This window comes from Osmerus eperlanus, chromosome 27 (genome assembly GCF_963692335.1).
Source record: "Osmerus eperlanus chromosome 27, fOsmEpe2.1, whole genome shotgun sequence".
NCBI classification, from domain to species: domain Eukaryota; kingdom Metazoa; phylum Chordata; class Actinopteri; order Osmeriformes; family Osmeridae; genus Osmerus; species Osmerus eperlanus.
The window spans coordinates 6,005,577-6,228,751 of record NC_085044.1 but is presented as its reverse complement, the minus strand read 5'-3'; the positions used below and the strand labels follow the sequence as shown (position 1 = coordinate 6,228,751).

Sequence of the window (223,175 nt, the reverse complement as noted above, 5' to 3'; positions counted from 1 at the left end):
GCCGCCGGGGGAGGAGGAGGCGCCGCCGCCGGGGGAGGAGGAGGCGCCGCCGCCGGGGGAGGAGGAGGCGCCGCCGCCGGGGGAGGAGGAGGCGCCGCCGCCGGGGGAGGAGGAGGAGGCGCCGCCACCGTCGGGGGAGTGCCGCCGTGGCGGTGCCACAAGTTTATCCAGTTTATCCGCCTCCTCCCCCGACGGCGCCGCCTCCTCCTCCTCCCCCAGCGGCGCCGCCGCCTCCTCCTCCCCCGGCGGCGTGGGGGAGGTGCGTGGCACTAGTGCTACTAGTGAAGCTAAGCGGGACATAGCTAAAGCTAACCAACCAGCTAAAAATAGGCAAGAAGTTGCAAAAGTTCGGCAGGAAATGGCTAAAGCTAAAATTGAGAAGGCAAAAGCTAGACAGGAGAATATATCTAAGCAAAATGAGGCGAAAGCTAAGCAGGAAATGTCTGAAGCTAAACAAAAAATTGCTAAAGCTAAACAAAAAATGGTTCTAGCTAAACAAGTAATGGCTAAAGCTAACCTCACACTTGCTGAAGTTAGTCAAGGAAACAAACAAGCTCAACGTGATTTTAAAGCTGAGTGGGAAGTGGCTAAAGCTAAGTGGGAAGTGGCTAAAGCTGAGTGGGAAGTGGCTAAAGCTGAGTGGGAAGAGATGAAAGCTAAACAGGAAGAGATGAAAGCTCAACCGGAAGTGAATGCTCAACAGGAAGAGATCAGAACTCGACTTGAAGAGGCTATAGCAATACAAGAAGAGGCTAAAGCTGAGCTGGAAGAGGCTAAAGCTAGACAGAGCTTTGTTATAGAACTCTTAATCTAAAAAATAAACTCCTCATCTCTCCCACTTCTGTGTAGTATCAGAGAGATTTCTCATAAATCACATGACTGCTTTCAAATCATTTTCCTTTTTCAGTCCGCAAACCTAACCCTAACCCGAATCTCAGGTGCCAACACAAAGACTAATTCTAATGAAAGAAATATGTTTGGGGTATCACATGTATTCTTGTAGTGCGGTATTATTAGTTGTAATAATTTACTTTACGGTAAATAGGTCATTTTGCTGTATACAGTTGTTGTATTGAAAGGGTTTATGTTATGGCAGTGTTTGCTTGTAAGGCACGTGACTGTTGTTTATAAATGTTTTCCGACTTCCATAGCTGACTAAAGTTGTTACACATTGGTAATTAAATAATCTCACTTTTCGCTTGAAGAAAAGTTTTGTTTCTGGATAAAGATGTATTTTCTTTTAAATTACACTACACTATTTTTCTATATTTTTTCACTAATCCATATCTATAACACAAATTACTTTTAATATGGGTTACTTTATTTTTACTTGATTAATTTTGACATGCAACATTTTTCTTCTAAAGAGTTTTTCTGGGAGTTTTTTCTTGTCTTCCTTGAGGGTTTAGGTTGGTTGAGGGGCAGTTCTATGGGCATATGTGAAGCCCTCTGTGACATTGCTCGTAAAAAGGGCTACAATACATGTTGATTTGATACTGATCACTTGAATTTAAATAAACACTTATTTCTATCAATGCCCAACCTAGTAGGCCTATACAGTATGGTGAATGAAATACCTAACAGTTTTGAATCCATCTTCTAAACTATTGGCACATGGGTTTTCTGAATACACTATGGCTCTCAAGTCTCACGCATTCGCTTTGAAACTTACGCATTTTAACAATTTCTCACGCTCTCACGCCTTGTATTTCTCACGCTGAGAAGTAAGGGATAACTATACACAATGGACGAGGCGCAGACATACGAGGTTTTGAGGGGAGGTTCTGTTGATACATTTCGCCTAGGGCGCCAGATGTGCTAGGACCGGCACTGTATATACAGTCAGGTCCATAAATATTTGGACATTGACACAATTTTCATCATTTTGGCTCTGTATACCACCACAATGGATTTGAAATGAAACAATCAAGATGTGCTTTAAGTGCAGACTTTCAGCTTTAATTTCAGGGTATTTACATCCAAATCAGGTGAACGGTGTAGGAATTACAACACATTTGATATGTGCCCCCCCCCCCCTTGTTGTTTTTACCTCTTTTGGGGGGGTCCAAGTCTTAATTAGGGGGGTCAGACCCCCCCCCCAAACCCCGTAATTTGCACACTGGGCTATAGTCTATAAATTAACCTCATAGCCTAACTGCAGCACACCAGTTCCCACTTTATTAGAAAGTAGATATAGGCTAGTAAATGTTTCTCGGAGTAGTGAGCATTTGAGTTTCCCCGACTTGGCGACTATGCTGACCAACGCGAATTTAAATGTGCGCAGGCATGTAATTCACAGTTGGACGGGGTTAGAATGGCTCTGAAAAGCGCGCTATGAATGGCGAGACAGGATCAGCTGAAGGCTGCGGTCACTGCAGGACGATAAACAAGTGTAAAGGGTAGGCATATTATGTTTGTCACGTCACGCTATCTGAGTTAAAATGAATGAGAAACTAAAGACGCAAAATATTGAGTGAAGAACTGGGCTATTAGGCTATTGTTTTAGTGGCATGAAAATGATGTGAGCAAGTGAATGAAAGCAGTAGGTTTGTAATGCAATCTCTTTCTGTATCTTAACTAGATTAGCAATCCTCTATGGAGCAGGTGATCGAGCGTGTGTTTGCCTCTGGGGTGGCAGCTCGTCTGCGGAGCCAGTGGGACCGCAGCGAGGGCCTGGGTCAAAACGACAAAGCCCTCCGGTTCCTCGGCCAGGACTTTGAGTCTCTCCGAGCCCAGTGTCTGAAGTCTGGCTGTCTGTTTGAAGACGAGGCATTTCCTCCTCAACTGTCCTCGTTAGGCTTTAAGGAGCTGGGACCACGATCCTCAAAAACACAAGGGGTCCGCTGGATGAGACCTACGGTGAGACAAGCTCCTGTACTGTATCGTACCTCACCTCACTGGGGGCGCTAAGCCCTCCTAGCCCTTGCCTTACTCCGTACATCTCTGTGGCCCCTCCAGGAGTTTTGTTCTGATCCTCACTTCATTGTAGACGGAGCCACTCGCACAGATGTTTGTCAGGGATCTCTAGGTGAGTCACGTCTGCCATGTGTGAGAGACTACTTGTGTGTCTCTTAACCGTGTTTGATTGTGTGCGTACATACATGTGTAGATGATGTGTGTGTGGTTGACAGACTGTAAACGAGACGAGAGGACATGCTAACATTGATTGTTACAAATATTTTCAGATTTGCATTGTTGCCTTATTATGTGTAAATAGTCCTTGTGTCTCCTGAAAGGTGCCATATAGAAATGTAAGTTATTATTGGTATTAGTATTATTATTATTATTAAATGTTATGGAAAGAGGCTTTTTTATTTCTTCATAATTTTGTCTTAACATCATTGGCACAGGTGACTGTTGGCTACTGGCTGCCATAGCCAGTCTAACCTTAAATGAGACCCTGCTGCACAGGGTGGTTCCCCATGGTCAGAGCTTCCACCAGCAGTATGCAGGGATCTTTCACTTCCAGGTACTAAAGCACCGCCCTCTCTCAACAGTGTGATGTCTCTGAGTAGTGAAGCTGTATTCCTTACTTTTACATCCTGTAAAAAGTCTGCAATATATAGTTTTGCTCAAATGCATGCATCTGTGAGCAACAAAACAGTGCAACAACTGTTGTGACTTATCAGCTCTTTAGTTAATGAATGAGATCCATTTTGAGATTAATTAATAATTAATTTCCATTGACTAAAACAAATCTTCCCCTCAATAATAATGTCAAGAATACCAGTGCCAATGTACCCCAACCCACACCCATCCTCCTGTTCTGCCCCACCCTGCCTCTCTGGGCTGTGAGCATGCAGTGGACAGCTATATATACAGCCAGTATTTATAGATGGACATGAACACTGTTTTTTAGAATAGCCATGCTAAGGGCAGGGCAAGCAGCACCCTGCTGCCAGATTCCAGCCCAGTCCAGCAGCCTTTCTTGGACCCTGCTTTCCACTTAGTCAGACAGGAGTGTCATCAAGACAGGATTTGGATAAAGCTATGTGACGCTTCTCTAGCACAGATCAGACTTTTCACACAGCACCGTACAGTAATTATCCCCATGCTAACTTCTAAGTGATTTCTTGGGAAGAAAAAACAAGCCTGCTCAGGAGCAAAACCATATAGCTTTGAGCTAATGTTGGTGCTAGTCCAGTATTGTGTGCTAATGAACAGTCACTTAGTGTCAGGGCCACAGCCGTGCCCTGGTTTTTCTCTAGTGTATTCTCCCTGGTTTCCCTGCCCCTAGTGTTTTCTGTCTGTCTCCCTGTGTGTGTGTGTTATTTGTGTATTTCAGTCCTTGTTTTGTCTCTCTCACTTCTCTCTACTTCCAATCACTCAGCTGTTGTCTATGGCGATCACCCTAGCCACCCTGGTGGAAGTATGGTGTCAAACAACCTATATAAAACTAGTGAAGCTTGTATCACTGGGCATTTGGATGGCCAGACAGGGAGTCTGCAGAATCTTCTGGGAAAGCTGCAGTTGTCTCAAGTTGCCAAGTAGCCAGTCTTGTTGCTGTCTGGCAACCTGACTCAGCAGACACTGCAGTGTGCATACACTGCAACAGACCATTTCCCTTTTCCAGACTAGGCATCCACCCCGTTATCTTACAATGTAGGGGACCTGTTCAGTCTATATAATGAGATATTTATGTATATAACTTCCCCCTCAAGAAAAATAAGGTATACCTTAATAAGGTAAGAATCCATAAGCCCTAAGTTAACATGCCTGCAGTTCCATTTTGTGGGGGTCAGATACTGTTTTAATTTAGCTGTTTGCTCTCGTCTGCCCTGAGAATCTAACCTGACTCACCAGATGGTTTGTTACACACACTGGAAAGTCGTCCTTCAAAACAGTTTGGAAAAGGGCAGGCACCTTTAAAGAATACTTGGCCAGTAGATTCTCACAGGACGCTGACCAATCAATAACTCCGGTCATAGATGGTCATAGACAAAAAAATATAACTTGGAGCTTGGCAAGATGAATTCTCGAGTGGTTGTGATCTTGTGAATCCAACTGTCTCTTAAGGTTAAGCATTGTGTCCATGGAATAAAATGATACACCCCAGTCTACTTTTTTTCTTTGCTATCAAATGTTTTCATCGTTTGGGGCATTTTGGAGGCCACTGTCTGCGATTCGGTGTGTTTCTGATTGTGCTGTGTCTCTCCCTTTTGTGTAGATCTGGCAGTATGGGGAGTGGGTTGACGTGGTGATTGATGACAGGCTGCCGGTGAGGGATGGAAAGCTGCTGTTCCTACATTCAGCAGAAGGGGCAGAGTTCTGGAGTGCCCTGCTGGAGAAGGCCTATGCCAAGTAAGAGACTGCAGTATTATTCTGGACAGAGTATACAACAAACAAAGACACAATAACTCTCTGTGTTTGCAGTGGTATAATAGTAGAACATTGCATTTTACATAAATATTACCAGAATTTGTGGTTAAGCGCATGCACAAAAAGGTGCCTAAATGCAGTATAAGTTCCATTATCCACCTCTACACCCCTCTGTGTGTAATCAAAATCCTGCACCATCGAATTGATAGCTTTTCTGTGGCATGGCCGGCCAAAGCAGTGGCCCCACGCGTTTGCAAGTCGCAGTACCGAACCTGGAGAAAGAGAGTGGTAGAAGCGATACAGATGGACAATGATTCCTGCACCGTGTGTGTATTGATATGCGCATGTCTCAGGCTTAATGGCTGCTACGAGGCCCTGTCAGGGGGCAGCACGTCGGAGGGCTTTGAGGACTTCACCGGAGGTGTGACAGAGATGTTTGAGCTGAAGAAACCTCCACCAGAGCTGTACAGCATCATCTGGCGAGCGGTGGAGAGAGGCTCCTTGCTGGGCTGCTCCATAGACGTGAGATATACAAAACATGCATTCACGAGTTCAGTAATCACACCATAGATTGAATAGATAGCTTTTATTGACGCAGAGCTGGTAGCAGAGCCAAGCCCGATGGTGGAGGAGGCTGGTAGCAGAGCCAAGCCTGGAGCGGTTGGTGGAGGCCGGTAGCAGAGCCGGGCCTGGTGTCCGGGCATGGACTCGGGGTGTGGCGGAGAGTCCTAATGGGTCACGGCCGAGCAGCAGCTCAAGCAGATCCCCTGGGAAGCCTGGATAGATGACAGGGAGAAGCAGAGAGAAAGGGAAGGGTGGGAGGGTGACAACAACATGCTAGCACAGGGACCAGAGGAATACATATACAGAACTCTTAATTGACCGAAGGGAGTTTGGTCGCATTCTTCCGTGCTTTACTGGGCTGATGCGTATTAGTTTGATTGGAGAAGTTAACCCTTTCAGGCCTAACTCCATTTCACGTACACGTACTTTTGACCTCAAGCCACAAGCATTTAGGGCCAGTGCAGATTCTAGACTATCTTGGATACTGTACACGCTCAGTTTGGGGGGATGTCAGGAGGTTAGGGTTTGATGCTATTTCATTTTGTTGACTTTAACACATAAACCTTATCAGAACATATTATATTCTGTCTCTCCTTTTCTGCTCAGATATCTGGCTTCTTTGAAATGGAGGCCATGACCTTCAAGAAGCTGGTCAAAGGCCATGCTTATTCTGTGACCGGGGTGGACGAGGTGAGCAGACATAGACATGACTGCATCCTAACATGTACTCTACAGCAACCTAACATGTACCCTACAGCATTCTAACATGTACCCTACATCATCCTAACATGTACCCTACAGCATCCTAACATGTACCCTACAGCATCCTAACATGTACCCTACAGCATCCTAACATGTACCCTACAGCATCCTAACATGCATGTACCCTACAGCATCCTAACATGTACCCTACAGCATCCTAACATGTACCCTACAGCATCCTAACATGCATGTACCCTACAGCATCCTAACATGTACCCTACAGCATCCTAACATGCATGTACCCTACAGCATCCTAACATGTACCCTACAGCATCCTAACATGCATGTACCCTACAGCATCCTAACATGCATGTACCCTACAGTATCCTAACATGTACCCTACAGCATCCTAACATGTACCCTACAGCATCCTAACATGCATGTACCCTACAGCATCCTAACATGTACCCTACAGCATCTTAACATGTACCCTACAGCATCCTAACATGTACCCTACAGCATCCTAACATGTACCCTGCACTCTAACTGCACCCTATCATCCTTACATGTATCCTACAGAGTTTTAACATTTACTATACATGTAAGCTGACAACCAGTGACTGTCCGTCGGCCAGGTAGAGTATCGGGGCAGTCCTGTCAAGCTGCTACGCATCCGAAACCCCTGGGGGGAGGTGGAGTGGACCGGACCCTGGAGTGACAAGTGAGAGATGAGGAAGTTTAGGATCTGGGGCAGGGAGGGTGAGGAGGGTGTTGAAGACTGTGTTTTAATGTTTGACATTTTTTCGTTGATTCTTTTCTTTAAAAAAAAAGAAAATAATTTGTGACTTTTTTGACTTTGTGTCTTTTTTCTGGATGGTTCCGTTTAGCTCGAAGGAGTGGTCAGGAGTGGAGCCCTCGGTCAGAAAGAGACTCTATAACCGCAGTGAGGATGGAGAGTTCTGGTGAGCTGAGCCTTCTGTTGCTTTTCAGTCACATTTTCATTTGACTGTGTTCCTTGGTGACGATGTAGAGCTGCATAACTTGTAACACCAAGCCACACACGACCACACATATAAACAGGTACATCTCAACCCCTCAACAGGATGTCATTCAGTGACTTCCTGCGCGAGTTCAGTCGTCTGGAGATCTGCAACCTGACGGCGGACGCGCTCCAGGCCAGCCAGGTGAAGAAGTGGAGCGCAGCCCTCTACCCTGGGGAGTGGAGGAGAGGGAGCACGGCAGGGGGCTGCAGAAACTACCCAGGTACAGGCCCTCCACTGGGAAAGCTGGTTACCCCAGAGAGAGAGAGAGAGCGAGAGCTGGAGGGAGCTGTACTTTACTGTGCTCCTGCACTGTTGGTTTGGGAGTCTGAACATGTTTGTGCCTATGAAGCTGATACAATTAAGAAAGAAAAGAGAATACTAGAGAGCAAAAATAGAAAAAGAATATAAGGGATAGACATTATTCAAAACCTATGACACATTTTGTTTAACCATAACCGTAGAAACATGCAGGAAGCTGTACTAGACTTGAAAGTCATGATACAGCTATATAAGAGGATGCCTCTATTTTCATTCATTTTCCACAGCTACATTTTGGCTCAACCCCCAGTACAAAGTGGCTCTACAGGAACCGGATACAGAAGGCCAATCAGGTTGCAGCTTCCTGGTTGCATTGATGCAGAGGGATCGTCGTAGGCAAAGGCGGGAAGGAAAGGACATGGAGACCATTGGATTTGCTGTGTATGAGGTATGGGTCCTAAATAGAGGGTTCGAGTTTTGTCAAATTCAAATTGCACATTTGCCCAAACGATAATGGCCAGGTTTCCCAGATTCGTTAAGAAGCTCTTAGCGTTAAGAGCTTCTTAACGAATCTGGGAAACCCTGCCAATGTGATTCAAATCTCTACATTCACATCACAACATAGATCCATCATACAATTTGTAAAGAGTTTTATCTTAAAAAATATTCTAATTTCATACCTCCTCTCTTTTGTTTTCTCTCTGTTCTCTAGGTTCCACAGGAGGTATGAAATGTTCTGGGACGAAACTATCATTATTGCTCTATCGTGGATTGGTTGTTATTCTGTTCTCTTCTCTCTTTATGAATCTCCTCCTGTCTAAATGAATTATTGGTCTCTCCTCCATTCCTCTCCTTTCGTCTTCTCTCTCGTTCTGGTCTCATATTGGTTTCTTTTCCCCATCCTCTCGTCCTCTCTTGTCGTTGACCCCCTCCTCTCCTCCTGTCTCCTCCTGTTGTTTCCTTCTCTCCTCTCCCCTCCTGACCAGTGTGCAGGTAGGGTTGGGGTGCACCTGAAGCGAGACTTCTTCCTGACTCATGAATCCAGGGCTCGCTCGGAGCTGTTCATCAACCTGCGCGAGGTCAGCTCTCGCTTCTGTCTGCCCGCCGGAGAGTACATCATCGTTCCCTCCACCTTCGAGCCCCAGAAAGATGGAGACTTTGTGCTGCGGGTCTTCTCAGAGAGACCGGCAGACTCCCAGTGAGTAAGAGAAGTGGTTGTGTAGGTGTAGGCGACTGAGTGGGTGTTGTGTGTGGTAGGTGTAGGGTGGGGTGTAGTAAGTTGATGGATGTTCTCAAGCGAGTCAAATCAGGTGAAGATGTTTAAGGATGTCTTCGATGTGTTTGGACAGGGAATTAGATGACGACATAGAAGCTGATCTGCCAGAAGAGGTAAGAAATGCTAAGTAATGCTGTACTTCTGGATACCATCAAGTTCTGCAAATGTTTAAGTGCTGCATAGAACTAGAACATTATACAAAGGTAGATTAGTTTAAGCAGCAAACTTTGAACCAACCTTATCCGTGCCTGGGCTGCAGGTAGAACTGGACGAGAGCCAGATTGACGCCGGTTTCAAGGATCTCTTCAGGAAGCTGGCTGGACCAGTGAGTGACACAGTGATGGAACTGATTCATACTCATGGGATTTGGAGTCTTTTCTGACCATCTTTTGTGTCATAGGAGATGGAAATCACTGTGTCCAAGCTCGGGACGATCCTCAATCGGATTATCAGCAAGCGTAGGTCTACAGACTCTAGAAAATCTTGTCCATGTGTCTATCTCTCTGTCTAATTCATTAACCCTTGTGCTGCCTTCGGGTCACATGACCCAAAGGTTCATAACGAACCATTGTTGTGTTTACCCAATTTTACCCAATACAAAAACAAATTAAAATAATTTTCTTTTAACCTTTGCAAAGGGGGGGGGGGGGGGTCTGAGACAGCCCAACGGTTAAAAGAAAATGCTTCACTTTGTTTTTGTATGCAGTAAATGTGTCGCAATACGACGGTGGGTCACAATGACTGGTGGGTCAGAATGACCCGAAAATAACACAAGGGTTAAGCACTACAAAATAGATTTGGGTCTGTTTCTGTAACTTCTCACACCTCCCTTTAACAGATAAAGACCTAAAGACGGACGGCTTTGCAAAGGAGGCGTGTCGCTGCATGATTTCTCTAATGGATGTATCCTTTATTGGGCCATACATGCGTGTCCATTCTTCCATGTCCGCATTCTCGCCTTCCTGTAGTTGTTTACATGTTTATTCTGCCTTCGCTATTTATTTATGATGGGGAGGACAGGAAATGTGGGAAGAGAGTGAGAGGGGATGACATGCAGTAAAGGGCCTGGGCCGGATTCGAACCCAGGCTGCCTTAGCGAGGCCTCAGCCTACATGGTGCATGCATTAGTCCAGGCCCTTTATTGCATGTCATCCCCTCTCTCTCTCTCTACCCTACATGCCCCCACCTGTGTGTGTGCATGTGTGCCTGCCTGCTTGTATTTACATTTACATTTAGTCATTTAGCAGACGCTCTTATCCAGAGCGACTTACAGTAAGTACAGGGACATTCCCCCCGAGGCAAGTAGGGGGAAGTGCCTTGCCCAAGGACACAACGTCATTTGGCACGGCCGGGAATCGAACTAGCAACCTTCAGATTACTAGCCCGATTCCCTAACCGCTCAGCCACCTGACTCCCTATGTATTTGTCTGTCTGCTATCTATTTTCCTTCTCATCTGCTGTCTCTGTCCTTGACAATCCTGCCAGACCACAGGCAGTGGAACGCTGGGATTGACAGAGTTTCATGTCCTGTGGGAGAAAATCAAACGCTACCTGGTGAGTCCGACATGGCCTCTGAAAAGACTTCTCTAGACCCTCTTCACCCTTCCATTTGTAGAACTCCACATTGCCGTTCTTCCTGCAACCTCCCTCCCCTCACACCCCACCCGTTTCCCCCTCCAGATCGTGTTTAGGAAGTTTGACCTGGACAAATCAGGCACTATGAGCTCCTATGAAATGCGAATGGCGCTGGAAGCTGCTGGTAATGTGTTACATCGACTAGTATTATTTTCTCCTAACATTTCTCTCGTAAGACATGGCTCAAAGTCTACTATCACAACATGCATTAAGTTTAGACTGTATACATTGTTATTCAAAAATAACTAGGTATGGGGAAAGAGGTCTCTCCAAAGGAAAGGGGATAATTACGTTGTGATAACACAACCTTTGGCTCCCCGTTTGCCCCAGACACACAACCTACAAAGCAGCCCTTTCCTGTGTACCTCATGATAGTAGCACAGCTAAACTATAATACGATGTGTAATGGCACAGCAGTTCCAGCACGTATACTGTACTACATGTATACTGTACTACATGTATACTGTACTATACTACTACTACTACTGAACAACAACCTTCTAAAATGTGAATTAATAAGACCCCACTACCTCAAGTTTGATTGAAAACATGAATTCTCTGTTCCACGCCAGGCTTCAAGCTTACCAACCACCTGTTCCAGCTGATTATCCTGCGCTACGCCAAGGATGACATGAGCGTAGACTTTGACAACTTTGTCACCTGTCTGATTCGTTTGGAGACCATGTTCAGTTGAGTTTCTTTATCCTGTCTCAACACAGCCAACGCTACTAGGGCTAGACGAAGACATGGACACAGCCGGTTCAGGTGGCATATGCCAAAGCCCAGGTTCCCAAACATGGATTAAGCCTAGTTCTAAAACAAGAGAACAATTCAGTGAAGAAATCCATTGAAAACGTTTTTAGGCTTTAATCCATGTCTGGGAAACAGGGCCTGTAAGTGAACAGCCAATTGTAAACTGCAACCACAGCTTTTGTCTATAGTTTTTTTTCCCCTCAAAACTGGACATTGCTTCTAGTGATATGTGTCACTACTGTGAGTTGTTTGCATTTGATTTAAGTGTACTGTCAGATTGTCTAACTTTACTGTTACTAATAGACATGGTGTCTACATTGAAAACAGAGTTTGGGTCATTATTGATTGTTAAAAGCCATTCTAAAGCAAGAACTGTAACACCAAGATTAAATGCATAATGTTGGTCGCACTCGCTCTACCTCAAATACTGACGTTTGAAATGTATGAGCATGCTGGTAATTTCGTTTTCTCAAATTACAGAAACATTTAAAGAAATGGACACTGATGCAGATGGGGTGGTGTCCTTCAGTTTCGTCCAGGTATGTCACCAGTTTTGAACTTGTGTGTAAATTGTATAGAACAGTAAAACAGTAAGGAGGACTGAAAAGAGATGCCTGAAAACAGAGCAAGTCCCAAATGTGTGATTACAATGACTCTTGGCAGACTACAATCCTTAAAGTCAAGTTTCCTTCCCTATCTCCAGTGGATCTCCCTCACCATGTTTGCCTAGAAGGATGGAATATCCCTGAAACAATCCTCCGTGCTCTGCCGGCTCCTCTGTTCCTGTGACTCATGTCTCCTCTTCACCACACCAAGAGGTTGTACTATATATCACTGCGATGGGTTCAGTAGCTGGGACTTTGGTACATGTAATGAATTGTTGCATGACACAGTGGAAAATAAAAGTGCCTACACTACGTTGGCTGATTTTGTGGATACAAAAAATACTAGTAGAATGGATCAATGAAAATATTTAATTGGTTTTAACAAGTTAATTTACTCCAACAGAGCCACGCACATGTAAAGCCAAGGGAAAGCCTAAGAAAACATGTTATGCCAACTTGACTGTTAACTGTTAAGATTTTTTTTTTATACAATTAGGTTTTTGTTACATAAAAAATCTATACCCTTCTGTACCTGAATGCCTTTTTGTTTACTTTTGTTTTTCAAGATAATTGTTTTGTTAATGGCACTTTATCTAGCAATGATGACACCATTAACAATTTTCTGAAATTAGCATCCCCTTGAATAACTTTCTCTATGTACAATAGGCTTTCTGGAGCAATAAACAAATTCCACTTTACATAAATAAACATCCAAAGATTCTGTTCCTTCAAAATAAACAGCCGTCATTTTGACACCTGTACACACCTATACACGGTTCGCAGTTCGAACCGAGTGCGGCGCTCCTACAACCAAAACTCCCTTTGGCCTTCTACCTAGGTACACAGTCCTACACTAGATGCCAGCAAAAGCACGTCTACGTCCCAGACAGATTCTGCCACGGGGGGGCTGCTGTCCGCACAGTGGAGTACATGTTGAAGCCTCGCAGGGACCTGCAGGTTTCTCTCAGTTCAGAGCCAGTCCCTCGCTGACGGGCATGTTGATGTGGGCGGTCAACAACGGTGCACTCTTCCCCTCTCTCAGAACAAACACCTGCAGTTACACAATGTGTATCAAAAGCAAACCTCCATTGACTGACTGTCGTGTGGTTTCCCGTCAGCTCGCAAGTTGGCAGCGGGAACAGCAAACAAGGTCAAGCTTTATCTCAACAGGGAGCAAGGTTTTATTTGAGTAGAAGCGTCACGTCTGCCATAACGGGTAACTGATGGGGGTTCCAAAAAGTTTGATCAATTAATTCAAAGGTAACATATCTACTGTATTTGCACATCCCTTTGGAAATAAAGCATCTGCAAAAAACATTGTGAAATGTATATGTACAGTAACTAAAACTGACAACAAATTTCCCCAGAAATGTGTATTAATGTTTAAATAGTCTCTTATATCTTATATCCTATATAATAGTTTGAATTATTGCAAGACCAATTATGTTGTGATTCAAAGAATAGCTAGCTTTCTAGAACATTCCCAATGTTAAAGAGTACATACTTTGATGATGTCAGAGATTCCTTTGTCGCTCATGCACTCTACGAATGTGTCAATTGGGTAGTTGAGGCCTGGAACCAGGAGTGGGATCTGAGCAAAAGTTGAGATATTATTAGAACAGAATTATTATTATTTATTTTTTAAACAAAACCAATGTAGTGCTTTGCTGGTTCATTGGTTACGGGAACTGAAATAGGTCTCATCCAGAGATACATATCACTGGTGAGTGCAGAGTGAGCCACAGTGATCATATACAAGATAAAAGCTACAAATATGTTACGGTAGGTGATAGAATGAACACGAGGCATGAACCTTAAAGAAGGCTGTCCTCATGCTGTAGAGGCTCTCGTCGTACAGGAAGCTGATGGCCAGGTTCATGACAGGGCGACATGCTGCTGTATTTTGGATGTTTAGGGTCAGTTTAAAGGACGGACCCAGACCCTGAACCTACGCCAGAACAGGAAGAGATAAGGAGAGATAAAAAATAAATAAAAGTCAGAGAGAGGAATGTAGAGTTGTGAAATAGCCGCTTTGAGCCTGTTGTGCAACATCACATACAAAGTAAGCCACCCTTATACTTTGCAAGCCTGCCAGACACACTTGGTGGACTCACCACAGCGTTCATCTTCAGTGGCTCCGACAGGCTGGCGGACATGGGGGTGAGGCTGGACTCCAGGGCTTTGACGTAGGCCCTAGCTGCAGCCAGACGCAGGCGGCTCAAGTCCATCTGGAAGGCCCTGTGCATCGCTGGACACAAACAAACATTACTGCGAACTGACCCACATTATTTCGGCGCACTGTTTTTTTTGTTTTGTTGGTACACTAAATAGTGTATAGTCTAGTCATTACCAAGAGTGAGACCATTATAATTCAACTGGTTCGGGTTTTTAGCTCAAACGTATTCAGTAAATTCAGTGCCAGATGCCAAACACGGACAGAAAAGGCAGGAAAGGCAACCGAAAGGTTCCTCTGACCCCGTCTAGGACAGGGTCAGGGGTTAAGACTCACGTACCCACAGCGTTCTCCCGTTCCCTCATGGTTTGGTCCACATACAGCTTGGTCTTCTTAGGGACGTTGAGGCGGATGCTTTGTGCAAGAGGGGGACCCGGGGCGCTGTCCCGGTCGTCGAATACAGCAGTCCTCTTCAGAATCTTGACTATCAGGCCCCCGCCTACAGGACAACCAGGGCAGAGAGGGGGTTATACTAAACCAGATAGATAGTAATTCATATGAGTGAAATGGAATTGAGTTTTTCCATTTCAAATGTTAAATGTTTAATTGGTCCCTGCATCGAAACAAATGGTTCACTCACCTTTTGTGGTCATGATCAGAGTACCATCTTCTCGGCCATACCTTCCAAAGCAAATGCTGGTCACCACATCCTAGAAAATGGTGTTCAACGGATTAATAGCTCATTTTGCCAGTTTGGTGCAGTTTAAAAATCTGCAACATCTTTCCTTGAGTGAGCAGGTTGTGCTATGTTCATACTAGCTGCTTCATAATTCATATTCAACATTAGAACAGTGTTCTTAGGCTCCCTTGCAGGTAAAATTGTAGGCTGGTGAAAGCAAATACCAAATCTATATCGATACATGATCCCCATAATTCCGGTTCCCCGAAACCATGGATACTCAAATGACCACCACAACCGTAGCATGAATCTGTATTCAAAATAGAAATACTGCAACTAATGCTAGCCAGAGATATTTTGGAATATCGAATGTGCCTGGAAGTAACAACTTTATCCGAGTGCAAAAACCAAAAAAAATACTTCACTATCCAAAACCTCAGAGGTACCCTAATACAATCAGCACGCACTTCAAACTTATAAATAAAATAAATCCTTATTGTGTGCTTTAAAAAATCTAAAGTACAGTTCAACAGTTCAATTCAAGTTGCAAGATGAATAAATGTCATGTAAGTTGCACTGTACAACATGCTTCCATACTGGGGCTTTGATGGTGCTCAGGAGGTTCTTGTCTCTGTAGAGGTGGACCTCACAGTTGGCCAGGCCCACTAGGACGGCCTGGAAGCCTCTAGCGGGCAGTTCCATCACACCCATGGTGGTGACAGGGGCAGGCAGGCTGGCCGTCCACAGTTTTTTCCCCTGAGAGCAAAAAAGGGGACAGTACAGGTCAGGGTAAAAATCCAGATGTATCGGCAGAGCGGTGAACAGACTGATTTCTTTTTTTTTTTTTACGAGGTTATGACCGAAATACGGAGTGATATACCTTCTGGGTGAAGCCTTGTAGAGTCTCCTCAGCACAGCCCACAACAACGTTCTTCCCCATCCTCACCAGACCCACTGGGTGAGAGGACAGCTCAATGCAGTACTTGGGTTTGGGAGATTCCCTGCAGAACACAACAATGACTTTACTCAAAAGGAGTGAAATGAAATAAACCCATTTTTGTTTGTTCGAAATCCGTATGGGTCTGAACATTAAATGTGTGCGCAAAAAAAAAAAAAAACGAAGGAAAATGGAAGAACAGGGTAACACGGTATGTTTATATGTTATATTTCGTATGAATGTTGATGTGATTAGCGTTAATTGTTTTGGTAACTTATGTATGTTTTTGCCTTCAGTTTTTCACGGTGTTTGACGGTGTTTGACGGTGTTAGATTGCTAAAGAAGAACCTGCAAAGAAAATAAACGTGAAACAAACATCAGTTGAAGCGTAGTTTTATCTGTACCAAACGAAGAACATTGAGAGCAGTTATAGAGAGTCAACCTGTAGATGTATATACACAATAAAAACGATTTGAAAATGATATAAATTACCATCAAGTTGTCCAATATCAGCTGAGCCATAGTCGACATTCTGCTTTTGTTAAGTTTTTTGATGGTATGAGCCTCTACAGATGTTCAACAGGGGTTCGGATGGTCTCAAAATAAAATGTAACCGAATCTCTGTATGTGCTTATCTGCTGGCAAATGTACACCATGAGCCAAAGCCTTACACCTGTACCCAACTTATTATTTGATTTTTTCAAGAAGAGCTCCTTTTCAGAGTATTGGGCCCTTTTCTGTCGGGTGGTCTTACCGACGCAGGATATAGATGTTCCCGTTGCGACAAGCAACTGTAATGCGAAACTCCACGTCAAACTGACCAGTGACATCAATCAGTGTGGGGACGCTGGGCAGCGACAGCTGAGAGAGGAGGGAATAAGAACGTCGACAGCATATCATGTCTGAAATCCATCTGAATGATAATCTACGCATTTCAATCCATCAATGGAGAAAAATCTATGGGGAAAATCTCAGTTTATTCAAAGCTCAGGCCATACATCTGGAAATGTTATCGCAAACTACAATTGAGTCGTAAACAATATGGACGGTGATAATGGGGAGACAAAGAAATACATTGGATGGGTGAAGAGAGCAGACCTTGGAGAGGATAGTGAAGGCCTCTGGATCCAAGATGTAAATGTCGTTGCTCTCTGTGCCAATCACAAGGCAGCTGATGGCGTCCTCATCTGCCATGTTCTTCTTCAGTGTCGCAATGCAGGTGATAACAGTCTAAAAAGACATGCGTACAGGTTGGTGTGTTTGTGTGTGTGTGTATGCACAATTTTGAATAATGCAAGCTGATAGTGAACCAGGGCACCTGTCTTCGTATTGGCTGCTGTTTGTGAAGGTTAACAAACGCCTCCATATCCTGTGGGTCTAACATGAGGAACCTTTGTAAAGGGAAAGGATAACGCCGTCAGAAATGTACGAAACACACACTTGAATGTTGGATACATGACAAACTACATACCTCAAGGATCTGACATACAGTGGAATATCAGCCTTGTCTCTGAAAGGAAACACAAAAGCACAGCACAATGACCTCCACATCCTCTCACGCCCTGTGTACACATTAGACAGACTACAAAGACCAAGATGCAACTGTCTGGGAACAACAAACAGTACCTTATGCCCTCCAACATTTCCTTTAAGGTCATATGGTCAATCATGTCCTTCAATTAGAAAAGAGGAAACACACTTCAGAACAAACAGATTCTCTTCTTATACTAACAAACAAAACATCCTCTTCTACATCGACATAATACTGAACTGTAAATGTAATCATCCTGATGGTTGACATTATTAGCAGTGTAACAGGGAATTATGGGAGTGTTGGGAGGAATTTTATTTACTTATCGAAACAGGCGCAGACAATTTGAAACATTGTTTTCATTTTTAAATTATTTAATGTGGAAATGAATCTTGTAGGGGTCTTTTAAAAAGTGTTTCTTCAGACTAAACGGAACTCTCTTTGCTTGACACACCTACAAATCCCTAAGAGATTCATTTGATTTCGATTTCATTCATTTTCAAACGTGGATGAATTGAATTTGACAAGATGAAAAAAAAAAGAACGCGACAGTCCCCATACCTCTCTGGCTTGGTCCCAGACGTCCTGTTCCAAGGCATTCACTTCCAGTGGGGGGAGAGTAAACTTGAAGTAGGGTCGTAGGTTTTTGTATACATAGATGAAGGGGCCAGAGGCCACAGCTATGGCTGGAGTACGGGGCTCATGCTGATCCATGAGAAAAGACACCAAGCCCACAGGCAGGTCAAGTAGCGTGTTCTCACTCATCAAACCTGTCCCTCGGTACACTTTCAGCTTCATGTTGCTTGAACCTGTGCCCAAGTCCCCCACCACCAACTACAGAGGAAATAGGACAGTTTTAACTCTATGACACCATATAGTTGAAACAGACCTCCTGAATCTCCACCACTTGGACATCCTTGGGCAAAAAAAACAACAACAAAAACACAACTGTCCAGCAGAAATAGATTCCAAATTGGGTTTGTCTCTCAGGAGAAAGGCAGAGTTGTAGTTACCTTATTTTCACCATCTCCGTGCAGATCTGCCAGAGCTGAATAAAACAGATTCACAGAACAGGTAAATTTAGCAAATTTTCCAATAAAACATTAAATGCATTAAATCCTACAGGACACTGCATTGAAAATGCAGTGTCCTGTAGGCTACATATGGCAGATATTGTTTAAAATTGAAGAAAGTTGAAAAGTGTACAATTGATTTATCTCAAAGTACTGGTATCATTGGTTTTAAAATATTGTGTAGTTAGCCATGTTAAGACCGTTTGATTTGATGAGACACTAGTAAAAATGTGTGATGTATTATGTTTAAAGTACAGACCAACATAGCAAAAGAAAAAAGAAAAGTTCAACATTGCGGAGGCTAACTTTCAAACTATCTGCAGCGGCTGCAGTTATACCCTATTGCCCTTGGCTAATCCTTTGATGTAGCAATCTCACTGAACTAGTTGTAGTCATGAGCAAACAAAGAAGTAGCCATAACGGTAAATAACAATACAGTATGTAATATGAAAACGTCTGTACATTTTGCAGTGATTTACTGTATATGGATTCATGACAGGAGTTTTAAGGAAGAAAGAGGACAAAGGAACCATCTCTCTCACTGGATTATCTTACCGATACATGAAGAAAAAGTATAGAGATTGGCCACCGGATCATAATGTGCATCTAACCATTTGCTGGTCTCTGTGCTGTAAAAAAAAAAAAAAAAAAAAAAAAACAAACATTGAAAACAAAGTTGTCTAAGGAAGAAGTTTTGACTACGTTACTATGGATACTAGTTATTACAGGTTACTAGTAGGGTGTCTGGCTGTACACTTGTAGGTGTACAGCAAGTACAACCTATGGCTGAGGCAACAACCTTGTGGAACTCCCATTCCGAGATGCAGGGTGGATGAGGTGGTTGTTACTGATCCTCATCATGTGACCTTGGCTGTATGGAAGTCCATGATACAGGTGCAATAAGAGTTGCCCAGGTCCATGTCTCCCAATGTTGAGACCAGTTTGGTGGAAAGAATGTTGCAGAGCTCAAGTCTATGAATTGAATCCTGGCATGGGTATCCCTTTTGTCAAGATGCTCCAGTGCGAAATGTAGGGCCAGGGAAATGACATCATCCAGTCTGCTTTATAGGCAAACTGTGTTACTGTGTTGATGTGTGCCATCACTAGCTTTTCCAGGCATTTCATGGCAACCCACAGGGCAGTCAACCTGGGTTTTTCTGGGGTACTGGTATTACCATAGTCATCTTGAAGCATGAGGGAAGGCCTGTGTGAGCTATGCGTGAGGTGTTGACGATGTGTGTGGAGACAGGAGCCAGCTGTGTAGCACAGTTTTTGATGACTCAAGGTGGTGTTCTGTTGGACCAGGGGCCTTGCGAGCATTCGCCCTTCCGGAAGGTGGTGCACCTTAGCCTCGGATGATTGGAGGACCGTGTGGTCAGCTTCCCTGGGACCCGTAGCTGCTGTTTCATTGGTGAGTGCGTCAAAACCTTGCATTGAATGTGTTGAGCTTATCCAGGCCTACAAAACACTCATCCAGTGTTTTGTAGGCTGTGGCAATTCCCACTGACCTCAATTTGTACTTAGTGATGGTCTGTAGGCCTTGCCATATTCTCTTGGTATCCGGGCTGCTGTACTGAGCTCTTCCGTTTGGTCTTGTCATTCTTTTAAGCCTCTAGGTACAGAGTCTCCGGTTTAGTTATTGCTTCCTGGAGTTAGCGAGGTGCAGCAGTCGCATCAGTTTTCGGATGTAAACAGCTATAACCATGACAGCGGCGGAAGCGAAATCAGTTCACGGCAGTGAGTTCAAATGGACTGTATTTTAAATGGCAGACAATTGGTAGACCATTTAATTATACATTCCAAGTTTTGAAAACATAAAATATCAAAAGTCCGTACGTTCTTACTCCACCTTCATTACTCTTTGACAGCGTTGCTAGTAGGCGTATGTAGTTGGTACATCATTTGCTATATAAATCTCAGGAGTTCCAAGTGTTTAAGTCGGATTAACACAGTTGGTTTGTGGATGACTAGCCTACTAGTTTGCCTGCTAATAATATGCACTTCTTGTGTCACAACGCCCATATTTTAGCTGACACTGACAGTTGGCAGATGTACACATTTTGCCATCCAATACGGGGACATCAAGCCCCAATCGCTGCTAACGAGCCTGTCAACTTCTTTGACTTGACATAATCGTACAATACTAATACTGGTGGTACACAAGTCACAGTGTATCTGGGTTAGCCTGTAAATATTAGCCTTCGATTATCTATCGCTCACAGAAGTAGCTCTAGCAACATTAGAGATGTTGAAGGAAGTCAGTTAGTTGAAAGATTAAATATTGCCAACAAACGTTGTTAGGTGTAATGTTTTTCGTTAACAAGCTAGCACTAATATACATTTCACTAGGTGCAGTACAGTATTTGTACATCATTCAACTACAGTACTGTATCATCGCTGTAGCAAGCTAACGTGACTTACTTTTCTCGCATTTCCGGGGCAGACAACATGCTCCGTGAGATGTCTGTAATCAATGAGCAACAATATATTCTAAATTAATGTAAAATTATAGCAAGCTAACTATAGTCGCCAGTCATAAACGGTGTTGTTGGTTAGATAGACTAGCATTGACAGCCTAGCTCCTAATAGTGTTTAATTCCTTGATTAGCTTTCCCGTATCCATGGCAGCAAAAGATTTGCGTCGATGATAGCGTTCCCCTCAAATACGTCTTTCTCCAAACAGTTCCGCAACCAATGCTAGGGTACGAAAGCCTAGATATACGAAAGTACGAAACAATTCCCCCTTTTTGTTTATTCTAGTTGTGGAACTCTTGTATCTTGAATAATGCAAACTTGCACAAGAAATGAAAACGCACTCACACACGCATTTCAAAATTGATCACGCTCTCACGCTACACATTGTATATATCACGCTGAAAAGGCAACGCCAAACAAGTAGCCAAGCTAACGTTGTAAACAGTAACGGACGAGGCGCAGGTTAAGTTTTGTGTCTCAAGTTAACTGAACACATTATTAAGATAAAACAATGTCTTGTTAGAAGGAAATATGAGTTTCTCTCTGAATTGGTCATTGATCTTACTTTATTTGAAGTGCAGTTAAACAGTGACAACATAAGTCAGCCCCTCCTCCTAGTCTTTTTCTACTCTATAAATGTGCTTTATTTAGAAGTCATCGTACTTTTGGATTTGTTTCTGACCGCTGGCTTCCAATATGGGTTGTAGAGTGCACTTCAGTTGGTTTGCTGTGATGGTTTTCTCTCCTTTTTATATAGGTAAGTGTAAAAGACATTCAGCAGTAATTGCTGTCTATTCTTGTGTATTCAACCTGTCACCACTAGAAACAGTATGCTAGTATGCTTTTTATGATAGACTTACTTTTAAGTGAACGTGTTGAAATCTACATTTTATTGGCAACAACTACTGGTGGAAAGGGGAAATAAGTTGTAACTCAGGAGATCCAGGTCCAAATCAAAAAACAAAGTATCTCTTGTGCATAAAGTATGTGAAGCCCTCAATTACAATAATGTAGTCACAGGTGTAGGTTTGGTTTGAACATTATAGGGGCAAACATTTTTTGTCACCTACTGTATATTTTAACACTACCCCTGCTCTGCTACTATTTCTTGGTGGTTTCAATGGTCTCTTAACATTGGCAGGGACATGTCCATACTGTCAGCCCATGGACATAAAAGTAGTTCTTTTTTGTACTTGACAAAGAATTTCTTCCATGCATTGACTTCCAAATGTGCGTGTCGCTTTAGCATCACCCAGCTATTAGTATTAACTTCCATTATTTTAAGATGGCTACAAATGTTAAGTGTTTTAAAGTAACATAATTCAGAAAAATCTGTCAGTAAGAAAAATACCAATTGAATGAATTTTGAATTCACTCTAACGTAAAATAGTGTTCACAAACTTTCCAAAATAATCTGTTTAATTTGAGGGACATTGTTTAATTACATGCCTAATAAAATTAAATACAGTGAGGCATGCTAATATGATAATCCCATGACCGTATGATATAATCTTGTAGGTTATCGAACATTGTTTTTCAGAATTGTATACTACATAGACTACAGATACATTTTGATTGTTAAATTCAAAGCAGAGAATCCTGAAGGTAATATTTTGCTTGATTTGATAAAAGATGGATATGCAAATCTACTGCTTAAAAGTTGAATTAGAAACAAATTTTTCACTATCTCATAGAAGTCAGAAGTTCTCGCGCCCAAAAACAAACCATTCTAGCAAGTTCCTTGAAACAGCGCTGATTGTGTACATATTAGGTTGTGTGCCAATGCATATGCTGTGTGTTTTTAGATGCTTTTTCAGTGTTATGCACATTTGGGACTGGTCTATAAATAATGATTATGCCTGTCTTTTGAGTTTTCATTCCACTAACAAAAACATTAGCCGGACATTGTTTGGACATATAACTCGTTGTAACCAACCTTTAAGTTGAGCTATGTCTGACTGTAGCCCTCTAAAGAGAGAATGTATACCCTTGTGTTTTTAACTCTACCAAAGACGTTGTTTAGACAGCTGTGCCATAACAAATGCCATTAGAGCCAAGAAGTATAGGCTATTTATTGTTTCAGAATTTGCTTGTTGTCCTTAACATGGACAAATATATGCATATAAAAAATATAATCAAACCTAATGGAATGCAGGTGCACCTTTGTCTGAATGTTGTAGTGTGTAGGCTTTACTGCTCAGTAGTGTGAAATACTGAGAACTGACTGTACATGTGGTGCAGGAAACGCCAGTTCATGTGTTGAAAACATGCTAAATGCATGCACTGATTAGTTCTCATTAGATGAGGATGTTCAAAAATACAATTTAGATGACAATTTATTTAATTGTAATCTTAATACAATTTATTTAATTTGAAGTAAATTCAAGTTTACTGTACCATCACTTTGCCACCGTAATCTCACCAGGAAAGCTCTGACCCTGTATGCAACTTTGCCTCAGCTCCCAAGCTATTTTTTGTGACTAACTGTTGATGTTCATGGTATGGTGATCATCATTGGGTGTGCTCAAGCCTTCGGCGAGAGCACAACCTTTGTTCTCTCACATATATATTATTATTTATTATTATTGTTTATTTTCGCCCCCCTAAAACTCAGTCAATATTTCATTCTACACTTCACTCCTATTTTCAGTTGTAAATGAGCAGCAAAAAAAAATGCTTTTAAATCTGTCATCTTTATAAAAAAGCTTATTACTAAATTATTTACTGTGTAGTCTCAGTTACACTATCAGGGGTGGGAAATACTGTGATTTGCTAAAGTAGCCAAATGGCTAGTAGAACATAACATTTCATAATAATTTCAGTAAATCAAGCAGCGCTGCAAGACCCAGTGAAATGTTGTATATCCTACAGCTAGCATTGGCTTACTCAACTTCGGTAGGCCATCCTCAGTATTTGCAAGCTAGCTAAACTTAGCATATACTATATCTAAAATAATTTTGTAGACATAACAATGGATTTAGTTACTAAATGTTGGTGTTAACTTTTTATTTTTTCTAAAATGGTCCTAATCTATATGACAAGTTTTTCCCTTCTCGTGATTGTAGTATGACCCTCTGGATGCCCCGTACCTGGGGCTGTATAAATGTATCAGTGGGTTGTCATGGAAGCAGTTCAGTAAATATGCCAACAGACTAAAGACATGCCGTTGTCCGTATCCATTTGTAATGCAAATTACCACAGTGATATCTTCAGGCATTTAGCCTACTCATTCATTCATTAATAAAGAACCCCCTTTGAAGATTATTCTAACAACAACGTTACCGGCAGTAGCTATCTCAGATGGAATCGCGATTCAAACAGTAGCCTACCATCTGGTACTGTAACTGAAATATGCCCCCAATAACGTAAATAAGCTTGACATTAAATTAGCTGCACGGTCTGTAGAGATCTTGGGAGGAAGCCACTTTTTTGTGTTTTGCTAATGCAGAATTCGGTCAAATGAAATTGATAGACGTAATGAGTGGCACATAACGTGAAATAACATTGGATTTTATTTTGTTTGAGTTTTAATAACTTGTCCAGTGGGGCAATTAGCCAAAATTAATATTCCAGACTTGCCCTACAAAAAAATCCACTCGTCTCGGACAAGCCTTAATGTCGAGCCCTGTAGCTACATGGCTAGACTGTTGATACAGATCAGAAACCATCATATCTTGGACACCCAAAATCAGCGAATCTCACAGGCAAATCAATTACATATGAAGGCCTTTATATATGGCTACAAACTTTTGCCCGGCGTCTAGCTGGCTACTTGTTACTAAGTAACAACTTTGTTGCACGAGCATTCTTTCTTAGCTACAAACTTCTGCCCGGCGTCTAGCTGGCTAATTGTTACTCAGTAACAACTTTGTTGCAGGAGCATTCTTTGTACATTGCGAGCTAACAGTGTCCGGTAGGCTACTTCGCTATAAATAATGATGTCGCTATAAATAATGATGTTAAACCGAGACCACTCAGCCCTAAAAGAAAATGTAAGGTAAAAGAAACTAAAGAAAGGTTTGATGTTAGGCTACTTTGAAAATTATAAATAAAATAGGCTAATGTAATAATAAAACTGCTAAATCATTCTCTAAATATAGGCTCCTCTATATCTTACATAATGAAACATAACGTTTTTTAAGTAGCCTAATCAAAAAGCCTGCGCTTGCCCTCATTGGGTGTGCTTTGCCTTCGGCAAGGGCTCAACCTTTGTTCTCTCACATATATATTATTATTCTTTTTATTCTTTTTGCCCCCCTAAAACTCAGTCAATATTTGGCCTACATAGACAACCTAGGTGTCAAAAGTTTCGTCTTGGTAGCGATTGAGTTGCTGGCGAAAAGTGAAGCTAACGGTGGCTAACTTACTAGCCACAGTCAATGACGCTACTTACGTCACTAACGTCACGAAAACTCGCGTGACTACATCTAGCAGAACATTAGTTTAGCAGCTCGTTAACTTCTGGGAGATAGCTAAGCTAACTGCTTTACTGCAAGGCAGCTGCAGAAACGCCACAAGCAAAGAGGCCAGGGTGATAAGTATTTACAATTTTACATTGTGATATGACACACAATTGTGACGTGTAATGTACAATATAAGCTGATTTTATTAAGGAAGTACATCTACTTTCGGAAACAGTAGTCTACTATGTCACTGAAGTATTAGCATCATGACATTAGCCTCTGTTGCCCGGGCAACACATAATACAGTGGTCTATGATGCATCTGTTTTCAATCATTAAAATAAACATTCCTCACAAATACATTTTCGTTGTAGGATTTATTATGACATTACATTACAAGTAAACGATTTGTGGGTGAAATTATAATTACCTGTGGTTTCAAACCAGTGTTGCTCACTGCAACGCTGTAGCCTACCCGAGACACTACAAAAACATCTACACAGCTGTAGGAAGTCAAACGGCGACAGAACATGTTCGGCACTCCCCTTACTTAAACCAAAAGTCTATCTAACTACTAACCTTAACTTCATTGCCACAGCCTAAACTTTGTCAATCTGTTCATGAAAATAATTAATTTCAGCCTAAACCGTACAACGGAACGTTAAATCCAATTCAACCAACGCAATCGCTACTGTACCAAGACGAACGAACACAGGAGTAGTCTAGTACTGTACCGTAGTACCGGGGCAGCTTCTCCACACAGGGCTATATCGCACTTGGCGTTGTTACTGACAATGATCGCTACCACTGAGCTTTTTATGAAAGCGATTTTCCACTAAATAAATGTCAAGCTTATTTAAGTTTTTGGGGGCATATTTTCAGTTAGCAGATGGTACTGTTTGAATCGCGATTCCATCTTCTACTGCCGGTAACGTCGTAGAATAACCTTCAAAGGGGGTTCTTTATTCATGAATGAATGCAATATGAGTAGACTAAATTCCTTAAAATATCACGAGAAGGGAAAAACTTAAAAGGACGTTTAAGTCATAGAGATTAGGTCAATTTTTACACCGGTCTGCCAAATGTATTCGTTTTGATTCAACGATGAGGCTGCCTCTTGCAGGGGAAATGAGAAGACATCTATTTCATTCTACACTTCACTCGTATTTTGAGTTGTAAATGAGCAGCAAAAAAAAAGCTTTTAAATCTATGTAATCTTTATAAATAATAAGTATGCATTTTTATATAAAATATACAGAAATATCAGTTGTAAAAATGTCATTCAAAAACGGACCCCTGTGCAACCGACGCAAGCAAGCACACCCTACAATTTCCCCAGAAATTGTACCCTCTCTAGTTTGTTATGCGTTTCATTTTTAGGCATGCTCAGACTTATGCTATGTTTATACTGTTGAACAGCAAATTCAACTGTTGAGGTGATCATTGAAGTTTAGGCTACTTTACTGACGGTATCATAATATTTTAGTGAAGATTCTGTAGAAAGTTACATCTGAAGTAACACTGATCACAAATCCTGGAAAACTAAGTGTCAGGAAAGGTGGAAGGAATCACATGCAGAGGATGTCAAAAATAAGAATTATCAAATCAAAATGTATTTGTATAGCCCTTTTTACACGCAAGTATGTCACAGAGGGCTTCACATACGCCCATAGAACTGCCCCTCAACCAACCTAAACCCTCAAGGAAGACAAGGAAAAACTCCCAGAACAACTCACTAGAGAAAAAATGGAAGCAACCTTGGGAGGAGCAATTCAGTGAGGGATCCCCTCCTCCAGAGACGGTTGGTGAAAGAGAGGAGCAGAACACAGGCTTAACATAGTCATACAGCAGGGAAATGTCAATGGGTTTTTGAAACACCAAAATCCATTGTTTAACTTGGTAGATGTGGGAAGGGAAACTCGCTGTTGCCGTCATGGAGACTGGTTTCCGGTTGGCGACCAGGTCCAGCGTTGGCAGACCGACGACCAGTCAGGTGCTGACAGCTCAAACCCCCCACAGAGAGGAAAGCAAGGATTAGAGAATGCCAGGAGCAGTTAACAGTTACAGTCATATTAGAATGAGATCCCCACCGGTCAAGTGTGGACTAGTGCAGCAATTTAGCAGAGCAAAAAAAGGGTATTTGATGCAGCCCTAGACACTAAGACAGCACCAGCCCCCCTCGGTTGGAACATGAAATCTGTTCCAGGGGAAAGAACTCTAAAATAAGTTATACTTATACGAATAAGGATGAGAATGCCCTGTCCCCCATCGTCACCTACTAGTAACAGAAACTATAACAGTAACAGTATACAGTAACAGGTTTAGTTTATTTGTAAAATCTAGATCGGGCAACATGAACATATAGAGGCTTTAATTGTAATTTTCACACATGTAAAAGTTTTACATGTATCACATGTAAAAGTTACATGTGATACATATACAGACATACACACACTTCAGGTTTACATAGAAAGTACATACACACATACTTTGAGCAGTCATAGGACGCTTAGCAGTCATAGAATTGACTAAACAAGAACGTTTTTAACCTAATTTTGAATGTCGAAATAGTATCAGCCTCCTTAATTGAGACAGGTTATTTGTTCCAGAGAAGAGGCGTTCTCTATATGAGAACGCCCTGCCTCCAGCAGTTATTTAATCAGGTCTCCAAGAGAACAAAAACACGGAATCCAAACTAGGCTCAAAATATAGACAGCTCTAGGTATCCTCCAAAACAATTGCAAACAAACAGAAAGCTCTGGGATATTCCAAATAATAATCCAGAACCAAGGAGTCTGACACCAACCCGGCAGTCACAGGAGTTTTGTGAAACGATCTGACAAAGAGAAGAGGAACAAACAAGGTTTAAATGGAGAAACCAACGGCAACAGGTGTAAATTATAAGAGTAACAAGGTCATGAGCAGCCACAGTGACACACACACAGAGGGGGAGGGGAAGGAGGATGTTCAGCCTAGAAAACGGGTACTCAATTAGAAACCCAAAAGGTCCACTCACATTCAGTCCAGGGTCCGGAACAGTAATGGTTTATTTTTCTGGCCCTTACCTCAGAGTTCTGGGGGTAATTATGTTCAAAATGTCCATGCTTTGTGTCATGCTTTGAGGATGTACTTCCTACGGCAGCTGAAGAAATTCAACCTGCCAAAGACAATGATGGTGCACTTCTACACAGCCATCATTGAGTCCATCCTCACCTCTTCCATCACCATCTGGTACACTGCTGCCACTGCCAAGGACAAGAGCAGACTGCAGCGTATCATCCGCACTGCTGAGAAGGTGATCGGCTGCAATCTGCCTACCCTCGAGGACCTGCACACCTCGAGGACCCTGAGGCGTGCGAGGAAGATTGTGGCCGACCCCTCCCACCCTGGTCACTCCCTGTTCCAGCTACTCCCCTCTGGCAGAAGGCTGCGGTCCATCAGGACCAAAACCTCATGTCATAAGAACAGTTTCTTTCCATCTGCTACTGGCCTCTTCAACAAGGCCAAGGACTCCCATTGACATTCATTCACTTATTTAACTATTATAAGGCCATCTAATGGCAATTCAGTATGCATAAGCCACCTTATCTCAGTATCCGATTGCACTATGTTGACCACTCACCCTGCTCATTCTATTCTTATTTTTATATTTATTTTATATTAAATTGTTGTATTCTTAGATTGTTTAGTTCTTAGAAATAGTTAAACTTTTGTACTTTTACTTAATTTAAGATTCGTATATGTTTAGTGTTTTGCACCTCCCTGCCACAGTAAATTCCGTGTTTGTATAACATACATGGCGAATAAACCGAATTCTGATTCTGATCATAGTGACGTTTCACAATACCACTATTGACAAGGGCAACCGTCTCATTGCAGATTAAACACATCGGTTTTGTTCTCCCCACCGGCAGCACAAATGCATACTTGTCTATCCTGGTCTGGATAGTAAACCGCCTGGGTCTGGACCCGGGCCGCGGTCCGCCAATTAGTGACCCCTGTCTAGGCCCTAGAACCATGACACTAAGCATCAAACAGACAGCAAGCTTGTGTTCTTTGTAAATCCTTACTCCGAAAAAATGACCAATTGTCTTTTATTTTACAGGAGTTTCTAGTGAGTGTTCTCTGGAGAAAATGGACATTTTGGGAGGTCATTACACACTAAGCAAGGGGCAGGACAAAGGCAGTACACTGATCTACCATTGTCCTGAGAACCACTATGCCTATCCTCATGTGGCTCGTCTGTGCCAGGCGAGTGGGAAATGGAGCCCTGCCCGAACTACAACTCCAAAATGCAAGGGTTAGTACAATACAGTGGCTGTATATAACATTAGCATGGGTTGTTAAGTGGGGGGGAGACAGACAGTGTCCCTGTGACAACAAGCTTGGACCCCCTTTTGGCCCTTCCTTAACCCTTGTGTTCTCCTCGGGTCGTTCTGACCCATCAGTCATTGTGACCCACCGTCGTATTGCGACAACTTTACCGCATACAAAAACAAAGTGAAGCATTTTCTTTTAACCGTCGGGCTGTCTCAGACCCCCCACATTGCGAAGGTTAAAAGAAAAGTATTTTTATTTGTTTTTGTATTGGGTAAAATTGGGTAAACACAATGATGGTTCGTTATGAACCTTTGGGTCATGTGACCCGAAGGCAGCACGAGGGTTAATGTAGAGTCTGAATAAATTATAAACATGGTCTTTTGCCTGTTGTATGTGACAATAATATTTAATGTAACCAGCCTTAGCTTGCCCCTTCCTCCCCCCTCAGTTGAAATGGTCTACAACCACCCCTGCACATTAGAAAGCATTTAACAATTTCAATTACAGTAATATTCAAACATTTGACCGGCATTTCAGTAGCCAATAAAGATATCCAATGGTAAATGAACCAATTAAAACCCAGATTTTTGTACCCCCCAAAAAAGTGCCTGCTGCAGCAGGTTTCAGAGAGTCTATCGTAATAATCGCACAGTTAATTTATGAACAGAACTGAAGGTTTGGAGAAGCAAACCAACCACATGATGGAAATTATTGACCGCCACCATGAACTCAGCTGACGAGTGCCCATGGCCGCACCTGGAGGAGTTGTTCACGTAGGCTACAGAGGGAGGAAAGGTGACAGCATGCTAATGCAATGCAAACTTTGTTTGCCATCTGCGGTGATTTCGATTTATAAGAATTCAACCTCTAATCTAAAAAAAAACTTTAATCACCATTAATCAATAAGGTAATTTTGAGGTTGTTGAAAATAACTATTTTGTCTATGGATCGCCAATTATATTAAAGGGTTTTTAGAAAATTCTTTAAATATCATCAGCTAAAAAGTAACTAGTACTCTTTAGTTTTTGAGAAGAGTAATTTGTCATCTCACCATAGAAGAATGTGTTGTTGTTAACTACCCGTCCTCATTCGAATGAAAAAAAACACTGCCAAGTATATTAAATTAGGCTTTGAAAATCAGCAGTCTACTGGGGGGGCGTGTCGTCTGAAGGAGCAGAAGCTCCGCCCCCTTGAATTTATTGAATTTAGCAACAACAGCAACAACTGGCTAAATCAATTGCAGATATCAGAACAGACCTACCTGCAGTCTCTGAGTGTTTTATGTGTTAATTACTTTGTCTTTGCATAGTACCAGCTGAGTAACATAATGCAGGTTAAGATGAGTAACATAATGCAGGTTAAACTGTCTGTGATCTGACGTAGATAGGTGGCTGTGGCGTAGATAGGTTGGGTTTTTCCCCGCCTATACAAAACCTGAGCTGAAAACGGGTGAGAAACTGTTCAACGGTCTAACTCCACATTTCAGTGCGTCAACGTTTTCGTGCTTTGCACATGCTTTAAGCAACTAATTTCACACGTATATAATGTACTGAGAAGAAAATCATGGAATTTGCTTTACAGCACCTTCAAGTACTTTTTTAACAACGGTACTTGTACTTAAGTACCAATTTTCAGTACTCATTCCACCACTGTTTAACATAATAGCAAGCCTTTTTTGATTTACTTTTACACTTTACTTTTCAGTGATTGAATGCCCACGACCTATGTTAGAAAATGGAATTTTAACACCTTCCCAAAACACATACTTATGGAACAATGTGACCACTTCTGAATGTTATTCTGGCTACACGCTGCGTGGGTCTTCCAGACGTGTCTGCCAGTCCAGTGGGAAGTGGAGTGGAAGCACACCAGTTTGTGTCAGCAGTTGTGAGTCTTCTAAACTCCCCCCATCTCACTCTTTTACCTCTCTTCCCTTCATCCGCTCTCCTTTTGAAGCTATGTCATTTGTTGTTATGCTGCTAGCAGGGGTATGGAGAGTAGCATCAATATTTTGTCTCCTCCTCTTTCTGCTGAATCTTTCCATTGCTTTCCTGAGGTTACCTAACTTTCTACCATGTGCTATTTTTACAGCTGAAGATTATTGTCCAAACCCAGGCATACCTGCAGGAGCCACACGTTCAGGGAATTCATTTGGCATTGATGACAAAGTCACTTACAGCTGTGGCAGTAGATTATATATGATTGGTTCAAATGAGCGGACATGTTTAGAGAATCACCAGTGGTCTGGGGCCGAACCTAAATGTTACTGTAAGTTTCTACAAACATACTGCAAAGTTACAGTGAACATTAAGGTTTGTTTTACATGTATTTTGTTTTTATTGTGTGAGTTTTGTGTGCACTCTTTTCTTGCTATAGTCCCACATACTTATGACACACCATTGGAGATTGCAAAGGCTTTTGGATCTTCCATTAGTGAGACCCTAAATGAGTTGGATGGTAAGTCTGAAATGAACACGTAAAATCATGTTGTACCGAAATCATGTCATACTGTATGCAACAAAGGCTACTGAATTTCTGATCTGGAATTAGAAACAGCGCCAAAATATGGGCTGTGTGTATCAGTTAGTATTGTGATATCATAATTGCAATTTCAATTAGGGGACCATCAAAATATTTCAGTCTTTGCATGTTTATTTATTTATCATTAATCAAGGCATCAAAATTGACTATTCCCCCCAAATAATGCATTTATATTTCAGTGCAAGTATGGTTTGCAGAAGTGTGTGTTCAACAAGTTATTTTTCTGTTGATTTTCTTGGGTATGGTTTGACAATTATCTTTTTGCTTTTTAAAAGTGAAAATAACACCTGGAATCCCTTTCAGATGGCAGTAAAAAGGGAAAGAAAATAGATCTCGATGAAAAAGGACTTCTTAACATCTTCATAGCGATGGATGTCTCTCAGAGCATAGACGAAGCGGACTTCCTTACTGCAACAAATGCTGTGAAGCTACTTATCAAAAAGGTGAAATGACCAAATCCAAACATTGCATGAAACGGTGCCTTGCAAAACAACAGTTTTCCTGCCCCATATCGATAGATTATTTTGTCGGAGTTTCGAAACATCTGTTACCAGTGACCTTTACTCACTTTGACACTATTACTGTATTTACTCTTGAATGCTATTCAAATAGCTTTTTAAATCCACTATCATTGACTCATCTTTTCACAGATTTCTTCCTTTGAAGTCACTCCAAAATATCACATTGTGTTTTTTGCATCTGAAGTTATGAAGGTTGTAGATATAGCAGAACCTGATGGATCAACGATTAACGTCTTGAGACAATTAGATGAATTTGTCGGTAAGCCAATAGATTTAATAAATATACAGGAGCTTATCTGTTCTTAAAGCTAATTAAAACACATTTCTCTCTGTATATTCACATCAACATTTCATTTCTGTAAACCCAGAAAAAAAAAACAGAGAACTGATAGAGAATCAAGGCACAGATCTCAATCTTGCTTTCAAGACCATCGGCGAACAAATAAACATCTTAGCTATCGGGAAGAATGACAAAAGGAGCTTTGAAGATCAGAAACATGTGATCATCATGTTCACTGACGGTAATACTTTTGTCAACTAGTACATGTATGTTAAATTCATATTGTTATAGGGATATTGATGGGGTTGAGTAAGTAATTACTTCAGACATACATATTTAGTTGAATAATCCAAACTATGTTTATATCATGAGAAAACAAAAATATGAAACTACATCAATTCCATCCTTTCCTTCTCTCATTTTTAGGTCAATTTAACATGGGAGGGGATCCTAAAACGCAGGTGGACATAATTAAGGAAAAAGTGTATATGGGTAATCAGAAGGCAAGAGACTCCAATCTTGGTGAGACCAAAAACCTTGCTTTAGGAATGTAAGGATTGTATAGTTATGCGTTACTGAGAAGAGAACATACTTGGTCAACTTAAAGGCAGGGTAGGTCATGTTGATGAGAAGCACTTTTTGTCATATTTGCTGAAATAAACTTCACATCCTGATAGCAACCAATGAATCTAAAGGTTTGACTGATATAAATCCGATATCTGCATTTTGCGAAACTAGCAATTTTGGTTTGAGTTTGAAAATCCCACTCAAAATATTCCAACCCCTCCTTTCAAAGCCCCTTCCCCAAAACACATTAACGCACTGCCTGAATACTGCAATGAGTGCATGGGCAGAGTGCGAGCAGGTAGGTAGTAGACAGGCAAGTATCCCGTCCAATCATAGCATTGGTTGTGTTTATTACAGTTCTGTGACTGATATAGGATTTCTTTTACTGTCAGGGCATTTGATTTATTGATTGCTCTCAGGATGTGAAGTTTTTTTCAGCAAATATGACAAATAGTGCGTCTCAAACACATGACCTACCCTGCCTTTAATTGGACAATACTCTCTAAAATGTTTTGTGTTTTGAAACCTTAAACAGTCCCACATCATCTGGACACTCCAAAAACAATGCATGTAATAACATACAGGATTGCAACACATTGACTTGTTTTTGAAATAATAACAATATGTGATCTCCTGTTTTAATAACCACCTGACAGATATTTATATCTTCGCTGTCGGAGATATTATCTTCCCGAGGAACATTAAGGATTTAGTAACTGTAAAACCAAATGAACAACACTTTTTCATGCTTGGAGAGACGACTAACCTGAACAAAACATTTGATCAAATCATAGGTAAGAATACTTTTTGCCCATATGTGTGGCATTTTGTTATCTTGTCTTTTGTTTATAAAAACAATTGACTAACAATTAACCAGTCAATCTACCTTGTGTGATATACTGATATATAGCACAATCACAAGACACAGCTGTTTTTGGCCATTTCCGTAGAAGCTACAACATCATTTAAAGTAAATGTTATATTTAAACATGAATGTATTTGTTGTAAGAGTGTCACATTCTGTAATGCATGAACACTTTCTGTAATGCTTCATTTTGTATTATATAATTTTTTTAGATTCTGATAAACTTTTGCAATTATGTGGCGTATACAATCAGACCAAAGATGAAACAAGATACCCATGGGCAGTAAACATTCATGTTACGGTAATCAACACCTGCTTATCTGTGAATCAGATTGAACATTCAACTTGAGTCATTTAACTTATAATCAAAAATCAAGACAAATCAATATGTCTGTCTATTGGGAACAATATATATAATTGTAGTTGCTAAATTTGTTATATGTAAGAGCCTTTCAATTGAAATAGGAGTCTCTCCATATTAGAGACACGACAAGGCTCAGAGTTGCCTTGGATCATTGGTTTCTGGTAAATTCATCTTGACAGCAGCCCACTGCTTCCGGTTCGACGACCAAGCTGATGCCATAAAGGTTGATATTGGAACTAGCAAAGGTACTGCTAAACATTCAGTAGACTTGACTGTTACATGTTTTCAAATAAGAAAAATATTCTTTTAGAGGCAATTTGTAGATCATTCATATATAAGTTAAATATTTAGTGTTTGTAAACACTTAGGATTTGCCAATTCTATATGTAAAATAATCCAACTAACAAATAAGGTCAAATCAGACAACAGAGCATGCTGATTGACGGAGAGTCCCAAGCTTAAATATGACTACATTACTTCATTAAGTTGTGGGGTTGATTGCGACAGTACAGACTCATACAGTGACTACATTTAGTTACATTTCTTCTTTGTAATTTCTCCTTACAGGCCTACAAGTAGAAAAATTCACACTTCACGAAAAATATAATATTTCGGCTAAAGTTCCGAATATAAAAGAGTTCTATGACTATGATGTGGCTCTCATTGAACTGAAAATGGAGGTGAGGTACTCAACGGACATAAGGTGAGAAGCACGTAGAACAGGGACACATCATTCCTATAACGTGTGTCTGGTATAAAATGGCTACTGGTTATTAATCAGCCAATTGTCAGCACAGTGAAATATATTGTGCTGACAATACCCAATACATTGGCTCCTCTCTCCACCAAAACGTTACCAAGACAGTTTGGTAAACATTTCAGGCAAATGTGCACACACAGATGCCTTAGACCACTACTTTATTCAATGAAAATGTAAAGATTATGATGTGCATTAAGTGGTTATACAGAATGTTAATTGAGAGAATCAAACCCTTTTATCAATGACTATTCCTTGTCTGTAACAGAAGCATTTGCGTTCCCTGCACAGAGGAAACAAATAGAGCACTAGGCAAACAGCTGCACCTCACCTGCAAAGACCAAGGTATTATTACAGTATTACCAAACCTACTCATATTATGTCTGGACTTTAGACAGCATTGCTAACACCAAGAGACTTTTTAATCAAGCAAAAAGTGTAGAGAATCAGTGGCAGCCTGCAGGTCAGATTTAGTTTAGTTGAAGTTAATTCAAAAGTTTAAACGCATTACAAGGTTTTGCCTTTATGTCTTTTATATTCCGTTAGAGCAGCTCATTTTTTCCAAAGATTTTGAGGAAGTCAGTTTCCTATCATTCATCGAAAGCAAAGAAACAAACAAATACAAATTTGAGGAGAAAACAGCATATGCTCTACTTCATGATTTGGTGAGTTCTTGCTTGTTTCAACTTCTCTCACTGATAGGATAAGAGTGGTTTTGGACTAGATGAGAGGTGTTTAATTTGTTTAAATGTAAATTTGTCATCCAAAAACAAAATCTCCCCTTCTCCCACAGAGAGACAACTGCATTAAGCCTGCCACAAAGGCTAAGGATGTAAATACAGATGATCCTAAAGATGTTGTGACTGACAACTTCCTGTGTACAGGAGGATACAGTGCACGACAGGAGGATATCGCCTGTAAAGGTATGTTTAGGTGTCTAGAAGACTAAGCAGAAGCCAATACTGTATCATACTGCAGACACTGTGCATTAGACTGGAGACACGTCTTTAACCTTCTCTACAGGTGATTCTGGTGGTGCTGTCTTCAAGGAATATGTATATCGCGTAATCCAGGTATTGGAAAATTGTTTGTATTCCTTATTTCATATCTGGAAAGTTGTTTAAAAAATTATCTCAATGTATGTGATGCAAACATAAATTCCCATAATAGAATGGACACTGCAATAATGTAATTGAATAATTAAAATCCATGATAAGAACAGACACACAAATGGTTTTATCGTTCATATATAATAGCATTCCACATGTATTGCTCTTTTTGATAGGTGGTCTTTTGAAGGGAATTCTTTGACAAAGACATCTTGGCTAATTAAAGTGACAAATTTATTTGTGTACTTCCCCATCTCTGTAGGTTGCACTTGTCAGCTGGGGCAACAAGGATTTGTGCTACGACACTAAGAGGCCGAAAGCACGAGGCGACTCCAGAGATTTCCACATAAATCTCTTTAGAATGATCCCTTTTCTCAAGGAACATCTGGGTTCAGAATTGAATTTTTTAGAGGAATAACTACATCGATTTGTGCCTGTTCCTTTTTCTTAAACTCATTTGATGGTGTAAACTGTTTTCCTTCTTTGAATGATTGGCAAACAAATATAGTTATTGTATTTTTTTATAATTCAAGAGTTAAATGGGTTTCATACCCAAACCTTACCATGGAATGTCCTGTTATTCATAAATCTGCGAACAGTCAATACGAATAGAGACGTATCTGCCTTAATGTAATACATATTTACCATTATCACTATCCTAATCCGTTTCCTTATCATCATTACCTTGCCACATTTACGATAGTGTTACAAATATATTGCATTATATTGTAATACAATAGGCCTACAACTATTTCATAGTTAAATAAATGAAGACTATTGCTGATGGGTCCAGTCATTATTTTGGTGTGACAGTAGTCTAATAACCTACTGTATACATATATAGGCTACTGTATATAACTTAAAATTGTGTCTGAAAATATCGAACAACAAGAGAAACTAGAGAGGGTACAATTTCTGGGGAAATTGTAGGGTGTGCTTGCTTTCGTCGGTTGCACAGGGGTCAGTTTTTGAATGACATTTTTACAACTGATATTTCTGTATATTTTATATAAAAATGCATACTTATTATTTATAAAGATTACATAGATTTAAAAGCTTCTTTTTTGCTGCTCATTTACAACTGAAAATACGAGTGAAGTGTAGAATGAAATAGATGTCTTCTCATTTCCCCTGCAAGAGGCAGCCTCATCGTTGAATCAAAACGAATAAATATGGCAGACCGGTCTAAAAATTGACCTAATCTCTATGACTTAAACGTCATTTTAAGTTTTTCCCTTCTCATGATATTTTCAGGCATTTAGCCTACTCATTGCATTCATTCATTAATAAAGAACCCCCTTTGAAGATTATTCTACGACATTACCCGGCAGTAGAAGATGGAATCGCGATTCAAACAGTACCACCTGCTAACTGAAAATATGCCCCCCAAAACGTAAATAAGCTTGACAATTATTTAATGGAAAATCGCTCATTTATAAAAAGCTCACTGGTAGCGATCATTGTCAGTAACAATGCAAAATGCGATATAGCCCTGTATGGAGAAGCTGCCCCGGTAAATTGTACTACTACGGTACAGTACTAGACTACTGCTGTGTTCGTCTTGGTAGTATTTTCATGAACAGATTGACAACGTTTAGGATGTGGCAATGAAGTTCAGGTTAGTAGTTAGATAGACTTTTGAATTAAGTAAGGGGAGTGCCGAACATGTTCTGTCGCCGTTTGACTTCCTAAACAGCTGTGTAGTGTAGATGTTTTTGTAGTGTGTCTCGCGTAAGCTACAGTGTTGCAGTGAGCTACACTGGTTTGAAACCACAGGTAATGGTAATTTCACCAACAAATCGTTTACTAATGTCAGAATAAATCCTACAACGAAAATGTATATGTGAGGAATGTTTATTTTAAAGATTGAAAACAGATAACGCTACATCATAGACCACTGTAGTATGTGTTGCCCGGGCAACACAGGCTAATGTCATGATGCTAATACTTCAGTGAAATAGTAGACTACTGTTTCCGAAAGTAGATGTACTTCCTTAATAATATCAGCTTATACTGTACATTACACATCACAATTGTGTGTCATATCACAAAGTAAAATGAGTAAATAGTTATCACCCTGGCCTCTTTGCTTGTGGCGTTCCTGCAGCTGCCTTGCAGTAAAGCTATAGTTAGCCTAGCTATCCCCCAAGTTAACAGATGCAAAACGAATGTTCTGCCAAAAGTAGTCACGCGTGTTTTCGTGACGTTAGTGACGTAGTGACGTTAGTAACGTCAGTGACTGTGGCTAGCAAATTAGCCACCGTTAGCTTCACTTTTCGCCACAAAAACTTAACTTCAGCCTAAACCATGCAACGGAACATAAATTCCAATAGAAGCAACTCAATCGCTACCAAGACGAAACTTTTGACACCTACGTTGTCTATGTAGGCCAAATATTGACTGAAGGCTCGCCGAAGGCTTGAGCACACCCAATAATATATATGTGAGAGAACAAAGGTTGTGCCCTTGCCGAAGGCAAAGCACACCCAAATACAATAACGCATTTAATTAATTAGGCTACTTAGTTGTTTAATTCAGTGTGTTAAATAAAATAAAAAAAGGCTTGTGTGATCTCATGTTCTGAACTAGTGATTCTTCTGACTCTTCACATCATATTGATCACATACCACAGTATCATCTAGAGGGTTTTTTAAGTAACAAGCATAATCAATGAATATCATTACATTAATTTTGGACGCGACATTTTAGTTCATGGTCGGCACCAAAAATTCCACAATTCCACTCAAAATCCCCCCAAACTATCTTCCCAATCAAGCTCACAGGCAAGGAGCATATGAAGTAGTGTTTGAAATGCAGCCCAGTGGTTGACATTAAAAAGCTTAGCTTGTGTGTTTAAGGATTCAAATCCGAATAGACAACAATTTCAGTTACAGTAGGCTATTTGGCTTTAATCGAAAGAGTAAACGCATTGCAGTAAAACAACATCACAGGTGTATTTCAGGATTACATTTACATTTAGTCATTTAGCAGACGCGCTTATCCAGAGCGATTTACAGTAAGTACAGGGACATTCCCCCGAGGCAAGTAGGGTGAAGTGCCTTAACCCGTGCAAAGTGACATTGTGTCACTTTGCACGGCCGGGAATCGAACTGGCAACCTTCAGATTACTAGCCCGATTCCCTACACTCAGCCACCTGACTCCCTCAGGATTAGGATACATGTCTGGGCTAGACAATAACGATGGCCCGGGGCCAGTAAAAAGTAACGTCGGGACAGTTAAACTAGCAACTCACTGGCCCGATCGGGCCACTGCAAATTATTGATTTAAAAAAAAATTCGCATTGTAAAAGTTAACATCCTTCATATGTTTTGCTATCTTCTAAATGCATAAATAACTTTGCAGCTCGTGGGGCGCAAAGTTGGCTAATCAAGAGTTGAGGAGTGACGAGTGGTTGTCAAATTGTAATTCTCTAATCTCGATAATTTTTTTTAACAATTTAAAGTGAAGATGGCAGCGAAGTAGAGCTACGAGCTCAAACGGAAGCAACTTTTTTTATGGAACGAAGATGCACTGTGTCGTTTGTCGTATATTTTTACATTTTACAGAGGCACCGACAATTTTCGAAAACAATACCTGACCAGCCATGCTAGCAGTAGCAGACAGCACCTGGTTTGCGTGACAGCTAAACGGATGACAATCCATTTTCCAGGCCGTTGACTATGCTGGTCAGGAATTTAAATGTAGATGCCCATCGTGTTATTGCACGATTTATAACAACGGCATATCACGTAATTAAGACGGGCCAGCCGTTCGCCTCGTTCCCCCAGGCTATTGAACTGCAGCAGAAGAATGGTGTCGACTTGGGTACTTTGTATCATACTGATGAAATGCTATGGAAGCTTTTATATATTAGCATTGAGGGACCAGAGGTTTCAGTTGTGCAGAGAGATGGCTGTCAGCAGGGAAGAGAGCACGTCACGTTTGAGGTTAAAAGTCAATTGTTTTGCTGACTATTACCTTTTTATTTTTTATCACTAGAAATGTGATTACATGTTTGTTCTTTTTATATCCAGGATGTGTTTAATAAATGGTTAAACATGTTAACAGAATAACACAACTTATACGTCTTTGGTTTTGTTGTAACAATGATAAATTACAACTTTTGGAGGGGGGGGCCAGTAAAAATAGTCTTGGGGCCAGTAAGTTTTAAACCCACTGGCCCGGTGGGGACAGTGCCAAAAAATGTTAATGTTGAGCCCTGCATCATGTGTTTGCCTGTTGGTGACTTTTTCAGTAACACATACACACACATCCCTCTTGTGTTTGAATCCAGCAATTGCACTTTTATTTTATGGGGATTTTTTATTGCAATATAGCCTACTGTATAACCTATATTGCAATTATTTCAAATAATTACATGATATTGAAATGTGTCAATGTCGCTTTGAATTAAGGTGTCTGATACATTTTTATTTAAAATGAAAATTATGTCTGTTCGCTGGCATAGAAACACATGCAATAGCCTAACAACTCAGTGATTAGGCGATAGTGAAAAGAGTATAGCAGTCGTTTCCCTTCAGCAACAGTGTTTTTAGCGCGAAATAGTTCAAAGCGACCAGGAACAGCATGATCGCGCCAACATTTGAACTCCGTGTTTAAAGGATCTGTCCATTCAATGGTGGGAGCGTAATCACTTGGTAAGTAAAATACATCTTAATTGAAATGTATTTCTTACTGTGCTATTACTTAACACTCACAGGGTATCAACTATTGTTTAGCGCAAAAAAGGAATAGAGCCTGCTTTTTGTAGTTTGTGACAATGTCACACATGCCAAACAAGAAAATAACTAACTGAATATTAGTTAAGACACACATCACACATTACATAACCTTCTCGGTAATGTAGGCTACAGTAGGCTGATATGTTTTGTCTCCATAATAAGCAGTTGACTGCTATTTCAAATGAAGACAAACGCATGACGAATGGAACAGACGGAGTTGTTGCACGTGTTATTGAGTAGGCTAATCAACGTGTCATTTTGGGGTTACAGTAAGTGTAGTCATTAGATATTCTCTGGTGTAGTATTAGTACCACAGTGGATGAGCACCGGTGTCTGTATTGTACAGGAAATACACGAGGATCCAAGTCTAAGGTAACGAGGACGCGATTATCGTTAATAGTGTCTCCCTTATTTTGTTGTGTAGGCAACAATGTAGGCAGTAGTCTACATTTTCCTGTCGTGCCAATAATTTATAATGTAGGCTAACTCGCATTCTGTTTAGCACTTGGTAAACGAATACAAACTTTGTAAATATGTTACTAGTACACATGACATTTTGGAAAATACCGTGCCATTAGTGACAGACCTGCATCAAACTACTTTAGATAGTTTTTTAATTTGACTTTCAAGCACGAGGTAACTTAGCCACGTTTCGGCGTGATGCCTTCAGAGACAGGAAGCAGTTTGCCTTTGCGCCATTATACCGCGCCTGGCTACATTTTACACGTGCTTAAAGAGAAGTTACAGTTAATGAGTTGAGCGTACAAGTCCGATCAAGAAGCAGATACATGTGAACTTTACGAAAATCAATGCTATTAGTACTGTAGTATTCCTTTCACTTGGTCTTTAGAAATATAACTATTTTAGATGGAACATACGTTCTACATACGACTCAGACTCACCAAATATATGTTGTTCTTTTTGCTTCGTGTTTTTAGTATGACTGCCTAAGTATTGTGAAGTTCGGATCATTTTACTGATTCGGTTCTTTGAATCTCGTTCAGCAAAATGAACGAATCTTTTTTTTCGAGTCATTCGTTCATTTCGCGGGGGGGGGAATACGTCCACTGCAAACACGTATCATATTCTCACATTAGTGCATGTAAACCAGCAGATACTATTTTAAAAGAAATTCCTGCATTAAAATAATGTATCATGACAGTTTGTATGATTTTAAATGGTCATTTATTATCACGGAAAACAATTACGCTGCACTGAACTATAAGTAAAGTACAAAAACAGTGAAAATAACAAACCCTGTAATTATTACTTGTGAACGAATATCATTCACGTCTTACTAAACCTAGTCACACGAAAGTGAACTAAACAAATCCTTTCTGTTTCCTCTTCTGAGCCTATGCAGGTCACGTGAACGATCCAAAGATCCGTATCCGAAGACCCAGTCAAAATGAACGAATTGTTTCTGTTTTTGCTAGCTACCAGTACTGAGCCTATGCAGGTCACGTGAAAACCGATCCAAAGATCCGTATCCGAAGACCCAGTCAAAATGAACGAATCGTTTCTGTTTTTGCTAGCTACCAGTACTGAGCCTATGCAGGTCACGTGAAAAACGATCCAAAGATCCGTATCCGAAGACCCAGTCAAAATGAACGAATCGTTTCTGTTTTTGCTAGCTACCAGTACTGAGCCTATGCAGGTCACGTGAAAAACGATCCAAAGATCCGTATCCGAAGACCCAGTCAAAATGAACGAATCGTTTCTGTTTTTTCTAGCTACCAGTACTGAGCCTATGCAGGTCACGTGAAAAACGATCCAAAGATCCGTATCCGAATCGTTCCCAACCGTGTCTTCGGATCAATGTTTCGTTCTTCTGACAACCGGGTCTTCGGATCAATGATTCGTTCATCTGTCGGAAATAAACTCTACAAACAACCGTCATGTATGTGTGCAACCATTTGTAAAACTTGCTACAATAAAGGCAGGCAACTGTAGATTATCATGCCATTTCTCCTTGTTTTTATTCAGCTCAGGTAAATCAGCGATTTGCTGATGTTCCCTTTTGTGCTCGTCCCCTGTTCGTATCCGCAACTTTTCTTGACGTAAGCAAATAACTGGGGTGCTAGTTTACCAATTTCGGATTGGTTTCAAATTTGTAGCAAAAATCCGAAATTATTCTATAAAAAAGCTAGTAGTATGAGCCATGTTCGAGAATCGAACAGAATGTATTGGGGGAGATAATTTAGATATGTTGACTGGAGTTAATAGAATAAAAACGACTGGACAAGTCGGGTAGCAAAGCGGAAATGCAATACCACCTACATCCACCGGGGCCGTTGCCTCAAGCGAGGGGTGGGGGTCTGGCTCGTACCCGAAGACCCAGTAAAAATGAACAAATCATTTCTGTTTTCTCTAGCTACCAGTAATGAGCCTATGCAGGTCACGTGAAAAATGAAACAATCTGTTGTAAGGTTTTTTTAAACAAGAATTTTCTCATAATTTCTGTCCAATGAACCATGAATACTGGTAATAGAAATCATTTTAGTGTAAATACTGCTAAATAAACTTGCATTAACTATGCTGCAACGGTAGGTAAATAAGTATGCATGCTGTATCACCTGGAACATTTGGTCACTGAAGTAAACAAGCGAGTTAATTATTATCGTTCACGGTGTCTGGGAGCTGAGATGTGGTTATTTTGTACTGTGCCTAGGAAACCGGACTGCTGAAATAATGTTAGAACTATGCACTTCTGATCCTTGATCTGCTGCTGTATTTTCTATTATGCATTAATTGTATGTTGCTTTGGATAAAAGCGTCTGCTAAAATAATCAAATGGAAAAGGCCTTAGGCTATAAAAATGAAAGGGGATCACTTAATTTTTCAAGGTAATACAAATGGAGTATATGCAAATCGAAAAATGGCATAGCTGTAAATGTATTTACGTTAACTAATAAGCTCCCAGACCACTTTGGTTTTTGTGTTTGCACACAATTGTTTTAAAATCAATGAACATTTTTGCAGACTATAAAGCATCAAGATGGTTCTCCATAAGAGCATACCTGCGGACAGGTATGTGATCTTTTTTTAAATGTAATGTGAAGCTGCCACTAACCTACTTATTCTCAGCTAATATTTTGAGTAAGTTCAGCTACAAAGAGAGAGAGACCACAGGCACAGCAATACACTCAGTAGTTAGCATTTTACGTTGGGTGGCACTAGAGGATTCGTTTACTAGAGGATTCGTTTCTGTGGAGGTCCTGTCCACGTAGAAGATGACTTTGTGACAGGGCTGTGGAATATATCTCTAGCATGTTTTGTGTGTGTGGAGAGCTGCTGCCCACAGGTATGCATTCAAAGGGACATGAATCACTGTCTGTTAGCGGGATTCATTCAGTGGGATGGTGTGCAGCAAACAAATGTGCGGTTGCAACCCATGTCTGTGAGAAAGATGGATAAAGAGACCTAGGATTATATAGGATCATTGCAAAGCATAATAATAATCATGCCTCTGTGTTTAGAGGTTGTGCTGTGGCCGTCATCATCTTCATCCTGGGACTGGGAACTCTGTTGCCGTGGAATTTCTTTATTACTGCCACACAGGTATTGGTCAGATGCCCTCCTTTACCTCATGCACACTCATTTATGAATCCTCCCATTGGCAGAAATCTTTTATGACAAGCCATGTCATTACAACTGCTGTGTAACTCAGTTGACTTTTATTAGTATTTAACATGATATGTAATGACAGAATACGCAAATATGTTCAGTGAATTGTATTATTTTTTTTACCAAGGAACAGAGTAATATTGTACAGTTTGACTTTTGGAGCATGCAGTTAACATGTAGTTTCTATTGTTTTATGAAGTACTTTAATGGCCGCCTCAAAGTCAACGGCACAAGTGAAAACACAGACGACTACCACTACGATAACTGGATGACTCTTGTATCCCAGCTACCCCTGTTGTTGTTCACCTTACTCAACTCTTTCCTCTATCAGTGGTAAGCAACCCCTATTTAGATTTGAGATAGGAGTTAACCTGCACCAAATGTATGTGTAACACAAACTACATGTGTTTGGCAGGGTCACGGAGAGGGTGCGCATAGCCGTCAGTATGACCTCCATCCTGCTTCTCTTTGTCCTCACCGCCTGTCTGGTTAAGGTGCCCATGGCGCCGCAATATTTCTTCTCTGTCACCATGGCAACTATCTGGTTCATAAACAGTGAGTTTCCTTATCCACATCTGCAAAATGTGCTTAAAAATACTCGAGCGTACACACACACACACACACACACACAGCAACGTTTCTGAAACAATCCCTTGGGATTTTCCCTTTTTGCGTAACGAGTGATTTTGGCTGGATGTTGTCTTCAAACGTGTCGAATATGTGTGACCAATCCAACGTGACGAATATGTGTGACCGATCCAACGTGTCGAACATGTGTGACCGATCCAACGCGCCTTTCCCGTGGCCAGCGTTTGGAGCCGTGTTGCAGGGGAGCCTGTTTGGCTTAGTGGGGCTTCTCCCTCCGAGATACAGCACCCTGTTCATGAGTGGTCAAGGACTGGCCGGGATCTTCTCAGCCCTGGCCATGCTGCTGTCCATCTTCAGTGAGTACTGCTCTGTCCTACCCCTGCCCTCTGCTCTCCCGTCCTACCCTGCCCTGCCTCACTGTTTTCTGTTCTACAATGTCAAGCCCTGCCCTGTACTATCCTACCCTGCCAGACTCAGTCCCTCTGTCCCCCAATTGACCTTGTTCTACAGTGCCCTGTCCTGTCTAATCTAATCTACCGAATGTCTGTTTGCGGCATGTAGGCAATGCAGATAAGGAAACTGCTGCCCTGGGGTACTTCATAACCCCCTGTGTGGCCACCCTGCTCACTTTGCTCTGCTACCTAATTCTTCCACATCTGGTAAGTGCCCCTGTACAAAATTGAATAACCTGTACACCTGTTTGGATGTCAAACCTAGTACAGCTATTTATAGTGGTGGTTTAAATGTGTGTTTTTGCAGCAAGTAATGGGGTTATTTTGGATGAAATCAAAGTTTGTTTGTATAGTGACTATTGAGTTTGGATTACTCTCAAAAATGTTCTTTGTGACCCTAGGAATTTGCCCAGTTCTATTTAAAGAAAAGCCATGGTCAGCTGGAGACCACCAATGAGCTCATCAAATCTGCTGGTAGGTTAAGGTTAATAATGTCAACATATAAAAACACAGTGTAAAGGTACATGATACAATAATTTAGGTATGGGTAAGTTTAATAACAAAGTTGCAGATGATATCCAAAACTTGAGCCAATAATTGCCTGTGCCAATTTAGCAATGCCCTTGTTTTTAATGTATGAAAGAAAAAGGGTCCCTCTACAAAGTCAGTGGGATGGAGAAAAGCCTGGTTGTCATGGAGAACGCTGATTCCCAGAGAAGGTCTTCAGTGCAGGCTGTCTTCAAAAAGGTTCCTTATCTTATCCATCGATGCATCTATCCATGTAAATACACAGGTGAGCCAAAACATTATGACCACTCACAGGTGAAGCTAATAAGGTTGATCATCTCAAAACAAGGGCACATGTCCAGGTAGATTAGATTAGTGAACAGTTATTATACGTGCTGGATGCAAGTAAGGACCTGAGTGACTTTGACGAGGGCAGAGTAGTTCTGGCCAGACGGCTGGATCAGAGTGTCCCTGACACGGCCAGGCTTGTGGGGTGTTCCCGGTCAGCAGTGGTGAGGACCTAGCGACAGAGGACCATGGAGGGTCAGACCACAAACCAACACCGGGACCGGGGTGCTGGACGCCCGAGGCTCATCGATGCACGAGTGCAACAAAGGCGTCCGTCTGGTCCACTGTGGCTCCACCTCGCAGCTGACAGGACTTGAAGGGTCCCAGAGACCACAGGACACCTTCGGGTATAGTCGAGTCCATGCCTTGGTGGTTCTGAGCTGTTTTTGGCAGCACACTGAAACCCAGCAGCATCTTAGGCAGGTGGTCATAATGTTTTAGCTCATCGGTGTGTGTGTGTATATACTGTATATGTATGTGTGTGTATGACAATCGGCCCCTTGTGGATCGTGTCCCCTGTGTACTGTACAGATCTGGGTGATGGCACTTTGTGTGACGTCCGTGCTGGCTGTGACGCTCTCTGTGTTCCCAGCGGTGACGGTCAAAGTGAAGACTATATTTAAGGAAAGCAAGGACTGGGGTGAGTAAGTGGCCACCAAAGGTCAAGGACAACCGGGTTCAATCCGACCTTGGGGTCAATGCTGAAAGACTAAACCTGTACATTCCTACATTCCTTTATTCTCCCTTTTTGTCCTCCATCAGAACCCTACTTCCTCTGTGTGTGTTGCTTCATCGTGTTTAACGTCATGGACCTGATCGGCCGCAGTGCCACATCTCTGGCTCAGTGGGTGAGTCAGGATACATGCCGCTCTTACCCATCTTGGCAACTGCTTAGACGGCCACAATGGCAGCTTAGCACCTGGCTTGGAAATGTTCATCCGTAAAGTCATCAAAATACCAAAGCAAAAACGATAATTGACGTGTCGTCTCTGCTGCTCATGTCTTTTTTTGTTGGGTGGGGGGGGGTCATACAGCCCTCGAAGGAAAGCCGTTGGTTCCCTGTCCTGGTTTTGTCTCGGGTCGTCTTCGTCCCCCTCGTCATGCTCTGTAACGTGGAACACTCCCGCCTGCCCGTCCTCTTCTCCCACGACGTGGCCTTCGTCTGCATCATGACCTTATTCGCCCTCTCCAACGGATACTGCATCTGCCTCTGCATGACCTACGCGCCACAGTTAGTCCGAACTTTTGACAGCTCTGAATACGTTCATTCGTTAACACTGATTTGCTTCTGTCGAGAGTTTTCTTTGAAGTCAGTTCAGTGCTGGTCTTTAGGGTCCTATCTAGTTCAAGTGGATGCTGTGTGTGACCGTTGCTCTCTCCTCCACAGGTTGGTGAGGTCGAAGGACTGCGAGACGGCAGGGGCTCTGATGACCTTCTTCCTGGCGCTGGGGCTCTCCGTTGGGGCGGCTTGCTCCTTCCTCCTGGGGGCTCTGTTGTAGCAGGACCTTGACGCTACAGGGATAGGTTTAGCCCAGTGGTTATGAATTAGATATTTTTTTATGAGGTTCAAATCCCGCCCCCTTCCCCCCCTCTGTTTGTCGCTTTGGGATCAAATTGTCTGCTTTTTCCCAATTGTTTACCCAAAGCAATTATATTTGCTTTCCTATTGATTCTGTTTTATTTTTTATATTATTTGGGGAAAGCTTCTGCATTGTGCTGTATCAGAAAAACCAAGGCCCTATGACCTACTGTAATACACAACGTAATCTTTAATTAGGTAATAAAACTGATCATTATGAAGTTATGTATTATAGATGACAGTTTTATGTTATTCCATGTTAAGTGAACAATTTGCAATCATATGTTCATTGTGTTCAACTAAAACAAAAAATTAATTGACTATTTATTGAATATTTTTTTAAGCAATGCCTGGGATGTATTTATTTTTGAGCCTTTAATACTATAATATTCTTTTTTATATGCATAGTTTTTTAAAATATTTTTTTACCATCTTTTTATACCTTTTAAATGTTGTTTGACTTCATTTTGTTGCTTTGTAGAATTGAAAATAAACTTTTTGTTAAAGGAATGTATTTATTCTCTAAAAGAAGATGAATGTATATCATTTAGATCAGTTTAATGAATGTCTAAAATATTTTCAGTCAGCCATAGAGAATGGAAAACCACCACATGTGGACTGCCTTTTCGTGTCAAAAGCTTGTTGGAGTTGCAATAAGAGTAAGATGGCATCACAATAACAAACAATCTAATTCTAATAAAAAACGAGAATGATATACACCCACTACCGTGAAGTCAAGTATATGTATTGTGGTATCATGAGAGGCTAGACCACGGTGCGTGGTGTAGGGCAGTGCATCAAACCGGTATTTCGTTTGACATTTGACAGTATAACCTTCAAATGCACAAAGCAACCCTTCTGTCTGCTTCTTTCTCAAGTAGCTTTTTCGTTTTTTCCATTAATACTCCAATTGATAATTATTAGTATAAGAGTATAGGGCTTCAAAATGTTTTGGCAGTAACTAAGGTTACGGCTTCAGTATGAAAAAAGATTCAATGTGCAATGCATAATAGATTTTCCTAGACAAAAATAATTAGAATGAGATGGATCTAAAGAATTTAACCTGTAATGTACTTAAAATTTATTTTGACTGTTTTTGCTGTATAATAATAGAAAACGTACATCTTACTCCAGAAGAAATGTATACAATTTAATGTTTCGAAGCATACTTCTTAAAAGTATATCAAAAGTGAACTATTTTCAAAGCATACTTAAAAGTACTTCAAAAGTGAACTATTATCTAAGTATACTTCTTAAAAGTATATCAAAAGTGAACTATTTTCAAAGCATACTTAAAAGTATATCAAAAGTGAACTATTTTTTAAGTATACTTCTTAAAAGTATATCAAAAGTGAACTAGAGAGGGTACAATTTCTGGGGAAATTGTAGGGTGTGCTTGCTTGCGTCGGTTGCACAGGGGTCCGTTTTTGAATGACATTTTTACAACTGATATTTCTGTATATTTTATATAAAAATGCATACTTATTTATAAAGATTACATAGATTTAAAAGCATTTTTTTTTTTTGCTGCTCATTTACAACTGAAAATACGAGTGAAATGTAGAATGAAATAGATGTCTTCTCATTTCCCCTGCAAGAGGCTGCCTCATCGTTGAATCAAAACGAATAAATTTGGCAGACCGGTGTAAAAATTGACCTAATCTCTATAACTTAAACGTCATTTTAAGTTTTCCCTTCTCGTGATATTTTCAGGCATTTAGCCTACTCATTGCATTCATTCCCCCTCCCCTCCCTCCCCTCCCCTCCATTCCCCCTCCCCCACCTTACCGCGGTGGAGGGGTTTGCGTGTCCTAATGATCCTGGAAGCTATGTTGTCGGGGGCTTTATGCCCCTGGTAGGGTCACCCAAGGCAAACAGGTTCCAGGCGAAGGATCAGACAAAGCGTGGCTCAAAAACTACCATGAAGAAAACTAACAATGGTTCTCAGTTGCCCCTGCCCGGAAGCGGGTCACCGGGGCCCCCCCCCTGGAGCCAGGCCCGGGGGTGGGGCTCGATGGCGAGCGCCTGGTGGCCGGGCCTTTTCCCATGGGGCCCGGTCGGGCACAGCCCGAAGAGACAACGTGGGACCCCCTTCCAGTGGGCTCACCATCCGCAGGAGGGGTCATGGGGGTCGGGTGCAGTGCGAGACGGGCGGCGACCGAAGGCGGGGGCCTTGGCGGTCCGATCCTCGGCTGCAGAAGCTAGCTCTAGGGACGTGGAACGTCACCTCGCTGGCGGGAAAGGAGCCGGAGCTGGTGCGCGAGGTAGAGAAGTTCCGGCTAGATATAGTCGGCCTCGCCTCGACGCACAGCATCGGCTCCGGAACCAGTCTCCTTGAGAGGGGCTGGACTCTCTTCCACTCTGGAGTTGCCCTCGGTGAGAGGCGTCGAGCTGGGGTACTTGTTTCCCCTCGGTTCGGCGCCTGTACGTTGGGGTTCACCCCGGTGGACGAGAGGGTAGCCTCCCTCCGCCTTCGGGTGGGGGGACGGGTCCTCACTGTTGTTTGTGCTTATGCACCAAATGGCAGTGCAGAGTACCCACCCTTTTTGGAGTCTCTGGGAGGGGTGCTGGAAAGCGCTCCTCCCGGAGATTCCCTCATCCTCCTGGGGGACTTCAATGCTCATGTGGGCAATGACAGTGAGACCTGGAGGGGCGTGATTGGGAGGAACGGCCCCCCCAATCTGAACCCGAGTGGTGTTTTGTTGTTGGACTTCTGTGCTAGACACGGCTTGTCCATAACGAACACCATGTTCAAGCATAAGGGTGTCCATATGTGCACTTGGCACCAGGACACCTGAGGTCTCAGTTCGATGATAGACTTTGTAGTCGTGTCGTCGGATCTGAGGCCGAATGTCTTGGACACTCGGGTGAGGAGAGGGGCGGAGCTGTCAACTGATCACCACCTGGTGGTGAGTTGGCTACGATGGTGGGGGAAGACGCCGGTCAGGCCTGGCAAGCCCAAACGTAATGTGAGGGTCTGCTGGGAACGGCTGGCAGAATCCCCTGTCAGAAGGAGCTTCAACTCCCACCTCCGGGAGAGCTTCGACCATGTCTTGGGGGAGGCCGGGGACATTGAGTCCGAATGGGCCATGTTCCGGGCCTCCATTGTTGAGGCGGCTGACCGGAGCTGCGGACGCAAGGCGGTCGGTGCATGTCGCGGCGGTAACCCTCGGACTCGGTGGTGGACGCCGGAGGTGAGGGAAGCCGTCAAGCTGAAGAAGGAGGCCTATCGGACTTTGTTGGCTGGTAGGACTCCAGAGGCAGCTGATGTGTACCGGCAGGCCAAGCGGAATGCGGCTTTGGCGGTCGCGGAGGCAAAAACCCGGGCGTGGGAGGAGTTCGGCGAGGCCATGGAGAATGACTTCCGAACGGCTTCGAAAAGGTTCTGGACCACCATCCGGCGACTCAGGAGGGGGAAGCAGTGCACTGTCAACGCTGTATATGGTGGGGATGGTGCGCTGCTGACCTCGATGGGGGACGTCCTGGATCGGTGGAAGGAATACTTTGAAGACCTCCTTAATCCCACCAACACGCGTTCCGACGTGGAGGCAGAGTCTGGGGACATTGGGGGGGGCCCTTCTATCTCTGGGGCTGAGGTCGCCGAGGTGGTTGAAAAGCTCCGCGGTGGCAAGGCCCCTGGGGTGGATGAGGTCCGCCCGGAGTTCCTTAAGGCTCTGGATGTTGTAGGGCTGTCTTGGTTGGCACGACTCTGCAACATCGCGTGGACATCAGGGACAGTGCCTCTGGACTGGCAGACCGGGGTGGTGGTTCCCCTCTTTAAAAAGGGGGACCGGAGGGTGTGCTCCAACTTTAAGGGGATCACACTCCTCAGCCTCCCTGGGAAAGTCTATTCAGGGGTGCTGGAGAGGAGGGTCCGTCGGATTGTCGAACCTTGGATTCAGGAGGAGCAATGTGGTTTTCGTCCTGGCCGTGGAACTGTGGACCAGCTCTATACCCTCGGCAGGGTTCTGGAGGGTGCATGGGAGTTCGCCTAACCAGTCTACACATGTTTTGTGGATTTGGAAAAGGCGTTCGACCGTGTCCCTCGGGGGCTCATGTGGGGGGTGCTCCGGGAGTACGGGGTACCGGACTCCCTGATCGGGGCTGTTCGGTCCCTGTACGACCGGTGCCAGAGTTTGGTCCGCATTGCCGGTAGTAAGTCGAACTTGTTCCCGGTGAGGGTTGGACTCCGCCAGGGCTGCCCTTTGTCACCGATTCTGTTCATAACTTATATGGACAGAATTTCTAGGCGCAGCCAGGGCGTTGAGGGGGTCCGGTTTGGGGACCTCAGGATCGGGTCGCTGCTTTTTGCGGATGATGTGGTCCTGTTGGCTTCATCGGGCCGTGACCTCCAGCTCTCACTGGAGCGGTTCGCAACCGAATGCGAAGCGGCTGGGATGGGAATCAGCACCTCCAAATCTGAGGCCATGGTTATCGACCGGAAAAAGGTGCAATCTCCGGGTCGGGGAGGAGATCTTGTCCCAAGCGGAGGAGTTCAAGTATCTCGGGGTTTTGTTCACGAGTGAGGGAAGGATGGAGAGCGAGATCGACAGGCGGATCGGTGCGGCGTCCGCAGTGATGCGGGCTCTGCATCGGTCCGTTGTGGTGAAGAAGGAGCTGAGTCGAAAGGCGAAGCTCTCTATTTACCAGTCGATCTACGTTCCTACCCTCACCTATGGTCACGAACTGTGGGTAGTGACCGAAAGAACGAGATCGCGAATACAAGCGGCCGAAATGAGTTTTCTCCGCAGGGTGTCCGGGCTCTCCCTTAGAGATAGGGTGAGAAGCTCGGTCATCCGGGAGGGGCTCAGAGTAGAACCGCTGCTCCTCCGCGTCGAGAGGGGCCAGTTGAGGTGGCTCGGGCATCTGATAAGGATGCCTCCTGGACGCCTCCCTGGTGAGGTGATCTGGGCACGTCCCACTGGGAAGAGGCCCCGGGGAAGACCCAGGACACGCTAGAGGGACTATGTCTCTCGGCTGGCCTGGGAACGCCTCGGGGTCCCCCAGGAAGAGCTGGTGGAAGTGGCCGGGGAGAGGAAAGTCTGGGCCTCCCTGCTTAGGTTGCTTCCCCCGCGACCCGACCCCCGGACAAGCGGAAGATGATGGATGGATTGCATTCATTCATTAATAAAGAACCCCCTTTGAAGATTATTCTACGACGTTACCCGGCAGTAGTAGATTGAATCGCGATTCAAACAGTACCATCTGCTAACTGAAAATATGCCCCCCAAAACGTAAATAAGCTTGACATTTATTTAGTGGAAAATCGCTCATTCATAAAAAGCTCACTGGTAGCGATCATTGTCAGTAACCTGTGTGGAAAAGCTGCCCCGGTAAATTATACTACTACGGTACAGTACTAGACTACTGCTGTGTTCGTCTTGGTAGCGATTGCGTTGTTTTAATTGGATTTAACGTTCCGTTGTACGGTTTAGGCTGAAATTAATTATTTTCATGAACAGATTGACAACGTTTAGGCTGTGGCAATGAAGTTCAGGTTAGTAGTTAGATAGACTTTTGATTTAAGTAAGGGGAGTGCCGAACATGTTCTGTCGCCGTTTGACTTCCTAAACAGCTGTGTAGATGTTTTTGTAGTGTCTCGCGTAGGCTACAGCGTTGCAGTGAGCTACAGTACACTGGTTTGAAACCACAGGTAATGGTAATTTCACCAACAAATCGTTTACTAATGTCAGAATAAATCCTACAACGAAAATGTATATGTGAGGAATGTTTATTTTAACGATTGAAAACAGATAACGCTACATCATAGACCACTGTAGTATGTGTTGCCTGGGCAACACAGGCTAATGTCATGATGCTAATACTTCAGTGAAATAATAGACTACTGTTTCCGAAAGTAGATGTACTTCCTTAATAATATCAGCTTATATTGTACATTACACATCACAATTGTGTGTCATATCACAAAGTAAAATGAGTAAATAGTTATCACCCTGGCCTCTTTGCTTGTGGCGTTTCTGCAGCTGCCTTGCAGTAAAGCTATAGTTAGCCTAGCTATCCCCCAAGTTAACAGATGCGAAACCAATGTTCTGCCAAAGGTAGTCACGCGTGTTTTCGTGACGTTAGTGACGTAGTGACGTTAGTAACGTCAGTGACGGTGGCTAGCAAATTTGCCACCGTTAGCTTCACTTTTCGCCACAAAAACGTAACTTGAGCCTAAACCATGCAACGGAACGTAAATCCCAATAGAAGCAACTCAATCGCTACCAAGACGAAACTTTTGACACCTAGGTTGTCTATGTAGGCCAAATATTGACTGAGTTTTAGGGGGGCAAAAAGAATAATAATAATATATATGTGAGAGAACAAAGGTTGTGCTCTCGCCGAAGGCTTGAGCACACCCAACTAAAAGTGTACTATCCATATTTTTGTATACTTATAGTATACTTTAATATACTTCTTTTTTGTAAGGGCCTTACGAGCATGTTTGGGAAACGCACGTAAGAAATATTGATGGTTTCGTTATTTTGCTCGAACGTTGCTACCATCCATCGTTATCGGGAAACGCAGCCCAGGTCAATCCATTTGTTTAATTTCCAAGAGATTCCCAGATCGGCCATAACAAACGTACGTTTTTTCTTTTGGGAAACATGCCAAATACTATTGGGGTTATCGACAGCACTCATGTGCATATACAAGCACTTCATGAGAAGAAGTGGGAGTACGTCAACCGAAAAGGGAGGCACAGCATCAACATCCAACTTGTGGGCGACGTTGATCTCATCATCACAAACTGTGATGTGAAGTGGCCTGGGTCTGTCCATGATGCATGTATCCTGAGGGAGAGTGCTCTTTACAGAGAGCTCCAAACAAGCCGACCAGATGGTATAGTATTAGGAGATGGTGCCTATCGACTCCTACCATGGCTGATGAGGGCGAAGGTTGTCCAGAGGAAGAGGCTCAGCAGCAACAGGATGGGGGCCAGGTAGAGTCAACCCATGTAGCAGAAGTGACAGGTCCTCACAGAGGCTGTAGTGGAGGGACTGGTCCTCACAGAGGCCGTAGTGGAGGGACTGGTCCTCACAGAGGCTGTAGTGGAGGGACTGGTCCTCACAGAGGCTGTAGTGGAGGGACTGGTCCTCACAGAGGCCGTAGTGGAGGGACTGGTCCTCACAGAGGCCGTAGTGGAGGGACTGGTCCTCACAGAGGCCGTAGTGGAGGGACTGGTCCTCACAGAGGCCCTGGACAAAGGACTGGAGTATGGCTAAGAGCAAGGATACAGTAAATGAACAGTGCCATATGAAACATTTCATATGGCACCTTGTACTATACAGTCCATATGGAAACGGGAGATCTTAGTGCCTGTGCACATGAAGAGGGGTGTGGGGAGTGGAGGAGAGAGAAGCGTGAAGGGGAAATTAGCTAGAGGAGAGCTGTCCTAGACAACAACATTCAGGTGGCTCTGTTTTTGCTGGACAGGTGGGTAAATCCAGTTTGTTTTTTGTAAATGGACGTTGTTCGCCTTACTACCAACACAAGGATATAATTAACTAGAGTCAGCTCTAACCTTGGTGAAGCTACTTGATTGTCTTTATTGATATCATCCTAACCAGACAGGTAAATCATTAGAAATATGTCATATGAAAAGGCTGACCTAGCCAAATACAAGTAGCTAAATAGCTAGTTGTAGAAACTACTTAGCCTAGCTAAGAAACTACTTAGCCCTCTTAGCCCTCCCCCATTTGGGAGGGCTAAAACATGGGAAACATTTTGAATGAATTTAATCCTAAATTTAAATTTTAAATAAAATTGAATCCTTGGTGCTGAACTATCAGATGGCTATAGCGCTGTCTTTGGTTTTGAACAATGACAAATAGGCTGCTGTTGTGCTGACACAATTGTGCTTTTGTTATTTTTAAACTTTTTTATTTCTCTCTCACATTGCTGAATATATGCTATAGTTAAAGGTAGACAGCAATCAGTCTATTGGCAGTGGTATAAGATAATAGATGGAGATACATTTTGAGTGGATTTAGGGGAGGAGCCTCAAGCTCCGACTTTGCGGGGAGGCCTCTGCAAAGTTCCAGCCCCTACTGCCTGGAGGTGGCATGGAAGGCGAGGAAAGGAAGCCAGCGGAGCTTTGGGAAGGACGTGATGAAGGGCTCGAGCCCGCAAGTGCCTCAGCAGGACAACTTCAGCGACTGTGGACTGTACATCCTGCTGTATGTGGAAAGCTTCATCCGGGTGAGAGCAGAGGTTGGACCGGACATTCAGCACACTAGCCCAAAAAGCTTTGGAGATGTGGAGCATTCAGTGTGCTTTGATTGTCACCACGTAGTTATTTGGAAACTCCAAAGTATATATTTTTAATATGAACCATGATTATCTTTAAAATATCAATGAACTAACGATAACCCTTTTTAAATTGATGTTGCCATGCAGAATCCACTTCCTCCTTCTCATCTCCCCGTCAACCTGTCGGAGATTACATTTAGTCATTTAGCAGACGCTCTTATCCAGAGCGACTTACAGTAAGTACAGGGACATTCTCCCCGAGGCAAGTAGGGTGAAGTGCCTTGCCCAAGGACACATCGTCCTTTGCACGGCCGGGAATCAAACCGGCAACCTTCTGATGGCGGCCCAGGGCTCGGCCCCGGGCTCCCTCCAGGAGCAGGACCGGGGGAGGGAGGGTGGTGTGGACACTGGGTCAGAGCCCTCCTGTCTGACCCTCAGTTGAACTGGTGCTGCTATGCTCTGACACATTGGTCTTGTTGGGCCTGGTCTTGCCCAGACTGGCTTTCTAAGGTCTGATCGGCAGCCTCCCCGTGTGTCAGTATGGAAAATTAACCAATGGGCCGCTGTCCCTGCTTTATGGGCCGGCCGTTTTATCATATCAGCCACAAGTGCGGCGGCCCACCGGGCATTTGCCCGGAATGCCAGATTACCAGTCCAGGCCTGGTTGGCATCACTGTTTGAATTCCATATCTTCTTGATTGTTACATTTATTATTTAGAAGTAATATATATAGCTTCATTGGAAAGATATGGGAGAGTCAGTTTTGTAACTATTCACAATAGTGACACGGCTGTACTGAGGACCCAAACGCACGACACACACACACTTTGGTCTAGATGTGAGCTGATCTTTATTTGAGAGACGGGGAGGACGGTGGAGGGTAGCTGGTGGATGGTGGAGCGGGGTACCGGTAGGAGGAATAGAGGATTGGAAGCGGTGATCTGGTGGTAGACAGGAACAAGCGTTAGCACAAAAACAGGCGTAGACAAGTCTAACACGGAAAGCCAGTAATACAGACGTGAGGTCGGTGATTTAACAAACTGGCGAGTAGTGGATGACAATCCGGAGTTCAAGAGCTGTGGTGTTGATGAGGGAATGAGCCGCAGGTGGGTTGAGTTACCGGGAGGGAGTGAAGAAACGGAATGGATGACTGGACCTGGAATAAACAGACGGAACAGACTAGAACCCGGCCTGGCCTAGGCCGGGGACATGACAAATAGTTTGGTGTAGCAGAGTAGCATAGCATTTGACAGCACATCAAGAGGAGGTAAATTCAAATCCCCCCCTGTAAATTCTTTGGATTGAAGCATCTACTAAATGATGACATCGTTAAGGCAATGCAGGTAAACCCACAATCATAGAAGCCCCACTTCAAATCAGACAAACTAATCCCAGGCTCTCAGGCATTTCAACAATTTATCATGCAACACCTTGTATTTCTCACACATTTCAACCATTTCTCTCGCTGAGAAGTAAGGGATAACTTCTCCCGCTGTATACAATTAATGGACGAGTTGCAGATTTCTGCCGAGTTGATAGTTGTCTCGAGTTACACAGCTACGAGCCAGCCAATCAGAAACATCACCTGCAAACTTTTGATAAGACTTGAGAGCCCTGCAAAGGGTTTAGTTGAGAGTTGCCTTATTACATCCAAACAAACATGTTCTGCAGTGTTTAAGTCCAAGTAAAATGTTCACTTGTTGTCACGTTCTTTTTTGGCTGTTGATATGGCTCCTGTTGAGAAGACAGACAAATGATTACTGTCAGAAAGGCTTCACTTTGTCCACATCCAATTTGGCTAATGAACACCATTGCAGTTTGTATGAGAAGATTCCAGTGAGGTAGGAGAGAAATGTGTAAACTGCCCTGTTATCAGGCTATCATCTGGTAAATAAGACAATTAACCCCTTTGTTTTACAACCATTCAGTCTCATGACCCTTGACTTGCGAATGTAAATACAGAGAATGTGTGTCCATATTCTACAACAATGGATGAAGATCAGTGTGCATTGGACTGGTCATCTGCAACATTATTCAGGATGTTTGTTTAGGACATGTATTATTGAAACAGCTTCTGACTATTTTTGTATCCAATCGAGCAAGTCGTTTTCTATGATACTTGAAGGCTAAAGGGGAATTACTTCACATCTACAAGTCCATCTAAGTATACCTAAATGATGATCTTATCCACTATTGTAACGTAAATGTACAAAACGATAAAGCACAATATTAAACTTAAGAAACAAGTTTGTTGAGATACGATTTGAATTATTATTACAATCACGAATATTACACATACTCATGAGAACAATGGACATCCAATGCTGACAATAACATCCTTCTGTAAACATGTAAAAAATGCAGTGAAATACAGTTTGTCAGTAACTTCTGTCCTCTGTTCACAAGTAGTTTGGAAACACTTCACCCAATTTAGGTGAACTGTCACAAAACAAATCAACCAAGATAGAGAAGGTATTTCAGACAACTTTATTTGTATATCACTTTTCAAATTAGTCTTACAAAAGGCTTTACATTTACCAACAAATGTAACAGACTGAAACCAAGTGATAATGAAGTACCAACGTGAAGCAATGAATATTCATTTAGCAGGCACTTTTATCCAAAGAGACAACTAGTGTATGTAGAAAGAACAGCAGAAAGAAAGTTCATAGAACAACAGGACTTCAATATAGTCAGAGTAAATATAGACAGATTCAACAAAGTCAGTATTGTCTGAAATGTATTCAGTATGGTCTGAAAAACAATAGCAAATGATCCCTTGGTGAGAGACACAGTAACCCTCTACATCAGAACCACCAAGTCTACTATCACAGGAAATGCTAATACATTTCATGGTGTGTTTGGAACAACACACACACCCCTCAACACCTCCTATATCTACAATACCAGATCATTTTAGACGACAACGGAAAATTATATGTGCTTGAATTCAGTTGCTTCAGAGCAGAAAGGTGTCAGCCAGAGTTGACAAGGTTTCTACCCAGTCTGACACAGCTTCCCTCCCATCGTTACAGGGGTAGAGTATTATTTCCTGTGTGTGTGCAGTCATGTTGGACTGTAGATCTGGTGTTACTGCATGTGCTGTCCCAGTAGGTGCAGGCCAGTAGTTCTTCCAGCTGTGGGTCATACAGAAGTTCTCTCAGGTGGTGACTGCTGGGTCAGCTCGGCCCCACACATCACTGCTATGGGTCTTTTCTATTGTGGATACGCAGGTGACTCTTCAGATTGCCATTTGTTTTACCTGAGTAGTCACAGTGTGGGCAACTGTAGGGCTTCTCTCCTGTGTGGATCCTACTGTGATTCTTCAAAGCACCTGAGGTAGAGAAGGCTTTATCGCAGCATTCACAAATGTAGGGCTTTTCCCCAGTGTGTATCCTACGGTGAATGTTGAGAGCACTAGCCTGGCTAAAGCTTTTACCACAGAGGTCACAGCTGTAGGGCTTCTCCCCAGTATGTATCCTGCAGTGATCTCTGAAACTGTGAACCCGTGTAAAGGTTTTACCACAGAGGTCACAGCTGTAGGGCTTCTCTCTAGTGTGGATCCTGCGGTGACCTCTTAAGCTGCCAGCGTGGCTAAAGGTTTTACCGCAGAGGTCACAGCTGTAGGGCTTCTATCCAGTGTGGCTCCTGCGGTGAACGTTGCGTGTACTAGCCAGGCTAAAGGTTTTACCGCAGAGGTCACAGCTGTAAGGCTTCTCTCTAGTGTGGATCCTGCGGTGAGCTGTGAAATGGCCAGCCTGTCTAAAGGTTTTACCACAGACGTCACAGTTGTAGGGCTTTTCTCCAGTGTGGATCCTGCAGTGAACTGTAAAACTGTCAACCCGTGCAAAGGTTTTATCACAGAGGTCACAGCTGTAGGGCTTGTCCCTGGTGTGGATCCTGCGATGAGCTGTGAAATTGCCAGCCTGGCTAAAGGTTTCATCACAGAGGTCACAGCTGTAGAGCTTCTCTCCGGTGTGGATCCTGCGGTGATCATTGAGAGCACTAGCCAGGCTAAAGGTTTTACCACAGAGGTCACAGCTGTAGGGCTTCTCTCTAGTGTGGATCCTGCGGTGAGCTGTAAAATGGCCAGCCTGGCTAAAGGTTTTACCACAGAGGTCACAGCTGTAGGGCTTCTCTCCAGTGTGGATCCTGCGGTGAACGTTGAGACTACTAGCCAGGCTAAAGGTTTTACCACAGAGGTCACAGCTGTAGGGCTTCTCTCTAGTGTGGATCCTGCGGTGAGCTGTAAAATGGCCAGCCTGGCTAAAGGTTTTACCACAGAGGTCACAGCTGTAGGGCTTCTCTTCAGTGTGGGTCCTGCGGTGAACGCTGAGAGTACTATTCAGGCTAAAGGTTTTATCACAGAGGTCACAGCTGTAGGGCTTCTCTCCAGTGTGGATCCTGCGGTGACCTCTTAAGCTGCCAGCGTGGCTAAAGGTTTTCCCACAGACATCACAGCTGTAGGGCTTCTCTCCAGTGTGGATCCTGCGGTGACCTCTTAAGCTGCCAGCGTGGCTAAAGGTTTTACCACAGAGGTCACAGCTGTATGGCTTCTGCCCAGTGTGGGTCCTGCGGTGATCATTGAGAGTACTAGCCATGCTAAAGGTTTTACCACAGAGGTCACAGCTGAAGGGCTTCTCTCTGGTGTGGATCCTGCTGTGAACTGTGAGATGGCCAGCCTTTTTAAAGGTTTTACCGCAGAGGTCACAGCTGTAGGGCTTCTCTCCAGTGTGGATCCTGCGGTGAGCTGTGAGATTGCCAGCCTGGCTAAAGGTTTCATCACAGAGGTCACAGCTGTATGGCTTCTCTCCAGTGTGGATCCTGCGGTGAACGCTGAGAGTACCAGACTGTCTAAAGGTTTTACCACAGACGTCACAGCTGTAGGGCTTTTCTCCAGTGTGGATCAGCATGTGCTTCTGGAGGCTACTGGATGAGGAAAGGCTCTTCCCACAAGAGTCGCAGTGATGTTTCTCCATAACTCTGGTCTCTCTTTGTTCTTTGTCTAGTCTGTCTGGATCCTGTCTTGTATCTAGTCTCTAGAAACTTGTTTCTCTCTGTCACTGCTCTTTCTGGTTGATCCTCTCTCCGGGCACTGCTGTCTCTGCTTGAATCTCTCTCTGTAGTCTCTCTGGTTGAGTCTCTCTGGAGCCATAAGATGTCTTCTCTGTCTAGTGTCCGCCCACAATCAAGTATGGTTGGCCAATGGGGGATCTGGAGGAAACAGTACCAAGCTAATGAGAACTCAGATTTTACTTATAAAGGAAATCTTTTGTCTGTCATAATGTCCACTCTGCATATGTAATTGTGATCATTTGGTGAGGTGTATGTTTCTCAGGTTTATTTTGTCTGGAAAAAAACATGTAACACTGTGATAAAAACTTGATTTCTAGCATACAACTCCTCTTCATAGTCATTTGATTTTCTTCAAAATGATAATTTTGGATTAGTTACTTCACAATAAGCAGTTCATGCAAATTAACAATAAACTTTGGATTTGGAGACTTTGGATTGGAATTTCAAAAAATGTAATCCAATAATAATATTCTCTTATGTGTGTGTCTCAGAAAATAATTTACTGAAGGTTTTTAAAAACGTACCTTATATGGACACCACTGTAGCAATACACAACACAGCAAACTATCTTCATGCTGCTCACAAGAGCGGTAAAATAAAAGTTCACAAAACAGGACTATGTACCTTAAGACACACAACACTCATTACTAATCTGAAATCTTACCCTACCCATCCGGCATTTCTCTAATGGCTGACCATTTGTATCACTTGTATCTCTGTCTCTCTGTCTCTCTCTGTCTCTCTCTGTCTCTCTCTGTCTCTCTCTGTCTCTCTCTGTCTCTCTCTGTCTCTCTCTCTCTCTCTCTCTCTCTCTCTTTCTCTCCTCTCTCACCCTCCCTCTCTCTCTAAAACATATCGATTCCCACCTCTGTAGACTGCAACCCTTGATCTCACTTTTAGCAATCTCCGCCCTCCGACAGGGCTGGACGGTCTTTTATGGTGTGTTTATGGACCCTACACCATGTGGTCACAGACAAATGCACTGTTCTTTGCTCTTTGGACACTGTTTATTGTCCTAACTAACCTGAAAGTTATCCCCAAATCCGAAATTTCTCTAATGGCTGACCATTTGTATCACTTGTCTCTCTGTCTCTCTCTGTCTCTCTCTGTCTCTCTCTGTCTCTCTCTGTCTCTCTCTGTCTCTCTCTCTCTCTCTCTCTCTCTCTTTCTCTCCTCTCTCACCCTCCCTCTCTCTCTAAAACATATCGATTCCCACCTCTGTAGACTGCAACCCTTGATCTCACTTTTAGCAATCTCTGCCCTCCGACAGGGCTGGCCGGTCTTTTATGGTGTGTTTATGGACCCTACACCATGTGGTCACAGACAAATGCACTGTTCTTTGCTCTTTGGACACTGTTTATTGTCCTAACTAACCTGAAAGTTATCCCCAAATCCGGAATTTCTCTAATGGCTGACCATTTGTATCACTTTCTCTCTCTGCAACCCATGATCTACCTGACTCACCCCTTATTTTGTAACTGTTTATTTTTTATCGTTGGAACATAATTTTCTGAAAAACGATATCCACGCTTTTTTGACTTCAGGCACTTATCACGTTTGTGGTTGTTTGGTTGTTTCTAGTTTGGCTTCTGGACAACCGAAGTTCTGAAGCAAATTTTTGGTTTGCCCCAGAGTTGCCACTAGACTTCACCCTACTTGCCTCGGGGGGGAATGTCCCTGTACCTACTGTAAGTCGCTCTGGATAAGAGCGTCTGCTAAATGACGTAATGTAATGTAATGTAGATGGCATCGTGAAGTCGACTTCAATGGAGCAAGTGAATAACCAGGACTGCAATTGGACTTGGAGGCTGCTGCACAGTGAGTTAGTAAAAGTGGGCAACTCAACACAAGCGCATTCTGCTTACCCATAATTTACATTTAGTTATTTAGCAGACGCCCTTATCCAGAGCAACTTACAGTAAGTACAGGGACATTCCCCCGAGGAAAGTAGGGGGAAGTGCCTACATAATTTCCATGGCCGGGAATCGAACTGGCAGCCTTCTGATCACTAGCCCAATTCCCTAACTGCTCAGCCACCTGACTCCCTAAGTAAAATGTTTTTTTGTCATATCTTACTTCAAATCTTAAAACGATTTACTGTTTTAAATGTAACTAGAGGGTACAATTTCTGGGGAAATTGTAGGGTGTGCTTGCTTGCGTCGGTTGCACAGGGGTCCGTTTTTGAATGACATTTTTACAACTGATATTTCTGTATATTTTATATAAAAATGCATACTTATTATTTATAAAGATTACATAGATTTAAAAGCTTTTTTTTTTGCTGCTCATTTACAACTGAAAATACGAGTGAAGTGTAGAATGAAATAGATGTCTTCTCATTTCCCCTGCAAGAGGCAGCCTCATCGTTGAATCAAAACGAATACATTTGGCAGACCGGTGTAAAAATTGACCTAATCTCTATGACTTAAACGTCCTTTTAAGTTTTTCCCTTCTCGTGATATTTTAAGGAATTTAGTCTACTCATATTGCATTCATTCATGAATAAAGAACCCCCTTTGAAGATTATTCTACGACGTTACCGGCAGTAGAAGATGGAATCGCGATTCAAACAGTACCATCTGCTAACTGAAAATATGCCCCCAAAAACGTAAATAAGCTTGACATTTATTTAGTGGAAAATCGCTTTCATAAAAAGCTCAGTGGTAGCGATCATTGTCAGTAACAACGCCAAGTGCGATATAGCCCTGTGTGGAGAAGCTGCCCCGGTACTACGGTACAGTACTAGTCTACTCCTGTGTTCGTTCGTCTTGGTAGCGATTGCGTTGGTTGAATTGGATTTAACGTTCCGTTGTACGGTTTAGGCTGAAATTAATTATTTTCATGAACAGATTGACAAAGTTTAGGCTGTGGCAATGAAGTTAAGGTTAGTAGTTAGATAGACTTTTGGTTTAAGTAAGGGGAGTGCCGAACATGTTCTGTCGCCGTTTGACTTCCTACAGCTGTGTAGATGTTTTTGTAGTGTCTCGGGTAGGCTACAGCGTTGCAGTGAGCAACACTGGTTTGAAACCACAGGTAATTATAATTTCACCCACAAATCGTTTACTTGTAATGTAATGTCATAATAAATCCTACAACGAAAATGTATTTGTGAGGAATGTTTATTGTAACGATTGAAAACAGATGCATCATAGACCACTGTAGTATGTGTTGCCCGGGCAACAGAGGCTAATGTCATGATGCTAATACTTCAGTGACATAGTAGACTACTGTTTCCGAAAGTAGATGTACTTCCTTAATAATATCAGCGTATATTGTACATTACACATCACAATTGTGTGTCATATCACAAAGTAAAATGAGTAAATAGTTATCACCCTGGCCTCTTTGCTTGTGGCGTTTCTGCAGCTGCCTTGCAGTAAAGCTATAGTTAGCCTAGCTATCCCCCAAGTTAACAGATGCAAAACGAATGTTCTGCCAAAGGTAGTCACGCGTGTTTTCGTGACGTTAGTGACGTTAGTAACGTCAGTGACTGTGGCTAGCAAATTAGCCACCGTTAGCTTCACTTTTCGCCACAAAAACTTAACTTCAGCCTAAACCATGCAACGGAACGTAAATTCCAATAGAAGCAACTCAATCGCTACCAAGACGAAACTTTTGACACCTACGTTGTCTATGTAGGCCAAATATTGACTGAGTTTTAGGGGGGCGAAAATAAACAATAATAAATAATAATATATATGTGAGAGAACAAAGGTTGTGCTCTCGCCGAAGGCTTGAGCACACCCAATAATATATATGTGAGAGAACAAAGGTTGTGCTCTCCCCGAAGGCTTGAGCACACCCAATAAAAAGAATAATAATAATATACAGTTAGGTCCATAAATATTTGGACATTGACACAATTTTCATCATTTTGGCTCTGTAAACCACCACAATGGATTTAAAATGAAACAATCAAGATGTGCTTTAAGTGCAGACTTTCAGCTTTAATTTCAGGGTATTTACATCCAAATCAGGTGAACGGTGTAGGAATTACAATACATTTTATATGTGGCCCCCCCCTTTTTAAGGGACCAAAAGTAATTGGACAATTGGCTGCTCAGCTGTTCCATGGCCAGGTGTATGTTATTCCCTCATGGGAGTTCGTTATTTCATTGACAAGGAGCAAATAAAAGGTCTAGAGTTCATTTCAAGTATGGTATTTGTGTTTGGAATCTGTTGCTGTCAACTCTCAATATGAAGTCCAAAGAGCTGTCACCATCAGTGAAGCAAGCCATCGTTAGGCTGAAAATTCAAAACAAACCTATCAGAGAGATAGCAAAAACATTAGGTGTGGCCAAATCAACTGTTTGGTACATTCTTAAAATGAAAGAACGCACTGGTGAGCTCAGCAACACCAAAAGACCCGGAAGACCACGGGAAACAACTGTGGTAGATGACAGAAGAATTCTTTCCCTGGTGAAGAAAAACCCCTTCACAACAGTTGGCCAGATCAAGAACACTCTCCAGGAGGTAGGCGTATCTGTGTCAAAGTCAAAAATTAAGAGAAGACTTCACCAGAGTAAATACAGAGGGTTCACCAAAAGATGTATGTATTGTTGTGGGAAATATATGTAATACACTCTAAGGTGTTTCTGGTGTGGAAGGTCGTCTTTTTGGGACATTGTAGGTATTATAGGTACATTCATCAAGTCTGAATGGGAAATGTTATCAATGTACCGTTCTAAAGACCTCCCCACTCATGATTGAATTCTGGCTCACTCAGGATCAACAATCCACACATCTGCCAAGCAAAAAGGCCTCTTATTTCACTAGCATGCAGGAAGTCACCAAACAGCTGTGGAGGGACACTCAGGCCGTCAGCATAGGCCTAACCTCAGCATGTAGGTGGAGGCGTTGGCATTGCAGCCGTGGTACTCAGTCAGTACCCAGCCTGGAGGGCTAGGGCCAGGCCGGCCACCTGACCTAGTCACCAGGGGAACGAGGGAGTGGCACATCTCTCACCCAGTCCATTCAATGCTCCTTCAGTAATTGTACCAATTTAGTTTGAACATCATCTGTGTTGCAGTGGGAGGTGATAGACAAATACATGTTCGCCACTAAGAAGAAGACACGGCATGGTGGGGAGAGGTATGGAGGCTCTATATGGAGTTACAGTAACTCCCATCTTCCACCACGCCAATGCAGAACTCAAGACAATACACTATATGAACTTAACTCACTGATCATCTATACTTTCATTCAATCTCTTCAGAAGGTTGTCTGAACCTGTGGTCCTGGCCTGGTCTACAAGTTGTGAAGGCCTTGTGACATGGCTTGTAAAAATGGGGTCTGTAGCTTGATATCAGTGTTCCCAAGTCAGTGAACATGTACTGTCATTAATGACTGACATAAGACTCCCAGAGCCAACAAACTTTCTGTTAAACATACAATGTTGGACCTCAAGCCGGTCTCTACAAGCCTGCTTCCTGTGTCCTGAGCATTTCAATTCCCTTATTCACTCTGACTTCCTCGGTCTTCTCCAATTTCTCTCTGCTGGTGACTTCATGTTCACAGTGCCAGTAGTGCTGTTGCCTCCGTCGACAACGATTGCTCCACTCCACCCACGGCCACATCCCTTCCACGCCTGCACTCTGTTCTCCTGGCCCTCAGCTGGGCAACACAAGGCTCCAGATGGAACACACTCCACCAGAGTCTGCCTCCTACAGCTGACGGTGGCATCTACAGGTGGCCCCTGACATCAACACCAACCAGTGTGCCCCTCCTGTCCCCTCTGACCACATCTTCCACACCAAGCCCTCTGAGGCTGACCTCGCCTGGAGAACATTTCCTTTTTCTTCTTTGGGATCTGATAGAAGACCCTGACTCTTATTCCCCCAGAGGACAACAAAGGATCCTTGTATTCCCCCTGGTGCATCTTAGTTTGTCTCTTGTTCGTCCTACTCCATCTGAACCTGGCAAACCTTAACTCTGTGCCGTAACTCAGTAGATGATACAATTACTATTCTCATCATATCAGCATTGGATTATATATTATATTAACATAAATATTTCATGTTCTTTAAAACGTTTTGTTAGCTGCACGTGAAACCAGCTAGCATTACATACCTACCGGTACATTATGTTATTACATATTTACCTCTGTTACTCTGTATTGTTTCTGAGAGCATTTATTTTTGTGATATCCACTCAGAAGACCACAAGTTAAATCTTCAAATGTATTTTTTACACCTACTCATCACTCAAGCCTAAAATCACAAAAGCCACACACGTGGAATTTGAACAATATTTCCCTAGCTAATATGTAGTCCTACTGTTGTTGGTCACCATTGTTGCTAACTGTTACTGTCGCTACCTGTGTTTAAACTATACGTTGTTTATTAGTTCATTTTGCTTTTAGCTAACGTGTCTTATTTGTACATTGTATTTTCTTTTTATTTATTACTGTATTACCACTGTCTTTTTCCTGCTGAAAACTCTACATGTCCCTGCACAAGGATGAATCAACTGTTATCTTATGTTGATAGTCATACAGACAGAAATAACACTTTGAATATCATCTATAATATATATTCTATTGATAGGGCACTCTGCTGCCTGTAAATGGACTACTCATGTATATGTATGTTACATGAAACCTTTGACCATGAACCATTTCCTCATTCAACCTCATTCTGCAACGATACATTTCTGGAAAAATAGTCATTAGTGCCCACAGCAAAGTGTTTTTGGTCATGTAGATACTACAAATAAAGGTTTTTATTCATCCATACACCCTGATGTTTTTCCTTGGTAAACAATGTCCTGAAATTGAAAACAGAAATGATGATATAGTGGAGGAGAGGAAAGGTTTTATGGAGTGGTAGGGGAAGAGAGGTGTCACGAGTTCAGGGAACCAGTGCAGTGCCCATTGGTGGCTCGAAAAATCCATGGCTCAATCGCTTAGTGCAGCTCAAAATGGCAGCAAACACGTTAAGATAAATAGCCTGTATTTATTTCTAAGTGCCTGATTCTCGAAATAATCGTGCCACAGTCCCTCAGACAGAGATTCTGCCATTATGATGAGATTAGATGGAGGGATGAGGGCGGACAGAGGAGGTGTTATGTTAATGAGGGGATAGGGGAGGTGAGGAGGTTGAGAAATGGAGGGTTTGGGTAGAAAGGAGAAGTGTAGGAGGAGGAATGGAGGGATAGCCAGGGGCGGTTTTAGGCATGGGCGGACCGGGCAGCCGCTCGGAGCGGCATTTTTTCATGTCACGTGGGGGGCGCACGAGCATAAAATAAAAAAAATAAAAATCTCTGCGCCGCGAAGCGGTTTGCTCTTTTCTATCATTTCACTGTGTGGGGAATTGGCAAATTGGCGCCCCCTTCAGGCAGCTGCAGGCACCCCTGCTTGCTGAGAAGGTGCCGTGCACAGAAGCTGTGTGAAAAAAGGGGAGGGGGACAGACAGCTCACCTGGGGGGGTCCACTGTATAGTGCAATACTCTAAATTAGTGGGCTAAAGTCAGTTGCACCTCGACTTTCTTCCAAATAACGCACATTTCATTCATAATATTATAAATATAGGCCTAAAGTTCCTGCACATTTTTTAATTGTGTGAAATGGCTAATAAAAATATGTAACACAACGATTGTGGTCACCAAGGTGAATTGGTTTAGTCTTGACTTCTGGTCGTGAGTGACAGTGTTGGGGGGATGGGAAATCTGTTGACTGTGGGGTGCCAAAGAAGATGGACAGGAAAAGGTCAAGTAAGCCATCAGGTGCCCAATTTCGAAAAAAAAAGAAAAGAAGAGGAGAAACGAGAAAAAGATAAAGGTATGCAAATATGTCTCTGTATGATTATTACGGTATCCATGTCATGAATGAAGGGCTAATGTTAATTGGTGGGTATAGGCTAACTCTTACGTTTGTTAGCCTTTTTGCTATGATGCTTGCTATGCAACAACAATATTTCGGTTTTAACTCAACGAGATAACATTTCACCATAATAGTGTGCTTTGCAACAAAACTGTTACAAGTTCAGTTATTATTTATTTTCATTATTTAGGTTCTGTAATTAGCCAACGGAATTTTCAAATCAGTAGGTAGTTTCAAAGACGAACATTTGCTATTTGCTAGAACTGTATTTCGTGACAAATTATAGTTTAACGTCATAACTAAAAGTGTTCCTCCCTAAAAGTTATATTAATATAGCATGTAATAACAGACATTTAGCGTGTAAGGGCATGTTTATGTAACCCTCCTATTATGTTTGGTGTCAATTTGACCCCAGGCTGTTTAGCTGTATAGAACATAATCGGTATTACCATAACAGCCTTTTGATTTCAATGGGGGGGGGGGGGGGGGGGGGTTAGGGGGGGGGGGGGCGCAAAGGACGTCTCGCCCTGGGTGTAATTCAATGTAGAACCGCCACTGGGGATAGCGAACGAGAATGCACTTTTATTGACCAATCACATCTCTGATCTTGATACCATGATTCAGTAACAGACAGCAGTGACTGTTCTTCCTGAGTTTGCCTCCCAGTGTCACTGGTCTCATGACAATTTCTGCTCCTTCTAGAACTTCCTCAGTAGAACTGTGCTGCTCTCTGCTGGCCTCAACCTCTCCTGCAGGGGGCTGACTTTCTGACTGCTGCCTCCAGCCAGCCTCTGAAGAAGGAGAACATAGTTAATATGTAACTACTTCTGATGATCTTAATGAACTCTGCCCTTAAAGGAGTGGAGAGAGAGAGGGAGTCTGAAGGAGAGATACAGGTGAACTCTGCCCTTAAAGGAGTGGAGAGAGAGAGGGAGTCTGAAGGAGAGATACAGGTGAACTCCTCCAGATGGTGGAAGTGGCTCTGCCTCTGCATCAAGTTGTTATAGTGTTACTGGAGTTTGTTTTATAAATGATGTGAGGTTTTAAAGAAACAATAAGAAATGTCAATAGTAGTTGTGTGGAGTGTTGTGCATGAAGACTAGAGCATGTAAGAACATATCTGTGCATATCTACTGTACCTAACACAGTTAGCCAGGACACTTTACAGTGAGAGAGTAGGATTATCTGTTCAAATAACTCATTTTGAAACGACCTGAAACAAGGGAGTGTTTCTTTTGGGGGGGAAAAGATGATATACTGATTCAATCTTTGATGTCATTGTAGGGGGGTTTAATACGGGCCTAACAACCAAAACTATTCAAAACAATACTACTACTATAATTAAAGGAATAGGCCAGGGGTAACCGAGCCAGAGTTGTCAGACTCACAGACTCCTTCAAGCAGTGTGCTTTTGTAAGAATCTGTTGAGTGCTTGCAGGCCTTAGTCAAGCCAGAGCCGTCATTAGACTTCTTCTCACACACTGCGGCGTTTCTGGATTTCTTGGAGCGCCTGCTGGCCTTAACCAAGCCAGAGACATCATCAGCTGTGTATGAGTCTGGGGTCTCCTTCATGTATTGTCCACACTGCTACTGCTCCCAGTGAACACTCATCTGCTATACTCATAGAAGTATGGAGAAAGAGAGAGGGCAGGGCAGAAAGAAAAGGATGGGGGAAGAGACACAGAGAAAGAGAGAGGAAGGAAGGGGTAGTATAGATGAGCAAACAGAACTGTCTGTGTTTCAATATTTGATCCAGATCCTCCATCACCAGACAGCTGCTGTCTCCCCATTCTACCCTGGAGGCAGGTGGAGGCAGGAGGAGGCAGGGGGAGAGGGAGGTGGGAGGCTAAATGAGGTTGGGGTTGGGGAGCCTGGGTGAGGTTAAGAGGAGGTTGGGTGAGGTTGGGGGGAGGCCAGGGGGATGTTGGGTGAGTTTCCTCTGTTGCCATCCGTCCCTCCCTCTATCTAATCTCCCCCCATCTCTCTCTGGACAGTGCTGGTCTACGTTCCTGTGAGCAGCAGTGAAGAGTGTTCCCCCTGGTGGTGTGTTTGGGGACTGCATCTGTGACGGTTTATCTCTGCAGCAGCAGCTCACTCAATACTGTGAGGATGCCTCCTCTCCTCTCCATCTCTCCTTTCCTTTACCTCCCTTCTAGTCCTCTCCCCTCCTCTCCTGTTTTTAGATGGGATTCTGTTAAGCATCACTTTAACCCTGTTGATCCTTGGCCACGTTTTCAAGCCGTGGTGATCGATTTGGGAAGGCCTGTGTGTATGTAGATCAAACTATCTCCACAACATCACCTGCTTGACTTCATGAACCAATAGTACCGCTCTGTCCATTTCTCTATGTAGATGTTTGACAAAGAGACACAGGTTCAAGAGCAGGGCCAGGAGGAGAGGGCTACAGGACAGGCAGGAGGGGAAGGTTGTTACACAATAAAAGGGAGATGTCTCCATAACATTTCATACGTGTCTGTATGGGTCCTCGGTCAGGGATCAAGCACTCGTCCTGCTTGGAGAAAGTCTGTGTGTGTGTGTGTGTGTGTGTGTGTGTGTGCGTGTGCGTGTGTGTGTGTGTGTGTGTGTGTCTGTGTGTGTGTGTGGAGGAAGTAGATTGGAAGAATAGAAGAGAGGGGAGAAGAGGCGTTATGGAGCAGAGGAGTTGGCATACCACCAGAAGAAGTGCTGGTATACTTACTGTAGTGGACGCTGTCAGAGTTCATTATTTGATCACAGCCTCCATTACCAACAGTATTTAATGTTCTGTCATGTGTGGCACAACTGAGCCAAATGTTGATGGTGTCTTTCTGCTTCTACTTCACAGCTCTGCTGTTGACCAATCACCTCTCTGAACTTGATACTGTGGAGGAACATTGGATTTCCTGTGTACTTATGTTATTCACTAATCAATAGAACTAGTCATTGAATAGTATGTTTTCATGTGAGTTTGCTATTGATGAGAGTGGATTGTGTCTATTTGTCAGGTTAAATAGATGTTCAGGGTCAGGAGAAAGTACTGGTTAAACGTCCTTGTGATGACGACGGGCTCCACCTATGATCTCTCTCTGCCCTGAGAGTGGTCATGAGCTGGGAGCTGGGAATCTCTTTCTCTGTGACTGTTGTAACACCATTACTGCCTGATTGTCACTATCTTATGTTTACTTTCTTGTGCCCTATAAAAGATGGTCCTCCGGCCTTCAGAGCGGAGAAAGACATGATTGAGACCTCAGCCTGGTGTTGTCATTTATTGTCAGAGGTCTGGTTTTGTCTCCCAATCTGCAGATTGAAAATGCTTACAAAAATCCAGAACTCAACTGAACTGAGTCACTCCGTTAATGAAGAGACGTACAAAACACTTTCTTCATTAACTACTTCTGATTTTACACTTCTTAATGAACTCTGCCCTTAAAGGAGTGAAGAGAGAGAGGGAGTCTGAAGGAGAGATACAGGTGAACTCTGCCCTTAAAGGAGTGAAGCGAGAGAGGGAGTCTGAAGGAGAGATACAGGTGAACTCTGCCCTTAAAGGAGTGAAGAGAGAGAGAGAGGGAGTCTGAAGGAGAGTTTCAGGTGAACTCTTCCAGTCTGCCTATGCACTACGTTGTAATAGTGTTACGTTTTATAAATGCTGTGAGGTTCTAAAGAACGAGACCCTGTCCTGTTTCTTGCCCACAAACACTGCAGACCCACAGGTTGCCACAACATACACACATGTACACAAACATACATGCACACCCACTCACATAGATACACATTATGTAAACATACACGCACACACAGCCTGACACGTCAAATATATAATAGTCTCAAACTTCCTTTGACCAATAACCTCTGATCTTGATAACATGATAAGGTAAATGTTCCTCCTGAGTTTGCTCCTTCTAGAACTTCCTCAGTAGAACTGTGCTGCTCTCTGCTGGCCTCAACTTCTCCTGCAGGGGGCTGACTTTCTGACTGCTGCCTCCAGCCAGCCTCAGAAGGGAAATGTCTGCATGTGTGAAGAGTAACTTTGGTGCTTCATCTGCAGTTCCTCATCTGACCTCTAGGGATGGAGGAGGGGTTATACACACCTGTTCCCCACCCAGGTTAAAGTGCAAGTGTTTCTACAGTACAGCAGACGAATTAAGAAAATAAGTTTAGATCATATATACAACCATGGAAAGGTATGAATTACAGATAGCTAGAGATTTATATTAAACATCTGTCTGATAAAGTATTGGAATTCAAGATCAGAAAAGGTAAGAAAAGATCTTGATGTGTTCATGTCCGTATTGAGGAAACAGCAGCAAAAACATGTTTCTGTGTGACTCAAAGGTCAGAAGAATATAGTCCTTTTGGTTTGCCATGTCGAATGGAACAATAAGGAAACAGTCATGTTTTGTAATGTTTTAGCATGATCAAGTGTTGTAACTGTCTCTATACAGGAAGGACACATGGCAGAGGCTGGACAACACAGTAAGTGGACACAAGTAGTCATTGTTTGCATTGAAACATTAAGTATAAATGTACAAACATGTACAAATATGTTCACAATCTGACATCCCCAGACATCCCAAGTCTCCCGGAAGGTCCGGGAGTCTCCCGCATTTCAATAGCGTCTCCCTGACGCCCGCAAACGCTGTACAATCTCCCGGAAATCGGGGATTTTGTATTTCGAGCGAGCGAGAGACTGTCTAATGGGCATTTCTTGTAGAGATAGGTGCAGCATATCGCGCGTCGTGATTGGGTCTGGGGAGGGGATGGGGGGGGTATGTGCAGGTTGAGGGGGTACATCATGTACATCATGTACATCATGCGTCCGGATTGCGTCCCGGGGGGGTTGTGGGGGGGGAAATGAGTCTCTGCAGGTTGGGATGTCTGCATCCTCTAGACATTAAATGAACAAATTCAATACTAAATGAACATATGCAGTATACCAACATTATGTTTGTTTGTATGCTATCATTCTGCTGTGTTGTGTGTAACCCTCTCTACAACCATCCATGCTGCTGTGTTGTATATAACCTCTCCTTACTGGTTACATTATCATCCATGCTGTCCTTCATGTTTGCTAGTGATGTGAGTTTAGATTCTTCCTACACGTCTCTCTAGGTTGAGTGTGTATAGAGCATATAGAGTCTGTGTGTGATTGTTACTTCATAGATGCAGACTGTATACTTGTCATGCACCTGCAGAGATGTCAATACTGTTTCTCTTCTCCCCAACAGATGAGTTTAAACTCAGGGTACCAGAGAGGCTTGTGGGGGCTGATAGGGGAAAGGATGTTACCGTCTCATGTCACCTCTCTCCTGAGACCAGCGCTGCTGCCATGACAATCAGGTGGTTTAAGAAGACAGAGTGTATTTACCTGTATAAGAATGGCCAGGTGATAGAGGGGAGGGGCTATGAGGGCAGAGTGAGTCTGGTCACCCAGGAGCTGAAGGGAGGCAACGTGTCTCTGAGGCTGAGAGACTTCAAGGAGTCAGATGATGGAGTGTACATCTGTCAGGTCACCTATGGAGGACAGAAGGAGGAGGAAGCTGTGTGTCTATGGGACAGTCGTAAGTGTTCTACAGCTACAGAACATGATAATGCACATCTCTACATGAACTATGACAACACCGTCTCTCTGTCTGTACAGATACAATTATACTTTCACATGTAATTATGAGTTAGAGCATTAGAGGTGTTCTGACTTATCTGGTAATGCTGCCCATTCTAACCCCTCTATACTCTAAGCTTGTAGAGATGTACAGTATTGGAAGAGACAGGCTCAAATCACTGCAAATTAGTGAAGAATATGTTGAACAAACAATGCACTCAAATGCATATGACATCACTTAATTATCTTACTGGGTTGAAGATGATTATTCTGAGATGTTATATTCTTTCAGTAAAACATGAAATGCTGTAATCTATATGTGGAGATGAAGAACAGTCATCCTCTTCATGAAAGAGCCTGAACACAGAACACAGGAGCTCCATAGATTACACTGATGTATGTTGATGTAGGACTACTGATATAGAGCAGCGGTATCACATAGAGCAGCATTTTATTGTTGCTCTTAGTTCATCTGCTTATGATAATAATGATGTATTCATTTCATAGGCTCGTTAACGTTAATTCTGTTGACTCACAAATTTGTAAATAACATGTTGGTACTATATTGTAATATGATTGATGTTTCTTTTTCATTTCTTGTTAAACAGAGCAATGGGGTGAGTAATTTCTAACTTCTGCATTAATACAACACAAAGTACAAAAAATACCTTTATATGTTGGCTAGTAAACAGTACACTAAAGTATGTTAGTGTTGTCAAAAGTTCAGAGTGAACCCGAGTTCACAACACAGACATGGGAGATGAGGTGAGGTCTAGGAAGGTTTCTTGTAGATGATGGTAGGAGTTGAGGAGTGATGGTGAATGTTGTGGACAGGCTGGGAGCAGAAGTCAGTTACTTTGGAGGATGTTTTGAGGGTAGTTGCAGAGCAAGGTAAAGCCATGAGTGAGTTAACACAGGCTGTAAAGAATGTCGTTACTCCAGAGGTAGGCACTAGTAGAAGGACTAGCAGTAACCTGCAGACACAACCACAATTCACAGAGGAAGGCAAACCCATATGTTTCAGTGTCAGTCAGAGGGACGTATCACTAGGAATTGTCCCACAAAGGGAAATGTAACCGGAAAAGATAGCACTGTGTCTGGTGTGCAGGGAAACGAGACCCCCGGTTGTGTTGAGTCGAGCAGTTCGGGGGTGCACCTCAGACTCATCTAAAGTCAGCCCATCTCATGACCAGTTATTAGAGCGTGCTGTGGGAACATGTCCTGTAGTGGAGATCAAGATTGGGGTGGTTGTAGCATCTTGTCTATTGGATACAGGCAGTCGAGTAAGTATTATTTCAGAAGGGTTCTTCTTTTGGGCAGGGAGGATGGAGATATGCTCTAGACATCTGGTTGGCTCAAGTTAACAGCAGCCAATGGTTTAGACATACCCTATCTGGGGTGTCTAGAGTTAGTGGTCGAGACCATGGGCATGACAGTTCCAGACTGTGGGTTCTTGGTGGTGAAAGATCCTCAGAGTCTCCAGATGTCAGTGCCTGGAATTATAGGTATGAACATTATCAACAGGTGTTGATAGTTAGTACATGCCGAATTTGAGACTACTTTAGGAGGAGAGTTAGATTGGGATTGGGGAAATGTTATCCAGCAAGTGCAAAAATGTAAAGTTGACAAGAAGGCCATGGCTAGATTAGCTTTCAAAGAGAAAGTATACATACCTGCAGCGTCTGTGGTAACAGTGAGAGCCCAGGGGCATGTCAAAGGTGCAAAGCAAGGGGCACAGATGTTGGTAGAATCTGTTAATACCTGGGTCACGGCCGAGCAGCAGCTCAAGCAGATCCCCAAAAGGAACAGACTCACCTAGCGGGCTGCAGCGAGGCTGATGCCAGCCTGAGTGTGGTGAAGGTCAGGGAGGTTGGTCCTGACGTACGAGCGGTATGCCTAGGAGGACCAGCGACCCAGGAGCTGGATGGTGTGGTCGGCCACGCTTTGGCTGGAAGCTGAGGAGGCCGCACCGATCCTGAAAGAATGTGCTGAGTAAAGAGAAGGGTCGTTACCTGATTTGGCGAGGAGGAGGCGGAGATGATGGTGGAACCAGAAACGGGAGGCGACCTGATTCCGTGGTGAATAGTGGGCTGGAGAGGAGGGCATGACTTCCTGCTTTGGAAAGAAGCAGGTTATGCAGAGACTCATAGGGGCTGAGGGGAGAGTTGAGGAGAAAGAGGAAGAGGGGAACGGCTGGCCCGCTTTGATTTGTTTTGCTGCGTTTCAGGGTGAAGATGAGCGTGTCTGGGGAGTGTAGCGTGATGTCGGAGATGCATGGGTGAGCAGAGGGGTCAAAGGTGGAGCAGGTGGAAGTAAATTGTGAGCACCTAAGGAAGCTGAAGGCCAGGAGGAGCATGGCCTCTAGGGTGGAATCGGTGGAAGGGGAGGAGTAGCCAGTGCGCAGTGTGTGTATGCAGGCGGCTAGCAGGTCGGCAGTGAGGGGGAGCCGTGCGGAAGGAGAGCGGGGATCTAGGCGCTTAAGGCCTTTCATAAGGAGGGAGGTCTGACTGTGGGAGATGGCTGTGCAGGGGGAACCGGAGAGCAACTTGCAAAAGAAGTTGATGCCACTGAGGTACACGTGGATGGTGGAAGTACGGATGGAGAGGTGCGTGTGAGCGAAGGAGATGAAGCTGGTGATGGAAAGGAGGTCGAATGAGGGGAAGGTGGTGAGCAGTGTGGAAGGACTTGAAGCACTTCCAGGCTGTCCAGTAGGTGGAGAGTGTACGGGGGGACAGACCTTGGAGGACGGCATCGCGAAAGCGGTCGGGCGGGGGGCCGGGGGCCAGGCTCAGGGGCCGGGCGGGCCGCGACCGTGCACTCCAGGGACGGGTGGGAAGGAGCGCCACACAGGGAGCAGGGCAGGGCGGACCGGACCGCCAAAACACCACAATAGATTTCATTGTCCAGCGAGCCCCAGCAGGTGGCCTCATTGAATTGCTGGAGCCGCCCCGCGGCCTCGGAGGAGAACCGGATGTGATACGTGTAAAACCCGGAGCCCCCGAACCGTAGGGCGAGGTGCAGGATGAGGGAGAGATAGTCGTCCAGCTCCGCCCGGCGCCCGGGAAAGGAGGATCAGACGACGTCCCGGAACAGGGAGAACACGTAAGAGAACTCTGCTGCCGTGCGCTCCCGTCGCCGGGCGGGTTCAGGGTGGCGGAGCAAGATGGGGCCACAGGACCCGAAGATGGTGCGGGGGGCAGAGACCTGGGACGGGAGGAGGAGGTCAGCCAGGTCCACGTAATCACCCTGGAGGATGGCTGGAGGGAGGGAGACACAGGGGAAGGTCTGGAGGCAGAGGGGGCCGCGGGGCGGGCAGGGGGAGGCGCCGTGGCCAGCAGCCGGGGCGGGCATTATGTCCGGAGCGGAGACACCTGCAGGAGGGAAGGCACAGGGCAAGGTTAGAGGGGCGCAGCCTGGAGGAGGCAGGGCCAGACCAGAGCAATGGCCAGGGCCAGGCGCAGGGCAGAGAGCCGGCGGAGAGCCCATGGAGGCGATGAACGCCGCGGACAGGGCAGGAAGGTCGGCGAGGGCAGGAGGAGCAGGGAGGGAGGGGAAGGGGGGGGTGGGGAGGGGGGCGAGGCAAGAGGCAGGAACCCACAATGGCGCTGCCCAGCGCCCTGCAGTGGGAGAGGCAGGGCGGGAGTGGGAGCAGGGAGGCGCGCCGGCCCCCAGAGTCCCTGAAGCAGAGGCGGAAGAGCCGAGCCTTCGGATCCGACCGGTAAAACCGGATCCCCCGAGCCCGGAGGAGGCGCTGCAGGCCGGCAATGGTCTAGTCGGACGGCTACGCTGGTAGGTCCGAGGCGGCGGACCTCGGAGCGGGCGGGGCTAGGAGATGGAGAGCAGCGCGAAGAGCTGGAGGAGGAAGAGAAGCGAGGCCGCCCGGGGCCAGCCGCCGAGCCCGGGAGCGATCCCGAGCGGAAGGCCCGGGAGGCGGAGACCTCGGAGGACGGCAGAACCGACGCCCGGGAACAGGAAGTGGAGCCGTGGGACCCAGGGAGGCGGAGGAGCCCGGGGCAGCACCACACGGGGAGCGACAGGGGGTCTCGGGGACGCAGCCAGAACGCCGGGGACGGGACCGCCTTTCCAGCCGGGAGGGGAACTCTTCGTCCGACGGGAACAGGTCCAGAACGTCCATTCCTCCGTAGACGTCAGGGCCGGGAGGAGATCTGCGGGAGCCAGGAGACGAGGCGAAGAGCCGACGAGTTGAAACAGCAACGGGAGCAGCAGACACGCAAACACGCAGCAGCGAAGACAGTGAGGCAACGAGATGTACACACGCCAAACAATAACATGCTAGCACAAGGACCAGAGGAACGGAAGAGACTTCATGCAGAACTCGTAATTGAAAACGGGGAGTTGGGTTCGGTCGCATTCCTCCGTGCTTTAACTGGGCTGATGCGTATCAGTTGATTGGAGTGAAGGAGGAGTCTTGGTGCGCTATCTTCCTCCCGAACTTCAGTTAATCTAACTCCATTAACACATACAGTTAGGTCCATAAATATTTGGACATTGACACAATTTTCATCATTTTGGCTCTGTATACCACCACAATGGATTTGAAATGAAACAATCAAGATGTGCTTTAAGTGCAGACTTTCAGCTGTAATTTCAGGGCATTTACATCCAAATCAGGTGAACGGTGTAGGAATTACAACACATTTTAAATGTGGACCCCCCCTTTTTAAGGAACCAAAAATAATTGGACAAACTAACATAATCATAAATCTAATTGTCACTTTTAATACTTGGTTGCAAATCCTTTGCAGTCAATGACAGCCTGAAGTCTGGAACCCATAGACATCACCAGACGCTGGGTTTCGTCCCTGGTGATGCTCTGCCAGGCCTCCACTGCAACTGTCTTCAGCTCCTGCTTGTTCTTGGGGCATTTTCCCTTCAGTTTTGTCTTTAGCAAGTGAAATGCATGCTCAATTGGATTTAGGTCAGGTGATTGACTTGGCCATTGCAGAACATTCCACTTCTTTGCCTTAAAAAACTCTTTGGCTGCTTTCGCAGTATGCTTCGGGTCATTGTCCATCTGCACTGTGAAGCGCCGTCCTATGAGTTCTGAAGCATTTGGCTGAATCTGAGCAGATAATATTGCCAGAAACACTTCAGAATTCATCCTACTGCTTTTGTCAGCAGTCACATCATCGATAAATACAAGCTTTGGATCATGAGCAGTTCCTTCCCTTCTCCATACTCTTCTCTTCCCATCATTCTGGTACAAGTTGATCTTGGTCTCATCTGTCCATAGGATGTTGTTCCAGAACTGTACAGGCTCTTTTAGATGTTTTTTGGCAAACTCTAATCTGGTCTTCCTGTTTTTGAGACTCACCAATGGTTTACATCTTGTGGTGAACCCTCTGTATTTACTCTGGTGAAGTCTTCTCTTAATTTTTGACTTTGACACAGATACGCCTACCTCCTGGAGAGTGTTCTTGATCTGGCCAACTGTTGTGAAGGGGTTTTTCTTCACCAGGGAAAGAATTCTAGTGTCATCCACCACAGTTGTTTTCCGTGGTCTTCCGGGTCTTTTGGTGTTGCTGAGCTCACCAGTGCGTTCTTTCTTTTTAAGAATGTACCAAACAGTTGATTTGGCCACACCTAATGTTTTTGCTATCTCTCTGATAGGTTTGTTTTGAATTTTCAGCCTAACGATGGCTTGCTTCACTGATGGTGACAGCTCTTTGGACTTCATATTGAGAGTTGACAGCAACAGATTCCAAACACAAATACCATACTTGAAATGAACTCTAGACCTTTTATCTGCTCCTTGTCAATGAAATAACGAACTCCCATGAGGGAATAACATACACCTGGCCATGGAACAGCTGAGCAGCCAATTGTCCAATTACTTTTGGTCCCTTAAAAAGGGGGGGGCCACATATAAAATGTATTGTAATTCCTACACCGTTCACCTGATTTGGATGTAAATACCCTGAAATTAAAGCTGAAAGTCTGCACTTAAAGCACATCTTGATTGTTTCATTTCAAATCCATTGTGGTGGTATACAGAGCCAAAATGATGAAAATTGTGTCAATGTCCAAATATTTATGGACCCAACTGTACAATCATGTTCTGATCAGTTTAGAGGGAACTTTGATCAAGCTGTAGTTTGATGGACAGAGTGTATTAACCTGTATAAGAATGGAGTATGCACATCTCTACATTAATTATGACAACAGTCTCGCTGTCTGCACTGATACAATTATACTTTAAAATGTAGTAGGAGTTAGAGCATTCAATGTTTTTTGACTCTTATCTCGTTATGCTGCCTATTCTAACCACTCTATACTCTCAGCTTGTTTAACCCTTGTGCTGCCTTCGGGTCACATGACCCAAAGGTTCATAACGAACCATCGTTGTGTTTACCCAATTTTACCCAATACAAAAACAAATAAAAATAATTTTCTTTTAACCGTCGCAATGTGGGTGGTCTGAGACAGCCCAACGGTTAAAAGAAAATGATTCACTTTGTTTTGGTATGCGGTAAAGTTGTCGCAATACGACGGTGGGTCACAATGACTGATGGGTCAGAATGACCCGAAGATAACACAAGGGTTAAATCCACAGTGTTTGAACAGACAGGCTCACACCACTTAGCAGTGATACATATTAGTGAAGAATATGTTGAACTAACATGACACTCCATAGCTTACACTGATGTCACAACCATGCTAGTGGGAGGTGACAAAGAGTCAGACAAGTTGTGGGAATGAGGGCGTCCAAAGTATTTATTAAACTAAAGGAACTTAAAAGTCAATGTTCAGTGTGGTAATCAAGGGAATCAGTACTGTATGGAGTGGACTTGTGAATGTTTCCATGTGTAGAGTGGTGTAAGGTGTGAACCAGGATTAAGGGTTGCCACAAACAATGATCAATGTTGTGATGAAGGAGAGAGATCTCCTGGAGAGGTCCATCTTATATAGGTGCAGGCACAGATGTTCCCCATCAGTGATCATGGCTCCTCCCCCTGCCTGCCATCCTGCAACTGAAACAAACACACAGAAACAGCAGACAGGGAGAGGAGACCGTAACACTGATACATGTTGATGCTGATGACTGTTAACATAGAGCATTTGCATATCATAGAGCAGCATTATATCCTTACTCTCTGTCCATCTGGTTACTGACATCATCATGTTATTCATCATCATTGATTAACAACACACACTGAAACTTTACTGATATGTTCTGTTGCGATGATGTTTTAACTTTCTATTCTCTATCCTTCAACACAGATTTACATGGTGAGTACATTTCCTTGTTTCATGTCATATGACAAAGTTTGTTTTAGACTTCCAAGATGACACTGCTACTGTTTTCTTTTATATTTCATGGTGCCATTGTTTAAATATCCCCCAAACACATAGCTTTAGTTCACAAGTTCAGTAATCACACCATAGATTGAATAGATAGCTTTTATTGAAGCAGCGCTGGTAGCAGAGCCAGGCCTGGTGCTGATGGAGGCCGGTAGCAAAGCCGGGCCTGGGGTCTGGGTATGGACTTGGGGTGTGGTGGAGAGTCCTTAAGGGTCACGGCCGAGCAGCAGCTCGATCGGATCCCCAAAAGGAACAGACTCACCTAGCGGGCTGCAGCGAGGCTGATGCCAGCCTGAGTGTGGTGAAGGTCAGGGAGGTTGGTCCTGACGTACGAGCGGTATGCCTGGGAGGACCAGCGACCCAGGAGCTGGATGACCCGGGGCCGGACGGGAGGGGCAGCAGGGAAAGGAGGGCCGGAGGAGGCCAGGCGGGAGCAGGGGCGACAGGGCCCCAACAGGGAAGGTAGCAGCCGGGGCGGGCAGGATGGCCAGAGCGGGGCCACCCGCAGGAGGGAAGGCACAGGGCAGGGGGAGAGGGGCGCAGCCCGGAGGAGGCAGGGCCAGTCCAGAGCGAGCAGGGGCAGGAACAGGGCCGGGGGCGGAGCTGGAGGCGTTGAACGCCGCCAACGGCAGGGATGTCGGCGAAGGCAGCAGCCGGGGCAGGAGAACGGGGGGCGTGGGCAAAGCAAGAGGCAGGAACCTGCCAGGCGCGGCCCAGTGCCCGGCAGCGGGAGGCGGGGCAGGAGCGGGCAGGGCACCAACAGGAAGGGCAGCGGCCGGAACGGGCGGGCGGACCGGAGCGGAGCCACCCAGGAGGACAGCGGCCCGGAGGGAGAGAGACAGTGGAAGACCAGGAGGCAGGAGGGGGCAGGGGGAGGCGCCGTAGCCAGCATGAAGGCGGAGACAGGAGCGGGCAGGAAGTCCGGAGCGGAGCCGGCCAGCAGGAAGCGGCCCAGAGGGAGGGAGACACGGGGGAAGGCCCGGAAGCAGAGGGGGCCACGGGGCGAACAGGGGGAGGCGCCGGGGCCAGCGTGAAGGCAGGGGCGGGCAGGGGCCTGACGAGGGGACATCCGGAGTGGAGCCACCTTCAGGGGAAAAAGCACAGGACAAGGTTATGGGGGCGTGGCCCGTACTAGGCGGGGCCGAAGCACGCAGGGGCAGGTGCCGGGCAGGGAGGCAGCAGAGAGCCCATGGAGGCTGCGGCCGCCAGGGGCGAGGAGCAGAAACCTGGGCCAGCACAGACTGCCGCCGAGCCCGGGAGCGATGCCCAGAGCGATCCCAGGTAGAAGGCCCGGGGGGCGGAGACTGCGGGGGACGGCCAGGCCGACGCACGGGACCGGAGGGCGGAGCCGTCGGACCCAGGGAAGCTGAGGAGCCCGGAGCAGCACCGCTCGAGGAGCGGCCGGGGGCCCCGAGGACGCGGCCAGAACGCCGCGGGCGGGACCGTCTCTCCAGCCTGAGCCGGGAGACGGGGAGAGCAGGACAGGCGGACCGGGAGCAGCAGACGCAAGCAACATACGGGCGGGCAGGCAGACAGGCAGGGCGGGCGGGCAGACAGGCAGGGCGGGCAGACAGACAGGCAGGGCGGGCAGACAGGCAGGGCGACGGCAACAGCGGCGTACACTCAAAGTCGACAAAATGACAACAACATGCTAGCACAAGGACCAGAGGAACGGAAGATACTTTATACAGAACTCTTATTGACAAAGGGGAGTTTGGTGATGAACATGCAACTCATAGCGCCATAGATTACACGGATGTATGTTGATGTAGGACCATTAACATACAGCAGCTGCATCTCATAGAGCATCCTTGCTTTCCAAAAATCTGGTTACTGACACTACCATGTTATTCATCATCAATGTTTAAGATGAACTCGCACAGTATACTGATGTGTTCTGTTTTAATGATGTTTTAACTTTCTGTTTCATATCCTTCTACAAAACTTCAGAACGAGGTGAGTAATTTCAAATATCTGATTCAAGACATACAACATTATAGGTTAAGAATGTACCAATATATTTTAGATTTTGAAGATAACACTGCTATTGTTTTATTTTAAGTTCCATGGTGCCATTATTTAAATATCTGAAAACCCTGCCTTCATGGTCAAACCTGTGAGCAGAGATACACTCACAGTATTATTCAGATGTATCCCATAATAAGCTTTGCTCCTGAGATCCACGTGAGCCTGGGTCCAGGTCTGATGTTAGTCAAACTTCTCGGTTAAGAAGTAGAAGACTGTGTTCTTCACCAGGAGGAAGGTAGTGGAGGAGGTCTGCATGATGTTGTATGGGAATGATTTGGAGAGGGAGCAGGTACTCAGGTTTCTGGGGTCTATTTTGATGAGAGGTTGACCTGGGCTGATTATATTGAAAAAGTGTTTGCCAAGTGCAAGAAGTGTATGTGAACACGTATGTGGTTCTGGTTAGAGCAGTTATAGATTATGGGTGTATTGTCTATGGGGCAGCAGCTCTTCTCTGACCAAGCTAGACACAGTGCAAGCCCAGGTCCTAACACTGTGCAGTGGGGCAGTATGAGGACAGGGTGGGAGCCGACTTGGCTGAGATGTTCTGTAGTCGGGTGCTTTCTGTGTACAATGGATGGTTACAAATATTCACAGGTGGGGCAAAGGATCCACAGTCAGGTTGAACAGGGCAGCGTTTGTTGTACTTGATAGAGAGGTCCTGGTCTGAAAGTGCTTCTAAGATCACCTGGCTGTATTAGTGGAGCTAGTGGAGCTGTTGGTGATTTGACTGGCCTTACAGTGGATGGAGGAGGTTGGAGTGGTTATATGCTCAGACTCTAGTGCAGTTCTGATGAGTGTACAGTCCTTCACATCCCACAGTAGACAGGACCTGCTGTATGAGGTGCTCCGAGGTCACAATAGTGTGAGGAGGATGGGGGTGTGGGTAAAACTGATGTGGGTTCCAGAGTGCAGACAGTCTGGTTAAGCAGGCCCTCAGGGAGGAGGGGGGTGAGGTGATGGTGTCTATCAGTAAGGCAGAGGCTGAGGCCCTGATATGGACAGAGGGAAAGGGAGAGGTTAAAGGTGAGGGCTCAGGGCATTACAAGACTGACGGTGGAGGCCTTGTTGTGGGATTGTACAAGCAGAGAGAGATCTTCACTGTTCCTTTTCTAAGAGAAACCAGACCAATAGGGAGGATTTAGATGTCTGTCTCTGGACCACACTCCAGTACAGTAGGTGGTGCTAGTAGACCTACAACACAAATCTGCTTAAAACTTAAGAATATGTTGTTCAAACTACAACATGTCTGAAAGAATGCACTTCACTGCCTGACCTGTGAAACAGAAGAAACATTCTTGTTGTAAAACATCAACACAGGATAAACTGTCAGGAATATACATTCAATACATGTTTTCTGTATTTGGTTTAGAAATGGAACATGAAATAATTTATAATTTATACAATTATATTTATAAAAAGTATTTCAACATAATTTGCTGTGCTGATGGTATTAGAAGTTGAACTGTATATGTTCCAAGTAGCTTGACAGAGAATGTATTACTGCAGTGTAATATATCTAACATGTCAGTTCTCCATCATTGTTTCAGCTGAACAGTATTTACAACGTGAGAGCCCAGAGGACAAGAGGAGAAGAGAGGAATCTGCTTGTTGGCTTGGTGAGTATAAAACACTACTTAAAAGACATATACAAAGCAGTGTAGTGAACAAGGAGAAAGGAATAAAACCTTCAGTTTGGTTTAATATATACATGTACAGTATATTTATTACTGTACTAGGAGTGCTTTGTATCTGTAAAGGTTTTGTAATCCACAAAATTTGCTTAACTGTTGTGCTTAGTTTTGGCAGTGTTTTAAAGAAATGTGAAAATGACTCACTGTTGTGCAAACAAGAGCACTGATCTACTTGATAGGATAGAGAGGAAGCGGGTCATAACTGCAATCAGGTCCTACGAAGAGAATATTTGGAACTTCATGTTTACTTCAGGCAGGTAGCAGGTAGATGTTACGGTTGAGTGCAGGGGTAGGACGCAAACGCAGGAGAGACAGACAGGCAGAGTTCTGAAACAGAGGTTTTATTCTTGAACTGAGAAACAGGCAGGATACTCAAAGTAACATAGGCAAGGACAAGACAAAGACTGGACACAAAACAGGAACCTAAATACTCAGAACCAAACAAGACACAGGTGGACACGATAACACTAACGAGAACAGAACACCACAGCAATCAACAAGACAGGTGAAGACAATTACACAGGGACACAGGGACAGGGCAAAACCAAACAAGGGGGCAAGGCTGTTGTCCTGACAGTACCCCCCTCTCACGTCACCGGACGTCCCACCCGGGACACAAGTAGGGTAGGGGGTCGGAGCAGGTCCGGGGGACGGCCCGGGGACCACGGAGAGCGAGCCGGTGGCTGGGCTGAGGTATGGGGAACCAGGGCCATTGTCGCTAGATTGAGCGACTTTTCGTTTCCCTGGTGACAAAAAATCGAATCTAGCAACAAATCTAGCAACTTTTAACGACTTCTGGTGAGTCACAACACTGTGCTTGTCAGCGTCCGACCCAGCTACCCGGTACCTCTGAAATTCTGGTATTTGTACCGTTTTTTTGTTTGAGTACCAACTTGGTACCGGGGTACCGGTTTTTGTGACAACCCTACAACGTACTGATATCAAAATAAATATCTGCGAATCACCAGCTGTTTAATTGATTGATTTCAAACCCTAATTCATATTTTTATATAACCCTCCAGAAATACAGCTGGACAAACGTCCAGAGGACATTCACAGACTAATAGAGGACAGGAACCAGAAGCTGAAGGAAAAAGAGACACAACTGGATGACATGACCCAGCAGGTGAGAGAGAAGGAGAGACAACAGGAGGAGCTTAGAAAAGACCTGCAGGACAAGAACAACCAAGTAGAGAAGCTCACAGTCCAACTGCAGGAGAAAGACTCTGAACTGGAGGAGAGGAACCAGAGACAGAGAGAAAAGGAGGGAGAATTAGAAGAGAGAGACCAGCAACTGGTGAGACTAGACAGTGAATGTAAAGAGAGAGAGAAGAGACTGAAAGATAATAAAAAAGAACTAGGAGAGAGAGATGAACTACTGAAGGAGAGAGATAAAGTGTGTAATGAGAAAGACAAGCAGCTGAAGGAGAAAGATGATGAACTAAAGAGGAGGCAGGAGGAACTGGGAGAGAAAAACAAACAACTAGGAGAGAGAGACCAACGACTGGAGAGACTAGAGAGTGAAGTTAAAGAGACACAGAAGAGACTGCAAGAGAAGGACAAACAACTAAGAGAGAGAGATGAACTTCTAGAGGACAGGAACCAGAAGCTGGAGGAAAAGGACCGACACCTGGAGGAGGTGAACAAGACACTGAGGGAGAGTGAAAAGAGGATAGAAGAGAAGGATTCACTCCTGGAGGAGAGGAATAAACAACTAGAGGACACAGAGAGCAGACTGGAGGAAACCAAAACACAACTGAAGGAGAAGAACCAACACCTTCAGGAGAAAGAGACACAACTGGATGACATGACCCAGCAGGTGAGAGAGAAGGAGAGACAACAGGAGGAGCTTAGAAAAGACCTGCAGGACAAGAACAACCAAGTAGAGAAGCTCACAGTCCAACTGCAGGAGAAAGACTCGGAAGTAGAGGAGAGGAAACAGAGACTGAGAGAGAAGGAGGGAGAATTAGAAGAGAGAGACCAACGACTGGAGAGACTAGAGAGTGAAGGTAAAGAGAGAGAGAAGAGTCTGGAAGAGAAAGACAAACAACTAGGAAACAGAGATGGACTTCTGAAGGAGAGAGATAAAGTGTGTGATGAGAAAGACAAGCAGCTGAAGGAGAAAGATGATGAACTAAAGAGGAGGCAGGAGGAACTGGGAGAGAAAAACAAACAACTAGGAGAGAGAGACCAACGACTGGAGAGACTAGAGAGTGAAGGTAAAGAGACACAGAAGAGACTGCAAGAGAAGGACAAACAACTAGGAGAGAGAGATGAACTGCTGAAGGAGAGAGACAGACATGTGGAAGATGTCAAAAATGAAAACATTAAACTTGGTAAGATTTCATGGCGTAACTTGTATTTCATATCATTTCTGTGATACATTTGAAGTGTTTTGTATTTGGAAATGGTATGTTTATGGATTATTTATTTTTTTCCAATTATTTCAGCACAGCAGATATGTGACCTAAACACTGAGGTAGAGAGACAGAGAAATGAGTTATCGTTTAAAACCACTGGTGAGTGTTATAATGTGAAGTTTTAGTTTGAATATTTCCCTCTAAATATGATGACCTCTGAATGGTTGTTTCATCTTGTGTGTTAGAGAGAGGAGAGATCTCAGAAGCAGCCCCCAAACTACCAATCAGGAGGAGACGCAACAGCTTGGATCTTCGTCCAAACAGTGAGTCCTCAACACTGTTAAAACACCTGAATATCTGACCCAGTCCATTCTCTATACACTGGTCATGCACCTACAGGAACCTGTCTAACTCTGGGTTCAGTATCATAGTCAGATGACTCTGTTGAGGTGAACATCTGGTATGAATGTCCAGGGTGACCCTCACGTCAGTAGTTTGAGCTGTGTCCTGTGTTGTGTTGCAGTGGGAGAGACCCCAGATACAGACCCACCACTACCACAGGATGAGGGTTCTACTGTGGTCCCTGGAGTCAGGAGGAGACGCAGCATGGATGAGCCTCCATACAGTGAGTCATCAACTCTGTTACAGACACCTACAAACACCTGAACATCTAACCCATCCTCTACTGTCCTTACATCTTCTATCCTACTGTGTGTTTCATAGTGATTATAAAGTTCAGGTTTATAATCTCAAACGGCCTGATACTACTATGTATACTGCTCTGCAGTTTTTTATTTTATTTATTTGATTATGATTTATTCTGAAAGAGATGTTCGTTATAGCCTTTAATTCATGTTATTCTATGCTGTCTGTATTTGTCAGATATCAATTACAGTTTTAAAACACAGCTAACTGAGTAGTTAATATCAGCCTTGATGTGCTGATGTACTTTCCTCTCTAACTAGACCAGTGGTGTGACCATGTCCCTGTGTTGTGTTGCAGTGGGGGGAGAGAGCAGCAGTCCAGACCCTCCAGTGTCTCCCAGTGTGTCTGAGCTGAGACTGGTGCTGCTGGGGAGGACTGGGGCTGGGAGGAGGGCAGCAGGAAACACCATCCTGGGCAGAGAGGAGTTTGGGGCCCAGGACAGCCCCTCTGCAGTCACCCAGAGGAGCAGGAGGAGAGAGGGGGACGTGTGTGGGAGACGGCTGGTGCTGGTGGACACTCCAGACTGGTTCTGCCCTGGACTCTCTCTGGAGGACATGAGACAGGATGTGGGGCTGTGTGTCCGTCTGTCCGCCCCGGGACCCCACGCCTTCCTCCTGGTCGTACCAGTGGAGCCCTCTGAGGGGGAGGAGAGAGGAGCCATGGAGAGAATGGAGGACATGTTTGGAGAGGGTTGTTGGGGACACACTGTCATTCTGTTCACCCATGATGACAGTCTGAGAGAGCAGAGCATGGAGGAGTTTCTCCAAACAGCAAGTCAGGACCTCCAGCAGCTTGTAGAGAAATGTGGGAACAGGTACCACGTCCTCAACATTAAGGACAGGGCCCATGGCACTCAGGTCCCAGAGCTGCTGCACCAGGTAGAGGAGATGGTGGCAGGAAACAGAGAGAGCTTCTACAGCAGTCAGAACTACCAGGAGGCAGATGCCCAGGTCAGAGAGATGGAGGGAAAGATTCAGAGGGAGAGAGAGGAGAAGATACAGAGGGAGGAGACAGAGAGGAAAGAGAAGTTTGAGACAGAGCTGCAGAACTCTCTGAAGAAGATAGAGGGAGTGATCCAGGAGCACGAGGGAGACATCAGAACACTCAGCCATCGAACATCTGAACTGGAGAGACAGGTGAAGGAAGAGAGGGATGAGGAGAAGAAGAGAGAGCTGGAGAGGGAGCTGAAGAGAGAGACTGACCGGAGAGAGGAGATGGAGAGAAAGCTGGAGAGATTTAGAGAGAAGAGAGAGAATGAGAGGAGGGAGAGGGAGGAGAGACACAAGCAGGAGATGGAGGAGTTCAGGGAGAACTATGAAGGAGAGGCCAGAGTTGAAGCAGAGAGAAACCTGATGAAGGTGGTCCTACCTGAGCTACAGAGGAGCATTATGATCTCATGCACAAAGATGCAGAAAGAGTTCAACAGACAGATGCAGGAGATGAATAGAGAGATGCAGGAGAAGAATAGAGAGATAAATAGACTTCAGCATAAAATAATAGATCTCAGTACTAAGTTTTTAGATGAAGTCCATGAAGTCAGTGCATAGAACAAGTCTTACCTAGGACCAGAGGAGGGGGTGGAGGAAGTGGAAGAGGAGGAAGAAGCTACTGATACAACTCCTTTCTATAGAGGGGGGATTGAACAGCTGACATAGCCAGAGAGCTGAACTTGATTCATACTGTGATGATGTCTGTAAATATCCTTTTACTCTGTGTATCTGCTGTTAAACTTGTTAAGATCCTGGAGAAATGGTCATTCGGGAATTCTGAAAAAAAAAAAGATTTAGGCATTTATATTTTATACTAATCTATTAAATAAATGCAAAAGATCCACAGAATATTTCTTGTGCTTTTTGTTGAACAGTGTTTTCGGAGGAGAATAAGGTGGTTAATGTTCTGGGGGAGAACAAGTCATAAAGAGCATTAGTCCTGTAGTTTCCTCTTCTAAACACTAGAGGGAACTAGAGCATAATTAAACAAGAGTTGTCTATATTGTTAACATATTATGTACATTCATGTGTTAAACCCTTATTTAATGAGACGTACAGGAAGTACGTCAGACAGGATCCAGACACACAGATGATTCCTCCACTGTAGATGGGTGGTGACAGTGAAGCTTGGCTCTGTGCAGACAGACGTACAGGGGGCTTCAGGGTCTCTGACCTGACAGGAGACCAGGCCCCACGGAGCACCAAGGACCCTGAACCTCACACTGCTGCTAACACCTGCCTGAGTACTGCTAACACCTGCCCCAGTACTGCTAACACCTGCCCCAGTACTGCTAACACCTGCCCCAGTACTGCTAACACCTGCCTCAGTACTGCTAACACCTGCCCCAGTACTGCTAACACCTGCCTCAGTACTGCTAACACCTGCCCCAGTGCTTCTAACACCTGCCCCAGTACTGCTAACACCTGCCCCAGTGCTTCTAACACCTGCCCCAGTACTGCTAACACCTGCCCCAGTACTGCTATCACCTGCCCCAGTACTGCTAACACCTGCCCCAGTACTGCTAACACCTGCCCCAGTACTGCTATCACCTGCCCCAGTACTGGTAACACCTGCCCCAGTACTGCTAACACCTGCCCCAGTACTGCTATCACCTGCTCCAGTACTGCTATCACCTGCCCCAGTACTGCTATCACCTGCCCCAGTACTGCTATCACCTGCCCCAGTACTGCTAACACCTGCCCCAGTACTGCTAACACCTGCCCCAGTACTGCTATCACCTGCCCCAGTACTGCTAACACCTGCCCCAGTACTACTAACACCTGCCCCAGTACTGCTATCACCTGCCCCAATACTGCTATCACCTGCCCCAGTACTGCTAACACCTGCCCCAGTACTGCTAACACCTGCCCCAGTACTGCTATCACCTGCCCCAGTACTGCTAACACCTGCCCCAGTACTACTAACACCTGCCCCAGTACTGCTATCACCTGCCCCAGTACTGCTGTCACCTGCCCCAGTACTGCTAACACCTGCCCCAGTACTTCTAACACCTGCCCCAGTACTTCTAACACCTGCCCCAGTACTGCTAACACCTGCCCCCTGTACTTCTAACACCAGCCCCAGTACTGCTAACACCTGCCCCAGTACTGCTAACACCTGCCCCAGTACTTCTAACACCTGCCCCAGTACTGCTAACACCTGCCCCAGTACTGCTAACACCTGCCCCAGTACTTCTAACACCTGCCCCAGTACTGCTAACACCTGCCCCAGTACTTCTAACACCTGCCCCAGTACTGCTAACAGCTGCCCCAGTACTGCTATCACCTGCCCCAGTACTGCTAACACCTGCCCCAGACCTTCTAACACCTGCCCCAGTGCTGCTAACACCTGCCCCAGTACTGCTAACACCTGCCCCAGTACTGCTAACACCTGCCCCAGTGCTGCTAACACCTGCCCCAGTACTGCTAACACCTGCCCCAGTACTGCTAACACCTGCCCCAGTGCTGCTAACACCTGCCCCAGTGCTGCTAACACCTGCCCCAGTACTGCTAACACCTGCCCCAGTACTACTAACACCTGCCCCAGTACTGCTAACACCTGCCCCAGTGCTGCTAACACCTGCCCCAGTACTGCTAACACCTGCCCCAGTACTGCTAACACCTGCCCCAGACCTTCTAACACCTGCCCCAGTACTGCTAACACCTGCCCCAGTACTGATAACACCTGCCCCAGTACTGATAACACCTGCCCCAGTACTGCTAATACCTGCTCCAGTACTGCTAACACCTGCCCCAGTACTTTTAACACGTGACCACACATTAAGATGCAGAGAGAGTTCAGCAGACAGATGCAGGAGAAGGATAGAAAGATAGAGAATTTGACGCAAAGACGGATGGATGGATCTCAGTGGTCAGTTTTTTAGTGGAGGTCAATAAAATCAGTGAAAGGAGAAGCCCACATACATAAAGGATGAGAGGGTGATAGAGGAGAGGGGGACAAGAGTGTAGAGGAGAGGGGAGATAGAGAGACTTAGGACCAGACTGAGAGATCTCAGTGAAGACTTCTTGACAGAGGTCCACGCTGTAAGAGAAGGTAGTAAAAGGAGCTCTCCTCACATGTAGAGAAACAGAGGGATGAAGTCAGAGACTTCATTCATACAAATATTGTCAGCTATAATTGCTGAATTTTACTATGAACTTCATGACATATGTACTGTATTGTGTATGTATTGTGGTAACATTATCGGCAAAATAGTCATGTTGTTGGATCATATCTGATGAAAGCACATTTGGAATTTATCATCAAAGGACAAACTACACACCGTTCTGGCTATATGAACCAGCAGTTTTCTGTTTAAACTTGCATGTTAACGTTTTTTCTACAATTGATGTCATGCAGCAGACCTCCGTGAATTAATTTGCCTCCTGTGGCGGTTAATGGTTTTAAAAGGTTGTGCTTTTTGTTTCCTTATCAAACCACCTCTAATACTGATCCATATCCACATTTAGCATTACATGTCTTGGTCTTGTCCTGGTATCAGTCCTTTATTTGGTCACAAAAAGTAAATGTAAAAAATATTTGTACAGCTGAAATAAAGTAAATCAGGTTACATTGTATTTTATGAATACAATTTAAAGTTTCATTAAAACATGTTTTAAGCACTGAATATTATGCTCAAGAAAGATAAGAATGTATCTGTATCAATTTCATTATTTAAGAAATTCAACAGTTCTTACAGTATTTCAGTGGCTCAAATGCTAATAACATCAATTCAAATACCAACATTTTGGAATCCGTTCTGAGAACGTTTAAGAAGTAGGATAAGTCTCACTGGACCAGGATTACTGCATTAGATCAAAAAGATCTACATGGGTGACGAGTCACTTGATCTTACTGCCAATCAACACTAACGACTGACAGGTGTGCTTCACAAACGAGCAGGTGAGCCGTAATGGCCAACTTTCTCTCCTGTCTCCTGGGAGACGGAGTGAGAGAGTCATGAAGGTCACAGGGGCCCTGGTAGCTCTCTGGAAAAGTGTGTACCTTGTACGTGAAGGTCCCTCTGCAGGGACCTGGGTTTGAATCCTACTTGTGCCTCACGTTCCCTGTCTGTCACTGATCTGTCCCAAACAAAGCAGAAACTGCTATAGTGAAAATATATTTTTTTAAAGCACAATTTAAAGATGTTCATTTTCTTATTTGACAGTATGACAAGAGGGAGGTGACACACAGGGGTCCCCCAGACAGAATCCAACTCAGCTGAACCAGGATCTGAGCCCACGCTGTCGTGTTGAAACCTCAGCCTCAAGGGCCCTTTCCTTCATTCAGAATTCAAACGTATCTTCAAAAAAGCTGTTTTTGTGTCAACCCTGAATGCAATACCGAGAGCGAGAGAGACAAAGGGGGTGAGTAGGAGGGGGGAGCCTCGGGAGGGAGCAGGACTGGTGGGGTCGCTCAATAGATGAATCATGCATGCCTGGTCATTGCTTCCTAATCTTCCTGCCGGGCTACAGGCATTAGCCTACATGGCGGACAGTGTTCATGTTGTGATGGGCTACTCTGGGAGGTGGCTGCTCTGGACTGCTTATTTGCTAACTTCTGTTCGTCAGCATGGTGAGTCACTTGCAATTAGCAATAACAAGGCCGTTATTTAGAAAGCAGTGAAACGTTGCATAAAATACACCAGGTGGATGCGTTTGTGTTACTTGAGCATATTTTATACATTTGTCATGATATATTTTACACATTGACGTGTGCAATGGCCCATGCTACACTTAGAAAGTTTGTACTGTAATAAAGTATATTAGATATGAATAAATATAATCGTATTAGGGCTCTTGACAAGCAATGTGACAGAATGCTTCACATCCGTTTTTACATGGTAATACCTTCAGTGACAACATTGTAGTTAGCTTCATCGTGTTTCAGCGGTACTAGATAGTACAGTAAAACTTAGTTTGGGGGAGGTTGATCTTTCCAGGGGTACAATGATGTTAACGTTGATCTTGTTTTGGTGACACAGCCTTCTACTGACCCTTTACAACATCCACTTACCCCTTTAACCCTTCCATACTGTCCCTTTTACACTAGTAATAACATTCAGCTCAAACAAAACCCTTTACTTTCATAGCAAGTTCCACAAAGCTACGTTTGACCATAGGTAAGACTATGTAGTGACATGGTAGTTAATGTTACCTCAATGTAAAGTGCTGCCTGGCTTTCTATGGAGAAAGACATGACAGCAAAGGCCTAATGAAGTGACTATTGTTCTGCCTCTGCCACTTTGTGATGAGATGTGTTTTGGTTTTCTCTCAGAACTGTCAAGTGTAATCAACAGCCACACTGTGGCTGTTAACTGTTACACAGCCAACACTCACACTGGGAAGACACGGACACGAGGAAGGGCAAGGTCACTGAGGCACAAGGCGCGCGGGACAGCGCATCAGCCAACACGTTTCCACAGCCCTTCACATGCCGGACATCCAGATGGTAAGGCTGCAAGAACAGAACCCACCTCATCAGGTGCTGGTTGGGGTTCTGGAAGGAATGCAAAAAGGTAAGTGGGTTGTGGTCACTATACACAACCAAGGGACCTGTCCCAACATAAACCTCAAAATGCTGTAGTTCCCAGACCAACGCCAACACCTCTTTCTCTATGACTGAATAGTTCAACTGGTAAGAATATAACTTTTTGGAGTAGAAACTGACTGGAGGCTCAATGCTTTCTGGACCAGCTTGCAAAAGCAGCCCCCACCTTTCTGGCATCCACATACAGGGCAAACAGCTGATCCATTTGTGGAGCAGACCACACCGTGGCAGAGCAGAGCTCTGAGGTCTGAACATCTTCAAAAGCCCTCTGACCACCAGGGGACCAGTCAAAGTGAACCTTGGAGCTTAACAGGTTGGTTAGTGGACACGTTTTCCAAGCTCTTTCTTGGTGGAAGGAGAAGGAAACTGGTCAATCACCTTCACCCGTAAAGGGCGCACTTGACCCTGGCCAACCACCTAACATAGGTAGGTCACCGTGGCCTGAGCAAATTCACACTAGGCCAGGTTCACTGTAAGCCGTGCCCAGGCTAAACGTTGAAACAGGGCCTGAATACGCTGCAAGTGTTCAGGCCAGGTGTTGCTATAGATCACCACATCATCAAAGTACACACGTCCAACCCGGAAACAACCTTATTCAGTAGACGTTGGAATGTTGCAGGTGCATTTGGCAGACCAAATGGCATGACAGTGTACGAGTACAGCCCTGAAGGAGTAACAAAAGCAGCCACTTCCTGTGCCCCAGACGTTAAAGGGACGTGTCAACACCCTTTGAGGATGTCACATTTGCTAACAAACCTTGCAGAGCCAACCTGGTCAACACAGTCCTCCATGCGAGGCAGGGTGTAGGAGTCAGCCTTAGTAACGGCATTAACCTTACGATAGTCTGGACATGGTGGAAATGTATGATCGGGCTTCTTAACCAACAGACAGGGAGAAGCCCAACTGGAACTGGAAGGCTCAGCAATGTTATGGTCAAGCATGTATTGGACCTCGGCATCCACACGGTCAAACCGCTGCCTGACGGGCTCAGCATTCCCCACCTCAATGTCACCTTGAATGAAGTGTGTGTGAGAGGGAGCATCAGGAAACAACGGTGGGAAACCCTGCACGATCTCCGCCAGCTCTCTACACTGGGCGCCCCACAGACGACCCAGAACGCTCTCCAGCTTACCCAGGGACTCCGAGTTCCTCAGTCGACCTCTGAGCACACGGTCGTCTGGTGTGGACAGCTCCTCCTCAACCCTGCTGCCACCAGGAAAGGAGGAGAGTCTGCAACCCCCACACCCGCAGCCCCAGGTTTCAACTCTTTTCCTATTGGGTGGAGCAATCAGATCGTTCTGATCCGAAACATTATGAACCACTGAATACGGACCGATAAACTTGGCTTGAAAAGGAGACCCGACAACCGGCAACAACGCAAGTACCTGATCACTGGGGCTCTGAGATCTTGTAAGAAGTAGGATCTGTCTTCCATAGTGAGTCAGGGAGAACCCAGAGACTGACACTCTCCAGAAGCTGCTAAGCCCCGAGGGGGCGTTTCTTCAATGTTGGTCTGACCTCTGTCTCTCTCTGGAGACCACAAGGGAGCTCGCTGGCAGCTGATTGGTGGACGGGGCCCAGCTGGGGTGCTTGGGGTGGTGTGTTGCAGGGTTGTTGTCCATGGTGCTGCTGGTGAGAGGGGATCTACATTTATTTATTTATTTAACCGATGGCCTGGCAAAAATCAGAAGCTTTTTGAGGGAGAGGGGAAGGGTGCTATGAAATAAAATCAGGTTAAAAAGCACAACGGCACACAACCACAGCAGTACAACATACAGGAAGAAAAGCTACAAAACAAGCAGGTTAAACAAAGCAGGGCATTAGTACATAGGGAATTAGAGGGGATACAAATGTTAAAAGCACAAAGAACACAAAGCAAGACACAGAGACTATTTACAACAACAACCACAATCAAGACATAGACTGACACTGGCAGGAATGAACAAAGGATACAGGCAGGTGAGAAACAAAGCAGGCAACCTTGGTGCAACAGTAGGACAAAACTAGGCAGTTGGCAACAGACCATAATGACAAACCATGGGGATGAATAGAACAACAAAGACTGAGGGGAAGGGTTAAAAGGTGAGAGAGCATTTACAGAAATCGGTGAGGATGAGGGAAATGGCTTCTTTGAAGGCAGGGATGGAAATGAATTTGTCCAGTTTGAGATGTTTTTGCATTCCAGTCAGAGGGGGCAGCAGACATACAGGTGGGGATTGGTTGGAAATCAAAATAGGCGTCAGAAGTGAACAAAGTGTCTGGCTAGAATCCAGAAGATGATGCCCTCTGGTGGTGAACAGGTGACAGTACATAGGGACGTGTAGGTGTTACAGTCAGCCCTGAAACTATGATGGTGGAAGTGATTCACAATGTGTGTTACACAATAACACACCATTATAATCAGTTTTATTTACTGTAAGCAAATAGTTGTTTATGTGCATTTCATTTATTTAAAAGGACTCAAATCCCAGACGGGCATGTTCATAATTGTATTCCTTTAAAAACAAAGGTTACCTCTCCTCGTAAGACTTTTTCCATAAGTGCATTATCATTTTTGTCTGTGAATAAAATAAATCATGTTTTTTTTAAACAGCAAAGTCCTTGTGGAGGACGGGGTGACAGTTAGGTAGGCTGTGTGGAACACGACAGTAACAGAGGGGAAAGTGGGTTTGAATGTGGTTGTACATTCCTGCATCGTAGCTACCTAGGGCTGGGCACTGATGTGCTGCTGGGTGCTGCAACATCCAGGAACTCCACACACACCAGCAGTGGTGGACACATTCATCTGGGAGGCACGGAGGACAGCCACTGCCTGATGGATCTTAGAGAGCAGAGCCTGTGGAGACTCCAGCAGGTGGATCAGCTCATCGTTGTCCATCTCCAGGAACATTCCGGTGAGCTGTGAGCCAGGCGTGGTTGCACCTTGTGGATGAGGGTGATGAGACACTCTCCCAGCATCAGTTTCTGGTAGTGCAGAGGAGTGGAGGCCAGCGTGGAGGCTGTCAGAGGCTCCTTGCCCCATATGTAGACAGCAGGCTGGAGAGAGGCAGGGCACATATCATAGTTAAATACACACAGTTAGATAGATACACTAGACACACAAGGCTATTGCTGCCACCTTGTGTATGACACATTTAAGTTATAAATGTCTGTACGGTATATGTCACAAGCTGGACATTATTTTTCCACTGTGTTTACTTGGTTTGCAGTGATTTATAACTTGGTTTGCAGTTATTGTTATTTTTCCTCTGTGTAGTTGTGTATTATTATTTTTCATCAAATGATATTGTCTTTTTGATGACTTATGCCCTCTAAACCTAACTAATGAACATTGACCGACAGGGCAAGCGGTCAAAAGGAGATGTGAGTGTCTGCCCGCTGGGCCTATGGGAGTGGGGTGGGGGTAGGAAACTTTGCCCCTCACCAAAATAGGTGAAGACTCTGTACAGGAGAGCAAGAGACAACAAGAGACAACAAGGAGCGAGCAGCTGCAGAGAAACACGCTGGGAGAGGAGGAAGACAGGGAAGCTGCCATGTAGACGCTGACCATGACATCTAAACGCCACAGGGGACACTAGAGAGTTCCCAAGCATGAACGCACACCCACAAGGCTGCTCAACACACACCTGGGAGGTAAGCCACTGCTTCCTCCCAGGACAACTGTTCACCCTGAAGTTTCCTTACTTAGGGTTGCGTGTTGCTGTGGGTGTACTGAGAGTAGAAGTATTGGGTGCGGTGGGTCTCTGGTGGGTTGTGGAGCGGGTTAGGGTCAGCTGGATAGTCCAGCGGAAGGGCAGGGTGAATCACTGTCTGTGCTGGACGCACTTCTGGTCAGTGTTTCTCTGTTTACTGCTGCAAGAGACTAAAGAGGAGAAGGACTGCAGCGAACATCAGGACCGAGGAGCCAGCAGAGAGCAGTGTGCTCTCTGCCTCAACCTCTCCTGCAGGGGGCTGACTTTCTGACTGCTGCCTCCAGCCAGCCTCAGAAGAAGGAGAACATAGTTAATATGTAACTACTTCTGATGATGTTAATGAACTCTGCCCTTAAAGGAGTGGAGAGAGAGAGGGAGTCTGAAGGAGAGATACATGTGAACTCTGCCCTTAAAGGAGTGGAGAGAGAGAGGGAGTCTGAAGGAGAGATACAGGTGAACTCTGCCCTTAAAGGAGTGGAGAGAGAGAGGGAGTCTGAAGGAGAGATACAGGTGTACTCCTCCAGATGGTGGAAGTGGCTCTGCCTCTGCATCAAGTTGTTATAGTGTTACTGGAGTTTGTTTTATAAATGATGTGAGGTTTTAAAGAGACAATAAGAAATGTCAATAGTAGTTGTGTGGAGTGTTGTGCATGAAGACTAGAGCATGTAAGAAGATATCTGTGCATATCTACTGTACCTAACACAGTTAGCCAGGACACTTTACAGTGAGAGAGTAGGATTATCTGTTCAAATAACTCATTTTGAAACGACCTGAAACAAGGGAGTGTTTCTTTTGGGGGGGAAAAGATGATATACTGATTCAATCTTTGATGTCATTGTAGGGGGGTTTAATAGGGGCCTAACAACCAAAACTATTCAAAACAATACTATTACTGTATTTAAAGGAATAGGCCAGGGGTAACCGAGCCAGAGTTGTCAGACTCACAGACTCCTTCAAGCAGTGTGCTTTTGTAAGAATCTGTTGAGTGCTTGCAGGCCTTAGTCAAGCCAGAGCCGCCATTAGACTTCTTCTCACACACTGCGGCGTTTCTGGATTTCTTGGAGCGCCTGCTGGCCTTAACCAAGCCAGAGACATCATCAGCTGTGTATGAGTCTGGGGTCTCCTTCATGTATTGTCCACACTGCTACTGCTCCCAGTGAGCAGTCATCTGCTATACTCATAGAAGTATGGAGAAAGAGAGAGGGCAGGGCAGAAAGAAAAGGATGGGGGAAGAGACACAGAGAAAGAGAGAGGAAGGAAGGGGTAGTATAGATGAGCAAACAGAACTGTCTGTGTTTCAATATTTGATCCAGATCCTCCATCACCAGACAGCTGCTGTCTCCCCATTCTACCCTGGAGGCAGGTGGAGGCAGGAGGAGGCAGGGGGAGAGGGAGGTGGGAGGCTAAATGAGGTTGGGGTTGGGGAGCCTGGGTGAGGTTAAGAGGAGGTTGGGTGAGGTTGGGGGGAGGCCAGGGGGATGTTGGGTGAGTTTCCTCTGTTGCCATCCGTCCCTCCCTCTATCTAATCTCCCCCATCTCTCTCTGGACAGTGCTGGTCTACGTTCCTGTGAGCAGCAGTGAAGAGTGTTCCCCCTGGTGGTGTGTTTGGGGACTGCATCTGTGACGGTTTATCTCTGCAGCAGCAGCTCACTCAATACTGTGAGGATGCCTCCTCTCCTCTCCATCTCTCCTTTCCTTTACCTCCCTTCTAGTCCTCTCCCCTCCTCTCCTGTTTTTAGATGGGATTCTGTTAAGCACCACTTTAACCCTGTTGATCCTTGGCCACGTTTTCAAGCCGTGGTGATCGATTTGGGAAGGCCTGTGTGTATGTAGATCAAACTATCTCCACAACATCACCTGCTTGACTTCATGAACCAATAGTACCGCTCTGTCCATTTCTCTATGTAGATGTTTGACAAAGAGACACAGGTTCCTCTGCTGTTGACCAATCACCTCTCTGAACTTGATACTGTGGAGGAACATTGGATTTCCTGTGTACTTATGTTATTCACTAATCAATAGAACTAGTCATTGAATAGTATGTTTTCATGTGAGTTTGCTATTGATGAGAGTGGATTGTGTCTATTTGTCAGGTTAAATAGATGTTCAGGGTCAGGAGAAAGTACTGGTTAAACGTCCTTGTGATGACGACGGGCTCCACCTATGATCTCTCTCTGCCCTGAGAGTGGTCATGAGCTGGGAGCTGGGAATCTCTTTCTCTGTGACTGTTGTAACACCATTACTGCCTGATTGTCACTATCTTATGTTTACTTTCTTGTGCCCTATAAAAGATGGTCCTCCGGCCTTCAGAGCGGAGAAAGACATGATTGAGACCTCAGCCTGGTGTTGTCATTTATTGTCAGAGGTCTGGTTTTGTCTCCCAATCTGCAGATTGAAAATGCTTACAAAAATCCAGAACTCAACTGAACTGAGTCACTCCGTTAATGAAGAGACGTACAAAACACTTTCTTCATTAATACCATGATTCAGTAACAGACAGCAGTGACTCTGTTCCTCCTGTGTTTGACCTCCCTGTCACTGGTCTCATGACAACTTCTGCTCCTTCTAGAACTTCCTCAGGAGAACTGTGCTGCTCTCTGCTGGCCTCAACCTCTCCTGCAGGGGGCTGACTTTCTGACTGCTGCCTCCAGCCAGCCTCAGAAGAAGGAGAACATAGTTAATATGTAACTACTTCTGATTTTACACTTCTTAATGAACTCTGCCCTTAAAGGAGTGAAGAGAGAGAGGGAGTCTGAAGGAGAGATACAGGTGAACTCTGCCCTTAAAGGAGTGAAGAGAGAGAGAGAGGGAGTCTGAAGGAGAGTTTCAGGTGAACTCTTCCAGTCTGCCTATGCACTACGTTGTAATAGTGTTATGTTTTATAAATGCTGTGAGGTTCTAAAGAACGAGACCCTGTCCTGTTTCTTGCCCACAAACACTGCAGACCCACAGGTTGCCACAACATACACACATGTACACAAACATACATGCACACCCACTCACATAGATACACATTATGTAAACATACACGCACACACAGCCTGACACGTCAAATATATAATAGTCTCAAACTTCCTTTGACCAATAACCTCTGATCTTGATAACATGATAAGGTAAATGTTCCTCCTGAGTTTGCTCCTTCTAGAACTTCCTCAGTAGAACTGTGCTGCTCTCTGCTGGCCTCAACTTCTCCTGCAGGGGGCTGACTTTCTGACTGCTGCCTCCAGCCAGCCTCAGAAGGGAAATGTCTGCATGTGTGAAGAGTAACTTTGGTGCTTCATCTGCAGTTCCTCATCTGACCTCTAGGGATGGAGGAGGGGTTATACACACCTGTTCCCCACCCAGGTTAAAGTGCAAGTGTTTCTACAGTACAGCAGACGAATTAAGAAAATAAGTTTAGATCATATGTACAACCATGGAAAGGTATGAATTACAGATAGCTAGAGATTTATATTAAACATCTGTCTGATAAAGTATTGGAATTCAAGTTCAGAAAAGGTAAGAAAAGAACTTGATGTGTTCATGTCCGTATTGAGGAAACAGCAGCAAAAACATGTTTCTGTGTGACTCAAAGGTCAGAAGAATATAGTCCTTGTGGTTTGCCATGTCGAATGGAACAATAAGGAAACAGTCATGTTTTGTAATGTTTTAGCATGATCAAGTGTTGTAACTGTCTCTATACAGGAAGGACACATGGCAGAGGCCGGACAACACAGTAAGTGGACACAAGTAGTCATTGTTTGCATTGAAACATTAAGTATAAATGTACAAACATGTACAAATATGTTCACAATCTGACATCCCCAGACATCCCAAGTCTCCCGGAAGGTCCGGGAGTCTCCCGCATTTCAATAGCGTCTCCCTGACGCCCGCAAATGCTGTACAATCTCCCGGAAATCGGGGATTTTGTATTTCGAGCGAGCGAGAGACTGTCTAATGGGCATTTCTTGTAGAGATAGGTGCAGCATATCGCGCGTCGTGATTGTGTCTGGGGAGGGGTGGGGTATGTGCAGGTTGAGGGGGTACATCATGTACATCATGTACATCATGCGTCCGGATTGCGTCCCGGGGGGGGGGGGTTGTGGGGGGGGGAAATGAGTCTCTGCAGGTTGGGATGTCTGCATCCCTCTAGTCATTAAATGAACACATTCAATACTAAATGAACATATGCAGTATACCAACATTATGTTTGTTTGTATGCTATCATTCTGCTGTGTTGTGTGTAACCCTCTCTACAACCATCCATGCTGCTGTGTTGTATATAACCTCTCCTTACTGGTTACATTATCATCCATGCTGTCCTTCATGTTTGCTAGTGATGTGAGTTTAGATTCTTCCTACACGTCTCTCTAGGTTGAGTGTGTATAGAGCATATAGAGTCTGTGTGTGACTGTTACTTCATAGATGCAGACTGTGTACTTGTCATGCACCTGCAGAGATGTCAGTATTGTTTCTCTTCTCCTCAACAGATGAGTTTAAACTCAGGGTACCAGAGAGGGCTGTGGGGGCTGATAGGAGAAAGGATGTTACCGTCCCATGTCACCTCTCTACTGAAACCAGCGCTGTTGCCATGACGATCAGGTGGTTTAAGGAGACAGAGTGTATTTACCTGTATAAGAATGGCCAGGTGATAGAGGGGAGGGGCTATGAGGGCAGAGTGAGTCTGGTCACCCAGGAGCTGAAGGGAGGCAACGTGTCTCTGAGGCTGAGAGACTTCAAGGAGTCAGATGATGGAGTGTACATCTGTCAGGTCACCTATGGAGGACAGAAGGAGGAGGAGGCTGTGTATCTATTGGACATAAGTAAGTGTTCTACAGCTACAGAACATGATTATGCACATCTCTACATGAACTATGACAACACAGTCTCTCTGTCTGTACAGATACAATTATACTTTCACATGTAATTATGAGTTAGAGCATTAGAGGTGTTCTGACTTATCTGGTAATGCTGCCCATTCTAACCCCTCTATACTCTAAGCTTGTAGAGATGTACAGTATTGGAAGAGACAGGCTCAAATCACTTAGTAGTGATGCAAATTTGTGAAGAATATGTTGAACAAACAATGCACTCAAATGCATATGACATCACTTAATTATCTTACTGGGTTGAAGATGATTATTCTGAGATGTTATATTCTTTCAGTAAAACATGAAATGCTGTAGTCTATATGTGGAGATGAAGAACAGTCATCCTCTTCATGAAAGAGCCTGAACACAGAACACAGGAGCTCCATAGATTACACTGATGTATGTTGATGTAGGACTACTGACATAGAGCAGCGGTATCACATAGAGCAGCATTTTATTGTTGCTCTTAGTTCATCTGCTTATGATAATAATGATGTATTCCTTTCATAGGCTCGTTAACGTTAATTCTGTTGACTCACAAATTTGCAAATAACATGTTGGTACTATATTGTAATATGATTGATGTTTTAATTATCTTTTTCATTTCTTTTAAAACAGTGGGCTGGGGTGAGTAATTTTTAACTTCTGCATTATAACAACACTAAGTAAAAAAAATTACCTTTATCTGTTAGATAGTAAACATTACACTAAAGTATGTTAGTGTTGTCAAACGTTCAGAGTGAACCCGAGTTCACAACACAGACATGGGAGATGAGGTGAGGTCTAGGAAGGTTTCTTGTAGATGATGGTAGGAGTTGAGGAGTGATGGTGAATGTTGTGGACAGGCTGGGAGCAGAAGTCAGTTACTTTGGAGGATGTTTTGAGGGTAGTTGCAGAGCAAGGTAAAGCCATGAGTGAGTTAACACAGGCTGTAAAGAATCTCGTTACTCCAGAGGTAGGCACTAGTAGAAGGACTAGCAGTAACCTGCAGACACAACCACAATTCACAGAGGAAGGCAAACCCATATGTTTCAGTGTCAGTCAGAGGGACGTATCACTAGGAATTGTCCCACAAAGGGAAATGTAACCGGAAAAGATAGCACTGTGTCTGGTGTGCAGGGAAACGAGACCCCCGGTTGTGTTGAGTCGAGCAGTTCGGGGGTGCACCTCAGACTCATCTAAAGTCAGCCCATCTCATGACCAGTTATTAGAGCGTGCTGTGGGAACATGTCCTGTAGTGGAGATCAAGATTGGGGGGGTTGTAGCATCTTGTCTATTGGATACAGGCAGTCGAGTAAGTATTATTTCAGAAGGGTTCTTCTTTTGGGCAGGGAGGATGGAGATATGCTCTAGACATCTGGTTGGCTCAAGTTAACAGCAGCCAACGGTTTAGACATACCCTATCTGGGGTGTCTAGAGTTAGTGGTTGAGACAATGGGCATGACAGTTCCAGACTGTGGGTTCTTGGTGGTGAAAGATCCTCAGAGTCTCCAGATGTCAGTGCCTGGAATTATAGGTATGAACATTATCAACAGGTGTTGATAGTTAGTACATTCCGAATTTAAGACTACTTTAGGAGGAGAGTTAGATTGGGATTGGAGAAATGTTATCCAGCAAGTGCAAAAATGTAAAGTTGACAAGAAGGCCATGGCTAGATTAGCTGGTAAAGAGAAAGTATACATACCTGCAGCGTCCATGGTAACAGTGAGGGCCCAGGGGCATGTCAAAGGTGCAAAGCAAGGGGAACAGATGTTGGTAGAATCTGTTAATACCTGGGTCACGGCCGAGCAGAAGCTCAAGCAGATCCCCAAAAGGAACAGACTCACCTAGCGGGCTGCAGCGAGGCTGATGCCAGCCTGAGTGTGGTGAAGGTCAGGGAGGTTGGTCCTGACGTACGAGCGGTATGCCTGGGAGGACCAGCGACCCAGGAGCTGGATGGTGTGGTCGGCCACGCTTTGGCTGGAAGCTGAGGAGGCCGCACCGATCCTGAAAGAATGTGCTGAGTAAAGAGAAGGGCCGTTACCTGATTTGGCGAGGAGGAGGCGGAGATGATGGTGGAACCAGAAACGGGAGGCGACCTGATTCTGTGGTGAATAGTGGGCTGGAGGGGAGGGCATGACTTCCTGCTTTGGAAAGAAGCAGGTTATGCAGAGACTCATAGGGGCTGAGGGGAGAGTTGAGGCGGAAGAGGAAGCTCTGATTTGTTTTGCTGCGTTTCAGGGTGAAGATGAGCGTGTGTGGGGAGTGTAGCGTGATGTCGGAGATGCATGGGTGAGCAGAGGGGTCAAAGGTGGAGCAGGTGGAAGTAAATTGTGAGCACCTAAGGAAGCTGAAGGCCAGGAGGAACATGGCCTCTAGGGTGGAATCGGTGGAAGGGGAGGAGTAGCCAGTGCGCAGTGTGTGTATGCAGGCGGCTAGCAGGTTGGCAGTGAGGGGGAGCCGTGCGGAAGGAGAGCGGGGATCTAGGCGCTTAAGGCCTTTCATGGGACTGTGGGAGATGGCTGTGCAGGGGGAACCGGAGAGCAACTTGCAAAAGAAGTTGATGCCACTGAGGTACACGTGGATGGTGGAAGTGCGGATGGAGAGGTGCGTGTGAGCGTAGGAGATGAAGCTGGTGATGGAAAGGAGGTCGAATGAGGGGAAGGTGGAGCAGTGTGGAAGGACTTGAAGCACTTCCAGGCTGTCCAGTAGGTGGAGAGTGTACGGGGGGACAGACCTTGGAGGATGGCATCTTGGGTGTGGAGGTGAAGGTCGTGGAGGGGTGCCGTCATGGGAAGGTTGTACAGGAAAACGGAGGGACCGGAGTGGGAAGGTGGTCCGCGTCTGGGGCCAAGCGTCTGAATTTGTGGAGGGAGAGACGGGAGAGGGAGTCAGCAATGGTGTTGTGGTGACCGGGGATGTGAGCGGCTCTGATTATGAACTGATGTGTGACTGAAAGCCAAGTGAGGCGGCAGATGAAGGGCATGGCGGTGATGGAGTCTGATCGGCCTTTATTGATCCGGGAGACGACGGCAGTGTTGTCGGAGTGGATGAGGATGGATTGGCTTGACCATTCGTGGCCCCAGAGGAGGGTGGCGATGATGATGATGATGGGGTAAACCTCGTGAAGTGCGGATGAGGGGGTCAGAGAGGGAGAAGGGCAGGAAGGGAACTTGGAAGGCCATGGGGAAGAGAACCAGCAGCCGTTGTAGTAGCAGCCGAAACCAGCGGAGGGGGAATCATCCGCCCCTTCTGCAGCAGGGGGCGGCCCCGGCGGTCAGGACAGGAGGGGCTGCGGGGTGATGGGGTGGGGAGGGGCAGGGGGAGGCGAAAGCGGGCGGGGGTCCGGGGGCCAGGCTCAGGGGCCGGGCGGACCGCGACCGTGCACTCCAGGGACGGATGGGAAGGAGCGCCACACAGGGAGCAGGGAAGGGCGGACCGGGCAGCCAAAACACCACAATAGATTTCATTGTCCAGCGAGCCCCAGTAGGTGGCCTCATTGAATTGCTGGAGCCGCCCCGCGGCCTCGGAGGAGAACCGGACGTGATACGTGTAAAACCCGGAGCCCCCGAACCGTAGGGAGGACCGAGCTGCAGGATGAGGGAGAGATAGTCGTCCAGCTCCGCCGGGCGCCCGGGAAATGAGGAACAGACGACGTCCCGGAACAGGGAGAAAGCGTAAGAGAACTCGACTGCCGTGAGCTCCCGTCGCCGGGCGGGTTCAGGGTGGCGGAGCAGGACGGGGCCACAGGACCCGACGATGGTGCGGGGGGCAGAGACCTGGGACGGGAGGAGAAGGTCGGCCAGGTCCACGTAATCACCCTGGAGGATGGCTGGAGGGAGGGAGACCCGGGGGAAGGTCTGGAGGCAGAGGGGGCCGCGGGGCGGGCAGGGGGAGGCGCCGTGGCCAGCATGAAGGTGGAGGCAGGGGCGGGCAGGGTCCTGACGGGAAGGGCAGCAGCCGGGGCGGGCATTATGTCCGGAGCGGAGACACCTGCAGGAGGGAAGGCACAGGGCAAGGTTAGAGGGGCGCAGCCTGGAGGAGGCAGGGCCAGACCAGAGCAAGCAGGGGCAGGGCCAGGCGCAGGGCAGAGAGGCAGCGGAGAGCCCATGGAGGCGATGAACGCCGCGGACAGGGCAGGAAGGTCGGCGAGGGCAGGAGGAGCAGGGAGGGAGGGAGGGGAATGGGGGGGGGGGGGGGGGGAGGGGGGCGAGGCAAGAGGCAGGAACCCACAATGGCGCTGCCCAGCGCCCTGCAGTGGGAGAGGCAGGGCAGAGCGGGAGTGGGAGCGGGGAGGCACGCCGGCCCCCAGAGTCCCCGAAGCAGAGGCGGAAGAGCCGAGCCTTCAGATCCAACCGGGACAACCGGATCCCCCGAGCCCGGAGGAGGCGCTGCAGGCCGGCAACGGTCTAGTCGGAAGGCTACGCTGGTAGGTCCGAGGCGGCGGACCGCGGAGCGGGCGGGGCTAGGAGATGGAGAGCAGCGCGAAGAGCTGGAGGAGGAAGGGAAGCGAGGCCGCCCGGGGCCAGCCGCCGAGCCCGGGAGCATCCCGAGCGGAAGGCCCGGGAGGCGGAGACCTCGGAGGACGGCAGAACCGACGCCCGGGAACAGGAAGTGGAGCCGTGGCACCCAGGGAGGCGGAGGAGCCCGGAGCAGCACCACACGGGGAGCGACCGGGGGTCTCGGGGACGCAGCCAGAACGCCGGGGACGGGACCGCCTTTCCAGCCGGGAGGGGAACTCGTCGTCCGACGGGAACAGGTCCAGAACGTCCATTCCTCCGTAGACGTCAGGGCCGGGAGGAGATCTGCGGGAGCCAGGAGACGAGGCGAAGAGCCGACGAGTTGAAACAGCAACGGGAGCAGCAGACACGCAAACACGCAGCAGAGAAGACAGAGAGGCAACGAGATGTACGCACGCCAAACAATAACATGCTAGCACAAGGACCAGAGGAACGGAAGAGACTTCATGCAGCACTCGTAATTGAAAACGGGGAGTTGGGTTCGGTCGCATTCCTCCGTGCTTTAACTGGGCTGATGCGTATCAGTTGATTGGAGTGAAGGAGGAGTCTTGGTGCGCTATCTTCCTCCCGAACTTCAGTTAATCTAACTCCATTAACACATACAATCATGTTCTGATCAGTTTAGAGGGAACTTTGATGTAGCTGTAGTTTGATGAACAGAGTGTATTAACCTGTATAAGAATGGCCAGGTGATAGAGGGGAGGGGCTATGAGGGCAGAGTGAGTCTGGTCACCCAGGAGCTGGAGAGAGGCAACTTGTCTCTCAGGCTGAGAGACTACAGGAGGTCAGATGGAGGAGGGGACATCTGTCAGGTCATCGTAGTGTGGGTTTGTGGTCCAGGGAGGGTCATTGTTCTATAGGTAAAGAACATAATTATGAACATCTTTACATTAACTATGACGACACAGTCTCTCTGCATGTACAAATACAATTATACTTTCAAATGTAAGTTGGAGTTGGAGCATTAGAGGTGGTTAGCTGGTTATAATGCCCATTCTAACCACTCTATACTCTAAGCTTGTATATATCTACAGTGTTTGATAAGACAGGCTCACTTAGCAGTGGTGCATAGTGAAGAACATGTTGAAAAAACATGCAACTCATAGCGCCATAGATTACACGGATGTATGTTGATGTAGGACCATTAACATACAGCAGCTGCATCTCATAGAGCATCCTTGCTTTCCAAAAATCTGGTTACTGACACTAACATGTTATTCATCATCAATGTTTAAGATGAACTCACACAGTATACTGATGTGTTCTGTTTTAATGATGTTTTAACTTTCTGTTTCATATCCTTCTACAAAACTTCAGAACGAGGTGAGTAATTTCAAATATCTGATTCAAGACATACAACATTATAGGTTAAGAATGTACCAATATATTTTAGATTTTGAAGATAACACTGCTATTGCTTTCTTTTAAATGTCATGGTGCCATTTTTTTAATATCTGAAAACTCTCCCTTCATGGTCAAACCTGTGAGCAGAGATACACTCACAGTATTATTCAGATGTATCCCATAATAAGTTGTGCTGCTAAGCTGCACTTGAACCTGCTCCCTGGTATAACACCACATAGAGAAGGACCCTAATAAGGAGAGGATGAATCCAATGTGTTATAAACTCTCACATTTAAGATATTTTGGCAAAGAAAGTATGCATCAAGGCTGTCCTCTAACATGTATTAAAACATACTATCATGTTTTGATCAGTTTAGAAGGAACTTTGATGTAGCTGTAGTTTGATGAACAGAGTGTATTAACCTGTATAAGAATGGCCAGGTGATAGAGGGGAGGGGCTATGAGGGCAGAGTGAGTCTGGTCACCCAGGAGCTGGAGAGAGGCCCAGAGGTCCAGGGAAGGTCAATGTTCTGAAGCTACAGAACATGATTATATACATCTCTACATGAACTATAAAATACTCTACAGTCTCTGTGTACACAAATGCAATTATACTTTCACATGTATAAGTTAGAGCATTAGAGGTGTTCTGACTTATCTGGTTATGCTGCCCATTCTAACCCCTCTATACTCTAAGCCTGTAGATGTGTCCAGTATTGGAAGAGACAGGCTCAAATCACTTAGCAGTGATGCAAATTAGTGAAGAACATGATGAACAAACAATTCACTCAAATGCATATGACGTCACTTAATTATCTTACTGGATATATTGTAAGATGATCATTCTGAGTTGTTATATTCTCTCAGTAAAACATGACATGTTTATATGTGGAGATGCCGAACAGTCATCCTCTTTATGAAAGAGCCTGAACATAGAACACATAGATTACACTGATGTATGTTGATGTAGGACTACTAACATTTTATCCTTGCTCTTTGTCCCTTCTGCTTACGATAATAATGATGTAATAATGATGTATTAATTGCATAGGCTTGTTAACGTTAATTCTGTTGACTGTCAAACATTTGTTAATAACATGTTGGTAATATATAATATGATTTTAATTATCTTTTTCATCTCTTTTTAAACAGATGCCATTGGTGAGTAATTTCTAACTTCTGCTTTTTAACAACACTAAGTAAAACAATTGCCTTTATCTTTTAGATAGTAAACATTACACTAAAGTATGTTACTGGTGTCAAAAGTTCACAACACATACATGGGGGGTGAGTTCTAGGAAGGTTTCTTTTAGATGATGGTAGGAGTTGAGGAGAGATGGTGACTGGTGTGGACAGGCTGGAGTGGAGGAAAGACTGGCAGGCAGACAAGGAATGACCCTGAGCATAAGGAAAGACTGTTGGAATTCAAACACAAAGAGCTAAATGAAAGACTACAGAGGTCTTAAGCATGTCACTACCACTGGAGCTGAAACAACAATCTGACGAGGTCTGGGAGTGAGAGATGGGTTCTTATACTGTGGAGGAGATGAGTTGATGAAAGGCAGGTGAGCTGATTGTAGATGAGGAGCAGGTGTGTTAGTGGAGCTGGGAACCAGGAGAGAGGGAGAGAGACACGCCCAGGACACAGACACACAGAGAGACCAACAGGGGGCACAGGAGAGGGAAACACAGAAACACAATAGAACACAAGCAGGCCGTGGCGGTGACAACTGTCTTTTATTTCATTATGACATGATTGTTAAAAAAAATCTGATAACTTTATATTAAGTGAACTTAACTTTACTTAATTTGTGTGGTTCCACCCTCTTCCACATAACATTTCAAATACCTCCCTTATTGGTCAAACCTGAGAGCAGAGATACAAACATGGAATAGTTCAGATTGTATCCTATAAAAAGCATTGATCTTGAGGTCCACTTTAAGCTTTGCTCTGGAAAATCACATCTAAATCTAATTTTATTCATATAGTCCTTTGTAAAAAGCAATGTCACAGAGGGCTTAACAGATGCCCATAGCAATGCCCCTCAACCAACCTTCAAGGAAGACAGGGAAAAACTCCCCGTAAAACTATTTGCGAAAAACCTTGGCAGGAGCAATTCAGTGAGGGATTCCCTCCTCCAAAGATGGTCAGTGACAGAGAGGTGCAGACCTCAGGCTAAACATAGTCATACATTAGGAGTAGAGAATACACATGTGTAAATGGATATTGAAACACAGATATCCAGGGTTCAACACTGCTCTGAATTGGCGCATGTCAGTTTAAGCAATGGTGGGATTGGCACAGTATGACAGGACAGCCAGGTAGAGGGACAGGAAGGGACCAGGAACTCTGTGTTGTCCTTCATAGGAGACCGATGTCCACTGGGCAATTAAGTCAAATGTAGGCAGACTGTCATAGACCGATGTCCACTGGTGACTAAGTCCAACGTTGGCAGACCGGCGGCCAGGCAAAGGTTGACAGCTCAACACCACAGGGGGGGGGGAGGGAGGACAGAGAGAAGAAAGCAGGATTAGAGAATGCAAAGGAACACATAACAGTTACAATGACAGTAAGGGTGAGGTCCCCACTGGTCAAGTGTTAACTAATGCAGCAGATCAGCAGACAGCCTAGACACCAAGACAGCGCCGGCCCCCCTAGGTAGGAACAGGAAGTCTGTTCCAGACAAGATCAACTCTAAATAACAACACACTTTTCCCCGTCGTATTCAACTAGTGACACAAGTAACAAACCAGGTCAGGTTCTCTTTATTTGTCATTTCCAGTTGCATGATACACACAGACACACACTTCATCAGCCATAACACTGACTAAACAGAATGGTTTTTAATCTAGCTTTGAATAGTACAACAGGTAAAACACTACAGACGGAATAACTCTAAGTAAAAAATTAATCTAATCTAAAGAAAAATCGTTCGAGCGGGGGGCCAGGGGCCAGACTCAGGGGCCGGGCGGGCCGCGACCGTGCACTCCAGGGACGGGTGGGAAGGAGCGCCACACAGGGAGCAGGGCAGGGCGGACCGGGCGGCCAAAACACCACAATAGATTTCATTGTCCAGCGAGCCCCAGTAGGTGGCCTCATTGAATTGCTGGAGCTGCCCCGCGGCCTCGGAGGAGAACCGGACGTGATACGTGTAAAACCCGGAGCCCCCGAACCGTAGGGTGAGGTGCAGGAGGAGGGAGAGATAGTCGTCCAGCTCCGCCCGGCGCCCGGGAAAGGAGGAACAGACGACGTCCCGGAACAGGGAGAACACGTAAGTGAACTCGGCTGCCGTGCGCTCCCGTCGCCGGGCGGGTTCAGAGTGGGGGAGCAAGATGGGGCCACAGTACCCGACGATGGTGCGGGGGGCAGAGACCTGGGAAGGGAGGAGAAGGTCGGCCAGGTCCACGTAATCACCCTGGAGGATGGCTGGATTGGAGGGAGGGAGACACGGGGGAAGGTCTGGAGGCAGAGGGGGCCACGGGGCAGGCAGGGGGAGGCACCGTGGCCAGCGTGAAGGTGGAGGCGGGCAGGGTCCTGACGGGAAGGGCAGCAGCCGGGGCGGGCATTATGTCCGGAGCGGAGACACCTGCAGGAGGGAAGGCACAGGGCAAGGTTAGAGGGGCGCAGCCCGGAGGAGGCAGGGCCAGACCAGAGCAAGCAGGGGCGGGGCCAGGTGCAGGGCAGAGAGCCGGCGGAGAGCCCATGGAGGCTATGAACGCCGCGGACAGGGCAGGAAGGTCGGTGAGGGCAGGAGCCGAAGCCAGGGAAGGAGGAGCAGGGAGGGATGGGAGAGGGGGGCGAGGCAAGAGGCAGGAACCCACAATGGCGCTGCCCAGCGCCCTGCAGTGGGAGAAGCAGAGGCAGAAGAGCAAACAAATCCCCCTCTTCTTAGTCCTTAGCCCCAATATAAGGGTCTTGTATGTTTACCCAGAGTTCAGATTTGGGGTAGGCCTCTCTTTGCACCCAAGGAATACTGAACACAGAATCATTCTTATACAGGATAACAGTTACATCTTTAACTTTTCTAACAGCCAGGTTATCCAGGGACTCATAGGGGCTAAGGGGAGAGTTAAGGCGGAAGAGGAAGATCGGAACAGCTGGCCTGATCTGATTTGCTGCGTTTTAGGGTGAAGATGAATGTGTCTGGGGAATGTAGCGTGATGCCGGAGACGCATGGGTGAGCGTAGGGGTTGAAGGTGGACGTGAACTCGAGCACCTCAGGGAGCCGAAGGCCAGGAGGAGCATGGCCTCTTGGGTGGAATCGGTGGAAGGGGAGGAGTAGCCAGTGCGCAGTGTGTGTATGCAGGCGGCTAGCAGGTCGGCAGTGAGGGGGAGCCGTGCAGAGGGAGAGCAACTTGCAGAAGAAGTTGATGCCACTGAGGTACACAAGGATAGTGGAAGTGCGGATGGAGAGGTGTATGTGTGCGTGGAATGAAGCTTGGAGGATGGCCTCTTGGGTGTGGAGTGAAGGTTGTGGAGGGGTGCCGTCGTGGGAAGATGGTACAAGAATCAGTGTGGTAGAGGCTGGTAGCAGAGCCAAGCCCGATGCAGTCTGGTAGAGGCTGGTAGCAGAGCCAAGCCCGATGCAGTGTGGTAGGGGCTGGTAGCAGAGCCAAGCCTGTTGTGGTTCAGGGAGGCTGGTAGCAGAGCGAAGCCTGTTGTGGTTGGTGGAGGCTGGTAGCAGAGCCAAGCCCGATGCAGTGTGGTAGAGGCTGGTAGCAGAGCCAAGCCTGTTGTGGTTCGTGGAGGCTGGTAGCAGAGCCAAGCCTGATGTGGTTGGTGGAGGCTGGTAGCAGAGCCAAGCCCGATGCGGTGTGGGGGCCTTGCGCCAGTGGAGATGAAGGGGGGCCGATAGTGAGGAAGTCGTCCAGGAGATGAAGGAGGAGGGGACTTCTGGACTCGTTGAGGAGGATCCAGCGGAGTGCTTCAAGAAACAGTCGAAGATGCACGACCTGCTTTTGCATCCAATGCCAGGCAGACGGCAAGCAGTTTGAGTCCTGCCAGTGAACCCCAAGGAAACCCAGCAAGGCGGGCGGACGGGAGGGCCTCGAACGCGGTCCCAAGGCCCGCAGGCCGTCGGGTCGAGGGAGCGAGAGCGGGTCCTGCCGAGGAAGCAGCATGCATGGAGGCTCTGGCAGGCAGACAAGGAGCAGCCATCAAAATCGTTACGGACCACCAGGGTCGGGGCCCGCGGGAGCCAGGACCGGACGGGAAGGAGAGCGGGGCAGGGCGGACAGCGAAACCCGACAACAGAGGAGGACAGGGCCACGACAACGGTGCGGGGGGCAGCAACCCGGGACGGGAGGAGAAGGACGGCCAGGTCCACGTAATCACCCGGGGGACGGCCACCCGGAGGGAGGCAGACACGGGGGGGGAGGCCCGGAGGCAGAGGGGGCCACAGAGGGGGCAACGGGAGGTGCCGTGGGCAGAGCGAAAGCAGGGGCGACAGGGCCCCAACAGGGAAGGCAGCAGCCGGGGCAGGCAGGATGGCCAGAGCGGGGCCACCCGCAGGAGGGAAGGCACAGGGCAGGGGGAGAGGGATGCAGCGCGGAGGAGGCAGGGCCAGTCCAGAGCAAGTAGGGGCAGGGCCAGGGCCGGGGGCGGAGCTGGAGGCGACGAACGCCACCATCGGCAGGAAGGTCGGCGAAGGCAGCAGCCGGGGCAGGAGAACGGGGGGCTTGGGCAAAGCAAGAGGCAGGAACCCACCAGGCGCGGCAGCGGGAGAGGCAGGGCAGGAGCGGTCAGGGCACCAACGGGAAGGGCAGCAGCCGGAACCGGCTGGCGGAGCGGAGCCACCCAGGAGGACAGCGGCCCGGAGGGAGAGAGACAGTGGACGGCCAGGAGGCAGGAGCGAGCAGGGGGAGGCGCCGTAGCCAACATGAAGGCGGAGACAGGAGGGGGTGGGAAGTCCGGAGCGGAGCCGGCCAGCAGGAAGCGGCCCAGAGGGAGGGAGACACGGGGGAAGGCCCGGAAGCAGAGGGGGCCACGGGGCGAACAGGGGGAGGCGCTGGGGCCAGCGTGAAGGCAGGGGCGAGCAGGGGCCTGACGAGGGGACGTCCGGAGTGGAGCCACCTTCAGGGGGCGTGGCCCGTACTAGGCGTGGCCGAAGCACGCAGGAGCAGGTGCGGGGCAGGGAGGCAGCAGAGAGCCCATGGAGGCCGCGGCCGACAGGGGTGAGGAGCAGAATCCTGGGCCAGCAGACGGCCGCCGAGCCCGGGAGCGATGCCAAGAGTGATCCCAGGTAGAAGGCCCGGGGGGCGGAGACTGCCGGTGACGGCCAGGCCGACGCAAGGGACCGGAGGGCGGAGCCGTCGGACCCAGGGAAGCCGAGGAGCCCGGAGCAGCCCCGCTCGAGGAGCGGCCGGGGGCCCCGAGGACGCGGCCAGAACGCCACGGGCGGGACCGCCTCTCCAGCCGGGAAGGGAACTCGTCGTGGGACGGACGGAGGTCCAGGAGGTCCATCCCCACCGTGGAAGACGAGGCCGGGAAGCGAACAGCCTGAGCCGGGAGACGGGGAGAGCAGGACAGGCGGAGCGGAGCAGGCGGCGGGCGGGCGGGCAGGCAGGCGGGTGGGCAGACAGGCAGGGCAACGGCAACAGCGGCGTACACGCAAAGTCGACGAAATGACAACAACATGCTAGCACAAGGACCAGAGGAACGGAAGATACTTTATACAGAACTCTTATTGACAAAGGGGAGTTTGGTCGCATTCTTCTGTGCTTTACTGGGCTGATGCGTATTAGTTTGATTGGAGAAGGAGGAGTCTTGGTGTGCCACCTTCCTCTCGAACTTTAGTTAACCCTTTCATGCCTAACTCCATTTCAGGTACAAGTCAGACCAGTACTTAACCTGTATAAGAATGGCCAGGTGATAGAGGGGAGGGGCTATGAGGGCAGAGTGAGTCTGGTCACCCAGGAGCTGGAGAGAGGCAACTTGTCTCTGAGGCTGAGAGACTACAGGAGGTCACAGGTCGTTCGCCAGAGTGATGAAGAACAATCATAAAACCCTGCCTTATATAAACTTTAGATCAAATGATTCCTCTGAACTCTGTTGATTGGTCAGCACTGCTCAGTGACGGTTTGACTTCATTCAAGTTCCCACGGTTCTTTAATGTGGCCTCTCTCCCCAAACCAGTAGACAGTAAAACCACAGGGGTTCACCAGTCAAATGGTCAACTGTCCTTTGTGTGGGCACTTCAAACAAGTATTTGATTAACCCCACCCAATGCAACAGGAAGGGTCAGAGCAGCAGATCACAATAACAATACAGTTGAATCCACATTGTCTCCAGACCAGCTGTCTCTTCCCCCCAGGTGTCATAAACTGCAAATGGCATCTCTACCAAATGGAGTTGACTCTTCTTAGACTTCCGTTCCTCATATATGAAACACATTATAACTGTATTCCAAAATTTCCACGACACCACTCTATACTCTAAGCTTGTATATATATACAGTGTTTGATAAGACAGGCTCACTTAGCAGTGGTGCATAGTGAAGAACATGTTGAAAAAAACATGCAACTCATAGCGCCATAGATTACACGGATGTATGTTGATGTAGGACCATTAACATACAGCAGCTGCATCTCATAGAGCATCCTTGTTTTCAACAAATCTGGTTACTGACACTACCATGTTATTCATCATCAATGTTTAAGATGAACTCGCACAGTATACTGATGTGTTCTGTTTTAATGATGTTTTAACTTTCTATTTCATATCCTTCTACACAACTTCAGCACTAGGTGAGTAATTTCATATATCTGTTTCATGACATACAACATCATGGGCTAAGAATGTACCAATACATTTCAGACTTTGAAGATAACACTGCTATTATTTTCTTTTAAATTTCATGGTGCCATTATTCCAATATCTGAAAACTCTCCCTTCATGGTCAAACCTGTGAGCAGAGATACACTCACAGTATTATTCTGATGTATCCCATAATAAGTTGTGCTGCTAAGCTGCACTTGAACCTGCTCCCTGGTATAACACCACATAGAGAAGGACCCTAATAAGGAGAGGATGAATACAATGTGTTATAAACTCTCACATTTAAGATATGTTAGCAAAGAAAGTATGCATCTAGGCTGTCCTCTAACATGTATTAAAACATACTATCATGTTTTTATCAGTTTAGAGGGAACTTTGATGTAGCTGTAGTTTGATGAACAGAGTGTATTTACCTGTATAAGAATGGCCAGGTGATAGAGGGGAGGGGCTATGAGGGCAGAGTGAGTCTGGTCACCCAGGAGCTGGAGAGAGGCAACTTGTCTCTGAGGCTGAGAGACTACAGGAGGTCAGATAGAGGAGGAGACATTTGTCAGGTCATCTACATGTGGGTTAATGATCCAGGGAGGGTCATTGTTCTGCAGATATTGAACATGATTATGAACATCTCTACATTAACTATGACAACAGTGTCGCTGTCTGCACAGATACAATTATACTTTCACATGTAAGTAGTTGGAGCATTAGTGGTTGTTAGCTGGTTATGCTGCCCATTCTAACCACTCTATACTCTGAGCTTGTATATATCTACAGTGTTTGATGACACAGACTCACATCACTTAGCAGTGGTGCATAGTGAAGAACATGTTGAAAAAACATGCAACTCATAGCGCCATAGATTACACGGATGTATGTTGATGTAGGACCATTAACATACAGCAGCTGCATCTCATAGAGCATCCTTGTTTTCAACAAATCTGGTTACTGACACTACCATGTTATTCATCATCAATGTTTAAGATGAACTCACACAGTATATAACTGAAGTGTTCTATTATAATGATGTTTTAACTTTCTATTTTATGTCCTTCTACACAACTTCAATAGCTGGTGAGTAATTTCATATATCTGTTTTATGACCTACAACATCATGGGTTAAGAATGTACCAATATATTTCAGACTTTGAAGATAACACTGCTGTTGTTTTCTTTTAAATTTCATGGTGCCATTATTTCAATATCTGAAAACCCTCCCTTCATGGTCAAACCTGTGAGCAGAGATACACTCACAGTATTATTCTGATGTATCCCATAATAAGTTGTGCTGCTAAGCTGCACTTGAACCTGCTCCCTGGTACAACACCACATAGAGAAGGACGCTAATAAGGAGAGGATGAATACAATGTGTTATAAACTCTCACATTTAAGATATTTTGGCAAAGAAAGTATGCATCTAGGCTGTCCTCTAACATGTATTAAAACATACTATCATGTTTTGATCAGTTTAGAGGGAACTTTGATGTAGCTGTAGTTTGATGGACAGAGTGTATTAACCTGTAAAAGAATGGCCAGGTGATAGAGGGGAGGGGCTATGAGGGCAGAGTGAGTCTGGTCACCCAGGAGCTGGAGAGAGGCAACTTGTCTTTGAGGCTGAGAGACTACAGGAGGTCAGATAGAGGAGGGGACATCTGTCAGGTCATCTTAGTGTGGGTTTGTGGTCCAGGGAGGGTCATTGTTCTATAGGTAAAGAACATAATTATGAACATCTTTACATTAACTATGACGACACAGTCTCTCTGCATGTACAAATACAATTATACTTTCAAATGTAAGTAGGAGTTGGGGCATTAGAGGTGGTTAGCTGGTTATGCTGCCCATTCTAACCACTCTATACTCTGAGCTTGTATATATATCTACAGTGTTTGATGACACAGACTCACAGCACTTAGCAGTGGTGCATAGTGAAGAACATGTTGAAAAAACATGCAACTTTAATGCATAGCGCCATAGATTACACGGATGTATGTTGATCATTAACATACAGCAGCTGCATCTCATAGAGCATCCTTGTTTTCCAAAAATCTGGTTACTGACACTAACATGTTATTCATCATCAATGTTTAAGATGAACTCGCACAGTATACTGATGTGTTCTGTTTTAATGATGTTTTAACTTTCTGTTTCATATCCTTCTACACAACTTCAGCACAAGGTGAGTAATTTCAAATATCTGATTCAAGACATACAACATTATAGGTTAAGAATGTACCAATATATTTTAGATTTTGAAGATAACACTGCTATTGCTTTCTTTTAAATGTCATGGTGCCATTATTTAAATATCTGAAAACCATCTCTTCATGGTCAAACCTGTGAGCAGAGATACACTCACAGTATTATTCAGATGTATCCCATAATAAGCTTTGCTCCTGAGATCCATGTGAGCCTGGGTCCAGGTCTGATGTTAGTCAAACTTCTCGGTTAAGAAGTAGAAGACTGTGTTCTTCACCAGGAGGAAGGTAGTGGAGGAGGTCTGCATGATGTTGTATGGGAATGATTTGGAGAGGGAGCAGGTACTCAGGTTTCTGGGGTCTATTTTGATGAGAGGTTGACCTGGGCTGATCATATTGAAAAAGTGTTTGCCAAGTGCAAGACGTGTATGTGAACACGTATGTGGTTCTGGTTAGAGCAGTTATAGATTATGGGTGTATTGTCTATGGGTCAGCAGCTCTTCTCTGACCAAGCTAGACACAGTGCAAGCCCAGGTCCTAACACTGTGCAGTGGGGCAGTATGAGGACAGGGTGGGAGCCGACTTGGATGAGATGTTCTGTAGTCGGGTGCTTTCTGTGTACAATGGATGGTTACAAATATTCATAAGTGGGCAGCGTTTGTTGTACCTGATAGAGAGGTCATGGTCTGAAAGTGCTTCTAAGATCACCCGGCTGTATTTACAGTGGAGCTGTTGGTGATTTGACTGGCCTTACAGTGGATGAAGGAGGTTGGAGTGGTTATATGCTCAGACTCTAGTGCTGGTCTGATGAGTGTACAGTCCTTCACATCCCACAGTAGACAGGACCTGCTGTATGAGGTGCTCCGAGGTCACAATGGTGTGAGGAGGATGGGGGTGTGGGTAAAACTGATGTGGGTTCCAGAGTGCAGACAGTCTGGCTAAGCAGGCCCTCAGGGAGGAGGGGGGTGAGGTGATGGTGTCTATCAGTAAGGCAGAGGCTGAGGCCCTGATATGGACAGAGGTAGTCTGGTCTGGAGATGGCAGAGAGAATGTGATGGAGGGAGGACAGGCAGACACCTTTACAGGGTTCAGGTAGAAGTCAGACCCGTACTTAACCTGTATAAGAATGGCCAGGTGATAGAGGGGAGGAGCTATGAGGGCAGAGTGAGTCTGGTCACCCAGGAGCTGGAGAGAGGCAACTTGTCTCTGAGGCTGAGAGACTACAGGAGGTCAGATAGAGGAGGGGACATTTGTCAGGTCATCTACGTGTGGGTTTATGATCCAGGGAAGGTAATTGTCTGCATACAGATACAATTATACTTTAAAATGTAACTAGGAGTTGGAGCATTAGTGGTGGTTAGCTGGTTATGCTGCCCATTCTAACCACTCCATACTCTGAGCTTGTATATATCTACAGTGTTTGATGACACAGACTCACAGCACTTAGCAGTGGTGCATAGTGAAGAACATGTTGAAAAAACATGCAACTTTAATGCATAGCGCCATAGATTACACGGATGTATGTTGATCATTAACATACAGCAGCTGCATCTCATAGAGCATCCTTGTTTTCCAAAAATCTGGTTACTGACACTACCATGTTATTCATCATCAATGTTTAAGATGAACTCGCACAGTATACTGATGTGTTCTGTTTTAATGATGTTTTAACTTTCTGTTTCATATCCTTCTACACAACTTCAGCACAAGGTGAGTAATTTCAAATATCTGATTCAAGACATACAACATTATAGGTTAAGAATGTACCAATATATTTTAGATTTTGAAGATAACACTGCTATTGCTTTCTTTTAAATGTCATGGTGCCATTATTTAAATATCTGAAAACCATCTCTTCATGGTCAAACCTGTGAGCAGAGATACACTCACAGTATTATTCAGATGTATCCCATAATAAGCTTTGCTCCTGAGATCCACGTGAGCCTGGGTCCAGGTCTGATGTTAGTCAAACTTCTCGGTTAAGAAGTAGAAGACTGTGTTCTTCACCAGGAGGAAGGTAGTGGAGGAGGTCTGCATGATGTTGTATGGGAATGATTTGGAGAGGGAGCAGGTACTCAGGTTTCTGGGGTCTATTTTGATGAGAGGTTGACCTGGGCTGATCATATTGAAAAAGTGTTTGCCAAGTGCAAGACGTGTATGTGAACACGTATGTGGTTCTGGTTAGAGCAGTTATAGATTATGGGTGTATTGTCTATGGGTCAGCAGCTCTTCTCTGACCAAGCTAGACACAGTGCAAGCCCAGGTCCTAACACTGTGCAGTGGGGCAGTATGAGGACAGGGTGGGAGCCGACTTTGAGATGTTCTGTAGTCGGGTGCTTTCTGTGTACAATGGATGGTTAAAAATATTCATAAGTGGGCAGCGTTTGTTGTACCTGATAGAGAGGTCATGGTCTGAAAGTGCTTCTAAGATCACCCGGCTGTATTTACAGTGGAGCTGTTGGTGATTTGACTGGCCTTACAGTGGATGGAGGAGGTTGGAGTGGTTATATGCTCAGACTCTAGTGCAGTTCTGATGAGTGTACAGTCCTTCACATCCCACAGTAGACAGGACCTGCTGGATGAGGTGCTCTGAGGTCACAATGGTGTGAGGAGGATGGGGGTGTGGCTAAAACTGATGTGGGTTCCAGAGTGCAGACAGTCTGGCTAAGCAGATCCTCAGGGAGGAGGGGGGTGAGGTGATGGTGTCTATCAGTAAGGCAGAGGCTGAGGCCCTGATATGGACAGAGGTAGTCTGGTCTGGAGATGGCAGAGAGAATGTGATGGAGGGAGGACAGGCAGACACCTTTACAGGGTTCAGGTAGAAGTCAGACCCGTACTCAACCTGTATAAGAATGGCCAGGTGATAGAGGGGAGGAGCTATGAGGGCAGAGTGAGTCTGGTCACCCAGGAGCTGGAGAGAGGCAACTTGTCTCTGAGGCTGAGAGACTACAGGAGGTCAGATAGAGGAGGGGACATCTGTCAGGTCATCGTAGTGTGGGTTTGTGGTCCAGGGAGGGTCATTGTTCTATAGGTAAAGAACATAATTATGAACATCTTTACATTAACTATGACGACACAGTCTCTCTGCATGTACAAATACAATTATACTTTCAAATGTAAGTAGGAGTTGGAGCATTAGAGGTGGTTAGCTGGTTATGCTGCCCATTCTAACCACTCTATACTCTGAGCTTGTATATATCTACAGTGTTTGATGACACAGACTCACATCACTTAGCAGTGGTGCATAGTGAAGAACATGTTGAAAAAACATGCAACTCATATCGCCATAGATTACACGGATGTATGTTGATGTAGGACCATTAACATACAGCAGCTGCATCTCATAGAGCATCCTTGTTTTCAACAAATCTGGTTACTGACACTACCATGTTATTCATCATCAATGTTTAAGATGAACTCGCACAGTATACTGATGTGTTCTGTTTTAATGATGTTTTAACTTTCTATTTCATATCCTTCTACACAACTTCAGCAAAAGGTGAGTAATTTCAAATATCTGATTCAAGACATACAACATTATAGGTTAAGAATGTACCAATATATTTTAGATTTTGAAGATAACACTGCTATTGTTTTATTTTAAGTTCCATGGTGCCATTATTTCAATATCTGAAAACCCTGCCTTCATGGTCAAACTTGTGAGCAGAGATACACTCACAGTATTATTCAGATGTATCCCATAATAAGCTTTGCTCCTGAGATCCACGTGAGCCTGGGTCCAGGTCTGATGTTAGTCAAACTTCTCGGTTAAGAAGTAGAAGACTGTGTTCTTCACCAGGAGGAAGGTAGTGGAGGAGGTCTGCATGATGTTGTATGGGAATGATTTGGAGAGGGAGCAGGTACTCAGGTTTCTGGGGTCTATTTTGATGAGAGGTTGACCTGGGCTGATCATATTGAAAAAGTGTTTGCCAAGTGCAAGACGTGTATGTGAACACGTATGTGGTTCTGGTTAGAGCAGTTATAGATTATGGGTGTATTGTCTATGGGTCAGCAGCTCTTCTCTGACCAAGCTAGACACAGTGCAAGCCCAGGTCCTAACACTGTGCAGTGGGGCAGTATGAGGACAGGGTGGGAGCCGACTTTGAGATGTTCTGTAGTCGGGTGCTTTCTGTGTACAATGGATGGTTAAAAATATTCATAAGTGGGCAGCGTTTGTTGTACCTGATAGAGAGGTCATGGTCTGAAAGTGCTTCTAAGATCACCCGGCTGTATTTACAGTGGAGCTGTTGGTGATTTGACTGGCCTTACAGTGGATGGAGGAGGTTGGAGTGGTTATATGCTCAGACTCTAGTGCAGTTCTGATGAGTGTACAGTCCTTCACATCCCACAGTAGACAGGACCTGCTGGATGAGGTGCTCTGAGGTCACAATGGTGTGAGGAGGATGGGGGTGTGGCTAAAACTGATGTGGGTTCCAGAGTGCAGACAGTCTGGCTAAGCAGATCCTCAGGGAGGAGGGGGGTGAGGTGATGGTGTCTATCAGTAAGGCAGAGGCTGAGGCCCTGATATGGACAGAGGTAGTCTGGTCTGGAGATGGCAGAGAGAATGTGATGGAGGGAGGACAGGCAGACACCTTTACAGGGTTCAGGTAGAAGTCAGACCCGTACTCAACCTGTATAAGAATGGCCAGGTGATAGAGGGGAGGAGCTATGAGGGCAGAGTGAGTCTGGTCACCCAGGAGCTGGAGAGAGGCAACTTGTCTCTGAGGCTGAGAGACTACAGGAGGTCAGATAGAGGAGGGGACATCTGTCAGGTCATCTATGTGTGGGTTTGTGGTCCAGGGAGGGTCATTGTTCTATAGGTAAAGAACATAATTATGAACATCTTTACATTAACTATGACGACACAGTCTCTCTGCATGTACAAATACAATTATACTTTCAAATGTAAGTAGGAGTTGGAGCATTAGAGGTGGTTAGCTGGTTATGCTGCCCATTCTAACCACTCTATACTCTGAGCTTGTATATATCTACAGTGTTTGATGACACAGACTCACATCACTTAGCAGTGGTGCATAGTGAAGAACATGTTGAAAAAACATGCAACTCATATCGCCATAGATTACACGGATGTATGTTGATGTAGGACCATTAACATACAGCAGCTGCATCTCATAGAGCATCCTTGTTTTCAACAAATCTGGTTACTGACACTACCATGTTATTCATCATCAATGTTTAAGATGAACTCGCACAGTATACTGATGTGTTCTGTTTTAATGATGTTTTAACTTTCTGTTTCATATCCTTCTACACAACTTCAGAACTAGGTGAGTAATTTCAAATATCTGATTCAAGACATACAACATTATAGGTTAAGAATGTACCAATATATTTTAGATTTTGAAGATAACACTGCTATTGTTTTATTTTAAGTTCCATGGTGCCATTATTTCAATATCTGAAAACCCTGCCTTCATGGTCAAACCTGTGAGCAGAGATACACTCACAGTATTATTCAGATGTATCCCATAATAAGCTTTGCTCCTGAGATCCACGTGAGCCTGGGTCCAGGTCTGATGTTAGTCAAACTTCTTGGTTAAGAAGTAGAAGACTGTGTTATTCACCAGGAGGAAGGTAGTGGAGGAGGTCTGCATGATGTTGTATGGGAATGATTTGGAGAGGGAGCAGGTACTCAGGTTTCTGGGGTCTATTTTGATGAGAGGTTGACCTGGGCTGATCATATTGAAAAAGTGTTTGCCAAGTGCAAGACGTGTATGTGAACACGTATGTGGTTCTGGTTAGAGCAGTTATAGATTATGGGTGTATTGTCTATGGGTCAGCAGCTCTTCTCTGACCAAGCTAGACACAGTGCAAGCCCAGGTCCTAACACTGTGCAGTGGGGAAGTATGAGGACAGGGTGGGAGCCGACTTTGAGATGTTCTGTAGTCGGGTGCTTTCTGTGTACAATGGATGGTTAAAAATATTCATAAGTGGGCAGCGTTTGTTGTACCTGATAGAGAGGTCATGGTCTGAAAGTGCTTCTAAGATCACCCGGCTGTATTTACAGTGGAGCTGTTGGTGATTTGACTGGCCTTACAGTGGATGGAGGAGGTTGGAGTGGTTATATGCTCAGACTCTAGTGCAGTTCTGATGAGTGTACAGTCCTTCACATCCCACAGTAGACAGGACCTGCTGGATGAGGTGCTCTGAGGTCACAATGGTGTGAGGAGGATGGGGGTGTGGCTAAAACTGATGTGGGTTCCAGAGTGCAGACAGTCTGGCTAAGCAGATCCTCAGGGAGGAGGGGGGTGAGGTGATGGTGTCTATCAGTAAGGCAGAGGCTGAGGCCCTGATATGGACAGAGGTAGTCTGGTCTGGAGATGGCAGAGAGAATGTGATGGAGGGAGGACAGGCAGACACCTTTACAGGGTTCAGGTAGAAGTCAGACCCGTACTCAACCTGTATAAGAATGGCCAGGTGATAGAGGGGAGGAGCTATGAGGGCAGAGTGAGTCTGGTCACCCAGGAGCTGGAGAGAGGCAACTTGTCTCTGAGGCTGAGAGACTACAGGAGGTCAGATAGAGGAGAGGACATATGTCAGGTCATCTATGTGTGGGTTTATGACCCAGGGAGAGTGTGAAGTACTGAGACAGACTCGCGAGAGAGAAGGTAAGCTGAAGGGTTTTAATAGCACCTTTTGGTACCTTCAAAAACAGTACTAAGGAAACTGAGAAATCTATGTTGGCGTGTCTCTTCGGTCTTCACGTGTCTTTGCCTCTGGCCCTCCTGGCTCAATCGTTACGGTGCGTTCACACTGCAGCGGAGCGGGCGGCGCGGGGCGTCGGCTTCCAATTCATTTTCAATGAAACCAGGCGTTGACGCTCGCGTAGGGCATTGTGGGAAGGCGAGCGGAGCGGAGCGTTGCTTCCTCAACTTTCTCAACTTTATGTAAATGAGGAGCGTGAAAACACTAGCGTTGGCCAATCAGATTGGTTTCTTTTTTCTTGTAAGGTAGCAACTGTTGCTCATGGTAAACATTTCTAGGTTTTACAATTTCAAGATGGAGGAGAAACTGTTCGTATGGGTCTGCACACCCAGTTCTGTTCAGAACAAAGTTACTAATGTGATGAGCCTGAACTTAAAGATTACATTAAACTAATAATGCATGGTGCAGGGTTGCCGATGTTGTCAGTGTCCCTAGTGTGTTTTTATACTTTTGAATTCAGTCTCGTCACATTACGTGACTGTTCTGTGCCACTGCTAGCTCGCTAGCCCAGCCTACAAACGACTGGATGAGTGACGGTGGCGTAACATTTATTCTACTGTAATCTTGCACTAGTAAAAATTCGGTAGTTTTACACAAATGTTGTGTAAAAGTGGTATTTTGATCGATATTGTGAGTACATGAACCCAAGTCTGCACGCTTGGCCATGACATTATACGAACTACAACAGTGACTTAAGAGAACTGCAGCTCTGCATTAATCTGTCTGACACGCCCCCGAGCGTGGTGCACTGTGGGAAGGCAAGCGGTGCAGAGCGTTAAACAACGCTGCAGTGTGAACGCACCGTTAGGGTCCTTCTCTCCTTACGGCGAGTCTGTGTAGCAGAGCACATGTCCACATCAACCAACATATCAGCCCTTTTTGTCCCCTTCTGTACTCACCAGGAGTGGGCTAGATGAGCAACAGGTGTGCCTCGTTGAGGCTTTGCGTCAGTAACGAGGCCAACGGGCTGCCAGGCCCATGGCTGACAAGGCCCCCTTGTCACAAGGGTCATTGTTCTGCATCTACAGAACTTGATTATGAACATCTCTACATTAATTATGACAACAGTCTCGCTGTCTGCACAGATACAATTATACTTTCACATTTAGTAGGAGTTAGAGCATTCAATGTTTTTTGACTCTTATCTCGTTATGCTGCCTATTCTAACCACTCTACTCTCAGCTTGTTTAAAATCCAGTGTTTGAACAGACAGGCTCACACCACTTAGCAGTGATACATATTAGTGAAGAATATGTTGAACTAACATGACACTCCATAGCTGACACTGATGTCACAACCATGCTAGTGGGAGGTGACAAAGAGTCAGACAAGTTGTGGGAATGAGGGCGTCCAAAGTATTTATTAAACTAAAGGAACTTAAATAGTAATGTTGAGTGTGGTAATCAAGGGAATCAGTACTGTATGGAGTGGACTTGTGAATGTTTGCATGTGTAGGGTGGTGTAAGGTGTGAACCAAGATTAAGGGTTGCCACAAACAATGATCAATGTTGTGATCAAGGAGAGAGATCTCCTGGAGAGGTCCAGCTTATATAGGTGCAGCACAGATGTTCCCCATCAGTGATCATGGCTCCTCCCCCTGCCTGCCATCCTGCAACTGAAACAAACACACAGAAACAGCAGACAGGGAGAGGAGACCGTAACACTGATACATGTTGATGCTGATGACTGTTAACAGAGCATTTGCATATCATAGAGCAGCATTATATTCTTACCCTCTGTCCATCTGGTTACTGACATAATCATGTTATTCATCATCATTGATTAACAACAACACACACTGATATGTTCTGTTGCGATGATGTTTTAACTTTCTATTCTCTATCCTTCAACACAGCTTTACATGGTGAGTACATTTCCTTGTTTCATGTCATATGACAAAGTTTGTTTTAGACTTCCAAGATGACACTGCTACTGTTTTCTTTTATATTTCATGGTGCCATTGTTTAAATATCCCCCAAACACATAGCTTTAGTTCACAAGTTCAGTAATCACACCATAGATTGAATAGATAGCTTTTATTGAAGCAGCGCTGGTAGCAGAGCCAGGCCTGGTGCTGATGGAGGCCGGTAGCAAAGCCGGGCCTGGGGTCTGGGTATGGACTCGTGGTGTGGTGGAGAGTCCTTAAGGGTCAAGGCCGAGCAGCAGCTCAAGCAGATCCCCAAAAGGAACAGACTCACCTAGCGGGCTGCAGCGAGGCTGATGCCAGCCTGAGTGCGGTGAAGGTCAGGGAGGTTGGTCCTGACGTACGAGCGGTATGCCTGGGAGGACCAGCGACCCAGGAGCTGGATGACCCGGGGCCGGACGGGAGGGGCAGCAGGGAAAGGAGGGCCGGAGGAGGCCAGGCGGGAGCAGGGGCGACAGGGCCCCAACAGGGAAGGTAGCAGCCGGGGCGGGCAGGATGGCCAGAGCGGGGCCACCCGCAGGAGGGAAGGCACAGGGCAGGGGGAGAGGGGTGCAGCCCGGAGGAGGCAGGGCCAGTCCAGAGCAAGCAGGGGCAGGGCCAGGCAGCAGGGAGAGAAGACCGTAACACTGATACATGTTGATGCTGATGACTGTTAACATAGAGCAGCATTATATCCTTACTCTCTGTCCATCTGGTTACTGACATCATCATGTTATTCATCATCATTGATTAACAACAACACACACTAATACTTTACTGATATGTTCTGTTGTGATGATGTTTTAACTTTTTATTCTCTATCCTTCAACACAGCTCTACTTGGTGAGTACATTTCCTTGTTTCATGTCATATAACAACATTTGTTTTAGACTTCAAAGATGACACTGCTAATGTTTTCTTTTATATTTCACGGTGCCATTGTTTAAATATCCCCCAAACACTTAGTTTTAGTTATTCAAGGTTCAGAGTTCTCAGTTGAAAAGGTAAAGACTGTGTTCTTCACAAGGAGGAAGGTAGGGGAGGAGGTCTGCATGATGTTGTATGGGAATGGTTTGGAAAAGGAGCAGACATTCATGTTTCTGGAGTCTAAGTGGTTGTCACGTGCAAGAAGGTGATCAGTGATGTGTGTTTCCAGGAAGGTGTGGACAGAGGACCCACCAGGGCCTCCATGAAGATGTATGTGGTTCTGGTTAGAGCAGTAATATATTATGGGTGCAGCAGCTATGTTGCAGCAGCTCTGCTCTGACCAAGCTAGACACAGTGCAAGCCCAGGTCCTAACACAGTAGTGGGGCAGTATGAGGACAGGGTGGGAGCCGACTTGGCTGAGATGTTCTGTAGTCGGGTGCTTTCTGTGTACAATGGATGACTACAAATATTCAGAAGTGGGTCAAAGGATCCACAGTCAGGTTGAACAGGGCAGCGTTTGTTGTACCCAATAGAGAGGTAATGGTCTGAAAGTGCTTCTAAGATCACCTGGCTGTATTTACAGTGGAGCTGTTGGTGATTTGACTGGCCTTACAGTGGATGGAGGAGGTTGGAGTGGTTATAAGCTCAGACTCTAGTGCAGTTCTGATGAGTGTACAGTACTTCACATCCCACAGTAGACAGGACCTGCTGTATGAGGTGCTCCGAGGTCACAATGGTGTGAGGAGGATGGGGGTGTGGGTAAAACTGATGTGGGTTCCAGAGTGCAGACAGTCTGGCTAAGCAGGCCCTCAGGGAGGGGGGGGGGTGAGGTGATGGTGTCTATCAGTAAGGCAGAGGCTGAGGCCCTGATATGGACAGAGGTAGTCTGGTCTGGAGATGGCAGAGAGAATGTGATGGAGGGAGGACAGGCAGACACCTTTACAGGGTTCAGGTAGAAGTCAGACCCGTACTTAACCTGTATAAGAATGGCCAGGTGATAGAGGGGAGGGGCTATGAGGGCAGAGTGAGTCTGGTCACCCAGGACCTGGAGAGAGGCAACTTGTCTCTGAGGCTGAGAGACTACAGGAGGTCAGATAGAGGAGGGGACATCTGTCAGGTCATCGTAGTGTGGGTTTGTGGTCCAGGGAGGGTCATTGTTCTATAGGTAAAGAACATAATTATGAACATCTTTACATTAACTATGACGACACAGTCTCTCTGCATGTACAAATACAATTATACTTTCAAATGTAAGTAGGAGTTGGAGCATTAGAGGTGGTTAGCTGGTTATGCTGCCCATTCTAACCACTCTATACTCTGAGCTTGTATATATCTACAGTGTTTGATGACACAGACTCACATCACTTAGCAGTGGTGCATAGTGAAGAACATGTTGAAAAAACATGCAACTCATATCGCCATAGATTACACGGATGTATGTTGATGTAGGACCATTAACATACAGCAGCTGCATCTCATAGAGCATCCTTGTTTTCAACAAATCTGGTTACTGACACTACCATGTTATTCATCATCAATGTTTAAGATGAACTCGCACAGTATACTGATGTGTTCTGTTTTAATGATGTTTTAACTTTCTGTTTCATATCCTTTTACACAACTTCAGAAAATGGTGAGTAATTTCAAATATCTGATTCAAGACATACAACATTATAGGTTAAGAATGTACCAATATATTTTAGATTTTGAAGATAACACTGGTATTGTTTTATTTTAAGTTCCATGGTGCCATTATTTCAATATCTGAAAACTCTGCCTTTATGGTCAAACCTGTGAGCAGAGATACACTCACAGTATTATTCAGATGTATCCCATAATAAGCTTTGCTCCTGAGATCCACGTGAGCCTGGGTCCAGGTCTGATGTTAGTCAAACTTCTTGGTTAAGAAGTAGAAGACTGTGTTCTTCACCAGGAGGAAGGTAGTGGAGGAGGTCTGCATGATGTTGTATGGGAATGATTTGGAGAGGGAGCAGGTACTCAGGTTTCTGGGGTCTATTTTGATGAGAGGTTGACCTGGGCTGATCATATTGAAAAAGTGTTTGCCAAGTGCAAGACGTGTATGTGAACACGTATGTGGTTCTGGTTAGAGCAGTTATAGATTATGGGTGTATTGTCTATGGGTCAGCAGCTCTTCTCTGACCAAGCTAGACACAGTGCAAGCCCAGGTCCTAACACTGTGCAGTGGGGCAGTATGAGGACAGGGTGGGAGCCGACTTTGAGATGTTCTGTAGTCGGGTGCTTTCTGTGTACAATGGATGGTTAAAAATATTCATAAGTGGGCAGCGTTTGTTGTACCTGATAGAGAGGTCATGGTCTGAAAGTGCTTCTAAGATCACCCGGCTGTATTTACAGTGGAGCTGTTGGTGATTTGACTGGCCTTACAGTGGATGGAGGAGGTTGGAGTGGTTATATGCTCAGACTCTAGTGCAGTTCTGATGAGTGTACAGTCCTTCACATCCCACAGTAGACAGGACCTGCTGGATGAGGTGCTCTGAGGTCACAATGGTGTGAGGAGGATGGGGGTGTGGCTAAAACTGATGTGGGTTCCAGAGTGCAGACAGTCTGGCTAAGCAGATCCTCAGGGAGGAGGGGGGTGAGGTGATGGTGTCTATCAGTAAGGCAGAGGCTGAGGCCCTGATATGGACAGAGGTAGTCTGGTCTGGAGATGGCAGAGAGAATGTGATGGAGGGAGGACAGGCAGACACCTTTACAGGGTTCAGGTAGAAGTCAGACCCGTACTCAACCTGTATAAGAATGGCCAGGTGATAGAGGGGAGGAGCTATGAGGGCAGAGTGAGTCTGGTCACCCAGGAGCTGGAGAGAGGCAACTTGTCTCTGAGGCTGAGAGACTACAGGAGGTCAGATAGAGGAGGGGACATCTGTCAGGTCATCTATGTGTGGGTTTGTGGTCCAGGGAGGGTCATTGTTCTATAGGTAAAGAACATAATTATGAACATCTTTACATTAACTATGACGACACAGTCTCTCTGCATGTACAAATACAATTATACTTTCAAATGTAAGTAGGAGTTGGAGCATTAGAGGTGGTTAGCTGGTTATGCTGCCCATTCTAACCACTCTATACTCTGAGCTTGTATATATCTACAGTGTTTGATGACACAGACTCACATCACTTAGCAGTGGTGCATAGTGAAGAACATGTTGAAAAAACATGCAACTCATATCGCCATAGATTACACGGATGTATGTTGATGTAGGACCATTAACATACAGCAGCTGCATCTCATAGAGCATCCTTGTTTTCAACAAATCTGGTTACTGACACTACCATGTTATTCATCATCAATGTTTAAGATGAACTCGCACAGTATACTGATGTGTTCTGTTTTAATGATGTTTTAACTTTCTGTTTCATATCCTTCTACACAACTTCAGAACTAGGTGAGTAATTTCAAATATCTGATTCAAGACATACAACATTATAGGTTAAGAATGTACCAATATATTTTAGATTTTGAAGATAACACTGCTATTGTTTTATTTTAAGTTCCATGGTGCCATTATTTCAATATCTGAAAACCCTGCCTTCATGGTCAAACCTGTGAGCAGAGATACACTCACAGTATTATTCAGATGTATCCCATAATAAGCTTTGCTCCTGAGATCCACGTGAGCCTGGGTCCAGGTCTGATGTTAGTCAAACTTCTTGGTTAAGAAGTAGAAGACTGTGTTATTCACCAGGAGGAAGGTAGTGGAGGAGGTCTGCATGATGTTGTATGGGAATGATTTGGAGAGGGAGCAGGTACTCAGGTTTCTGGGGTCTATTTTGATGAGAGGTTGACCTGGGCTGATCATATTGAAAAAGTGTTTGCCAAGTGCAAGACGTGTATGTGAACACGTATGTGGTTCTGGTTAGAGCAGTTATAGATTATGGGTGTATTGTCTATGGGTCAGCAGCTCTTCTCTGACCAAGCTAGACACAGTGCAAGCCCAGGTCCTAACACTGTGCAGTGGGGAAGTATGAGGACAGGGTGGGAGCCGACTTTGAGATGTTCTGTAGTCGGGTGCTTTCTGTGTACAATGGATGGTTAAAAATATTCATAAGTGGGCAGCGTTTGTTGTACCTGATAGAGAGGTCATGGTCTGAAAGTGCTTCTAAGATCACCCGGCTGTATTTACAGTGGAGCTGTTGGTGATTTGACTGGCCTTACAGTGGATGGAGGAGGTTGGAGTGGTTATATGCTCAGACTCTAGTGCAGTTCTGATGAGTGTACAGTCCTTCACATCCCACAGTAGACAGGACCTGCTGGATGAGGTGCTCTGAGGTCACAATGGTGTGAGGAGGATGGGGGTGTGGCTAAAACTGATGTGGGTTCCAGAGTGCAGACAGTCTGGCTAAGCAGATCCTCAGGGAGGAGGGGGGTGAGGTGATGGTGTCTATCAGTAAGGCAGAGGCTGAGGCCCTGATATGGACAGAGGTAGTCTGGTCTGGAGATGGCAGAGAGAATGTGATGGAGGGAGGACAGGCAGACACCTTTACAGGGTTCAGGTAGAAGTCAGACCCGTACTCAACCTGTATAAGAATGGCCAGGTGATAGAGGGGAGGAGCTATGAGGGCAGAGTGAGTCTGGTCACCCAGGAGCTGGAGAGAGGCAACTTGTCTCTGAGGCTGAGAGACTACAGGAGGTCAGATAGAGGAGAGGACATATGTCAGGTCATCTATGTGTGGGTTTATGACCCAGGGAGAGTGTGAAGTACTGAGACAGACTCGCGAGAGAGAAGGTAAGCTGAAGGGTTTTAATAGCACCTTTTGGTACCTTCAAAAACAGTACTAAGGAAACTGAGAAATCTATGTTGGCGTGTCTCTTCGGTCTTCACGTGTCTTTGCCTCTGGCCCTCCTGGCTCAATCGTTACGGTGCGTTCACACTGCAGCGGAGCGGGCGGCGCGGGGCGTCGGCTTCCAATTCATTTTCAATGAAACCAGGCGTTGACGCTCGCGTAGGGCATTGTGGGAAGGCGAGCGGAGCGGAGCGTTGCTTCCTCAACTTTCTCAACTTTATGTAAATGAGGAGCGTGAAAACACTAGCGTTGGCCAATCAGATTGGTTTCTTTTTTCTTGTAAGGTAGCAACTGTTGCTCATGGTAAACATTTCTAGGTTTTACAATTTCAAGATGGAGGAGAAACTGTTCGTATGGGTCTGCACACCCAGTTCTGTTCAGAACAAAGTTACTAATGTGATGAGCCTGAACTTAAAGATTACATTAAACTAATAATGCATGGTGCAGGGTTGCCGATGTTGTCAGTGTCCCTAGTGTGTTTTTATACTTTTGAATTCAGTCTCGTCACATTACGTGACTGTTCTGTGCCACTGCTAGCTCGCTAGCCCAGCCTACAAACGACTGGATGAGTGACGGTGGCGTAACATTTATTCTACTGTAATCTTGCACTAGTAAAAATTCGGTAGTTTTACACAAATGTTGTGTAAAAGTGGTATTTTGATCGATATTGTGAGTACATGAACCCAAGTCTGCACGCTTGGCCATGACATTATACGAACTACAACAGTGACTTAAGAGAACTGCAGCTCTGCATTAATCTGTCTGACACGCCCCCGAGCGTGGTGCACTGTGGGAAGGCAAGCGGTGCAGAGCGTTAAACAACGCTGCAGTGTGAACGCACCGTTAGGGTCCTTCTCTCCTTACGGCGAGTCTGTGTAGCAGAGCACATGTCCACATCAACCAACATATCAGCCCTTTTTGTCCCCTTCTGTACTCACCAGGAGTGGGCTAGATGAGCAACAGGTGTGCCTCGTTGAGGCTTTGCGTCGGTAACGAGGCCAACGGGCTGCCAGGCCCATGGCTGACAAGGCCCCCTTGTCACAAGGGTCATTGTTCTGCATCTACAGAACTTGATTATGAACATCTCTACATTAATTATGACAACAGTCTCGCTGTCTGCACAGATACAATTATACTTTCACATTTAGTAGGAGTTAGAGCAGTCAATGTTTTTTGACTCATCTCGTTATGCTGCCTATTCTAACCACTCTATACTCTCAGCTTGTTTAAATCCACAGTGTTTGAACAGACAGGCTCACACCACTTAGCAGTGATACATATTAGTGAAGAATATGTTGAACTAACATGACACTCCATAGCTGACACTGATGTCACAACCATGCTAGTGGGAGGTGACAAAGAGTCAGACAAGTTGTGGGAATGAGGGCGTCCAAAGTATTTATTAAACTAAAGGAACTTAAAAGTCAATGTGGTAATCAAGGGAATCAGTACTGTATGGAGTGGATTTGTGAATGTTTGCATGTGTAGGGTGGTGTAAGGTGTGAACCAGGATTAAGGGTTGCCACAAACAATGATCAATGTTGTGATCAAGGAGAGAGATCTCCTGGAGAGGTCCAGCTTATATAGGTGCAGCACAGATGTTCCCCATCAGTGATCATGGCTCCTCCCCCTGCCTGCCATCCTGCAACTGAAACAAACACACAGAAACAGCAGACAGGGAGAGGAGACCGTAACACTGATACATGTTGATGCTGATGACTGTTAACATAGAGCATTTGCATATCATAGAGCAGCATTATACCCTTACTCTCTGTCCATCTGGTTACTGACATCATCATGTTATTCATCATCATTGATTAACAACAACACACACTGAAACTTTACTGATATGTTCTGTTATGATGATGTTTTAAATTTTTATTCTCTATCCTTCAACACAGCTTACCAGAAAGGTGAGTAATTTTCCTTGTTTCATGTCATATAACATCATGCTTGTTTTAGACTTCATGTCTAGATGTTTTCTTTTATATTTTACGGTGCCATTGTTTAAATATCCCCCAAACACGTAGTTTTAGTTAGTCAAGGTTCAGAATTCTCAGTTGAAAAGGTAAAGACTGTGTTCTTCACAAGGAGGAAGGTAGGGGAGGAGGTCTGCATGATGTTGTATGGGAATGGTTTGGAAAAGGAGCAGACATTCAGGTTTCTGGAGTCTAAGTGGTTGTCACGTGCAAGAAGGTGATCAGTGATGTGTGTTTCCAGGAAGGTGTGGACAGAGGACCCACCAGGGCCTCCATGAAGATGTATGTGGTTCTGGTTAGAGCAGTAATATATTATGGGTGCAGCAGCTATGTTGCAGCAGCTCTGCTCTGACCAAGCTAGACACAGTGCAAGCCCAGGTCCTAACACTGTGCAGTGGGGCAGTATGAGGACAGGGTGGGAGCCGACTTGGCTGAGATGTTCTGTAGTCGGGTGCTTTCTGTGTACAATGGATGGTTACAAATATTCACAAGTGGGTCAAAAGATCCACAGTCAGGTTGAACAGGGCAGCGTTTGTTGTACCTGATAGAGAGGTCATGGTCTGAACGTGCTTCTAAGATCACCCGGCTGTATTTACAGTGGAGCTGTTGGTGATTTGACTGGCCTTACAGTGGATGGAGGAGGTTGGAGTGGTTATATGCTCAGACTCTAGTGCTGGTCTGATGAGTGTACAGTCCTTCACATCCCACAGTAGACAGGACCTGCTGTATGAGGTGCTCCGAGGTCACAATGGTGTGAGGAGGATGGGGGTGTGGGTAAAACTGATGTGGGTTCCAGAGTGCAGACAGTCTGGCTAAGCAGGCCCTCAGGGAGGAGGGGGGTGAGGTGATGGTGTCTATCAGTAAGGCAGAGGCTGAGGCCCTGATATGGACAGAGGTAGTCTGGTCTGGAGATGGCAGAGAGAATGTGATGGAGGGAGGACAGGCAGACACCTTTACAGGGTTCACGAGTTCAGGAATCACACCATCGATTGAATAGATAGCTTTTATTGAAGCAGGGCTGGTAGCAGAGCCAAGCCTGATGTGGTTGGTGGAGGCTGGTAGCAGAGCCAAGCCTGATGTGGTTGGTGGAGGCTGGTAGCAGAGCCAAGCCTGATGCGGTGTGGGGGCCTTGCGCCAGTGGAGATGAAGGGGGGCCGATAGTGAGGAAGTCGTCCAGGAGATGAAGGAGGAGGGGACTTCTGGACTCGTTGAGGAGGATCAAGCGGAGTGCTTCAAGAAACAGTCAAAGATGCACGGTCTGCTTTTGCATCCAATGCCAGGCAGACGGCAAGCAGTTTGAGTCCTGCCAGTGAACCCCAAGGAAACCCAGCAAGGCGGGCGGACGGGAGGGCCTCGAACGCGGTCCCAAGGCCCGCAGGCCGGCCGGGTCGAGGGAGCGAGAGCGGGTCCTGCCGCAGAAGCAGCATGCATGGAGGCTCTGGCAGGCAGACAAGGAGCAGCCATCAAAATCGTTACGGACCACCAGGGTCGGGGCCCGCGGGAGCCAGGACCGGACGGGAAGGAGAGCGGGGGCAGGGCGGACAGCGAAACCCGACAACAGAGGAGGACAGGGCCACGACAACGGTGCGGGGGGCAGCAACCCGGGACGGGAGGAGAAGGACGGCCAGGTCCACGTAATCACCCGGGGGACGGCCACCCGGAGGGAGGCAGACACGGGGGGGGAGGCCCGGAGGCAGAGGGGGCCACAGAGGGGGCAACGGGAGGTGCCGTGGGCAGAGCGAAAGCAGGGGCGACAGGGCCCCAACAGGAAATGCACCAGCCGGGCGGGCAGGATGGCCAGAGCGGGGCCACCCAGGGGGACAGCGGCCCGGAGGGAGAGAGACAGTGGAAGGCCAGGAGGCAGGAGCGGGCAGGGGGAGGCGCCGTAGCCAGCATGAAGGCGGAGTCAGGAGGGGGCAGGGACCCGATGGGAAGGGCAGCAGCCAGGGCGGGGGGGTCATCCGGAGCGGAGCCACCTGCAGGACACGGTCAGGGGGGCGTGGCCCAGAGCAGGCGGGGGCAGGACTGAGCACGCAGGGGCAGGGCAGGGACGGGGCAGGGGGGCACCAAGGAGGCGAAAGACGCTGTGAAAAGGCCAGGAAGGTCAGCGAGGGCAGGAGCCAAAGCCGGGGCAGGAGGAGGCGGGCGAGGCAGGGTGTGGGAACCCGCAGGGTGCGGCTTAGCGCCCGGCAGCAGTAGAGGGGCAGTGCTGGGGGGGGGGGGGAAGCAGAGACAGGATCGGGCAGGACGCCGACGGAGGGAGGGGCGCAGCCCGGAGAGGGCAGGGCCAGGCCAAGCAGGGGCAGGGCCAGGCCAAGCAGGGGCAGGGCCATGCGCAGGGCAGAGGGGCGGTGGAGAGCCCACGGAGGCGATGCACGCCACGAACAGGGCAGGAAGGCCGGCGAGGACAAGAGCCGGGGCAGGGAGGGCGGGAGGCAGGGGAACGGGGGGCGGGTGTGAAAGAGGCAGGAACCCGCCAGGCGCGGCCCAGCGCCCGACAGCAGGAGAGGCAGGAGCAGGTGGCGGAGGCAGGAGCGGGCAGGGCGCCGATGAGAAGGGCAGCAGCCGGAACGGGCGTGAAGTCCGGAGCGGAACTGGCCAGCAGGAAGCGGCCCAGAGGGAGGGAGACACGGGGGAAGGCCCGGAAGCAGAGGGGGCCACGGGGCGAACAGGGGGAGGCGCCGGGGCCAGCGTGAAGGCAGGGGCAAGCAGGGGCCTGACGGGGGGAAGTCCGGAGTGGAGCCACCTTCAGGGGAAAAAGCACAGGACAAGGTTAGGGGGACGCGGCCCGTACTAGGCGGGGCCGTAGCACGCAGGGGCAGGTGCGGGGCAGGGAGGCAGCAGAGAGCCCATGGAGCTGAGGAGCCCGGAGCAGCACCGCTCAAGGAGCGGCCGGGGGCCCCGAGGACGCGGCCAGAACGCCACGGGCGGGACCGTCTCTCCAGCCGGGAAGGGAACTCGTCGTGGGACGGGCGGAGGACCAGGAGGTCCATCCCCACCGCGGAAGACGAGGCCGGGAAGTGAACAGCCTGAGCCGGGAGACGGGGAGAGCAGGACAGGCGGAGCGGGAGCAGCAGACGCGAGCAGCAGGAGGCGGGCGGCCAGACAGGCGGGCAGACAGGCGGGCGGGCAGACGGGCGGGCGGGCAGACGGGCGGGCGGGCAGACAGGCAGGGCAACGGCAACAGCGGCGTACACGCAAAGTCGACGAAATGACAACAACATGCTAGCACAAGGACCAGAGGAACGGAAGATACTTTATACAGAACTCTTATTGACAAAGGGGAGTTTGGTCGCATTCTTCCGTGCTTTACTGGGCTGATGCGTATTAGTTTGATTGGAGAAGGAGGAGTCTTGGTGCGCCACCTTCCTCCCGAACTTTAGTTAACCCTTTCATGCCTAACTCCATTTCAGGTACAAGTCAGACCAGTACTTAACCTGTATAAGAATGGCCAGGTGATAGAGGGGAGGGGCTATGAGGGCAAAGTGAGTCTGGTCACCCAGGAGCTGGAGAGAGGCAACTTGTCTCTGAGGCTGAGAGACTACAGGAGGTCAGATAGAGGAGGGGACATTTGTCCGGTCATTTACATGTGGGTTTATGATCCAGGGAGGGTCATTGTTCTGCAGATATTGAACATGATTATGAACATCTCTACATTAACTATGACAACAGTGTCGCTGTCTGCACAGATACAATTATACTTTCAAATGTAAGTAGGACTTGGAGCATTAGTGGTTGTTAGCTGGTTATGCTGCCCATTCTAACCACTCTATACTCTGAGCTTGTATATATCTACAGTGTTTGATAAGACAGGCTCACTTAGCAGTGGTGTATAGTGAAGAACATGTTGAAAAAACATGCAACTCTTAGCGCCATAGATTACACGGATGTATGTTGATGTAGGACCATTAACATACAGCAGCTGCATCTCATAGAGCATCCTTGTTTTCAACAAATCTGGTTACTGACACTACCATGTTATTCATCATCAATGTTTAAGATGAAATCGCACAGTATACTGATGTGTTCTGTTTTAATGATGTTTTAACTTTCTGTTTCATATCCTTCTACACAACTTCAGTACGAGGTGAGTAATTTCAAATATCTGATTCAAGACATACAACATTATAGGTTAAGAATGTACCAATATATTTTAGATTTTGAAGATAACACTGCTATTGTTTTATTTTAAGTTCCATGGTGCCATTATTTAAATATCTGAAAACCCTGCTTTCATGGTCAAACCTGTGAGCAGAGATACACTCACAGTATTATTCAGATGTATCCCATAATAAGCTTTGCTCCTGAGATCCACGTGAGCCTGGGTCCAGGTCTGATGTTAGTCAAACTTCTCGGTTAAGAAGTAGAAGACTGTGTTCTTCACCAGGAGGAAGGTAGCGGAGGAGGTCTGCATGATGTTGTATGGGAATGATTTGGAGAGGGAGCAGGAACTCAGGTTTCTGGGGTCTATTTTGATGAGAGGTTGATCTGGGCTGATCATATTGAAAAAGTGTTTGCCAAGTGCAAGAAGTGTATGTGAACACGTATGTGGTTCTGGTTAGAGCAGTTATAGATTATGGGTGTATTGTCTATGGGTCAGCAGCTCTTCTCTGACCAAGCTAGACACAGTGCAAGCCCAGGTCCTAACACTGTGCAGTGGGGCAGTATGAGGACAGGGTGGGAACCAACTTGGCTGAGATGTTCTGTAGTCGGGTGCTTTCTGTGTACAATGGATGACTACAAATATTCACAAGTGGGCAGCGTTTGTTAAACCCGATAGAGAGGTCATGGTCTGAATGTGCTTCTAAGATCACCTGGCTGTATTTACAGTGGAGCTGTTGATGATTTGACTGGCCTTACAGTGGATGGAGGAGGTTGGAGTGGTTATATGCTCAGAGTCTAGTGCAGTTCTTATGTGTACAGTCCTTCACATCCCACAGTAGACAGGACCTGCTGGATGAGGTGCTCCGAGGTCACAATGGTGTGAGGAGGATGGGGGTGTGGGTAAAACTGATGTGGGTTCCAGAGTGCAGACAGTCTGGCTAAGCAGGCCCTCAGGGAGGAGGGGGGTGAGGTGATGGCGTCTATCATCTGACATTTGTCAGGTCATCTATGTGTGGGTTTATGACCCAGGGAGAGTGTGAAGTACTGAGACAGACTCGCGAGAGAGAAAGTAAGCTGAAGGGTTTTAATAGCACCTTTTGGTACCTTCAAAAACAGTACTAAGGAAACTGAGAAATCTATGTTGGCGTGTCTCTTCGGTATTCACGTGTCTTTGCCTCTGGCCCTCCTGGCTCAATCGTTACGGTGCGTTCACACTGCAGCGGAGCGGGCGGCGCGGGGCGTCGGCTTCCAATTCATTTTCAATGAAACCAGGCGTTGACGCTCGCGTAGGGCATTGTGGGAAGGCGAGCGGAGCGTTGCAAGTTGTATTTTCTCAACTTTATGTAAATGAGGAGCGTGAAAACGCTAGCGTTGGCCAATCGGATTGGTTTCTTTTTTCTTGTAACGTAGCAACTGTTGCTCATGGTAAACATTTCTAGGATTTACAATTTCAAGATGGAGGAGAAACTGTCCGTATGGGTCTGCACACCCAGTTCTGTTCAGAACAAAGTTACTAATGTGACGAGCCTGAACTTAAAGATTACATTAAACTAATAATGCATGGTGCAGGGTTGCCGATGTTGTCAGTGTCCCTAGTGTGTTTTTATACTTTTGAATTCAGTCTCGTCACATTACGTGACTGTTCTGTGCCACTGCTAGCTCGCTAGCCCAGCCTACAAACGACTGGATGAGTGACGGTGACGTAACATTTATTCTACTGTAATCTTGCACTAATAAAAATTCTGTAGTTTTACACAAATGTTGTGTAAAAGTGGTATTTTGATCGATATTGTGAGTACATGAACCCAAGTCTGCACGCTTGGCCATGACATTATACGAACTACAACAGTGACTTAAGAGAACTCCAGCTCTGCATTAATCTGTCTGACACGCCCCCGAGCGTGGTGCACTGTGGGAAGGCAAGCGGTGCAGAGCGTTAAACAACGCTGCAGTGTGAACGCACCGTTAGGGTCCTTCTCTCCTTACGGCGAGTCTGTGTAGCAGAGCACATGTCCACATCAACCAACATATCAGCCCTTTTTGTCCCCTTCTGTACTCACCAGGAGTGGGCTAGATGAGCAACAGGTGTGCCTCGTTGAGGCTTTGCGTCGGTAACGAGGCCAACGGGCTGCCAGGCCCATGGCTGACAAGGCCCCCTTGTCACAAGGGTCATTGTTCTGCATCTACAGAACTTGATTATGAACATCTCCACATTAATTATGACAACAGTCTCGCTGTCTGCACAGATACAATTATACTTTCACATTTAGTAGGAGTTAGAGCATTCAATGTTTTTTTACTCTTATCTCGTTATACTGCCTATTCTAACCACTCTATACTCTCAGCTTGTTTAAAATCCAGTGTTTGAAAAGACAGGCTCACACCACTTAGTAGTGATACATATTAGTGAAGAATATGTTGAACTAACATGACACTCCATAGCTTACAATGATGTCACAACCATGCTAGTGGGAGGTGACAAAGAGTCAGACAAGTTGTGGGAATGATCAATGATCAATGTTGTGATGAAGGAGAGAGATCTCCTGGAGAGGTCCAGCTTATATAGGTGCAGCACAGATGTTCCCCATCAGTGATCATGGCTCCTCCCCCTGCCTGCCATCCTGCAACTGAAACAAACACACAGAAACAGCAGACAGGGAGAGGAGACCGTAACACTGATACATGTTGATGCTGATGACTGTTAACATAGAGCATTTGCATATCATAGAGCAGCATTATATTCTTACTCTCTGTCCATCTGGTTACTGACATCATCATGTTATTCATCATCATTGATTAACAACAACACACACTGAAACTTTACTGATATGTTCTGTTGTGATGATGTTTTAACTTTTTATTCTCTATCCTTCAACACAGCTTTACAGAAAGGTGAGTAATTTTCCTTGTTTCATGTCATATAACATCATGCTTGTTTTAGACTTCATGTCTAGATGTTTTCTTTTATATTTCATGGTGTCATTGTTTAAATATCCCCCAAACACGTAGTTTCAGTTAGTCAAGGTTCAGAATTCTCAGTTGAAAAGGTAAAGACTGTGTTCTTCACAAGGAGGAAGGTAGGGGAGGAGGTCTGCATGATGTTGTATGGGAATGGTTTGGAAAATGAGCAGACATTCAGGTTTCTGGAGTCTAAGTGGTTGTCACGTGCAAGAAGGTGATCAGTGATGTGTGTTTCCAGGAAGGTGTGGACAGAGGACCCACCAGGGCCTCCATGAAGATGTATGTGGTTCTGAGCATTAATATATTATGGGTGCAGCAGCTATGTTGCAGCAGCTCTGCTCTGACCAAGCTAGACATAGTGCAAGCCCAGGTACTAACACTGTGCAGTGGGGCAGTATGAGGACAGGGTGGAAGCTGACTTGGCTGAGATGTTCTGTAGTCGGGTGCTTTCTGTGTACAATGGATGGTTACAAATATTCACAGGTGGGTCAAAAGATCCACAGTCAGGTTGAACAGGGCAGCGTTTGTTGTACCCAATAGAGAGGTTATGGTCTGATTGTGCTTCTAAGATCACTTGGCTGTATTTACAGTGGAGCTGTTGGTGATTTGACTGGCCTTACAGTGGATGGAGGAGGTTGGAGTGGTTATATGCTCTGACTCTAGTGCAGTTCTGATGAGTGTACAGTCATTCACATCCCACAGTAGACAGGACCTGCTGTATGAGGTGCTCCGAGGTCACAATGGTGTGAGGAGGATGGGGGTGTGGGTAAAACTGATGTGGGTTCCAGAGTGCAGACAGTCTGGTTAAGCAGGCCCTCAGGGAGGAGGGGGGTGAGGTGATGGTGTCTATCAGTAAGGCAGAGGCTGAGGCCCTGATATGGACAGAGGGAAAGGGAGAGGTTAAAGGTGAGTCTGAGGGCTCAGGGCATTACAAGACTGACGGTGGAGGCCTTGTTGTGGGATTGTACAAGCATAGAGAGATCTTCACTGGTCCTTTTCTAAGAGAACCCAGACCAATAGGGAGGATTTAGATGTCTGTCTCTGGACCACACTCCAGTACAGTAGGTGGTGCTAGTAGACCTACAACACAAATCTGCTTAAAACTTAAGAATATGTTGTTCAAACTACAACATGTCTGAAAGAATGCACTTCACTGCCTGACCTGTGAAACAGAAGAAACATTCTTGTTGTAAAACATCAACACAGGATAAACTGTCAGGAATATACATTCAATACATGTTTTCTGTATTTGGTTTAGAAATGGAACATGAAATAATTTATAATTTATACAATTATATTTATAAAAAGTATTTCAACATAATTTGCTGTGCTGATGGTATTAGAAGTTGAACTGTATATGTTCCAAGTAGCTTGACAGAGAATGTATTACTGCAGTGTAATATATCTAACATGTCAGTTCTCCATCATTGTTTCAGTTGAACAGTATTTACAACGTGAGAGCCCAGAGGACAAGAGGAGAAGAGAGGAATCTGCTTGTTTGCTTGGTGAGTATAAAACACTACTTAAAAGACATATACAAAGCAGTGTAGTGAACAAGGAGAAAGGAATAAGACCTTCAGTTTGGTTTAATATATACATGTACAGTATATTTATTACTGTACTAGGAGTGCTTTGTACCTGTAAAGGTTTTGTAATCCACAAAATTTGCTTAACTGTTGTGCTTAGTTTTGGCAGTGTTTTAAAGAAATGTGAAAATGACTCACTGTTGTGCAAACAAGAGCACTGATGTACTTGATAGGATAGAGAGGAAGCGGGTCATAACTGCAATCAGGTCCTACGAAGAGAATATTTGGAACTTCATGTTTACTTCAGGCAGGTAGCAGGTAGATGTTACGGTTGAGTGCAGGGGTAGGACGCAAACGCAGGAGAGACAGACAGGCAGAGTTCTGAAACAGAGGTTTTATTCTTGAACTGAGAAACAGGCAGGATACTCAAAGTAACATAGGCAAGGACAAGACAAAGACTGGACACAAAACAGGAACCTAAATACTCAGAACCAAACAAGACACAGGTGGACACGATAACACTAACGAGAACAGAACACCACAGCAATCAACAAGACAGGTGAAGACAATTACACAGGGACACAGGGACACAGGGACAGGGCAAAACGAAACAAGGGGGCAAGGCTGTTGTCCTGACAGTACCCCCCTCTCACGTCACCGGACGTCCCACCCGGGACACAAGTAGGGTAGGGGGTCGGAGCAGGTCCGGGGGACGGCCCGGGGACCACGGAGAGCGAGCCGGTGGCTGGGCTGAGGTATGGGGAACCAGGGCCATTGTCGCTAGATTGAGCGACTTTTCGTTTCCCTGGTGACAAAAAATCGAATCTAGCAACAAATCTAGCAACTTTTAACGACTTCTGGTGAGTCACAACACTGTGCTTGTCAGCGTCCGACCCAGCTACCCGGTACCTCTGAAATTCTGGTATCGTACCGTTTTTTTGTTTGAGTACCAACTTGGTACCGGGGTACCGGTTTTTGTGACAACCCTACAACGTACTGATATAAAAATAAATATCTGCGAATCACCAGCTGTTTGATTGATTTCAAACCCTAATTCATATTTTTATATAACCCTCCAGAAATACAGCTGGACTACAAACGTCCAGAGGACATTCACAGACTAATAGAGGACAGGAACCAGAAGCTGAAGGAAAAAGAGACACAACTGGATGACATGACCCAGCAGGTGAGAGAGAAGGAGAGACAACAGGAGGAGCTTAGAAAATACCTGCAGGACAAGAACAACCAAGTAGAGAAGCTCACAGTCCAACTGCAGGAGAAAGACTCTGAACTGGAGGAGAGGAACCAGAGACAGAGAGAAAAGGAGGGAGAATTAGAAGAGAGAGACCAGCAACTGGTGAGACTAGACAGTGAATGTAAAGAGAGAGAGAAGAGACTGAAAGATAATAAAAAAGAACTAGGAGAGAGAGATGAACTACTGAAAGAGAGAGATAAAGTGTGTAATGAGAAAGACAAGCAGCTGAAGGAGAAAGATGATGAACTAAAGAGGAGGCAGGAGGAACTGGGAGAGAAAAACAAACAACTAGGAGAGAGAGACCAACGACTGGAGAGACTAGAGAGTGAAGGTAAAGAGACACAGAAGAGACTGCAAGAGAAGGACAAACAACTAAGAGAGAGAGATGAACTTCTAGAGGACAGGAACCAGAAGCTGGAGGAAAAGGACCGACACCTGGAGGAGGTGAACAAGACACTGAGGGAGAGTGAAAAGAGGATAGAAGAGAAGGATTCACTCCTGGAGGAGAGGAATAAACAACTAGAGGACACAGAGAGCAGACTGGAGGAAACCAAAACACAACTGAAGGAGAAGAACCAACACCTTCAGGAGAAAGAGACACAACTGGATGACATGACCCAGCAGGTGAGAGAGAAGGAGAGACAACAGGAGGAGCTTAGAAAAGACCTGCAGGACAAGAACAACCAAGAAGAGAAGCTCACAGTCCAACTGCAGGAGAAAGACTCGGAAGTAGAGGAGAGGAAACAGAGACTGAGAGAGAAGGAGGGAGAATTAGAAGAGAGAGACCAACGACTGGAGAGACTAGAGAGTGAAGGTAAAGAGAGAGAGAAGAGTCTGGAAGAGAAAGACAAACAACTAGGAAACAGAGATGGACTTCTGAAGGAGAGAGATAAAGTGTGTGATGAGAAAGACAAGCAGCTGAAGGAGAAAGATGATGAACTAAAGAGGAGGCAGGAGGAACTGGGAGAGAAAAACAAACAACTAGGAGAGAGAGACCAACGACTGGAGAGACTAGAGAGTGAAGGTAAAGAGACACAGAAGAGACTGCAAGAGAAGGACAAACAACTAGGAGAGAGAGATGAACTGCTGAAGGAGAGAGACAGACATGTGGAAGATGTCAAAAATGAAAACATTAAACTTGGTAAGATTTCATGGCGTAACTTGTATTTCATATCATTTCTGTGATACATTTGAAGTGTTTTGTATTTGGAAATGGTATGTTTATGGATTATTTATTTTTTTCCAATTATTTCAGCACAGCAGATATGTGACCTAAACACTGAGGTAGAGAGACAGAGAAATGAGTTATCGTTTAAAACCACTGGTGAGTGTTATAATGTGAAGTTTTAGTTTGAATATTTCCCTCTAAATATGATGCCCTCTGAATGGTTGTTTCATCTTGTGTGTTAGAGAGAGGAGAGATCTCAGAAGCAGCCCCCAAACTACCAATCAGGAGGAGACGCAACAGCTTGGATCTTCGTCCAAACAGTGAGTCCTCAACACTGTTAAAACACCTGAATATCTGACCCAGTCCATTCTCTATACACTGGTCATGCACCTACAGGAACCTGTCTAACTCTGGGTTCAGTATCATAGTCAGATGACTCTGTTGAGGTGAACATCTGGTATGAATGTCCAGGGTGACCCTCACGTCAGTAGTTTGAGCTGTGTCCTGTGTTGTGTTGCAGTGGGAGGAGAGACCCCAGATACAGACCCACCACTACCACAGGATGAAGGTTCTACTGTGGTCCCTGGAGTCAGGAGGAGACACAGCATGGAACAACCTCCAGACAGTGAGTCATCAGCTCTGTTACAGACACCTACAAACACCTGAACATCTAACCCATCCTCTACTGTCCTTACATCTTCTATCCTACTGTGTGTTTCATAGTGATTATAGAGTTCAGGTTTATAATCTCAAACGGCCTGATACTACTATGTATACTGCTCTGCAGTTTTTTATTTTATTTATTTGATTATGATTTATTCTGAAAGAGATGTTCGTTATAGCCTTTAATTCATGTTATTCTATGCTGTCTGTATTTGTCAGATATCAATTACAGTTTTAAAACACAGCTAACTGAGTAGTTAATATCAGCCTTGATGTGCCGATGCACTTTCTTCTCTAACTAGACCAGTGGTGTGACCATGTCCCTGTGTTGTGTTGCAGTGGGGGGAGAGAGCAGCAGTCCAGACCCTCCAGTGTCTCCCAGTGTGTCTGAGCTGAGACTGGTGCTGCTCGGGAGGACTGGGGCTGGGAGGAGGGCAGCAGGAAACACCATCCTGGGCAGAGAGGAGTTTGGGGCCCAGGACAGCCCCTCTGCAGTCACCCAGGGGAGCAGGAGGAGAGAGGGGGACGTGTGTGGGAGACGGCTGGTGCTGGTGGACACTCCAGACTGGTTCTGCCCTGGACTCTCTCTGGAGGAGATGAGACAGGATGTGGGGCTGTGTGTCCGTCTGTCCGCCCCGGGACCCCACGCCTTCCTCCTGGTCGTACCAGTGGAGCCCTCTGAGGGGGAGGAGAGAGGAGCCATGGAGAGAATGGAGGACATGTTTGGAGAGGGTTGTTGGGGACACACTGTCATTCTGTTCACCCATGATGACAGTCTGAGAGAGCAGAGCAAGGAGGAGTTTTTCCAAACAGGAAGTCAGGACCTCCAGCAGCTTGTAGAGAAATGTGGGAACAGGTACCACGTCCTCAACATTAAGGACAGGGCCCATGGCACTCAGGTCCCAGAGCTGCTGCACCAGGTAGAGGAGATGGTGGCAGGAAACAGAGAGAGCTTCTACAGCAGTCAGACCTACCAGGGGGCAGAAGCCCAGGTCAGAGAGATGGAGGGAAAGATTCAGAGGGAGAGAGAGGAGAAGATACAGAGGGAGGAGACAGAGAGGAAAGAGAAGTTTGAGACAGAGCTGCAGAACTCTCTGAAGAAGATAGAGGGAGTGATCCAGGAGCACGAGGGAGACATCAGAACACTCAGCCATCGAACATCTGAACTGGAGAGACAGGTGAAGGAAGAGAGGGATGAGGAGAAGAAGAGAGAGCTGGAGAGGGAGCTGAAGAGAGAGACTGACCGGAGAGAGGAGATGGAGAGAAAGCTGGAGAGATTTAGAGAGAAGAGAGAGAATGAGAGGAGGGAGAGGGAGGAGAGACACAGGCAGGAGATGGAGGAGTTCAGGGAGAACTATGAAGGAGAGGCCAGAGTTGAAGCAGAGAGAAACCTGATGAAGGTGGTCCTACCTGAGCTACAGAGGAGCATCATGATCTCACACACTAAGATGCAGAGAGATTTCAGCAGACAAATTCAGGAGAAGGATAGACAGATACAAGAGAAGGCTAGAGAGATGGAGGTGAAGGATATAGAGATAGAGAAACTGATGCAACGACTGATGGATCTCAGTGGTCAGTTTATAGAGGAGGTCAATGAAATCAGTGAATGGAAGAGCCCTCAAACATAGAGGAGGAGATGACGAGAGAGGAGAGGAGGGCAAGAGTGTAGATGAGGGGAGAAGGATTTGGATATGTCGAACGCCCCTAAAGGAGCCTTCGTTTTGATGGACTTTGGAGAAACAAATTTTGAGGAAAAAAAAAAGAGAATAATGCTTAATAATGAAAAGTGTGCATTTGGCAAATGTGTTTGACTTTGTGCATACGTATATCCAAGTTGTGCATTAAAAAGTTGTAGATGCTTGCATACATATATAAAGGTTTTGCAATTTTCCGTGCATACATATACCAAGTTTGGTGTTTTCAAGAGGAGTTTTGACCTCTAGCATACGCATGTGTTTTATTAGAAAGAATGTGCATTGGCAAATGTTTTTAAGAAAGTGCTTGCATAATATTTTAAAGAATGTAAAAAAAATAGCTTGTAAATGTTTTAGAAGCTTTTTTTACCTTTTTTGAATTGTAAACACTTTGTAGATGTGCATCTTAAAATGGATATGTAGAATTGCTAATGTGTAAAAGGCAGAATGTTTCAGTATGACAGATGCAGAGGATGTGGTTAGGAAATCAAGGCCGGGTGGCCGGGGGGTCCGGAAGGGGACTGGGGAGGCAGGGCTGAGTGTTGGGGCAGGTCCAGAGGGTGACCAGTACAGGCCAGGAGGGCAACCCAGAAGCCGGATCGACGGGCAGAGCCGATCAGGAGGTCGTCAGCAGGGGAAGGCGTGTTGAATGACTGTTCTTTCTGAGATATGATGGTTTATTGTGCTTCAATTGGTGTCCGCCTCTTTCTCCTGGTGAAAGGAGCAAAGGTTACATGTATTGTTGTGGGGAATACATGTAATACACTCTAAGGTGTTTCTGGTGTTGAATGTCGTCTTTTCGGGACATTATAGGTATATTATAGGCACATTCATCAAGTGTGAATTGGGAATGTTATGAATGTACTGTTCTAAAGACCTCACTCAGGAGGGAATTCTGCCCCACCCGTGCCTCACTCAGGATCAACAGTCCACACATCTGCCAAGTGTGAAGGAAAATACTGACGGTACTGTGTAGTTTGAGTAGTCAAGATGCCGGCTTAATACAATTTATTTAGTTAGTACAGTACATTAGCAAACAGAGTACTCTAGACCCGTCATAACGAAGGACATCAGAATCAGAATGGGATTTATTCGCCATGAAAGTTTGCACAGACAAGGAACATGTATACTACAGGTCGTTCGGAAGGGTGGTAAAGAACATCACATACACACTGCCTTATATAAACGTATAACAAATGTTCATTCTGTATGGTCAATCAATCAATGTAGCTGTCTCTGTGATTGGCTAACACTATTCAGTGACAGTTGAAACAATAAAGCCTCAGGGCCAAGTGTCCCAAAGTTCTTTGATGTTGCATCTCTCTCCAGTAAAGGAGATAATAAAGATAACATATGGTCATCTTCAAACAAGAATTAATTAAACACAAACAATGACTCATTGTAACTATAAACAATGAAACACTTGTGAGAAGTGGTGTCCTTCTGAGGTCTCCAATAGAGACGTCTCAGCTGAGGAGGATGCTTCTTATTCCCCTAAGAACAGATATCCCCCGCCCCTGCTACTGACAGCTGATTTCAGAGCTAAGTGCAAGTGCCGTCTTGGAAGTGGCAGGGGACGTCCTCAAAATCGTTCAGGTGCCTCGTCTCCTAACAGGCCAAGGACGGCTTGGTGCCCTCAGGAATATGCGCCTCTCCTCTCTCCTCTCAGAGCTCACCCTGGTCGTCTCTGCAGTTTGCCTACCGAGGCATACGAGTGAACAGTGTAGAGATGGGAGCAGTGTTTCAGCACCACGGAGAGAGGCACCAGTCTCAGCACTCTGTGCTTTCAGAGTCTCACACAGTCACCGCTCTTCAGTGATGTCCTTGCTGGGGATGATGGCTGCAGCCCATGAAGCAGTGCCCCTAGGCCTTTTACACACATGCGCTTGCTGCAGAGGTGGTTTGCCTGGCTGGGACTAGACCCTGTACGGCACCGTCGCAATCGCTGGCGATAGCGCAGTGTGTGATCTGACCCACCCGTTGGAGGGAAGTTTGAGCATCGGGTGCGGAGTCGACATGGGCAGAGTGGTGTCCCAATACCCAGTTTTCCCGGATGCGTCCCAGAGCAGGTGGGGAGGAGAATGCCAAGAGGGTCCAATAGGAGGAGAGTGGGACCCATCAGAGACGTGTCATATCAGCCTCCACCGCTTAGTGACAGAGATTTGGACTGGGGCCTTCATGCACCTGCGCTCCCTGAGAGCCCTTCATATTCCAGCCCTGCTCAACAACAGAGCGGACCTGATGTCATGAGGCAGCCCATGAGAGGACGAGGGAAGGTGTTGAAGCCATATTGTACGTTACTCTACTGGGTCCACTGGGTTGGGTTTGTGTTGTATCTGTTATCATTTGAAAATATAGAGGTGAAGAGGTTTTCAATATCTTTAGCTTTTTGGCGCTGACCCCAGACCATGGAAAATAATACCTTATTTGGCTTGGCTTTGATCGATAACTGTAGCCCCGCCCAGCGGAAGAGCGCTCATAGGTGAGCTAGTGATTTGTTTTAGACAGCTCAATTTGTACGAGTTCTGAAGGGAGCAGCTAGCATACAGTTTTTCAACCACGCAAACATATACGCTTATACACACATATACCCACATCAACTTTGAGTCATTGGATGCCCAAACCTTGACTACACCAACATCCAAGCAAACATCTTATTGGTGCGTTGAGTGGTCCATTGCTGTTAGCACGGTGGTTATTTATGAATATGTTTTTTTACATTTTATATATGTTTGATAACCAATACAGGCAACATTTTTCCTCTCTGGTCGATGCGGCAGGGCAGAGGTGGACCTGTTTACGTCCTGGGACAGCACGCAGTGCTATTGATGTTTTCTCTGAGTGCACGGGACAAACCACCGTTTGGGGTCGAGGTGAGGAGGTTTGAGAGAAATGGAGGGATAGGGTAGAAAGGAGAGGTGATAGAGGAATGGAGGGATAGCGGACGAGAATGCACTTTGATTGACCAACATCTCTGATCTTGATAATATGATAAGGTAACTGACAGCAGTGACTGTTCCTCCTGAGTTTGCCTCCCAGAGTCACTGGTCTCATGACAACTTCTGCTCCTTCTAGAACTTCCTCAGTAGAACTGTGCTGCTCTCTGCTGGCCTCAACCTCTCCTGCAGGGGTTGACTTTCTGACTGCTGTCTCCAGCCAGCCTCTGAAGAAGAGAAATGTGTGAAGAGTAACTTTGGTGTTTCATCTGCAGTTCCTCATCTGACCTCTAGGGATGGAGGAGGGGTTATACACACCTGTTCCCCACCCAGGTTAAAGTACAAGTGTTTCTACAGTACAGCAGACGAATTAAGAAAATACGTTTAGATCATATGTACAACCATGGAAACGTATGAATTACAGGTAGCTAGAGATTTATAATAAACATCTGTCTGATAAAGTTTTGGAATTCAAGTTCAGAAAAGGTAAGAAAAGATCTTGATGTGTTCATGTCCGTATTGAGGAAACAGCAGCAAAAACATGTTTCTGTGTGACTCAAAGGTCAGAAGAATAAAGTCCTTGTGGTTTGCCATGTCAAATGGAACAATAATTAAACTGTCATGTTTTGTAATGTTTTAGCATGATCAAGTGTTGTAACTGTCTCTATACAGGAAGGACACATGGCAGAGGCCGGACAACACAGTAAGTGGACACAAGTAGTCATTGTTTGAATTGAAACATTAAGTATAAATGTACAAACATGTACAAATATGTTCACAATCTGACATCCCTCTAGTCATTAAATGAACAAATTCAATAATTAATGAACATATGCAGTATACAAAAATTATAACCTCTCCATACTGGTTACATTATCATCCATGCTGTCCTTCATGTTTGCTAGTGGTGTGAGTTTAGATTCTTAGTACATGTCAATCTAAGTTGAAAGTGTATAGAGCTGCAGAGATGTCAGTACTGTTTCTCTTCTCCCCAACAGATGAGTTTAAACTCAAAGTACCAAAGAGGGTTGTGGTGGGTGATGAGGGGGAGGATGTTACCTTCTCATGTCACCTCTCTCCTGAGACCAGCACTGTTGCCATGACAATCAGGTGGTTTCAGGAGACAGAGTGTATTTACCTGTATAAGAATGGCCAGGTGACAGAGGGGAGGGGCTATGAGGGCAGAGTGAGTCTGGTCACCCAGGAGCTGAAGAGAGGCAACGTGTCTCTGAGGCTGAGAGGCTACAGGAGGTCAGATAAAGGAGTGTACATCTGTCAGGTCACCTATGGAGGACAGAAGGAGGAGGATACTGTGGCTGTATGGACCAGGAGAAGTAAGTGTTCTACAGCTACAGAACATGAATATGAACATCTCTACATGAACTATGACAACACAGTCTCCCTGTCTGTACAGATACAATTATACTTTCAAATGTAAGTAGGAGTTGGAGCATTGGAGGTGGTTAGCTGGTTATGCTGCCCATTGTAACCACTCCATACTCTGAGCTCATGTTATTCATTATCAATTTTTAAGATTAACTCACTCAGTATACGGATGTGTTCTGTTTTAATGATGTTTAAACTTTCTATTTTATATCCTTCTACACAACTTCAGAAATAGGTGAGTCATTTCTGTTTCATGACATACAACATCATGGGTTAAGAATATACCAATATATTTCAGACTTTGAAGATAACACTGCCATTGTTTTCTTTTAAATTTCATGGTGCCATTATTTAAATATCTGAAACCCTCCCTTCATGGTCAAACCTGTGAGCAGAGATACACTCACAGTATTATTCAGATGTATCCCATAATAAGCTTTGCTCCTAGGCTGCACTTGAACCTGCTCCCTGGTACAACACCACACAGAGAATAACTCTAATAAGGAGAGGATGAATAAAATGTGTTATAAACTCTCAAATGTAAGATATTTTGGCAAAGAAAGAATGCAATTTAAGCTGACCTTGAAAAGGTAAAGACTGTGTTCTTCATAAGGACAAAGGTAGTGGAGGAGGTCTGCATGATGTTGTATGGGAATGGTTTGGAAAATGAGCAGACATTCAGGTTTCTGGGGTCTATTTTGATGAAAGGTTGACCTGGGCTGGCCATAATAAAAGGTTGTTGTCACGTGCAAGAAAGTGATCAATGATGTGTGTTTCCTGGAAGGTGTGGACTGGGGAGTGTGAAGGGGAAAAAACTGTTTGTACTACTGCTAGTTGCATTTTAATGTTGGATTAGAATATATTGAATTTTGTGTTGCAAATGTTGAGGACAATTAACTGTTGAACTGAATTGAATGAATTCAAAGTCATATTTATTGAACAGCATGATCATGATCATCACACCAACATGACCATCTTCAACACACAAACATCAGACAATAACACAAAAGCTCCTGACTAAAAAAACATATGGGATCAGAAGTAACACACACCCAAACAGCGTCTCACTGATACGGTGTAGTACAGAGTGTACCCAAACGCAGCACAGATACACTGAGGTGATTTATTGGGATGTAGTCTTGAGTTGTGGTCTTGCGTTGTGAACCAGCGGGTCGGCAGGCAGACAGGTACTGGGTACACGAATGACGATCCCGGGAACAAAGAAAACAGGTTTTATAGAAAGCAAGTAAATCAAGCAATGCTTGAGGGTCAAAAGCGCATACTACCACAGTAGCTGTGACAACGATCTGACGAGGAGTGGTTGGAAAGCCGGGTTGAAGTATTGCAGGATGATGAGGTGCAGGGTGGCAGGTGTGTAGGGTCTAGGCAGGATGATACAGGAGAACCAACAGGGGGTGTAAAAGGGACAGGGACCAGGCCGAGGCCGTAACACTCACAAGTTCTGATCTCCATACAGCTCCATCTAGCATTCTAGAGTGGAACCGGAGAATCCAGTAGACACCAGCAGTATTCAGCTGATGGCCCAGAACATCCTTCAACACATCATTTTATAGTACACAGTTCTCAAAAGTTATTGGTCCATATGCATGTCTGTCACAAAGTCCTTACTATGATCAATAGTTTGGCTCTATCCTAACTTACAGGATAAAGGTCACCCTTATGGTTTCTAAAACTAAGCAGTCTCCATTGTTCCTCACAAATCACAAAATTGCCGCTTAGCAGCAAAAATCCCATTATTAACCCATGAAGCCTTACAAGTCCCTTACTATTTCATCCAGAACGTACTTTACTCGGTCTGCCAGCTGTTTCATAAACAACTGCTTAAACAGTCTCTGTCCATCTGTCAGCTCTTATAGCCCTTGACTCAGCAGTATTATTCAAACCCTGACCTCCAACTGTTGGTCTCAGATCATCTCTTTCAATGGACACAGAAGCAGGGGCGTAGCTATAGGCGGTGCAGTTGGTGCGGTCAAACCAGGGCCCGCGACGTACATGGGCCCAATGACGGGCCTGAAAATGCAAAGCTCTGGCCCCTCTTGAAGTTACATTGCTTTACCGCTCAGCGGAGATGCTGAGTGTTAGCATGGGTCACTCACATCTCAGATCAAATAAGATGACTTAGCAGCAAAACCATCTCAATTCATAGTAGTGTTTATAGAAAATGATCCCACTGATGATTTCACCGACAACATTTTGTTGTTTCCATAAGTATGATATTAAAGTTTGTTTTAATACAAGAAATTAGTGCTGTCAAACGATTAAAATATTTCATCGCGATTAATCGCATTAATGTCATAGTTAACTCGCGATTAATTGCAATTAATCGCACACTTTTATCTATTTTAAATGTCCATTGATTTGTTTTGTCCCATAATTTTTTTTCATTTGAATGCTTTTATCAACATGGAAAAGTGGATTGTATTGCTTAGTGCAAATGTTTTTTTTAAATTGAAAACAACATTGCAATCGCCTGGCTTTGACGAGGGGGCGGAGAATTCTCATCAGCTGTGTGCTTGGCCATCAAGTGGTCTTTCAGACTGGACGTGCTGCGATGATAGCTCAGTTCACAACGACAAAACACACAGATCACTTTGGTCTTGTCAATGGAACCATTTGGCAACTTTTTAAAAGTACATTTTCCATTCAGAATCGTATTGGCACCCATTTCGCCATCCACTCGAAACGTAACGTTAGCCTACTACTCTTAGCCAGCTCGCAAGCCCAAACAAGTCTGTGCGGCGTGCCTGTTGTTTTGTATCCGGTCTAGCTAGATCCAGTGTGGTGTTGTAGTCTTTCTAACATCAGTAGTTGCTGCAACAGCATGTGAAAAAAACTACAAAGTTTGCTTGGCCAAAAAGAACGTTAATCGCTCGATAAAAAATTGACGCCGTTAAAATGGGTTTGCGTTAACGCCGTTAATAACGCGTTAAACTGACAGCACTACAAAAAATCTAATCAATTTGTTAAATAAATTATGTTATTCAATTGTTTAAATACAATGTTAGGGTAACTAAAGGCATTCTGGGTCAAGTTGGTTTACTTTGTTTCTAAGCAACCATTGAACTAGCAATTGAGAGACAACTGTCAGAATTATTTTTACGCACACATTCAAGATATTGTAATACAAGATTAATATGCACCTATCAGTGGTACAAATATTTTTTTCCTTCACAATTGTCTGTGAGAAAGCGAGGCAAATGGTCACAGGCTGATTGGGGTTGATGACCCGATTGATTCTCTCAGAAATGTCCACAACATGAAGCCACAAGGGCCTCCATGAAGATGTATGTGTTTCTGGTTACAGCAGTAATATTTTATGGGTGCAGCAGCTATGTTGCAGCAGCTCTGCTCTGACCAAGCTAGACACAGTGCAAGCCCAGGTCCTAACACTGTGCAGTGGGGCAGTATAAGGACAGGGTGGGAGCCGACTTGGCTGAGATGTTCTGTAGTCGGGTGCTTTCTGTGTACAATGGATGGCTACAAATATTCACAGCTGGGTCAAAGGATCCACAGTCTGGTTGAACAGGGCAGCGTTTGTTGTACCTGATAGAGAGGTCATGGTCTGAAAGTGCTTCTAAGACCACCTGGCTGTATTTATACAGCCAGGTGGTAATTTGACAGGCCTTACAGTGGATGGAGGAGGTTGGAGTGGTTATATGCTCAGACTCTAGTGCAGTTCTGATGAGTGTACAGTCTTGCATCCCACAGTAGACAGGACCTGCTGTATGAGGTGCTCCGAGGTCACAATGGTGTGAGGAGGATGGGGGTGTGGGTAAAACTGATGTGGGTTCCAGAGTGCAGACAGTCTGGCTAAGCAGGCCCTCAGGGAGGAGGGGGGTGAGGTGATGGTGTCTATCAGTAAGGCAGAGGCTGAGGCCCTGATATGTACAGAGGTAGTCTGGTCTGGAGATGGCAGAGAGAATGTGATGGAGGGAGGACAGGCAGACACCTGTACTGAGTTCAGGTAGAAGTTAACCAGAATGGCCAGGTGATAGAGGGAAGGGGCTACGAGGGCAGAGTGAGTCTGGTCACCCTGGAGCTGGAGAGCTCAAATACAATTATACTTTCAAATGTAAGAAGAAGTTGTAGCATTAGAGGTGGTTAGCTGGTTATGCTGCCCATTCTAACCACTCCATACTCTGAGCTTGAATATATCTACAGTACACATAAGACAGACTCACATCACTTAGCAGTGGTGCATAGTGAAGAACATGTTGAATAAACATGCAACTCTAATTCATAGCGTCAAAGATTACACGGATGTATGTTGATGTAGGACCATTAACATACAGCAGCTGCATCTCATAGAGCATCCTTGCTTTCAAAAACTCTGGTTGCTGACACGACCATGTTATTCATCATCAATGTTTAAGATGAACTCACACAGTATGCTGACGTGTTCTGTTGTAATAATGTTTTAACTTTCTATTTTATATCCCTATTCACAACTTCAGCATTAGGTGAGTCATTTCCTATATATGTTTCATGACATACAACGTCATGGGTTAAGAATGAACCAATATATTATAGACTTTGAAGATAACACTGCTATTGTTTTCTTTTAAATTTCATGGTGCCATTATTTAAATATCTGAAAACCCTCCCTTTATGCAGAGATACACTCACAGTCTTATTCAGATGTATCCCATAATAAACAGGTCCAACACCACACAGAGAAGGACTCTAATATGGAGAGGATTAATAAAATGTGTTCTGTTTTGATAATGTTTTAACGTTTTATTCTATATCTTTCAACACAGCTCATATAGGTGAGTACATTTCCTTGTTTCATGTCCAATAACATCATGTTTGTTTTAGACTTCAAAGATGACACTGCTACTGTTTTCTTTCATATTTCATGGTGCCATTGTTTAAATATCCCCAAAAACCTCCTTCTAAAATACAACCACAGAATCATTCAAATGTATCCCATAATAAGTGTTTCTCCTGAGATACACGTGAGCCTGGGTCCAGGTCAAGGTACAGAGTTCTCAGTTGAGAAGTTGAAGACGAAGGTGGAAGGTAGGAGGTCTGCATGATGTTTTATGGAAATAATTTGGAAAAGAAGCATGTATTCAGGTTTCTGTGGTCTATTTTGATGACAGCTTGACCTGGGGGGTATTCCAGAAAGCGGGTTTTGTGAAAACCCTGGGTTAGGTAACCCTAAAATGAGTCTTGATTTTCCGTTCCAGAAAGAGAGGTAACGAAAACCTTTGGTCAGTGTCCACGGTAAACTTACTCTGTGAACCTAACCTACTATCAGGTTTTCCATGACAAACTGCATTTCTACCCACCCCCTCCCACTTTCTGAGCCTGATACAGTTGGCAGACATGGGGTTTCCTTTCCTGGTTCAGCCGAACGATCTTGAACAAAATCTAATTTGCGTAGTTAAACGCCAGGAGAGGATTATAAGACTGCAATTCGATGTGCTATAATTCCCTGATAAATACCTAAGTTAACGTTACTGTTTCCCGTCACACTCCATAATTTATTTTAGCAACATTCTCAGCCCTTACATCACTAATGTTACACACTGTGGACGTGCACTCAGAACCGACCAAATGATTTTTGGCACTTAAATAAAGACAAATCATTGAAATTGTATTTGGTCCTCTTCATTGCCTACAAATAGATATCCAACAATGAGTATTTATATTGGCTATTGTTCCTGCAATTTACATGATTCACCTGTGACCATGTACCCTCCTGTAACTGGTGTTCCAGCAAATCAATTTCAAGATTGTCGGGGGTTAATATTGGCCAAAAAGAACTAAACTAATTCCCCTATGGTTTGAAGGAAAATGGGAAACTGAACAGTGTATTTACATTAACCAAATAATGTCAATACCTTATTTGACTCTATGTGTTAAATCAGAGCAAGAATGGTCAAAGTAAGGTTAAATAAAATAAACATTTAATAACATTGCAAATGAATGAAATCAATTACAAGGCAAACATACAATTAAGGTTAACTCTTACCTACTTTACCATGATTATTGTAAACCAGAGAGCCAGAGCTGAGGAGAAGGTCTCAAGAGATAAAGAATCCACAGAACAATGCTTCAAAATTCCTTTTATACCCAAGAACAACCAATCACACCACAATCTTGACCCTACTTATCAACAATGCTACAGTAAGTTACACAGTGAGGTGTGAGAGCCATCAAGTAGTATACAGTAACTCTAGATTTTAGCATATGAGAGGTGGAGGCAGGTTGATCTTACAAGATCAGCCTTTATTCTTCTGCCCTAAGTACACCATCTCTTGGTCAGTTTTTGGCACTTGCTTCATGAGATGCAGTTTGTACAACTCATTTACTGGTAACTGGGAATACATGAGATTACATTAAATTCCACAGTTTCCATGCAGAATTCACCTGCAATTAAATGAACATCTCACTGTGTACAGCACCCATGCTCTGTTCAACAGGATCAGAATGTGCAAATTGTTTTCTGTTCATTATTCTCATCATCTCAGTGTAACTGACAATTCAGTTACACTGAGTCAGATGGCTGAGCGGTGAGGGAGTCGGGCTAGTAATCTCAAGGTTGCCAGTTCGATTCCCGGTCATGCCAACTGACATTGTGTCCTTGGGCAAGTCACTTCACCCTACTTGCCTTGGGGGAATGTCCCTGTACTTACTGTAAGTCGCTCTGGATAAGAGCGTCTGCTAACTGACTAAATGTAAATGTAATTCCACACAAGCCTGTAAATAAAAGTACATGTGGAGAGAACTACCAGCAGCTACCATACATGTAGACATCTCTGCGGCAGCAGTCAACGTCTCTTCATCATCATAATCATCATCATCCTGTGATGAAAAGCATTCTGTTGGGGGTTACTGCTACTACAAGTTGAAATAGGCACCAACTGATATTTACTTTGTATCGTGTCAAATATGATTAAAACCAAGGTAACGTATAGGCTACAATCACAAGCTTATAGGCCTAAGCAAAATATGCATTACCTGTTCCTAGTATGTTTTATATTTAATATAGCATTTAACATGCTATTTCATTAAGTCCACCACTATTTCACCAATAATATTAACGGACAGTGTGGTTAAATGTTCAATGTATAGACTGGCTACTGCATTCAAATGTATGCAGTAGCCAGGGAGGGGGAGGGGGAGGGGGAGTCAGGTGGCTGAGCGGTGAGGGAATCAGTTCGATTCCCGGTCATGCCAACTGACGTTGTGTCCTTGGGCAAGGCACTTCACCCTACTTGCCTCGGGGGAATGTCCCTGTACTTACTGTAAGTCGCTCTGGATAAGGGCGTCTGCTAAATGACTAAATGTAAATGTATGCATTGACTCGGCCAGCAATTGTCTCCAACGCCAATTGTCTCCTACGCTGCTACAGCCGGGTTGCTTTTTTGCGGAATATGTGCTCAGATTCACCATAAACATGTATTAACACTAATGGTGAAGTAGGACTTACATTTATGTTGGCTTTTAATAGCTCTCATGCCCGCGCTTAACTCAGAATGGACGTACTCCCAGTTGATTTAACTAATACAAATCAGCTTTTCTGGAACCAAAAAGTGGGGTTTCCCATTTCAGAGTATATCAACGGATATGTATGAACAAGAGTTCAGGGTTAGGTTCAGAGTTTGTTGAAACCCACTTTCTGGAATACCCCCCTGGGCTGGACATATAAAAAAAGTTGTTGTCATGTGCAAGATGATGATCAATAATGTGTGTTTCCTGGAAAGTGTTGACTGGGGAGCCACTAGGGCCTCCATGAAGACGTATGTGGTTCTGGTTAGAGCAGTAATATATTATGGGTATATAATTGTCTATGGGGCAGCAGCTCTTCTTTGACCAAGGTAGACACAGTGCAAGCCCAGGTCCTAACACTGTGCAGTGGGGCAGTATGAGGACAGGGTGGGAGCTGACTTGGCTGAGATGTTCTGTAATCGGGTGCTTTTTGCAACCCCAGTCTGGTTGAACAGGGCATTTGTTGTACATCCCACAGTAGACAGGACCTTCTGTATGAGGTGCTCCGAGGTCACAAGGGTGTGAGGAGGATGGGGGTGTGGGTAAAACTGATGTGGGATCAGGTGATGGTGCCTATCAGTAAGGCAGAGGCTGAGGCTCTGATATGGACAGAGGTAGTCTGGTCTGGAGATGGCAGAGAGAATGTGATGGAGGACAGGCAGACACCTTTACAGGGTTCAGGTAGAAGTCAGACCAGTGAGGTTGTCGGTAGATAAAGAATGGAAGAAGAGTTTATACCAGGTTGTTTCTTGGTCACAGTCAGCTGAATCAGCATCTGTTCATGCTAGGGAAACATCCAAGCAAACAGTGTAACTGTTGTTGTTGTTGTTGTTGCATGGATATTCAGGGGTATATCAGAGTATTACAGGACTGATGGTGGAGGCCTTGTTGTGGGATTGTCCAAGCAGAGAGAGATCTTTACTGGTCCTTTTTCTGAGAGAAAACAGACTAATAGGAGGATTCCTCTCTGTCTCTGGTCAACACTCCAGTACAGTAGGTGGTTGTAATAGCATTGGATGCTTTTCATCATTAAACACCAAAGAAGGAGAAAAACAAGACTTTATTCAAACCAAAATGTGTCAGAAAGGGTTCAAAACCTCAATAACTGACCTGTGAAACTGAAAAGAAAATACTTTTCAATAAATCTATGAAAACTTTGAAGACATCAACATGGGATAAAATGTCAGGAATAAGCTTTACAGTTGTGTATAATATACATTCACAGTAGGATCTAAAAGGCTGAGACCACCAGTCAAGATTGACTATTTAGCATTTATTTTCAAATGTAGTGACTTTAAACCATCTTCACCATTTGAGTGTAAATCTTTGAGAAATGTTCATGAATTTCAGAAGATCTTTGGTGTATGTGTGTGCAGAAGGTATTTGGTGTGTCCCTATTTTTCTTTGATGATAGCATGCACTCGAGCTGGCATGGACTCGACAAGCTTGTACAATAGCTGATGATCCCAACATTATTTAACTCTGTTCCAAATAGATTATTGTGATCTCAGAATGCTTGACTTTCTCAGTCTTCATTTCCCTCATTAATTGTTCAATGTGGTCTCTGAGTTTTGGACATTACTCTACATACAAATTAATCATGTCAATTTAAACTAATTTTACTGTGATGATGGTGCAAGAAGGTAAACAAGATGTAACTTGATATAGAATGTCTTACTGCAGTTTAATATACTGTATGTAGATATAACTTGTCAGTTCTCCATCATTGTTTCAGCTGAACATTATTTACAAAGGGAGAGCCCAGAGGACAAGAGGAGAAGAGAGGAATCTGCTTGTTTGCTTGGTGAGTATGAAACACCATTTAAAAGACATATACAAAACAGTGTTATGAACAAGGAGAAAGGAATAAAACCTTCAGTTTGGTTGAATATACGTGTACAGTATATTTATTACTGTACTAGGAGTGCTTGGATCTGTTACAAAGTTTTGTAATCCACAAGATTTGCTTAACTGTTGTGCTTAGTTTTTGCAGCGTGTTTTAAAGAAATGTGAAAATGACTCACTGTTGTGCAAACAAGAGCACTGATGTACTTGATTTGATGGAGAGGAAGTGGGTCCCAGTTTCATAACTGCAATCAGGTCCTATGAAGAGAACATTTGGAACTTTCCTTCAGGCAGGCAGCAGGTAGATGTTACAGTTGAGTGCAGGGGTAGGACCCAAACACAGGAGAGACAGACAGGATACTCAAAGTAACATAGGCAAGGACAAGACAAAGACTGGACACAAAACATGGGCTGGGCTGAGGTATGGGGAAGGTCCGGGGAACCAGGGCCACTGTCGCTAGATTTAGTGACTTTTCGCCTTCCCTTGTGACCAAAAATCGAATCTACTGACAAATATAGCAACTGTTAGGGACTTCTAGTGAGATTTTTTGGGCAACACTGTGCTTGTTAGCATCCAAATCAGCAACCCAGTACATCAGAAATTCTGGTATTGTATCGTTTTTTTTTTAATGAGTACCAACTTGATACCAGGGTACCGGTTTTTGTGACAACCCTACAACGTACTGTATATATCAAAATAAATATCTGCAAATCACCAGCTGTTTAATGGATTGATTTCAAACATGAATTCAAATTTGTATATAACCCTCCAGAAATACAGCTAGACTACAAACATCCAGAGGACATTCACAGATTAATAGAGGACAGGAACCATAAAGTGGAGGGAAAGGACAGACACCTGAAGGAGAGTGAAAAGAGGATAGAAGAGAAGGATTCACTCCTGGAGGAGAGGAATAAACAACTAGAGGACACAGAGAGCAGACTGGAGGAAACCACAACACAACTGAAGGAGAAGAACCAACACCTTCATGAGAAAGAGACACAGCTGGATGACATGACCCAGCAGGTGAGAGAGAAGGAGAGACAACAGGAGGAGCTTAGAAAAGACCTGCAGGACAAGAACAACCAAGTAGAGAAGCTCACAGTCCAACTGCAGGAGAAAGACTCTGAAGTGGAGGAGAGGAACCAGAGACTGAGAGAGAAGGAGGGAGAATTAGAAGAGAGAGACCAACAACTGGAGAGACTAGAGAGTGATGGTAAAGAGAGAGAGAAGAGTCTAGAAGAGAAGGACAAACAACTAGCAGAGAGAGATGAACTGCTGAAGGAGAAAGACAGACATGTGGAAGATGTCAAAAATGAAAACATTAAACTTGGTAAGATTTCATGGAGTAACTTGTATTTCATATCATTTCTGTGATACATTTGAAGTGTTTTGTATTTGGAAATGGTATGTTTATAGTTTTTATTTTCAATTATTTCAGCACAGCAGATATGTGACCTAAACACTGAGGTAGAGAGACAGAGAAATGAGTTATCGGTTAAAACCACTGGTGAGTGTTATAATGTGAGGTTTTAGTTTGAATATTTCAGTCTAAATACGATGCCCACTGATTGGTTGTTTCATCTTGTGTGTTAGAGAGAGGAGAGATCTCAGAAGCAGGCCCCAAACTACCAATCAGGAGTAGACGCAGCAGGGAGCATCTTCCATCTAGTGAGTCCTCAACTCTGTTAAAACACCTGAATATCTGACCCAGTCCATTCTCTATACACTGGTCATGCACCTACAGGAACGCTGTGTTCGGTATCATAGTCAGATGATTCTGTTGAGGTGAACATCTGGTATGAATGTCCAGGGTGACCCACACGTCAGTAGTTTGAGCTGTGTCCTGTGTTGTGTTGCAGTGGGAGGAGAGACCCCAGATACAGACCCACCACTACCACAGGATGAAGGTTCTACTGTGGTCCCTGGAGTCAGGAGGAGACGCAGCATATTGGAGCCTCCAGAGAGTGAGTCATCAACTCTGTTACAGACACCTACAAACATCTGAACATCTAACCCATCCTCTACTGTCCTTACATCTTCTATCCTACTGTGTGTTTCATAGTGATTTTAGAGTTCCGGTTTATAATCTTAAACGTCCTGATACTGCTATGTATACTGCCCTGCAGTGAGGAACTTTTATTATGATTTATTCTGATAGATATGTTCATTATTACACATTTTTAATTCATGTTATTCTATGTTGTCTATATTTTTCAGACATTATCACAGTTTTAAAACACAGCCAATTGAGTAGTTAATATCAGCCTAGATGTAATTTCCTCTCCAACTAGAAACCAACTAGACCAGTGGTGTGACCATGTCCCTGTGTTGTGTTGCAGTGGGGGGAGAGAGCAGCAGTCCAGACCCTCCAGTGTCTCCCAGTGTGTCTGAGCTGAGACTGGTGCTGCTGGGGAGGACTGGGGCTGGGAGGAGGGCAGCAGGAAACACCATCCTGGGCAGAGAGGAGTTTGGGGCCCAGGACAGCCCCTCTGCAGTCACCCAGAGGAGCAGGAGGAGAGAGGGGGACGTGTGTGGGAGACGGCTGGTGCTGGTGGACACTCCAGACTGGTTCTGCCCTGGACTCTCTCTGGAGGAGATGAGACAGGATGTGGGGCTGTGTGTCCGTCTGTCCGCCCCGGGACCCCACGCCTTCCTCCTGGTCGTACCAGTGGAGCCCTCTGAGGGGGAGGAGAGAGGAGCCATGGAGAGAATGGAGGACATGTTTGGAGAGGGTTGTTGGGGACACACTGTCATTCTGTTCACCCATGATGACAGTCTGAGAGAGCAGAGCAAGGAGGAGTTTCTCCAAACAGCAAGTCAGGACCTCCAGCAGCTTGTAGAGAAATGTGGGAACAGGTACCACGTCCTCAACATTAAGGACAGGGCCCATGGCACTCAGGTCCCAGAGCTGCTGCACCAGGTAGAGGAGATGGTGGCAGGAAACAGAGAGAGCTTCTACAGCAGTCAGACCTACCAGGAGGCAGAGGCCCAGGTCAGAGAGATGGAGGGAAAGATTCAGAGGGAGAGAGAGGAGAAGATACAGAGGGAGGAGACAGAGAGGAAAGAGAAGTTTGAGACAGAGCTGCAGAACTCTCTGAAGAAGATAGAGGGAGTGATCCAGGAGCACGAGGGAGACATCAGAACACTCAGCCATCGAACATCTGAACTGGAGAGACAGGTGAAGGAAGAGAGGGATGAGGAGAAGAAGAGAGAGCTGGAGAGGGAGCTGAAGAGAGAGACTGACCGGAGAGAGGAGATGGAGAGAAAGCTGGAGAGATTTAGAGAGGAGAGAGAGAATGAGAGGAGGGGGAGGGAGGAGAGACACAGGCAGGAGATGGAGGAGTTCAGGGAGAACTATGAAGGAGAGGCCAGAGTTGAAGCAGAGACAAACCTGATGAAGGTGGTCCTACCTGAGCTACAGAGGAGCATCATGATCTCACACACTAAGATGCAGAGAGATTTCAGCAGACAAATTCAGGAGAAGGATAGACAGATACAGGAGAAGGCTAGAGAGATGAAGGTGAAGGATATAGAGATAGAGAAACTGATGCAACGACTGATGGATCTCAGTGGTCAGTTTATAGAGGAGGTCAATGAAATCAGTGAATGGAAGAGCCCTCAAACATAGAGGAGGAGATGACAAGAGAGGAGAGGAGGGCAAGAGTGTAGATGAGGGGAGAAGGATTTGGATATATAGAGACTTAAGAACAAACTGAGAGATCTCAGTGAAGACTTCTTGACAAAGGTCCACGCTGTAAGAGAAGGTAGTAAAAGGAGCTCTCCTCACATGTAGAGAAACAGAGGGAGGAAGTCAGAGACTTCATTCATACAAACATTGTCAGCTATAATTGCTGAATTTTACTGTGATCATTATGACATATTTGTGTTAAGATGTCATGCAGCAGATCACCACTAACTGATTTGCCTCCCATGGAGGTTCATGGTTTTAAAAGTTTGTGTTTTTTTGTTTCCTCATCAAACCACCTGTAATATTGATCCATTTTTGCACAGCATTGCTATATATTCATGTTAATCCTGGTATCAGTCTTGATCTTTGAGTAGCCTATTTCTATATGTACAGCACAAACAAAATTAAAGTAAATCCGTTTCAATCATATTTTATGATTATAATGTAAGTGAAATTTTAAAACATGTTTGAAGTAGTAAATATTAGGTTTAAGAAAGATAACAATGTATCTTTGTGTTTGTTACAAACTGGCTCAAGGTTTGCAACCAAAAGGGAGACAAAGTAAAGACAACTAAAGGTTTTTTGACAAGAGTCATTTCATTTACTAAACATCTAACGCAACATGATACAAACGTATCAGCCAATGTTATTGAGTGTCAGTGCGTAAGCATGCATGTATGTGCAGCAAAGACGAGGCTTCCTCAGTGAGACGGTCAGCTCAGGTGGGGAGCCCCCCCCCACTCCTGCACCCCCCCCCCCCCCCCCCATAAAAGGGGGGGGTGTGACCAGGGTCACCAGGTCACCACCGGTGTTCCAAGCACAACCCCGAGGCCCGTCCATGCCCGATCCCACCAGCACGGCTCCGGCCACAGCACCTCACAGCAAGGCCCCTAGAGAAGCTCCTAGAGGAGACGGGAGCAGAACGCTCACACTGGGAAGACACGGACACGAGGAAGGGCAAGGTCACTGAGGCACAAGGCGCGCGGGACAGCGCATCAGCCAACACGTTTCCACAGCCCTTCACATGCCGGACATCCAGATGGTAAGGCTGCAAGAACAGACCCCACCTCATCAGGCGCTGGTTGGGGTTCTGGAAGGAATGCAAAAAGGTAAGTGGGTTGTGGTCACTATACACAACCAAGGGACCTGTCCCAACATAAACCTCAAAATGCTGTAGTGCCCAGTCCAACGCCAACACCTCTTTCTCTATGACTGAATAGTTCAACTGGTAAGAATATAACTTTTTGGAGTAGAAACTGACTGGAGGCTCAATGCTTTCTGGACCAGCTTGCAAAAGCAGCCCCCACCTTGCTGGCATCCACATACAGGGCAAACAGCTGATCCATTTGTGGAGCAGACCACACCGTGGCAGAGCAGAGCTCTGAGGTCTGAACATCTTCAAAAGCCCTCTGACCACCAGGGGACCAGTCAAAGTGAACCTTGGAGCTTGACAGGTTGGTTAGTGGACACGTTTTCCAAGCTCTTTCTTGGTGGAAGGAGAAGGAAACTGGTCAATCACCTTCACCCGTATAGGGCGCACTTGACCCTGGCCAACCACCTAACGTAGGTAGGTCACCGTGGCCTGAGCAAATTCACACTAGGCCAGGTTCACTGTAAGCCGTGCCCAGGCTAAACGTTGAAACGGCCTGAATACGCTGCAAGTGTTCAGGCCAGGTGACAGTGTACGAGTGTCAGAAACCGCTGTCCACAGTCATGGGTTCAAACACAGGCATGCAAATATCACATGGCTCTTCTTTCATTGGCTTGCATCGATCCTTTGCATGTGTGTGTGAGTGTGTGTGCATGTGAGTGTGTGTGTGTGCATGAGAGAGAGAGAGAGAGAGAGAGAGAGAGAGAGAGAGAGAGAGAGAGAGAGAGAGAGAGAGAGAGAGAGAGAGAGAGAGAGAGAGAGAGAGAGAGAGAGAGAGAGAGAGAGGGAGAGAGAGAGGGTACATCCTAACAGGCTCTGTCAGGGTGGCAGGGTATACACAGGTAGCAACACTAGACAAGACTTTGCAAAGTGACTGTGGTGAGAAGGGATCTACTTACAGGTGGGGATTGGAAATCAAAATAGGTGTGTCAGAAGTGAACAAGGGGTCTGGCTAGAATTCAGGAGATGATGCCCTCTGGTGGTGAACAGGTGAAAGTACATAGGGACGTGTAGGTGTTACAGTCAGCTCTGAAACTATGATGGTGGAAGTGATTCACAGAGTGTTACACATTAACACACCATTATAATCTGTTTTATTTACTGTAAGCAAATCATTTTTTATGTGCATTTCATTCATTTAAAAGGACTAAAATACCAGACGGCCATGTTCATAATTGTATTACTTTAAAAACAAAGGTTACCTCTCCTTGTAAGACTTTTTCCATAAGTGGATTACCATTTTTGTCTGTGAATAAAATAAATCATGGGTTTTTATTATCATCAAAGTCATTGTGGAGGACGGGGTGACAGTCCACTGTACATTTTTCCACTGTGTTTACTTGGTTTGCAGTGATTTATAACTTGGTTTGCAGTTACTGTTATTTTTCCTCTGTGTAGTTGTGTATTATTATTTTTCATCAAATGTTATTGTCTCTTTGATGACTGTAGACTTATGCCCTCTAAACCTAACTAATGAACATTGACCGACAGGGCAAGCGGTCAAAAGGAGATGTGAGTGTCTGCCCGCTGGGCCTATGGGAGTGGGGTGGGGGTAGGACACTTTGCCCCTCACCAAAATAGGTGAAGACTCTGTACAGGAGAGCAAGAGACAACAAGAGACAACAAGGAGCGAGCAGCTGCAGAGAAACACGCTGGGAGAGGAGGAAGACAGGGAAGCCGCCATGTAGACGCTGACCATGACATCTAAACGCCACAGGGGACACTAGAGAGTTCCCAAGCATGAACGCACACCCACAAGGCTGCTCAACACACACCTGGGAGGTAAGCCACTGCTTCCTCCCAGGACAACTGTTCATCCTGAAGTTTCCTTACTTAGGGTTGCGTGTTGCTGTGGGTGTACTGAGAGTAGAAGTATTGGGTGCGGTGGGTCTCTGGTGGGTTGTGGAGCGGGTTAGGGTCAGCTGGATAGTCCAGCGGAAGGGCAGGGTGAATCACTGTCTGTGCTGGACGCACTACTGGTCAGTGTTTCTCTGTTTACTGCTGCAAGAGACTAAAGAGGAGAAGGACTGCAGCGACCAGCAGGACCGAGGAGCGCGGGCAGAGGACGGCACTCCACAAAGACTGGATCCATGCCCGCCTCTCTTGGAACTAATACTTTCATTAAAACTGTATTTTACTGCTCAATTGTTTTAAGTCTGTTTTGTCTGGGTATCCCACACACTGCTCCTCCCTCCCAATACAAACCTTTCTTGGAGCTTAGAGTTCCTGTGTACCTTTAAACTTAGGTGACGTAGTCGAATTACTTGCCGGTCACATACATACCTGCTGCATAGACACAAAGGCAAGGATGTGGGCCTGGGTCTGGACCTGAGGCTGGGTTAGGACCTGAGGCTGGGTCTGGATCAGAGCATTAGCCTGGGTCAAGACCTGAATCTTAGACTGGACCTGGGCCTGAGGCTGAGTCTGGTCCTTGGCCTGGATCTGGGCACTCATGTGCTGATAAGGGTTAGTACAATGTGGAGTTCATTTTTGAATATTGTCTAAACATAGAAAGAGAGCGCACTAGAGACAGCACTCTCTTTTTACTGAGCGACTGAAGTCTGCTCACCTGCTGCTTAGAAGGGTTAGGTCATGGAGCTGCTTCTGCTGGAACCCACGCTTGAGCTTGGACTGATGTTCTAACCTCTTCTAGGCACGACCAACACAGATCAGCTTGGACTGACGCCCTAACCTCTTCTGGACACGACCGACACAGATCAGCTTGGACTGACGCTCTAACCTCTTCTGGGCACGACCGACACAGATCAGCTTGCTGCTCATCTCCATTCCTTTCATGTCATCCAAAGCTTCTTGCGCGTCATCGTGCCTCTCAAAGTTTAGGAAGCCGGGACTTGCCATTCTCCTCCTTCATGACACAGACGCTGGTGATCTTTCTACATGTTCCACGTGGACAGGTCAGGTGGGCAGAGTGTACACTCGTCTATCCACCACACGCTCCACTGACAGGCTGCACGGCTGGGCCCTGTCAGCGATCAGCCTGCCGGTCCACAAACCAGAGCAGCGGAGCTCAGAAGAAGGAGGACGAGGAAACGAGAGGGAGCAGAGGATGAGCGCTGGTCTCCAGCAACTTAGATTGGTGATTGAACTAACCGGTGTCTTTCTTGCAACCGGTGCAGGCTGAGGAGAGTTGCTGGGAGGAGCATGGCTCACTGAAGAGAAGACGCCCCCTTCTAATCTTTAGTTTGGACGCCTTTGTTTTTAAACGCATGTATGTGTGGGAGTCAGGTGGCTGAGCGGTTAGGGATTCGGGCTGGTAATCTGAAGGTTGCCAGTTTGATTCCCGGCCGTGCAAAATGACGTTGTGTCCTTGGGCCAGGCACTTCACCCTACTTGCCTCGGGGAGAATGTCCCTGTACTTACTGTAAGTCGCTCTGTATGAGAGCGTCTGCTAAATGACTCAATTTAAATGTAAATGTGCTTAAATCGTCCCAAGGCCTCCGACTCTGCCTGCATGTTACACATGATATGATGTTTGAATGTGTCATTAAAGTGTTGCATATTTTGGTATTATCGTTTACATTTAATTTAGCAGGCTTTTATCCAAAGCGACCTATAATAGTGCATGTATGAAGTGCTGCAGATAATCAAGGACCAGAAGTGCCTGGTTGTAACAGTGTTACTGTAGTTGATGCCAAGGAACAGTCTGTGTAACTCCATAACCTCTGTGTGAATGCCTGGGCCTAACAGACCTAAATATATCGCTTCACATCATTCGAGAGCTGGACTGTTGTTTAATGTTACCAGTGTTAACAATCAAGGCTGCTAAACTGGTTAGATAAAGACAGCACCTGACATCCCTGTTTCCTCATTCCAGCTGTTCCCTGTGTGCGTGTGTACAGACAGGAGGAAGAGAACAAATCAAATACCAGTGAACACATTTTCCATAATCAAAGACGCATCTAGGGGATATGTAAGTGCTTCAAGAAGACTGATACTTTGGAAGATACCATATAGACTTCTGTCAACATATTTTGAATGTATGTGTCAGAATCATGTTATAAAACATGATCTTTATTCATGCGTGAAACAGTTCTGCTTGGCTCTCAGCATTCTCCACAGCCGTTGAGAAGTCTGACTGGTCTGGTTAGTCGGTTCTCAGAAATCGTGGACACAATTACATGTAAGTCTCTGTCTATATGAAGTAAACACTACACTTAAGTAAAATCTCTTCACACAGCATTGAGAAAAGGTTTAGAATATTGTTCATTGCTTTGTACCATCGTGTATGATGTACACAATGTTTAAAAAATGAAAGGGTTTGCGTTCATTGTAGGTAATGTACAACTTTGATATTCTAGTCGTATTCTAGTCATATTCTACCTTCCAGAACTACAGCTGGTGTTTCCAATTGTTCAGAAACAATCTCCACATTCTAAAGACTGGAACATTCATCTAGCAGATGCTGTAGTAAGACTGAAAGAAAACTGAGAATGTTTGCCATAGTCATGATCATGTTTTCTATCTTTCTCTATAAAGGGAGGGAAAATGGCAGAGGTAGGAAACCACACTAAGTGTTAACTAGTTATCATGGCATTGATACATTCAGTATACATGTATGAACATACGGACAGAACTATACAATATAAAATATGTAGCGGGGTTTGCTCGTTTAAGATTAGCAATACTTAATTTATAATAAAGTATGTAGTTCTTGGGGGGGGGGGGCACCACCTCTTATTGTTAAAGGAATAGAGGAAACCTTATTGAATAATATTTAAATAATAGCCTTCGTAATAATCAGTCTAATCTTAAGGAATGAATTCGTTCTAAGAGTAGAGCCAATCGTAACATCAGTGAACACGCACGTCAAAATATCTTTACAATGAATTTATTCAAGTAAGGTAAACAGATCTTATGAAAAATTGGATTATGGGTTTGATATGAGAGATTGGTTTCAATGAACAGAATGAAATGGTCTAACTTAAAGAAAGGCAGAAATTGTACAGTCAGTGATTACATCCTTACAAATCATAAACAGAGCTCACGCCAATGCCATGTCGAGGAGGAAAGAGCGTTAGCCATAGTTACGTTTGATCAGGGGTTGATCAATGATGTTGAGGGCGGTTTGCGCCAAAGGTCCATTTGAAGAATCTGAAGTCACAGCGCGGCTGCGCTGGGTCATGTGACTGAGTCTGCGGGATCTCAGTGAAGTCGCATTTGGAATTGCGTTTTTGGTTCTTCTGTTGAAACGTCCGATAGTGACGCGTTCACTATGAAGTTGAATCTCAGGAGAAGCTTGGCGACGTCCTTTGGAACGCCAATCCTGATGGCGTTCATGCCATGGTCGGTTTCGCTGGAGTCCGAGATTGATGGTCATCTTAGGGCTTTATACAGTTCGAGGGAGGACCCGTCTGGGGTCAGATGTGGATTGGGGGAAGCTGGGTTCTCAACTCCCCCCTCCTTCCTTCACACCTACCAAAGGTGTGATCTGATCTCTGGCTGATCATTCGATGGTTCAAATATTGTTCTGGACATCTTGGTACAGTTACAAAATATAGTTGAATGATTGTTTTATTATGATAGCTTCGTGTAGATACCAAGAATGACGTGGTTATCTTTCAGGAAGAAGGAGTTGTTACTAGAATCAAGATTTCAGTGAACACAACATTAAAACAAAGTAACAAACATAACACAAATATCCCTCTCATAATTCTCCACCTTGTACTCTTGTGGTAAAGTCTCAAGAACTTTCCTCAAAAGTTCTGATCAAGGTAAGTTCTTTGTTCAAATCGCCGCCGAAACGGATAGCAAATGGTCGCTGGAGACGTGTTGTCTAAATCAGGCCCTTTGAAGCTTGCAAGCTAGCAGGAGGGCTGATTTGGTAGATTGGGGAGGTCCCCCCCCCATTCTATGGTTCCTTTGCATCGGCGTTTGGTGGGTAATCAGCATACTGAGGGTGTCACAAGGGCTGATTCTGATGTGATTGAATCACTCTTCAGGTGTGGCAAGATGTTGGCTCCGTGTGGTCTTGTGGACCTCACTACAAATATAAAATAAAACTAACAATCTGAGAGTGCAGTAGGGCTGTATGTGATAAAGTGACAGAGTGTCAGTTGGGGGCCTTGTTGATAAGGCTAGTTACAGGAGGGAAGAAACTGTTCTCATGGTGTGAGGTTTTGGTCTTCGCGGTCTAGGCGCTCAAAAGACTTCATTACCACAGAGGTCAGGGCGACGGGTCTGTAGTCATTAAGTCCTGTTGGCCTTGGCTTTTTGGGCACAGGGATGATGGTGGAGGACTTGAGACAGGCTGGCACATCACATGTCTCCAGGGAGGTGTTGAAGATGTTGGTGAACACCGGAGACAGCTGGTCAGCACAGTGCTTGAGGGTGGCTGGAGAGACAGAGTCCGACCCAGCTGCTTTGAGGGGGTTCTGACTCTTGAACAGTCTGTTAACTTCTCCTTCCTGAATGGAGAGAGTCGTCTCTATGGTGATGGGGGGGGGGGGGCTCTAAAGTGGGTAGGTGTTGTTCAGGACAGTCCAATTGTCTTTCAAATTGACAGTAGAACTTGTTAAGGTCGTTGGCCAGGCGAGAGTTGTTAGTGGTGTGGGGGGCTCTGGGCTGGTAGTTGGTGATCTGCCTGAGCCCTCTCCAGACAGAAGCAGAGTCGTTAGCAGAGAACTGGTGTTTTAGTCTCTTAGAGTACAGTCGTTTAGCCTTTCTCACCGCCTTGCTAAACCTGTTCTTCGACTCCTTGAATCTGTTCCTGATTTACTGTCCTTGAATCCCCACTCCTAAACGCTTACTCCTTCTCCACCCTCAACCCCAGGGAAAGGTATGAATTACAGGCAGCTAGAGATTTATATTAAACATCTGTCTGATAAAGTATTGGAATTCAAGTTCAGAAAAGGTAAGAAAAGATCTTGATGTGTTCATGTCCGTATTGAGGAAACAGCAGCAAAAACATGTTTCTGTGTGACTCAAAGGTCAGAAGAATATAGTCCTTGTGGTTTGCCATGTCAAATCGAACAATAATGAAACGGTCATGTTTTGTAATGTTTTAGCATGATCAAGTGTTGTAACTGTCTCTATACAGGAAGGACACATGGCAGAGGCCGGACAACACAGTAAGTGGACACAAGTAGTCATTGTTTGCATTGAAACATTAAGTATAAATGTACAAACATGTACAAATATGTTCACAATCTGACATCCCCAGACATCCCAAGTCTCCCGGAAGGTCCGGGAGTCTCCCGCATTTCAATAGCGTCTCCCTGACGCCCGCAAACGCTGTACAATCTCCCGGAAATCGGGGATTTTGTATTTCGAGCGAGCGAGAGACTGTCTAATGGGCATTTCTTGTAGAGATAGGTGCAGCATATCGCGCGTCGTGATTGCGTCTGGGGAGGGGGGGGGGTATGTGCAGGTTGAGGGGGTACATCATGTACATCATGTACATCATGTACATGATGTACATCATGCGTCCGGATTGCGTCCCGGGGGGGGGGGGGGGGGGATGAGTCTCTGCAGGTTGGGATGTCTGCATCCCTCTAGACATTAAATGAACACATTCAATACTAAATGAACATATACAGTATACCAACATTATGTTTGTTTGTATGCTATCATTCTGCTGTGTTGTGTGTAACCCTCTCTACAACCATCCATGCTGCTGTGTTGTATATAACCTCTCCTTACTGGTTACATTATCATCCATGCTGTCCTTCATGTTTGCTAGTGATGTGAGTTTAGATTCTTCCTACACGTCTCTCTAGGTTGAGTGTGTATAGAGCATATAGAGTCTGTGTGTGATTGTCACTTCATAGATGCAGACTGTATACTTGTCATGCACCTGCAGAGATGTCAGTACTGTTTCTCTTCTCCCCAACAGATGAGTTTAAACTCAGGGTACCAGAGAGGGTTGTGCAGGCTGATAGGAGAAAGGATGTTACCGTCCCATGTCACCTCTCTCCTGAGACCAGCGCTGCTGCCATGACAATCAGGTGGTTTAAGAAGACAGAGTGTATTTACCTGTATAAGAATGGCCAGGTGATAGAGGGGAGGGGCTATGAGGGCAGAGTGAGTCTGGTCACCCAGGAGCTGAAGGGAGGCAACGTGTCTCTGAGGCTGAGAGACTTCAAGGAGTCAGATGATGGAGTGTACATCTGTCAGGTCACCTATGGAGGACAGAAGGAGGAGGAGGCTGTGCATCTATGGGACACGGGTAAGTGTTCTACAGCTACAGAACATGACTATGCACATCTCTACATGAACTATGACAACACCGTCTCTCTGTCTGTACAGATACAATTATACTTTCACATGTAATTATGAGTTAGAGCATTAGAGGTGTTCTGACTTATCTGGTAATGCTGCCCATTCTAACCCCTCTATACTCTAAGCTTGTAGAGATGTACAGTATTGTAATTAATTAATTATCTTACTGGGTTGAAGATGATTACTCTGAGATGTTATATTCTTTCAGTAAAACATGAAATGCTGTAGTCTATATGTGGAGATGAAGAACAGTCATCCTCTTCATGAAAGAGCCTGAACACAGAACACAGGAGCTCCATAGATTACACTGATGTATGTTGATGTAGGACTACTGATATAGAGCAGCGGTATCACATAGAGCAGCATTTTATTGTTGCTCTTAGTTCATCTGCTTATGATAATAATGATGTATTCATTTCATAGGCTCGTTAACGTTAATTCTGTTGACTCACAAATTTGTAAATAACATGTTGGTACTATATTGTAATATGATTGATGTTTTAATGATCTTTTTCATTTCTTTTAAAACAGTGGGCTGGGGTGAGTAATTTTTAACTTCTGCATTATAACAACACTAAGTAAAAAAAATTACCTTTATCTGTTAGATAGTAAACATTACACTAAAGTATGTTAGTGTTGTCAAAAGTTCAGAGTGAACCCGAGTTCACAACACAGACATGAGAGATGAGGTGAGGTCTAGGAAGGTTTCTTGTAGATGATGGTAGGAGTTGAGGAGTGATGGTGAATGTTGTGGACAGGCTGGGAGCAGAAGTCAGTTACTTTGGAGGATGTTTTGAGGGTAGTTGCAGAGCAAGGTAAAGCCATGAGTGAGTTAACACAGGCTGTAAAGAATCTCGTTACTCCAGAGGTAGGCACTAGTAGAAGGACTAGCAGTAACCTGCAGACACAACCACAATTCACAGAGGAAGGCAAACCCATATGTTTCAGTGTCAGTCAGAGGGACGTATCACTAGGAATTGTCCCACAAAGGGAAATGTAACCGGAAAAGATAGCACTGTGTCTGGTGTGCAGGGAAACGAGACCCCCGGTTGTGTTGAGTCGAGCAGTTCGGGGGTGCACCTCAGACTCATCTAAAGTCAGCCCATCTCATGACCAGTTATTAGAGCGTGCTGTGGGAACATGTCCTGTAGTGGAGATCAAGATTGGGGGGGTTGTAGCATCTTGTCTATTGGATACAGGCAGTCGAGTAAGTATTATTTCAGAAGGGTTCTTCTTTTGGGCAGGGAGGATGAAGATATGCTCTAGACATCTGGTTGGCTCAAGTTAACAGCAGCCAACGGTTTAGACATACCCTATCTGGGGTGTCTAGAGTTAGTGGTTGAGACAATGGGCATGACAGTTCCAGACTGTGGGTTCTTGGTGGTGAAAGATCCTCAGAGTCTCCAGATGTCAGTGCCTGGAATTATAGGTATGAACATTATCAACAGGTGTTGATAGTTAGTACATTCCGAATTTAAGACTACTTTAGGAGGAGAGTTAGATTGGGATTGGAGAAATGTTATCCAGCAAGTGCAAAAATGTAAAGTTGACAAGAAGGCCATGGCTAGATTAGCTGGTAAAGAGAAAGTATACATACCTGCAGCGTCCGTGGTAACAGTGAGGGCCCAGGGGCATGTCAAAGGTGCAAAGCAAGGGGAACAGATGTTGGTAGAATCTGTTAATACCTGGGTCACGGCCGAGCAGCAGCTCAAGCAGATCCCCAAAAGGAACAGACTCACCTAGCGGGCTGCAGCGAGGCTGATGCCAGCCTGAGTGTGGTGAAGGTCAGGGAGGTTGGTCCTGACGTACGAGCGGTATGCCTGGGAGGACCAGCGACCCAGGAGCTGGATGGTGTGGTCGGCCACGCTTTGGATGGAAGCTGAGGAGGCCGCACCGATCCTGAAAGAATGTGCTGAGTAAAGAGAAGGGTCGTTACCTGATTTGGCGAGGAGGAGGCGGAGATGATGGTGGAACCAAAAACAGGAGGCGACCTGATTCCGTGGTGAATAGTGGGAGTTGAGGCGGAAGAGGAAGATGGGACGACTGGCCCGCTTTGATTTGTTTTGCTGCGTTTCAGGGTGAAGATGAGCGTGTCTGGGTAGTGTAGCGTGATGTCGGAGATGCATGGGTGAGCAGAGGGGTCAAAGGTGGAGCAGGTGGAAGTAAATTGTGAGCACCTAAGGAAGCTGAAGGCCAGGAGGAACATGGCCTCTAGGGTGGAATCGGTGGAAGGGGAGGAGTAGCCAGTGCGCAGTGTGTGTATGCAGGCGGCTAGCAGGTCGGCAGTGAGGGGGAGCCGTGCGGAAGGAGAGCGGGGATCTAGGCGCTTAAGGCCTTTCATAAGGAGGGAGGTCTGACTGTGGGAGATGGCTGTGCAGGGGGAACCGGAGAGCAACTTGCAAAAGAAGTTGATGCCACTGAGGTACACGTGGATGGTGGAAGTGCGGATGGAGAGGTGCGTGTGAGCGTAGGAGATGAAGCTGGTGATGGAAAGGAGGTCGAATGAGGGGAAGGTGGAGCAGTGTGGAAGGACTTGAAGCACTTCCAGGCTGTCCAGTAGGTGGAGAGTGTACGGGGGGACAGACCTTGGAGGATGGCATCTTGGGTGTGGAGGTGAAGGTTGTGGAGGGGTGCCGTCATGGGAAGGTTGTACAGGAAAACGGAGGGACCGGAGTGGGAAGGGGCCAAGGGGGCCAAGCGTCTGAATTTGTGGAGGGAGAGACGGGAGAGGGAGTCAGCAATGGTGTTGTGGTGACCGGGGATGTGAGCGGCTCTGATGATGAACTGATGTGTGACTGAAAGCCAAGTGAGGCGGCGGATGAAGGGCATGGCGGTGATGGAGTCTGATTGGCCTTTATTGATCCGGGAGACGACGGCAGTGTTGTCGGAGTGGATGAGGATGGATTGGCTTGACCATTCATGGCCCCAGAGGAGGGTGGCGATGATGATGATGGGGTAGACCTCGTGAAGTGCGGATGAGCGGGTCAGTGAGGGAGAAGGGCAGGAAGGGAACTTGGAAGGCCATGGGGAAGAGAACCAGCAGCCGTTGTAGTAGCAGCCGAAACCAGCGGAGGGGGAATCATCCGCCCCTTCTGCAGCAGGGGGCGGCGCCGGCGGTCAGGACAGGAGGGGCTGCGGGGTGATGGGGTGGGGAGGGGCAGGGGGAGGCGAAAGCGGGCGGGGGTCCGGGGGCCAGGCTCAGGGGCCGGGCGGACCGCGACCATGCACTCCAGGGACGGGTGGGAAGGAGCGCCACACAGGGAGCAGGGCAGGGCGGACCGGGCAGCCAAAACACCACAATAGATTTCATTGTCCAGCGAGCCCCAGTAGGTGGCCTCATTGAATTGCTGGAGCCGCCCCGCGGCCTCGGAGGAGAACCGGACGTGATACGTGTAAAACCCGGAGCCCCCGAACCGTAGGGAGGACCGAGCTGCAGGATGAGGGAGAGATAGTCGTCCAGCTCCGCCGGGCGCCCGGGAAATGAGGAACAGACGACGTCCCGGAACAGGGAGAACGCGTAAGAGAACTCGACTGCCGTGAGCTCCCGTCGCCGGGCGGGTTCAGGGTGGCGGAGCAGGACGGGGCCACAGGACCCGACGATGGTGCGGGGGGCAGAGACCTGGGACGGGAGGAGAAGGTCGGCCAGGTCCACGTAATCACCCTGGAGGATGGCTGGAGGGAGGGAGACCCGGGGGAAGGTCTGGAGGCAGAGGGGGCCGCGGGGCGGGCAGGGGGAGGCACCGTGGCCAGCGTGAAGGTGGAGGCAGGGGCGGGCAGGGTCCTGACGGGAAGGGCAGCAGCCGGGGCGGGCATTATGTCCGGAGCGGAGACACCTGCAGGAGGGAAGGCACAGGGTAAGAGGGGCGCAGCTCGGAGGAGGCAGGGCCAGACCAGAGCAAGCAGGGGCAGGGCCAGGTGCAGGGCAGAGAGACGGCGGAGAGCCCATGGAGGCGATGAACGCCGCGGACAGAGCAGGAAGGTCGGCGAGGGCAGGAGGAGCAGGGAGGGAGGGAGGGGAAGGGGGGAGTGGGGAGGGGGGCGAGGCAAGAGGCAGGAACCCACAATGGCGCTGCCCAGCGCCCTGCAGTGGGAGCGGGGAGGCGCGCCGGCCCCCAGAGTCCCCGAAGCAGAGGCGGAAGAGCCGAGCCTTCAGATCCAACCGGGACAACCGGATCCCCCGAGCCCGGAGGAGGCGCTGCAGGCCGGCAACGGTCTAGTCGGACGGCTACGCTGGTAGGTCCGAGGCGGCGGACCGCGGAGCGGGCGGGGCTAGGAGATGGAGAGCAGCGCGAAGAGCTGGAGGAGGAAGGGAAGCGAGGCCGCCCGGGGCCAGCCGCCGAGCCCGGGAGCGATCCCGAGCGGAAGGCCCGGGAGGCGGAGACCTCGGAGGACGGCAGAACCGACGCCCGGGAACAGGAAGTGGAGCCGTGGCACCCAGGGAGGCGGAGGAGCCCGGAGCAGCACCACACGGGGAGCGACCGGGGGTCTCGGGGACGCAGCCAGAACGCCGGGGACGGGACCGCCTTTCCAGCCGGGAGGGGAACTCGTCGTCCGACGGGAACAGGTCCAGAACGTCCATTCCTCCGTAGACGTCAGGGCCGGGAGGAGATCTGCGGGAGCCAGGAGACGAGGCGAAGAGCCGACGAGTTGAAACAGCAACGGGAGCAGCAGACACGCAAACACGCAGCAGAGAAGACAGAGAGGCAACGAGATGTACGCACGCCAAACAATAACATGCTAGCACAAGGACCAGAGGAACGGAAGAGACTTCATGCAGAACTCGTAATTGAAAACGGGAAGTTGGGTTCGGTCGCATTCCTCCGTGCTTTAACTGGGCTGATGCGTATCAGTTGATTGGAGTGAAGGAGGAGTCTTGGTGCGCTATCTTCCTCCCGAACTTCAGTTAATCTAACTCCATTAACACATACAATCATGTTCTGATCAGTTTAGAGGGAACTTTGATGTAGCTGTAGTTTGATGAACAGAGTGTATTAACCTGTATAAGAATGGCCAGGTGATAGAGGGGAGGGGCTATGAGGGCAGAGTGAGTCTGGTCACCCAGGAGCTGGAGAGAGGCAACTTGTCTCTGAGGCTGAGAGACTACAGGAGGTCAGATAGAGGAGGGGACATCTGTCAGGTCATCGTAGTGTGGGTTTGTGCTCCAGGGAGGGTCATTGTTCTATAGGTAAAGAACATAATTATGAACATCTTTACATTAACTATGACGACACAGTCTCTCTGCATGTACAAATACAATTATACTTTCAAATGTAAGTTGGAGTTGGAGCATTAGAGGTGGTTAGCTGGTTATAATGCCCATTCTAACCACTCTATACTCTAAGCTTGTATATATCTACAGTGTTTGATAAGACAGGCTCACTTAGCAGTGGTGCATAGTGAAGAACATGTTGAAAAAACATGCAACTCATAGCGCCATAGATTACACGGATGTATGTTGATGTAGGACCTTTAACATACAGCAGCTGCATCTCATAGAGCATCCTTGTTTTCAACAAATCTGGTTACTGACACTAACATGTTATTCATCATCAATGTTTAAGATGAACTCACACAGTATACTGATGTGTTCTGTTTTAATGATGTATTAACTTTCTGTTTCATATCCTTCTACAAAACTTCAGAACGACGTGAGTTATTTCAAATATCTGATTCAAGACATACAAAATTATAGGTTAAGAATGTACCAATATATTTTAGATTTTGAAGATAACACTGCTATTGCTTTCTTTTAAATGTCATGGTGCCATTTTTTAAATATCTGAAAACTCTCCCTTCATGGTCAAACCTGTGAGCAGAGATACACTCACAGTATTATTCAGATGTATCCCATAATAAGTTGTGCTGCTAAGCTGCACTTGAACCTGCTCCCTGGTATAACACCACATAGAGAAGGACCCTAATAAGGAGAGGATGAATCCAATGTGTTATAAACTCTCACATTTAAGATATTTTGGCAAAGAAAGTATGCATCAAGGCTGTCCTCTAACATGTATTAAAACATACTATCATGTTTTGATCAGTTTAGAGGGAACTTTGATGTAGCTGTAGTTTGATGAACAGAGTGTATTAACCTGTATAAGAATGGCCAGGTGATAGAGGGGAGGGGCTATGAGGGCAGAGTGAGTCTGGTCACCCAGGAGCTGGAGAGAGGCAACTTGTCTCTGAGGCTGAGAGACTACAGGAGGTGAGATAGAGGAGGGGACATCTGTCAGGTCATCGTAGTGTGGGTTTGTGGTCCAGGGAGGGTCATTGTTCTATAGGTAAAGAACATAATGATGAACATCTTTACATTAACTATGACGACACAGTCTCTCTGCATGTACAAATACAATTATACTTTCAAATGTAAGTAGGAGTTGGAGCATTAGAGGTGGTTAGCTGGTTATAATGCCCATTCTAACCACTCTATACTCTAAGCTTGTATATATCTACAGTGTTTGATAAGACAGGCTCACTTAGCAGTGGTGCATAGTGAAGAACATGTTGAAAAAACATGCAACTCATAGCGCCATAGATTACACGGATGTATGTTGATGTAGGACCATTAACATACAGCAGCTGCATCTCATAGAGCATCCTTGCTTTCCAAAAATCTGGTTACTGACACTACCATGTTATTCATCATCAATGTTTAAGATGAACTCACACAGTATACTGATGTGTTCTGTTTTAATGATGTTTTAACTTTCTGTTTCATATCCTTCTACAAAACTTCAGAACGACGTGAGTTATTTCAAATATCTGATTCAAGACATACAAAATTATAGGTTAAGAATGTACCAATATATTTTAGATTTTGAAGATAACACTGCTATTGCTTTCTTTTAAATGTCATGGTGCCATTTTTTAAATATCTGAAAACTCTCCCTTCATGGTCAAACCTGTGAGCAGAGATACACTCACAGTATTATTCAGATGTATCCCATAATAAGTTGTGCTGCTAAGCTGCACTTGAACCTGCTCCCTGGTATAACACCACATAGAGAAGGACCCTAATAAGGAGAGGATGAATCCAATGTGTTATAAACTCTCACATTTAAGATATTTTGGCAAAGAAAGTATGCATCAAGGCTGTCCTCTAACATGTATTAAAACATACTATCATGTTTTGATCAGTTTAGAGGGAACTTTGATGTAGCTGTAGTTTGATGAACAGAGTGTATTAACCTGTATAAGAATGGCCAGGTGATAGAGGGGAGGGCCTATGAGGGCAGAGTGAGTCTGGTCACCCAGGAGCTGGAGAGAGGCCCAGAGGTCCAGGGAAGGTCAATGTTCTGAAGCTACAGAACATGATTATATACATCTCTACATGAACTATAAAATACTCTACAGTCTCTGTGTACACAAATGCAATTATACTTTCACATGTATAAGTTAGAGCATTAGAGGTGTTCTGACTTATCTGGTTATGCTGCCCATTCTAACCCCTCTATACTCTAAGCCTGTAGATGTGTCCAGTATTGGAAGAGACAGGCTCAAATCACTTAGCAGTGATGCAAATTAGTGAAGAACATGATGAACAAACAATTCACTCAAATGCATATGACGTCACTTAATTATCTTACTGGATATAGTGTAAGATGATCATTCTGAGTTGTTATATTCTCTCAGTAAAACATGACATGTTTATATGTGGAGATGCCGAACAGTCATCCTCTTTATGAAAGAGCCTGAACACAGAACACATAGATTACACTGATGTATGTTGATGTAGGACTACTAACATTTTATCCTTGCTCTTGGTCCCTTCTGCTTACGATAATAATGATGTAATAATGATGTATTAATTGCATAGGCTTGTTAACGTTAATTCTGTTGACTGTCAAACATTTGTTAATAACATGTTGGTAATATATAATATGATTTTAATTATCTTTTTCATCTCTTTTTAAACAGAATTCTTTGGTGAGTAATTTCTAACTTCTGCTTTTTAACAACACTAAGTAAAACAATTGCCTTTATCTTTTAGATAGTAAACATTACACTAAAGTATGTTACTGGTGTCAAAAGTTCACAACACATACATGGGGGGTGAGTTCTAGGAAAGTTTCTTTTAGATGATGGTAGGAGTTGAGGAGAGATGGTGACTGGTGTGGACAGGCTGGAGTGGAGGAAAGACTGGCAGGCAGACAAGGAATGACCCTGAGCATAAGGAAAGACTGTTGGAATTCAAACACAAAGAGCTAAATGAAAGACTACAGAGGTCTTAAGCATGTCACTACCACTGGAGCTGAAACAACAATCTGACGAGGTCTGGGAGTGAGAGATGGGTTCTTATACTGTGGAGGAGATGAGTTGATGAAAGGCAGGTGAGCTGATTGTAGATGAGGAGCAGGTGTGTTAGTGGAGCTGGGAACCAGGAGAGAGGGAGAGAGACACGCCCAGGACACAGACACACAGAGAGACCAACAGGGGGCACAGGAGAGGGAAACACAGAAACACAATAGAACACAAGCAGGCCGTGGCGGTGACAACTGTCTTTTATTTCATTATGACATGATTGTTAAAAAAAATCTGATAACTTTATATTAAGTGAACTTAACTTTACTTAATTTGTGTGGTTCCACCCTCTTCCACATAACATTTCAAATACCTCCCTTATTGGTCAAACCTGAGAGCAGAGATACAAACATGGAATAATTCAGATTGTATCCTATAAAAAGCATTGATCTTGAGGTCCACTTTAAGCTTTGCTCTGGAAAATCACATCTAAATCTAATTTTATTCATATAGTCCTTTGTAAAAAGCAATGTCACAGAGGGCTTAACAGATGCCCATAGCAATGCCCCTCAACCAACCTTCAAGGAAGACAGGGAAAAACTCCCCGTAAAACTATTTGCGAAAAACCTTGGCAGGAGCAATTCAATGAGGGATTCCCTCCTCCAAAGATGGTCAGTGACAGAGAGGTGCAGACCTCAGGCTAAACATAGTCATACATTAGGAGTAGAGAATACACGTGTAAATGGATGTTGAAACACAGATATCCAGGGTTCAACACTGCTCTGAATTGGCGCATGTCAGTTTAAGCAATGGTGGGATTGGCACAGTATGACAGGACAGCCAGGTAGAGGGACAGGAAGGGACCAGGAACTCTGTGTTGTCCTTCATAGGAGACCGATGTCCACTGGGCAATTAAGTCAAATGTAGGCAGACTGTCATAGACCGATGTCCACTGGTGACTAAGTCCAACGTTGGCAGACCGGCGGCCAGGCAGAGGTTGACAGCTCAACACCACAGGGGGGGGGGAGGGAGGACAGAGAGAAGAAAGCAGGATTAGAGAATGCAAAGGAACACATAACAGTTACAATGACAGTAAGGGTGAGGTCCCCACTGGTCAAGTGTTAACTAATGCAGCAGATCAGCAGACAGCCTAGACACCAAGACAGCACCGGCCCCCCTAGGTAGGAACAGGAAGTCTGTTCCAGACAAGATCAACTCTAAATAACAACACACTTTTCCCCGTCGTATTCAACTAGTGACACAAGTAACAAACCAGGTCAGGTTCTCTTTATTTGTCATTTCCAGTTGCATGATACACACAGACACACACTTCATCAGCCATAACACTGACTAAACAGAATGGTTTTTAATCTAGCTTTGAATAGTACAAAAGGTAAAACACTACAGACGGAATAACTCTAAGTAAAAAATTAATCTAATCTAAAGAAAAATCGTTCGAGCGGGGGGGGGCGGGGGCCAGACTCAGGGGCCGGGCGGGCCGCGACCGTGCACTCCAGGGACGGGTGGGAAGGAGCGTCACACAGGGAGCAGGGCAGGGCGGACCAGGCAGCCAAAACAGATTTCATTGTCCAGCGAGCCCCAGTAGGTGGCCTTATTGAATTGCTGGAGCCGCCCCGCGGCCTCGGAGGAGAACCGGACGTGATACGTGTAAAACCCGGAGCCCCCGAACCGTAGGGCGAGCTGCAGGATGAGGGAGAGATAGTCGTCCAGCTCCGCCCGGCGCCCGGGAAATGAGGAACAGACGACGTCCCGGAACAGGGAGAACGCGTAAGAGAACTCTGCTGCCGTGCGCTCCCGTCGCCGGGCGGGTTCATGGTGGCGGAGCAGGACGGGGCCACAGGACTCAACGATGGTGCGGGGGGCAGACACCTGGGACGGGAGGAGAAGGTCGGCCAGGTCCACGTAATCACCCTGGAGGATGGCTGGAGGGAGGGAGACACGGGGGAAGGTCTGGAGGCAGAGGGGGCCGCGGGGCAGGCAGGGGGAGGCGCCGTGGCCAGCATGAAGGTGGAGGCGGGGACGGGCAGGGTCCTGACGGGAAGGGCAGCAGCCGGGGCGGGCATTATGTCCGGAGCGAAGACACCTGCAGGAGGGAAGGCACAGGGCAAGGTTAGAGGGGCGCAGCCTGGAGGAGGCAGGGCCAGACCAGAGCAAGCAGGGGCAGGGCCAGGCGCAGGGCAGAGAGCCGGCAGAGAGCCCATGGAGGCGATGAATGCTGGGGACAGGGCAGGAAGGTCGGCGAGGGCAGGAGATGAAGCCAAGCAGGAGGAGCAGGGAGGGAGGGACGCAGGGGAACGGAGGGGGGCGAGGCGACGCCCGGGAACAGGAAGTGGAGCCGTGGCACCCAGGGAGGCGGAGGAGCCCGGAGCAGCACCACACGGGGAGCGACCGGGGGTCTCGGGGACGCAGCCAGAACGCCGGGGACGGGACCGCCTTTCCAGCCGGGAGGGGAACTCGTCGTCCGACGGGAACAGGTCCAGAACGTCCATTCCTCCGTAGACGTCAGGGCCGGGAGGAGATCTGCGGGAGCCAGGAGACGAGGCGAAGAGCCGACGAGTTGAAACAGCAACGGGAGCAGCAGACACGCAAACGCAGCAGCGAAGACAGCGAGGCAACTAGATGTACGCACGCCAAACAATAACATGCTAGCACAAGGACCAGAGGAACGGAAGAGACTTCATGCAGAACTCGTAATTGAAAACGGGGAGTTGGGTTTGGTCACATTCCTCCGTGCTTTAACTGGGCTGATGCGTATCAGTTGATTGGAGTGAAGGAGGAGTCTTGGTGCGCTATCTTCCTCCTGAACTTCAGTTAATCTAACTCCATTAACACATACAATCATGTTCTGATCAGTTTAGAGGGAACTTTGATGTAGCTGTAGTTTGATGAACAGAGTGTATTTACCTGTATAAGAATGGCCAGGTGATAGAGGGGAGGGGCTAAGAGGGCAGAGTGAGTCTGGTCACCCAGGAGCTGGAGAGAGGCAACTTGTCTCTGAGGCTGAGAGACTACAGGAGGTCAGATAGAGGAGGGGACATCTGTCAGGTCATCGTAGTGTGGGTTTGTGGTCCAGGGAGGGTCATTGTCCTATAGGTAAAGAACATAATTATGAACATCTTTACATTAACTATGACGACACAGTCTCTCTGCATGTACAAATACAATTATACTTTCAAATGTAAGTAGGAGTTGGAGCATTAGAGGTGGTTAGCTGGTTATAATGCCCATTCTAACCACTCTATACTCTAAGCTTGTATATATCTACAGTGTTTGATAAGACAGGCTCACTTAGCAGTGGTGCATAGTGAAGAACATGTTGAAAAAAACATGCAACTCATAGCGCCATAGATTACACGGATGTATGTTGATGTAGGACCATTAACATACAGCAGCTGCATCTCATAGAGGATCCTTGTTTTCAACAAATCTGGTTACTGACAATAACATGTTATTCATCATCAATGTTTAAGATGAACTCGCACAGTATACTGATGTGTTCTGTTTTAATGATGTTTTAACTTTCTGTTTCATATCCTTCTACACAACTTCAGCATCAGGTGAGTAATTTCAAATATCTGATTCAAGACATACAACATTATAGGTTAAGAATGTACCAATATATTTTAGATTTTGAAGATAACACTGCTATTGTTTTATTTTAAGTTCCATGGTGCCATTATTTAAATATCTGAAAACCCTGCCTTCATGGTCAAACCTGTGAGCAGAGATACACTCACAGTATTATTCAGATGTATCCCATAATAAGCTTTGCTCCTGAGATCCACGTGAGCCTGGGTCCAGGTCTGATGTTAGTCAAACTTCTCGGTTAAGAAGTAGAAGACTGTGTTCTTCACCAGGAGGAAAGTCGTGGAGGAGGTCTGCATGATGTTGTATGGGAATGATTTGGAGAGGGAGCAGGTACTCAGGTTTCTGGGGTCTATTTTGATGAGAGGTTGACCTGGGCTGATCATATTGAAAAAGTGTTTGCCAAGTGCAAGACGTGTATGTGAACACGTATGTGGTTCTGGTTAGAGCAGTTATAGATTATGGGTGTATTGTCTATGGGGCAGCAGCTCTTCTCTGACCAAGCTAGACACAGTGCAAGCCCAGGTCCTAACACTGTGCAGTGGGGCAGTATGAGGACAGGGTGGGAGCCGACTTGGCTGAGATGTTCTGTAGTCGGGTGCTTTCTGTGTACAATGGATGACTACAAATATTCACAAGTGGGCAGCGTTTGTTAAACCCGATAGAGAGGTCATGGTCTGAAAGTGCTTCTAAGATCACCTGGCTGTATTTACAGTGGAGCTGTTGGTGATTTGACTGGCCTTACAGTGGATGGAGGAGGTTGGAGTGGTTATATGCTCAGACTCTAGTGCTGGTCTGATGAGTGTACAGTCCTTCACATCCCACAGTAGACAGGACCTGCTGGATGAGGTGCTCCGAGGTCACAATGGTGTGAGGAGGATGGGGGTGTGGGTAAAACTGATGTGGGTTCCAGAGTGCAGACAGTCTGGCTAAGCAGGCCCTCAGGGAGGAGGGGGGTGAGGTGATGGTGTCTATCAGTAAGGGGAGTTTGTTACTCTGCTATGTTTGTCTAATAGTTGTGAAATGATGTATTAATAAATCCCATGGATTTTGTACTTTTAAAGGTGTTCTTAGTAGTTGTTTTGGGTCAGTGGCGGAATGTTTGTTCGCCCCATAGGGCCACTAAAGTTGGGGCATAACAATTGGGGGCTCGTCCGGGATTGAACATCCATGAGGTGGCTGTTTGTAAGGTTTTGTGAGTAGCTAATGGCCTTTGTGTTGCGTAGTGGTCATCTTTTGTTAGATAATTTGTTGCTTCTTTAGTGCTTTTGACTGGTAGTCACCTCAGTGACCTGGAGTTTTGAGAGCGTCCTACTTAGATAGCCGTCGGGCAGACAATAGCGTCTTGCCACTTTGTTATTTTGCCTTTTTTATTTTTGGTGGTATACCTGAACGTGGGTACGTTTTCTGGGTGTGGCAGTAGGCTTTGTATTGGGTCTGCTACCTGCTTACAGAGCTTAACGTTTAAAGGAGCCTCCCAGGGCGCCACTGAAGACTAGCTAGGAACATTAGCCATCTTGGTAGACAGGTTGGGGTGCTTCTACAGGTTCAGTTCAGTCATTTGCACTATTCACAGCAACGGGTCTATCTTTGAGTGGCTTTCTATTTTTACATGGTAATTTTGTCTTGTGCAGCTGTAATTTTTGATATGGTATTGAGCAGTAACTTGTGGTGCGTGACCTTTGAGTTGTGGATACTGCACTTCACATTTGTTGGGTCACTGTTTGGTTGCAGCTTAGGTGTAAGTTGGCAACATTTTGTGTGTAGTGTAGCGGGGTTTGCTCGTTTAGGATTAGCAATACTTAATTTATAATAAAGTATGTAGTTCTTGGGGGCACCACCTCTTATTGTTAAAGGGATAGAGGAAACCTTATTGAATAATATTTAAATAATAGCCTTCGTAATAATCAGTCTAATCTTGAGTCGTGAATTCTATGAAAGTAGAGCAGATCAGATAACGTGAGTGATACGCGAATATTATACACAATGATTTATTTAGGAGAATGTAATTATAATGAACAAATACCAGATAAGTTATGGGTTAGTCAGAGTAGTACAGTGGCTGGATGCAAATGAGGGCGAGCAACACAGTGGCTGTGTAGAGCGCGTGTAAAGGGGGGAGGGAGAGAGAGAGAGGGGTAGAGAGGGACAGGTAGGCCTTTGTGGTAACAATGGACGAGCAAGGGCAACTGACTTAGCAAGGGTTAAGCTAACTCATTTGTAAGATACAATCAAACATCAACAATTTAATCACAACATGCCAATATGTCACAGGTAAGAAATATTGCAAATCGTAGTTACTTTTGTCGGTTTGAAGAAGGGTAGAGTCAATGGTTTCGTTATCGTCCAACGAAAATAGAACAACGGAATCTTTGGCCAAAGTTCCGGGCGCTCAGTGAATTTGCAGGTTGAGAGGAATAGTTTAGAAATGACGCGTTCACTTCAGTTTAATTCCTACGAACAAGCGAGGGTGATTGTACGTTTGGGGGTTTTATACTCCAAAGAACAAGGGGGGGGTCCCCGTGAAGGTGACCTCTTTCATTGGTCAGTTTCCCCCCACCTGGGCGTCGTCCTGAGATCTGCCTAGGTGTGAAGTAGCTGTACCTTTTGAGTTCCGTTATTTCAACTGTCCATGGAATGCTCAAACTTCAGAATATAACAATACAACATTCGTAAATGGTTTTGTTAGTATGGTACAATCATTTTGATATCAAGATTGGCTGACTTAACTATACTTGAAGGGAAGTTATAATCAAACCTCAATTAAACAATGTTCTAAGTAAATGGGAAAAACACACATTATAACACATCAACTACTGTCATTGAAATAGTGTCCATGAGCCATGTAGTCCTTGAGAATATGTTTGTAAATCCACATAAGAAAGTTATTCCTTGTAAATCCTTTGTCTGATACTGTGGGCCGTGTGGCCTCTGTATCTGACCCCATGCTGGGTCAGAAGCTTTGAAGCTTCTCCTCTGGGAGAAGGACAAAGGGGGAAGACCCTTTCCTTGTCGGGGGTAGGAGAAGGTGTGATGGTACCGTGCTTTGTCTGTGGACTGTGCTACAGTAGTGATGACTACTGTGTGACCCATTTGTGCGTTGTGGTTGTTGTAGTCCACGTTTGGTTGGGCCACTTGTGTGTTGATGCTCTTACGTGTTTGAATTGCAGCTAATTAGTTGTGTTGTGCCCTTTTTGTTTGTGGGATGTGGTCGCTCCAGAGATCAGTGGATCTTGGATTGGAAGGCCACACCCACTACATATATAGGTCACTGTGTGTTGCTGGTTTCTTGCATCCATCACGAAGACCACGTGGTGTCCATTTTGTGTTGTGGTGGTGGCAGTTCACTTCACTTGGGTCTTGTGTGTTGTTGTTGGGATAACAGCAACTTTGTAGGTGGTCTACTTGTTGTGACCCTTGTTGGTTTGTGTCTGTTGCACTCCACTTTGTGTTGGTCGCCTGTGGTGCTGTGTATGGTTGTGGGTAAATGCAGTAACTTTGTTTGTTCACCTCATGGTGGTAGCCATTTTGTGTCTTGTGGGAGTGGGACCCACTTTGTATGGCTACGTATTTGTTTGGCTGCTATCCTTGAACCTAGTAGCAGCAGCTTCATTGGCCCTTTTTGAATGAACTTTGACCTTGTTACCCTTTGTTTGTCATAACGGCAAGCTTTTTGATTCCCCTCTGACATTAAGTTAACACCTTTTTTTAATAAGCAGTCCCTATTTTTGTTTCAGAGTACAATGATTAAACATTGGTCAGTGAACTTGTTAGTATTATCGTATGTGACTCACTATTTATTCATTGTTTTAAGGGTGGGGGTGTTACGGCCACATGTGTTGTGTTCTTCGTTTGTCACCTCCCTTCCCTTTTCTGTAGCTCCGCCCAGGTTGTGTTCCCCATGATTGCCAGATGAGATGCACCTGGCCAGGTGATCAAGCAGCAGATAAAGACTCCAGTTTCCTGCTGCAGGAGAGGCTTCTAGCTTGGGGACTGCTGGTCTTGCTGCCTCTTAGCCTGGGAGTTTGTTGCTCTGCTATGTTTGTCTAATAGTTGTGAAATGATGTATTAATAAATCCCATGGATTTGGTACTTTTAAAGGTGTTCTTAGTAGTTGTTTTGGGTCAGTGGCGGAATGTTTGTTCGCCCCATAGGGCCACTAAAGTTGGGGCATAACACAGAGTCTGAGGCCCTGATATGGACAGAGGAAGTCTGGTCTGGAGATGGCAGAGAGAATGTGATGGAGGGAGGACAGGCAGACACCTTTACAGGGTTCACGAGTTCAGTAATCACACCATCGATTGAATAGATGGCTTTTATTGAAGCAGGGCTGGTAGCAGAGCCAAGCCTGATGTGGTTGGTGGAGGCTGGTAGCAGAGCCAAGCCTGATGTGGTTGGTGGAGGCTGGTAGCAGAGCCAAGCCTGATGCGGTGTGGGGGCCTTGCGCCAGTGGAGATTAAGAGGGGCCGATAATGAGGAAGTCGTCCAGGAGAATAGTGGGCTGGAGGGGAGGGCATGACTTCCTGCTTTGGAAAGAACCAGGTTATGCAGAGACTCATAGGGGCTGAGGGGAGAGTTGAGGCGGAAGAGGAAGATGGGAACGGCTGGCCCGCTTTGATTTGTTTTGCTGCGTTTCAGGGTGAAGATGAGCGTGTCTGGGGAGTGTAGCGTGATGTCGGAGATGCATGGGTGAGCAGAGGGGTCAAAGGTGGAGGAGGTGGAAGTAAATTGTGAGCACCTAAGGAAGCTGAAGGCCAGGAGGAACATGGCCTCTAGGGTGGAATCGGTGGAAGGGGAGGAGTAGCCAGTGCGCAGTGTGTGTATGCAGGCGGCTAGCAGGTCGGCAGTGAGGGGGAGCCGTGCGGAAGGAGAGCGGGGATCTAGGTGCGTGTGAGCGTTGGAGATGAAGCTGGTGATGGAAAGGAGATCGAATGAGGGGAAGGTCTGATCGGCCTTTATTGATCCAGGAGACGACGGCAGTGTTGTCGGAGTGGATGAGGATGGATTGGCTTGATCATTCATGGCCCCAGAGGAGGGCGGCGATGATGATGATGGGGTAGACCTCGTGAAGTGCGGATGAGGGGGTCAGTGAGGGAGAAGGGCAGGAAGGGAACTTGGAAGGCCATGGGGAAGAGAACCAGCAGCCGTTGTAGTAGCAGCCGAAACCAGAGGACGGGGAATCATCCGCCCCTTCTGCAGCAGGATGGGGCGGCCCCGGCGGTCAGGACAGGAGGGGCAGCGGGGTGATGGGGTGGGGAGGGCCAGGGGGGCGGGAGGAGGCGAAAGCGGGCCGGGGGCCGGGGGCCAGGCTCAGGGGCCGGGCGGGCCGCGACCGTGCACTCCAGGGACGGGTGGGAAGGAGCGCCACACAGGGAGCAGGGCAGGGCGGACCGGGCAGCCAAAACACCACAATAGATTTCATTGTCCAGCGAGCCCCAGTAGGTGGCCTCATTGAATTGCTGGAGCCGCCCCGCGGCCTCGGAGGAGAACCGGACGTGATACGTGTAAAACCCGGAGCCCCCGAACCGTAGGGCGAGCTGCAGGATGAGGGAGAGATAGTCGTCCAGCTCCGCCCGGCGCCTGGGAAATGAGGAACAGACGACGTCCCGGAACAGGGAGAACACGTAAAAGAACTCGGCTGCCGTGAGCTCCCGTCGCCGGGCGGGTTCAGGGTGGCGGAGCAGGACGGGGCCACAGGACCCAACGATGGTGCGGGGGGGCAGAGACCTGGGACGGGAGGAGAAGGTCGGCCAGGTCCACGTAATCACCCTGGAGGATGGCTGGAGGTAGGGAGAAACGGGGGAAGGTCTGGAGGCAGAGGGGGCCGCGGGGCGGGCAGGGGGAGGCACCGTGGCCAGCGTGAAGGTGGAGGCAGGGGCGGGCAGGGTCCTGACGGGAAGGGCAGCAGCCGGGGCGGGCATTATGTCCGGAGCGAAGACACCTGCAGGAGGGAAGGCACAGGGCAAGGTTAGAGGGGCGCAGCCCGGAGGAGGCAGGGCCAGACCAGAGCAAGCAGGGGCAGGGCCAGGCGCAGGGCAGAGAGCCGGCGGAGAGCTTATGGAGGCGATGAACGCCGCGGACAGGGCAGGAAGGTCGGCGAGGGCAGGAGGAGCAGGGAGGGAGGGAGGGGAACGGGGGGAGGGGGGCGAGGCAAGAGGCAGGAACCCACAATGGCGCTGCCCAGCGCCCTGCAGTGGGAGAGGCAGGGCAGAGCGGGAGTGGGAGCGGGGAGGCGCGCCGGCCCCCAGAGTCCCCGAAGCAGAGGCGGAAGAGCCGAGCCTTCAGATCCAACCGGGACAACCGGATCCCCCGAGCCCGGAGGAGGCGCTGCAGGCCGGCAACGGTCTAGTCGGACGGCTACGCTGGTAGGTCCGAGGCGGCGGACCGCGGAGCGGGCGGGGCTAGGAGATGGAGAGCAGCGCGAAGAGCTGGAGGAGGAAGGGAAGCGGGGCCGCCCGGGGCCAGCCGCCGAGCCCGGGAGCATCCCGAGCGGAAGGCCCGGGAGGCGGAGACCTCGGAGGACGGCAGAACCGACGCCCGGGAACAGGAAGTGGAGCCGTGGCACCCAGGGAGGCGGAGGAGCCCGGAGCAGCACCACACGGGGAGCGACCGGGGGTCTCGGGGACGCAGCCAGAACGCCGGGGACGGGACCGCCTTTCCAGCCGGGAGGGGAACTCGTCGTCCGACGGGAACAGGTCCAGAACGTCCATTCCTCCGTAGACGTCAGGGCCGGGAGGAGATCTGCGGGAGCCAGGAGACGAGGCGAAGAGCCGACGAGTTGAAACAGCAACGGGAGCAGCAGACACGCAAACACGCAGCAGAGAAGACAGAGAGGCAACGAGATGTACGCACGCCAAACAATAACATGCTAGCACAAGGACCAGAGGAACGGAAGAGACTTCATGCAGAACTCGTAATTGAAAACGGGGAGTTGGGTTCGGTCGCATTCCTCCGTGCTTTAACTGGGCTGATGCGTATCAGTTGATTGGAGTGAAGGAGGAGTCTTGGTGCGCTATCTTCCTCCCGAACTTCAGTTAATCTAACTCCATTAACACATACAATCATGTTCTGATCAGTTTAGAGGGAACTTTGATGTAGCTGTAGTTTGATGAACAGAGTGTATTAACCTGTATAAGAATGGCCAGGTGATAGAGGGGAGGGGCTATGAGGGCAGAGTGAGTCTGGTCACCCAGGAGCTGGAGAGAGGCAACTTGTCTCTGAGGCTGAGAGACTACAGGAGGTCAGATGGAGGAGGGGACATCTGTCAGGTCATCGTAGTGTGGGTTTGTGGTCCAGGGAGGGTCATTGTTCTATAGGTAAAGAACATAATTATGAACATCTTTACATTAACTATGACGACACAGTCTCTCTGCATGTACAAATACAATTATACTTTCAAATGTAAGTAGGAGTTGGAGCATTAGAGGTGGTTAGCTGGTTATAATGCCCATTCTAACCACTCTATACTCTAAGCTTGTATATATCTACAGTGTTTGATAAGACAGGCTCACTTAGCAGTGGTGCATAGTGAAGAACATGTTGAAAAAAACATGCAACTCATAGCGCCATAGATTACACGGATGTATGTTGATGTAGGACCATTAACCCTCGTGCTGCCTTCGGGTCACATGACCCAAAGGTTCATAACGAACCATCGTTGTGTTTACCCAATTTTACCCAATACAAAAACAAATTAAAATAATTTTCTTTTAACCTTTGCAATGTGGGGGGTCTGAGACAGCCTAGCTGTTAAAAGAAAATGCTTCACTTTGTCTTTGTATGCGGTAAATCTGTCGCAATACGACGGTGGGTCACAATGACTGATGGGTCAGAATGACCCGAAGATAACACAAGGGTTAACATACAGCAGCTGCATCTCATAGAGCATCCTTGTTTTCAACACATCTGGTTACTGACACTACCATGTTATTCATCATCAATGTTTAAGATGAACTCGCACAGTATACTGATGTGTTCTGTTTTAATGATGTTTTAACTTTCTGTTTCATATCCTTCTACACAACTTCAGCATCAGGTGAGTAATTTCAAATATCTGATTCAAGACATACAACATTATAGGTTAAGAATGTACCAATATATTTTAGATTTTGAAGATAACACTGCTATTGTTTTATTTTAAGTTCCATGGTGCCATTATTTAAATATCTGAAAACCCTGCTTTCATGGTCAAACCTGTGAGCAGAGATACACTCACAGTATTATTCAGATGTATCCCATAATAAGTTGTGCTGCTAAGCTGCACTTGAACCTGCTCCCTGGTACAACACCACATAGAGAAGGACTCTAATAAGGAGAGGATGAATACAATGTGTTATAAACTCTCACATTTAAGATATTTTGGCAAAGAAAGTATGCATCAAGGCTGTCCTCTAACATGTATTAAAACATACTATCATGTTTTGATCAGTTTAGAGGGAACTTTGATGTAGCTGTAGTTTGATGAACAGAGTGTATTAACCTGTATAAGAATGGCCAGGTGATAGAGGGGAGGGGCTATGAGGGCAGAGTGAGTCTGGTCACCCAGGAGCTGGAGAGAGGCCCAGAGGTCCAGGGAAGGTCAATGTTCTGAAGCTACAGAACATGATTATATACATCTCTACATGAACTATAAAATACTCTACATTCTCTGTGTACACAAATGCAATTATACTTTCACATGTATAAGTTAGAGCATTAGAGGTGTTCTGACTTATCTGGTTATGCTGCCCTTTCTAACCCCTCTATACTCTAAGCCTGTAGATGTGTCCAGTATTGGAAGAGACAAGCTCAAATCACTTAGCAGTGATGCAAATTAGTGAAGAACATGATGAACAAACAATTCACTCAAATGCATATGACGTCACTTAATTATCTTACTGGATATAGTGTAAGATGATCATTCTGAGTTGTTATATTCTCTCAGTAAAACATGACATGTTTATATGTGGAGATGCCGAACAGTCATCCTCTTTATGAAAGAGCCTGAACACAGAACACATAGATTACACTGATGTATGTTGATGTAGGACTACTAACATTTTATCCTTGCTCTTTGTCCCTTCTGCTTACGATAATAATGATGTAATAATGATGTATTAATTGCATAGGCTTGTTAACGTTAATTCTGTTGACTGTCAAACATTTGTTAATAACATGTTGGTAATATATAATATGATTTTAATTATCTTTTTCATCTCTTTTTAAACAGATGCCTTTGGTGAGTAATTTCTAACTTCTGCTTTTTAACAACACTAAGTAAAACAATTGCCTTTATCTTTTAGATAGTAAACATTACACTAAAGTATGTTACTGGTGTCAAAAGTTCACAACACATACATGGGGGGTGAGTTCTAGGAAAGTTTCTTTTAGATGATGGTAGGAGTTGAGGAGAGATGGTGACTGGTGTGGACAGGCTGGAGTGGAGGAAAGACTGGCAGGCAGACAAGGAATGACCCTGAGCATAAGGAAAGACTGTTGGAATTCAAACACAAAGAGCTAAATGAAAGACTACAGAGGTCTTAAGCATGTCACTACCACTGGAGCTGAAACAACAATCTGACGAGGTCTGGGAGTGAGAGATGGGTTCTTATACTGTGGAGGAGATGAGTTGATGAAAGGCAGGTGAGCTGATTGTAGATGAGGAGCAGGTGTGTTAGTGGAGCTGGGAACCAGGAGAGAGGGAGAGAGACACGCCCAGGACACAGACACACAGAGAGACCAACAGGGGCCACAGGAGAGGGAAACACAGAAACACAATAGAACACAAGCAGGCCGTGGCGGTGACAACTGTCTTTTATTTCATTATGACATGATTGTTAAAAAAAATCTGATAACTTTATATTAAGTGAACTTAACTTTACTTAATTTGTGTGGTTCCACCCTCTTCCACATAACATTTCAAATACCTCCCTTATTGGTCAAACCTGAGAGCAGAGATACAAACATGGAATAATTCAGATTGTATCCTATAAAAAGCATTGATCTTGAGGTCCACTTTAAGCTTTGCTCTGGAAAATCACATCTAAATCTAATTTTATTCATATAGTCCTTTGTAAAAAGCAATGTCACAGAGGGCTTAACAGATGCCCATAGCAATGCCCCTCAACCAACCTTCAAGGAAGACAGGGAAAAACTCCCCGTAAAACTATTTGCGAAAAACCTTGGCAGGAGCAATTCAATGAGGGATTCCCTCCTCCAAAGATGGTCAGTGACAGAGAGGTGCAGACCTCAGGCTAAACATAGTCATACATTAGGAGTAGAGAATACACGTGTAAATGGATGTTGAAACACAGATATCCAGGGTTCAACACTGCTCTGAATTGGCGCATGTCAGTTTAAGCAATGGTGGGATTGGCACAGTATGACAGGACAGCCAGGTAGAGGGACAGGAAGGGACCAGAACTCTGTGTTGTCCTTCATAGGAGACCGATGTCCACTGGGCAATTAAGTCAAATGTAGGCAGACTGTCATAGACCGATGTCCACTGGTGACTAAGTCCAACGTTGGCAGACCGGCGACCAGGCAAAGGTTGACAGCTCAACACCACAGGGGGGGGGGGAGGGAGGACAGAGAGAAGAAAGCAGGATTAGAGAATGCAAAGGAACACATAACAGTTACAATGACAGTAAGGGTGAGGTCCCCACTGGTCAAGTGTTAACTAATGCAGCAGATCAGCAGACAGCCTAGACACCAAGACAGCGCCGGCCCCCCTAGGTAGGAACAGGAAGTCTGTTCCAGACAAGATCAACTCTAAATAACAACACACTTTTCCCCGTCGTATTCAACTAGTGACACAAGTAACAAACCAGGTCAGGTTCTCTTTATTTGTCATTTCCAGTTGCATGATACACACAGACACACACTTCATCAGCCATAACACTGACTGAACAGAATGGTTTTTAATCTAGCTTTGAATAGTACAACAGGTAAAACACTACAGACGTAATAACTCTAAGTAAAAAATGAATCTAATCTAAAGAAAAATCGTTCGAGCGGGGGGCCAGGGGCCAGACTCAGGGGCCGGGCGGGCCGCGACCGTGCACTCCAGGGACGGGTGGGAAGGAGCGCCACACAGGGAGCAGGGCAGGGCGGACCGGGCGGCCAAAACACCACAATAGATTTCATTGTCCAGCGAGCCCCAGTAGGTGGCCTCATTGAATTGCTGGAGCTGCCCCGCGGCCTCGGAGGAGAACCGGACGTGATACGTGTAAAACCCGGAGCCCCCGAACCGTAGGGTGAGGTGCAGGATGAGGGAGAGATAGTCGTCCAGCTCCGCCCGGCGCCCGGGAAAGGAGGAACAGACGACGTCCCGGAACAGGGAGAACACGTAAGTGAACTCGGCTGCCGTGCGCTCCCGTCGCCGGGCGGGTTCAGAGTGGGGGAGCAAGATGGGGCCACAGTACCCGACGATGGTGCGGGGGGCAGAGACCTGGGAAGGGAGGAGAAGGTCGGCCAGGTCCACGTAATCACCCTGGAGGATGGCTGGATTGGAGGGAGGGAGACACGGGGGAAGGTCTGGAGGCAGAGGGGGCCACGGGGCAGGCAGGGGGAGGCACCGTGGCCAGCGTGAAGGTGGAGGCGGGCAGGGTCCTGACGGGAAGGGCAGCAGCCGGGGCGGGCATTATGTCCGGAGCGGAGACACCTGCAGGAGGGAAGGCACAGGGCAAGGTTAGAGGGGCGCAGCCCGGAGGAGGCAGGGCCAGACCAGAGCAAGCAGGGGCGGGGCCAGGTGCAGGGCAGAGAGCCGGCGGAGAGCCCATGGAGGCTATGAACGCCGCGGACAGGGCAGGAAGGTCGGTGAGGGCAGGAGCCGAAGCCAGGGAAGGAGGAGCAGGGAGGGGTGGGAGAGGGGGGCGAGGCAAGAGGCAGGAACCCACAATGGCGCTGCCCAGCGCCCTGCAGTGGGAGAAGCAGAGGCAGAAGAGCAAACAAATCCCCCTCTTCTTAGTCCTTAGCCCCAATATAAGGGTCTTGTATGTTTACCCAGAGTTCAGATTTGGGGTAGGCCTCTCTTTGCACCCAAGGAATACTGAACACAGAATCATTCTTATACAGGATAACAGTTACATCTTTAACTTTTCTAACAGCCAGGTTATCCAGGGACTCATAGGGGCTGAGGGGAGAGTTAAGGCGGAAGAGGAAGATCGGAACAGCTGGCCTGATCTGATTTGCTGCGTTTTAGGGTGAAGATGAATGTGTCTGGGGAATGTAGCGTGATGCCGGAGACGCATGGGTGAGCGTAGGGGTTGAAGGTGGACGTGAACTCGAGCACCTCAGGGAGCCGAAGGCCAGGAGGAGCATGGCCTCTTGGGTGGAATCGGTGGAAGGGGAGGAGTAGCCAGTGCGCAGTGTGTGTATGCAGGCGGCTAGCAGGTCGGCAGTGAGGGGGAGCCGTGCAGAGGGAGAGCAACTTGCAGAAGAAGTTGATGCCACTGAGGTACACAAGGATAGTGGAAGTGCGGATGGAGAGGTGTATGTGTGCGTGGAATGAAGCTTGGAGGATGGCCTCTTGGGTGTGGAGTGAAGGTTGTGGAGGGGTGCCGTCGTGGGAAGATGGTACAGGAATCAGTGTGGTAGCAGAGCCAAGGCCGATGCAGTGTGGTAGGGGCTGGTAGCAGAGCCAAGCCTGCTGTGGTTCAGGGAGGCTGGTAGCAGAGCGAAGCCTGATGCAGTGTGGTAGAGGCTGGTAGCAGAGCCAAGCCTGTTGTGGTTCAGGGAGGCTGGTAGCAGAGCCAAGCCTGATGTGGTTGGTGGAGGCTGGTAGCAGAGCCAAGCCTGATGCGGTGTGGGGGCCTTGCGCCAGTGGAGATGAAGGGGTGCCGATAGTGAGGAAGTCGTCCAGCAGATGAAGGAGGAGGGGACTTCTGCACTCGTTGAGGAGGATCCAGTGGAGTGCTTCAAGAAACAGTCGAAGATGCACGACCTGCTTTTGCATCCAATGCCAGGCGGACGGCAAGCAGTTTGAGTCCTGCCAGTGAACCCCAAGGAAACCCAGCAAGGCGGGCGGACGGGAGGGCCTCGAACGCAGTCCCAAGGCCCGCAGGCCGGCCGGATCGAGGGATCGAGAGCGGGTCCTGCCGCAGAAGCAGCATGCATGGAGGCTCTGGCAGGCAGACAAGGAGCAGCCATCGAAATCGTTACAGACCACCAGGGTCGGGGCCCGCGGGGCCGGACAGGAGGGGCTGCAGGGAGGGGCAGGGAAAGGAGGGCCGGAGGAGGGAGGCAGACACGGGGGGGAGGCCCGGAGGCAGAGGGGGCCACAGAGGGGGCAACGGGAGGTGCCGTGGTCAGAGCGAAAGCAGGGGCGACAGGGCCCCAACGGGGAAGGCAGCAGTCGGGGCAGGAGAACGTGGGGCGTGGGCAAAGCAAGAGGCAGGAACCCGCCAGGCGCGGCCCAGTGCCCGGCAGCGGGAGGCGGGGCAGGAGCGGGCAGGGCACCAACAGGAAGGGCAGCGGCCGGAACGGGCGGGCGGACCGGAGCGGAGCCACCCAGGAGGACAGCAGCCCGGAGGGAGAGAGACAGTGGAAGACCAGGAGGCAGGAGGGGGCAGGGGGAGGCGCCGTAGCCAGCATGAAGGCGGAGACAGGAGGGGGTGGGATGTCCGGAGCGGAGCCGGCCAGCAGGAAGCGGCCCAGAGGGAGGGAGACACAGGGGAAGGCCCGGAAGCAGAGGGGGCCACGGGGCGAACAGGGGGAGGCGCCGGGGCCAGCGTGAAGGCAGGGGCGGGCAGGGGCCTGATGAGGGGACGTCCGGAGTGGAGCCACCTTCAGGGGAAAAAGCACAGGACAAGGTTAGGGGGGCTCGTCCCGTACTAGGCGGAGCCGGAGCACGCAGGGGCAGGTGCGGGGCAGGGAGGCAGCAGAGAGCCCATGGAGGCCGCCAGGGGCGAGGAGCAGAATCCAGGGCCAGCAGACGGCCCCCGAGCCCGGGAGCGATGCCCAGAGCGATCCCAGGTAGAAGGCCCGGAGACTGCGGGGGACGGCCAGGCCGACGCACGGGACCGGAGGGCGGAGCCGTCGGACCCAGGGAAGCCGAGGAGCCCGGAGCAGCACCGCACGAGGAGCGGCCGGGGGCCCCGAGGACGCGGCCAGAACGCCGCGGGCGGGACCGCCTCTCCAGTCAGGAAGGGAACTCGTCGTGGGACGGGCGGAGGACCAGGAGGTCCATCCCCACTGTGGAAGACGAGGCCGGGAAGCGAACAGCCTGAGCCGGGAGACGGGGAGAGCAGGACAGGCGGAGGGGGAGCAGCAGACGCGAGCAGCAGTCGGCCGGCGGGCAGACAGGCGGGCAGACAGGCAGGGCGACGGCAACAGTGGCGTACACGCAAAGTCGACGAAATGACAACAACATGCTAGCACAAAGACCAGAGGAACGGAAGATACTTTATACAGAACTCTTATTGACAAAGGGGAGTTTGATCGCATTCTTCCGTGCTTTACTGGGCTGATGCGTATTAGTTTGATTGGAGAAGGAGGAGTCTTGGTGTGCCACCTTCCTCCCGAACTTTAGTTAACCCTTTCATGCCTAACTCCATTTCAGGTACAAGTCAGACCAGTACTTAACCTGTATAAGAATGGCCAGGTGATAGAGGGGAGGAGCTATGAGGGCAGAGTGAGTTTGGTCACCCAGGAGCTGGAGAGAGGCAACTTGTCTCTGAGGCTGAGAGACTACAGGAGGTCAGATAGAGGAGGGGACATTTGTCCGGTCATTTACATGTGGGTTTATGACCCAGGGAGGGTCATTGTTCTGCAGATATTGAACATGATTATGAACATCTCTACATTAACTATGACAACAATGTCGCTGTCTGCACAGATACAATTATACTTTCACATGTAAGTAGGAGTTGGAGCATTAGTGGTTGTTAGCTGGTTATGCTGCCCATTCTAACCACTCCATACTCTGAGCTTGTATATATCTACAGTGTTTGATGACACAGACTCACATCACTTAGCAGTGGTGCATAGTGAAGAACATGTTGAAAAAACATGCAACTCATAGCGCCATAGATTACACAGATGTATGTTGATGTAGGACCATTAACATACAGCAGCTGCATCTCATAGAGCATCCTTGTTTTCAACAAATCTGGTTACTGACAATAACATGTTATTCATCATCAATGTTTAAGATGAACTCGCACAGTATACTGATGTGTTCTGTTTTAATGATGTTTTAACTTTCTGTTTCATATCCTTCTACACAACTTCAGCACGAGGTGAGTAATTTCAAATATCTGATTCAAGACATACAACATTATAGGTTAAGAATGTACCAATATATTTTAGATTTTGAAGATAACACTGCTATTGTTTTATTTTAAGTTCCATGGTGCCATTATTTCAATATCTGAAAACCCTACCTTCATGGTCAAACCTGTGAGCAGAGATACACTCACAGTATTATTCAGATGTATCCCATAATAAGCTTTGCTCCTGAGATCCACGTGAGCCTGGGTCCATGTCTGATGTTAGTCAAACTTCTCGGTTAAGAAGTTGAAGACTGTGTTCTTCACCAGGAGGAAGGTAGTGGAGGAGGTCTGCATGATGTTGAATGGGAATGATTTGGAGAGGGAGCAGGTACTCAGGTTTCTGGGGTCTATTTTGATGAGAGGTTGACATGGGCTGATCATATTGAAAAAGTGTTTGCCAAGTGCAAGAAGTGTATGTGAACACGTATGTGGTTCTGGGTAGAGCAGATATAGATTATGGGTGTATTGTCTATGGGGCAGCAGTTCTTCTCTGACCAGGCTAGACACAGTGCAAGCCCAGGTCCTAACACTGTGCAGTGGGGCAGTATGAGGACAGGGTGGGAGCCGACTTGGCTGAGATGTTCTGTAGTCGGGTGCTTTCTGTGTACAATGGATGACTACAAATATTCACAAGTGGGCAGCGTTTGTTGTACCTGATAGGGAGGTCCTGGTCTGAAAGTGCTTTTAAGATCACCTGTCTGTATTTACAGTGGATGGAGGAGGTTGGAGTGGTTATAAGCTCAGACTCTAGTGCAGTTCTGATGAGTGTACAGTCCTTCACATCCCACAGTAGACAGGACCTGCTGGATGAGGTGCTCCGAGGTCACAATGGTGTGAGGAGGATGGGGGTGTGGGTAAAACTGATGTGGGTTCCAGAGTGCAGACAGTCTGGCTAAGCAGGCCCTCAGGGAGGAGGGGGGTGAGGTGATGGTGTCTATCAGTAAGGCAGAGGCTGAGGCCCTGATATGGACAGAGGTAGTCTAGTCTGGAGATGGCAGAGAGAATGTGATGGAGGGAGGACAGGCAGACACCTTTACAGGGTTCACGAGTTCAGTAATCACACCATCGATTGAATAGATGGCTTTTATTGAAGCAGGGCTGGTAGCAGAGCCAAGCCTGATGTGGTTGGTGGAGGCTGGTAGCAGAGCCAAGCCTGATGCGGTGTGGGGGCCTTGCGCCAGTGGAGATTAAGGGGGGCCGATAATGAGGAAGTCGTCCAGGAGAATAGTGGGCTGGAGGGGAGGGCATGACTTCCTGCTTTGGAAAGAACCAGGTTATGCAGAGACTCATAGGGGCTGAGGGGAGAGTTGAGGAGGAAGATGGGAACGGCTGGCCCACTTTGATTTGTTTTGCTGCGTTTCAGGGTGAAGATGAGCGTGTCTGGGGAGTGTAGCGTGATGTCGGAGATGCATGGGTGAGCAGAGGGGTCAAAGGTGGAGGAGGTGGAAGTCAATTGTGAGCACCTAAGGAAGCTGAAGGCCAGGAGGAACATGGCCTCTAGGGTGGAATCGGTGGAAGGGGAGGAGTAGCCAGTGCGCAGTGTGTGTATGCAGGCGGCTAGCAGGTCGGCAGTGAGGGGGAGCCGTGCAGAGGGAGAGCAACTTGCAGAAGAAGTTGATGCCACTGAGGTACACAAGGATAGTGGAAGTGCGGATGGAGAGGTGTATGTGTGCGTGGAATGAAGCTTGGAGGATGGCCTCTTGGGTGTGGAGTGAAGGTTGTGGAGGGGTGCCGTCGTGGGAAGATGGTACAGGAATCAGTGTGGTAGAGGCTGGTAGCAGAGCCAAGCCTGATGTGGTTGGTGGAGGCTGGTAGCAGAGCCAAGCCTGATGCGGTGTGGGGGCCTTGCGCCAGTGGAGATGAAGGGGGGCCGATAGTGAGGAAGTTGTCCAGGAGATGAAGGAGGAGGGGACTTCTGGACTCGTTGAGGAGGATCCAGCGGAGTGCTTCAAGAAACAGTCGAAGATGCACGACCTGCTTTTGCATCCAATGCCAGGCGGAAGGCAAGCAGTTTGAGTCCTGCCAGTGAACCCCAAGGAAACCCAGCAAGGCGGGCGGACGGGAGGGCCTCGAACGCGGTCCCAAGGCCCGCAGGCCGGCCGGGTCGAGGGAGCGAGAGCGGGTCCTGCCGCAGAAGGAGCATGCATGGAGGCTCTGGCAGGCAGACAAGGAGCAGCCATCGAAATCGTGACAGACCACCAGGGTCGGGGCCCGCGGGGCCGGACAGGAGGGGCTGCAGGCAGGGGCAGGGAAAGGAGGGCCGGAGGAGGCGAAAGGGGGCCAGGCGGGAGCCAGGACCGGACAGGAAGGAGAGCGGGGGCAGGGCGGACAGTGAAAGCCGACAACAGAGGAGGACAGGGCCACGACAACGGTGCGGGGGGCAGCAACCCGGGACGGGAGGAGAAGGACGGCCAGGTCCACGTAATCACCCGGGGGACGGCCGCCCGGAGGGAGGCAGACACGGGGGGGGAGGCCCGGAGGCAGAGGGGGCCACAGAGGGGGCAACGGGAGGTGCCGTGGGCAGAGCGAAGGCAGGGGCGACAGGGCCCCAACAGGGAAGGCAGCAGCCGGGGCAGGCAGGATGGCCAGAGCGGGGCCACCCACAGGAGGGAAGGCACAGGGCAGGGGGAGAGGGGCGCAGCGCGGAGGAGGCAGGGCCAGTCCAGAGCAAGCAGGGGCAGGGCCAGGGCCGGGGGCGGAGCTGGAGGCGACTAACGCCGCCATCGGCAGGAAGGTCGGCGAAGGCAGCAGCCGGGGCAGGAGAACGGGGGGCGTGGGCAAAGCAAGAGGCAGGAACCCGCCAGGCGCGGCAGCGGGAGAGGCAGGGCAGGAGCGGGCAGGGCACCAACGGGAAGGGCAGTGGCCGGAACAGGCGGGCAGACCGGAGCGGAGCCACCCAGGAGGACAGCTGCCCGGAGGGAGAGAGACGGTGGAAGACCAGGAGGCAGGAGCGAACAGGGGGAGGCGCCGTAGCCAGCATGAAGGCGGAGACAGGAGGGGGTGGGATGTCCGGAGCGGAGCCGGCCAGCAGGAAGCGGCCCAGAGGGAGGGAGACACGGGGGAAGGCCCGGAAGCAGAGGGGGCCACGGGGCGAACAGGGGGAGGCGCCGGGGCCAGCGTGAAGGCAGGGGCGGGCAGGGGCCTGATGAGGGGACGTCCGGAGTGGAGCCACCTTCAGGGGAAAAAGCACAGGACAAGGTTAGGGGGGCTCGGCCCGTACTAGGCGGAGCCGGAGCGGGCAGGTGCGGGGCAGGGAGGCAGCAGAGAGCCCATGGAGGCCGCCAGGGGCGAGGAGCAGAATCCAGGGCCAGCAGACGGCCCCCGAGCCCGGGAGCGATGCCCAGAGCGATCCCAGGTAGAAGGCCCGGAGACTGCGGGGGACGGCCAGGCCGACGCACGGGACCGGAGGGCGGAGCCGTCGGACCCAGGGAAGCCGAGGAGCCCGGAGCAGCACCGCTCGAGGAGCGGCCGGGGGCCCCGAGGACGCGGCCAGAACGCCGCGGGCGGGACCGCCTCTCCAGCCGGGAAGGGAACTCGTCGTGGGACGGGCGGAGGACCAGGAGGTCCATCCCCACTGTGGAAGACGAGGCCGGGAAGCGAACAGCCTGAGCCGGGAGACGGGGAGAGCAGGACAGGCGGAGCGGGAGCAGCAGACGCGAGCAGCAGTCGGCCGGCGGGCAAGACAGGCGGGCAGACAGGCAGGGCGACGGCAACAGCGGCGTACACGCAAAGTCGACGAAATGACAACAACATGCTAGCACAAAGACCAGAGGAACGGAAGATACTTTATACAGAACTCTTATTGACAAAGGGGAGTTTGATCGCATTCTTCCGTGCTTTACTGGGCTGATGCGTATTAGTTTGATTGGAGAAGGAGGAGTCTTGGTGTGCCACCTTCCTCCCGAACTTTAGTTAACCCTTGCATGCCTAACTCCATTTCAGGTACAAGTCAGACCAGTACTTAACCTGTATAAGAATGGCCAGGTGATAGAGGGGAGGAGCTATGAGGGCAGAGTGAGTTTGGTCACCCAGGAGCTGGAGAGAGGCAACTTGTCTCTGAGGCTGAGAGACTACAGGAGGTCAGATAGAGGAGGGGACATTTGTCCGGTCATTTACATGTGGGTTTATGACCCAGGGAGGGTCATTGTTCTGCAGATATTGAACATGATTATGACCATCTCTACATTAACTATGACAACAATGTCGCTGTCTGCACAGATACAATTATACTTTCACATGTAAGTAGGAGTTGGAGCATTAGTGGTTGTTAGCTGGTTATGCTGCCCATTCTAACCACTCCATACTCTGAGCTTGTATATATCTACAGTGTTTGATGACACAGACTCACATCACTTAGCAGTGGTGCATAGTGAAGAACATGTTGAAAAAACATGCAACTCATAGCGCCATAGATTACACAGATGTATGTTGATGTAGGACCATTAACATACAGCAGCTGCATCTCATAGAGCATCCTTGTTTTCAACAAATCTGGTTACTGACAATAACATGTTATTCATCATCAATGTTTAAGATGAACTCGCACAGTATACTGATGTGTTCTGTTTTAATGATGTTTTAACTTTCTGTTTCATATCCTTCTACACAACTTCAGCACAAGGTGAGTAATTTCAAATATCTGATTCAAGACATACAACATTATAGGTTAAGAATGTACCAATATATTTTAGATTTTGAAGATAACACTGCTATTGTTTTATTTTAAGTTCCATGGTGCCATTATTTCAATATCTGAAAACCCTACCTTCATGGTCAAACCTGTGAGCAGAGATACACTCACAGTATTATTCAGATGTATCCCATAATAAGCTTTGCTCCTGAGATCCACGTGAGCCTGGGTCCAGGTCTGATGTTAGTCAAACTTCTCGGTTAAGAAGTTGAAGACTGTGTTCTTCACCAGGAGGAAGGTAGTGGAGGAGGTCTGCATGATGTTGTATGGGAATGATTTGGAGAGGGAGCAGGTACTCAGGTTTCTGGGGTCTATTTTGATGAGAGGTTGACATGGGCTGATCATATTGAAAAAGTGTTTGCCAAGTGCAAGAAGTGTATGTGAACACGTATGTGGTTCTGGGTAGAGCAGATATAGATTATGGGTGTATTGTCTATGGGGCAGCAGTTCTTCTCTGACCAGGCTAGACACAGTGCAAGCCCAGGTCCTAACACTGTGCAGTGGGGCAGTATGAGGACAGGGCGGGAGCCGACTTGGCTGAGATGTTCTGTAGTCGGGTGCTTTCTGTGTACAATGGATGACTACAAATATTCACAAGTGGGCAGCGTTTGTTGTACCTGATAGGGAGGTCCTGGTCTGAAAGTGCTTTTAAGATCACCTGTCTGTATTTACAGTGGATGGAGGAGGTTGGAGTGGTTATAAGCTCAGACTCTAGTGCAGTTCTGATGAGTGTACAGTCCTTCACATCCCACAGTAGACAGGACCTGCTGGATGAGGTGCTCCGAGGTCACAATGGTGTGAGGAGGATGGGGGTGTGGGTAAAACTGATGTGGGTTCCAGAGTGCAGACAGTCTGGCTAAGCAGGCCCTCAGGGAGGAGGGGGGTGAGGTGATGGTGTCTATCAGTAAGGCAGAGGCTGAGGCCCTGATATGGACAGAGGTAGTCTAGTCTGGAGATGGCAGAGAGAATGTGATGGAGGGAGGACAGGCAGACACCTTTACAGGGTTCACAAGTTCAGTAATCACACCATCGATTGAATAGATGGCTTTTATTGAAGCAGGGCTGGTAGCAGAGCCAAGCCTGATGTGGTTGGTGGAGGCTGGTAGCAGAGCCAAGCCTGATGCGGTGTGGGGGCCTTGCGCCAGTGGAGATTAAGGGGGGCCGATAATGAGGAAGTCGTCCAGGAGAATAGTGGGCTGGAGGGGAGGGCATGACTTCCTGCTTTGGAAAGAACCAGGTTATGCAGAGACTCATAGGGGCTGAGGGGAGAGTTGAGGCGGAAGAGGAAGATGGGAACGGCTGGCCCACTTTGATTTGTTTTGCTGCGTTTCAGGGTGAAGATGAGCGTGTCTGGGGAGTGTAGCATGATGTCGGAGATGCATGGGTGAGCAGAGGGGTCAAAGGTGGAGGAGGTGGAAGTCAATTGTGAGCACCTAAGGAAGCTGAAGGCCAGGAGGAACATGGCCTCTAGGGTGGAATCGGTGGAAGGGGAGGAGTAGCCAGTGCGCAGTGTGTGTATGCAGGCGGCTAGCAGGTCGGCAGTGAGGGGGAGCCGTGCAGAGGGAGAGCAACTTGCAGAAGAAGTTGATGCCACTGAGGTACACAAGGATAGTGGAAGTGCGGATGGAGAGGTGTTTGTGTGCGTGGAATGAAGCTTGGAGGATGGCCTCTTGGGTGTGGAGTGAAGGTTGTGGAGGGGTGCCGTCGTGGGAAGATGGTACAAGATTCAGTGTGGTAGAGGCTGGTAGCAGAGCCAAGCCCGATGCAGTGTGGTAGGGGCTGGTAGCAGAGCCAAGCCTGTTGTGGTTCGTGGAGGCTGGTAGCAGAGCCAAGCCTGATGTGGTTGGTGGAGGCTGGTAGCAGAGCCAAGCCTGATGTGGTTGGTGGAGGCTGGTAGCAGAGCCTAGCCTGATGCGGTGTGGGGGCCTTGCGCCAGTGGAGACGAAGGGGGGCCGATAGTGAGGAAGTCGTCCAGGAGATGAAGGAGGAGGGGACTTCTGGACTCGTTGAGGAGGATCCAGCGGAGTGCTTCAAGAAACAGTCGAAGATGCACGACCTGCTTTTGCATCCAATGCCAGGCGGAAGGCAAGCAGTTTGAGTCCTGCCAGGGAACCCCAAGGAACCCCAGCAAGGCGGGCGGACGGGAGGGCCTTGAACGCTGTCCCAAGGCCCGCAGGCCGGCCGGGTCGAGGGAGCGAGAGCGGGTCCTGCCGCAGAAGCAGCATGCATGGAGGCTCTGGCAGGCAGACAAGGAGCAGCCATCAAAATCGTTACGGACCACCAGGGTCGGGGCCCGCGGGAGCCAGGACCGGACGGGAAGGAGAGCGGGGGCAGGGCGGACAGCGAAACCCGACAACAGAGGAGGACAGGGCCACGACAACGGTGCGGGGGGCAGCAACCCGGGACGGGAGGAGAAGGACGGCCAGGTCCACGTAATCACCCGGGGGACGGCCGCCCGGAGGGAGGCAGACACGGGGGGGGAGGCCCGGAGGCAGAGGGGGCCACAGAGGGGGCAACGGGAGGTGCTGTGGTCAGAGCGAAAGCAGGGGCGACAGGGCCCCAACAGGAAATGCACCAGCCGGGCGGGCAGGATGGCCAGAGCGGGGCAACCCAGGGGGACAGCGGCCCGGAGGGAGAGAGACAGTGGAAGGCCAGGAGGCAGGAGCGGGCAGGGGGAGGCGCCGTAGCCAGCATGAAGGCGGAGTCAGGAGGGGGCAGGGACCCGATGGGAAGGGCAGCAGCCAGGGCGGGGGGGTCATCCGGAGCGGAGCCACCTGCAGGACACGGTCAGGGGGGCGTGGCCCAGAGCAGGCGGGGGCAGGACTGAGCACGCAGGGGCAGGGCAGGGACGGGGCAGGGGGGCACCAAGGAGGCGAAAGACGCTGTGAAAAGGCCAGGAAGGTCAGCGAGGGCAGGAGCCAAAGCCGGGGCAGGAGGAGGCGGGCGAGGCAGGGTGTGGGAACCCGCAGGGTGCGGCTTAGCGCCCGGCAGCAGTAGAGGGGCAGTGCTGGGGGGGGGGGCAAGCGGAGACAGGATCGGGCAGGACGCCGACGGAGGGAGGGGCGCAGCCCGGAGAGGGCAGGGCCAGGCCAAGCAGGGGCAGGGCCAGGCCAAGCAGGGGCAGGGCCATGCGCAGGGCAGAGGGGCGGCGGAGAGCCCACGGAGGCGATGCACGCCACAAACAGGGCAGGAAGGCCGGCGAGGACAAGAGCCGGGGCAGGGAGGGCGGGAGGCAGGGGAACGGGGGGCGGGTGTGAAAGAGGCAGGAACCCGCCAGGCGCGGCCCAGCGCCCGACAGCAGGAGACTCAGGGGCCGGGCGGGCCGTGACTGTGCACTCCAGGGACGGGTGGGAAGGAGCGCCACACAGGGAGCAGGGCAGGACGGACCGGGCAGCCAAAACACCACAATAGATTTCATTGTCCAGCGAGCCCCAGCAGGTGGCCTCATTGAATTTCTGGAGCCGCCCCGCGGCCTCGTAGGAGAACCGGACGTGATACGTGTAAAACCCGGAGCCCCCGAACCGTAGGGCGAGCTGCAGGATGAGGGAGAGATAGTCGTCCAGCTCCGCCCGGCGCCCGGGAAAGGAGGAACAGACGACGTCCCGGAACAGGGAGAACACGTAAGAGAACTCTGCTGCAGAGAGGCGGCGGAGAGCCCATGGAGGCGATGAACGCCGCGGACAGGGCAGGAAGGTTGGCGAGGGCAGGAGGAGCAGGGAGGGAGGGAGGGGAACGGGGGGGGTGGGGAGGGGGGCGAGGCAAGAGGCAGGAACCCACAATGGCGCTGCCCAGCGCCATGCAGTGGGAGAGGCAGGGCGGGGCGGGAGTGGGAGCGGGGAGGCGCGCCGGCCCCCAGAGTCCCCGAAGCAGAGGCGGAAGAGCCGAGCCTTCAGATCCAACCGGGAAAACCGGATCCCCCGAGCCCGGAGGAGGCGCTGCAGGCCGGCAACGGTCTAGTCGGACGGCTACGCTGGTAGGTCCGAGGTGGCGGACCGCGGAGCGGGCGGGGCTAAGAGATGGAGAGCAGCGCGAAGAGCTGGAGGAGGAAGAGAAGCGGGGCCGCCCGGGGCCAGCCGCCGAGCCCGGGAGCGATCCCGAGCTGAAGGCCCGGGAGGCGGAGACCTCGGAGGACGGCAGAACCGACGCCCGGGAATAGGAAGTGGAGCCGTGGGACCCAGGGAGGCGGAGGAGCCCGGAGCAGCACCACACGGGGAGCGACCGGGGGTCTCGGGGACGCAGCCAGAACGCCGGGGACGGGACCGCCTTTCCAGCCGGGAGGGGAACTCTTCGTCCGACGGGAACAGGTCCAGAACGTCCATTCCTCCGTAGACGTCAGGGCCGGGAGTAGATCTGCGGGAGCCAGGAGACGAGGCGAAGAGCCGACGAGTTGAAACAGCAACGGGAGCAGCAGACACGCAAACACGCAGCAGCGAAGACAGTGAGGCAGCGAGATGTACGCACGCCAAACAATAACATGCTAGCACAAGGACCAGAGGAACGGAAGAGACTTCATGCAGAACTCGTAATTGAAAACGGGGAGTTGGGTTCGGTCGCATTCCTCCGTGCTTTAACTGGGCTGATGCGTATCAGTTGATTGGAGTGAAGGAGGAGTCTTGGTGCGCTATCTTCCTCCCAAACTTCAGTTCATCTAACTTCATTAAAACATACTATCATGTTCTTATCAGTTTAGAGGGAACTTTGATTTAGCTATAGTTTGATGGACAGAGTGTATTAAACTGTATAAGAATGGCCAGGTGATAGAGGGGAGGGGCTATGAGGGCAGAGTGAGTCTGGTCACCCAGGAGCTGGAGAGAGGCAACTTGTCTCTGAGGCTGAGAGACTACAGGAGGTGAGATAGAGGAGGGGACATCTGTCAGGTCATCGTAGTGTGGGTTTGTGGTCCAGGGAGGGTCATTGTTCTATAGGTAAAGAACATAATGATGAACATCTTTACATTAACTATGACGACACAGTCTCTCTGCATGTACAAATACAATTATACTTTCAAATGTAAGTAGAAGTTGGAGCATTAGAGGTGGTTAGCTGGTTATAATGCCCATTCTAACCACTCTATACTCTAAGCTTGTCTATATCTACAGTGTTTGATAAGACAGGCTCACTTAGCAGTGGTGCATAGTGAAGAACATGTTGAAAAAAACATGCAACTCATAGCGCCATAGATTACACGGATGTATGTTGATGTAGGACCATTAACATACAGCAGCTGCATCTCATAGAGCATCCTTGTTTTCAACACATCTGGTTACTGACACTACCATGTTATTCATCATCAATGTTTAAGATGAACTCGCACAGTATACTGATGTGTTCTGTTTTAATGATGTTTTAACTTTCTGTTTCATATCCTTCTACACAACTTCAGTACGAGGTGAGTAATTTCAAATATCTGATTCAAGACATACAACATTACAGGTTAAGAATGTACCAATATATTTTAGATTTTGAAGATAACACTGCTATTGTTTTATTTTAAGTTCCATGGTGCCATTATTTAAATATCTGAAAACCCTGCCTTCATGGTCAAACCTGTGAGCAGAGATACACTCACAGTATTATTCAGATGTATCCCATAATAAGCTTTGCTCCTGAGATCCGGAGAGCAACTTGCAAAAGAAGTTGATGCCACTGAGGTACACGTGGATGGTGGAAGTGCGGATGGAGAGGTGCGTGTGAGCGTAGGAGATGAAGCTGGTGATGGAAAGGAGGTCGAATGAGGGGAAGGTGGTGAGCAGTGTGGAAGGACTTGAAGCACTTCCAGGCTGTCCAGTAGGTGGAGAGTGTACAGGGGGACAGACATTGGAGGATGGCATCTTGGGTGTGGAGGTGAAGGTCATGGAGGGGTGCCGTCATGGGAAGGTTGTACAGGAAAACGGAGGGACCGGAGTGGGAAGGGGGTCCGCCTCTGGGGCCAAGCGTCTGAATTTGTGGAGGGAGAGACGGGAGAGGGAGTCAGCAATGGTGTTGTGGTGACCGGGGATGTGAGCGGCTCTGATGATGAACTGATGTGTGACTGAAAGCCAAGTGAGGCGGCGGATGAAGGGCATGGCGGTGATGGAGTCTGATCGGCCTTTATTGAACCAGGAGACGACGGCATTGTTGTCAGAGTGGATGAGGATGGATTGGCTTGACCATTCGTGGCCCCAGAGGAGGGCGGCGATAATGATGGGGTAGACTTCATGAAGTGCGGATGAGGGGGTCAGTGAGGGAGAAGGGCAGGAAGGGAACTTGGAAGGCCATGGGGAAGAGAACCAGCAGCCGTTGTAGTAGCAGCCGAAACCAGAGGAGGGGGAATCATCCGCCCCTTCTGCAGCAGGATGGGGCGGCCCCGGCGGTCAGGACAGGAGGGGCAGCGGGGTGATGGGGTGGGGAGGGGCAGGGGGGCGGGAGGAGGCGAAAGCGGCCGGGGGGCCGGGGGCCAGGCTCAGGGGCCGGGCGGGCCGCGACCGTGCACTCCAGGGACGGGTGGGAAGGAGCGCCACACAGGGAGCAGGGCAGGGCGGACCGGGCAGCCAAAACACCACAATAGATTTCATTGTCCAGCGAGCCCCAGTAGGTGGCCTCATTGAATTGCTGGAGCCGCCCCGCGGCCTCGGAGGAGAACCGGACGTGATACGTGTAAAACCCGGAGCCCCCGAACCGTAGGGCGAGCTGCAGGATGAGGGAGAGATAGTCGTCCAGCTCCGCCCGGCGCCCGGGAAATGAGGAACAGACGACGTCCCGGAACAGGGAGAACGCGCAAGAGAACTCGGCTGCCGTGAGCTCCCGTCGCCGGGCGGGTTCAGGGTGGCGGAGCAGGACGGGGCCACAGGACCCAACGATGGTGCGGGGGGGCAGAGACCTGGGACGGGAGGAAAAGGTTGGCCAGGTCCACGTAATCACCCTGGAGGATGGCTGGAGAGAGGGAGGGAGACACAGGGGAAGGTCTGGAGGCAGAGGGGGCCGCGGGGCGGGCAGGGGGAGGCACCGTGGCCAGCATGAAGGTGGAGGCAGGGGCGGGCAGGGTCCTGACGGGAAGGGCAGCAGCCGGGGCGGGCATTATGTCCGGAGCGGAGACACCTGCAGGAGGGAAGGCACAGGGCAAGGTTAGAGGGGCGCAGTCCGGAGGAGGCAGGGCCAGACCAGAACAAGCAGGGGCAGGGCCAGGTGCAGGGCAGAGAGCTGGTGGAGAGCCCATGGAGGCGATTAACGTCGCAGACAGGGCAGGAAGGTCGGCGAGGGCAGGAGGAGCAGGGAGGGAGGGAGGGGAACGGAGGGGGGCGAGGCGAGGCGACGCCCGGGAACAGGAAGCGGAGCTGTGGTACCCAGGAAGGAGGAGGAGCCCAGAGCAGCACCACACGGGGAGCGACCGGGGGTCTCGGGGACGCAGCCAGAACGCCGGGGACGGGACCGCCTTTCCAGCCAGGAGGGGAACTCGTCGTCCGACGGGAACAGGTCCAGAACGTCGAGTTGAAACAGCAACGGGAGCAGCAGACACGCAAACACGCAGCAGAGAAGACAGTGAGGCAGCGAGATGTACGCACGCCAAGGAGGAACGGAAGAGACTTCATGCAGAACTCGTCATTGAAAACGGGGAGTTGGGTTCGGTCGCATTCCTCCGTGCTTTAACTGGGCTGATACGTATCAGTTGATTGGAGTGAAGGAGGAGTCTTGGTGCGCTATCTTCCTCCCAAACTTCAGTTAATCTAACTCCATTAAAACATACTATCATGTTCAGATCAGTTTAGAAGGAACTTTGATCTAGCTGTGGTTTGATGGACAGAGTGTATTAACCTGTATAAGAATGGCCAGGTGATAGATGGGAGGGGCTATGAGGGCAGAGTGAGTCTGGTCACCCAGGAGCTGGAGAGAGGCAACTTGTCTCTGAGGCTGAGAGACTACAGGAGGTCAGATAGAGGAGGGGACATCTGTGGCCAGGTCATCTACCTGTCAGTTTATGATCCAGGGAGGGTCATTGTACTGCACCTACAGAACTTCATTATTAACATCTCTACATTAATTATGACAACAATTATGACAACAGTCTCGCTGTCTGCACAGATACAATTATTCTTTAACATTTAGTGAAGAATATGTTGAACTAACATGCCACTCCATAGCTTACACTGATGTCACAACCATGCTAGTGGGAGGTGACAAAGAGTCAGACAAGTTGTGGGAATGAGGGCATCAAAAGTATTTATTAAACTAAACTTTAACGGAACTTAATCATTAATGTTTAGTGTGGTTATCAAGGGAATCACTACTGTATGGAGTGGATTTGTGAATGTTTGCATGTGTAGAGTGGTGTAAGGTGTGAACCAAGATTAAGGGTTGCCACAAACAATGATCAATGTTGTGATGAAGGAGAGAGATCTCCTGGAGAGGTCCAGCTTATATAGGTGCAGCACAGATGTTCCCCATCAGTGATCATGGCTCCTCCCCCTGCCTGCCATCCTGCAACTGAAACAAACACACAGAATCAGCAGACAGGGAGAGGAGACCGTAACACTGATACATGTTGATGCTGATGACTGTTAACATAGAGCATTTGCATATCATAGAGCAGCATTATATCCTTACTCTCTGTCCATCTGGTTACTGACATCATGTTATTCATCATCATTGATTAACAACAACACACACTGATACTTTACTGATATGTTCTGTTGTGATGATGTTTTAACTTTTCATTCTCTATCCTTCAACACAGCTCAATTGAAAGGTGAGTAATTTTCATTGTTTCATGTCATATAAGTATGTCACATACATGTCATGTATGTGGTTCTGGTTAGGATGGGGGTGTGGGTAAAACTGATGTGGGTTCCAGAGTGCAGACAGTCTGGCTAAGCAGGCCCTCAGGGAGGAGGGGGGTGAGGTGATGGTGTCTATCAGTAAGGCAGAGGCTGAGGCCCTGATATGGACGGAGGGAAAGGGAGAGGTTAAAGGTGAGTCTGAGGGCTCAGGGCATTACAAGACTGACAGTGGAGGCCATGTTGTGGGATTGTACAAGCAGAGAGAGATCTTCACTGGTCCTTTTCTAAGAGAAACCAGACCAATAGGGAGGATTTAGATGTCTGTCTCTGGACCACACTCCAGTACAGTAGGTGTTTTTTTTTTTAAGTGACAGCTTAATGTCACATTGGGAAATGCAAGCAATCCAACCTTTTATTGAAGTAGATTCATTTTGAGAGAAAGAAAATCTGACATCAAGAAATAATTATTTTTGGTGAAACCATGTGTGACACAATTATTGGCACCCCTACATTTAATGCTTTGTACAACCTCTCTTCGTCAATAAAACAGCACTTAACGTCTATTAAGGTTGGAGAATACACAGCTAGGAGTCTGAGAACATTCCTCTTTACAGAATCTCTCCAGATCATCCAGGGTCCTAGGTCCTCCCTTGTGCACTCTTCTCTTCAGCTCAGCCCACAGGTTTTAAAGGAGGTTCAGATCAGGGGACTGAGATGACTATGGCAGAAGAAGTTTTTGTGTTCAGTCAACCATTTGCGTCTGTATTTGCACCTAAATAAATTTACTTCAATTGAAGGTTGAATTGTTCAAATTGTTTCCAATGTGACATTAAGTTGAATTACAAAAAGGTGAAAACACTTTTCACTCATCTTTGCCAAGGGGTGCCAGTAATGTTGGAACCCACTGTAGGTGTGACGGTCAGGTGTCCCAATACTTTCATCCATGTAGTGTAGAATGTGCACCTGTAGTGTAATACATGCAGATCTAAGCTGTCAGTTCTCCATCATTGTTTCAGCTAAAGAGTATTTACAAAGTGAGAGTCCAGAGGACAAGAGGAGTAGAGAGGAATCTGCTTGGTTACTTGGTGAGTATAAAACTACAATAATAGAAAAATGTATAAAAAGGATTTCAATTTCTATAGTGAAAATACATTATCAAGTATATTTATGTTCTTAATACAGACTAATTTACATTTAAAGTTTAATTTGATCAAAACAGGCATTTTGTGAACTGTGTTTAATGTGTCAGGTAGTCAGACTTACAGTATTGCTGAATTTAGAATGTCTACAAATGATCAGCCTGCTAAGTCAGTGATGTATAGATCTACTGCTCTACTACTAAAGTCTTCTCATCCCCTCTAGAGAATCAGATGTACAGTAAACTAGTAGACGAGAAAGACCAACTACTAAAAGACAAACAAAAGGAACTAGAGAGAGAGACCAATCAAAGGAAGGAGTTAGAGAAACATCTGGAGAGAGGGAAGAGGGAGCAGGAAGAGAAACACAAGGAGACAGAGAAAAAGAGGAATGAACTTGAAGAAGAGTTACGAGCATCTAGAGTACAATTAAAAGAAAGAGATCGGACACTGGAGAGACTAGAGTGTGAAGGTAAAGAGAGAGAGAAGAGACTGGAAGAGAACGACAAACAACTAGGAGAGAGAGATGAACTGCTGAAGGAGAGAGACAGACAGGTGGAAGATGTCAAAAATGAAAACATTAAACTTGGTAAGATTTCATGGCGTAACTTGTATTTCATATCATTTCTGTGATACATTTGAAGTGTTTTGTATTTGGAAATGGTATGTTTATGGATTTTTTTTTTTTCTTTCAATTATTTCAGCACAGCAGATATGTGACCTAAACACTGAGGTAGAGAGACAGAGAAATGAGTTATCAGTTAAAACCACTGGTGAGTGTTATAATGTGAAGTTTTAGTTTGAATATTTCACTCTAAATATGATGCCCACTGAATGGTTGTTTCATCTTGTGTGTTAGAGAGAGGAGAGATCTCAGAAGCAGAACCCAAACTACCAATCAGGAGGAGACGCAGCAGGGATCCGCCTCCAGAGAGTGAGTCCTCAACTCTCTGTTAAAACACCTGAATATCTGACCCAGTCCATTCTCTATACACTGGTCATGCACCTACAGGAACCTGTCTAACTCTGGGTTCAGTATCATAGTCAGATGACTCTGTTGAGGTGAACATCTGGTATGAATGTCCAGGGTGACCCTCACGTCAGTAGTTTGAGCTGTGTCCTGTGTTGTGTTGCAGTGGGAGGAGAGACCCCAGATACAGACCCACCACTACCACAGGATGAAGGTTCTACTGTGGTCCCTGTAGTCAGGAGGAGACGCAGCATGGATTACCCTCCACACAGTGAGTCATTAACTCTGTTACAGACACCTACAAACATCTGAACATCTAACCCATCCTCTACTGTCCTTACATCTTCTATCCTACTCTGTGTTTCATAGTGATATTAGAGTTTAGTCTTATAATCTCAAACGTCCTGCTACTGCTATCTATACTGCTTTGCAGTGAGGAACTTTTATTATGATTTATTCTGATAGAGATGTTCACTATTACACATTTTTGATTTCATGTTATTCTATGTTGTCTGTATTTTTCAGACAATAATCATAGTTTTAAAACACAGCCAATTGAGTATTTAATATCAGCCTAGATGTGCCAGTGGTGTGACCATGTCCCTGTGTTGTGTTGCAGTGGGGGGAGAGAGCAGCAGTCCAGACCCTCCAGTGTCTCCCAGTGTGTCTGAGCTGAGACTGGTGCTGCTGGGGAGGACTGGGGCTGGGAGGAGGGCAGCAGGAAACACCATCCTGGGCAGAGAGGAGTTTGGGGCCCAGGACAGCCCCTCTGCAATCACCCAGAGGAGCAGGAGGAGAGAGGGGGACGTGTGTGGGAGACGGCTGGTGCTGGTGGACACTCCAGACTGGTTCTGCCCTGGACTCTCTCTGGAGGAGATGAGACAGGATGTGGGGCTGTGTGTCCGTCTGTCCGCCCCGGGACCCCACGCCTTCCTCCTGGTCGTACCAGTGGAGCCCTCTGAGGGGGAGGAGAGAGGAGCCATGGAGAGAATGGAGGACATGTTTGGAGAGGGTTGTTGGGGACACACTGTCATTCTGTTCACCCATGATGACAGTCTGAGAGAGCAGAGCATGGAGGAGTTTCTCCAAACAGGAAGTCAGGACCTCCAGCAGCTTGTAGAGAAATGTGGGAACAGGTACCACGTCCTCAACATTAAGGACAGGGCCCATGGCACTCAGGTCCCAGAGCTGCTGCACCAGGTAGAGGAGATGGTGGCTGGAAACAGAGAGAGCTTCTACAGCAGTCAGACCTACCAGGAGGCAGAGGCCCAGGTCAGAGAGATGGAGGGAAAGATTCAGAGGGAGAGAGAGGAGAAGATACAGAGGGAGGAGACAGAGAGGAAAGAGAAGTTTGAGACAGAGCTGCAGAACTCTCTGAAGAAGATAGAGGGAGTGATCCAGGAGCACGAGGGAGACATCAGAACACTCAGACATCGAACATCTGAACTGGAGAGACAGGTGAAAGAAGAGAGGGATGAGGAGAAGAAGAGAGAGCTGGAGAGGGAGCTGAAGAGAGAGACTGACCGGAGAGAGGAGATGGAGAGAAAGCTGGAGAGATTTAGAGAGGAGAGAGAGAATGAGAGGAGGGAGAGGGAGGAGAGACACAAGCAGGAGATGGAGGAGTTCAGGGAGAACTATGAAGGAGAGGCCAGAGTTGAAGCAGAGAGAAACCTGATGAAGGTGGTCCTACCTGAGCTACAGAGGAGCATCATGATCTCACACACTAAGATGCAGAGAGACTTCAGCAGACAAATGCAGGAGAAGAATAGAGACATGGAGGTGAAGGATAGAGAGATGGAGAGACTTAAGTACAAATTAATAGATCTCAGTACTAAGTTTTTAGATGAAGTCCATGAAGTCAGTGCATGGAACAAGTCTCACCTAGGACCAGAGGAGGAGGGGGTGGAGGAAGAGGAGGAGGAGGAAGGGCTTACTGAAACAACTCCTCTCCTTAGAGGAGAGACTGAGCAGCTGACATAGCCAGAGAACTGAGATTGTTTCATACTGTGACGATGTCTGTACATATACTTTTACGCTGTGTATCTGCCGTTAAACGTGTTAAGATCCTGGACAAATGGTCATTCGGGAATTCTGTAATCATTAAAAAAAAAGATTTAAGCATACATTTTTTATACTAACCTATTAAATAATACAAAAGATCGACAGAATATTTCTTGTGCTTTTTGTTGAACAGTGTTTTCAGAGGAGAATAAGGTGGTTAATGTTCTGGGGGAGAACAAGTCATAAAGAGCATTAGTCCTGTAGTTTCCTCTTCTGAACACTAGAGGGAACTAGAGCATAATTAAACAAGAGTTGTCTATATTGTTAACATATTATGTACATTCATGTGTTAAACCCTTATTTAATGAGACGTACAGGAAGTACGTCAGACAGGATCCAGACACACAGATGATTCCTCCACTGTAGATGGGTGGTGACAGTGAAGCTTGGCTCTGTGCAGACAGACGTACAGGGGGCTTCAGGGTCTCTGACCTGACAGGAGACCAGGCCCCACGGAGCACCAAGGACCCTGAACCTCACACTGCTGCTAACACCTGCCCCAGTACTGCTAACACCTGCCCCAGTACTGCTAACACCTGCCCCAGTACTGCTAACACCTGCCTCAGTACTGCTAACACCTGCCCCAGTACTGCTAACACCTGCCCCAGTACTGCTAACACCTGCTCCAGTACTGCTAACACCTGCCCCAGTACTGCTAACACCTGCCCCAGTACTGCTAACACCTGCCCCAGTGCTGCTAACACCTGCCCCAGTACTGCTAACACCTGCCCCAGTACTGCTAACACCTGCCCCAGTGCTGCTAACACCTGCCCCAGTACTGCTAACACCTGCCCCAGTACTGCTAACACCTGCCCCAGTACTGCTATCACCTGCCCCAGTACTGCTAACACCTGCCCCAGTACTGCTATCACCTGCCTCAGTACTGCTAACACCTGCCCCAGTACTGCTAACACCTGCTCCAGTACTGCTAACACCTGCCCCAGTACTGCTAACACCTGCCCCAGTACTGCTAACACCTGCCCCAGTGCTGCTAACACCTGCCCCAGTACTGCTAACACCTGCCCCAGTACTGCTAACACCTGCCCCAGTGCTGCTAACACCTGCCCCAGTACTGCTAACACCTGCCCCAGTACTGCTAACACCTGCCCCAGTACTGCTAACACCTGCCTCAGTACTGCTATCACCTGCCCCAGTACTGCTATCACCTGCCCCAGTACTGCTAACACCTGCCCCAGACCTTCTAACACCTGCCCCAGTACTGCTAACACCTGCCCCAGTACTGCTAACACCTGCCCCAGTACTGCTATCACCAGCTCCAGTACTGCTATCACCTGCTCCAGTACTGCTAACACCTGCCCCAGTACTGCTATCACCTGCCCCAATACTGATAACACCTGCCCCAGTACTACTAACACCTGCCCCAGTACTACTAAAACCTGCCCCAGTACTGATAACACCTGCCCCAGTACTACTAACACCTGCCTCAGTACTGATAACACCTGCCCCAGTACTACTAACACCTGCCCCAGTACTACTAAAACCTGCCCCAGTACTGATAACACCTGCCCCAGTACTACTAACACCTGCCTCAGTACTGATAACACCTGGCCCAGTACTACTAACACCTGCCTCAGTACTGCTAACACCTGCCCCAGTACTGCTTACACCTGCCCCAGTACTGCTTACCCCC

The 223,175-nt window shown here is 46.7% G+C and overlaps 10 protein-coding genes, 1 long non-coding RNA gene and 2 pseudogenes across 19 annotated transcripts; 8 read left to right on the top strand and 5 right to left on the bottom strand.

The window, feature by feature from the left end:
* Positions 1 to 2,250: 2,250 nt before the first annotated feature.
* Positions 2,251 to 12,536, top strand: si:dkeyp-50d11.2 (calpain-1 catalytic subunit). 2 transcript variants are annotated; one of them, XM_062453209.1, is made up of 22 exons: positions 2,251 to 2,399; positions 2,582 to 2,859; positions 2,959 to 3,028; positions 3,351 to 3,469; positions 5,168 to 5,301; positions 5,673 to 5,841; positions 6,490 to 6,573; positions 7,221 to 7,306; positions 7,473 to 7,547; positions 7,688 to 7,848; positions 8,174 to 8,334; positions 8,599 to 8,610; positions 8,873 to 9,084; positions 9,236 to 9,275; positions 9,422 to 9,487; positions 9,563 to 9,620; positions 10,001 to 10,065; positions 10,648 to 10,716; positions 10,843 to 10,921; positions 11,370 to 11,486; positions 12,031 to 12,089; positions 12,254 to 12,536. In XM_062453209.1, the coding sequence occupies exons 2-22, from the start codon at positions 2,596 to 2,598 to the stop codon at positions 12,278 to 12,280; spliced, it is 2,127 nt and encodes a 708-aa protein (XP_062309193.1). In that variant the 5' UTR covers positions 2,251 to 2,399; positions 2,582 to 2,595; the 3' UTR covers positions 12,281 to 12,536. The 2 variants fall into 2 exon arrangements, with proteins under 2 accessions (XP_062309193.1, XP_062309194.1); XM_062453210.1 differs by lacking the exon at positions 8,599 to 8,610 and having other exon boundaries at positions 8,174 to 8,343; positions 8,870 to 9,084.
* bbs1 (Bardet-Biedl syndrome 1) lies at positions 12,511 to 21,206 on the bottom strand. Of its 2 annotated transcripts, none has more exons than XM_062453212.1 (17): positions 20,970 to 21,206; positions 19,104 to 19,177; positions 18,489 to 18,523; positions 18,037 to 18,309; positions 17,571 to 17,617; positions 17,416 to 17,454; positions 17,263 to 17,335; positions 17,043 to 17,174; positions 16,699 to 16,805; positions 15,888 to 16,008; positions 15,605 to 15,763; positions 14,969 to 15,038; positions 14,669 to 14,827; positions 14,270 to 14,403; positions 13,969 to 14,103; positions 13,660 to 13,746; positions 12,511 to 13,206 (listed from the first exon to the last, which is right to left on the bottom strand). In XM_062453212.1, exons 1-17 carry the CDS (start codon positions 20,996 to 20,998, stop codon positions 13,120 to 13,122), a joined length of 1,761 nt encoding a protein of 586 aa, XP_062309196.1. In that variant the 5' UTR covers positions 20,999 to 21,206; the 3' UTR covers positions 12,511 to 13,119. The 2 variants fall into 2 exon arrangements, with proteins under 2 accessions (XP_062309196.1, XP_062309195.1); XM_062453211.1 differs by lacking the exon at positions 20,970 to 21,206 and adding an exon at positions 19,348 to 19,848.
* A 480-nt stretch (positions 21,207 to 21,686) lies between these two features.
* On the top strand, positions 21,687 to 37,643 carry LOC134013943 (complement factor B-like). The gene is made up of 18 exons (XM_062453727.1): positions 21,687 to 21,780; positions 29,531 to 29,725; positions 31,450 to 31,632; positions 31,837 to 32,013; positions 32,122 to 32,202; positions 32,590 to 32,729; positions 32,937 to 33,066; positions 33,176 to 33,328; positions 33,514 to 33,609; positions 34,311 to 34,448; positions 34,732 to 34,820; positions 35,002 to 35,128; positions 35,451 to 35,586; positions 35,909 to 35,985; positions 36,187 to 36,305; positions 36,434 to 36,563; positions 36,664 to 36,713; positions 37,012 to 37,643. Exons 1-18 carry the CDS (start codon positions 21,720 to 21,722, stop codon positions 37,165 to 37,167), a joined length of 2,238 nt encoding a protein of 745 aa, XP_062309711.1. The 5' UTR covers positions 21,687 to 21,719; the 3' UTR covers positions 37,168 to 37,643.
* A 3,667-nt stretch (positions 37,644 to 41,310) lies between these two features.
* Positions 41,311 to 49,091, top strand: LOC134014003 (equilibrative nucleoside transporter 2-like). 2 transcript variants are annotated; one of them, XM_062453810.1, is made up of 13 exons: positions 41,311 to 41,408; positions 44,475 to 44,522; positions 44,972 to 45,053; positions 45,319 to 45,452; positions 45,535 to 45,674; positions 45,929 to 46,063; positions 46,269 to 46,366; positions 46,561 to 46,633; positions 46,803 to 46,906; positions 47,546 to 47,654; positions 47,777 to 47,862; positions 48,049 to 48,245; positions 48,402 to 49,091. In XM_062453810.1, exons 2-13 carry the CDS (start codon positions 44,491 to 44,493, stop codon positions 48,511 to 48,513), a joined length of 1,302 nt encoding a protein of 433 aa, XP_062309794.1. In that variant the 5' UTR covers positions 41,311 to 41,408; positions 44,475 to 44,490; the 3' UTR covers positions 48,514 to 49,091. The 2 variants fall into 2 exon arrangements, with proteins under 2 accessions (XP_062309794.1, XP_062309795.1); XM_062453811.1 differs by lacking the exon at positions 41,311 to 41,408 and adding an exon at positions 41,674 to 41,864.
* Positions 49,092 to 59,345: 10,254 nt separating this feature from the next.
* LOC134013981 (zinc finger protein 761-like) lies at positions 59,346 to 62,662 on the bottom strand. The gene is made up of 2 exons (XM_062453782.1): positions 62,450 to 62,662; positions 59,346 to 62,063 (listed from the first exon to the last, which is right to left on the bottom strand). Exon 2 carries the CDS (start codon positions 61,826 to 61,828, stop codon positions 60,482 to 60,484), a length of 1,347 nt encoding a protein of 448 aa, XP_062309766.1. The 5' UTR covers positions 61,829 to 62,063; positions 62,450 to 62,662; the 3' UTR covers positions 59,346 to 60,481.
* Positions 62,663 to 77,137: 14,475 nt separating this feature from the next.
* On the bottom strand, positions 77,138 to 78,222 carry LOC134013567 (uncharacterized; annotated as a pseudogene).
* A 9,182-nt stretch (positions 78,223 to 87,404) lies between these two features.
* Positions 87,405 to 89,085, top strand: LOC134013566 (golgin subfamily A member 6-like protein 22). The gene is made up of 3 exons (XM_062453067.1): positions 87,405 to 88,700; positions 88,815 to 88,883; positions 88,970 to 89,085. Exons 1-3 carry the CDS (start codon positions 87,479 to 87,481, stop codon positions 89,083 to 89,085), a joined length of 1,407 nt encoding a protein of 468 aa, XP_062309051.1. The 5' UTR covers positions 87,405 to 87,478.
* Positions 89,086 to 89,255: 170 nt separating this feature from the next.
* On the top strand, positions 89,256 to 167,720 carry LOC134013982 (GTPase IMAP family member 9-like). 3 transcript variants are annotated; one of them, XR_009929008.1, is made up of 3 exons: positions 89,256 to 89,349; positions 89,727 to 91,161; positions 167,206 to 167,720. XR_009929008.1 is itself a non-coding variant. In XM_062453783.1 (2 exons), the coding sequence occupies exons 1-2, from the start codon at positions 89,331 to 89,333 to the stop codon at positions 90,974 to 90,976; spliced, it is 1,269 nt and encodes a 422-aa protein (XP_062309767.1). In that variant the 5' UTR covers positions 89,256 to 89,330; the 3' UTR covers positions 90,977 to 91,267. The 3 variants fall into 3 exon arrangements, 1 of the variants encoding a protein (XP_062309767.1); XR_009929007.1 differs by lacking the exon at positions 167,206 to 167,720 and adding an exon at positions 149,820 to 149,959; XM_062453783.1 differs by lacking the exon at positions 167,206 to 167,720 and having other exon boundaries at positions 89,727 to 91,267.
* Positions 106,338 to 108,463, bottom strand: LOC134013564 (uncharacterized; annotated as a pseudogene).
* On the bottom strand, positions 138,150 to 139,901 carry LOC134013563 (basic proline-rich protein-like). The gene has a single exon (XM_062453066.1). It carries the CDS (start codon positions 139,899 to 139,901, stop codon positions 138,150 to 138,152), a length of 1,752 nt encoding a protein of 583 aa, XP_062309050.1.
* On the top strand, positions 143,595 to 221,586 carry LOC134013977 (trichohyalin-like). 3 transcript variants are annotated; one of them, XM_062453775.1, is made up of 7 exons: positions 143,595 to 143,673; positions 218,374 to 218,442; positions 218,720 to 219,082; positions 219,198 to 219,266; positions 219,353 to 219,427; positions 219,630 to 219,734; positions 220,083 to 221,586. In XM_062453775.1, the coding sequence occupies exons 1-7, from the start codon at positions 143,610 to 143,612 to the stop codon at positions 221,441 to 221,443; spliced, it is 2,106 nt and encodes a 701-aa protein (XP_062309759.1). In that variant the 5' UTR covers positions 143,595 to 143,609; the 3' UTR covers positions 221,444 to 221,586. The 3 variants fall into 3 exon arrangements, with proteins under 3 accessions (XP_062309759.1, XP_062309760.1, XP_062309758.1); XM_062453774.1 differs by lacking the exon at positions 143,595 to 143,673 and adding an exon at positions 216,812 to 217,326; XM_062453776.1 differs by lacking the exons at positions 143,595 to 143,673; positions 218,374 to 218,442; positions 218,720 to 219,082; positions 219,198 to 219,266 and adding exons at positions 163,620 to 163,695; positions 164,735 to 165,070; positions 165,179 to 165,247 and having other exon boundaries at positions 220,083 to 221,573.
* On the top strand, positions 145,021 to 150,249 carry LOC134013969 (trichohyalin-like). Of its 2 annotated transcripts, none has more exons than XM_062453761.1 (6): positions 145,021 to 145,247; positions 146,348 to 147,664; positions 147,779 to 147,847; positions 147,934 to 148,011; positions 148,212 to 148,316; positions 148,694 to 150,249. In XM_062453761.1, exons 1-6 carry the CDS (start codon positions 145,124 to 145,126, stop codon positions 149,980 to 149,982), a joined length of 2,982 nt encoding a protein of 993 aa, XP_062309745.1. In that variant the 5' UTR covers positions 145,021 to 145,123; the 3' UTR covers positions 149,983 to 150,249. The 2 variants fall into 2 exon arrangements, with proteins under 2 accessions (XP_062309745.1, XP_062309746.1); XM_062453762.1 differs by having other exon boundaries at positions 148,212 to 148,320; positions 148,752 to 150,249.
* Positions 172,434 to 176,757, top strand: LOC134013988 (uncharacterized). The gene is made up of 3 exons (XR_009929009.1): positions 172,434 to 172,719; positions 175,636 to 175,666; positions 176,431 to 176,757. It is a non-coding gene; the product is annotated as an uncharacterized LOC134013988 (long non-coding RNA).
* Positions 221,587 to 223,175: the final 1,589 nt, after the last annotated feature.

Coding starts and splice junctions, on each gene's coding strand:
- si:dkeyp-50d11.2 (XM_062453209.1), top strand. CDS start 2,596: ATGGAGCAGGTGATCGAGCGTGTGTTTGCCTCTGGGGTGGCAGCTCGT. Junction 2,860..2,958: donor TCCGCTGGATGAGACCTACG/GTGAGACAAGCT, acceptor TGGCCCCTCCAG/GAGTTTTGTTCTGATCCTCA. Junction 10,066..10,647: donor GCATGATTTCTCTAATGGAT/GTATCCTTTATT, acceptor CAATCCTGCCAG/ACCACAGGCAGTGGAACGCT.
- bbs1 (XM_062453211.1), bottom strand. CDS start 19,409: ATGATGAGGATCAGTAACAACCACCTCATCCACCCTGCATCTCGGAAT. Junction 16,806..17,042: donor CCTTCACTATCCTCTCCAAG/GTCTGCTCTCTT, acceptor CTCCTCTCTCAG/CTGTCGCTGCCCAGCGTCCC. Junction 13,207..13,659: donor GAATCTCTGACATCATCAAA/GTATGTACTCTT, acceptor GTGTAACTGCAG/GTGTTTGTTCTGAGAGAGGG.
- LOC134013943 (XM_062453727.1), top strand. CDS start 21,720: ATGGGTTGTAGAGTGCACTTCAGTTGGTTTGCTGTGATGGTTTTCTCT. Junction 31,633..31,836: donor ACCAGTTTGTGTCAGCAGTT/GTGAGTCTTCTA, acceptor CTATTTTTACAG/CTGAAGATTATTGTCCAAAC. Junction 33,329..33,513: donor GATCATCATGTTCACTGACG/GTAATACTTTTG, acceptor TCTCATTTTTAG/GTCAATTTAACATGGGAGGG.
- LOC134014003 (XM_062453810.1), top strand. CDS start 44,491: ATGGTTCTCCATAAGAGCATACCTGCGGACAG. Junction 47,655..47,776: donor TAAGGAAAGCAAGGACTGGG/GTGAGTAAGTGG, acceptor GTCCTCCATCAG/AACCCTACTTCCTCTGTGTG. Junction 48,246..48,401: donor TGCATGACCTACGCGCCACA/GTTAGTCCGAAC, acceptor TCTCCTCCACAG/GTTGGTGAGGTCGAAGGACT.
- LOC134013981 (XM_062453782.1), bottom strand. CDS start 61,828: ATGGAGAAACATCACTGCGACTCTTGTGGGAAGAGCCTTTCCTCATCC.
- LOC134013566 (XM_062453067.1), top strand. CDS start 87,479: ATGACCCAGCAGGTGAGAGAGAAGGAGAGACAACAGGAGGAGCTTAGA. Junction 88,701..88,814: donor AAATGAAAACATTAAACTTG/GTAAGATTTCAT, acceptor CAATTATTTCAG/CACAGCAGATATGTGACCTA. Junction 88,884..88,969: donor GTTATCGTTTAAAACCACTG/GTGAGTGTTATA, acceptor CTTGTGTGTTAG/AGAGAGGAGAGATCTCAGAA.
- LOC134013563 (XM_062453066.1), bottom strand. CDS start 139,901: ATGTTGTTGTCATTTCGTCGACTTTGCGTGTACGCCGCTGTTGCCGTT.
- LOC134013977 (XM_062453775.1), top strand. CDS start 143,610: ATGTTCTGTTGTGATGATGTTTTAACTTTTTATTCTCTATCCTTCAAC. Junction 219,083..219,197: donor AAATGAAAACATTAAACTTG/GTAAGATTTCAT, acceptor CAATTATTTCAG/CACAGCAGATATGTGACCTA. Junction 219,267..219,352: donor GTTATCAGTTAAAACCACTG/GTGAGTGTTATA, acceptor CTTGTGTGTTAG/AGAGAGGAGAGATCTCAGAA.
- LOC134013969 (XM_062453761.1), top strand. CDS start 145,124: ATGTATTACTGCAGTGTAATATATCTAACATGTCAGTTCTCCATCATT. Junction 148,012..148,211: donor CTTGGATCTTCGTCCAAACA/GTGAGTCCTCAA, acceptor GTTGTGTTGCAG/TGGGAGGAGAGACCCCAGAT. Junction 148,317..148,693: donor CATGGAACAACCTCCAGACA/GTGAGTCATCAG, acceptor GTTGTGTTGCAG/TGGGGGGAGAGAGCAGCAGT.